Source organism: Macrotis lagotis, chromosome 4 (assembly GCF_037893015.1).
Source record: "Macrotis lagotis isolate mMagLag1 chromosome 4, bilby.v1.9.chrom.fasta, whole genome shotgun sequence".
In the NCBI taxonomy this organism is placed as follows: domain Eukaryota; kingdom Metazoa; phylum Chordata; class Mammalia; order Peramelemorphia; family Peramelidae; genus Macrotis; species Macrotis lagotis.
The window spans coordinates 95,602,319-95,834,386 of NC_133661.1; the positions used below are offsets into that span (position 1 = coordinate 95,602,319).

General features: G+C 36.6%; 2 protein-coding genes across 3 annotated transcripts; one reads left to right on the plus strand and one right to left on the minus strand.

The window, feature by feature from the left end:
• Positions 1–34,443: 34,443 nt before the first annotated feature.
• On the plus strand, positions 34,444–151,831 carry PDZD8 (PDZ domain containing 8). The gene is made up of 5 exons (XM_074233561.1): positions 34,444–35,348; positions 74,797–74,919; positions 94,854–94,956; positions 136,164–136,326; positions 139,773–151,831. Exons 1-5 carry the CDS (start codon positions 34,516–34,518, stop codon positions 141,914–141,916), a joined length of 3,366 nt encoding a protein of 1,121 aa, XP_074089662.1. The 5' UTR covers positions 34,444–34,515; the 3' UTR covers positions 141,917–151,831.
• SLC18A2 (solute carrier family 18 member A2) lies at positions 144,848–188,433 on the minus strand. 2 transcript variants are annotated; one of them, XM_074233562.1, is made up of 16 exons: positions 188,341–188,433; positions 187,410–187,560; positions 185,692–186,034; positions 167,669–167,727; positions 166,573–166,656; positions 165,800–165,892; positions 164,643–164,732; positions 164,514–164,557; positions 164,374–164,434; positions 160,039–160,134; positions 155,625–155,703; positions 155,380–155,431; positions 153,416–153,479; positions 150,824–150,943; positions 150,551–150,684; positions 144,848–147,645 (listed from the first exon to the last, which is right to left on the minus strand). In XM_074233562.1, exons 2-16 carry the CDS (start codon positions 187,528–187,530, stop codon positions 147,541–147,543), a joined length of 1,545 nt encoding a protein of 514 aa, XP_074089663.1. In that variant the 5' UTR covers positions 187,531–187,560; positions 188,341–188,433; the 3' UTR covers positions 144,848–147,540. The 2 variants fall into 2 exon arrangements, with proteins under 2 accessions (XP_074089663.1, XP_074089664.1); XM_074233563.1 differs by lacking the exon at positions 188,341–188,433 and having other exon boundaries at positions 187,410–188,147.
• Positions 188,434–232,068: the final 43,635 nt, after the last annotated feature.

Consider the following 232,068-nt stretch of genomic DNA (forward strand, 5'->3'; position numbering starts at 1 on the left):
ATTTTATAAATAGGATCATAGAAACCTCAAGATATTAAGGGTCTTGTCCAAGGTTACACAGATGATAAACTTAAGAGGAGGATTTGGGTAGCTAGGTAGGACAATAGAAAAAGAACCAGATCTGGAGTCAGAAGGACCTGTCCAGTCTCACATACTTAATAGCTATAAGACCCTGGGCAAATCCCTTAACCCTGTTTACCTCAGTTTCTTTACCTGTAAAATGAGCTGGAGAAAGAAATAGCAAACTGATCCAGTGGTTTTTGCCAAGAATATTCCCAAATGGCATCATGAAGAATCAAAAAATGACTGTATCACAGAATTTAAACCCAAAGATCAAGGTCAGCATTCTTTCCACCAAATTCCAGAGCTTTTCAGGTGACACTGAGAACTATCTTCCCTGGCTGATTTTTCAGATAACTGCCAGACTTGCTATATTACCATCTAGCTACTTCCTTATAAGAGTTTATTTGCCTAATTGCCTCCGAGATTAGCAGGAAGAGATTGAAGATGGAACATCAAAGATTGGTCCTCATGGTGAGGATATATATGAGCTGTAAGATTCTAGCATCTGGGGTTTGGGGAAGATTTGATGATCCAGCATCATTGTGGGGAGGGGATAAAGGCAGAGCAAGGACAGCTGTCTAATAGAACCAAGCTGTGGTTTTCCAACACAAGCCACAGAACAGAGGGGAACAGAGGCATTGTCACATGAAGCAGGAAGCTGTTTTATTAATTACCCTCACAGAGTGAGCTGAGGAACAAAGAGACTCATGTGGTTGAGAATGTAAGCACTTAGGTTGCCCAGCAGAATAATATTTCCCTTTCCTGTATGCCCCCCCAAAAGGAGATAAACAGGAAAATAAACAGGAATTTTTTTAAGTGCTGTGAAAGAGTCTCTCTTTTCTCATTTAATAAAATACAACTTTTCTTATTAATATTTGGCTGGACATCATTGTTTCTAACTTGTAATCAATTTCTAGGTGTGTGAGGAAACCTTAGATTTATTTGGAATCGCTTGTCTAGGCCTGCTGCTTTGTAGATCCTATTAACGCCCTCTCATTTTCAGCATATTTTATTTATTGCATTTTGTGAAATGAAATAAAATAAAATAAAAAGTGTGGCATCCTTCTCAGAGTGTCACCCTTTCCCCTGTTTCCTGCATAAAATTTTTTCCTACCACAAGGTCATTGCAAGGAAAGAGGCAGGTTCCATTGTTTCCAGACCCTGATTTCTCCTGTTGAGATTCCTCACACACTTTGACAGGTCAGAATGACTGGTGCTCCTTTTTGTCCATTATCTGAGCTTTGACAAAAATTGAAAAAATTCTGGGATAGACTTCTTTAAGAAAATCTCCATTCAATCCACCGGATGAAATCACTAGGGAGAAATCAAAACTGAGAACGTTGGTATGGCTGATGAAAATGGAATAATATGACAAAGTAGGCAATCAATCAACAAAAATTCATTAAGTGCCTAGAAAGCACCTGGAATAGTCATGTACTAGGAGATGATAAAAAGCCCCCCGAAAGCAAAAAGAGGAAGCAACCCCTATGCTAAAGGAGCTTACATTCTCTCATAAGACATTCAGGTAGGATGGTGGATTTAGAATCATTAGAACAGGAATCAGGACAATCTCATTTTAAATATTGCCTTAGACACTTCCTGGCCAAGTGATTCTCAGGGCCAGTTTCATCGTCTGTAAAATGAGGAGAATAATAATACCCACCTCAAAGGGTTCAGTGAGGATTAGGTGGGTTAATAAATATATATATATATATATATATATATATATATATATATATATATATATATATATGAAGAAGATGATTGAACTAGTCTTTGCATTGTCCTCCCAGCCCATTGAGAGACTAGATTTCCCATAATCGTCTAGACAAAGAAACACAACCTTGCCTTATGCAGTACTCACCAAGGCAAACGGGGTTAAGTGGCTTGCCCAAGGCCACACAGCTAGGTAATTATTAAGTGTCTGAGACCATATGTAAGCTTTTTATTAAGTATTTATTATGGACAAAGTGGTGGAAAAGTATTTTTTGGTTTTTTTTTGTTGTTTTTAGGGGTTTTTTTTGAAAGGCAATGGGGTTAAGTGGCTTGCCCAAGGCCACACAGCTAGGTCATTATTAAATGTTTGAGACCAGATTTGAACTAAGGTACTCCTGACTACAGGGCTGGTGTTCTATTCACTGTGCCACCTAGCTGTCCCAGAAAAGTTATTTTCAATAATTTGAATTAATAGCTATGGATAGAATGATTCACCAGTAGTTAAAGAGAATCTGAAGATCAGGCTCTGGCTTCCTCCAGGGAGCAGGACATTTGTTAATGAAATATATAATATATAAAATAACCATAATTTTAATGGTAATGTACTTACTTACATAGAAGAACAGGGTTCTTTCAGCTTGAGATAGTAGAATGGGAATTTGCCCAGCCTTCCTTGATGAAAGCACCAATCTTCTGTGGGAAAACTGGCCCTTTGCTTGAAAACCCAGAAAGAAAGCCTTAGATTCAAAAGGTAATCGCATAATGATGTCCAGGAGGACAGGTATTGATTGGGAGAATTTGAGATGGGGATGGAGTACAGAGAAGGATGAACAAAAGAATAACTAGGTCTCTTTCAGCTTTAACATTTTATTTCAAAATCTATGAACTGGAGTTTGGCTTCTAATAAATTGAACTGCCTTTATTGGACTCTGGAAGGAAAATTATGATCTGTTTGAGAAAAGCTCTGAGTAACAGAAATATACACAAGGGGAAATGAGCTGAGATTGTAGCAGTCTCTCCAGGTGTTCCAAATTAATGATTTATTTCAAAGAAACCACCAGAGAGTCAAGATATTTGAACTATATTCATTCATTCATTCATTCACACAACAAACTATTAAGTATGTACAAGTCTTTGGATAAGGCAGTTAGAATACAAAGACAAAAATTGCAACAATAATTTAAAGATAATCCTTAGTTTTTCCCCATCACAGACAACACAATTGCACATTCCACTTTCAAGGTGAATAGTTTTTGTCTTAGAATTAGGAATAAGCCTATTTTGAGTAGGTATGATCCTTTGTATTTGAAGACTAACAAAATAAAATGCTCCATTGCTGGATTCATGATTCATTGGTTTCCCCAGTATAGGAAAATATTAGAATACATAAAAGACTAAGAAAGTTTGAATAATAAATAAACCAGATATATAAATGTATATATCCATTTTTGTTTTATTTATACATTTATTTATATTTTAGATATAATCATATTATTTATATATGATCTTATATATAAATAAAAATACAAAATAATAAATTGAATAAATAAACATTTATGAAGTGCCTACTATTTGCCAACACAGTGCTAAGGACTGGGGATACAACTAATAAAAACAAAGACAGTCCCTGCCCTCAAGGGGCTCCTGATCTAAAGGAAGAAACATCACATAAAAGGAGTCAGGAAAAGGATATGCCACCACCCCACATCTTGTTCCAAGTGGTTGAATAGGACAACAGATAAAAGTACACTGAACTGAGTCCATTTCCTGCCCTCTATAAAAAAGGCATTGAGAGGAGTGTACTTCTCTATCCTTCAGCCTTCTAAACAGTCTAACCTCATCACCATGCTGCTAATTCAAACTAAGACTCATACCACCTCCTTCAATCTGGTTCCTCTGGAGATGAATTTTTTTTAAGATTTTTGCAAGGCATATGGGGTTAAGTGGCTTGTCCAAGGCCACACGGCTAGGTAATTATTAAGTGTTTGAGACTGGATTTGAACCCAGGTACTCCTGACTCCAAGGTCAGTGCTTTATCCACTATGCCACCTAGCTGCCCCTGGAGATGAATTTTTAAAAATTTTATCATCTTTTACAAACTACCACTTCTTGTAAAAGCACTGTCAAAATGTACTGCCATTTGAATGAACATAACCTTGTACTTAATACTCATTCTGGTCTTCCAACTTTCTCACTTTCTTCTTACTTAAAGGCATCTTCTTACAACCTCTCCTCTTAAGTAATTTTCATGGGCGACACCATTCCACTCCCCTTCAATTGAACAAAAGAATTTCATGTCATTTGGGGAAAAAAATTTTGGCCATGTTTCTGTTTCTCATTCACCTCGAAAGGCTTGATGAAGAAGATGATTGAACTAGTATTTGCATTGTCCTCCTAGCCCATTGAGAGACTAGATTTTCCATAATCGTCTAGACAAAGAAACACAACCTTGCCTTATGCAGTACTCACCAATGGACTTCTCAAAGAATTTGTATTTGGTCCATATGTACAAACTAGACTAATCCAGAAGAATCTGCTGCTTTGATGGCATTCATTGGCATCATAGAACTCATCTTTGCCACTAGAACAAGAGAACTCTGGAGCTCTATCTAAACAAGAGAGACAAGCTTATCTTATACAGTACTCACCAATGAACTTCTCAAAGAATTTGTATTTGGATCATATGTGCATACTAGGCCACCCCAGAGTAAGCTGCTGCTTTGATGGCATTCATTGGCATTATTGAATTCATCTTTACTGCTAGAACAAGAGAACTCCAGAACTCTATTTAGAGATAAGTTTTTATAGAGATTTTTTATAGAGATTTATAGAGAAATTATACTGCTCCTAAGTCCTGAATATTCTCATGAGTACCAACATTTTTACTAGCTGTCCTTCCTATCTTCATCTTCTCACCTCTTGACTTCCTTCAGGCCCCTGCTAAACTATCACCTTCTAATCCTTCCTCAATCTCTTTCATTCTGGCACTTTCTCTGTTAATTACCTTCACTTTATTCAGGAGATAGCTTATTTATATAAGATTGTTTGCATGTTCTCTTCTCCATTACACTGTGAACTCCTTGAGAAGTGGGGCTAAGTAGATAGTAGGTATCCTAGTATTTATTGCCTGACTTGGCAAATTTTCTACTAATCACTGGTTCCAAGGAACTAAATGGATATTTAGTATCTACAAAATTAATAGTGTTTTCCCCATAATCTGCAGCAATATAAGACAGTGTTTAATTGATTCTAACATGATATTTGTGGTCTTTTTGAAAGTCTCAGATTTAATTCTCTATTCATCATTTTTTGCAGTTTGGGAGCTTGTTATCAAAGAACTTTAGTTGATCTAGCAAGATTTATAAGTCTATATTAGTCTTTGTAAATTTCTTATTAAAATCCTAAACTCTAGGAACAAGTCAAAAATCCACACCTCTGCATGGGGCCCTAAGGAGATATCCCATGGAGGTTACACTTGGATCAGCAGAGTCCCAGGGGGCCAGCAAGAAGAGTGCAAAGAACAAAGGCCAGGGCCAGCATACCCTAGTACTTTTTTTAAAAAAGGAAAAATCATACAAATAGTGAATCTTTCTTTTTTTCAAAGGATAGGAAGGAAGAGTGATGCAAAACTGACTTTTTTTCCCAACTTATTCCTGAGAGCATATAAGGATCAATTAGGTAAAATACAAATCTGTTTAGCTATTAGAGCCCAAGAGATCTCACAATTGTGAGATGATGTAATAGCCACAATTAGTTGTGGTTAATTCCATTTACAAATTGATATTTGTACTAGATGAGAGCTCATTTCTTTTGAGTTTCTTGGTGATGAGGGAAAGGAGAATAACTACTGATTTGAGAAAAGCAGAATACTTGCTTGGGTTTTTTAGCAGGTTTTTACATTTTGGAACATATCTCTAATTATGTGAGATGCTTATCATGTTCACATATTAATTCCCTAAACCTTACCCTGCAGGCCAACTGGCCTGACCAGCAAGCTCCTTACCTTGTCAACTATTTAAAGAAAGGCTTAATTAACCATGCTTCACTTTACTTTCCCACTATCTTTCTATCAGCTACCCTGCTATGCCCATATGGTCCACTCCCTTTCTCCCTATCCTCTCCTCTGCCCTTTCAGTTCCGGAATCACAATCAAATCATTTCTGCCATTGGAAAAAGTATGAGGCAGTGGGTAGCACAGTGTATAAAGCTCTGGATCTGGAGTCAGGAAATCTGAGCTCAAATCCATTCACAGATCTTCAATAGATATGTTGACTTAACCTGTCTGCCTTGGTTTTTTTCATCTGTCAAAGGAAATCAAAAACAGTAGCCACTCAAGGTTTTTGTGTGGATAAAATGAGACATTTGTAAATCTTAAAGTATTATAAAGAAGCATATTGGTTTTGTTATTATTAGTTGGTACAATGGATAGAACTCTGAACCCAGTCACAAAGATCTGAGTACAAAGTCAACCTTAGATATTAACAAGCTATATGACTCTAAGCAAGTCACTTAACTTCTGACTGCCTCAACTATAAAATGGGAATAATAAAAATAGGAACCTCCCAGGGTTTTTGTGAGGATCTAATAAGCTATTTATAAAGTACTTGCATAGTGCTTAACAGTAGGCATTAGATAAATATTATTATAATTACTATTATTATTATCCACTCTCCTAAGTCTTCATTCTTACATAGCCCAGTAACTTTCTAAATTGGGTATCTTTACCTGATTATAACTTTTCTATATTTGCTCTGTCCTCTTGGATTGTAAACTCCTTGAAAGCTGTCTTTGGTTTTTTTATTTGTTTTCCAAGAACTTAAAATATAGTGCTTAGTACATAGCAAGTCCTTGCAAAAATTATTTTAATTCATTCTCTCATTCCCTGTAGAAATATATCTGAAAATCAGAGACATCTACCCTACTGAGGAATAGATTTATCTGGCACTTTCAGTCTTAATGTTTGCAGATCTCCATCTGTTTCATCGTTCACCATGGTAGGGGATGTGTGGGTTAGAAAGTCTGTGCTTGTTTTGATTTTTAAAGAGAAATAGACAGGCTTCAGGGGAAAGGGGACCTGGCAGGGAAATATTGGCAGCCCACACAATCCCTCCTTCAAAAGAAGCACCTATAATGTTGATGACCCCATATAAGGACAATTCAAAATGTATTTCAAGGATATTTGTAAGGGAGAATTAGGAAAATCTAGGGTTTGGATGCAGAAGACTCTGGCAAACTTTGCTTGGGGATCTTTAAATTCAGGGCTCCTCTAAAGGGAGATGCTCTGTGGTTGTGTGACTTGTATCCAGAGACGTGCAGGTAAAACCAACTCTGAGAAGTAGGGGAGATATACACACTTTTTATGGCACATTTTAAAATTTAATCTGCATTCTTAACATTTTCTCCATCACTTTCTTAAGTCTAGACCATCAACAAAATAAAAAAAATCAAGCTCTGATTTAGAGCATCTGCCAATTTCCAAAGTGTAAATGCTCACGCTGAACATTTAACAGTCAGACTGATCTGGCTCCAGCACCGACATCCCTCCCCCTACGCCCCCTTCAAACCTTATGTCCCAGAGAGAAAAAGGGATGCCTTCTGCTGAGCAGTCCCCACTTAAAAGGCCTGCTATTGATGCTAGCTTGCCCACCTCTCTAGAGAATGTTAATAGAAATTCTACACACTCCAGGACTGCTGACTCCTTGCTGATCCTCTGCTAAGAGCAAAGGAGACAACGGTCTACAGAGAGAGAGAGAGAGAGAGAGAGAGAGAGAGAGAGAGAGAGAGAGAGAGAGAGAAGAAAGAAAGAAAGAAAGAAAGAAAGAAAGAAAGAAAGAAAGAAAGAAAGAAAGAAAGAAAGAAAGAAAGAAAGAAAGAAAAGGGCAAGCTGAGCAGCTTTTCTCTGTCCTTGAACAAATGACCCAGGGAAACCAACACCAGGCCAGTGTGGGGCAATCTGAAATAGATACTTTGGGTTTTCTTTTCTTAACTTCTACTTCATCAGACAACTCTATTTACAATGCAGATATCTTCAAGAGAAGCTCAGTGACAGATAGGGCATCTCCAATCAATTTTAGCTTTTAAATATCCATTTGGCACCTAGAAAAGTGTGGAAGGAAGGTGGGGAGGGGGACTCCTAAATCTGGAATCAGCTAGGAAGAGTTGAACACTTCATTACTATTACCATTATCACTGTTATTAGTATAATTAATGATGATGAAAATGTCAATGATAACCTTGATGGAGAAAGTGCATTATTGATTACAAAGTACTTTATACATATTATCTTATTCTATTTTTAACATAATCCTTGCTAGAGGAAAAAAAGCACTGAATTTTTTGGTCCACAGTCTTGGGTTTCAGTCCAAATTGTGTGACCTTGACCAAATCACTTTACTCCTTATTTAAGTTTTTTCTTCCTTTCTATTTGTTTGTCTGTTTGTTTTATGTATTTATTGGGTTTTTGCAAGGCAATGGGGTTAAGTGACTTGCCCAAGATCATACAGCTAGGTAATTATTAAGTGACTGAGACTGAATTTGAACTCAGGTTCTCCTGACTCCACTGCACCACCTAGCTGCCCTCTTGGATATAGGATACAGGTAGAGATGAATCTTTGATAGATTTTGCTTAGGGAGTCAAGACTTGAAACTCAGAAAACCTTTGAAGGGAGATGCTTTCTGGTTCTATGAATTCCAGTAAAAGCATATGACTCTCATTTTGTGTCCAGGGATATACTGAGATAAATGTTTAACAACTAGCTCTTGGGGAAGATATATGTGTATATATCTATCAATATCTATATCTATCTATCTATCTACTTTTTATGACACACTTTTCAGTTTAAACTGCAAAGAAGTATTGCAAGGTTCTGCCAAGTCAGCTAGCATATATTTATTAAATACCTCCGATGTCCCAATCACTGTGCTAAGTACTAACGATATGAAGGAAGGGAAAAAACAACCATGTTCTCAAGGAGCCGTGTGTGTGTGTGTGTGTGTGTGTGTGTGTGTGTGTGTGTGTGTGTGTGTGTGTAACTTGTAAGCAAACTATATACAAACAAGAGATATGTATAGGATGAATTGGGAACAGTCTCAGGAGGAAGGCTTAAGGAGGACTAGGAAAGGGCTCTTGTGGAAGTAGGAATTTTTAGCTGGGATTTGAAGAAGGTCAAATAAACCAAAAGGCAGAGATGAAGAAGAGAATTCTAGACATTGTGGACAGCCAGTAAAAATGTTCAGAGTTGGGAAATCGTCTTGTTCAAGGTACAGCAAAGAGACCTTGGATGGAAGAGCATGTGCTGGTGAAAGGTAGGAAAGAACCTACCTTACAGGATAGAAAGGGCTTTAGAAGTCAAACAGAGGATTTTTATTTGAGCTTGAAGCTGTTGGAGTTTATTGATTGATGGCAATGGGGAGGGTGTAATGTGGTAGTACTCTAAAAAGATCAATTTGTTGGTTGAGTGGAGGACCTAGCAGAGTGAAAAAAAGACATGTGGCAGGAAAACTACTCAGTAGGCTATGCAACAGACTCTGTGGAAGGTAATGGGAGTTTGAATCAGAGTGATTACAGTGTGAAAAGAGAAAATGGGATTTATAAGAGAGATGTTATGAAGGTAGAAATGACAGGACTTGACAAACAGATTGGATAAGGGGAATGAGAGTGAGGAGAAGATAATAATTAATAATAACATAGGTTATATTCATATAGTACTTTGTTTATGTCAGACACTGTTCTAAATACCTTACAATTATTATTTTGTTGATCCTCACAACAGTCCTGGGAGATAGGTTCCTCATTTTACAAATGGGGAAAGTGAGACCCAGAGAGATTAATTAGCTTATCCAGGGTCACACAACTAGCAAGTATCTGAGGCTGGATTTGAATTCAAATCTTCCTGAATTCAGATTGAGTAATCTCTACCTAGCTCCCCATGTGAAAGGGTAATACCTAGATTGAGAGCTTGGGTAACCTAAAGAATGTGGGTACCTTCAACTGTAATAGGGACTATAAGTAGATCAGGAGAGTTATCTAATGCACAGAAGGAGCTATGAGAAATCAAATTGTGTACAAGTTGAAGAGCAAAGAAGGGATAGGGCTGCTGTTCAAGGTGGATGGGGATACAGGCTGTGTATGCAGAAGGCAGAACTATCCAATTCATATTGGAGAACATGATCTGCAAGGAAGAATAAACTTTGAACTGGAAAGAAGAGAACAATGACAGTTAATAAGGAGATGAAACCCAAAATAAGAGAGGATATTAAAAGAGTAACTAGTCATCTCTGAGAGTTCAAGGAAAGGCAATATGACACACTGGCAAGAGTGATAGACATGAATTTAAGAAAGGCATAAGTACAGATCCCATCTCTCTCTCTCTCTCTCTGTCTCTCTCTCTCTCTCTCTCTCTCTCACACACACACACACACACACACATATGACATTGGGGAAAGAAATTCAATTTCTTTGAATCTGTTTCCTCATCTGTCAATACCTTGGTAGATCTGTGATTCACTTGCCATCAGTACTCTTCCAAAGATGAGAATTGAAGTCCATTCATTCTCCCATGCTGTACAACTTTTATCCAAGGCCTCCTGCAAATTCTCTATAGTACATCTGCCCAACATCCTGTTGATCTTCTTCTAGGTCTCAATATTGAATGGAAAACAATGAAGCCCTTGGAGTTCCCATAAGTCCTTTATCATTTATGCAGCATAACTGACCCATTTTCAAAATGCTGTTTATCTTGTGTAATTGTTGTTGGCTAATGTGTTAAAGACTCCTCATTCTTACCATGAACCCCTCTATTACCCTTGCAATGAAATTCAACTTAAAATTCTTTGGAAACTATAGTATTCTCTTATTTGTTGCTAATTGACCTCAACAGAAGAATAGCAATGAGAAAAAGAAGGGCCTTTATTTCAGGGAGATGTTTAAGGTCATTAAAAGCATTAAACAATTTTCCAAAGATAATCAGCCTGCTATCTTATTCTTTCTTGTTGTCGTATCAAGTTTATTGCTCTTGCTTAAGATTTGTTCATGATATATGCTCTGATGGATTCCATCAACCTTCCAACTCCATAACATTTGTTTTTCTTGTTTAAATAATTAGTCCGGACTCTTGGAAGATTATTGGTCTTATTTAAGAGGCTCTGCAATGGTTTAGATTTGCTGTAATCAGCAACTGTGTCGTTTGCAAATAGGAGTACCAGGAGGAGCTTTTCTATATGGAATCTCTCTTTCAATTCAATTACAAGGGTAGTCACTTTTCTATAATGATAATGTTTCATTCTTAAAAGATGAAACTATCTGCCTTGATTCTTTCTGTGGGATTCCCATCTTCCTTTACAAGTGATTTTCCACGCTAGAGAAACCTCTCCCCTGAAATCTTCTCTCCTGACCTATAACTCAGCTTTCTCATTGATCACACCGAGAAGGTTAGCCATGTTCCTTCACTCCTTGACTGATTTCCTCTCCAGACAGATCCACATTCTACCAACCACTTCCCGTCCTAGAGAATCCTCCAACCTAAGGTCCTGTTCTCTTGATTGGTGACTCCTTTACTTTGCATTTTAATTTATATTTATCTTATATTTACCTATAATTGTACATGTAGATATTGGTATTCTATTATAATGTAAACATCTTGAGGGTAAGGAATATTTTGCTTTTGTCTTTCAGTAATGTAATTGTGTGAAAGAGACTACCTAAAATGGTTTTACCCAATTGAAAAAGTTGGGAAACTTGAATTTGGGAAAAAAATAATCTGCCACATGTATCAACATTCTGTGTTGGTCTTCCATGTGGTTCTAAAGCAAATTTTTTTCATTGTTTATGTAGTCAGAACTCTCTGTATCTTTCAATTATCTGAACACAGCCTAGATTTTTTCCTGCATTACCATTCAATGGTAATGAGTTCAATTACCTGCAGAAGCTGATACTAAGTGAGGAAGGAGGTCTTGGGGCCATCTTTCCCTTCCTTTGGCCATACATATATCCCTGAGACTCTGAGGACAGTCTGACTCAAAACCTCTAGCCATAAGGAGTTCAGGAGCCAGTCTGGCAGGGAAGTCTTCTAGTCTTCTACTTGAACTTGGTGGAACTAATCCTATGTAGAAATTATGGGTTAAACTGTGGGCCTAATCCCTCCCCTCCCCAGAGGAAAAAGTGGCATAGGGAGGATTATACCTCTAGGATATTGAAGAAAATATCTATGTCTACTCTTAACTTTCATCATTGCAGTAGATATCTTTTTTATAAAAGCTAATCAAAAATAAAATAGTTACATAGAAATGGAATGCTAGTCACTGAACCCTTAAAAGGGTAGAATACACTGGCTAAAGTCAGTGGCAGAGAAAAGAGAGACTATTAGAGAATGGGAAAGGAAGAAAACAGAGGTAAAATGTAATGAACTTGCCCCTCATGGGGCCAGAGCAGCCATGATACTTTTGTATCTTCAGAATCTTAGCTCAGTTCTGGAACACAGTAGGAACTTAGTAAATGCATATTGATTGATTCTGTTCATATTTATTACTGAATAGGAGATTTATTACATTTTTGATTTAACCATATGCTTTTGACCAAACTGTTGGTTAGATTCAGAATTTGCAAATATTGGCAAACTTCACATTAACTTGATATAACTATAGTTTATTGAGTGATATACAAATTTCTTTTTATTATATGTAGAAATAATTTTTAACATTCCTTTTTGTAAAGTTTTCTCCCTCCCCTCACCCTAGGATAGCAAGTAATTTGATATAGGTTATAGATATACAATCATGTTATACATTTTTCTTTATATTAGTCACACTGAAAGAAAAGAGATATATAAATTTCATGGACACAGACAGATCACATATTAGATGATGAGGACACTGATCTTTGGTCTGGTCTACCTCACTGATCTCCTTCTAATCTGATCTGGGAAAAGGAGGCTTCATGAAGAACTGCTCCCATACAGTCAACTCCATTTAGTCAAAAATACTGCCAAATACCAGGTGGCTTGCAGATTCTAGAGGCTGTGAAATTTTACCCAGGTTGCTAAAAATGTCTGACAAATGGACTGGTTCTAAGTAGGGCAGATAAGATTGAACTTAAAGGTTGCTAGAATTCCCTTGAAGTTAGAAGCTAGACTCATCAATAGTTATCAGTGGCTTTAGCTCTCACTGCACGCCTATCTTCCTCTACACAAACGGAGCCTGGTCTAATTGTTCTCCAGCAGGATATGTTGACTCGTATAAACAGCTTCAAGGTTCATGTGGAGAACATTACATGAAAATGGAAAAGCAATCTGAGAGGCAGCTCTAGCCTCTCTTTGAAATTCATTTATGATGAATTAGAATTCATAGACACAACATGTTGTCTTATATAGGCCATTCCTAAGATAGAAGTCATACTTTTGTCCACATAAGAAAAACTGTTTTCACAGCTTGGATGAGAATTTAGGACTCTCTCAAGATTGTGTGAACAGAAAAATCATTGTCAGAAAAAGAGATTCTAAATATCTATCCATGTTTTTGTACAGAAAATCAAAATTATTTACATACAGAAATCAGGATGCATTTTTTCTTGAGTTTTTCTGGTACAACCCATTACCATTGTTATTAAATTCTGATCCTAATTTCATGGGTTAAAGGGAAAAAAAGGAAGGAAGGAAATAAGGAAGGAAGGGAGGGAAGGAAGGAGGGAGGAAGAAGGAGGAATGGAGGGAGGGAGGGAGGGAGGAAAAGGAGGAGGGAAGGGAGGAAGAAGGAATTTCTTTATGTGGAAATGGACTCTTAATGAGGAGAAGGGAGAAATTTCTTTATAACAAAATGGAATCTTAATGAGCATATATGCCTATATCATCAACAAGGACAGAAAGCCGAACTTGAAGCAATGTATCAAAATTGCAGAGGTCACTTTAGACTTAATAATCCCTTAATAACTCAAGGACCTAATAATTAGAATGGATTGCTTTAAGAAGCTGTGATCTCTTCCTCACAGGAGGTTTACAACAGCTTGTTGCATTGGGAATTATTTTCTCTGATACAGTTTGAACCAGATAATTACTAAAAATTCCTTCCAACTCTGAAAATTCTGTGATTCTGTGATAGCATCTTTAATTAATCTGTTTACATGAAGTGATTTAATTCTGGTGTTTAGCTCTGAGTTCATATTGACATTTTCCTGCAAATAGCTAAATGGTGATAATCTTATTTTCAGAAACAGATAGATTATCCTCATTAGACTTTTATTAGAAACCTAAAGATATGTCAGAATAAGCAAATAATCCATAAAGGTGACTATATCAGTGGAACCCAGAACTTTTTTTCCCCTAGGAAAAGCATTTAGTGGGAAAAGCACAGAACTTCTTTTGAGACTCTGTTTTTTTCTGATTGCAGTGCATTATTAATTCTAGGAAACTTTCTTGAATTATTCTTCAGATCCTTTCCCTTAACATTGCCCTCTTAGAAAGAATTTGAAAGGTTCATAAGAAATGAGAGATAATTAAAAATCTTCTAAATGTAAAGAACTATGTAAATGTAAGCTATGTTTTTATTAAGTGTATAGTTTAGGTCACACTAGACTTTAAGAGAATCATGTCTTTTTCATCTTGATCACCTTCATATATGGACTTGTGTTTTGTATTTGGTAGGCATCTAATGAATGTACAGATGTAATGACATTATTATTATGGTTGAATAAGGTTATTCAGATAGCACTGTCTGCTAAATTCACATTACTTCAAACTTTGAAGAACTGTGTCTTATCATCCATCAAGGGAGCTCCATTTACCAATGTTAGTTACAACCTCTCTGAACTTTGTAAAATTTTCAGATATTTCTGTGGGCAGAACATTTTCTGTTCTGAGGAAAACTCGGTGACAAGCTTCTTCAAATTAATTCAGGTAGGTCCTCATATAATAAACATACACAATTTTGCCCTCCTCATCATGACTTTCTCAATCACGGTTTTACCACATCATGGGTCAGCATAAGAAATTAAAAGGGAATTTTGGGGGCTTTCCAAAAGCTGCAAACAATAGGAAGAGGCCAGCAGATTACAGAAAAAGTTTAGAAACTCAGAAATGCATAAAGTGTATATATAGTATTATATAATGTCACCATATTTTATAATTTAATAGCATGATAATTCAGACTTCTTCTCTGGCATGAAGGGAGAGCCAAAATTTTTTACGTGGATTTTCCAGATGATTGGGCAAATCTGTAGCACCCCTAACTCTGGTACTGTAAAAGGGATAACTGTCTTTCATCAACAGTTATATACTTTTGCAGCTTAGGAGGATCTATCAGGGTTCAACTTCAATGGCATAACTTTTGAGAATGAATAAATGAATGAATAAAAAAGTACTTATTAAATACCCAATCTGTGTTGGGTCTTGCTCTAGGTAATGGGTTTACAAATATAAAAGTGAAACAGTCCTTTCACTCAAGAAACTTGCTTTCTAATAGGAAGAGTCAACACATATAATAGAATAGTGGGGTAGAGAATGGTGTTTGGGTCTCAGAGTCACAGGGGAGGGATGATAGTCCATAGAACAGTGAATTACCTTGCTCTTTCCAAAAATAATCCTAGTATTGATTTAATTACTATTTCTAAAACAAAAGCTGATAAAATGGAGGTTTTTTGAGGATTCAAGAGAATTATGCACATAATAATTCAGAGGATTGATGGATCAAAAATAAACAAAATCACAAACCAGATATTTATAGTGGATTGAGTGAACAGGCAGCTAGGTCAGGGTAGAGGGCCAGACCTGGAAGCAGGAAGATTCCTCTTCAAGAGTTCAAAGCAATTACCAGTTGTGTGACCCTGGACAAGTCACTTAAACTCTTTTTTTTTAGGTTTTTGCAAGGCAAAGGGGGGTTAAGTGGCTTGCCCAAGGCCACACAGCCAGGTAATTATTAAGTGTCTGAGGTCAGATTTGAACCCAGGTATTCCTGACTCCAAGGCCGGTGCTTTATCCACTATGCCACCTAGCCACCCCACTTAAATTCTTTTGCCTCAATTTTTTCATCTATAAAATAAGCTGGAGAAATAAATGACAAACTACTGAAATATCTTTGCTAAGAAAAGCCCCAATAGGGTCACAAGGAGGCTCAGAACAACACTGAACAACTCTAAACAAAAACAAAAGGTGAATAGACCCTATCCCAACAGCCCTGTGGTGAAATGCTAGAATTGAGGTATAAATCCCTTGGAGAAGGGAGGTTAATGTCCCTGGAGGTCCATTCAAGAAAGAAAGGTGAGGGGTGGCTAGAGTGTTGGCCGTGGAATCAGGAGTAACTGAGTTCAAATATGGCTTCAGACACTTAATAATTACCTAGCTGTGTGGCCTTGGGCAAGCCACTTAAGCCCATTCATTGCCTTGCAAAAAAAGTAAAAACAAAAACAAAAAAACAAACAAACCTAAAAAAAAAAAGAAAGAAAGGAAAGGCAGTGGCAGAAGGACAGATGGTGAGAGAGCTGGGATGTAAGAGCACTAACAATCTCCATGTTTCAAAAAGACCTAGTTTAATCCAGGGAAACCTGATCCCAGGGGAATCTTGTTTTTCTTTCTGGCTCAGCCAACACCCTAGCGTAATTTCAAACAAATCTCTAATACAAAGCCTAGGTAGCATTCCTGATTAAGTTCTCTCCAAAATATGGTTAAAAAAAATATCATCTTAAAAATGTACTCAGTGTATACAGGCTTCAGGGAAAGAACAGTTATTTATTTTTCCTACTACAGAAACTGCATAAATTGCAAAAACCTCATCGACATGCATCAATGAAAGCAGAAAACATGAAACGTCTCCAATAGCTCATTACACACACCAAGCAGGTAGCTGTTATTCATCTTAGAACTGTACTGTCAGAACAATTTGCAAGGTTCCCATTCCCTGCTCAGCCAGGGCATGGTTTTCTTTAGTCATAACCTGATAGATCTAGAGAAGTAAGAAATCCTAGAACTCATTTTGTAGATAAGGGTTGAATGACAAGCTCAAGATCACGCAGAAACTGAGGTAGGATTTGAACTCAGATCTTCCTAACACCAAGTCTAATAGAGTCTATTATTCAACACTGACCTTCATATTCAAGACAGTTCTGACTCTGAGATTCCTCCCTTGCAATATATAGCACACTAGTCTAAAAACTTCTTCTCTGTGATCAGCTGATGCCTGATAATGAAACTTAGGGACCTCCAACCCACAAGGTGGAAATATCTATTTCTCAGAATTTGTAGTTTTGACCTATGGTGTGAAAAGGAGATAAATATAGAAGAGGGAGGCCAGGTGTGGTTACAGGACTACCTAGACAAGCACATAATCCCACTGCTGTTTGCTAGGGTAAAGTCATTTCTATAGTTGGGAGTAGGGGTAGGGAAGAACAAGTTTTCAATCACTTTTGTTTTCCACTATAGTCATTGGGACTGATCAGGAGTTCTCTGTTATCCCAGAAAGGCACATGCCCCTTATCAAGGAGCCAGAATATATGTCCACCTTCATGACAGGTGTCCCATGCTAGTGGATCCAGTACAATGGTCCAATGAAAGAGGTCTGGCCTTGGAGACTGGAAGACCTGTCTTTAGACACGCTAGCTCTGTGACCGTAGGCAAGTCCCTTAACTTCAATATACCTCATGTTCTTTAACTATAAAATAGAAATAAGAAGAATATCTGCTTTCCAAGGTTCTTGTGATGTTTGTAAGGGATAATTGTAAATCATAGTAGCAAAATATCTAGCACATTGTAGGTTCTTAATATTTCCTACTTCCCTGCTCTTTTTTTCTTTCTTTCTCCCCACCCCCACCCTGATATCCAGACATATATACTATATATAATACATATATATGCACATATACATATATTATGTATATGACTTTTCTTGATTCCTTCACATACTATACTATCTCCCCTCCCCTAAAACTACCTTGTATTTACTTAGACTAAATTTTTAATATGTATTTATTTATTTGATTAAATATTTATCAATTACATGTAAAAATTTAACATTCATGTTTTAAAATTTTGAGTTCCAAATTCCCTCCTTCAACTCTCCCTCTCCTCTTAAGAAGACAAGAAATATAGCAATTATGCATGTGAAGTCATGCAAAACTTTTTCCATATTAGATATGATGCAAAAGAAAGCAGAGAAAAAATAAAGTAAAAAAATAGATATGTTTCGATCTACATTCAGAGTTCATTAGTTCTCTCTTGAAGTGATTAACATTTTTCATTATGGGTCCTCTGGAATTGTCTTGGATCATTGACTTGATTAGTGTAGCTATGTTTGACCATGTATTGTATCTTATATTCATACTTGTTTGTATATGTTGTTTCCTCAGTTAAAAGTAAGCTTCCTTGAGGGCAGGAATTACTTCCTCTTGTGCTTTTTATTCCCAGGGTTTCACATGGGAGGAATACCTTGTATGTATTACATAAATTCTTGTTAATTGATTGCTTAATTAACTGATTCTATGAGCACTCAAAAGGGGGGGGGATAGCAAATTCACCAATCAGGAAAGCATTACATTATGGATCTTGCTGTTTGTCTTTTCCTTTAATTAATTTCCTTTAATTAATACTGGTTTTACCTTTACTATTAGTACCCACAGATAAATATGGTAATTTGATAATGTGAATGGCAAAGAATGTTTGATTTTCATACATGTCACAGAAGGGGCACTGGCTTAGTCACTGCTTTGCTTGACTGGCAATAATAATCAAAACATAAGAAGTTTGCAGATGCTAACCATTTGTCCCTGACAAATTATTATTAGCAGAACCCTGATTCTTGCATTTACTAATCATACAGTTTAGGAGAATAAAAAAATAAAATATATCAAAGAAATGACCCTGTTCATAGCCAACAAAGTCACTGAGGAAGATAAGGGGAAACTCAATGTTTGAACAGTTTAGGGCCAAGTTTAGCTTTTTTTTTTCTGCCAACAGATTTTGCTCTTAATTAGATTAGTCAACTGAGTAGTTTATATTTCTTCCTCCTTTTCTAAGGTGGCTAAGCTCTGGAGGGGGCTTACAGACTGGCACAGAGCAGAACTGCCTTCACACCCTCTAATGTTGCCTTAGAAGCCTGTTTGTGACCTTGTGTTTTTGTTTCTTATCTATTCTCCACCCCCAAATTGCTCAAGGGAACCAAGGGAGAGTGTGTGTGTGTCTGTGTGTGTGTCTGCCTGTGTCTGTGTGTGTTGTTGTATAGTGTTTGTGTGTTGTTGTGTAGTATTTATAGGAAATACAGATTATAGATATTTTGTGTTTCCTTTACTGAAGATTATTTCTATATGGTACAAACTGTTGTCAGGCTATGTTTAAAGCTAGTTAGTCCTAGATTAGCATCTCAGAAGTCAATTAACAAAGCAGTTTCTTCCACTGATTTGTATTTATATATTATTAATAAACTACAAGACCTCCTTGCGTGGTAAATAACCTAAATTACTTTTTTTTTTGGTTTTGGTTAATGGCCCTAAACATTTATCTCACAAAGAGATGACTATAAAAGCATACAAAATGCTATATGTATCTTAGCAGAGAAATCAAACAGTGTCTGTTCTGATAAATATTGATGTTAGCTTATCTGAATTCCCCATACCTGGCAGGTTGCCAGACTCTTCTTCTCCTTTCTATTCCCACCAGAATACACTTGGATGTTGCTTCCTGTGCAAGGAAGAGATAGAGAGGCATCATTTCCTAGGGCTGGTTTCTTGATCAAGTGAGAAGCAGGATAGCATGGTGGATAACATGTTCCATTCAGGAAAAATTTGATTTGAATCTCACGTTAGATATTTCCTGGCAGTGTGGCTCTGAGCGAGTACCCTGCTTTCCTTGTCATTCTTTCTAACATAGGCTGAAGAAGAGTTGAGAAAATATACCTCCTTCCCATTTTTTTGTAAGATATGGTTGATAGGTTGGTTGATTTTATTGTGCTGCTTCTTTTATTACAAGGGATGGCTCAGTGGATAGATGAGAAAATTATTCATATATGAAAATGATTAAGAATATACATCCATAAAATTAGGTTTTTTAAAAAGAAAATGCTCTTCTTCCATCGAGATCAACTAATTGAATACAAGCCCTTATAAACTTATGACAATTAGCGAATTGCTTCTACCCATTCTTGCACTTAGAACAAAGAAAGAGGAAAAAAAAGAAATGACTCATTTTGGAGTTAGTGTGATAACTATCTCAATTTACCATCTTCTACTTGGAATTTGTATTCCTTTCATAACTGTCACAGAACCACAGTTTCACAGGTGGAAGGGACTTCAGAAGCCACTCAATTCAACCTATACCTGTAAAAGAGTCTCTCAACTGGGCAATCATTCAGCTTTTGCTTGAAGATCTCCTATGAGGCAGCATTCACTACCTTCCAAGGTACTCCAGTCTGCTTTCAGATAGATCCATATGTGAGCAATTTTTCTAGATATCTGGTTTTCATTTGCCTCTGAAATTTCCAGTATTCCAAGTTCTGGTACCAAATAGAACAAGTCTAAACTCTCTTCTTGGTTAACAACTTTTCATATACTTAAAGATAGCTATCATGTCTCCCTCAAGCCTTCTCTTCTCCAGGCTAAACATTCCCTTGAGTCCTGGGGAAGAGAAAGATGCCAGCTGCCCTCCCTGCTAACCTCCCAGTGCTCATGTCAATGTGATGAAAGCATATACATAAGATGGGCCAAGGCAGCCAGGGTTCCCAGCTATTAAATTCACACTCTATGTGGGATTGTTGGTAGCCCCTGTTGCCCTTATGTGGAGTACAAAAGGACTACCTTTTTCCACCTCTTGCTTAAATCTTATCTTGTCATCCAGAGTATTGCTTTGAAGAGGATACAGGCCAGGAGCTGCCTCTTCCTTTACCAAGAATGATACTTTGCTGACATCATCAACCCTACTGACATACATGGCTAGAACAATGCCCCTTACTCCTGCCCGCCCCTAGTTCGTGTATGGTCCAAGGGGCAAGTGGAGAATATCTGGGAATGCTGGAGAGAATAGAAGAGATGAGTGTCATTAGGAGAGTTCTCTTTCTCTGGCTTTCCTCCATTGTAATATTGTGCTTCAATTTTTTTTTGAGGTTGTTTCAAGCTGGGTATCATACTGCATGTAAGCAGATTAAAATTTTCTGGAAATCCAGTTTCTCTGTTTTGTAGTTTATGATCAGTTTGAAGTAATATTTCACCAAACAAAATCAATAGTAAAATTCCATGTATTTTAATAGGCCTTTAACTAACAATAACAGGCAAAAACAGATAAACCCCTAACACCTTGCAGAATGTTTTTTAATTTTTTAATGACTCCAAACATTTTCCCCCAATTACATGCAAATATAGTTGTCAACATTTATCCTTTTGCAAGTTTTTAAGATCCACATTTTTCTGTCTCCCTCCCTTCAAACTCCCCTCCCCATGGCAGCAAACAATGGATATATGTTGTATATTACAATCATGTTTAACATATTTCCATATTAGTCATGTTGTGAAAAAAGAATTAGAACTAAGGGGAAAAACATGAGAAAGAAATTAAAAACATAAATGAAGTTTGGGGCAGCTAGGTGGCATAGTGGATAAAGCACCGGCCCTGGAGTCAGGAGTACCTGGGTTCAAATCCAGTCTCAGACACTTAATAATTACCTAGTTGTGTGGCCTTGGGCAAGCCACTTAACCCCGTTTGCCGTGCAAAAACCTAAAAAAAAACCCCAAAAACATAAATGAAGTTTTAAAAAGTGAACAAAGTACATTTTACTCTACATTCAAAATCTACAGTTTTTCCTCTAGATGTGGATGATGTTTTCCTTAAAAGGTCTCTCACGATTGTTCTTGATCACTGAACTGCTGAGGGGCATTGATCATATCACAATGTTGTTAGTGTGTTCTGTTCTCCTGGTGCAGAATGTTTTTCTTAGCAAAAGTTTGGGGGTTGAAATAAGCTGAATACCATAATAATGACAAAATACATGAGGTATTTTAGGGAAGAGATGACAATAGATAAAAATCAATGGTGATTTTATTTTAATACATAAATTTCAGGTTAAAAATAGAGTTGGTATAGGTATTTTTCTTTTATCTTTTCTTCCTCTCTGAAGCAACATATTTTTGTGCCTGAGAAGAGTATTTGGAGAAATGAGCAAGGGAATATGAGAGAATCAAGGACACTTGAATATTGTCCAGAAAGATTTGAAAAGAGTTGGACTATTTATGTCTCCTGCTCAAGCTATATTTATATATACCAGCTACCTTCAGCCAACTAAATATAATCCTTAAATTGCCTCACATCATCTAATGAAGCAAGTAGATATTGAACAAAATATATATATATATATATGTTTATATACATAGACATAAATATGAGTGTTTACATATGTATGCATATATAACAAAAATATGAGGAATAAAGAATATTTTGAATCATTGTTGTTAGTAATGGTATTTCATTTTAGAAAGTCAACTGTAGAAAATTCAACTTTGGAGTTTGTTGAATCTCAAACTATGTATATATAATGTAAATGGGCTCTTTGGAATGATTTGCATTGTTCTTGGTAGGGTTGCCTAGGGAAGAGTACATGAACAATAAGATTTTGTGGATTACAAATTTGTTTGATCCCATAAATCAGAATTTTATTGCTACTGACAGAGAAGTCTGAATTATAAAGTGGAAGTATAATTTATTTTTGTCCTTTTCCAATAGGCTTTATATTTTGAACCTTTCTTGTAGCAAAATATTAAATTAAGAAACATCCTTATGATGAAAATTTGATTGATGAATTCTATTATTTTAAGTGTCCACATTACAAATTAAAGTTTGGCTAGGGCTTTATTTAATTTTTCCAAGGACAAGAGTCTCAAATGAGATAACATATGTAAAATATCTTACAAACTTTAAAGCAACATGTAGCACCCTTCAAGGACTCTCTTCACTCCCCCTCCCCCCAACTTAATGTTCAAAGGTTTGAAGGTTGCATACTCAGGGTGTAAACTCTTCCAGTTTCAAAGGTTCTGTGGGTCTGTACAACTACAAATATGGTTTATGAGCATCATCCAGAGTGTTTTAGCTTTTATAATGAACCAGTAACTACAATTAGCTCAAAGCAAAAGCATTCGCTAAGATGACAGAATAAGTGCAGTGGCTATAAAACATTTCTCTCATAAACTTGGAGCATATCCTCCCACAGTGGGAAGAGTGAGCCCAGGTAAGGTAGTGAGGGACTGGTTGCAGCAGCCTCCCCCCACCCAATGACCTTTCTTTATAGTACCCTAATACTGAACCCTAGAGGATGCTATGCCTCTGCTGATTGGTACTCCTCTGGGTTTCCTGGTACCTCTCCTCAGCTCAGTCAGTTCTCAATTGCCAGAGCTAGCTCTCTTCTTCACTACCAGGGCTCAAACCCCTGACTTCCCTCTTCTTTGTGTAGATGGTGACTCTGTCTAGGTTTCCTGATGAATGTGGTGGTGCCCCTAGCAAGAGTCACATTCCAGGAATCAAGAGAGGTAGGTTCATTCTTTGGCCAGCATACAAACAATAATTCTTCCAGTTTTATCAGGGAAACCTATTTTATAAAGGTTTGTCAGGATGTAGACACAACTTTCTACTTAATTTAATGTAATTTTTGTTAGCTCTGGTATCTGTTCCTTTTGTGTTTCCTGGTTACATCAAATGAACTGAAGAGGGAAGGGGTGCTAACAATCCCCTCCCCATAGCATAAACTGCCCTTTTAATTATAGTTCTTTGTGTTCCTCAAAAGGTGATCAAAAATTACTTTTTAATTAAGTGGAGAGTATTATGTAGCAGAAGAGCGGGCATGGAGTCAGGAGACTCAAGTTACAAACTGCCCCTTAATACTTCCTAGCCATGTGAATGCACATATGCTCATTTAACCTTTCTGAACCTCAGTTTTCTCATCACTAAAATGGGAATCAATTAGGTGTGATGGTCCACACTGGTCATTCCACCTAGCAGAGAGGTAAATATGTTGAGTCCCCAAAGCTACCACATTGCCTAACTAGGGGCAACTGAAACAGGGCAATTGAAAGCTATGTACTGATAAGTAGAAAGATTTGTCTTTGAGTAGCCCTTGCACTGCCAACCTGGAAGAGATTTGCAAACCCAGTCTTAAGAATTTTTTTGTTTGTTTTTTTTAATAGGAATCAGTCAATCAACATGAATTTGTAAAATACCTATTATTTATCCTCCTATTCTTGTTTGTTTGTTTTTTTAGGTTTTTTTGCAAGGCAAATGGGGTTAAGTGGCTTGCCCAAGACCATACAGCTAGGTAATTATTATTATTAAGTGTCTGAGGTCTGATTTGAACTCAGGTACTCCTGACTCCAGGGTCGGTTCTCTATCCACTGCACCACCTAGCTGCCCCCATCCTATTCTAAGGCATGCTAAACACAATTTAAAAAATTCAGGTATTTCATTTTCTATCATTTCTGGTAGAAATATTTATCTCTACAAATATTTATAAGTTTTATATTTCACTGAAATAATGGATTCATTCAAGTTTAAAAGTAGTTAAGCACAAGGCAGATTTAATAGGAATGAAGTGTATACCATCAAATATGGAAAGAAATTGAGCACACTTGATGATTTGGGATTTTAAAAATGAAACTGTCCCTGTCTTCAAGGAATTTACATTCTCTCAGAATAATAGGAAATAGGAAATAATAGCAGTACTTACTTAGCCCAAGGATTTAATGAATCTCAAAAGAGAAACTGGTAAAAACAGAATTTTTCCAACCTTAAAGGTACTACTTCCATTTTCTGCCTTTTCTATAACACCAGTTAGTAATTCAATAAACTTTTGATAAAATGCCTACCACAGGTAGGGTTACTAGGGTTACAAGAAAGGTTAAAGACCATAAGGAGCTTACTTTCTAATTGGGTAAATGACAAGTAAACAACTATGTACAAACAAGTTATTTAAAAACTAAACAGAAAATAACATAGAAAGGGCAACAGAATTAAGCATTGAGTACACTTAGGAAAGGCTTCTCTTACAAGATGGGATTTTAGCTGGGAATTGAAGGGAAGTTGGTAGAGGGAGAGCAGACAGTAAAAATGCCTCGAGATGGAAGATGTAATCTGAGGAATGGCAGGGAGACCAGTCAGTCACTGGATTTTCTTACCTGCAAGATATGAGATACTGTAAAAGTTGGGAGGGGGCAGGTTATGAAAGGTTTTGAATGCTGAGAATTTTGAAGAAAGAGGTACTCTTCAGTTTGATGTGTAGGAGAGGTGACAGGGTCAGACCTGAGCTTTAGGAAGCTGACTCACTTTGACACCTCACTCAAGAGGGTAGATTCTTGAGATAGACCCACCAGAATGAAATATTGTAATACATCTATTAATGGCATTGATTACTTACTTCTAGCTTTATCATTTTGTCCGGATGAACTTAGGTAATTTGAGAAAAGAGATGAAAAAGCATTTTAGCAACTAAGCAAATTTCCTGGAAATGCAAGGAAAATAATCAATCTATAGATGATCTTAATTATTTCAGTGCTGATTGTGATAACTATAAAAAGACCATAGGTCTAAAAGAGGACAGGATTGATTTCTTAGGCCATCATTTTTCAATGGTCCCAAAATTTTATGGTCTAAACCAGGAAATGAGCCAGTTGTAATAGATATATCTGAGGTGGTTGAGGCTTGGATCTATTGATTCAACTGCTATTAGAGGGAGCCGTGAGTTCTACCATGATTTTAAGAGTAATTTTTTACATATATGAGTATGCAATGTCCTAGAGATTGAATAAGAGGACATGGACTTTCATACAGTGAACAAAGTAAAGAGGGAATTTAGCAGTGATGGGTTTACTGGATCAATGCCAGTGATCATTCCAGATAAACCAAGCCCCAGATATTGAAGTAATATGTATTGCTTAATTAAATCAATACTTGCTAAATCCCTCTTTCAACTTGTATACCACATATTTACAATTGCATCCTCATAATGTAGTAGGAAGCTCATTGGACATGGGGTGAGATCTACATCTCTCTGTCTTCATCTCTTCAACTATAAATTAGTGAGGTGATTAGATTCTCTCTTAAGTTATTTCTAGCTCTATTTTTTCGTGTTTTTTTTTCCTGAAAGCTAAAATTCAAGAATTGTTCTTCACAGAACACAATAGATACCAATTATATATTAAAAATAAAATAAGCATTCCTCTTATGTAGTTTGGCATTTGAAAGGTAATGCCTATGAAATTTTCTTTTTTAAAATTATAATCCCATTTATCACCCCCAGAATTCCATTACAAACCATGATAAAGTAGCTCCTTCTCTGGTGTCACTTCCTAAATTATCATTTTCATTGGAACGTTTGGACCCAAAGGGTAGCTGACTTCTATTCTTCTTGGTGCTGTAAAGGTAAGCCAGAGGTATTTCTATTACCATCATTCATGAACATTCACTGATATATTCCCCATAACCTGTCAACCAGTTGCCTCCATTAGTTTTTTAGAGATAGACTATCTAAAAATGTATTGCTAATATGAAGCATTCCTTCCAAACTGTAGGACATGTTCTTTTTTTCATACAAAAGATCCCTAGGGAGAGGGGACTCAAATTTATGATGTAATGGTTGTGAAAAAACCATTAAGAACACATGTGACCAGGTCAATTGTTCCTAGCCACAATGCTGCTGGTGCTCCTGCTTTGGAGAAGGGAAGGATACCAGGATGCTGCTAGCCAACATGCAATTTCTTCAAGCCTTATCACATCCACATGACTGTTGACTGGACATGTCCTTCTCACATTACTGTTCACTTACCTCCTCACTTCTGTGTCTAATGCTAACCAGACTGCTGCCTACTGCCACTAACTTTCGTCCCTGGTGGTGGGATGTCTGAAGGCTCCTGGACTTATTATGTAGCCTGGTCAGAATATTTTTTTTTTTCACTTAAGATCAGGAAAGAATAACTATAATAGAAACATATGCTTCTTGACACAAGGTGGCTGGATAGAGGAATACAGCTAGTTGCCTTTTCTTACCTATAGCTTAAAGTAGTCCTCACCCAAAGTTGCTAAGGAAAGAGAATGAGAGTTGAGTGGGTCACATCTCTTGTATGAACAGTATGAACACTCATTCTGTTTCAGCAACTCTTGAATCATCAATTCTTTGGGTTTTGAAACCAATTAGAAGTTTTTTCATCATCGCATAGTACTCATGCCTGAATCTCTCCTGGTTAGAAATCAGCCTTTCAAAGTCTCTAGGTGACTGGACTAGAAAAAGATAGAAAATACCAGTTCAAGCTTCCACTTATGCAATAATAATAATAATAATAATAATAATAACAATAGGCCATCATTTAGTCTTACTCCATCTTTTTTCTTCAAGGTCCTCTGATTACTCTATATTAATGAAGTCATGCATGGATGTAATCTCTAGTCCTAGTCTGAAAATAACAAAAAAAGAGGTGAAATTCTTAAATAAGAAAAATGATAGATCAGTGCTAACATTTTGTATCATGAAAAATTCAACACATCAAGACTTGTTTTTCAACTGTGTTGTATGAAAAGATATTTCTCTTTTGTACTCGTATATATATATGCACATAAACATATATGTTCTAAGGGTAAGTCTAAGGATTTCATAATACATATAATTGTCTAACATATGAATATATATGTATGATATAAAATAAATATTTATACACATATTTGCTGGGAATATGAACTATCATAAAATGATACTCTCTAAGTAGTCAAAATAGTAATTTTTATAAACATCAATATTAGAATTATCTAATTATATTTTCAGTATTCTCTAGGATTAGCATCTAAATTTGTTTGGGTACAGTGCAAATTTTTTTTATCAGTACTTTCAAATGTCTTTTGACTTTTTAAATAGCTTTTGTGTTTTCTTTCTTTCTTTCCCCCCCATTTAATTTAAAATTTAATATTTTCCCGAAAATACATTTTATTAGTTTTTTTGCAAGGCAGATGGGGGTAAGTGGCTTCCCCAAGACCACACAGCTAAGTAATTATTAAGTGTCTGGGGCTGGATTTGAACTCAGGTACTCCTGACTCCAGGGCCGGTGCTCTATCCCCTGCGCCACCTACCTGCCTGCCCAAAATACATTTAAAAGCAATTTTAGCCTTTGTTTTTTACAATTTTGACTTTCAAATTCTTTCCCATCCCCCCAATAATTGAGAAGGCAAGCCATTTGATCAAGGTTATACATGTGCAGTCATGCAAAATATATTTCCATATTAGTCATGTAGTAAAAGAAAACACAGACCCCCCCCCAAAAAAAAAACACCCAAAGAGATTAAAGAAAGTAAAATGACAGTATGGTTTGATCTGCATTCAGATTTCAATGATTCTTTCTCTGGAGGTGGATAGCATTTTTCATTACAGGTTTTTATGTTTTCTGAAAGCAGTTTCATCATTTTCCATTAGTTTCATTTAGCCTTCATCCTGATGTTTTTATTAATTGATCATTAAAGATTATTTGTCAAGTGACTTCCTGATTTAATGCCATCTAGAAATTAAGAGCCAAGAGATATGAACTTCTACATGTTTTTCTTAACAAAATATAACTTGATTACGCTTAATGGGAATATGTATCCATGGTCACCCATTTTTAAATGGGGTATGACATTTCTAATTCTGGCATGTTTATGGCCTTAAAGAGGAAGCAAATGGGTGGGAAGAGAAGCTGCTTTAACTCAAAAACATCTTCTACCCTCTAACAACATTAAGATCTTTTAAAATGCAAATGCCCATTGACTTGGGCACTTCAGTCATGTTAGTGTCTGATTACTCTAATCAGATTCTTTCCTCCTATCTCACAATTGAGTTCAGAGACTGGGGAGTGGGTAGATCACCAAGTAAGATAATATAGAAAAGAGAAGAGAGTAGAACCAGCAAATGAAACAGAAAAGAAATAAATGTTCATACATTTAGAAGGATAAGCAAGAAAGAGCAATTTCAGAGAAAACCAAGAAAAGAATACCTAGAAGGAGGTTATCATTAGCATCAAATGCTACAGAAAGGGCAAGAAAGAAATACATGAGGAAAAAAACCCCATTACATTTGGCAACTGAGAGATACACTTGGTAACTTTGGAAGGAACAATTTGGAAGGAACTTAGATGGTTGCTGTCAGTTTTTGAAGAGGACCAAAATGGCAACACCATATTGGAGGCAAGGCAAGATGTATCTGACTGTGGCTCCAACAGTTCAGCCACAGATTGGGCACAAATAATTCACATGAACCAAAATTTTGGAGTATAAATGTTCTAAGTTTGTCCATCTCATATTTCTTTTAAGCTACTACAATTATGCTTTGTTCATATAGCACAGCATCTTATTTGATACAAAAATGCCATAGTGAATGGTACTGTGCCAGTGAAGGTAAAGAGGGATTTGAAAGGTGAGAAGACTTCCAAATGCAAAATTTCTCCATGGCTCTAATAGTGACCTACACTATAAATTGCCTCTATAACTGTTTTTGGCATGAAGATGCCAGTGCATGATGCAGATTATGATGGAAAGTCTGTCTCCAACACCAAATCAGAGACTGGCAATTATATTTGCTTTCTATGTCTTATTTCAAATTATGAATGGATAGTTAAAGCCTGGTAACCTTTATAAAAAAAATGCTCAATCATTTAACAGATTCTTTGGCTAAGAAATATATAAATATGTATAGTTCAGCATAAATAATTTCATTGTTTGAATCAATCTGCCATTTCAGGTTTTCTAAATACCCTTTTGGGAATTTTGGTATGAATTTCCATACCAGTTTAAACTCTTTCACTGCCCTTCAAAGGAAGAACATTGCTGTGGAAGGGTTTCATATAACATAGAAGTAGAAGAAATATGCTGATATCAAATGTGCTGATATTTGCTTAAACCCAAGGAATGACCTATGAGTCTATTAGAGTGACTAAATACTGTACAATCCACTCCAATCCAGTTAGTATTTATTTAGTACTTATCATGTACAATGCACAGAATAAGCATGGTAGAATAACAGAGGTATTAAACTCAAATAGAAACATGTACATAAGGATCTTTGGGGGGTACCTATTGACATAGAACATTTTATTTACACATATTAACATTATCAGTGTTTTACTGTGTCTTTATTTTGTAAAGCATTTCCCTATTACATTTTAATCTGGTCCAAATCTCACTTAGGAGTGTTGCTGACATAATGAAGCCATGGGGCTTCATACCTTGGTGAAATGGAGAGAGGTGGCCTTAAATTCAGGGCAACCTAGTTCAAGTTTTCTTGTGACACAAGCTGGATATAAGATCTTGAGCAAGTCAGTAATCTCTCAGTGCCTCCTAGGAAATTCTGCAACACTATTACAAAACAGTTGCTGATCTGCATTGGTAGATAAACCTTTCCCAGCAGGAGTTACATCTAGTGATTTCTAACACAGATCTGAGTCCTGGCAAGACAAAGATAAAAATAGCTCTTGCCTTCAAGGAGTTTACATTCTACTTTTTGAAGGGGTGTGGTGGGGAAGGGTAGGCAGATTACCAGGCATCAGAACTATGAGACTGTTTCTCTAAAATAGTCCCATGCCAAATTCTACTCACACAGAAATTTCCATTCCCAATAATGGAGTTTTTACCATCTTTACTGTCCCTCCCTCTCTGCCCACCATAATCCTTCCTCATCTATAAAGAATCTCTCACTTCAAGACCCATTCCTTATGAAGTTTTTTCTGATTCCCGAACTACCAGTGCTCTAGCCCTATTGATTTAGCATCTATTATGTATATGTTTATTTTGCATATTCATACCCATATGTGTGTGTGTGTGTGTGTGTGTGTGTGTGTGTGTGTGTGTGTGTGTGTTTGTATTTGTAGGGTTGTACTGGTAAATGTTTAACAACCAATTCTCCAAAAAGTGCTACATTTGTAAGTGTAATCTTCCTTAATAACATTTTATTCATCACTTTCTCAAGGCTAGACAATCAAAAAAACAATAAAGCAAATTGATATCTGATACATAAATGTTCACAGTAAAAATTTAACAATCACGTCTCCCCTGTTTTGGCTTAACTCTAGTATACTTCTATGTGTGTATGTATATGCATAAATATATAATTATAGGTGGCACAGTAAATAGAGCACTGGCCTTGGATTTATAAGAATGGGAGTTTGAATCCTGTGTAGACACTTGCCACTTACTAGTTGTATGACCTTGGGCAAGTCACTTACCCTTGATTGTCTCTCATCCAGGGCATCTCCAGTCGTCCTGCTTCATATCTGGCCACTGGGTCCAGATGGCTCTGGAAGAGAAAGTGAGGTGGTGACTTAGCACAGCATTGCTCCCATTCAAATCCAATTGATGTGCTTGTCATGGCATAACATCCTCGATGGCATGGTCTTCTTCAAAAATGAATGACAAACATTATTATTAGTTATAGGCACACAACCTTATCTTGTCTCCTGAATTAAAAGAGCAGGCAATAATAATGTTTGTCATTTTTTTATGTCTTTGCTTCCCTAATACCTAGTTCACAGTATCTGCCACACAATAACTGCTTCATAAAAGCTTAATGAGTGACTGTATTTACCAATAGATGAGTAGTTGGGTTCTTTCTAGTTCTTTGAATCTATGATGATGTTGAGCTTCTAAAAACATGGGTTTTCTATGAAGTATCAGAATTTAGCAATTTATATTTATTCTGATATGATTATCATTATTCTACTATAAAATGGATACCAAGCAGATAGCTTTTCTTCCTACTTCCAATCATATATTGACTATAATGACCATGTCTGTTTTCTAGTTGTATCTGAGAAGGTACAACCTAAAATTCCTTCTATAACTCTTCCCTATTTTTTTTAAGAAAGAATAACCATTTTTTGGTCAAATTAATACAATTTAGGCAATCTGTCCTTTAATATTCATCCACCTCCATTATTGAATTGGATACTCTCCGGTATAATTTATTATTCACTGAAAGGTCAATAGGCGGTCAAGCCAGTACTTCTGTCTTCCAAATATTGTATGGTATCATATGGTTTTAGAGTTGGAAGGAGCCCTTAGAAATAATGGTGACCAATCCCAGTGTTTTGTAGATTTAAATTCAGAACTCCAGAGATGTGACCTGACTTTCCTTAAAGGTGACAAAATTATCCACTGGCAAGTATACACTTAACTTTATGATGCTAATTGGGGGAACATGGATGAGTAAAACTCAAAACACCTGATAAAACTGAAACTTTTTTTTGGTTCAATGATAACTTTCTCCATTAGATTTATCTGGATTGTGTTTTGCTTAAGTAATTATTCAAGTTCTTTTTGTATTGCCTAAATATAGACTAAGGCAGTGGGTGTATAAGGGGGTGCTAGATGAGGGAGATAATTAAAAAATGGGCTAAAGACTGAAGAAATCTGTTAAGGGGAAAAGATAGTCCACCAAATGAATTCTTGAAACTGTCTACTTGAGGATAATTCCAAGGCAGAATTCTGTGGTACCCTGAAAATAGTTCATTCATTTTTAAAAAGGTCAGTCGCTCATGTTAGCTACAAGGCTACTGTGCTAGATACTAATAAATGTTGATGTTTGGTTAGAAAAATAAAAATAAGCTGTGACAAAAATTCTCTAACACTTTGTGCCCAGATGGGAGAGGATATAGCTTTGAGTCATCTCTGGGCTCAACCAATGCCTGGACTGAATTCAGACAATTGGGTTCCTTTAAACCCTGAGTCTTTCACTCTCAGATTGACTGGAATTATTAGTGTCTGTTAAATGAATTGGTCAATGGAATGAGGGAACTGTTAATCTGGAGATGGACCTATGATCAGATAATACAAACAGCCCTGGAATGCCAGAGTCAGACCAGAACTGACCTGCTCTTTATGACTAAGATCACTGAAGTTGCTTAGCACTTAAAAGGATGGTGGCTACATGGGATTGGAGGGGGCTCAATCATGGCATTTGTGATGTAATAAGTACACAGCTGGAGTGGGGTATAGAAGTAGCTAAGATTGCAGTGGTGGGTAAGCCTGTCTTTCTAGGGATCAATCATTATCTCTGCACTTGACAGACCTTCCTCTTCATTTACCACACCTAGAGGCAAAGCCACATTCTTTCTTTTCCTAGTATCTTTTCTTTTTTTCTCATTTACCCCCCCCCACACACACACACATTCTCTCTTTTCCTTAGTAACAAAGTCAAAACTTGGATATATCTGATCTCTTCTTGACTCCCCTCAACTTCTCAGTTTTTCTTGGCATTAAAATTCCACAGCACTTAATAATCATGCAATATTTAACCACACAATACCTCTCATCATTTGTATTTTGTTGTTTTTGTTTTGGAATATGATTTACTCTTTTAGCTATCTGAAGGCTTCCCTGTTGATATGAACAAATTATTAAATATGGAATATGATGGACTCTCCTTTAGGTATCTGAAGGCTTCCCTGTTGATATGAACAAATGATTAAATATGGAATATGATGGACTCTCCTTTAGGTATCTGAAGGCTTCCCTGTTGATATGAACAAATTATTAAATATGGAATATGATGGACTCTCCTTTAGGTATCTGAAAGGCTTCCCTGTTGATATGAACAAATGATTAAATATGGAATATAATGGACTCTCCTTTAGGTATCTGAAGGCTTCCCTGTTGATATGAACAAATGATTAAATATGGAATTTGATCGACTCTCCTTTAGCTATCTGAAGGCTTCCTTGTTGATGTGAACAAATGATCAAACACCAACTACATTTTTTTTTAAGTTTAGGAAAACAAAGACAGACTAAACGAGGAATTCTAGGTAAACCAGTTAAAGGAAGTTCAGTCTAGTGCAGTGTGCTGTATTTAGCCCCAGACAATCCTTTTTGGCCATCTAGCTCTACTAATGACTATTTATGTCATGTCGGGCAGCCCGCTTCATTCTCTGTGCCTTCCTCTCTCTTAACCTATGGTTTGTAAACGGAGAATACTTTTTAACTTAGACTTTTCCCGGGTGGGCCTGTGTGGCTGATCGTTCAAGTCCCTCATTTCATCTTACAGAGCTCTGAGGTCCCTCCAAGTGGCTGCGGACCAAATGAATTAAAGGGCGGGCTCCTTGGGGAGAGGGATTTTGCTTGATGCTTTTTAGCGTCGAGCCCCCCACAAAAGTGGAGGGGTGAGTCCGGCCCCTCCGGGACTCACCCAGGGAGAAGTGCAGCAAGCGAGCAGCCCAGCCGGGGGGTGCGCGCAGGCCGCCTTCCTCCAGAAGGGGGTCCGGGGTGTGTGGCCTTCCCTCCGCCTCTGCTCACGGGGGGCCCGCGCCCGGTCCGAGCACGCTTCCCGGGGGGGCCGGTTTGTTTACATGTGTGAAGGCCCGGCTCCCCCGCCTCCGGATCCGGCGGCTCCCCCCTCCCCGGGGGGCGGAGTGGGGGCGGGGCGGCGCCGGGCCGAGGCGCACGCGCGGAGAGGGGGCGGGAGCCCGCCCTTCGGGGCTGTCGACGCCACGCGCCTCTCCGCCAATGAGCGCGGGCGCCGGCTCGCTCTCCCGCGCCCCCTCCCCCGCCCCCGCCAGGGCCGCCCCCGCCGCCAGCCGGGGGAGCCGGGACAGGGAAGCCGGCCGCGGCCGGGGCTCGACCACCGGGGCCCGGGCCCGAGCTCGAGGCCGGCGCTGCCAGGCGCCCCGCTCCGACCCCGCGCGGCGCCCGATGTCCACAAGATGGAGGCAGCGGGGGCGGCGGCGTGAAGGCGGCGGCGGCGGCGGCGGCGTCCGGGCCGGAGCAGGTGCCGCGGCGGCGGCGGCGGCGGCGACATGGTGCTGCTGCTGGCGGTCATGGCGGCGTCCGCCCTCCTGGGCTGCTTCCTCACGCTCCTCGCCCAGTTCCTGCTGCTGCAGCGCCGGGCGCCCGAGCCCTCGTCCCGCCTGGCCGCCTCCGACTGGGGCATCTGCTACGAGACCCCGGCGCCGGGCCTCCTCCTCCGCGAGTACCTGTACGGCCCGCGGCCCGGCCCCGAGGCCGGCGGGCGGGACCCGGCGCGGCCGCGCACCGTGGAGACCTGCCACTTCCTCAACGCCATCGGCCTCTTCCTGTTCCGGGAGCTGCGGGACGCGGCCTCCACCCGGCGCTGGGTCACCAGGAAGATCCAGGTGGAGTTCGAGGAGCTGCTGCAGAGCAAGACGGCCGGCCGGCTGCTGGAGGGCCTGGGCCTGCGCGAGGTGAGCCTGGGCCAGTCCGTGCCCGCCATCAAGATGGTGCGCCTGCTGCAGCCCGCGGCGCCCGCGGACGACGCCGAGGCCGCCCCCGGCGGCGAGGAGCTCCCGGCGCAGTGCCCGGAGGAGCTGGTCTTCGAGGTGGACGTGGAGTACCAGGGCGGCTTCCACCTGGCCGTGGACGTGGACCTGGTCTTCGGCAAGTCCGCCTCCCTCTTCGTCAAGCTGTCCCGCATGGAGGGCCGGCTGCGGCTCATCTTCACCCGCGTGCCCTTCACGCACTGGGCCTTCTCCTTCGTGGAGGACCCGCTGATGGACCTGGAGGTGCGCTCCGAGTTCGAGGGGCACCCCATGCCGCAGCTCACCTCCATCATCGTCGGCCAGCTCAAGAAGATCCTCAAGCGCAAGCACACGCTCCCCAACTACAAGCTGAGGTGAGCCGGGGCGGGCGGCGGGGGGTCTGCGTGCCTGCTTGAAGGGCACCCCTCGGCCCGGGCCGCGGGCGTGGGCTCGGGGGCGAAGGGCCTGCCCCCTACACGTAGAATAAGCCACTTGCCACCCTCAGTGAGTTTTGGTGCTGCGATTGAAACTAAGCAGCGTAGACACCAGACTGAGGGGCACCCCTGTAGTCAGTGCCAGTCCCGAGCTTCAGGGCTCTGCCAGGTACAACTCACCAAGCGGGACTACCGGGGCCGGCCTGCGGATGACCTCAACTGTCCGGTGACGAACTTTTGTAGCTGTTGTGTCCTTGTGTGAATTTCATCTCATTTGCAGCATTTTTTCTTTTAATAACTTGAAGGGATTAATACGGGGCTTTAAATGCTTGTTCTCATAGATTTAGTATGGGGAGATTATCTTTGTTTTGTGGAATCCTAGTCGTTTTTAAAACGTCGTTTCTAAAGTTTGTTTTTGTTTCCAATACTTGAATTTTTTAAAATATACATTTAAAATCATAGCATAGAATGCTAAAACAATGCATGATAGGTCCTTTTTGCAGGCTATCTTCTGGATAACAGCCCTGCAGTTTAGTCGTATCCAACTCTTAGTGTCTGAGACAAGATTCGAACTTTCTGACTCTAGACCCAGTGCGCTATCAATTACATCTAGCTGCCCTGTTAACCGTATTATATCAGTTCTAATAAACTGAACATCAGAATGATGAAATATAATCGGATCTCTATTATTTTTGTTATTTAAAGAGACAATGGAACAAGCAACCTAACTTTCTTTGGAATTTTTTTCATTGATTGGTGATTGAATTTTATCCTAATATTTTTATTTTCATTAATAAAATGCACTAATTGCCATCAGATTGAAAATATGAAAATATGTCAGTTAGAATCTAGTTTTAGGATTAAAGATTTATAGAGAATCGACTCATTTTGTTGTATTAAATATTAGCAGAATTATATCATACGGCACCTCTGAAGTAGAAAAATCAGAATAGATGATCCCCAAAGGGGCCCTTTTCAGCTCTTATACTACAAATCAAATTCTCTAAAACTTCTGTTCTTTAAAATTTTTTGTTTTAACTGTTTAGGCCACAGATCAATTCAACCGTTAACATTTTTACCATGGAAAGTTGTAGCTCTTACGTGAATTTGGAATTTTGACAGCTTCAAGCATTAAAGTTTGGTAGACTTGTAATCAGGATCAGAGAGATATAGATTTGGTGGGGCCACTGAGTCTGGGCTTCTGGATTGTTTCTTCCATCTTACAATTCAGTGCTATCCTGAAAAACAGTTGTCTTTTCAGAATAGAAATAGACATACTTTAAACTTAAGGTAAATAAAGGATTGCCTAACTCCCTCCTTCGATTTTTTACTCTTGTTAGGAATTTCTTATAGTCTGAGAGGTCTTGAGGGTCTGAACAGAGGTAGTAGTGGGAATGGAAAAGACATTTGAGAGAGATTACAGAGGTAAATTTATTGGCATTTTCCCTTCAAATGCTTTTCCAATAATAATAATAATAATAATGATAACAACCTTACTCAGTGTCATAAAGTTTACAACCTGCCTTTCTTAGAGCTGAGAAATCTCATCTGTAAATGAAGACAAGGACTAGATGATTTCTAAAGTTTCCTTGCAGCTTTAGATGTTTGGTATTGTTCCCATTTTATAGATGAGGCCACTGAAGTTCTGGGAAGTTAAGAAACCTTATCAAGGATCATCTAGGATAGGATTATTTAGGATCCTCATCACATACTGGAACAATAGATAGAGCACTGGGCCTAGATAGAGTTAGGGAGATCTGAACTCAAAATCTGGCCATGGACATTAATTTACTTACCTGTGTGACCCTAGGCAGTACCTGTTTTGCCTCATCTTTCTCATCTGTAAAATGGGGATCATAACAGTATCTACTAGATTTGTGAGAAATTAAATGAGATGAGAGTTGTCAAAGATCTTTATGTAGCATTTTAATACTTACTCTTACTCCTCCCCCAGACCTCTGCAAGTTTTGTGTCTACTTTTTTACTCAATGAATTATTAGGTATTTGTGAGAATTTTTCAAATGTTAATTGTAATAGGAAAGACTTTGTTCACCACAAAAGGACAATATAAAAGTGAATTGAATTAATTTAGTTCTCCTTCAATCATACATACATACATATATATATACACATATACACACACACACATATATATGTATATATTGTGATTAGCATAGAGATGGTAATTAATGGTAATTAAGTCCATGGGAGTTGATGAAATCACCAGCTGTTGTAGAATAGAGAGAAAAGAGAAGACCCAAGAGAAAGAACACCTCCTGTTTTATCAAAGTTGGCCACATGTGAAAATGTAGTTGTGAATGTTTTTAAGAGACCAAAATTAGGTTTAAAGTGGAAAACTAATTGCATAAACTATTTTTTCCCCCTATAGAAAGAAGTAGCTTTTGAGCTTATCCCCAAGTGGAATTTTAAAAGGTTGAGATACCATGGGAAAGACAGTCTGGGTAGAGGTAAAAAAGCATAAGTGAAAGTACTTAGATTGGAAAGTAAGGGGGCATCTTTGGCCAGTTGGGGGCCATACAGCAGGGAATCTCAAGAGAAGCTTAGGAGTTTGGATTTCAGGTTGACTGTGAGCAGTTGTAAAAGACTTTTTAGCAGGGAAGGGAACAATAAAACTGTTTTAGGAAGATTAACCTGACATTGGGATTTAGGTTAGGTTTGAGAAACAAAGTGATCTGTAATTTCATTCACTGACTATTTTTAGAAACTTATGGAAAGACATATTCTTAAAACCACCCAAAGCAGATCTTAGATAATATATAAGTCAGATATTTACTTTCTGACTACTTTTCTTCTTTTTTCTCCATGTGTAATACTTTTTTTTAAGGATGTGTGTGTGTGTGTGTGTGTGTGTGTGTGTGTGTGTGTGTGTGTGTATCTTTTGCTTAGGTTGGAATATACCAAAAATAATTACATCAAGTTTAAATTCCTAGTAATCAAGGTAGCCACAACCTTCTTTCCCTCCACATAAACACACTTGATACCTAAAGACAGATTAAACCCCGTTATAGACAAATGATCAGTCAAAACAAATCTCTACTTTTGGTCATGTCCAAATTTTTGTCTCATTCTGCACTCTTGAGTCTTCACCTCTCTATAAAGTATTGAAAAGAATATTTCATTGTTAAACTGATTGGAGTTCCTAATTCTTTCATAGTTGTTTGTCTTTACCATAGTGCTGTCATATAAATTACTTTCTTCCCTCTATATCAGATCATGGAAATCTAAGTTCTCACATCATCTCATCACATTTCTTCCAACACAATAGTATTCTATCACATTATCTAACATAACTTGTTTATCCATTCTTCAGTTTTTGACTACCCCCATTCCCATTCTTTATCACATCAGACAGACCTATAAATATTTTTGTCTATCCTTACTTTGTTTTGCCTAAGACTGATCTCTCCATTAATCTCTTCCTTCTAATTCCCTCCTTCTTGAACCCTTTCCCTGTTTAATGAAGTGTATTACTGTCCTCAAATATGTATGTCTGTATTCCATTCCTTCCTTTAACCAGTTCATTTGAGAGTAAGGTTGAAATGTCAGCTGCCCCCCTCCCCCCAGCCCCTCTTCCTTGCTTGTATAGATGTGCACCCTAATTATGTGAAATAATTTTCCTCCCCCCCCCCCCCCCCCCCCCCCCCGCGCCAATTCCTCTTCCCTCTTGTAGACTGTCAGAAAATAACAGAACCACTCTTTGGTAGTAGACTGGTCTTTTATCTAATTAGCCTCCTTCCATGACATCTGATAATAATAGAACTCTGGGTATTATGTCATTTTTCTTCATATTTACTTTTACTGGGTAAATTATTCTTGACTGTAAGCCCATGTACCCTTTGCCTTCTGTAATATTTGTAGCCCAAGCTCTTGTTATTCCTTTATAAAAGTGGTGGCAGCTAAATTGTGTGTGTGTTCCTGGATATAGCTCTTTGGTACTTGAATTTTTTTTTCTAGATAACTTGCAGTATTTTTTTCCTTTGACCTAGAAGCTCTTGGATTTGAACTGTAATGCTTCTTGGACAATTCTTTCTTTTTCCACTTTTTCCTTATTCTAAGAGATCTGGACACTTCTTTTAAGATTGAGAAATGTAATATCTAGATTTGTAGTTTTTTGGGTCAACTAGTTGGAGATATCTGCAAGGCAATTGGAGATTTTTAGGTGGTTGGAGGTTAGTTGAGGCAGAATAGGTAGATTGAAAATCATTAACCTAGAGACGGTAATTAAATCCATGACAGCAGATGAGATCACCACCTGCTGTAGAATAGAGCTCTTTTGACTTTTGTTTGATATTTTTCATTGTCTCATGTTGTCATTTGCTTCTATTTGTTCCATTCTAATTTCAGGAAACTTTTAGGAACTTGGGCAAACCTTTTTATTTCTTTTCGAACCTGTTAATTCCTTTACCATAATTATCACTTCTTTTCCAGTTTTCCCCTCAAATGTTCTCAGTTCATTTATAAAAAAACAAAAAACAAAACCAACCAAAAAATCCTTTAACTTTAAAAAAAATTCTTTATCTTTTTTAGGAATTCCAATTGAGTGTATGTTCGAGCTTTGTTTTTCTCTGAGACATTGTTGTAGATGTTTTAGAGATGTTCTCTACCTCTTTGTGTTTTAAGCATTCTTTAGCATTTAAGGATTATTTTTTTGACTATTCTTCTAGCCTACTTCCTGACTTCAAACTTGATGCCCACACTATTCCTGTTTCTGTTCCTGTTTCATCATGGAGCGCTCTTTGGATGCCTTTTACTTAGTTGGGTTTCATTCCAAGCTATCTCCCTGCAGTAGAATCTTTCCCTTATTTATCAAAGCTATTTTTTAATCAAAGCTATTTTTAAAGATAATACTGCTTATAATGAATTTCATGATCTAAATTTTGATGTATTTGACTTATGTATATATTCACTATGCAGATAGGTCAAGAGTATGCTGATTGAGGTAATGCTCACACTCTTGATCTTAGGACCTTTGATTTATATTGATTAAATATTTATATGAAATTGTTTTAGTATTTTGTTGATACTCTTTTCTCTATTCATTTTTCATGTTTGGTATCAATTTGTTTTAACAGGTCATGGTGGAATTTTAATTAAAATTTCGAATGTTTCTTTTCTCTTTTTCTTTCTCTTCTAGCTTTGTGTCTATTTTCATCTTTGCTTTGTTAGTCAATATACTTTAAGTATCTACTATGTGCCAGGTACTGATATCAGGTATACAGAGGAAGGGAAAGAGGGTCTTAGTTCTCAAGGAGCTCACAGTCCAGACAACAAGCAGACAGCATTGTACAAGCAAGCCATGAATAGGATAAGTAGGAAATAATCAAAGAGAAGGGATCAGAATTAAGGGTGATTGGAAAAGGCTTCCTGTAGAAGTGGGATTTTTAGATGAGAGGAAGAGGAGATAGAGATGAGGAGGGAGAGAGTTCCAGGCAGCAGTGAAAACCCCAAGAATTAGGAGTTAGAGGGTCATATATTATAGAGGCCAATGTCACCCTGTCATAGAATATATGGAGGGGGGTGAAGATATAGAAAATCAGAAGGGTTAGGAAGAAGGGGCCAGATTGTGAAGGACTTAAAAACTAAACAGAATTTTATATTTAATTCATGAAGGTGATAAGGAGCCACTGGAACTTTATTGGTTAGGGTGGGTGATATGGTCAACCTTACACTTTATGAAGATCACTTTGATAACTGAATGATGGACTAGAGTTGGGGGGGTACTGGATGGAGTGCAGTAAATTGGTCTTCCTTTACAACAGGCAGTAGCAGTAGTCTAGACATGTGATGATGAGGAACTGCACTGAGATGGAGGCAATGTGAAAGGAGAGAAGGGGATGCACCCAAAAGGAAATGACAACCTAACTAGGGATTGACTATGGTGGGCATGAGACAAAGGAGTCAGGGATGGCATATAAGTTAAGAGTGAGGAGAAGATGATGGTATTCTTGCTAGTAATAGAAAAGTTGGGAAGAAAGGAAGATTTGAGGGGAATGATGAGTCCAGTTTTGGACATTTTGAATTGAAGATTTTATTGCATATTCAGTTAGAAATTTTTAATGGGTAATCGGAGAGGGAAGACTGGGAGTTGGGAAAGAGTTGGAAGTGGTTAAGGAAATCTGAGAACCATGAGAGTAGAGATGATAACTGAATAGAAATAACTGATGAGATCACCAAGTAAAATAATTTTGTAAAATCTCTCTAGAAGGAGTGAGTCCCTGGGGTGACCTTGGGCAAGTCACTTAACCCCTTGTCTTGCAAAAATGGGGGGGGGGGATCGTGAGTCCTGTAAGGTTCCCATGGTGAGTAGCCATGACTTAAGAGAGCAAAGGAGATGGAAAAGGAATTGTAAGATAGATAGGAAGCTAGAGAGAAGAGAGTATCAAAGAAAAGATGATTGGCATTGTTAAAGTCTTCAGAGAGGTGAAGAAGGATGAAGTTTGGGAAAGGACTGCTTTATTTGGCAGTTAAGGGATCAAGCAGACTATCAAAAAAAGGATCCTGACACAAAAAGGGAAGCCTGACCCTTACCATCACCATTTCAGGATGTGGAGCCTTTACCAGTCCTACCAGACCTTAGACTAACTGGTAGACCTCAGAATGATTTTTTAAAAAAGATTTTAAAAGGACATTGTTTTAAAAATTGATAGTTAAAAGAAAGATTTGAAAAGATGTTTCATTTAGCATCAGGGACTTCAGACTATAGCATTATCTCCAATATTCTTTTTCTGGGTTGGGGGGGTTGTGGGGCAATGGGATTAGGTGACTTGCCCAAGGTCACACAGCTAATAAGTATCAAGTATCTGAGACTGGATTTGAATTTGGTTCCTCCTGAATCCAGGACTTAGTGCTCAGTAGAGCACTGTGCTACCTTGTTTCCCTCCAATATTCTTTTATAATATATTGCTTTAAGAGGGAAGAGGAATGGGAGTGGACAATTTCTTCTTACGTATGTAAAGTAGTAAATATTCAATGTGACCTACCTTGCTTCTCTGCCTTGATAAGGGGAAGTTTTGTTTCATTATCATTCATTCCAGGATCAAGGTTATATATGGTACTTTATTCAGAATTCAGCTTGCTTTTATTTCTATTTACATACATTGCTGTCAGCATTGTGCTTGTTGTTCTCCTTATTTTACTTTTAACAATTCATACAAATTGCCATGTTTCTTCCTATTCCTAATATACACTTTAAAATGGTATAATATCAATTTATTACATTCATTTATCATTCTCCATTCAAAGGTCATTCATTTTCTCTACAGTTCTTTACTAGCATAAAAAGTGCTGATATGAATCTTTTAGAATAGTCTATCTTTCCCTTGGAAGTTATCTTGTAATGTGGTTGTATTTTTTGTTTTATGTAAACCCTTTGTTTATGTTGTCTCCTGTTATAATCTTAAAAATCACTTACCCATCACTTAGTAGAAGACTTGGTAGATACTAGATGTTGAATCTGCTGGTTGATTGACATTAGAACCTTTTCCCTCTGACTATAACATCCTTAAGTTATATATCCAGTAGTGAAATCTCTTGAGCAGATGGGATTGAACAGTCAAATCACATTTCTGGTATAGTTCCGGTTATTTTTCACAATGGTTTAATCAATTCATAGATCCACCAATAGTATATTAGTGTGTGTCTTCCTAAGTCTTCCAGCACTGACTATTTCTGTGACACTTAAAAACTATTTTAATTCACTTTCCTCTCAGTGATTTGAAAAATATTCAACCATTTATCTATGGGAAATAACTTTGGTCTTATATATTTTGATTATCAGATTTTTATCAACAATATTTGTTAGAAATCTGTTTTCCTTGATTTCTTTTATCTGCATTAATATACACGAACTTTACAATGTTTCTGGCAAGATTCCTTAGTTCGTTAAGATTCTTCTCTCTACCATAAGTATTTCCTTCTGTTCTACTGTATTCTTTTTTAATAATATAACCTTTTTAAAAAGTATCTACTTAGAACTTGTATGTTGTGTCAAAAGTTATATTTTCAAATTTTTCCAGCAGTCCTTGTTAAAAAGGGAATTTTTCCTTCAAATAATTTGTTGAATTTGTTAAAAAATAATGAACCAATGTTTTCAGTCGTTTCTGATTCTTACTTATCTGGGTCTGTTCCATTGATCTGCTTTTTCATTTTTTAAGCTATTAGTAAATAATTTTGATGTTTACTACTTCATAATATAATTCAAGAACTGACAATATTATAGCCCATTGTTTCTTACTTTTTTTTTTCTCTTGCACTTATAGAACTTTTGTTTTCTCCAGCTGAATTTTGTTGTGACAACCAAGAAAATACTCTTTTGGTGATTTATTGATAGAGAACTAAATCTGGAAATTAACTGGAAATTAATTGAGTACTCGATCTTTTTATTTGTCCTCATTTAAAGGAGGTTTTTGGTTTTTATTTTTAATTTCACATAAATCCTAAATTTTTCTTGATAGATTGCTTCCCAGATATTTTATGACTTTGTAGTTATTTTGAATTACCATTTCCTCCTAGAATATTTCCTATGTAAAGTGCTAATGACTTGTGGATTTTTTAAAACACTTAATCATCTCAATTAGTTTCTTATCTAATTTTTAAAAAATAATATCACTTAGATATAGTTTTGTAGCCTCTTTTATTTCTTTGTTCAGCCTTGCACTTTTAATTTCTCATTCTTGTCTTAGTATTTCTAGTCTATTTCAAATAATATTGCAGTGAGAGACATCCTAGCTTTAACACTGTTTTTCTTGAGGAAACCTTCAGTTTGTCCATTGCAAATAAATTCACTCTTTAGGAATATTTATTTGGTCATGTTAAGGACTTTTGCCAAACCTGTACTTTTTAGAGTTTCTAACATTTATAAATTTTAGAGTTATTTTGTCAAAAACTTCTTATTTTGCTATAAATAACCAATTATTCACGAAATTTTATTTTTATGTATCACTGCTCTGGGTTATTCATGGTTTCCAAAAATACATCCTGCAATTTTTCTAGAAATAGAGATCAAACTCAATTGGTTTAGCGTTTGTATATTTCATCACCAGCCCCTTTTCCTTCTTCCTTTTCAGTTTCCAAAAATCTTTTCAAAGATTACTTTAACCATAGTAAAAATAAATGTTTGTTTAGCTAGAACTCATTGATTTCATCTTCCCTATTGAATTTAGTGATTTCTCAATTATTTTGGATTTCTACTTTCTGTGAAATATTTTTTTCCCAGACATTCTCCTTAGAAGGAAAAAAAAAGCAAAATATGTTTTAAGTATTCAGCCTTCTCAGCCAATTATCATCATCCCAATCCTTCCTGAATTTTAATCTTATCCCTTCTTGCCTCCAAAAGAGCATTTTTTTGTTGTTTTGTGTTTTTATTTTAATGGGGCAATGAGGTTAAGTGCAAAAGAGTTTTTTAAAAGAAACATTTAATTGTGCTCAGCTTTTAGGCTTTCCTCAATTTTAACTCATTCTGGACTTTAGCTTTCCTGACACATTCTTAAAGAATATCCTGAAGTTTGGTATTTATCCTCTGTCACTTGCCCTTGCATATAAATATCTCTCCCTATCTTTATTTTCAGTTAATTTCATGGGTGTCATCATGTCAGTTTCTTTATAAAGTCCCTTTTCTCTTTGTAATGATTTTTTTTCTATTTTCAGAATTTCATGTCTTGAATAATTTTGTCTCTGAAACATTAGCCTTTTCCATCACATCTATGCATTCTCTAAACTCTTCTTTAAATCTAGGTGCCCAGCTTTCCATTTCTTCTCTGTCATGAATTTTTTCATTGTTAGAATTGTCTCTCTGCTTCCAGTTATTCCTATTTAGTTCTTCCTCACTATTCAGAATAGTGGTCTCATTACTGTCCAACTATTGCAAAAATGAAGTTATTTGGCAAATTGCAAATGTATTAGATTTCCTACTGTTGTCAGAAAGAGTACTCTAGCATATGTCTGGAAAATTGATATTTATTATTCTAGTAATACATTTTTGTGATAGGTTTGTGAAGTTTTTAATTTACATCTAGTTTTTCCTTGATTTTTAATACAATCTAAGACAATATTGCTTTTAACATTGATCTCCACATGCATCACCACTTCAGATTTCAAGATTTCTTTAAAAAATAAAATCTTTTTTCATATATAATGCTATTCTACCATCTATTAAATTTTTTTTCCCTCAGCCTTTTGAAGAAAGGATTACCTTCTGTTACCTTACTTTCATTCCTCCAAGCCATAGCACTACTTCTGAGGCTAAATTTGCCTAGTTCACCTAGTTCAGCTTTGCCAATGAGTATTTTTGTAGAAATATCTAAGATTATAAATCTATTATTGCTAGTTTTCTTTATCATCTCCTGCCAACTTTTTGGCATTAAGCTTGTCCAATTTATACAGGCAGCTTTCTTCCTCCCATTCTCTTTCGAATGTAAAATCTTTTTCATAAATTTTAATATTTACTTTTAATCTATAATGTAATTTTGTTTTTTGTTTGTGTGTTTTTGGCATATTGTTTGTTCATTTGTCAGTGATCCATTTTGTCTTTTAAATAATGTTTACTTTTCCAGAGTATCATTTTGCATTTTTGCAGTGTATAATAATTTATATTCTATTCTTGTTGGTGTAAGCCTGAATTTCTTATTCTAAGATTTTTATGTTTGCATTAAAGTTATGAAATCTAGATGTCTTTAAACAGAACATAACTTGTTGATATACTTACATACTCTAGATTTATTTTGTAGGTTAAGACAAATAGTTGTTAAGAGAAAGAATTGTATTTTTCCAAGGGATTTGTGTTATGTTTTTATTTCTCATTTGGCACTAGTGTACCTATAACTATGACAAAAATGTCAAAAAATACTTCCAAACCCTTTCATAATAATAGTTTGCATTTAACAATTTTTTTGATTGTTGTTATTACAATTGTCTTAATTCCCTCTTGGTATTTCTTTTCTTATTAAAGATCTATTCCTTATTAAACTTTTTTTAATGAGAAGAGGAAAACATAAACAAAGCTGAAATATACACCCCTGTGCTCAGATATGACATCATATATAGGGTTTCATGCTCATGAACTTCTCACCCCTGCACATGATATTGGAGGGGGGGAGGTATCGTATCTCTTTTTTGAAGCAAAGCTGTCTTTCTAATTTTTTAGCATTCGTTTTTCGGTTTTATGGTTCTTTCCTTTTTAGCATTCACTTTTCAGTTTTATGGTTCTTTCATTTTTGTCATTGTTGATATGTGTATTGTTTTCCACTCCCTACATACTTTGTTTTGTGTCTTTCCATGTTTCTCTATGTTCATCATGTTTTTCACTTTTTATAATTGCATTCATGTTTTTCCATTCATTTACCATTTGTTTAACCATTCCCTAATTGATAGATCTTTACTTTGGTTTCAGATCTTATTGTTGTACAAAGTGCTACCATAACTATTGTGTGTGTGTGTGTGTGTGTGTGTGTGTGTGTGTGTGTGTACTTTTTCTTTTTTTTTGTCAGTGATCTCCATGAGATATAGCAATGGAATCGAAAGGGTACAGACATTTTAGTTATGATGTTTGCATAATTTAACATTTTTTTCAGAAGACTTGTTCTAACTCTTAGTTTTACCCATAGTACATTAATGAGCCTTAAGCTTAACATCTCTTCCAACACTGACTATTCCTATCCTTTGTCATCTTTGCCAATTTATGAGATAAAGATTCAGGGTGGTTTAGATCTGCATTTCTTTTATTATTAATGAATTGGCTCTTGTGTTGTCTATGAATATGCACATTCTGTGCACCAGTGATGAGTGGAATCTTCTTTGAAGAAGTTTTTGTAGATATTTTTGTGTCTTGACCGCACTGTGGTGCAGTAATCTGGCCAGGGTTGGGTAAACAGACAATTTTTAGGGTATCCAAATAGCCTCCCTGAGTGAAACAAGGCTGGCAAATGAAGGCCAGCTTACTGAAGTTGGAGCTGGATATACATTTTTCTGGAATGGTTGTGGTGAAAGGAAATGCCATGAAGCTGGGATAAGTTTTACAATAAAAACTAATCTAGTCAACATTCTTGAATATCTACCAAAAGGAGTGAATGTCAGGCTCATGACAATGAGATTGCCACATCCAGGAAAATGCCATGCCTCCATCATCAGTGCCTATGCTCCCACCATGATGAACACTGATGAATTTAAAGAACAATTTTATGATGACCTGGAAACCCTTATCATAAATGAACCAAAAGAGGACAAACTTTTAATTCTGGATGACTTTAAGGCTCAGGTTACCAGACGTGGCAGGGAGACCTTGGGAGGAATAGAGTTGGAAACAGCAACAGCAGTGGTCACCTTCTACTGAAGACTTATGCATCTCATGACCTTCTCATCACAAACACTGTCTTCTGATTATCTGAATGCAATAAAATTTCCTGGATGCATTCTCATAGCAAACATTGGTTGTCTATTAGACTGTGTGATTATAAGGAGAAGAGACAGGTGGTTCAGAGTGCTGAACTGATCACAGACTCATCTTCTCTAAGCTAAATATTCATTTTCAACCAAAGTGGCAGCCCCAAGCCAAAATGAAGACTAGAATGTCAAGAGGTTAAAAAGTGTCTCTCTCTGAGCAGGAACAGTTTGATGCCAACTGAGCCAACACATAGTTGTCAACAGTGGAGCAGAAAAGGAGTGGGTAGCTTTTAGTGATCTGGTGTACAGCACTGTATTTGCTCATCTGGGTCAGAACACTCGCAAACACCAAGACTGGTTTGATAAAAAATGATGGGGAAATACAGAAGCTGCTAAATGAAAAATGAGAACTCCACAGGATTTACCAGCAGTATAGTTGTCTAAGAAGGCAACATTTAGTTCATCAAAAGTAAAGTTCAAGTGAAACTCAGAGAAATTCAGGACTCTTTGCTCAGGCAGATGAAATTGAATTTTATACAGATAATAACAAACCAAAATGCTTCTATGATGCCCTGAAAACTATTTATGGGTCAAAGACATATGGCGCATCTCAATCACTCAGTGCTGATGGATCAACATTGATTAACAATAGGGACACTTACATAGAGTTCTTAATAGATCATCATCAATCAATGCAGAAGCCATTGACTACTTACCTCAGGTTTAAGTCAACCAGTCTCTAGCTGACATTCCAACTGAAAAAGAGGCTTTTGAATGTCATTAGGCTCCTTTCAAGTGACAAAATACCTGGTGTTGATTCTATTCCAGCTCATTTAAAAATTGAAATTTTTCCAGGTAATATGGCATGGAGGTTATCCCCCACCTCACACACACACATACACACATACTGCAAAGGCAAGTTCTTCAACTTGAAATGGTACAAGCCAAGACCAAAGTGTAGGAGTGTTGATATAGGATCTTCTGTTTGAAGATGACTGTACATTCAGTGCAGCTTCTGAATATGAGATACAACAAAATTTGGATCAATTCTCTGCTTATGCTACTTTTGTCCTAACAATTAACACCAAGAAAACACAGGTACTCTATCAGCCAGCACCACAGCATCCATATGTGGAATATGTGGAACCATCTGTTTACAGCAAACGGAGAAGTTTTGAGTCCCATGGACAAGTTCTCTTACCTTGGCAGTGTCCTTTCCAGGAAGGTAACATTGACAGTGAGTTTGACATGAATTACCAGAGCTAGCTCAGTATTTGGGAGGCTCCAAAAGAAAGTGTGGGAGAGAAGAGGTATTAGACTGAAGGTCTATAGAGCTTTTGTGCTGATCTCACTGCTATATGCCTGTGAAACCTGGACAGTCTACCAGCACCATCAGGTAACTGAATTGCTTCCATTTAAATTTTCTGAGGAAGATTCTGAATATCGCCTGACAGGAGAAGATCCCAGACCTTGAGGTCTTTTCTTGAGCTAAACTGCCTAACAGTCTAACATTACTACAGAGAGTGCAACTACAGTGGGTTGGACATGTTGTTAGAATGCCAGAAATGTACTTGCAAAAAAAAAAAAACAACAAAACAAAACTGCTTTATGGAGAACTCACACAGGTCAAGCGCTCATACTAGGACACCCTGAAAGTCTCATTGAAGAATTTTAGAATTGATCATACAGCATGGGAGACACTGACACAGGACCACCCAGCATGGCATGCCTTCATCTGCAAGGGTACTCTGAGGAAGACAGAATTGAAGCAACTCAAAGGAAATGTGACTTAAATAAGTTTAGAGTCCCTACCCCAGGTGTTCACATGGACTATTTGTGCCCACCCTGTGGTAGAACATTCCGCGCTCATATTGATTTGATCAGCCACAGTAGGACATATTGTAATTTGTCTCAAACAGAATATCATTTTAGTCTTCTTCGATAGTGAAGGAAAAGAACCAGTGAATTGGAGCATTCCCTTGCATAGTTATTAATAATTTGCAATTATTCCTTTCACAGTTATTCTTATTCTCTGTCCACTTGTCTATTTGGGAATCATTTTTGATCATGTGTTTCTGTTGTCCAAATAGCTTGGAATTGACTGTTTTCCTTCTTATAAATATGTTAATGTTATTTGTGCAAAAGTCTTTTCAGTTTTACATCATCAAAATTATCCGTTTTTTGAAAATTGCCTATATTCCTTATTTAGTGAAGAATTCATCTCCTACCTTTAGCATTTTGTTTTCTTCTAATTTTTTTAATGTTATGATCTTTAATATTCAGGTCATGTCTCTTTTTTTGAATTTGAGGAATATGATATAGGGTATTGGTTTAAGCCAAAATTCTGTCAACATCTGATATATGTGTGTGTGTGTGTGTGTGTGTGTGTGTGTGTGTGTGTTTGTATAGTGCTTTGTGGCATAAATATGGTATGCATACTGATTATTCAGAGTACCACCTTTTACCAAAAAGTGAACACAATGCAAAATGTAATTATCATTATAAACTTGACTAAAATTAGTACAGTATGTTCATTAGCTATATTCTTCAAAATTAGTAGGCTTTTTATTAGGAGGGATAGATAATTTTTGGTAAAACATTTTAATGGAATTTTTTCATCAATGTAGATGCATCATTTAGTTTATTAATAAATGCTTATTTTATTGTTTTATTGTATCAAATTAACATAGAGGAAAACCAACTCACTCTTTTTTTTTTAGGGTTTTGCAAGGCAAATGGGGTTAAGTGGCTTGCCCAAAGCCACACAGCTAGGTAATTACTAAGTGTCTGAGGCCGGATTTGAACCCAGGTACTCCTGACTCCAGGGCCGGTGCTCTATCCACTGCGCCACCTAGCCGCCCCACCAACTAACTCTTAACTAGAGCATGATGTCTGCTGTTTTTAAAGTGCTGAGGGAGTTGGCAACATTTGCATTCTTTCAGCAGTATAAAAACAATTAAAGAGCAAGATTGACTTTTTAAAAAATAGGATAGCTTCTTCTTTTTTCCCTCTGATTACTGTTGACCAGGTGAGGCCCCCTGGGATACCTTTCTGTGTTCCCATCAAGCACCCTCGCCTAAGTTGGTCTTAAGTTCATTTTAGGGTCATCTTCATGTTACTTTTCCTAGTCCTGTTTTATGATATTTGCCCCAATTTGTAATATCCTAGTGTGGTACTCAATGTAAGTTTAATGTAAGTTCTATTTTCAACTTTATAAAAGAGAGAAAGACACTGTGTCTTTTCTTTCAAGACATAGAGATTGGAGGGGTGAACACTATTATTAGAAAAGAACAGAATCAGAGTCATTTTCAGCCAAGTGGTAAATAGCTTAGTATCAGCTAGTAATTGATAGGTAGGCTTCAAACACTATCAATAGTGAGGGAGAGGGGAAGTACGGAGAAGAGACAGCTGTTGAATTCCCTTTTTTTCCTCTATGAATTGGCTTTATAGACTACTGGCAGTGAATCTATAGCAGAGAACTCTTCTGTTAGAATATAGTCATTGGCTGAAATAACCTGAGTCTCCTGCTTCTAGCTGATTATTTTTTCCCTTGGTCAACAAGTGGGGTCCTGACTCCAACTTTTCCCTTTTAACCTCTGAGCTGCTGAAGCCTCTTGCTAACAAAAGGTTAGTTTTCTATAGGCCATTCCTATCTTATGTTGCAGAGTTTCTGGTCACTTTTCCCTGAGTGTCACATAAAGTGAGTAATGAAACTGCAGATGATACAGAAAATGTTTCAAAACTCAGAAATGCATGAAATATATGTAGAGTGTTATATAATATCAATATGTTTTATCTCTTAATGTTATAATAAGTAAAGTGTATTCTCTTGGTATTAAGAGAGGGCCAAATAATTTTAATGCTGATTTTCTAGATTGAAGGGATGCCAAATCCCTAACCCCTGCCATATGGAAGGAATTAACTAACTATTGCAGTAGTTGAGAGGAGTTATAAGGGCTTGAACTAGGATAATGGTTAGTGTGGAGGTAAGAGTGACAAGATTGGTAATTGGAGTGAGAAGTCAAGGATGATGCCATAGTGGCAGAGCTGGACAAACTGGAAAATTGTGGTGTCTTTTATAGAAAAGGAGAAATTTGAAAGATGGATAGCTGATTTTGAAATGATTATGGGACATCCAGTTTACTATATCCAACAGACCTTGGAGATGAGGTACTAGCATTTAGAAATGTGAATGTAAATCTGGGACTTGAGTGCATAGAGATGAAAATTGAACCCACATAGGTTATCAGTAGAGTAGAAAGAGGGAAGAGAAAGTAGTTCTAGGTCAAGGTCTTGTGTTACATTTGCAAGTAAGGGGCATGTTACATATAGCTGATAAACCAGAAAAAGAAACTAAGGAAATGAGATTTTCCTGGTGGATACCTTTTACTCCTATTCTTTGAAGTTCTTCATTTGTAGTCTGTTGTAGCCTGTTAAAATCCACAATTTACTTTTCCATTTCTCTCTGTATAATGGCCAATTCAGTTCTTTGGAGATTATTATGTTCTGTATTGCCTACATTTATAACAATAGAAACTGGTACTATGATTACAATGAAAGTCTTAATATTTACATAATGCCTTAATGTTCATAAAGCTTAACCATAGTTTTTGTGAAAGTGGTATATAGAAAGATGGGCAGAGCCAAGCTGGCCTGTGGAGGCAGGAATTCCCAGAAGCTCTTCCCCCAAGGCTCAAAATGCTATAAAATTATGACTCTAACCAAATTCTAGAGGGGAGAAAAACCCACAGAAAGACTTGAGTGAAACTGTTTTTCAACCCAAGACAAATTAGAGGATCTGTAGGAAAGGTCTATTCCATTGGGACCAGAGTTGAAAGGAGTCATAATGCAGCCTTATCCATAACCCTATAATACCTAAGTAAACCAGCTCCAACCTTCCAGGAACAGCCCATGGGGTGCCTTGTTCCCTGGGGGGACGCTTGGTTCCCTGGGGTTGCCTGGGTCTGTGGTAGCAGGAGCAGTTTCCATACCTCTTCTCCCAGGGATTGCTGGGGATGGGACAGCTTGGAGGTTTGATAGGAGAACTCTGTTGCACCAGAGTAAGCTTGGCGCCCAGGCCAGTGCAGGACTAGGCCAGCCCCAGCACCTACAGAGCACCCAGCAGCAGCTTCCAAAGTGCTCAACCCTCAAACAGTAAGGGGGTAGGGAGAGATTACAGAAGTTTCCCTGTTGTCCCTGGGGCAGGACTCTGCTGCTTTGCCCAAACTCAGATCTAGGGCCCATTCTGGGCCTCCATACTATCATAGAGGAGCAGGGACCCTCCTCACAGCTCCAGGGAAGAGGGGAGAGCCTATGGTTATCCACAGTCAGAGCACTGGCCAGGAAAGCAGTCAGAGCCTCTCATAAGACATTGGATGAATTAAGGTCCCTGGGGGGCGGTATCCCCTAAATACCCCCAAAACTTTGGAAGTATATTAAAATCAGGTCATAAATTGAGGAAATGAGCAAACAACAACAAAAAAAGAATCTGACCATAGAAAATTACTTTGGTCCCATGGAGGATCAAAATAAATACTCAGAAGATGACAAAGTTAAAGCTTTTGTATCCAAAGCCTCCAAGAAAAATAGTAATTAGTTTCAGGCTATGGAAGAGCTCAAAAAGGACTTGGAAAAGTAACTAAGAAAGATAGAGGAAAAATTGGGAAGAGAAATGAGAGCAATGCAGGAAAATCATGTAAACCAGGTCAGTGGCTTGGTGAAGGAGATACAAAAATACAAAGAAAACAACATGCTAAAACCCAGTTTAGATCAAATGGAAAAAAGCAGTCCAAAAGGTCAGTGAGGAGGAGAATGTTTTAAAAAACAGAACTGACCAGTTGGAAATGGAGATTAAAAAAGCTCTGAAGAAAATAACTCCTTCAGATGTAGAATGGAGCTAAAGGAAGCTGATGATTTTTTGAGCAGTCAAGAGACAATAAAAACAAAACTAAAAGAATGAAAAACAGCTCATTGAAAAAACAATTGACCTGGAAAACAGGTCTAGGAGAGATCATTTTAAAATTATTGAGCTACCTAAAAGTCATGACCAGGAAAAGAGCCTACATTTCATTTTTCAAGAAATAATCCAACAAAATTGCCCTGGGCTCCTAGAAATAGAGGGTAAAATAGAAATTGAGGAAATCTACCAATCACCTTCTGAAAGAGATCCTACCCCCCCAAAACTCCCAGGAATATTATAGCTAAATTCCAGAACTCCCAAGTAAAAGAGAAAATATTACAAATAACCAGAAAGAAACAATTGATTTACTATGGCACTGCAGTCAGGATTTCACAGGGTTTGACAGGGTGTACATTTAAAAGCTCGTAGGGCTTGCCATATGATATTCCAAGATCTTTTTTTTTTTTTTTTTTTTGGATTATAACTGAAAATCAGCTACCCAGCAAAACTGAGCATCCTATTTCGGGGCAACAGTAGATATTCAATGAAATAGGGGACTTTCAAACTTTCCTGTTGAAATGACCAGAGCTGAATAGAAAGTTTGATCTTCTAGTACAGGACTTGGGTGAAGCATAGAAAAAGTGAATGGAAAGGACTAATTATGAGGAATTTAATGATCCTGAACTGCATATATTCTTGCATGGGAAGAAGATAACTCAAATGAACACTCTCAATTTATAAGAGCAGTTAGAAGGTGCATTATATAGACAAGGCACAGGAAGGAAGGGAGCTGAATATAATGGTTTAATATAGTATAAAGATGGAGTCAATGGGTGAAAAAAGAATGTACTGGAAAAAAGGCACGGAAGAGGTAGAACTAACATATTTCATGCAAAGGTAAAAAAAAAAACTTTTGCAGTGGATTGAAGGGGGGGAAGGTGAGGAGGAATGAGTGAACCTTCATTTTCATCAGAAATGACTGAGAGGAAATAACATACACACTTAATAGGGTGAGGAAATCCATCTTACCCTACAGGAAAAAGGAGAGGAAGGGGCTGGGAGAAGGGGGGGAGATGTGGAGGGGGGGTAGGTGATAGAAGAGAGGGAAGATCATGGGAGAAGGCAATCAGAACACACTTTTGAGGGAGGGACAGGGTGAAAGGAGAGAGAAAGAGAGGAATATAATAAATAGGGATTGGAGAGGAATAGAATGGAGGGAGATACAGTTAAATAATATCAACTATAGGATGGACAAAAATACTGCAGCAACTTCTCTGATGGATTTTGCAACCCATTCCAGAGAAAGAGAGCTGATGGTATCTGAACATAGACTGTACACTTTTTTCTTTCTCACTTCATTTTTGTGGAAGTACCTTTTTTTTTTTGTGGAAGGGAGGCTTATGTTTACTTTCACAAGAACATTATTGTAGTAATGTGAAAATAAATAAATAAACCATTAAAACAAAAAGAATTTAAAAAGGATAGAGAAAATGTCTTGTGTTTTTGCTATTAACATGGAAAATTATGCTCATTTTTTATTGTAAGGAGAATGGAATTGATAAGGTGAGTGGACTATTGAAATACTTAGGGGGCTTGAATATACTTTAATTAAAACGATCTATCTGAGGCAACTAGGTGGTTCAGTGGATAGAGCACTGGCCCTCGAGTTAGAACCTGAGTTCAAATGTGGCCTCAGACACTTAATAATTACCTAGCTGTGTGGCCTTGGGCAAGCCACCTAACCCCATGCAAAAAAACTAAAAAGATCCAGAATAGGTGCAACTCCTCCACATAATTAGCTCCTGCTCATACAGACTTATAAATACATTGAAGCAAAAGTTTTCCTAATCCTTACTAGCTACCCTTTAAGCTAAAGGAGTTTAAGATAGTATTAGTGCAACAAAACAGACAGACATCCTAGAAATATGGTTGTTTTTTTAATACATAAAAAATGAAATGTTTCTTCAATGACAGATTTCATGCCTAGCCACCCCCCTGTTGGTCTGTTCTTTTAGATATTTCCAGGAATATTCCCTGGAAGAACTCACTATCTAATAAATAATGAAGTTCTGTTTATTTGCTAAGTTCAAAGTTTCTGCCCTTTCCATTCAGAATTGTTTGGATGTTTGCTAGGTAGTGCTAGTGTTTATTGTTGAGGATAATGTGGTTATTGATTCCATATTTATCTAGTCCAATGAGCAGATAAATTTATTTTAAAAAATTTTCTTCATGATTTGTTATGAGATCAGAACAATTCTGTTGTAGTTAACTCCATTTGTAGGCTATGGTGGAAGAGTAGTAATAAGTTAAATGAGCTCACTCTAAGCCCCCACTCCTCCAAACAACTCTAGAGAACACAATAAATTGAATGTTGATGGGAAAGTCCAAGAAAAAGTCAGTGAGTCATTTTGTCATTTTTCCTAAGCCAGGGAGACAAAGGGGTTGGTGGACACTGGAGATTGACCTTGTCAGAATGTTTTAGATACAAAATACTTTAGTGGAGTAGGGGGTGGGGGAGATGTGCAGCTGGGTCTCGTGCAAGGTATAGGAACAGGTACCAACTTGCAGCTTCATTACCTAGTTCTTGGTAACCATTCTAGGATTGAGAAGACCCACACCCAGTAGTGGCATTCTGGGGGTAGAGTGCTTAAAAACTCCCAAGTGATCTAACTATAAAGGGGAAGGAATTCATTTGGAGCTCATTTCCCTGGAAGAGATGTGTGTCTTGTTTTTCCACATCTAGAAATAAACAGAGCAGGAAACAGAACAAGGGAAAACCTTCGTTCTTTTGCTGTACTAGAAAAAACATCTCAAGTGACTGAACAGTAATCTAACTACTCCTGTTCAGATCCAAACCCAGATCAGGAACTTAAAGAGCTCAGGCCAAGGGTACAGCCATTAGACTTTGCTTTGATAAGACCTCTTTCAGAGCACTGAAAGCTTGCAGATCCCTGATTTTAGTTGTCCCTGAAAATCTAGAACAATGTAAATATTCAAATACCCAGAGAAAGTACCAAAAGGACCAACCGGATCTTCCAGCCCAATATGAGGTCTAAAGTCAGAAAGTAGACTAGAAAAAATGGAGTAATCAAAAAAGAATCTCATTGTTATGGTGAAAGGGAACAACCCAGAAGCAGAGAATTATTCCCAAACTTCTACAAGCAAAGCATTAAAGAGGATTTGGCTACAATTCAACTAGAATTCCTTAAAAAAATGAAATAAGAGTTTTGAAAAGAAGAGATATTTTTGTCATTGAAATTGAGAGCACTAGATGAAAACAAAAATAGAAGAAGAAAAAGAATCATGGAAGAATTAACAATAATCTTTAAAAATTAGAATGAACCCAGTAGAAGCAAATGATCTCATAAGATAAGAATTATTAAAGCAAAATCAAAAGCCTTTAAAAAATTGGAAGAAAATGGCAGTAAATAATAGGAAAATTAACTAATCTAGAAAACAGATTGAGGAGGGGAAAAAACCTAAGTCAGTGGACCTATCCTGCCTCCCCCCCAAAAAACCACACTAAACATCATATTTCATAGTGGATAGAGCACCAGTCCTGGAGTCAGAAGTACCTGAGTTCAAATCTGGCCTCAGACACTTAATAATTACCTAGCTGTGTGGCCTTGGGCAAGCCACTTACCCCCCCCATTGCCTTGCAAAAACCTAAAAAAAAAAATGTAAAGATCTCATTGGGTCACTGTTATTGAAGACCATAACTTGGTGCTGCTGTCTAAACAAAACACAGCAAGACTAGTAAGAATTGGATGAATAAAAACAAATGCCTCATAACTTCTCTAAGTAATTTCATAGACAGACTGAACAAGATGGATCACAAGAGACAAGAACTTTGTAACAAAATGCGTAACATCATCTAACTTCAAGATGAATTAATGATACCTGATACCCTACATGCATTGAGATAAGGGATCAAATAAGATGAAGTGCTGCTCAGAGAACAAAATAATTCTCTGGTTCTGTGTCCTACAAACCTCTCATATACATATATGTGTGTGTATACATATATATATATAATGTGTGTGTGTGTACACATATATATATATATATATATATATATATATATATATATATATATATATATAAATTTGTCACAACTACAATATGAAGGCGCCCCTTTTGAACCTGTTACATGTCTAATTTAATTCCTCAAATTTTCAGCTCTCAGTCACTTTTCATGATCAAGAACCAGAGAATATGTGCCAAAACTATGGTCATAACCCAAACTCATACCTCTCCTGAAACAGCAGACTTCTGTCTACCAAGTCGAACAATATTGTGTACAATGTTATACTGGGCCTTTAATTGGGCCTGTATATATCTGAATAAAGCTTTTTTTAGGGGGGGGGATGCAAGGCAAACAGGGTTTAAATGGCTTGCCCAAGGCCACACAGCTAGGCAATTATTAAGTGTCTGAAACCAGATCCGAACCCAGGTACTCCTGACTCCAGGGCCAGTGCTTTATCTACTACGCCACCTAGCCACCCCTAAATAAAGATTCTTAATTAAATAGTCTAGTCTTCTCCGTTCTTTCCCAAATTTCGGGAAACTATAATGGCCTCTGAAAGAAAGACTAATTTACCCATCCCAAAGAATACCTTAAAAATCTAACCAGTCAGTCCACTTATCCATTTTAAAATTCTCATTAAACTGCCACCTAACCTCCACTATATGTCTGTATCCCCAAAGGGATCAAAAAGGGGGAAGGGCCTACATGTACAAAAATATTTAGAGGAGCTCTTCTTTTGATGGTAAAGAATGAGAATCTGATAGAAATCCATCAATTGGGAAATGGCTGAACAGTTATGGTATATGATTGTGACAGAATACTATTGTGCTTTAAGAAATCACAAGCAGGGGCGGCTAGGTGGCGCGGTGGATAAAGCACGGGCCCAGGAGTCAGGAGTACCTGGGTTCAAATGCAGTCTCAGACACTTAATAAGTAACTAGCTGTGTGGCCTTGGGCAAGCCACTTAACTCCATTTGCCTTACCAAAAAAACCTAAAAAAAAAATCATAAGCAGTTTGATTTCAGAAAAACCTGGAAAAGACTTACATGAACTGATGCAAAGCAGAATGAGCATAACCAGTTGTACACTATATACAGTAACAGTAATACTTCTATGATGAATTGTTAATGACTTAGCTATTATTCTCAGCAATTCAGTGATTCCAGACAATCTCAAAGAACTCATGATGAAAAATGCTATTGAATCTTAATACAGACCAGAGCATGCCATTTTCCACTTTCTCTTGGGGAGGCTTTCTTCCACAAAATAATTAATACAGAAATTTTACGTAATTGCTAATGTATAACCAATATCACATTACTTACTATCTCATGGAAGTGAGGAAGGTATATAATTTGGAAACCAAAACTTAAAAGAATACTAAAAACGGTTTTTACATGTAATTAAGAGGAAAATAAAATATTTTGAAGAACTGTCATCTAGTTTTTTTTTTGTTTTTGATTTTTTTAGTTTTTGTGTGCAATGGGATTAAGTACTTGCCTAACACAGTAAGCATCAAGTGTCTGAGACCAGAACTGAACTCAGGTCCTCCCGATTCCTGGGTCACTGCTCTATCCACTGTGCTGTTTAGCTGTCCTGTCATCTAGTCTTTTCAGATAAAATAATTTTTCTCCCCATACCAGAAAAGGCACAGTCAAAAAAACTTTTGAACTGTCATTTATAGCAGAGAAGATAAAGAAGCTATATTATGTATAGTTAGTTTTCCCTAATGGGGGTGAGATGGTCAATGTTTAACTAAAAAGACACAAGGGGAGCCAAGATGGTGGTGTGAAGGCAGCATTCCCTGACAACTCCAACCTCCCCCCCCCAAAAAAAACATCATATTTCAGGGAAATCTTAAAACCACACAGATAAATTAGAACTAGAAAGAGTTCTCCATTCACCTTGGGGGAAAACCCACAATTAAAAATTCCCAGGGGCAGCTAGGTGGTGCAATGGATAGAGCACAGGCCCTGGAGTCCAGGAGTACCTGAGTTCAGGTCTAGCCTGAGACACTTAGTAATTGCCTAGCTGTTTGGTGGCCTTGGGCAAGCCATTTAACCCCATTGCCTTGCAAAAAAGAAAAAAAATCTTAGAAACAGTCCAAATCCAAATTGCAAGCATCTCAGAAGGAAAAAAATCAAGAATCAAAGAGCCATAGTCAGGGTCACATACCATTTAGTAATCATTGCTCTTCCACAAAAGAGTAGAGCTGGGAATACAAAACTACAGAAGGCTAAGGGTATGTAGATTTACAGCCAAGAATAACTTAGAATAACTTATCTAGCAAAACTGAATATAATACTAGATGAGGAAAATGAACATTTAATGATATAGAGGACTTCCAAGCATTCCTGATTTATTGCCCAGAACTGTACAGCAACTTTGAAATTCAAACATAGGAATTAAGAGAAAAATCAAATAGTAAACATGATCAATGGTAATTGAAACAAAAAAGGATAAACTGCTTATATTCTACTAGAGATAAAGGATATACATATCTCTTCTGAGACTTAATCATTTTTAGATTTTGGAGAAGAATCCTATTTAGATAAGGCATGTCTACTACCAGGGAGGGTTTCTGTTATATCCTTATGATCTTAAGAATGGAAAGAGAGATGAAGAGAAATTCATTTGACCAGTGGGGAAGGGAAAAGATTAGGGAAAATTATCTTGCACCATTAGGATGCCCAAAGAGAAATCTTGAGCAGGAAGTAGAAAAAAAGAGTCATTTACACTCATCTAAACTGGTGAAAGGAAGGAAAAATATACAGAAAGTTGGGTACAGAAATTCATTTTATTCAAAAGGGAACTAGAAAGAAAAGGGGAAAAGGAACTAGTGGGAGGGTAAATTGAAGAGGCAAGGGGAAGGAATCAGCAAAGTCTTAAGGATATTCAAAAATATTTATAGCTCTTTTTAAGTTGGTAAAGAATGGGACTTTGAGGGGATGACTAAACAAGTTATGGACTGTAAATGTGATGGAATAGTATTGTGAATGCATTCATATGATGAAGGTAGTGGTTTCAGAGAAACCTGGGAAGACTTATAGGAACTGAGGAAAAATAACAGGAAACTAAATCAGAAGAGCAATTTATGTGATGATAGTAGGGTAAAAGCAAACACCTTTGAAAACTTTAGGAACTCTGATCATCTTGATGACCAAGTGTGATTCCAGAGGACTCATGATGAAATATGCTACCCCCCCCCCCCAGGCCAAAGACTCAGTACAGAGGTATTGTGCATACTTAAACCTATATATGTATATACATTATATATCAGGGTTGTTTTTCTTTTCTTTTCAATAGGAGGAGACTTAGAGTAAGAGGGAGATTGGATAGATTTTTTTTTGTTTGAAAGAAATAAAATTAATTTTGAAAATGTACTAGTAATCTGAGATATATTAAAGCTAACATGTTAATTATGTTACCTTTTGGGATACTGTGATCTTTTAAATTGTTCTCTGGAAACAGTGTCTGGTCTGTTTATAATGAACCATTAAATTGAAAGATAGGACATTTTTGATCCATTCCTGCCTTTAGTCTTCATTTCCTTGTTGTAGCCTTGTCATTCGCTCCTTCCAAGGTTCAATTTTTCCATTTCCACTTGTATATGTTTGTGTTTCCATTTCTTTTTACACAGTGATTTCAACAAGAACTAATTGTTAAACATTCAACATGAACATTTATACCTCAGGAAGTTAGCAAATCACTACAAGCCAGACATTAATTTGTCATTTTATCGTTCGTCTAGACTTAAGAGAATGTAATAATGAAGATTAAAATGAAATGTATGCTTGTGTCTTTTTTTTATTTATTTTGATTTTAAAATTTTATTTGTTTTCCAATTATATACAATAGTAATATGTACCCATCATTTTTTGCAAGGCTCTGAATTCTACAAATTTTCCCCCCTCCCCCCTCAGGCTGTCTGACAGTCTCTACATTGTTTCCATGCCATACATTGATGTAAATTTAATGTTATAAGAGTAAACATAAGAATAAACACCCCCCCCCCCCAAGAAGATGGGAAACATCAAGAATAGAGAGGAAAAAAATGTACTTTAGTCTGTGTTCAGATTTCAATGGCTCTGTCTCTGGGGTGAGTTGCCTTCTTTCTCATAAGTCCACCAGAGAAGTTGCTTCAATGTTTTTCCCACAGTTGCTATTACTAGCTGTACCTCCACTCTGTTTCTCCCTTCTCTCATTTATTCTTTCTCTCCTTTCATCCTGGCCTTTTCCAAAAGTGTATTGCATCTGAGTACCCTCTCCCTCGATCTTCCCTCTCTTCTGTCACCTATTCCCCCCTTCCCTCCCCCCATTTCTCCTCATCCCATTCCTTTCCTCCCATCCTTCTCCAGGGCAAGACAGATTTCCTCGCCCTATTAAGTGTGCATGTCATTTCCTCCCTGAGCCATTGCCAATGAGAATGAAGGCTCACTCATTCCCCCTTGCCTTCCTCCCTCCCCTCCATTGAAAAAGCTTTTTTTTTTTTGGCTCTTATGTGAAATCTCTCAGCTTCTTCTTCATCTCCTTTTCCTTCCTCGAAGTACTTTCTCCCATCGCCCATTGACTCCATCCCTTTACCACATCATACCATTATATTCTGCTCCTTCCTATGTCCTGTCTATATATGCTCCTTCTAACAGCTCTTATAAATGAGAAAGTTCATATGAGTTATCTTCCTATGCAGGAATACAAACAGTTCAACATCATTCATGTTAGTTAGTCTTTTTCTTCCACTCCCTCTGTGGTTCGCTAGCATCCTGTACTTGGAGATGAAACTTTCTGTTCAGCTCTGGTTGTTTCAATAGGAAAGTCTGAAAGTCTCCTGTTTCTTTGAAAATCCATCTTTTCCCCCCCTGAAAGAGGATGTTCAGTTTTGCTGGGTAGTTGATTCTCAGTTGTAAACCAAGATCTTTTGCCTTTTGGAATATCATATTCCAATTCCTACGAACCCTTAATTTGATGCTGCCAGATCCTGTGTAATCCTGACTACAGAGCCTCGGTAGTTGAGTTGTCTGTTTCTGGCAGCTTTTAGAATTTTCTGTTTGATTTGGGAGTTTTGGAATTTGGCTATAATATTCCTGGAAGTTTTTCTTTTGGGATCTCTTTCGGGAGTGACCGATGAATTCTCTCAATTTCTATTTTACCCTCAGCTTCTAGGATCTCAGGGCAATTTTGCTGTATTATTTCTTGATAAATGAAGTCTAGGCTTTTCGGCTAGTCGTGACTTTTAGATACTCTAATAATTTTCAAATTACTTCTTCTGGTTTTATTTTCAAGGTTGGTTGTTTTTCCAATGAGATATTTCACATTTTCTTCTAATTTTTGGCTTTTTTGGAAGAGTTTTATTTCTTCCTGATTTCTTGCAAAGTCATCAGCTTCCTTTAGTTCCATTTTGCATTTGAAGGAGTTATTTTCTTCAGAGAGCTTTTTTGTCTCCTTTTCCAGCTGGCCAATTCTGTTTTTTAAGGCATTCTTCTCCTCATTTGCCTTTTGTTTTGCTTTTTTCCATTAGGCCTAACCTGGTTTTTAACATATTATTTTCTTCAGTATTTTTTGTATATCTTTCACCAAACTGTTGATTTGGTTTTCATGATTTTTCTGCATCTCATTTCTCCTCCCAGTTTTTCCTCCACCTCCCTTAATTGCTTTTCAAAGTCTTTTTTGGGCTCACCCACAGTCTGAGCCCATTTTCTCTTTCTCTTGGAGCTTTTGGATACAGAAGCTTCGATTTTGGATTTTGTCATCATCTGAGTATGTGTTTTGATCTTCCATAGGACTGAAGTAATTCTCTATGGTCAAATCCTTCTTTTTCTGTTGTTTACTTATTTTCTCAATCCATGACTAATTTATAGCACTTCCAAGGCTTTGGAATTGTTTTTTGGGGGGGGAAACCCCATTGGGACCTTTATTCCTCCAAGGTCTTATGCTCTCTAGTCAGTGCTTTGATATGTGCACAGCCACCTAGCTGCCCCCTACTATGCCATTTAGCTGCCACGACCCAATGAGATCTAATTTAGATTACAACAGAGGTTAAATTTATGGACAGAGAGGGAGAAAAAGTAGACTTAAATTTTACTAACTCTGCAGGAGTATTTAGAAGTCTTCCCCCCCCCCCCATCTTTGGAATTTAGAGGGCACTTTAAGATTTGCAAAATGCTTCACATACATTTTAATTTGATCCTTACATTAAGTTTGAATTACAAAAATAAGTACTCTATAACTGTTATTACCCCATTATACAGATGAAGAAATCCGAGGCAAAGAGGTTAAATGACTTACCAAGGGTCATATTGTTTAGCAAGTCTTTCTTTGACTCCAAATCGGTCTGTAAAGCCATCTAGCAGTTAGAAGAAAGATACTTTCCCTAAATATTACTATCATTGATATTATTATTTCTTTGTACTCAGAAGTTGATTTTTGTCTCAAAAGGCACAGTTTTTTTAAAGTAAGTATGGTGTAATATAATATATATATATGATATATAATATAATATAATATAATCATATAGAATCAACCCTGAGAAATCATGATTCTTGACCTAGATGGAGATTTAGAGGGTAGCAAGGAGAAAAAATAAAGTAAGTATGGTATAATATAATATATATTATAATATAATATAATATAATATAATCATATAGAATCAACCCTGAGAAATCATGATTCTTGACCTAGATGGAGATTTAGAGGGTAGCAAGGAGAAAAAAATAAAGTATGGTATAATATAATATATATATATATAATATAATATGATATGATATAATATAATATAATATAATATAATCATATAGAATCAACCCTGAGAAATCATGATTCTTGACCTAGATGGAGATTTAGAGGGCAGCAAGGAGAACAAATAGTCAGATTTTTTTTTTCTTATCACAATGTGATTGTGAGTAGAGTTTATCTGAAAATCATACATAACATAACTCCTAGTGATTGACTGACTTAGTTCCTGGCAGGAGGAGATTGTTGTTACCTTTGTTGTGTCTACAGAAGGCCAATACTTTTCGCAAAACCGAGGAACAGGAGAAGCAGCAGGAAAAACAGAGGCCAAGAAAGAAGGAAGCTGAAGAGGGTAGTTGGTGGTATATTAAAACAGTGACAGGGCAGTGAATTGCAGATTCCTTACAGAAAAACAGGAACTCAAGAATAAGAAATAAATGGATAATAATTCAGTGGTCTAGTTTTCGAAGACAAATAAGCATTTGCTTACTTACACCCTAGTGAAATATATATAATAATTTTAAACATTAATTTTTATAGACATGATTATTTTGAAGTTACATGAAACTTCTATTTTATATGCACACATATGGAAGTAATTCATGAATAATTAAGAAGTTATGTGCAATATTATTTAAGAAATCTGGGAGGTATGTAGTATGTCAGATTTCTACCAATTGATTAAAATTTTAAAACTGGATTGGTACTGTTAAAAGCTGAGTTCTGAAAAACGTGTAGTTCCTTGTGGGTTCTTGATAATCTGGGTTCTTGATAATATTAATCTTATTCTAGAGTCCCAAATCAAACATTGGTTCAAGTGTCAAGGAGAAAGAGTCTGGGATTGGAATGTTGCCTCTAATACACATATCAGAATTGGAAGAAACCTTAGCAACCAGCTAAACCAACTTTTATCCATCTCCAAAATTTGACTGTTTAACATTAATAATCTCTTATTGATACCTTGTGGTTGACATAATGGAACACCATGACAATTTGAAGAATCACATTTATGGGTTCCAGGGGACATGGTAAGATTTGCAGTAGACTATAGCTGTAACAGATGACAATCACAAATGCCATAAAGGACATTATTATATAAATAGAAAAGGAGAGTAGCCTTGCATGTAAGAAAAACAAAGGAATGTAGAAAAATAACCAGTAGCACCAGTATTCACAGAACATTAACAGTCAGAAGATCTCTAACATACTTGGTTGATCCTATATAATAGATTTGAGAAAGAGCAGGAATAGGAATTGCATAGGATGAGAAGGCACGAATGGGTTACTATCTGTATACAGATAGTACCTATGCTGACAGAATGACAGGTTTTTGACTATATCACTAAAAAATCTTATTTAAGATGGAAAATTTTTAAGTGCAATTCTTTAGTGATCTCTAGATGTATGTAGTCTATTAAAGACAAAAACCTAGTGTATTCAGATAATATTAATATCTTTTATTTTTGTATTGCATAAATTTTCTATTGCATCCTTCCCCTCTTTGAGAAATAACAGAATTATTCAAAAAGAAAATGGGAGGAAAAAGGAAGACAAAAAAATTAGTAAAACCAGTCAACACATTAAGAAACAAAATCTTAAATATATGCAATATTTCTGATCCTGGAACTACTTTACTAATTCTTGGAATGTATGTGGTGAGGAGCAGTTTTCTCATATCACTTTGGTATCAGTCTTGTTCATGATGATTTTGCAACTTTCATTTTCAGTTGTTTTGTGGTTGTGCTTTTTTTTTTAGACTTTGGGATAGTCAAACATATTGTTTGCTTAGCTCTGCTTAGTTCACTTTACAGCAGTCCCTGTTAAGGTCAGGTCAGTACAATACTTGGTTAGAAATAAGAATTTGTTATGTGAAAAAAAATTTAAATTAAATGCTTTTAATTAGCAAAAATATGCCACGGTTCCCTCTCATCCCAAATCTTATGCTCTCTATTGAAAACAAAAGTCAAACAAAACCCTTACGCATGGCCATGTATAACACAATATACATGCATGTGTAAATATATACACCCATGGGCACATATATGTCTCATTGTGTATGGAATCTTTTAGTTTTTAAAAGGTAGGTTGTAGTTGTTAATTAGGCTGATCAGAGTTCCTAAGTCTTTCATAGTTGTTTGTCTTTACCCTTTTGTTATTGCATAAATTCCTCTCCTGATTTTGTTCACATTACTCTATATTAGTTTATATGTCTTCTTAGGTATTTTTGAAATTTCTTGGAGTTTGAATGCTGTAGCCATTGCTACATTCTGAATCTGCTTCTCTCTTGGTAATAGAGTCCAGGGGTAGTTCCTGGGTGGCAGTGGACGGAGAGTAGTGCCCTTCTCCTCAGTTGTTCTGATCTGTACCTGGGAACTGGATAGTCAAAGAAAAAGCTTCTACTTGGCATCTTTTCCCATTGTAGTGCCCTGGTATTAATGAACAAATCTAGTATTGATTTGCTCTGGTGTATAGCCTAATCCTGGGCTGGAATGCTCAACCAGTAGTTCTGCTGACCAGACTTAATCCTAAATGCCCTACCTAGGCTGTACCAACTTGGACTGGAAAAATCATTCATGACTTTTTTGGGGGGATTTCCCTAATCAGGATTATGTGTATTTTCTAGATGTATTTGGAGGAGGGTTTTTTTGTTTGTTTGTTTTGAGGCAGGGAGAGACTTACTGTCCAGCATCCTGCTAACACCCCAGTAGAAACTTAATTTATTGGGTTCATCTGGGAGAAGGAGAAAGGGGAGAGAAGAAATGAAATAAAAATCGAATACCAGGAAGAACATAAAAAGTCAGTGAAAATAAAAAGTTCCAAATGAGGTTTAAGAATTTAGAAACACAGAATCTTCATACATAAAGTAGGAAGGAACCTTTGAGACTATTATAGTCCAGTTGCTTCTGTGAATTTTGTCTATCTAGGACATAGAAGAAAGAGACAAGTATATGTGAGATGCCTGCATTAGTTTTTCTTTCTTATCTTCTGGGGGGGAAATAAGGGTATTTGTAAAACTTGATTCTATGAGATGGAACATGGAGTCTATTAAGTAGTATTTACTCCAAGGAAATATTCCCTTTATTCTTATGTGAGAGGGCTTAACTATGTCTCAGAATTTTATAGAAAAGTTGGTAACATTTTAGAAGATTGTACAAGGAAGAATATTGCCAAATATAATAAGGTTTTTAACAATCTATCAATAGACATTTATTAAACACCTACTGCATGTCAGTAACTATGTTAAAGAATTGAGAATACGCATGCCATATTCTTTTTCTTTTTTTTTTTTTAAGGGTTTTGCAAGCAGATGGGGTTAAGTGGCTTGCCCAAGACCACACAGCTAGGTAATTATTAAGTGTCTGAGGTCGAATTTGAACTCAGGTCCTCCTGACTCCAGGGCCAGTACTCTATCCACTGCGCCACCTAGCCGCCCCCATGCCATATTCTTTTAAAGTCAGTTATTAAATTTGATTAATCCTGACAAAATAGGGAGAAGGCTACAAATTATTGATACAGGGATTTAACAAAACACATGTTCATACAATGTGCTATTATTATAGCATGGTGTAAAATTTACTCTCGTTTAGAATTTTTGGAACATTGTGATTACTATCTCAGCCTACTTAGTTTTATAATTAATTATATTTGTACTTTCAAAGTCTTAATCAGTTTCATGATTTCATCTCTTGGTCTTTTTTAACTCCATTTATATTTTTGTTTCATATTGTCTGTAATCTGTCACTAGATTTGACCTATCTGTATGTGGTCCATTATTTTGTCATTTCTTTTAGTTATTAGTAATCCTGCAAGTGTCCTATTAGGATATTTCAAGCTGTGCACTTGTTTTCAAATTTTCAAATTTCAAAAAATTTGAAACTGATTAATTTCATCAACTCCTCCTTCTCTAATGTTTCTCAGAGCATGTCTTCTCCTTAAATATTTTAAATATAAAAACTGCAAGTAGGTCAGATTTCACTAAAATGAAGTGTACCTCAGAGTTTCTGTAGGACATTAGGTATAAAAGAAAAGAGACTTCCTAATCTAAGTCCCTAATTTTGCAAATGAAGAAACTGAGATTCAGGAAGATTGTGATTTACTTGCCCAGTATTAAATTAAACTTCTTCAAGTAAGTAAACAAATCCCACAGGTAACATTTGAACTTAAACTCTAGAACCTCAGTTTTTTTCATTGTACCACATTATCTTCTATCCTCTGTAATCATTTCAGCTGGTAATATTAGATTCTCTTTCCATATTTGCCACAAAGCCTTTAATTGAAGAGTTCTTTACCTGGAGCGAATAGATAGATAGATAGATTTCATGAGGTATTAAAACCTGGTTGGGGGGGAAAACAAAACAAAACAAATCTTTATTTCAACTTAGTTTTTTTTTTTAATAATCATAGGTATTTTATGAATTTTGAAGCATTCTTAGAAAGGGTCTGAAGGTATCACTTGTCTTTCAGATGTGCCTGGGACACAAAAAAATAAAGAACCTCTACTTCATTGCATCATGAACAGATTTCCTTCATTCTGTCTGATCTTCCCTTTTCAACAGATGGTAATAGGATGCTAGTATGTTGTAGTGTAGAAGATATTAGAGAACATGGTCCTAGCTCTATCTTTGCAGTAGCTTTATGTTCTTGGTCTATTTATTTCCTTTCAGCTTCAGTTTCCTTATCTTTAAAATCCCATCATTCAAACCTTCAGTTATCCTTTCAGCATTCAAGTACTGTGATTCTAGAAAATATTTTTAAAAACTACACATAAAATATGAGTCTTATAAAGTTGGAAGTAAAATAAAATGCTTTCAGGTAATTATCACAAAGATTTTTCTTTTACTTTTTTTGCAGTGAGATTAAAACTTTAAATTTATTGCAAGTAATTATGAAATATGTCTTCAGTTTCAAGTTCCACCTACAGAGATGATCAGAAGGATTATCCCACCCATTCTCATCTATAGGATTACTTAGTAAATGATGTCTGAATAGTATATTATGAAAAGAAAAAGTTTGTTTTGAGTTATGCTTTATTCATTGTGATTCAGATCTGGTTTTTCATAATTGTCTAGGAATTTTGCATAGAGTTTTGAAATAGCTGATTACTCTGAAATTTAGTACTCTGCTAAAAATGATCAAGATATGTAGCTTCATTTCATCCACCATCTTGATATTAAAATGGTAATCGATAACTTTTAAGTGTGCCTATCTTATATTGAAAAGATCGCAGTGACATTTGCTAGGGGAGTCAAGATTGATACCAAATAGCATTTGGGTAATACTTGATTGCTTACAAAGCACTTGAAAATTATATACATATACGTGTGTGTGTGTGTGTGTGTGTGTGTGTGTGTGTGTGTGTGTGTGTATAAGAAGACCTGCTTTTCTTGTTAATAACCCTTGAAAGGAGGTGTACTCATTTTGCAAAACCCTTGAAAGATTTGATTTGACTTGCCAGTGGTCACACATTTAGTGAGTATCTAAGGTAGGACTTCAGTTCTAGGGTAGGGCCTTTTCCCTTACTCTTGGTTCTTTCTCAGAACAAATCTAGGGGAGGGTAGATAGGCAAGGAAATTAAAGTAAAATCAAATGAGGACATATATGTGAAATGATGTACAAACCTTAAAGGGCTATGTAAAAGTTAGTTGGTTATTTCAATTTTATTTATAATAATAATATTGATGATAATTATATTAATGAAAAATACATTTTTAGTATCTTATGGCTAGTTATTGGGAGATTTGGAACTAGGGGCTAATAAGTACTAGTTTTTTTAAAATCTTAATATTTTTCCAATTACATGTGAAAACAGTTTTTAGTATTCACTTTTGTAAAATTTTGAGTTCCTAATTTTGCTTCCTCTTTCCTTTCCCTTCCCCATCTCCAAGATAGCTAGCCATCCAAGATAGGTTATACAAAGCATGAGCATATTAAATGTGTTTCCAGATTAGTCATGTTGATTTTTATTTCATTTTGAAAAGAGGGCAGTACCTACTTTATCATCCCTACTTTCACCTCCCAAACAGAATCAAAGTACTACTAAAATGTTCTTTTCACTATAGCAAACTACTTTTGTAAGAATTCTGTAGTTAGACTGACCAAAAATGACCAGAAAGGAAAATGATCAATGTTGGAAGGGATGTGGGAAATCTGGGACACTAATACAGTGTTGGTGGAACCATGAATGCATCCAACTTTTCTGGAGAGCTATTTGGAATTACTCCCAAAGGCCAACAAAAATGTGCATACAAGGGTCAGCTAGGTGGCACAGTGCATAGAGCACCGGCCCTGGAGTCAGGAGTACCTGGGTTCAAATCACACTTAATAATTACCCTGCTGTGTGGCCTTGGGCAAACCACTTAACCCTATTTGCCTTGCAAAAACCTAAAAAAAAAAATATTCATAGCAGCTGTGTTTGTGGTGGCAAAGAATTGGAAATTAAGTGAATGTCATTCAATTGGGGAGTGGCTTAGCAAACTGTGGTGTATGTATGGTATGGAACACTTGTTTTATTAGAAAACAGGAGGATGGGAATTCAGGGAAGCCTGGAAGGATTTGCATGAACTGATATTGAGTGAAATGAGCAGAACCAGAAAAACATTGTACACTCTTAACAGAGACATGGGGCTGCTGTCAACCTTGATGGACTTGCTCATTCCATCAGTGCAACAATCAGGGCCAATTTTGGGATATCTGTCATGGAGAATACCATCTGTATCCAGAGAAAGAATTGTGGAGTTTGAACAAAGACTTCAATTGGGGGGGGGGGCTGTTATGTTATTATGTAATTTTGCTGTCTCTTATACTTTATGTTTCTTCCTTAAGGATATGATTTCTCTCATCACATTCAACTTAGATCAATGTATACCATGGAAACAATGTAAAGACTAACAGACTGCCTTCTGTATTGGGGGGGGGACCAAGAATAGGGGAAAAAATTGTAAAACTCAAAATAAATAAAATCTTTCTTAAAAAAAACAGATTCTCTAGTTAGCAGATCTTTTCTTTCTCTAGGAGTTGGGGAAATCAAAGATAGTTTAACCCAAAATTCCTTCCCCTGTTTTTTCATTCATACCCACCTCAGCCTCTATACTCCCCATATCCCTGAAATGCTCTGACTTCTTCTATCCTTCTACCCCGCTGGAAATCCAAGTTAACAAGCTGACCTTCCTTTTAGATCTTTTTCTTTCATGTTCGTAGCTTTTTTTTAGCATTTTAGTTTTTCTTTTTTGTTGTTTATTTTCACATTATTTAAAATAGTCTTGATGATATAAGAAGTAAATATAAATCCCCTCTCCTCCCATAAAAACAGAAAAACCTCATGAAAAATAAAGTGAAGAGGGGGCAGCTAGTTGGCACAATGAATAGAGCACTAGCCCTGGAGTTAGGAGGCCCTGCATTCAAATCCAGTCTTAGACACTTTAGTAATTACCTAGTTGTGTGATCTTGGGCAAGTCATTAATCCCATTGCCTTGCAAAAAGGGGGGGGGGGAAGAAAAAGAAATGAGAGAGAGAAAAAAATTGTACTTCAGTTTATGTTCAGATATCATCAACTCTATCTCTGGGATGGATCGCATTCTTTATAAGTCAATCAGAGAAGTTGCTTCCATATTTTTTTCCCCACAGTTGCTATTGCGGATTGTATTTTCCTCCATCCATTCTTCCCTAGTCCCATTTACTTTATTCTCTCTCTCCCCTTTCACTTTGTTCCTCCTCGAAAGTGTGTTTTAGGGAAGCATACAGCATCAGCCCTGGGGCCAGGAGGACCTGAGCCCAAAACTCAATCCTACCACCTTCCAAAAAAACCCCAAAGAAGTGTGTTATATCTGACTCTCCTCTCCCATGATTTTCCCTCTCCTTTATCAACTACACCCCCCCTCCCTTCCCCTGTCCCCTTTGTCCCATCCCTTTCCTCTTTTTTTTTCCTTTAGAATAAGACAGATTTTTATACTCTATTGTGTGTATGTTGTTTCCTCTCTCAGCTGTTTCTGATGAGAATGAAGTCTCACCCATTACCCTTCATCCTTCTTCCTTCTCACTCCACTGCAAAAGCTTTTCCTTGACTCTTTTATGTGAAATATCTTGGCCCATTCTACCTCTTCTTTCCCTTTCTCCCAACACATTCCTATTTCACCCATTGACTCCATCTTTTATTTATTTTTTAATTTAATATTGATTCTCCTTTCATACAATGTTTTTTATATATTAATAAAATATTCTTGTTTAAGAGTAAACAAAATAGCCCCTCCCCCAAAAAAGACTTCCAGTATATTATATTCCAAGCCCTATGAGCTTTTATTATAGTTGCTGCTAAGTCCTGTGAGATTCTGATTGCAGCTCCACAGTATTTGAATTGTGTCCTTCTGGCTACTTGTAATATTTTCTCTTTGACTTGGGAGTTCTGGAACTTGGCTGTAATATTCCTGGGGATTGGTTTTTTGAGATCTCTTTTTCAGGGGAATCAGTGGATTCTCTCCATTTCTATTTTGCCCTCTGCTTCTAGGATATCAGGGCAATTTTCCTGTAATAATTCTTTGAAAATGATGTCAAGGCTCTTTTCCTGGTCATGACTTTCAGGTATTCCAATAATTTTTAAATTATCTTTCCTAAATCTGTTTTCCATGTTGTTTTTTCAATGAGATGTTCACATTTTCTTCTAATTTTTCATTCTTTTGGTTTTGAAGTATTGAGTCTTGATTTCTTGTAAATTCATTAATCTCCCTGAGTTCTATTCTTTGTCTGAAGGATTTGTTTTCCTCAGAGAGCTTTGTTGTCTCTTTTTCCATCTGGCCAGTTCTGCTTTTGAAAGCATTCTTCTCCTCAATAAGTTTTTGAACTGTTTCATCCATTTGACCTATGCTGGTTTTTAGCATGCTATTTTCTTCAGCATTTTTTTGGATTTCCTTGACTAAGTTGCTGACTTCATTTTCATGTTTTTCCTGCATCTCATTTCTTTACCAAGTTTTTCTTCTAACGCCCTCATTTGATTTTCAAAGTCTTTTTTGAGCTCTTTCATAGCCTGAGCCCAATTTCTGTTTTTCTTGGAGTCTTTAGATGCAGGAGCTTGTGCTTCCTCATCTTCAGACTTGAGTGTTTTGATCCTTTTTGGGATCATATGCAAAATATTTCTCAATGCTGTTCTTCTTGTTTCTCTGCTCATTTTCCCAGGCTTAGCCTGTTTTAGGGTGCTTCCTGAGCTTTTGGGACACTCCCACAAGGGTCTCAGTGTGAGAGGCTCTGTCCTCCCTCCTGGTCTGTGAATGACTACATATGCCCCCCTCTGCCAAGGGGGTGAGGTGGGGGGGCCATTGCTGTTCTATGGGGGGGGGCTAGACTGCGATCAGGATCTGAATGTGGTCAGAGCCCCAGAGTCCTGTTCCAGGGGCAGAGGACAGAGTTCTGCAGTCTCTCCTCACTCCCCTCCCTAGGTTCAGTGGGCTCATGCCCTTGGGGGCTCCTGCTTACTGGCTCCACCTGCTTCTGTTTCCTGGATCTGGGCTTTTTGGTGGCTATACTGCTCCCTGTGTGCCCTGAGGGCTGGGCTTCTTCTCCTCACTCTGGCAGAGGTCTCCCTACTGTTCCCCCAATTTGTGCTCGGTGCTCCCTGGGGCGTAGGTCAGTAAACTCCCCCACTGCTGTGAGCCGCAGCCCCCCAGTGCCCTGGGACTGCCTCCGAGAGGCTGTAGTTCTTTCCCTCTGGCAGTCCACTCCTCCAACCCTGGGGAGCAGAGCCTTTCTGCTCTTTTCCAGGTTACCTTGAGTAGGACAACTGCTTCACTGGGTCTCTCTGTGGGTTCTCTCTCTCAAAAATTAGGCCTATGCCTAGTTTATGCCAGATTATTTTCAAGTGTTTCCAGAAGTTTTGTTGAATAATGAGTTCTTATCTCAGTAACTTGAGGTTTTTGGATTTATCAAACCTCAATTACTAGGCTATTGTGTTGATTTTCTTATGAACTTTTGTATATTTAGTATGTTTTTCTCATCTACCTTTGTAATTTCTTAACTAATACCAAATGATGAATACTAGTACCAGCACTTACACTCCTATTATAGTTTTACAGTCTATATCTTTCTGAAGTTCACTTAGCTTTTTCTTTATATGCTTAGATTCTCTGCCATTTGAAGCACGTGTGTGTGTGTGTGTGTGTGTGTGTGTGTGTGAGAGGGAGAGGGAGGAGGGAGGGAGGGAGGGAGAGAGAGAGAGAGAGAGAGAGAGAGAGAGAGAGAGTGTTAATTCATTGTTTATGGTATATTTTGGTATGTTAGCATATTTGTGATATCCTCAAAGTTTCTTTTGTAAGCCAGAAACTTATGCTTTTTTTCTTTGAATTTTTCGTCAGACTCAAGCCATTTTTCACATTTCAATATCCGAAAACCACAGAGGATGAGAGTGAACTTTTATATATCCAACAATATGGACTTACAGAAGGCCGCCTTAAAGTTACCCTAATAGAATGTAGCAGGTATGTTTGTTCTGTCATTGCTAATTTCAGTTAAGATAAATGAGGTGAATAATGTTTAAGTAATATCAGCATTTACTTTTATTATTTATTTTCTGAAAATTTATGCTGCTTCATCTGTTATATTGCTATAATCCTAAGTTTTATCTCATGTTAAAGTAATTCTTTTATTTTAGAAAATAAGTGGCCTCCCAGAAAACAAGATATGAAAAGAAAATACTTCTAGGGAAATAGTCACTAGAATTAAAAAAAAATTTTTAAGAAATCCTATTGTTAGCATTTGAGATCACCTTTTCCTAAACTAGTATGAATGTCAATTGTTGTTATTTGATTTGGTGAGTGGGGTACTGCATTTTTTTTTCATAATTCTAAATAGTCTGGAATAGATTGGGAACTAATAGAGATTAGGGATTGGGTAATATTATCCTTGATGCATCTGAAAATACAACTGCTCATTTAAAATACTGACCCAGGAGAGAAATTGACACATGCTGTATGTTTAGCTTAAATATATTAAATATATTAAAATATATGAGGAAAAAAAGATAGTTTTTCTAGGGTAACTTTCTGCCTCAGATAGCCCATTTTACTTTTTGGATAACTCTAATTGTTGAGAAATATTTTCTTTCCTATAGTAGAAATCTGTACAATTTCTATTCATTGATTCTAGTTTTGCCTCCTGGAATCAAGAAGAAAAATGCTTTAGTGGATAGAGATACCTCTCAAATATTGTATAGCTGTGTGGCCCTAGACAAGTCACTTAACTCTGTCCATCTACATTTTCCTTATTTAATAAGAGTACCTCCCTCATAAAATTGTGAAGATCAAATTGTGAGGGATGATGTGTTCAAATAATGTTGCAGTGTTCAAATATGTTTCAAATTTAAAAGCATTGTAAAAATATTAGGTATTATTATTTTTTCTATTTTATGTAAGCCCTTCAATTACTAGAAGGCATTTATGTTGTTGCCCTCTTAAATATTACCTTTTCTGTGCTTAACATTCCTAGTTTCCTTCAGTTGATCATCTTATGATGATATCCTAATAGGTTTATCATCAATTTGTCCATTTCTAATATTGTATCTAAATGTTCTTTGACCAGGGACCAATGGCTTTAACATTTCCTTAATTCAGAATACTAGCCTTCTAGTCTTAATCTTTTATCCCTTCACTCAACTCATACCAATGCTTGAAGGTTGTCCTTGGAGGACAGTTGATTATTCTCTCAATATTCTAAGAGGGAATCCTTAGTACTGTTGCTCACTGTTGTGATCTCCCATTTTTGGTTAGTCAGCAGAAATAAATTCACTTTGATAAAGTGATAGCAAAAGCACTTGGTGCAAAACATTTTTATCAATCTAGGGACACATACCCATGGTCGCCATGCACCCTCCCCACAATGTTCTCCCTGGGGAGAATGGGCTAAACAGATGTAAAGTACAATGTTCGTCAGGAACATGTGAGGCCAAGGGTTACTTTGTGACTTCTACTTCTGAAGATGATTTTTTTCTTTGTGTGTTCCTCATGAAATTGTAGGGCAGACTATCAGTGATAGAATCAGTGCTGCTATAGAACAGGTTTGCTTTGTCCATGATATGATTCTTTCTCCAAAAAAATTCCTTTGAGTTTTTGCAATAGCATTGGGTGTCCAAAACTTCTCCAGGAGTCAAAGTGGAGGTCTGGACAAAACATCCCTGTGTGTCCCATCTTACCTGTAACACACCTAAATTCTCTGGGCACCCTAAAACAACATAGCATTTCTCCAGGAATCCCTGTGTCACCTGGGAAATTCCAATTGAATATCCATACTCATCCCTCACTAGGGTAAGTAGACTTAGGTTACAAAAAAGAGGATGATCAAGTAAATCCCAAAAGGGATTAAATATTTGTGATTTCTCTGGATCTTGAGTTTTATAGGTAAGCTCAGAAAGGTGAGGTTGTTTTTTTTTTCTCTAGTCTGGTCCATTAACACTTCCTAAATTTCTCCCCCCCCCCCCACTCCTCTTTTAGAATTCCTTTAATGTGATTTTTTTCCTGCCATTTGAATGTAAACTCAGGAAAGCAAGTGATAATTTTGTTTGCTTTTATGTGAATCCCCAGCATTTAATATAGTGTTGAAATTGTAGTAAACACATTAAATTCTCTATCTTAGTCCAGCTTAGATCACCTCAAGAGAAAAGAAAAAAAAACTTCATGAGCTATTATAGTGTCCTGGGCTCATATCACTAGAAATAGTTGGATAATCTTGGATAGGTTTCAGTACATCAACATTCAAACTAAAGTTATCTTAAAGGTTAGAGAGGACTGACTAAATCTTGTGAACCAGTCATAAGACTTTTTTTTTTTATTGCCTGGCAATATCCAATAACCCTAAATCCTAAGGTCCTTTCAAATAGATTAAGGACTTGTTAATTTGTTGTCATGACATTATAGAAAAATTCCCTAATATTAAATATATTGTGTTGACTGAACAAGAATTTTACCTTTAAACTGAATGCTGATAAGGAGAGTAAAAACCTACATCAATACAAAGACTCATTTAAACCCTTTATTAGAAGAAAAGACTATAGGAAGGTTTACAACAGGTAGCTTGATTACTTGATTTCTTAGAGCTATAGACAAATCTCAAAATGAGAAAAATTTATTCATGTATATTTAATTATATAACTTATTAACAAGGAAACATGTAAGTAGAGGTCACATATTAAATTTGAATATAAAGAAGTTGATAATTCCCATTAGAAAATAGGACTGATTAAGAGAAGTCTTTTTATTTTCTTTTGAGCATAAAGAATAAATTCCCTTTTATACTCTCCTTTTTGAAACATAACCATGGTTCTTTACCTGAGTTTGAGTAATGTAACATCTTTCTTTGACTATTTGAAACTGTTAATATTTGATATTATTAGAAGTGAAAATAATGTCTCCAAGTTATTGTAACTTAGTATCTGCCTCAGAGGAAGAGGTATCCCTAACTGGCATGTTATACCACTTACACCTGTTGAGATTTTGTCCATTGGAGATCTAGTTCAGATGTCATTTTTCATTCTGTCTCTGATCATCCTAACCAAAATCAGTTTCCACTTTTTTGTATTTTTTTTTTTTTTTAGGGTTTTGCAAGGCAAACGGGGTTAAGTGGCTTGCCCAAGGCCACACAGCTAGCTTGGTGTCTGATACCGGATTTGAACACAGGTACTCCTGACTCCAGGGCCAGTGTTTTATCCACTACGCCACCTAGCCACCCCTTTTTTGTATTTCTTGTAAATTGTACCCCTATACCTCTCTCTTCCCATTCCTCCCTCCCTCCCCTTCTCTCTTTTATCAGATTGTGTTACTCGTCATGAGCCTTAATTAATTCTCTTACTGGTTATAAATTCTTTAATGTTTGGGGTTGTCTTTTTTATCTTGTCGCATAGTTTTTTAGTTTGTTGTGATAATAAGTATATTGTAATAATAAATTGAATCAACTTATTTTAAATAGTAGCTATTACTAAAATGACTTGGTATAAAATATACACAATATAAAAAATCTATTGCATCATAAATTACTTACAACTAATGTTTGCAATCATAAAGCTTTAAATTAAATATTTAATATCAACTTTACTTGCCTTAGGAACTTAGAAGTTGTTTCAGATGACTTGGGGCTTTTAAAGCTGACGAGAGACTTCATTTGGTATCTTTTTTTTCCTTAACAAAATTCCAAGATCCTAGAGGGCCATAGACTTAGAATTAGAAGGGATTTCAGAGATGATCAATTGAGACCTAATGGGGTAAAGTGGGCAATCCAGGGTCACATATTAGCTAAGTACCAGCACCAGAATTTTATTCCTGCTTCTTTAACTTCAGCCCAGCACCCTTTTCATCAGAAGAAGATGAACTCAAAATCATTGAAGCTAATTCTGGAAATAAAACTGAAAATATAATCATTTTATATCTAGGGTAGGGGATTTTCTTTTCATCTTTTTTGATTGAGTCTAGAGGTATCCATTCACAACAAGCAGCCAAATTTCCTCTTAACTATAACTTTCTACTTTTGATTGTTAATTTTAATTGTTGGCTATTTACTTATTATTAGCAATAAAAACCCTTGAAGAATATGAGGCTTATTATCTCAGAGATGACATTGAATTTAGAAAGTTGGAAACTTGTACCTTTTTAATTTTTTGGTGTGATAAACCCAGGGAAAAAATGATTGCAGTGTTATATACCAATGAAACAAACCTTAAAATAGGAAGACTAAAGAAGGCAGTTAGGTGGTATAGTAGGTAGAGTGTTGGATGAGCAATAAGACCTGAGTTCAAATCCAGATTTTTCACATACATGTATATCATTATAATAACTGGTTTTTGTTGATGTTGTTGTTGGTAGTTTTATTGCTCTAAAGACCCTTTCTCTACCCTCTACCCCTGTCCACTCCCTCCAACTCCATAGAACCATATAATTTTTGGGTATTTCATTTGTACATTATGGGAGCTATTTCATTAATGTGTGGATGTCATTTTCTAGTTTGGTTAGTTCTATTATAGTCAAAAGACATACAGGAAAAAAAATAACTTAGACTGAGAGTTATACCTTTTTTTCCCCCTTTGATCTCAGGCTTAAATAGCAGAACTTGAATATATGTCTTTGTAAGTCACTATTATATGTGTAATATATATATATATATATATATATATATATATATATATATATATATGAGAATATGTATATTCCTTTTTATTCATCATCATAGGTATAGTGTTCTGGATATTGTATTTTCCAATTAAGCACAAGTCAGAAATCATTTTATTTAATTTAAAATTATTTTAATTCCAAGTCATTGATGACTTAGAGAGCTATTTAAAAATGGAGATGCCCTCTGACATATTTCTGTTCCAAGACAGTTTTAAATAACATTTTTAGAAACACAAGAGAAAATCTAATGAAATAATATAGTTCTGGGTTAACATTAGGAATAGTTAAAAATTAGGAACAGGTCTCTGTCCCCCTTTTCCCAGATTGCTGTCCTAGAAAAACTAATATGGTTCTCCGAGATACTTAGATGAAGAAGGCAAAATGAATAGGGGTGTTTCCCTAGTACTATCACTTCTAGTATTAGAAAGAGCAGACTTTCCTTGAAATGGGTCAATATCCTGTCAGTTCCAAGAATGCGAAAAGACAGTATTGTTCTTATGTAGAGTTGTCTAAGTTATCACTCAATCCACTGACCAATGGAAGATGCTTTCCCCTTTAATAACAACACTGGAAACTGGAAAGCAAAGAATTCTTTTTTATTAGTCCAGATAAAATATTATTTCTCAATATTTTCAATGTTAAAAATATAGTTGTTTTTTATAAATATATTTTCACAATACTTCTGACAATTTTAATTGATTGTAAATGAATATCATAGTATTCAGGTATTTTTAGTTGTGACTGACTATGACTCCATTTGGGATTTTTTGGGCAGAGATACTGGAGTGGTTTGTCATTTCCTTTTCCAACTCATTTTTCAGATGAGAAAACTGAGGCAAGCATTGTGAAGTGACTTGTTAAGGGCCAGATAGAATTCCTGACTTCAGACTTGTCAGTCTATCTACTGTGCCATGATTAAATATGTCATGCTTAAAATAGTTAAGTGTCTTAGGCTTTTTAAAGTTATTAGGACCCAGGTGACTTCTCCCTCCCCTTCCCTTCTCTCCTTTCCTGTTCATACTATTTCACCTGGTGATCTCATCAACTCCCAGGTATTCAGTTATCTTTACAAAGCTAACTTCTTTCTTAACCTTCTGTCTTACATCTCTGGGTATGAATTGGACATCTCTAGTTGGATGTCTCAACAATATTTCCCCCAGATCTTTTCCTTTTCCTACCTTCCCTAATACAATGAAGGGAAATAGGCTTAAAAACCTGGGTGTTCTCTTCAACTTTCCACTCTCCTTCATCCCATGTAACCTAGGTCAGTTGCTTCTACCTTCAAAAACATAAACACTGTCTCTTTTTTTTTTCTTTTTTTTCTTTTTAGGCTTTTGCAAGGAAAATGGTTAAAGTGGCTTGCCCAAGGCCACACAGCTAGGTAATTATTAAGTGTCTGAGACCAGATTTGAACCCAGGTACTCCTGACTCCAAGGCTGGTACTTTATCCACTATGCCACCTGGCCGCCCCTTCCTTTTTTTTTCTAATGCTTCTACCACCTTAGTACAAACCCCCATTCCCCTCACTGTTGTAATAATCTGTTCAAATCCTCCTTCCAATCATCTGTCAAAGTGATTTTTCTTTTTTTATGAATTATTTACTACAGTGGTCTTGTTGTGAAAGTAAAAATAATCCCCCTCCCTCACCAAAAAAGATAGAGAAACCTCAAGAGAAATAAAGTGAGAGCAAAAAAAAAAAATTGTACTTCAGTCAGTGTTCAGATATCATTCGCTCTGTCTCCTGGGTTGGTTGCATTCTTTATCATAAGTCCATCAGAAAAGTTGCTTCAATATTTTTGTCTCACAGTTGCTATTGTTATCTATTTCCCTCCATTATATTCCTCCCTCTCCAAATTATTCTATTCTCTCTTTTCACCCTGTCCCTCTTCAGAAGTGTTATATCTCACTGCCCTCTCCCACAATCTTCCCTCTCTTCTATCACCTACATCCCCCACTTCTCCCCTGACCCCTTTCTCCCAACCCTTTCCTTTCCTTTTTTCCCTAGACTAAGATAGATTTCTATACCCTATTGAGTGTGTATGTTATTTTTCTTCTCTGAGTCATTTCTAATGAGAATGAAGACTGACTCATTCTCCCTTCCCCCATTCCACTCCATTGCATTAGGCTATTTCTACCTCTTCTTTCCCTTTCTCCCAGTAAATTCCTTTTTTTTTTTTAGGGTTTTTTTTTTTTTTACAGGGCAGATGGGGTTAAGTGGCTTGCCCAAGGCCACACAGCTAGGTAGTTATTAAGTATCTGAGACTGGATTTGAACACAGGTACTCCTGACTCCAGGGCCAGTGCTTTATCCACTGTGCCATCTAGCTGCCCAGTAAATTCCTTTTTTTATTCATTCATTCATTCATTTATTTATTCTTATTTTGTAAAAATACTATTTTTTATGCATTACTAAAATATCCTTGTTTAAGAGTAAACATAATACCCCCCCCCCCCCAAGAAAATATAGACCCACATAAGCAATAAAGTAAAGAGGAGAGAAAAAATTAAATTTAATAATAATAATAATAATAATAATAATAATAATAATAACTGTAGGTATGGCTAGGTAGCGCAGTGGATGGAGCACTGGCCCTGGAGCCAGGAGCACCCGAGCCCTAATCTAGCCCCAGACTCCCAAAAATCACCCAACTATGTGACCCCAAGCAAGTCACCACAACCCCATTGCCCTACAAAAACCACAAAAAAAAAGATCCAAAATAAAATAAAATAGTAATAATAATAGTAGGGGTGGCTGGGTGGCAGACAGATCACTGGCCCTTGAGCCAGGAGTACCCAGGTCCAAATCTGGCCTCAGACACCCAACAATCACCCAGCTGTGCAGCCCCAGGCAGGCCACCCAGTCCCATTTGCCCTGCAACACCTCCCAGAATATAATAATAAGAAGAAAATGTGCTTCAGTCTGTGTTCCAACACCACCAGCTCTCTCGCAGATGGATCACATTCTTTAGGATAAATCCATCACCAAAGTTACTGCCATGTTTTTCCAACATTGCATTGCTGATCACAACTCCCTCCATTCATACTTCTCTACTACCATGAACTATATTTTCTCTCTCCTTTCACTCTGTCTCTGCTGTAGGGTATTTGAGTGGTGCAGCAGACAGATCCCCAGCCCTGGGACCAAGAGGCCGAGCCCCCATACCACTCCTTACCCAGCATCTACCCGGCCCTATGGTCCCAGACAGGCCGTCCAATCCCAGCCCCTTGCAAGAAGTAAAAAAGAAAATGTGTTATATCTGACCACTCTCCCCCCATGGTCCATCCTCTCCTCCTTTATTCACATCCCTACCCCTTCCCCCTGCTCCCCCCTCCTTCTTACTCCAGATGTCTATACTCCATTGAGTATATATGCTGTTTCCTCTCCTAGCCACCTCTGATGAGAGCAAGGATTCCCTCATTCCCCCTTGCCTTCCCCCTTCCATATCATTGCAATAGCTCATTGTAATAAAGAAAAATCTTATTATATGAACTATTTTAGCCTATTCCTCCTCTCCTTTTTCTTTCTCCCATTATATTTCCCTTTTATCTATTGACTCCATTTTTACACCACATTTTATCTTCAAACTCAGCTCTCTCCTGTGCTTCATCTATAAAAGCTCCTTCTTTCTGCTCTATTAAATGAGAAGGTTCATATCAGTGTTATCAGTGTCATTTTTCTATGCAGGAATACATGCAGTTCATCATCATTAAGTCCCTCATATTTTCCCCTTCTCCTCCAATCTCTGTGCTTCACCTGAGTCCTGTATTTGAAGATCAAACCTTCTTTTCAGCTCTGGCCATTCCAACAGGAACATTTGAAATTCCCCTGGTTCATCTTTTTCCCTGGAAGAGGACATTCATTTTTGCTGGGTAGTTGATTCTCAGCTGCATTCTAAGCTCTTTTGCCTTCCGGAATATTATATTCCAAGCCCTGTGAACTTTTAATGTAGTTGCTGCTAAGTCCTGTGTGATCCTGACTGCAGCTCTACGATGTTTGAATTGTGTCCCTCTGGCTGCTGGTAATATTTTCTCTTTGAATCGGGAGTTCTGGAATTTGGCTATAATATTCCTGGGGGTTGATTTTTTGGGACCTCTTTCTTGGGGCGATCGGTAGATTCTCTCCATTTCTATTTTGCCCTCTGCTTCTAGGATATCAGGGCAATTTTCCTGTAATAATTCTTTGAAAATGCTGTCAAGGCTCTTTTCCTGGTCATGACTTTCAGGTATTCCAATAATTTTAAAATTATTTTTCCTAAATCTGTTTTCCATATCTGTTGTTTTTTCAATGAGATGTTTCACAATTTTTTCTGATTGTTCATTCTTTAGGTTTTGAAGTATTGTCCTGATTTCTTGTAAAATCAGCAATCTCCCTGAGTTCTGTTCTTTGTCTGAAGGATTTGTTTTCCTCAGAGAGCTTTCTTATCTCTTTTTCCATTTGGCCAATTCTGCTTTTTAAAACATTTTTCTTTTTGAATTGTTTTATCCATTTGACCTGTGCTGGTTTTTAACATGTTACTTTTTTCAGCATTTTTTTGGATCTTCTTGACTAAGCTGCTGACTTCATTTGCATGATTTTCCTGCATCTCTCTCATTTCTTTTCCCATTTTTTCCTCTATCTCCTTCACTTGATTTTCAAAGTCTTTTTTGAGCTCTGTCATAGCCTGAGCCCAATTTCTGTTTTTCTTGGAGTCTTTAGATGCAGGAGCTTGTGCTTCCTCATCTTCAGATTGAGTGTTTTGATCCTTCTTGGGATCACAGGCAAAGTATTTCTCAGTGGTGTTCCTCTTGTTTCTCTGCTTACTCATTTCCCCAGCCTGTGCCTGGTTTTGGGGTGTTTCCTGAGCTTCTGAGTGTGTGAGGCTCTGTCTTCCTTCCTGATCTGTGAATGACCACAAGTGTACCCCTCTTCCACGAGGCTGAGGTGGGGGGGCCCTGCTGTTCTATGGGGGCAGCCTAGACTGGGATCAGGATCTGAATGTGGTCAGAGCTCCAGAGTCCTGCTCCAGGGACAGAGGACAGAGCTCTGCAGTCTCTCTTCACTCCCCTCCCTTGGCTCAGCGCTCATGCCCAGGGGGCTCCTGCTTTCCGGCTCTGCCTGCTTCTGGTTCCAGGATCTGGGCTGCCTTGGCCAGGCTGCTGTCTGTGTGCCCTGAGGGCTGGGCTTCATGTACTCGCTCTGGCAGACGTACCCCACTGTTCCCCCAAGTTGTGCCCAGTGTAGGTGAGGAAACTGCCCCCACTGCTGTGAGCCATGGCTCCCAGGGCCCTGGGGCTACCTCTGGGAGACTGAAATTCCGTCACTCTTGTGGGCCACCCTTCTGACCCCATGGAGCTGAGCCTTTCCACTCTTTTCCAGGTTACCTTGGTTGGAGTACTGCCTCAGATCATCCTTATGTGGGTTCTGTCTCTTGAAAATGTAGTTTGAGTGCTTGCTTTAAAGTTTTGCTCCAGAGCAACTAGGAGACAGTCCTCTCCTGTTGCCATCTTGGCTTTGCCCCCCCCCCCCCCGTTCCTTTATTCACTTTTTGGCTATATATTTTTATAATATGCCATTATATTCAGCTCCCTCCTTCCTGTGCCTTGCCTGTAAATGCTCCTTTTAACTCTTAAAATGAGGTTCGTGAGTTATTAGTATCTTCTTCCCATGTGGGAATACACACAATTCAGCATCATTAAATCCCTCATAATTAGTACTTCTCATCCACCCTATCTGTGCTTCACTTGAGTCCTGTATTTGAAAATCAAACTTTCTGTTTAGCTCTGGTCGTTTCAACAGGAAAGTTTTCAAAGTCCCCAATTTTGAAACAATATAAAGAATGCCTTCTGGGGGGGGGGCAAGAATAAGGGGGAAATTGTAAAACTCAAAATAAATAAAATCTTTCTTAAAAAAAAGTCCCCAATATCATTGAAAGTCCATCCTTTCCCTTGAAAGAGGATGTTCAGTTTTGCTGAGTAGTTGATTTTTGGTTGTAATCCAAGCTCTTTTGCCTTCCGGAATATCATATTCCAAGCCCTACGGGCCCTTAATATAGAACTTTATTCTTGTGTAATCCTGACTTTGGTGCCATGGTAGTTGAATTGTTTCTTTCTGGCAGTTTGTATTATTTTCTCTTTGACTTGGGAGTTCTGGAATTTGGCTATAGTATTCCTGAGAGTTTTTTTGGGGGTGGGGTTGAGGGGGGATCTCTTTAAGGAGGTGATTGTTGGTTTCCCTCAATTTCTATTTTGCCCTTCACTTTGAGGTTCTCAAGGCAATTTTGCTGGATAATTTTTGAAAAATGAAGTCTAGGCACTCTTTTTCTGGTCATGATTTTAAGGCAGCCCAATTTTTAAATGATCTTTCCTGGATCTGTTTTATAGGTCAGTTGTTTTTCCAGATTTTCTTTTGGTCTTGTTTTTATTGTTTTTTCATCCGTCACAAAGTCATCAACTTTCTTTAGCTCCAATTCTACATTTGAAGGAGTTATTTTCTTCAAAGAGCCTTTTTATCTCCTTTTCTAGCTGTCCAGTTCTTTTTAAAGCAGTCTTCTCCTCATTGACCTTTTTGACTGCTTTATTCCATTTGATCTAAACTGGTTTTTTAGCATGTTATTTTCTTTGGTATTTTTGTATCTCCTTCACCAAGCTGCTCACTTGATTTTCATGATTTTCCTGCGTTGCTCTCATTCCTCTTCCCAATTTTTTTCTCTACCTCTCTTAGCTGCTTTTCCAAGACTTTTGAGTTCTTCTGTAACCTGAGACCAACTCCTATTTTTCTTGGAGACTTTGGATTAAGAAGTTTTGAATTTGTCATCTTCTGAGTCTATATTTTGATTGTCCATGAGACCAAAGTAATTTTCTAATGGTCAGATTTTTTTTTTGTTGTTTGCTCATTTCCTCAGTCTGTGAGCTGATATACTTCCAAAGCTTTTGGGATACCCCTGCCAAGGGATCTTAATTCATCCAGTGACTTATGAGAGGCTCTGACTGCTCTCCTGGTCAGTCCTCTGACTTTGGATGTCCACAGGCTTTCCTCTTTGCACTGGATCTGTGAGGAGGGTCCTTGCCTCTGCCCTGGATCTGAGTGTGGGTAAAGCAGCAGAGTCCTGCTCCGGGGACAGCAGGGAGACCTCTGCAGTCTCTCCCTACTCCTATTGTCTATGGGCTGAGCCCTTTGGAAGCAGTTACTGGGTGGTTCAGTAAGTTCCTGAGGCTTCCCTAAGGCCTGCACTGGCCTGGACCATCGGCTCACCCTGGTGTAGCAGTTGTCCTGTTGACCCTCCAAGTTGTCCAGGGCAATCCTTGGTTAAGAGATCTGGAAATAACTCCTGCTGTCACAGACCCAGGGCCCAGTGAGCTGTTCCTGAAAGACAGCAGCTTGTTTGCTCTGGTGCCTCAGGGCTGTGTCCTGACTGCACTGTGTTTTTTTCCTAACCCTGGTCCTGGTGGAATAGACCTTTCTCCGCAGAGCTACCAAGCCATCATGGTCTGGAAAATTGCTTCACTTAGTCTCCTATGGGTTCTACCCCATTTGAATTTGGTTAAAGTCACAATTTTACAGCATCTGGAGTTTTTTTTGGAAGAACATCTGAGAATTACTGCTTTCACTCTGCCATCTTGCTCCACTCCCCTATTGGAAAGATTATGGGTTGATAAACCCACTAATACATTGATGACGGAACTCTGAATTAGAACCATTTCAGAAAGCAATTTGGAATTATGCAAATAGGTGATTAAAATGCCCATACCCTTTGACCCAAAAGTCTGTTACTGGACTCCTATCCCATACAAGTTCCCCATATATACCCAAAATATTTACAGCAGCACTTTTTTATGACAATAAAGAACTGGAAGCAAAACCAATGGTCATTTACTAGGGAATGGCTAAAATGTGCTATATGAATGTAATGGACTACTGCAGGTAGCTAGGTGGTGCAGTTGATAGGGAGACCTGGAGTCAGAAGGACTCATTTTGCTTAATTCAAATCTAACCTCAGACACTTAAAAGCTGTGTGACCCGTGACAAGTCACTTAAGCCTGTTTTTCTTATTTGTCTTACCTGTATAATGAACTGGTAAAAGAAATGATGAACCACTCCAGAATCTTTGCCAAGAAAGAGAGTTCACAAAGATCACAAATGAGATCACATAGAGTCAGACCCTACTGAAAATGACTGAATAGCAAAATGGGATACTATTGTTTTGTAAGAAATGATTGTGATGAATCCAGAGAAGTATGGAGAGTTCTGCATGAATTGATGGAACATGAAATAAGTAGAACCAAGTAAACAGCACTGTTTGACAGTCACTGCCATATCCTTATGAAATACCTATATGGGCTATCTTTGAAGAATGAATAGAATCAGTTTTCATGATCCCTCTTCTCTGAAGTCAGCTTATAAAATACACACATTTGTAGGAAAGATATCTGTGCCTAAGGCCTTAGAAATAAGTAAGAGCTATTTTTTTCCTGTTCTTTTGTTTCATGGGTTACCAAAACCAAAGAAATAACCCAGTAATTATCATTTCAGCTGACATTGATAATGCTCAGCCTCTTTTATTTCTTTATTCAGAATTCTCAAACATAGATTTTAAAACAAACATATAATTATACTATTGTTGTTTCTGCTACTATTACTACTACTACTGCTACTATCAACCCTACCATTTAAATAATGCTTTAAAGTTAGTGTAAATGCTTTCACTAGCCTCATTTTGCAGATAAGGAAACTGATTTGGAGAGACCTTAAGTGATTTCCCCAAGAATTACCTGTGGTTAGATTCGATCTTAAATTTTCCTGGCTTCAAGTCTACCACTCTTATGTACTATATTGTCTTAGCTGGATAAATATTTGTTTACATTTATTTAATTAATTTAATTAATATCTTTAATATAATATATATTATAAAATTAAAAGTTTTGGTTCTGAAATTTATATCTTTTTTTAAATGTATATTTTTATAAGATCCAGTTAAGCTGGTTATTTACTTGTTAAATAATTTAACTTTCTAGGTATCTTGTGGTAAGCATTGGTATGAAATACATAGTTAATAATGAGGATTTGGATTTTTCTCCTATATGAAAGAGAACAGTAGCTGATTTAAGTTATGAGCAGTTTTGATCTGTAGGACCTTCTGATTAAATTAGAAGAGATTTTTTTCATTTTTGAGTCAACTGTAGAGTATAACCAGACCACTAGTATATTACATCAAAAATTAAGGTACAAAAGAAAAAAAAAAGGTGGTAGTGCAAATTGTTTGAAAACTAAAGATCAGTTCTTTCAAACTCAAGTTGAAACATTCAAAGGAGCCAAATGTTTGACTCAGAAGACTACAAATTAACATGTTTTATGGCACTTTTTACTAGTTTTGTTAAAAATTTCCCAATTACATTTTAATCTGGCTTAGACCTTGGACATTTGACACTTGGTGTAGATTACCTAGAAAAGTTTTGAAATCTTTTACAGTCTCCTAAACCTTCTATTTATAGATAATATAGATTCACATATGGGGCATTAGTAGTCATCTTAAAATTCTGTTCAGTCCTGTGGGTCGGTTTATTTATACTTGCAGATTAATTGCTACCAGCATGCTGAAGAATTTTGAATTTTTTTTTCCAACCTCTTTAAAATTTTTCAAGGATATAATCAAATTATTCTCAGTATCCAAATTTTGAATGAAAGCTGTTTTCTGAATGTTCCCAATTTGAAGTTTTATCAGTTTTAGTTTGTTAATCCCTTCCTCCCATGTTGCATTTCAACATAATATTGCTTCTTGGTCTTATGATTTTTTTTCCCCTATTGCATTTGACTGTAATGATGGACTTCAGTTTTCATTCTTCCCTTGTTGAGCAGCAGTCAACAATATTTTCTATTAAGTACCTGGTGTGTGCCAGACTTTATCAAATGCTTTAGGATACAGAATTACGGTATTGTATTTTTAAATACTATGCCTAGAAATGTTGCTATTTGGATTTAACTTACAGCTATAAATTAACTGTAAAATTTATTGTTTAAAAAAGAATTCTAATGAGATATTACTTTTCGTAATGTTTCAATATCACCCTGTAAAATTAAACTTAAATATTTTGAACATAATATTGTGCTGTAGATTCAGTGCCTGATAGATAATAGGCACTTAATTTTTATTGTATTGTACCATATTGACTCAGGGTTTTTACACAGTAAGATATTCTCCCTCCCTTCCCCCTTTACCTCCTCAATTAATAATTCATTCCTTAAATATTCTTTGAATGTCTGTTTCACTGACCCAAGGCATATTGTTAGTTGCCTTTAAAGAACTTAGTTCAGACAAATAAAATACATGCTAAACAACAGATAAATAGTAGTACAAAGGGATTAATGTCAAAAGAGTTGTTCTAATAGCATTTCTAGAGGTGTTCGTAGGAGGGACAGATCATATTGAGCTGAATGATCAGGGAAAAGATCTGATTTGAACTAGGTGCTGAAAGTTAAGCAGGATGTGAATATAGGAAGAGAGAATTATTCCATAAAGGATCATAGATCCAGAGCAGGAAAGGAATTTAGAAATCATCTAGTGTCATTTTGCTTTCAACTTCTTTGCTTTGATATTCATCTAGTCATTTTGCTAATGAGGAAACTGAAGCCCAGGGATATTAAATGACTTACCCAGTGTTCAATAGGTAGTAAAGCTTCATGGAATTTGAAAATCAAATTTTCCTATCTCTAAACTCATTATCCCAATTCCCTACTGTTTTCTAAGTCAGAGCTTTCTTAAAGTTGAATTGCCTAACTTAGAGGTAATGGGTTTGCCAGACTAGGGGAACACAACAATGAGATGATGATGTTTGTCCTTCATTTTCGAAGAAGACCATGACATCAGGGAGGTGATGTCATGACAAATACATGACTTGGTTTTGAGTGAGGGGAGCTGGGCTAAATCACCAGCCTCACTTTCCCTCCAGAACCACTTGGGTCCAATGACCAGATACATATCAGGACATCTGGGGATGACCTTAGATGCCAGGCAGTCAGGGTTAAATGACTTGCCCAGGGCCACACAGCTAGTAAGTAGCAAGTGTCTTGAGTTCAGATTCAAACTCTCATCCCCAGTGCTTTATCCACTGCACCACTTAGGTATTCAAGGGGAACACTTGAGAGGGTTTGTGTACAGGTATTGGTTGGCTTAGATGGCCTCTTGTAGTCTATCCTTCCAACCCAATGCTCTACTGAAAGTACTCTTAACAAGGTCACCATTGATCTCTTATTTGCTAACTCCACCTTTTTCTTATCCTTCAGGCATCCCTCTTCCTGGCTGCTTTTCTTCACTGCCTTTTCATGACGTTGCTCCATCCTGATTATCTCCCCTACCTGACTGACAATTTCTCAGTCATACCCCATACCTTATGCCTGAATATACCCCAGACCCATATCTTGGGTCCTCACCTATTCACACTCTTAAGTGATCTCAAGCTTACTGATTTTATCTTTATGTAAATGACTCTCAAACTTTCAAATTCAGTTCCCATACATTTTCTTAGTCAAGATCTGCACAATAAACCACCTTTTAGACATTTCCAACTAAATTCCATAGGGTTCTTGAAGTTTTGTTTAAAGTAGAATGCAGAGTTTTCCCTCCCTAATATATCCATCGTTCTGGGCAGCTAAGTGATGCAGTGGATATAGCACTGGCCTTAAAGTCAGGAGGATGGAATTTTGAATCTGACCTCAGACACTTACTAGCTGTATGACCTTGGGCCAGGCATTTAACCCTGACTGCCTGGCATTCAGGGCAATCTCCAGTTGTCCTGATTCATATCTGGCCACTGGACCCAGTTGGTTGTGGAGAAGAAAGTGAGGCCTGTGACTTAGCACAACACCCCCTCACTCAAATCCAATTTATGCATTTGTCATGGTATCACTTTCCTGATGTCATAGTCTTCTTTGGGAATGAAGGACAAACATCACCGCCATCATCATCATCATCATCATCATCATCATCATTCCTCTGATTTTCTCATATCTTATCTAGTACCCTAATGAGGCACCTATCAACAAAACAAATTCCTGTCCTAAGATTTGAGCTACCAACCCTTACTCCTAACCATTGTTCACATCTCTCTATTACTACTTGGAAGTCCACCTTCTCCCATCCTATCTTTCAGGCTAGCAAACTACTCCATATCCACCCATATTCACATTCCATTTTCTTCTTTACTGAACTACTTGAAGACACTAAGATGATATGCACAATAGATGTTACCTACTCCATAATCCTTCCCTAGCCCTGCCACTACTCCCTCCTTCCCCCTCTCCCAGTACTGGCCCTAAGTTTCACTAAGAAATGTAGGGTAGTTGCAGTCACCTTGTAACTGTCTCTAGCTTTTCTTACTTCATGCTCCTCTCTGGATGCTGCTTACCCCCGATGATTGCTACATTCTTGTTACTATCCTTACTTTCCTTCTCTACTTTACTAAGTTCCCAATCCTGTAGAATCACTTTACTTTGTTACCTTAACACAAAAAACCCTATTTGTCCCTATATACTTCTATGTTGATAGTTGGTCTTTTAAGGGAATTCATTCACATCCTTGAATCCTGTACTATACTGCAGTACTTATTTTCCCCTGCCATTACCATTATCCATCCAATTAGTCAGGGTCAGAACCTCAGAATTGCCCTTGGCTCTTCTTTGCCCTTTACTTCCTTGGTCAGAATAAGATATCAGACAGTGAGGTTCATTTGCCAAAAAAAAAAACAAAACTGTTTTATGGAGAACCATGCTGGTCAGAAAAAGTGACAGAAAGACACTCTCAGGTTCTCTCTTAAGAACTTTGAAATGCATTGTGCAGCATGGGAGACATTGGCACAGGTCACTCAGCATGGCATGCCATCATCAGAGAGAGCGCTGTGCTCTGTGAACAAAGCATAATTGAAGTAATTCAAAAGAAGTGAGAGATATTCAAATTTAGAGAATCCATCTCAAATGATAATATGACTTCCTTGTGCCTAGTCCATGGTAGAGCAGCCATAGTTAGACACACTGTAACTTGACTTTAACAAAATGATGTCATTTTGGTTCTCTTCATCCAAACAGCATCCTTGACTCTAACTAGCTTCCAAAAAGATTTTGTCCTATTTGTATCTGTTCCCTTCTTTCTACTCATAACCTTTCTCCTTTAGTCTGTTTCCTATTTTAATGCATCTTCCACATAGCTACAAAATTGATATTCTTAAAACATGAGTCTGACCACATTCTCTATTCAGGAAGTCAGTTGCTCCTTATTTCCCCCTAGGGTAGAAGTTCTTAACCTACAGTCCCTGCATAAGGGGTTTGTGAATAGGTACGTGAACTTGACTAGGGGAAAAAATTACCTTTATTTTACGAACCCCTAGCTGAAATTTCACCATGTTCTTTAATTATTTTAAAATGTTTTTCTAAGAAGGGGATTCATTGCCAAAGGGGACTGAGACACACAAAAAAATGTGAAGAATCCCTGCCAAGGGTAAAACAAACTCTTCTTCCCTTTAGCATTTAAAGCCTTTCATGATCTGACTCTAATCTATCTTTAGTTTACATGGTTTCCCAACTAGTTTTCACTCTATAATCCAGTCAAATTGACTAACTTGCCAATGTATGTCCCTCTCTCTCCTGACTCCTTGAAACTGCATAGACTAATTCTGTGCCTTATCACACATTGTCTCTTGGAATCTCTAGTCGTTGTTCTAGGCTTATACTCTAGTACCCTTTCCTAAACTTAGGCCTCTCCATCCCTGCCTTCCCCTGCCCAGAGTTGTTAACATTTTTTTCCCTTATGAAATTACTTTTTATTTATCTTATGTTTATTTTGTATTATCTCTATAAAATGTGAGCTCCTTAAAGACACAGACTTGGTATAGTTCTTGTTTAGTGTCAATATTTGTGCTTGATACACATGTTAGGTTCTTGATAAATTGTCTATTATATTGAATGTGAATTAAGGTTTAAAGAGGTGTGTTAGGAATTAGATTTTCACCAAAAGACTTTGTTTTATTATAAATTTTCCTAGATTAAAATAAATTTTATAATAGTGCTTCTTTTTACTTTAGAAGTTAATATGAATTCTCCATTAGCTGGAGCATGCATGATTTCATTTCTTTTGCTGACTAATATATAAAAAACTGCATATGTAGTTCATTTGATAGTTAACTATTTTTATCAGAGAGTGGCAGCTGAGCTCAGATGAATGAATTAAATGAAAAAAGAGGGTACAAAACTGGTATTTTGTATTTAGATGGAAAGTAATGGCTATTGCGGATATATTGAAAAACTAACTGCAATTAACCTATCACCTATCATGTTTATCATCCTTAATGTTAAAACTTGAAGCACCAGTCTAACAGACTTCTTCTGACTTTAAAGTGTTACATTTCATTTCATTGAAGAACATTTCTCTATTTCAGTATTTAGGTATATCATGAAAATAGTGGCGTTTTTTTAAGTTTCTAATTGCTCTTATATGTTTTATTTCTTCAAGTATTTTGTGTAAGGGCAAACTCTTCACATAGACTAAGACTGAATTTCAAAATTCAAATTATTCTCAAATTAATTCTTGGATCTTATATTATACACTTTGATTTCAAATATATCCTAGAAGTTAAGAAGATTATCAGTTTTATGTGTTGGCCACATTGTTTCCATTCCCCCCCCCATTAATGCCAAAAATACAATAATTGTTTTATTTTTACAATTCAGAAATGAACATTTAAGTATTTATTTACTTCTTCACAGTCCAGGAGCTGCTATGATTTCTGTGTGAATAAAGCATAACTGTTCTAAAAGGAACACTGATACTCAAAAGATTCTTCCTAACTTTATTAGACCTATATATTATTTTTATGAAGAATTTGAATCCTCTCCCCCTAAAAAACAAGCAAAACAAAACATAAACTTTGATTGCTTTTAATTTTTTTTAAAAAGTAACAGAAAAATAATCTCTCAATACTCCAGGAAAGGTAGGCATCAAGTTTAATTTTTGCCTCTGTGTGTGTTTTTGTGCATGCGCGCGCACGTGTGTGTGTGTGTGTGTGTGTATGTGTGTATGTGTGTAGTATATACTAAGTACTTTCTTTGAACACAGTAACTACTTAATAAATGTTATATATCTTTTTTTTCCACTAGAGGGTGCAGCAAGAACTTGATTTGAATTTTACATCTGTTGACCTAAACTGGAAATAAAGAGTAGAATGGCTGAATGAAAGATTTGTAAAATGAACATAGCTGTTCTAAAAACTCGTGCCCATTTTTTCATTTTTGTATTGCAGGTTATTGATTTTTGAATCCTATGAAAGAGAAGCAAATATTCATTGCACACTTGAATTGAGCAGTGGTGTTTGGGAAGAAAAGCAAAGGAGTTCTATTAAGACGGTAACTTACCTTCATATAGACCTATTTGTTATGGATCACTAAATGTTGTTATGGATCACCAAAATAAATTGACCAGAAACTCAGTCTTTAAGTTAATTTTTCCTCTATTCCCTTAATTCAAACATATTTAAACTAAGTATGTAGGTACAAGTACATAGAAGCAGAGCAGCTGTTTAGAGGGTAGAGCACAGTGTATAGAAATCCACCTTACTAGAGGTGTAACTTTGGGAAGTCTCTTAACTTCTTTCACCCTTTGCTTCTTCATCTGTAAAATGGGAATTATAGTACCTGCTTCACTGAATTGTTAGGAGGATCAATTGAGATAATACATATCAGATATATTATGTGTATGTGCATCAGTTATTAGTATTATCATATTACAGATAGAGTGATTCTGTTCATAGTAAACCTTATGTGTGTATGCATATGTGTGTCTGTGTTTATAACATTTGGTTTGCTTATATGATAAACATCTTATATGAGATTCCTTTTTCCAAGTGTAAAGTTGTAGTGATGCTATTTTTAAATGGAAAAATTGGACATGGAGAACTTTTTTCATCCAGGGTCCTTGCAAATCAATTGCTGGCACACAAAATCAGTTGCCAGGCTTCAATTCCTTAACTAGTTGTATAACAAATAACACTATGTTTTATTATCTTATAGTTAAATAATTTCAGACCTTGTAAAAACAAAAGAAACCTTTTTAAAGTTTTTTATACATATATTTTGTTAGCCAATTCTCAAAGAAATCAATTTTTAATTGCCTTGTTCTAATAGAATAATTACTATTATTCTGAACTATTTAACATACCTGTATATTTTATACACACACACACACACACACACACATATATAAAATGCCTCTGTTGATATTTTATAGAAATACATTAAAACTGAAAGAAAACACTATGTATTAGACTACGAATTATTTACAGAATTATGTGGTTCCTTTTTTTGGCTAGTTTTTATTCATTTATTCTCATTTACATGTAAACAAAAGTTCACTTAAAAAAATTAACTACCAGATTCTCTCTTCCTCCTTAAATTCCTATGTTGTTTCTTCAGGTGTTATATTGGAAATAGAAGAAATGCCTTTGAAACAGAGGAGGTACTTATAATGTCAAGCAAGAAATTCATGTTAAGACTAATTTAGTTCTCATATCATGTGATGATTTCAGTATGTAAATGATTATGGATTCTGTATAGAAACTTCAAAACCTCTTAAATGTATATTTTGTCACTTTATAGGTGAAAAGAATGCTTAGCATCTTAAATGACTTTGAGTGACTTTTATAAAAAGACTGTCTTTTAAAACTTTTTAAAATTTGTTTTATAAAAGTCTAGGTCTCTTAATGGTCTCTTAATGTTTATAATGAAACTTCATTGTGATTCATATTTTTAACAGTTGGTGGCAGTATCACCAAACGCATGGCTATATTTTAAAAATAGAAAATATCATTGTCAAATAGAGAAGAGTAGCCATCAACATCATCACATCTCATTGTTCAGAGGTATATTTACCTAGTAATTAAAAAGTTCTTTAATTAGAACCACAATAGGAGGGTTTATGAGATGCTGTGTTTCACCTGAAATGTAACAATACATAAGCCCATTATAATTCACAATGAATTCTTTGTTTCAGTGAAGACAAAATGACATTTAATTTTTATTTTACATTTAAATTACTGCTTAACAAACAACTTTCCCAAACAGTTCCTTGACTTTCTTCAAGACTAATATCATCTTTTAAAAAGCGGAGGAAGCTACAAGGAGAAATTCATTTCTGGATCTGATTCTTGCCAATAGGGAGGAAATATTTCTTGGAATTAACATAATAGGAACCTTGAGGGAAGTAACCACTACCTTCTTAGGATTTCTGATAGAAGAGAAAAGAAGTCAGAAATGGTTTAATCATATACCTTAGATTAGATAGGTAGAAACAAGAAAAAATAGGTAAAATCCAAAAAACTCAGGAGGAATAAGAAGCCTTCAAGATTGAACCACATCCAAAGGGAAATAACTTTCAAAAAGAAAAGGGAAATTATCTAAAGAAAGTGGAATGGATATGCAGAGTACTTATCAACTAAAACCCTTCCCCCTCCCCCTCCCCAATCTCAACCAGCCTACAACATGTATAAAAGTCTAAAACCAAAACAGATATCAGAAGAGGCTATTTGTATTATAAAATTATTATAAGGATATTGCAATGGGGCATAAATCTCAGAATTCTACTGAGGCTAGCAAAGAAAACTAAAGCCAATAAAAAGATTGTTGGGGTTTTTTTCCTTTTTCCTTAAATACTCTGAAAGAGGAGACTCAAGGAATAAGACGTACTGCCCTCAGCGTGAGTGAGAAAATAAAAACTCACACCAAAGAAAGCAGAGCTTTACAGCTCTTATTTTGCTTGTGTTTTTGTCTTTTGTTTTTCCTGGCTAAATGAGAATAACCTCAAGGTGGGAAAGTACAGGCTATAATGGCTAATAAGTGATATAACCCTTAGTTAATGCATTTATGTTCATATTCCCTCCAAGGTGAACTACTAGGTACTGAAAGAAGTAACTTGAGCTATGATTGAGCCATAGTTTAAGGTGTCAGCAAATGAGAGGAAGGCTTACAAAACTGGAAAACAGCGCATATTAGGCCCTTGAGCTAGGTTGTGGTTCATGAAAAAATTCAAAATTGTATCACTAAAGAACTGGAATGATTAATGAGAAGGCACTGGAATTTGAAAGAGCCTTTATTAAGAACAGGTTTTTCCATAATAACCTATTTTCATTTTTGATTTAGTTACTAAACTAAATGACTTAGGAGAATGATATAGATTTCAGCAAAGCATTTGATATTTCTTTAATGTAATTCTTGTGGGAAAAGTGCTTCATTAGCAACTTTGAAGAAGGCCTCCATTGTAAGTGCTAGGATGGACCTATACAGGACTCTGGACTATGTTTGCAGTGACTTGGAATACCAATAACAAATAACCAGTAACCAGATGATAGATAGATAGCATTTATGTAACGCCTGCCCTATGCTAGTCACTGTCCTTAATCCATTACAAAATCTTATTTGATCCTCACAATAACCCTGAGAGGCAGATACTGTTATGATCCCCATTTTATGGTTGAAGAAACTGAGACAGGCAGAGTCACACAGTTAGGAGATGTTTGAAGTCAGATTTGAACTTAGTTTTTGCTGACTATAGACCCAGTTCTCTTTCCATTTTACCACCTAGCTGTCTTATACCTGTCTTGAAGTGATAAAGGTAGAGTGGACACATCTAGTTTGCATATAACAAGAAGCTGGGAAAGTTAACACAATGGATGGTAGTTTTAAAAAGTGATGATAATCTTAAAAAAGATTTTGACAAGTTAAAACATTAGGCTAAATCTAATGTGAGGTTATTCTCATACTTAATTCTCTACACTTAAAAGAGAGAAGTATAAAATCTCACATAGATATTTAAAATCAGCTTTTCAAAGAGTAGAGGAGGCATGCTCAGGTGACCAAATAACAGTATATCTGAAATAAAATCTGGGAAATTTCATTGACTGTAGACTTGCCATAAATCAGGAGTGGGACTTGGCAGCCAAGAAAGTGAATATAGTTTTCATCTATTAATATACCTCTGAGGAAGAAGGAAGTGATTATTGCAGTTTTCTGCCTTGGAAAATAGCATCCATCCTGAATACCATACTTTAGGAGGTGTAGTTATTGGTTACCTGGAGAAGATGTAGAGGAGAAAAGTAATAGTGTTGAAGAGCCTCAAATATATACATTTTATGAGAATTGACTGGTAGAACTAGTGGTATTTACTTGGAAAAGAGGAGGTTTGGGAGGAACTTTTTAAAAAAATTTTTTTTAATCACCAACATTTCTCCCAGTATTCTCCCCCTCCCAGAAAATCATCCTGTGTAACAAATAATACTTTTTTTAAAAAAAGATAAGAAAAAAATCATCAAAACAGTCAAATCAGATCTTTGCAGAAATCAGAATACTCCATACAGTTTGTCTTTAAGCTATTCTTACTCTTCATTTGGTAATATTCAATTGATCTTTTTTAGTTCATTCTCTATACACACATGCATATATATATTTTATGGGGATATATGTATAAATGTACATATATGTATATATACATATATTTGTTTTCTTGGCTTCACTTTCTTTATCAGATAATATAGAATATATCCATCCATTCTTTGTATTCATCAAACCAAGTATTTCTTCATCATAGTAACATTCCAGTGCATTCATGCACAATGATTTGTTTAACCATTACCCAATCAATAGGCATCTACTTTGTTTCCAATTTTTTGCTATCAAGAAAATGCTGCTATAAATATTTATTGTAAATTTAAAAATTTTACTAGTAGTGCCTGTTATATCTCTGATAAATGTAAACTCAACTTAGTTATTGATTTTCCACCTGTATGTGTGTATTTCAAGTACACATGTTTCAGTACACCAATGGAATGGTTGTTTGTATATACACATCACATTGCCCCACGCTCCTATTTTCCCCTCTACCACAAAAACTGTCTTACATGTCTCTTATGTGAGAAATTTTTCCCATTCTATTTCTCCCTTCTCCTTTCTCCCAGTGCATCCCTCTTTTTCACTTTTTTTTTGGAGGGGGGGAGGAATCACCAACATAACTAATTCACGTTTATAACCTTTTTATCTAGATAGCTTCTAACTAACCTAATGATAATAAAGATCAAAGGAATTACTGAGTTTCTTAGGATTTCTCCTCTTTGTTGATTACATTTTCATGCTTCTCTTGAGTCTTTTTGAATGTTTTATTTTCTGTTCTGCTATAATCTTTTCATTAGGTATACTTAAAAGTCCTCTGTGTATGTGATTATCTCTTTTTGATCTGTTATGTAGGTCTGTTGTTTTCTGCTGAGATAGTTCACATTTTCTTCTATTTTTTCCACTTTTTAAACTTTTATTCTTTCTTGATATCTCCTGAAGTCATTAGTATTAGCCTGTAGAAATCTAACTTTTTGAGAAATTATATTTTTCCCATTGGGATTTTTTTAAACCTCTTTTTCTATTTGACTAATTCTCCGTCTTAGGGAGTTCTTTTTCTTAAGGGAATTTTTGAACCTTCTTTTTCCATTTGGCCAATTCTGTTTTTACAGGAGTTTCTTTATTCAATGCATTTTTGTGTTTTAGTTTTTTTTAACCAGTAGGCTACTTCTGATTTTTAAAGTTTTGTTTTATTCATTATTTTTTGTGCCTCTTTTACCTAGCTGTTCATTCTTTTTTCTTTATTTTCTTATATTACTCTCATTTCTTTTCCCCATTTTTTTTTCTCTACCACTCTTCTCTCTTACTTTAATTTTTGGGCTCTGTTTCCCCTGGGAGTGAAGAGTTTGTTTTTTACTGAAGTTTCAAGCTTTGGGTTTTTTCATACCTCTGTTTTCAGAGCTAGTTCTGAGGGTCTGCAAGTTTCAGTACATCGAAGGTGGTATGGTATACTCTCCAGATTTGTACACTGGTCTTTACTCAGGAAGGAGCTTCTGCTTTCCTGCAGCCACAAACACTTCTACTCTGGTTCCTTTTGGCCTTCAGACTTTAACCAGTGTCCTTGCCGTGTGCGTGATGACAGTTCTCCTCCCTTTCCTGGAACTGTGACTCAGAACTGGCAATAGAGTAACCAGTTAGTATCGGCAGAGGATCCCCTATATTTTCTTTCTGACCTGTTATCTGACTTCAATCCTGTGTCTGGGCTGAGAGCTTCCTAAACTGCTGTTGCTTCTGTTTCTGCTGTCACAGTCACCTACCTCTCTGGCCCACCACTAGTGTTCCTGCTGAACACAATCTGGACCAATTCTGATCCCAGATCTCTCTTGCCACCCTCTTGAGTGTTTAGACTGGTTAAATATCTCACCCTGACCTTTTGTTGTCCCTGCTACTCCAAAATTTGATTTGAGATGTAATTTTAAAGTTGTTTGGAGGGAAATGGTGGGTGAGTTCAGTTGTGTTGCTGCCTCTCCTTTGCCATCTTGGTTCCACTCTGTAGCACATTAGTATTTGTTCACATTCAATTCACAATCAGCTATTCCCCATTTAGTGTTTATTCCTTCAATTTCCAATTCTTTGCCATCACAAAGAGTTGCTATAAATATTTTTTTTACATAGAGTTCCTTTTCCCCTTTAATCTCTTGGATACAGACCTAATAGTGGTATTGGCATCTATTATATGTAAGATATGGAGGACTATGGGGAAAGGCAGTTTCAGAGAACTATAAGACATGGTCCTAAGCCTAATGAAGCTTGAAATCTCATTTGGGAAATGACATAATACATTCATGTTAAAACATAATGCGTTCATGTTTAAAAATAATTACAGAAAAGATATAAATGACTTCAAGAATACAATATAAAATGTCACAAAGCTGATGCTTTTGTAGCTAATCAGATTAAGAGATTATCAATTATTATGAAAAGGCTAAATGTTAGGACATAAGGTGAGATGGAGAGGAAAGGAAAAGAGCATATATATATACATATATATACATATATATATACACACGTGTGTGTGTGTGTGTGTGTGTGTGTGTGTGTGTGTAATCATTGAATTGATCAGAGAAATTCAGAACTGAGACCTAAAAGGTGACATGTAATCCAGGCCTCTTTTATCAATGAGAAAACTGAGACTAAAAGAGCTTGGGATTTTCTCAAATTCAGATCAGTAAATTTGGAGTCAATTTTGAGTTCAAATTCCAACTTTGTTTACCACATATATATAGTTTTGAACAAGTCATAGCCTTTTCTGGGCTTTTATAATATGAAGAGATTGTCCTGGATGTCCTCTCAGTATACCTTTAAATTATAAATTAGTGATTCTATAGTATCAGGTCTCCTTACTCTGTTAGTGAGCTTTGTACTACACCAGGAAATAAAATTTGCAAAATGGGTTGGGCCTGCATTTCACTGAATACAAGGGTCTATCTAGAATTAGAACTTTAGCTAGTAGTTAGGATTCTGAGCAATGGAATAAAATGCTTAAACTTGTATTTTATGAAGAGCCAGCCACAGGATTTAGGAGTTGAAAGCCATCTATTTGAGTGGCCATCTAATTCAACCCATTCACAAAAACATCCAACCTCTGCTTAAAGACATGAGAGGTGGAGAAAACCAACCTCTCTATAAGCTGGTCACTCTACTTTGAGACTCTTTTTTGGTTCTAATTGTTAGGAAGGTTTTCCTAACTGACATTTCCATTTCCTTTTTTGTAATTGCCACCCTTTGCTCCTGGTTCAGCCCTCTTGATCTGAACAAAACAATTCTAATCTCTTTTCTCCAATGTGAACCTTCAAATATTAGAATACAGCTTTCATATTGCCTTCTATCTTCCTCCAAATGATGCTAATGTCTTAGTTTCAAGACCCTTCATTATCCTGGTTACTCTCCTCTACACACTTTGTTTCCTTTTTCTACCTCTTTCCTCCAACTGTCAGTCGGATAGAGGAGAAAACAATCCATTGTCCTTTTAACTTTTAAACCAAGCTATACAAGTATATAGAGAATACTTAATTTTAGGATTTATTTTGAAATACATAATTTCAACAATTAGTATATAATTTTAACTAGAGGAATCTTTAGGTTTTTTTTTAATCTTCATAACTTGGTCAAAGCTATAAGTATTTTTATTCTCCCCTATATTTGCAAAGATAAAATGAATAAACTTTTTTAATACTTAGAGATCTTCCCATATTTATTGTAACCAGAAACCATTTTGAGAAATTGCTAAGTGACAAATAGATTAGAAACATGGTTCTGAGTTATTAACTAGAGCTAGTTCTGAAAATGCCAATAGTAATATGTTTCTTCAAGGCATCAAATGCCATCTATAGTCTCAGGGAAGTGAATTGAAATACTTCTTGTGAAGAAATCATATAGCATCATTAATGTATGATAGATAGTATAGCTTTTGATGGATTTACGAGTACATGCCAAATGTAAATTGGCATCAGAAAATAGCATAAACTTTATTTTGTAGAGAATATTTGATGAAATTCTAGATTTGATAACCAGTTTTCAATCTGAGGACCCTTTCATTTATAAAAATCTTGGGTTACCCTTATAAGATACTCTGTTAATATTGATTTACGAAAATGCAGAAGACAGTATGCGCCATGCTTATAGAGTTAAGTTAGCCATTTGGGAGTATAACTTAATATTAGAACTATTTAAAAAGTAAAGTCTTTAGAGTAAAGTTAGAATTTGATATGTTTTAAATGCCTGTTCATCTTTCCTAACCACACATTTCAAAGAATTTTCTTAAGTAAAATAAATTACCCTTATTATTTTTCTTTTCTGTATTGAAACATGCCTTTTATTTTAATATTTTTATTTCTAAATATATTCTTCCTCCTATCTATGAAACTTGCCCTTTAATCAAATTTAAAACAATAATAAAAAAATCTAGGCAAGGATTACATTTTCTTTTGGTACTGTAGATGCAATTAGATCATTGAGGTCCCATCCAGCACCAGAATTCTGTGATTTTGTGAAATATATTGTAGCACTGAATAAAACAGAAAACACTGTGCAGTAATGTAGAATCAGAAACTAATTTATGAGTACTTCAGTTCCTCATGCTTGGTCGTTGGCATTTTGGTGGGCTTATGTAGCTACCCAAAGCCAAATGCTTTGGAGTTAGCATTTTGGTGCTCTTATTGAACAGTTTGCCATTTACAAGCTTAATCCTATCAAAAGAAAAAGAAGGATTAAAGCAAATATGGCTTTTGGAAAATGTCACTTTTTATGAAAAGTCTGGTCTTTTTCAATTTGATAATATTTGCAAATACATTGGGTACTCTTGAGATTTTAACCACATACAATATTCTGTAATCTTTTTTATGAATAAATTGAAGGCTCTTGAACTTTAATAATAAATCCTATCTAGTATTTCTGCTAAAATTTTTGGTTAAAAATTGAACTGAGATTCTAAGTTCAGGTATTTGTGACATTGAAAGATTAAAAACTTTTGGTAAATGATAGAAACATGAATTCATTTAATAATTATTTACTGTGTGTTTAAAGAGAACACACGTTAGACATTTTAGATGTGATATACAGTTAAGTACAAAGATCTTATTCCTACCACACAAAAAGCTCTTTCTCTTGCTTCTCCAAGACCTATATTTGAAGACTTATCTTTCCTATTTAAAGTTGTGAAGCTTTGGATACAACATTTAATTTCACTAAAAAACAGTTTCACCATATGTAAAACAGGAGTTTTAACTGACCTGTCTATTTTGTAGGTTCATTCTGAGTATATTCAGTTAATATTTAGTAAATGACTATTACATTAGGCACTGGTGTTATACAGAAACAAGAATAACTTGTTTCAGTGATATTAGAAGAGATTTTTATGATAACTAATTACATAATATATGAGAATATTAAAGAAAGACAAGGTTTTATGGGGGTTGGGATGGAAGTGTGTTTTCTTTTGATGATAAGGGGAAATATTACTTACAATAATCCTTGTATAAGTTGTAATGTGATGATTAATGTTTCAGGGCCAAAAACTCAGTGATGATTTAGACTAGGGAGAGATTATGATCAGTTTGAGATCAGACTTCACAAAGTTATTTTCTGAACTAGACCTTAAAAGCTAGATAGTTTTTTTTATGCACCTGGAGAAAGGAACCAGTCTGGCTTTAGATTTAGAGTAACTGAAGGTAATTCAGTTTCATCAAACCTTTACATAGAAGAAATAAAACTAGAACTATAGGTTGGGACCCGAATTGAGAGAGTTCTTGGAATGCCCTCCTTAGTAATTTTAACTTTATGTAGTAGATAGTAGAGAATCAGGAAGAAGTCTTTGATAAAGGAGTAAGAACAGAGATATTGATTAGGAAGATTAATCTGGGCAGTAGTATATAGGATAGTTTATACTTAGAGGAAATGGGAAGCAGAGAGCAAGGGGACTTGTTTGCAATATATGGTACAGAGAGATTAAATTTAAGGAAGTAGTATTGGGAATGGAAAGGGAGGAGAGAAGTAAGAATTGTCTTGAAGTAAAATCAATATGATTTTGCAACTAATTAACTGAAAAAGTGAGGAAATGAATAGCAGGAGTTCACTTAGGCTTACTACTTGATTGACTCAAAGGCAGGAGATCTTTTTTTGGTTAAAAGATGAATTTGAGTGAAGGGAATTTGTTACTAGGGAACTTGATTATTCATTTGCTTTTTAAAAAGTCTTTAATGACTCAATAAAGGCCAGCCATTTACAGGTTGATGCAGTATTTACTTAGTTTCTTACTACTTTTCCTGATAGAAAACTCCCTGTAAACCCATTTCATTTTTGGATATTTTTTGTAAGACCATTCTTTTTTCATATTTTTAAATTTTTTTTCTTTAAAATATTTACACATTACTAAAATATTCTTGTTTTAACAGTGAACATAATACCCTTCCCCCAGAAAAAAATATAAAACCTAATGAGAAATAAAATAAAAGGGAGTGGCTAGGTGGCACAGTGGATAAGAAAGTAAAAGAAAGAAGAAAAAATTGTGTTTCAGTCTGTGTTCTGATACCATCAGCTCCGTCTCAGTGGATCATTTTCTTTATCATAAGTCCATCATAGTAGTTACTTCCAAATTTTTCCACAGTTGCTGTTGCTGATTGTAATTTCCTCCATCCATTCCTTCCCACTACCATCTGTTATATTTTCTCTCTCCTTTGACTCTGTCTCTTTTCAAAAATGTGCTGTGGGGCAGCTGAATGGTGCAGTGGACAAAGCACTGGCCCTGGGATCAAGAGGCCCCAAGCCCACATCCCACCCCAGACACCCAGGAACTACCCAGCGCCATGATCCCAGACAGGTCATCCAATGCTACCACCTTGCAAAAAGTAAAAAAAAGAAAATGTATTATATCTGCCTATCCTCTCCCATGTTCTACTCTCTCCTCTATCACCCACATCCCCTTTCCCTCCCCCATCTCTCTTCTCTTCTATCTGTCTATACCCTTTTGGTGTGTATGCTGTTTCCTCTCTCTCAGTCATTTCTGATGAGAATGAAGGTTCCCTCATTCCCCCTCACCTTCTCCCCTTCCATAACATTGCAAAAGCTACATGAAATGTCTTCTATATGAAATATCTTAGTCTATTCCACTTCTCCTTTCTCTTACTCCCAGTACATTACTCTATTGACTCCATTTTTTACCATATATTATGTCTTCAAATTTAGCTCTCCTCTGTGCCTCATCTATAAAAGTTCCTTCTACGTGCTCTATTAAATGAGAAGGTTCATATGAATATTATCAGTATCATCTTTCCATGTAGGAATATATGCAGCTCATCATCATTAAGTCTCTTATATTTTCCCCTTCTCCTCCATTCTATGCTTCACCTAAGTCCTGTACTTGAAGATCAAACTTGCTGTTCAGCTCTGGTCATTTCAACAGGAGCATTTGAAATCCCCCTGTTACATTGAAATTCCATCTTTTCCTCTGGAAGAGGATGTTCAGTTTTGCAGGTAGTTGATTCTCACTTGAATTCCAAGCTCTTTTAACTTCCAGAATATTATATTCCAAGCCCTATGAATCCTTAATGTAGTTACTGCTAAGTCCTGTGTGATCTTGGCTATAATATTCCTGGGGATTTTTTTTTTATCTCTTTCCAGGGGAGATTGGTGGATTCTCTCAGTTTCTATTTTGCTCTCTGCTTCTAGGATATGAGGGCTGTTTTCCTGATCATGACTTTCAGGTACCCCAATAATTTTAAAATTATCTTTCCTGAATCTGCTTTCCAGATCAATTGTTTTTTCAATGAGATAGTTCACATTTTCTTCTAATTTTTCATTCTTTTGGCGTTGAAGTATTGTGTCTTGATTTCTTGCAAAGTCATCAGCTTCTTGTAGCTCCATTCTACATCTGAAGGATTTGTTTTACTTAGAGAGCTTTCTTATATCCTTTTCCATCTGGCCAATTCTGCCTGTTAAAGCATTCTTCTCAATAACTTTTTGAACTGTTTTAAACATTTGACCTAAGCTGGTTTTTAACGTGTTATTTCCTTCAGCATTATTTTGGATCTCCTTGACTAAGCTTCTGACTTCTTTTTCATGGTTTTGCTGCATCTCTCTCATTTCTTTTCCCAATTTATCTTCCTATCTCTCTTACTTGATTTTCAAAATCTTTTTTTGAGGTCTGTCATAGCCTTAGCCCAACTTCTATAATTCTTGGAGTTTTTAGAGGCAGAAGCTTGGACTTTCTCATCTTCAGATTGAGTATTTTGATCCTCCATGGGAGCAAAGTAATTGTCTGTGGTCAGGTTCCTTTTTTTCTGTTTGCTCATTTCCCCAGCCTGTGCCTGGTTTGGGGGTGCTTCCTGAGCTTTTGAGTATCATTGGGACCCCCCCCCCACACACACACACACAAGGAACTCAGTGTATGTAAGGTTCTGCCTGCTGTCCTGGTCTATGAATGACCACAAGCTCACCCCTCTGCCATGGGGCTGAGGGGCGTCCCTGTTCTTTGTGGGGGGCTAGACTGATCAAGATCTGAATGTGGTCATAGCCCCAGAGTCCTGTTCCAGGAACAGGACAGACCTCAACAGTCTCCCTCTACTCCCTTACTTTCGGTGGGCTGGGCACTCAGGGCACAGCTGCTTGGAGGCTCCTGCTGGGCAACTCCACGGGCCTTCTTCCATTTCCTGCAATCTGAACTGTGCTGAGTTCAGGCTGCACTGAGGTACTGGGCTTCTCAGAGTACTGTGGCAGTGCTGAGACCCTGGGCTTCATGCTCGCTGTGGCAGAGGTCTCCCTGCTGATCTTCCAAATTGTGTTTGCTGCTCCCTGGGGTACAGGTCAGGAAACTGCTTCTGCTACTGGGAGCCAGTGCTCCCAGGTGCCCTGTGGCTGTTCCTGGGAGGCTGAAGTTCCTTCGGTCCATCGTGGTGCCCCTCCAACCCTGTGGATCAGAGCTTCCCATTATTTTCCAGGTTACCTTGGCTTCAGAATTGCCTCACTGGATCTTTATGTGGGTTCTGTCTCTTGAAAATTTAGTTAGAGTCATAATTTTAAGGTTTTTGAACAGGGTGATTGTGAGTATGAGTACTCATACTATCCTGATCGTCTTTCTCTGAGTGTAATTCAGCTTGTCATCATCACTCTTTATAAGTTCCCTCACCTAAATCTGAATACACTGCTTTATTTAGGTTGGAACAATTACTACCTCTTTGGTCTTGGGATGATAATTTTTTAATTACTGTAGTTAAAAATTGGATTAACTTTTTAACAACCACATTGAATTTTTTAGTCATAGCTTATAGTCAGTTAAACTTTTCAGTCTTTTTTATCCAGTTTGCTGGAATTTTTGTTCAATTTTGGAATCTCCACCTCAAGTAAAAGAAATGGAGTTCCAATGGAAAAAAAGAATAAAAACTATTTAAGAGGTTAAAAACTAGCATCTCTGTGTGAAGGAGTTATATTAGCAAAAGTTTTCATCTTTTACTTTTTACCTACTCATGATCCACGAATCACTAAATTTACTTTCTTAGCATAATGCCAATCACATAATAAGAGTTTAATAAATATTTGTTGCCTCTTGACTGACTTTTCCAATATGAAATGATTTTAACTGAAATCACTAATGCTTTGAGGTACTGCTCTTTTAGATAGATATGCTGAGAGTCCAGTAAGCTCATATTTTACATTACTTAATATGTGCCAGGCAGTATGTGAGGCTCTGCAGATACAAAAAGGAAATGGCCTCTACCCTACCCTATTTGGGGGGAGGGGGAATTTACAGTTAAATTCAAGAATATATCCTGAATGTCTACTGATCCAGAGCACCAGAAGATATACTAGGAAGTGCTGGCATTTTCAATATTGTTCCTATAGATAGGGGATCTAAGTTACAGACTTTAATATATAGTGATCTTGTTCTTTTTTTTTTTCAGAACAACATGAGCTCTTTGAGAGCTGGTGTTCTTTTCTTCCTTGCCCTTGGATTTTTCACCAGCATGGGTCTAGCACAGAACCACTTAGTGAATCCTTGTGTGAGTGTGTTAGAGAGAGGAAAAAGATGGAAGCAGTTGTAGAGGAGAACCCAGAACCTAGAAAGCACATGGTCTGGTTGAGGACACACTTTTTCTTCAGTCTCTTGACCACCTTGTTCACTGGCACTGTTGGCTGCTCTCTCCTCCCCTATCCTCTGGGTTTTCATGGCCCTGCTTTCTCTTGTCCTCCTGTCCAGGGTCTCAGTTTCTTCTTGGTGTCCTTTGTTTTTGGTGTCCATTCTGTGTCTTTCCTTGGCTCTGCCCTGGCCTCACTTCTTGCTGTGCTGTCCGTGATTTCATCAGCACAGTGTGTCCAGAACAAAGATTTTATCTTCCTTTCTCCTTCCCAAACATTCCTCTTCAGGACTTCCTTTTTGTTTTCCTCAAGGGCACCACTAGTCCTTTCAGTCACATAGTTTCATGACCTCATGGTCATTCTAGACTCCTCATTCTTATTTATTCCACTTTTCCTGACAGTTGCCATTTCTTTTTTATTCTGCCCCCTCATCATCTCTTATTTCTCCATCAGTCCTTTCTTACTTCCTAAATTATTGGAATAGTCTCCTATGTAATCTCCCTGTCTCAGAGTAAAGGGGGTTCCATTCCAAATTCTTGCCCCCCTTAAAATCACCCAAGGGATTTTCCTAAAACTCAAGCCTGGCATCTCTCCCTCACTTCTATATCACACCTGACCCCTCACAGCCCCCAGGGATCAGTCAGTGTCTTTCCACTCCATTCCATCACCTGTCTGCGCTCTCTCCTCATTCCCTCTCGGCATTCCCACAGAGGACTTGGCTCATTGCTAGGATATCTCATTCCCCAGATTGTCTTCTAGTGATTTATTTTTTTATTTACTTGAATGCTTACATGATTCACCTAATAGTCTAAGTAGAAACTGTTATTTCTGTTTTTTGCTTTATATCCCCAATGAAAGGATTATTTTAAAAATTGAAAAGGCCTTGGGCCTTACAATAGCTGAGTAAATGTACAAAACTACTCAGAAAGTGACAAAGATAGACTACCTCTTACATTTTTTTATTCATGAACAAAATGATTTAGCTTAATAATGGATCTTACTAGATAAATATGTAAATGTTAACTCTATAAACAGTTTATATTCTATGGTAGAATTGATGAGATCTTTATTAATCATTGAATAAAAGTAATTTCAGTATGATTGATGATGCTTCTTCAGTTAATATTGTACCTAATGACTTTTAAAATATGGAAGATTGTGTCTAAGACATATATCATCTTCAGCTGATGAATACTCTTGTTTCTTAAAGAGTTTGTTAGAACTCTTAACATAAGAAACCTGTTATAATTTGAGCAGTTAAATATTTTTCTTAATAATGAGTAAAGTCATGGGGCGGCTAGGTGGCACAGTGGATAGAGCACTGGCCCTGGAGTCAGGAGTACCTGAGTTCAAATCTGGCCTCAGACACTTAATAATCTAGCTGTGTGGCCTTGGAGGAGCCACTTAGCCCCATTGCCTTGCAAAAAATAAAAAAGAAACCTAAAAAAAATGAGTAAAGTCATTATTAGCAGAATTAATTACACCTTTGAATCATACAAACAATCTCCAGTGTGTTAAGGAAAATGAATTTGGACCTCTGGATTCTACCTCTGAATTCAACCATCTCCTATCCATGAGATAAAACTTTTAACAGTAGATGATAAAGCCTATGAACAAAAGGGAAAAGGATGTCTAGTTGCTTTGTCTTAAGACTAGTAAGGTTAAAAATTATTTTAAGGTAATTATATACAGTAACTGATTTGCATATGTTATATTTGATTGAAAAAGTGCTATTACATGGTTTTGAATCTTCTCTGACACTAACATAGAAATGTGGACTAGTACTCATAGTTATTTTCAGGTAATATAAACATTGATCTAATGTTTCCTCATCATCTAGATAACAGTTTTGTGTGTGCGTGTGTAATTTCATACAGTCTCATGGTTTTTTATCAGAAGTTACTTTCTATATAGTCTTCAATGAAGGTTCTGAACAGTGATGTGGAATCTAATCAAACTAAATTTTTAAGTGGTAAGCTGATACTTGATTGTTTTCTTACAAGCAAGTGGAGGCAAAGATAGTTGGACAGGTGTCACTAAAGGTTAGATAATTTCCTTCAAATGAATAAAGTTTGATCCATCTGGATCATTATTCAGTCAGTAAAACCAGGTCCATGTTATTGTTGATGTGATTAAAACTAATCTAAAAGAAAGCTCTCATGGCACAAATATATAAAGAAATTTGTCAAATATGTAAGAGTACAAGTCATCTCCAATTGATACATGATCAAAGGATATAACTAGGCAGTTTCCTACTGAAGAAATCAAAACAATATATAGTCATATAAAAATTGCTTTAAATCATTGGTTAGAGAATTGCAAATTAAAACGACCTTGAGAAATCATTTTTCTCCTATCAGATTGGCTAAAATGATTGAAGGGAAAAGTGATAAACGTTGGAACAGATGTGGAAAAATTAGAATATTTATTCATTCATTGTTGGTAGAACTGTGACCTGATCTATTTTGGAGAGCAATCTGGAATTATGCTCATGGAGGAATTAAACTGTCTATGCCATTTGATCCAATAATACCACTCACTATTAGATGACCTATTTCCAAAGATTATTAAGGAAAATAACCCATATGTTCTAAAAATATTTGTAACCTCTCTCTTTGTAGTGGCAAAGAACTGGCGATAGCAGGAATGCTCATCAGTTAGGGAATGACTACAAGTTGTGCTTTATGATTATGATAGAATACTACTGTATTGTAAGAAATGATGATCTTAGTGATCTTAGGAAAACATGAATCAATTTGCACAAAATAATGAAGAGAGAAATGAGGAGAACCAAGAGATTGTTGTATTAAGTAATAGTATTTTTTAAGAAAACTTTGAGTGAATAAGTAATTTTGACATAAAATTACCCAAATTAAATTCAAAGGATATATGAAAATGCCTTCAGTGTCCAGAGAAAGAATTGATAAACAGGAGTATATTTAGAAGGAGTTTACATATACATATATGTATATATGTACATGTATTTATACACACACAAATTTGTCTAATGATTGCTATCTTAGGGTGGTGGGGAGGGGGGAAATGAAATTTGCATGATAACTTTTATTTAGCAGGAATAGCAAGTTGTATATGATAGATTTGCAGTTTCGTATGCAATCACCTTTTTATACTATTATGGAAATGCTTGTTTTAAACTATAAATTATAAAGAAAATATTTTTAAAAGAAGTTTAAAAAGCATCTAAATAGATGCTAAAATACATAAATATTTTAGTAAATATTGTAGAGTTAATAAGATCGTAGGTCAAAAAGCATTTATCAAGCATTGTGCTGGGAAGAGGGAGAAATAGCCTCTCTTCTTGGGGAGTTCACAATTTAATAGAGAAGACAGTATGCAAATAACTATGTATAAACAAGATATAAGCAAGATAAATTGGAGTTGATTTTAAAGGGAAGGCACTAAGATTAAGCAGGATTAGAAAATTTTTTTTTGCAAAAGGTAAAATTTTATCTCATATCAGAAGAAAGCCAGGAGTCAGGCAGGAGAAGAGACTGTTTTTGTGCAAGGAAATGAGGAAGCCAGTGTCAAATGGATCTGATTAAGAAGATGGGAAAGTTAGGGAGAGATCAAGTTATAAATAACTTTTGAATAGGAGGATTTTATGATCAGAACTGTGCTTTAAGAATCATTTGGACAGCTGAGTGAAGGCTGAACTAGCAGAGGGAGAGTGGCCAAAAGACCAGCTATCCGGCTGTGCAATGATCCAGTACCTGGGTAATGGATGGCATTGGTGAAGGAGGCATATCTGAGGGGGGGAAGTAGAGAGAACTTGACAATAGACTGCTCAGATGGGAAGAAAGCAAGAGTAGAGCATGATTCCTAGGGTGTCAGTCTGTTATGACTGACAGGAAGGTTAGAAACAATGAGTGCCCATTCTGTCCTAAGCACTGTGCTAAAGTAGAAAGACACAAGAAGGCCTAAGCCCTTAAGATGTTCACAGTTTAAGGGGGATAAGACAACCTTTATAAAGTAGCTGAAAAGAGGAAAGGTTATGACTTCCCACCCCAAGGACTTCACATGATGAAGTTCTGCAGTCCAGATGGGGAGATGATCTAAAGAGGTGTAAGTTATAGAGTTGAATACATCTTGTAGGAAGATGACTTTTTAGAGATCTTAAGAAGAAGAAATGATTGTGTTATTAGCTTGTTTATTGGATTAAGGTTGGTTTGAGAGAATCTGTTGCATTTGTCCAGGCAGTTAGAAACAAAGTTTTATTCATTCCTGTAGTTAGGTAGAGACCTGGCCTAGGCAGAATTTATTGGACTTGAAGTATCAGAAGAGAGAAGAGCAATCAGTATTGAATGATTAGTGCCATTGTAAGAAACAGAGAAGTTAGAGGAGGAGGTTAGTTCAAGGAATTATTGGGATATCCAGGTAGAGACTGTTTAACATTGTAAATGTTTTTCAATATTTGAGAAGAGAGGTCAGAGCTGAGAAAGATCTGGGAGTTATCTGCATATATTTAATAATTAAAGCTTTAGATATAAATGAAAAGAGTATGTAATTATTAGAGAAGGGTTAAAAGTAGGAACAGATTTTGGGAAATTCTGTTATGAGGAGATAACAGATGAGGAGCTAGGAAAGAAATAATTAGAGAGAAGAACCTGAAGAACATTGATAGCTTCTGAAGCTTTAGGAAGATTAGGAGAGTAAGAGCAGGGTATGGTCAGCGTAGAATGCTTTACAATAGTCAAGGAGAATGAGGAGGGAAGTTTAGACATTGAGGAGAAAGGCCTTTTTGCAGGGGTCAAGGAAAGAAAGATGAAACATTGTGAAGGAGTGAGAGAAGTCATGGCTACACATTTTTCCTCAAAATTTATTAGTGAAGGGAAATGGAAAGTAGCTCTATAGAATAGAATGACTAATTCTATTAGCATTTGGGGCGGGGTTGGAAAATGCTACAGAAGAATCATGAGAGTGAGTATGACAGTGGAAAGCTGTCTTGGAAAGGTGGAGACTCAGAATTCAAAAAATACTGTTTGACTTTGGTCAAGTCACTGAACCTCTTAGTGATCTAAGTCATTGGTTCCCAATGTTTTTTGTTTTCTGACAGCCTTTAAACAGTAAAAAAAGAAAATATGCCATGAATCTCCAGAGTGATTTAAAGTAGTTCTCCTAATGTTCTTCTAGATGAATTTGTTAATGGTTTGCAATGACTACAGCTTTTGCCCTCATTAAAATTTGTTATATGATTTTGATATATAAAATTTTATTTTATCTATTATGAAAACTATAAAATTATACAAATAATTATAAAATTATTATGAATACTTTAAAGTAATATAAAACATTCCATAAGAGTTAAAAGAAGTAATCTGGAAGACCTTGTACTTAACTGTGACCTACAAGGCTACATATTAAATTTCTTTTATAAATCTTGTTATATATAAATGACATTTTCATGAAATAAGTAAAACTTGGAAGAGATTTAGCATAATATTGTAATCATACAAGCTCAGTTTCAATATTAGACTTTTTAAAATAGGAGTTTGCAATATTAAACTTCTGTGTTTTTATTTAGAGCAAGAATAAAGTAAAAATTTTCACTCTTATAAATTCAGGATGTAAAAGGTGGAATGTTGCAAGCTTTTTTGATGATAGATGGATATTCCCTTTTTAAAATTTTTGACTACCTAACCAATCAGAAGAAATGTTGTAGCTAGTTATAATATAAAAACATTTTCATTCTACTGACTAATGACAGGTTCTTTATTAAATAATAATTGTACTAAAGCATAATTGCACATATTTCTTTTTTAAAATTATATATAAACTAATCTTTATAAGAAAATAATCTTTTTCATATGTAATTTATTTCTCTTCTACTACTGGCACACTAACTACAATCTCATAGAAGTTCTACCAAATGACCCATGTGTTGGCAGTTCTTTTGAAAATCTGCCAGAAAGAAGAATAGCAACATAAGTAGAGGATGTTTCGATTAAAAATGGTTTAATGAAAAGAAATATAAGATTTGCTTCTGCAGAAAGATTGTCATGGTCTAACAGTTTCAAAATAGTTTTTAAATGCATATGCCCAGTGACCATAATTTTTTTAAAAATTTGACTTTTGTGTTGCAAGAGCACAACCATTTGTAATAGTTTGATCATATTGTAACATATCAGATGAGGTACAATTATAGAAAAACAGATTGAAATGAAGCAGTTACTCTGGTATAGGGTACAGAAGTGAGGGCGTGTTCATTCACATTTCATCTGCTCAGCCTTGACTGGAATCCATGTGGTTGTTTGGAAACAATTTGATGACAAGTTGGGAAACTGAGAACTTTCTGTGCTTAATCAGAGATAGAGTTTGATACAATTGCTGCACAGACACATACTTAAGTCATTGAAAGTAGGATCATGACCATTTCTAAGGGCCACAGAAACAAAACTATAAGTTTTCAAATATGCACATGCTAGTTGTCACAGAGGAAAAAAATATTTCTGTAATATGATTGGGCAATTAAAAGGTGTCATTAAGGAATTTTTGGCCTGAATCCCTTAGTCCATGTTTATGAATCCCTTGAAACAGCTTTGTGAATTCCTTAAATGGAAATCACTGTTTAGTCATTTCTCTTAAGACTAATCTGCAGAGAAAATACTCCCCCCCAATGGTAGAGGGAGTTTCTTCACCTGGTTGTTCCCTGAATCAGTGAAATTATCGATTCATTTCCTTTCTTTAGCCTTAATACAGAGTTATTATTATTATTATTTTTATCTTTACTTTTTATTTTATTTTATTTTATTTTTTTAGTTTTTGCAAGGCAGTGGGGTTAATTGGCTTGCCCAAGGCCACACAGCTAGGTAAGTATTATGTGTTTGAGGCCAGATTGAACTCAGGTACTCCTGACTCCAGGGCCAGTACTCTATCCACTACACCAACTAGCTACCCCCTTAATACAGAATTATTCAGGAAAAACTCTAAATAAGTTCTGTCTTACAACATTCATTGCATAATCCTTCTGCTAGTATTATTATAACCTAAGGAGGTTATTGACAAAAGGAAAAGGAGTAACTGTACAAAAATATTCCGAGAAACACGATAATAGGAAAAAAAAAATCTTGAAGAAAATTATGTTCCTAATAGTTTAGGAATGACTGAACAAATGGTGATATTTATCAGTAAAATATGGACTACTTGAGGGCATGAGTTTTTGTTTTTTGTTTTATTTTTATATTTTCAGCATCTAGCAGAAAATACTTGATAAATGCTTGTTGAAACAAATTGAATGGATGTTGTACCTTACACACATTAACTCGAACACTAATACAATAGCAGCAGCAACAAATCCCAGAAAAAATAAACATACGTGTGTGTGTGTGTGTGTGTGTGTGTGTATAAAACATGCAAAGGGTGATCAATAAAACCTTCTCAATTTTTATTTTAGTATTTTTAAGATGATAGGCACATTTTAAAAGAATCTTTCTGAACTGCTTTACATTATCCACATTTAATTCCTGTTGCTTGAGTTCAGGGTCATGCCTAGACAAAATTCTTAAATGACCAAAGCTAATTCTCTTATATTTTTACTACGTTTGATTGTACATTACAGTCATTTCTAGTTACTTCACTGTAACTCTAATTACAGTCATTTCTAGAAGACTGTGAGCCTTCTGTTGTTAGATTTAAAAAAAAGAGCAAAATGAAACAAGCACATTATATCTATCAGTTTATGCACTATTTCACATTCAGAACCCTTACATCAGCAATCAATGGAAAAAAGTTTGCACTAGTTTCCCCCCCTTTTCTTGAACCAACTGAGCTCACATCTCCAAGTTTCAAGTGCCCTATGTATGCAATCTTCCTCTGCCCAGAAAGTATTCCTTGATCCAGTCTCACAAAACTATATTAAGTCTTGCAATTAAGAAGAAAACTACCTGAATAGAATAATGGTTGAATGACTAATTAATAGCCCCTTAGTCTTCTTGATATCAAGTCTGTTAATCCCTTGTCCAAGAAGTATCATTGGCTTCCTATTGCTGCTTGGATAAATTACAAACTCTTCTATTTGGCATTAGAAATCCATCCAGTCTCTCTTTCCAGATTAATTTCACATTACTTGTGCTTGCTTTGTCCAAAGCAGACGCCTATACTTTCTGTTCCTTGAACATAACTTTGTTTCCTGCCTTCTGCCATTGCACAAGTTGTCTTTCAGTCTGGGATGTTCTTATTGTATTAACTAAACTGAGATAATTCCCATTAGTTATATCTTGGGTTGATTCTACTCCTTTTGAGATCTAGGGTATCTTGGTCTATTTAGTGAACTGGGATCCTGCTATATCCTGCCTCTCCTTCCTTCTTCCTTTATCAAGATTATTTCTAATTATAAACACTTTTAATCTTATATGAGTTAAAATTCAGCCAAATACAGGATTTGTGGAAATCTTTGTTCCCATTTCCTTCCAAATGTTTTCCAAAGGTTCCACCCTCCCAAAATAGTTTGCTTGCACAGCTTCCCCTCTCTGTTTTTAGCTTATATATTTGAAGTTGCTAAAGAAGTGATGTTGTTTGCTAAGTGTTTATGATACAGATGACTTTTCTTCTTGGGTTGCAAATTTCAGTATTATACTAATTCAGCTTAAGTTCTTCAGTTATGGCAGAAACTTTTACAAGTGATGAATGGTAACAATGAAACTCTGGCCTCAGGTGTTCTGTTTATAACTGCATCTAATTGAGAGTGACAGTGAGCTACTGCTTAAATGCCTGGCGGCAACTGATGCCCTATAAACTCTATACAAATAGATCTGACACAGGGGAGTCAGTGAAATAACCACAAGTCACAAGTGTTGAATAATAAATTTCTTGTTATGAAGATCACACACATGGTGCCAATTTTCAGGCAGCTAAGGGGCTTATCAGGGTCTCTTTTAATTATATAAATGTAGTAGAAAATGGAACTATTCCAATATGAAATTTCACAGAATAAATACCAAAATTGAGTCAGAAAAGATTATGGTTTTCTGTTTTACCTTTTTCTATCTAATATCTAGTGCTTGAGAATATATGGCAAGACCTTGTCTGAGACTCCTTTTTTCTCTGTAGTCAGCCTGGCAGAAACACGAGTTTGAATTTGAAATTTCAGTCATCCAGTGCTAATTTCTCTATTCCAAATCCAGATCTGCTAGTTTGGAACTTCTGTTGCCCTTAAATTCTCAGCCTATCTTCTCTCCAACAAACTCATTGTAGTATAGAACAACATCAGTAACATTTATCTGGGTTCCTAAACCCAGGTAAGAGATCAAAGATTTAAGGGTTAAGTAAGGTATAATTTCAGTTAATTATCTCAATTTATTTTCTTTCTCATGTTAAGTAAGGTATGTTGAGGAGGGAAGGATGACATATGAAGCTTTGTGAGCTGAGGAAGTATAGAACTTATTTGTCCTTTAGAGAGATAATCCATTGTCTTTAATTTAATTTAAACAAATCTTTAAATAAGAACTGTAAGTTGATTGAATACTTCAAGTATACTTCAGAGGTACTTCAGGATTCTAAAATGTAGTAATGTGAACTGCAAACCCTCTAGATTTAAGTGGGCCACATTTCTGAGTTGCTATGGAGTTAAACAGTCATTTGACAAAAAAATAGTCAATTAGGTACATACTCCAAAATCTTTCCAGTTGGTAGGACATACCAGTGCTTGTGTTATCTCAGCATAGCCTTGGAGCTTCCCCAGTCCTCTCCAGGCTGTTATATGATGAGGCACAGAGGTTGGACTTGAGTGGAAGACCTTAAATACAGTAGAGATACCACCACCTGTAAAAATCTCTTAACACATACAGTTGCTTAATGGTTATCAGTTGCTAAAAGTTAATATTAAATAAGAAACTTAAATAAAATATCAGAGTTGAGTTTCTTTTTGAGTCTTCCTTTTAGCCAGTAGATAACTTTTCATACCAGTTGAAACTAGTCAGAATTATTTATCAAAAACTGTGTCACCCACAATTAATATTACTGTTTTCTACCCTATGAGGCCACTTGGTAGTAGTGAACAGAAGGCTGACCTCTTGAATCAGGAAGACCTAAGTTTAAGGTTTGCCTTTGATTTATACTGACTGTATTTTCAGGGCAAGTTTCTTTAACTCTCAGAATCTTTGTAAATCGACAAACACTTGGCCATCTGTATCAAGAGAAGGAATTTCCTAGCCTAGCTATATCACAGGGTCTGGAACCTCTTTCCCTTCAAAATGGTATACTTTTATACTTTTTTTTCCATTCTGAGAGGAACTAATTTTAGACATATTACTTGTATTCATGAGAATTCTATATTTGATCTATAGTTATTGCAAGTATTGTATTTCTAGAATTGGCTTGTGATAGTATCCTGAAAACACTGTCACCATCATGTTTATTTTTAATCATAGATTGCAGAGAAGGGCAGCATGGTATAGTAGACAGAGAACTGCCTTTGGAGACAGAAAGAACCTGCATTCAAGGTTCCTCTTCTGCCTTCCCCCTAATCCCTCTGTAGTACTGGATTCTGTTGATCTGATCTTTCCCCCTGTATACTCAATCTTTCTTGGTTTTTAGTGACCCTGTTCTCTCTCCTAGTTCTTCTCTTACCTATATTATGTCTTATTCCCATTCTCTTTTGCTGGCCCTTAATCCATGTCACTCCTAGTGACTTTTTTTTTAGTTTTTAGTTTTTTGTAAGGCAAATGGAGTTAAGTGGCTTGCCCAAGGCCACACAGCTAGGTAATTATTAAGTGTCTGAGACCGGATTTGAACCCAGGTACTCCTGACTCCAGGGCAGGTGCTTTATCCACTATGCCACCTAGCCGCCCCAACTCCTACTGACTTTTAAGTGACCTCCAAGACCCTGTCCTGAGCCATCTTGTTTTGCTCTGTATTGTATCACTTTGTGATTTTATCAGCTCCCATAATTTCAGTTATCATCTATACCTTTACAGATGATTTCTCTGGGTATATGTGTATGTATATTTTTCTAATCACCCAATTCTAATCATTCTCTAGAGGGATAATCACACATAGTACCAATTGCTTTTTAGACATCTTAAATGTTCTATAGGTGTCAAGGCAACTTGGTTGCATAATGGGTAGAGTGTTAGGAAGACCTGAACTCAAATCCCCCATGGATATTTTCTTGCTTGTGATGCTGGTCAAGTCACTGGACCACTTCTGTTTGCCTCAATGTCCTCCTCTGTATACTGGTAATAATTACAGCACTTATGTTCCAGAGTTGTTTTGAGGATTAAATGAGGGAGTTATTGTAAAGTGCTTCACCCAGTACCTGGCCCATAGTAAACACTACCTATCAGGTATTATGATCATCTTTACCTCAGTATATCCAAGACAGAACTCATTACCTTTCCCCCAAAACTACAATTTTCTTCCCAATTGCCCTATTCCTGTTGAGGCTATCACCATTATCCCACCCATTTACAAGTTTAGTTATCATTCTTTACTCACTCCACATGTCTAGTCTCCTGATGACCCTTCCCATTTCTTTCTTTACTATGTCTCTGGGAGGATCTTCTCTTCACTTACCTGATGGAGCGTCAGTCACCTGGACCATTGGTCTCCTTCCCTTATGTGTTTCTCCATTCCAATTCATTCTCCACTCAATTTCCAAAGTCATTTTTCTTAAATGCCCATCTGTCTTAGTCAACTTTCTACTCAACAATTTATAGGAGCTTTCCTGCTATTGTATCTCCTGGAACTAATAGGAAATTCTCTATTTGACTTTTAATAATGATCTTTATCATCTAATCCTTCCTTATCTTTTCCATCTTTTTAAACTTTACTCCCTGTCCAACCCAGTAATACTGGTCTCCGATATGACCTTCCCAACTCTCATTTCTATGTGGTGTCCACCTTTGTTAGGGAATGTTTTCCCTCCTCACTCTCTTCTTTGTTGCTTAGCCCCTGCAGGAGGTCTTTTCTAGTCTCCCTGACTGCAGGGCCTCCTCTCAGGCGCCCTTTCAACTGTTCTGGAGACATGTTGGATGAAACTAGTTATTCTTAGTTTGTCTCTCCTGTTAGAAAGGGAGCTTCTTGAGAGCAGCTGCAAGGCATTTGGGGCTTTCTTTAGTATCTCCAGCACCTAGCATAGTCACTGTCACATGGTTGGTGGATTTGCCTGACTGCATGTACTAGTTGGGGTGAATCCTTTCAGCCTTCCAGTGCTGGGAGTTGTGCTCTAAGGCTGCAAGTTTCAGCTCTACAGAACCCCCAGGGCACCATCCTGAGTTATAACTTAGATGCAGCTGGGACAACTCTCATCAAACTTGTTTACATGGTGATGTTATTAAAAGACTGGTAAGCTGAAGATTTGATATTTTGTTGTTTGAGAGAAAAGACATTTCCTGGATTTTTAAGAGATGTTTTTATTTTAAATATGTGTTCGTCCACTATACTGTGTTTCAGTTGCTATAGATTATATTTATTGGCATTTTTTTCCTTTCTCTGCCTATCCACTTGACCAGTGAAATTAGTAAATGGTATTAATGTGTTTTGCAAAACTTATTTGATAAAAGGACACTCAAAATTGAAATCCAGGTTTAACTGATTTAGAGATTTCTTTCTTTTTTTTTGCAAACTTTGTTTGCTCTTCCTTGGATTTTTGTCTTTATTTGTAAACCTATCAACATGACTACTTTTTGAAAAACAAAACCAAGTCATATAGCACTGATATTAAAATGCATCATTTTCCCATCCACTGTATAAATTCGTGTCAATTTAGAGAGAGGGATAAAAATCAATGTTCAAAAATTATTTTTGCTAAGTTGAAATAGAACCTCATAGTTGGATCAAATAAAGGCTAAAAGGCCTAAAGCCATTTGGTTAACATTAGAATCTAAACAAAATTGCTTTTCTTGGGAGAAAAAATTGGAAATGCTTTTACCTACATTTGACATTATTGGTGAAGTTAAATACAGGCTGTCCCCACTGTCTTTTATGTATTTAACTCTGCTATTCAGGGACATATAATTGCTATTTAGTTAACATGTGTCAGCACTTCTTGACAACTGCTAAACAGTTTTCTTCTCTTTATATCATTTCAGAAAATAGTACTGATACTCAGTTATAGAAAATACTTTGTTACCATAGTTTTCAGAATATATTATAATTTAGTCTAAACTCCATTATTTAGTATTTTTGGTTTGAGGATTTTGTTACTGATCATAGTAGTAGTAGTAGTCTGTGTGAAGAAGTATAGCCTAGTGTTTAGACCCAGGTTGAACCCTGGGGATGTGTCACTGCCTGAGGTCACTCTCGGGATTTCAGTTTAAGTATTTATTAAGCACTCCCTGTCTTGAAGTAGTATTCTGGGTCTAAAATACAGGTCATGTCACCAGGGACTGAGGTCATCTTTCTAGTACATATAGTTTACTTGGGCTTTGAAAGAGTTCGAATAAAAGGCAGATCATATAAAAAAGTAGAGTTATACCTAGAGGAAGAAGAACATTGTTTCTGTGATGACGTTTCACACTTGTCTCATAAGATTTAGGGTCCAAAAAGGACCATAGAGATCATCTAGGCCATTTTACAACTAAAAAGAATTGAATCCCAAGAGTATTCTGAAGAACCTTATGGTAATGAGGACTGTCACAATTACTATGGTCAAAAGTCATTGTATTAAATTTTTTTTAAAAAGTCATTGTAAAGATGCTCAGATAGTTTGCTTCAAAAGTGACAATTCTTATACAGCCCTGGAGTCAGGAGGACTCAGACACTTAATAATTATCTAGCTGTGTGACCTTGGGCAAGTCACTTAACCCTATTGTCTTGCCATAAAAAAGTGGCAACTCCTAAATAATTGTCTACCTAAGACTTAGATCTTGATGGAATTTAAGCACCTAGACTTTTGTTGTCACAAGAAATGGTAATAATCAAATATACATACTTTAAGGTACATATAATTTCTTATTTGATCCTTAGAACCCATTGATGAAATAGTACCAGAAATACTATTTACCTGTTTTACATGTGAGACCACTCAGTCTTTTAGGGAGGTAAAATCTTTGGCTATAGTAAAAATGTAGTGTTGGTGGTGGTCATGACTCTAAACTTAGCACTCTGACCCCTATAATCAATGATGTTTTGTTAAATTTGCCAGTAAATGAGGAAAAGTGGGATATTGAATCGAATAAAACAGAACAGAAGGGTAAAAGAGACGGGGACAATACATACAAGTTAGTGCACAGTTGCTCTCTTGCTCAGTCTGTCCTGGGCACCTCAGGGAGAGTGGTGTTGGTTTAGTTAGGCTCCTTCTTTATGTAGTCAGATGTGAGCTGGTTGATAGTCTCAGAGTTTTTGCTTTGGGCAAAAATTTGATCTCTGCTCCCTCAGTAGCAAGCCTCCCCTTATTCTGCCAGGCTTGTCCTTGGCAACAAGTTTCTGTCAACTGAACCACACACCAGAGCTTTTTTCCATGGTGAGAGAATAAGAAAAAGACATTAATGCAAGTTTAGAAATAGTTTTGGCTAAATGGGCTTATTAGGTGGTGCAGGAAGACATGAATTCAAATCCATCTTGAGAAACTTTCTAGCTATGTGACCTTGGGTAAGTGACTTGCACTGTCTTTGACACAGGAGAAGGAAATGGCATATCACTGCAATATCTTTGCCAAGAAAATCCCATGGGTTCACAAAGAGTCTGATATAACTGAAATAACAGCACAACAGCAACAGTTGGCTAACTACTAGCTTACGACCAATGAAGCTTGACATGAGTCTCCCTTTAGTCTCTGGTAGGCCTTTTTGTCTGCCATTTTGATAGACCTTGTACATTCCCCAGATCATTTCCTCTTTAATCGCCTTTCTTGCTTTGCCCTTTCTTCACTAGTGAAAATGGTTCTTATTCTCACAATAATCTTTACTGATTGTGTGACCATGGATGAGGCAGACATTTGGGATAGATTGTAGAGAGCTCTGTTGTACTGTCCCAGATGTGAGGATCACAGCTTTGGGGAACAGTCACTGACTGACATTATAATGAAAAAGGGCATCATGGAGAAATTGAGGACATCTGGAAACTAATCACGTGGGACTGGCATGGGCTCCCCCTCAAGTGAAGGGGTCATGAGGAGCCACCCCATCAGTGGGAGGATGGACTTTATGGTAAGGGGTATGACTCTCAGGGCTGAAGTAAATGAAGAGATTTTTGAAGCCTGGTGAAGTACAGAATGCAGCCTGGTGAGGAATTGATTACAAATCTAGTCATCACATAGCTCAGAAGCAAAAAGTGCTCTCCAGTTAACAAGGAAAGGGTGGCAAACTCATTCATAAAGAAAATGAGGCCATGAGAGAGTCATAATGATCTTCAAGTGTAAGGTTTTTTTAAACTGATAATGAAGATTTATGTTAGATTTATGCTAGACACCACCCATTAAATTATTCAACATACTTATAGAATGAGATGCAATATTATATAATTGGTTTTGTAACTTCTCAATGTTGCAAGTGACTGTAGATGTGTTATAATATAGTTGCTGATCTTCATTGGTAAATGGCATTTCCTCACTGGAAACCCCTATTAACAGTAAAATTACAGACCCAGCCTCCCTCCAATTCCCTAAATCTAGTGGGTTAAAATAAAAATTCTTAACTATTTCAGAATTCTAACCCTGAAGTTATACTTAGTAACTCTGAGCCATTGACAAAAATTGGAAAAGGCAACTGGGTAAGTAGTGACAAAGGTTAATTATCAATACTTCTAATTATAGTAAGATCTCCATAGTTAGGCATCAGTATGCACTTCATTGACTTAAAAGGGAATAATTTTCAGGGGTGGCTAGGTTGCACAGTGCATAAAGCACCGGCCCTGGAGTCAGGAGTACCTGGGTTCAAATCTGGTCTCAGACATTTAATAATTACCTAGCTGTGTGGCCTTGGGTAAGCCACTTAACCCCACTCACTGCCTTGCAAAAACCTAAAAAAAAAAGATTAATTTTCTAAAAACTTTTCCCTTTCCTATTTGAGTTGGATTTGTATGAATTTATCTGATAAGACAAAGAATAGGGGAAGATTTGCTAACTTATTGATTTACAAATTTTGTCATTTTCAGTTTTAGTTTTGTAGATAAAATTAGATGTAGATGAAATTTGCTTTTAAAATGCCTTTTAAAAACTAGTTTTGAATCAACATTCCAGGATAATTCTTGTAGCAATTTATTTGTAGTAATCTTAAGATGTTTATCTCAAAATTGGGGATATTTTTTCAAACTTCTGACCTCAAATTTCCAAAGCTTATTAACACAACAAAATGAAACCTTTGAATTTTTTTAAGTGTTATGTGTTAGTTCCTTGGATTTATCCCCCTTGTTTTCCCAGACCACTCAGTAATGATTTCACTGGAATTGGTTTTATTTCCTGTACTCACACAGCTCTTAGTAACGAGTCACAGATTCCACATCCCTACCTATAACTCCTCATTAGTTTTCAGTTAGATATTTACCTTATACAGGCTTCTTGGATTCCAGCTTTTAGGATCATGAGATTTAGGGCTTGCAGAGACTTCAGTCTTGTGTGACTCTTTGTGTCCCTATTTGAGGTTTTCTTGGAAAAGATACTGGAGTGGTTTACCATTTCCTTCTCAAGCTAATTTTACAGATGAGAAAACTGAGGCAGACAAGGTAAAGTGATTTACTCAGGGTCATAAAGCTAGGAAAAATCTAAATCCAGATTGAACTCAGAAAGAAGAGTCTTCGGATTCTAGGTCCGGTATCCTATTCATTGCGTCACCTAGCTGTTGGGGGGGGGGGGGTGAGGAATAGAGATCATCTAATTGCACCTCTTCATTTTAGCCTGAGACAATCCCACAGAAGTTAAGGGTTAATGACTTAACCAAGGTCACAAGGGGAGTTGCTAATCTAGTGTTCAAATTTAGATCTTAGGACCATAGATGTAGCACTGGAAGCCTCAGAGTCTATAGCCTCATTTTTCAGATGAAGAGTCTCAGAAAGTTTAGCTGACTTACCCAGGGTCCTACAGGTAGTAAGTGGCAGAACTGGAATACTCAAATCTATATTCTTATTAGTAAAATTTTCCACAAGTTCTTTCTACTACAGCAAACTGTTTTTCATTTTAATAGGAAATAATAGAACAAAAAAGTTTGATTTTTGAAAGGTTTCTTGTCATTATTAAAGCTGATGAAAATTTTGGACAGCCGTGTAGAATGCTTGCTTGTTTTTATTAGATTGCTTCCTGATTGGGCATGTATCTATCAAATTTGGACTTGTGAGTTGGGAGTGTTGCAGAGGACTTGTAAGGAAACTATTGGGTAGTCTTTTGGTGATTTATCAAAATAAAAATTTTTGGAGAAACTTGAAAGAAATACTTTCAAGTCAGCTGAAAGCCAGTCAGTTTTGAAAACCTCAGGAATTGCAAAAGTAAAGCTAATTATATATTGTTAGCATTAGTAGTATAAAAGAGCTTTTAATCAAATGGGCAGTTCAAAAGGAATGCAGGTGAGTACTTCAAAATGGAGTTACTCAGGTAACCATGCCTTAACTGGAGAAAACCATCAGGGGTTTGAGATTGGGACTCAGATTTGCATAGACCAGGAAGGAAAGACCCAACATGTGCTGTGTTTTCTTCTTTTCCAGCTCTTCTGTTTCAGCATAGGAAAGTTTTAACTGAAGGGACTGTTCAGAAGTACCCTGGAGAGTCAGAATTCACATACAGTTCTGAGTTTCCTGGTTAGGTAATTAGAATCACAGTGAAAGGCAACTGTTCTTTGTCTAAGAAGGTAAAAATAATTATAGGAAACACTTAGCATTTTTATTGAATATATTCTAGAGATATTCAATAACAAAATTCATATACACACACACACACACACACACACACACACACAATTAGGCTCAAATTAGATGAATTTGACTACTGAATCAGAGTACTAGACACTGACAGTTAGTAACTGGACATAGGAGTTCCTCACAACCATTATGTGCTGTCTTCCTCTCTCCACTTCTGTCTTGGCCTGGTGCTACTGAGTATCACCTCTTTTTACCTCATGAGTTTTACTACCTGATTATACTGTGCTACTGTACAACTTCCTTTGCTGACCCTTATTTATTACCTCAGTTCCCTATGCAGAATACAGACCTATTCCTGTTAGCCATAAATGACCTTACTCCTTAATTTACTTAGCATATTAGGTTATTCAGCTTGAACTCCTGGATTCATTTCCTACCTCAACACTACCAAGAACTCTGGAAATATAAAACTGTCTTTTTTACTTATCCTTTCAACCTCAGTTTCTGTTTGAGAGAAAAAATGTGATTCTGTTTCTAGATATGGGCAAATATAGTGGACGTATTATCACATCCTTTCTCCTCCAGGATCATGTACCCTCAGTCCATTATGTCTCTTCCTTGAATGGTCATTCTCTCCCTCTCTACATGCCAAGATGTCTTCTATCTTTAAAAAAAGGGGGGAAAGTTTCCTTTTACCCTATTACTTCCTTAACCTACCTTTTCGATCTCTTCCCTCCCTTTTACTGTCAAACTGCTTCATAGAGTACTTTTTACTTTTTTAAAGTATAACCAACACCAACATTTTTTAAACTGAATACCTAGATCTTATCCAAAACAAAAGTCATTCCTATGATCCATTTCTCTATTCCTTGAACTCTGCCCCATCTGTTCTCCCACATCTCTCTACTTCCGTCCTTGATTCCATTTTACTGTAAGTCATTCATGCTCTAAAATTAAGAGTAATCTCCTCCTTTCTCTCCTCAAATTCATCCAGTCTTTAGAGCCTGTTATTTCTTTCTCTACAACCTTTTTTTTTTGTTTGTTTTGTTTTGTTTTTAGTTTTTTGCTAGGCAATGGGGTTAAGTGGCTTGCCCAAGGCCACACAGCTAGGTAATTATTAACTGTCTGAGGCTGGATTTGAACTCAGGTACTCCTGACTCCAAGACTGGTGCTCTATCCATTGTGCCACCTAGCCAACCCCCCTCTACATTCTTTTTTCTGTACTTCCACTACCACCTTAAATCTAGTCCTCATTCTGTCAGTTGAACTAGTGTGATAGTCTCCTAACCAGTTTCTTGGTCTTCAGTCTCTTCTCCTCTAATTTTCCATGCTTCTATAGTTTTTAAAACAGTATATAAATGTCAACTATCATTATTCTTAAAAACATGTATTTCTGTACATGTCACTTTACATGTCAGAACTCGGAATGATTCCTGTTGCCTATTGCTGAAGTTGAAACTTTATCAACACAATCCTGCTCCAACTTAGCTTTTCATTTTAACCTAATTTTTTCCCTAATTCTTCTAGTATACTATAGAGGGCAGCTAAGGTGGAATCAGGGGGACTGGAGTTTAAATCTGGCCTCAGACACCTTACACTTAATAGCTATGTGACATTGGACAAATCACTTAACCCTGATTGCCTCTCCTCCAGGGCATCTCCAGTTATCCTGATTCATGTCTGGCCATTGGACCTAGTTGAGTCCAGTGGGAGAAAGTGAGACTGGTGACTTAGCACAGCACCCCCTCACTCATATCCAATTCATGTGCTTGTCATGGCATCACCTCTCTGATGTCATGGTCTTCTTTTAGAATGAAGAACAAACGTCATCATTATCATCATCATCATCATTATTATTATTATTATTATTATTATTATTATTATTATCGTTCAGGCAAATTTGAGTATTTTTTATCCTATACTTTTGAAGCTGTTTTTTCCTTAAACATTCCTAGAATGCTCCATGCCCAGAAAGTCCTATATTCCTCTAACTACTTCCTCTTCCCAATCTCTGCTTACTGAAATTCTATAAATTCTTCAGTTGAGACCAAGTGGTAATTCCATGAAGGAGGGTTTCTCTAATTCCCTTAGCTGGAAGTGCCCCTTGGTTTCTAAATTCCTGGTATTTGTCTTATACTCTTATATTCAGGCTTGTATTTTTGAGAGTGTGTGAACATTCTAAACTCTTTGAGGAAGTATTATGTCTCCTGGTGCCTGGCTTGATACATTGCATATAGCAGGGACTCAGATGTATTTTTTCAATTGAAAAGAATAACAGAGAACTGTGGACAAAAGAGATTTTTCTTTTACATAAACAGAAATCAGGAAGAGAGAATTGATTAGTGACTTTACTCACTTGTTAATTTGAGCTAAGGTATATTTCTTTCAATCTTATTCTCAGTGATATTTTCCTTTGAGATTAACAATGTAGACACAAAAGCAGTTATGTTCAATTCATATTTGTTCCTTTGAGGCCATTGGTATTCATCTTAAGAACTTAGATTTATAGCTGGAAGGGACCTTTAGAGCTTATCAAATAAATCCTATTCATTTTACAGATAAGAATTTGCAGGTGGAGATAAAAGAAATTGCAGAGCTAACAGGTGTTTCAGGTAGGGTTTGAACCTAGGTCTTCCTGTCTCCAAGTGCAGTCTTCTATCCACTTATCCACCTCTCATTCATTTCTCAATCCCTGAAGGCTGAATTCCCATTCCTGTCATTTGACTAAAACAGTATATACAAAGAGAAGTAAATTTAAGATATAAATTTATAACAAATATAAAGTAATTTCAGGTAGAATGGCATTATCAACTGATGGAATTTTGTTCAATCATTTCAATTTATATCCAACTCTTCATGGCCTTTTGGTTTTTTTGGCAGAAATACTGTAGTCATTTTCTTCTTGAGCTCATTTTACAGCTGAGGAAACTGAAACAAACAGGGTTAAGTGTCTTGTTTGGGTTCACACAGCTAGTAAGTATCTAAGGCCAGATTTGAACTCAGGAATATGTATCTTTCCTGACTTCAGGAAATGATACTCTATCCATTGTGCCATTGCATTACTTGCTGAAATAAAAGATTTTAAGTAGGATGCACTTTAACTGAGCCTTAGGTAACTGAGTTAGGAAGTTCAAGAGGTAACAATGAAGAAGAAAAGCATTCTAGATTTAACCAACTTGTTCCAAAGCATAGGAGCAGGAGACAGGAAGTAATGTAGATTATAGTGTTTGGGGAAATAGCAGACTGACCAGTTTGACTAGAACAGAGTGCATAGAGGAAGGTAATAGGGTTATCACCCTGGAAAGGTAGCCAGAAAGTCTAACCATAAAGAGCTTTATATGTAGACTAGAAGAATTTGTATTTTACCCTTGAACTAGAAAGCAAAATAGATAATGGAATTTTTTAAATCAGGGGAGCAACATGGCCAAACCTGTTTTAGGAATATTAAACTTACATCTGTGTGGATAATGGATTGAAGATAGACTGGATGCCATCAGTCCAATTGGGAAACTAGTACCATTCAGATGTGTAGAGATCCTTATAGGAGTGGTTTAGTTGTAAGTAGAGAAAGGTAAGACATAGGGAAGAGCTGTGGAGATAAGACTTGGAAACTGATGGCATATGGAGGGAAGAAATGGAAGTGAAGGCATAAAAGATTAGCCATAGATGTTGATGCAGGGTCACTTCAAGAAAGGTAGAACCTTCAAGAGAAATAGGGAAGTTGAGGGGAGAAGAGAGTTGGGGAAGAGGAAAAATAATGTTTTCAGCATCTTTCCTATCTGTCCCCATCTTTCTACCTATTTGGCTCTACCCCTCTTAGCTCAGGCCCTCACTACCTGTTACTTGGATAAGAGCAATAGTCTCCTACTTGGTACCCTACCCTGCACTGATTTCCTCAGATCTACTTTCTATATATTTCCTAAATACAGATCTAACCATGTTATTCTTGTCCTCAGAATTCCTCAGCCTGGAATCTAAAGATTTCCTCAATTACAGTAGTCATTGCCTTTGCGATCTTCTTTCCTATTATTATTCCCCTTCACAATCTCTGTTCTAATCAGATTGTTCTACTAGCTGTATCCTCCACATGACATTACTTCTGCACTTATAGCCATTTTTATGCATTATTATCATCCATGTCATGAACACAAACAGGAACTTCATCTGAAAGGATCTTTTTAAGTTTTTTTTAAAGATCTTTGTTTTTTTTTTTTTTTTTTTTTTTTGGCAAGGCAATGGGGTTAGGTGGCTTGCCTAAGGCCACACAGCTAGGTAATTAAGTGTCCCAGGCCAGATTTGAATTCCGGTACTCCTGACTAAAGGGCCGGTACTCCATCCACTGCATCACGTAGCCACCCTTCCTGAAAGGATCCTTTTAAAGTTTATAGACTCCCTAGTTTCCTGAAAGGCTCCTCCACAAGGCCTTCATGGTTTCTCCTTCCTCTTGAATTACTTTGTATGGACTTAAATTGGTGGACATGTTATGTCTCCCAAGCTTATTGAGAGTAGAAATAGTTTTTTTTTTAATATCTTCATTCCTAATTCTCTCTTCCTGGTACCTTGTAAAATAATAAATGCGTAATAAATGGATGTTAAATTGAATAAAATAATAAAGCATGAAACTATTGGTTTTATATATATATATATATATATATATCACTCATTTTTTATCTGATATCATGGTTATGAGGGAACTGACCAGCAGCTAAGAACTACACTGTGAATTTCCCCCCTTTTTAATGCAGAAAATGTTTTAGAGACCAAGAGGGTTTTAATTAGGATTACTTTGATTTGTCAAATTTTCTACCCCCGATCCCCACTTCTGCCTTTTTATCCTAGTGTTTTCTGTTGTGAAAAGAGGTCATGTTATGAAGCCTTCAGCTGTGGTTTGTTTACCATTTTAAAATTAGTAGTAGAGTTATTGATTCTTTTTTTTATTTTTTAAGGATCTAGATTTATTTTTTATCTTATTACAGTAATTTTGTTATAAGGGTAAACATAAACCACCCCCTCCAAGAAGATGAGAAACCTTCAAGAATAGTGAGAAAGAGAAAAAAATGTACTTCAGTCTGTGTTCAGATTCCAATGGCTCTGTCTCTGGGGTGAGTTGGCTTATTTATCATAAGTCCACCATGGAAGTTCCTTCAATGTTTTTTCCACAATTGCTATTACTAGCTGTATTTCCTTCCAGTCTATTCCTCCCCACTCTCATTTATTCTATTCTCTCTCTCCTTTCATCCTGGCCCTGTCCAAAAGTGTGGTTTTTATACAGAAGTGTAGCGTGTGTGTGTGTGTGTGTGTGTGTGTGTGTGTGTGTGTGTGTGTGTATCTAAGTATCCTCTCCCTCAATCTTCCCTCTCTGCTATCACCTATTCCCCCCCCCTTCCCTCCCCCATTCCCCCTTATCCCATCCCTTTTCTCATTTTTCTCTAGGATAAGATAGATTTCCTCACCCTATTAAGTATGTATGTTATTTCTTCTCTGAGCCATTTCTGATGAGAATGAAGGCTCACTCATTCTCCCCTTGCCTTCCACCATTCCATTCCATTGAAAAAGCTTTTTCTTGAGTCTTATGTGAAATTTCTTAGCTTCTTCTTTAATCTCCTTTCCCTTTCTCCAGGTACTTTCCTTTATCACCCATTGACTCCATCTTTTTACTGTATTATACCATCATATTCTGCTCCTTCCTATGTGCTGTCTATATATGCTCCTCCTAACAGCTCTTACAAATGAGAAAGTTCATATGAGTTATCAATATCTTCTTCCCATGCAGGAATACAGTTTCTCATAGTTAGTCCCTCTCTTCCACCCTGTCTGTGGTTCACCAGAGTCCTGTACTTGGAGATCAGACTTTCTGTTCAGCTCTGGTTGTTTCAGTAGGAAAGTTTGAAAGTCCCCTGTTTCATTGAAAGTCTATCTTTTCCCCTAAAGAGAATGTTCAGTTTTTCTGGGTAGTTGATTCTTGGTTGTAAACCAAGATCTTTTGCCTTCTGGAATATCGTTTTCCAATCCATATGAGCCCTTAATGCAGATGCTGCCAGATTCTGTGTATTCTTGACTATGGAGACTCAGTAGTTCAATTGTTTCTGGCATATTTTAGAATTTTATCTTTGATTTGGGAGTTTTGGAATTTGACTATAACATTCCTGGAAGTTTTTCTTTTGAGATCTCTTTGAGGAGGTGACTGGTGAATTCCCTCAATTTCTATTTTACCCTCTGCTTGCTGTATTATTTCTTAAAAAGGGAATCTAGGCTCTTTTTCCTGGATGTGACTTTCAGATAGTCCACTAATTTTAAAATTATTTCTTCTGAATCTGTTTTCAAGGTTGGTTGTTTTTCCAATGTGATATTTCACATTTTCTTCTAAGTTTTGGCTTTTTTTTGGAAGAGTTTTATTTCTTCCTGATTTTCTTGCAAATTCAACAGCTTCCTTTAGTTCTATTCTGCATTTGAAGGAGTTATTTTCTTCAGAGAACTTTTTTATCTCCTTTTCCAGCTGGCCAATTCTGCTTTTTAAGTCATTCTTCTCCTCATTTGCCTTTCATTTTGCTTTTTTCATTAGGTCTAAGCTGGGTTTTAACATATTATTTTCCTCAGTATTTTTTTTATTCCTTTTTTACCAAACTGTTGATTTGGTTTTCATGATTTTTCTTCATCTCTCTCATTTCTCCTTCCAATTTTTCCTCCATCTCCTTTAATTGCTTTTCAAAGTCTTTTTTGAGCTCATCCATAGTCTGAGCCCATTTTCTATTTCTCTTGGAGGTTTTGGATACGAAAGCTTAAATTTTTGTTGTCATCTGAATATGTGTTTTGATCTTCCATGGGAGTAAAGTAATTCTCTGTTGTCAGATTCTTCTTTTTCTGTTGTTGAATCATTTCCTCAGCCCAAGACTTTGACTTTGGGGTTTTTTTGGGGGGGCACCTTTATTTCTCCAAGGTTTTATGCTCTCTAGCCTGTACTTTGATATGTAGATGACCACAGCACTGCCTTCTGCCCTGGACCTGTAAGTATGGGCCAGCTATCTTAGTATGGAAGCCCAAATTGCAACCTGGATCTGAGTGTTGGCAAACAGCAGAGTCCTGCCTCCAGGGAGAACAGAAATATTTCTGCAGTCTCCCCTGACCCTCTTACTGTCTGTGGACTATGCTCTGGAGGTACAGACTGGTTTCCCCTGATTCTCACTGCAGGTTCTGCAGCTGGTGCTCCCTCTTTCCACACTCATTCTGGTGTAGCAGAATTCTCTCGCCACCCCTTCAAGCTGTTCCCAGGCTGGGCTGTGACTGGGGCTTTTTCCAACCCATGGTCCTGGTGAGACACTCCTTTCTCAAAGAATTTCTAAGTTATCTTGGACTGGGAAAATGCATCACTCAGTCTTTCTTGTGTTCAGCCCCTCTAAATTTTGGCTTGAGTCATAATTTCATGGCTTTTGGAGTTTTGGTGGGAAAGAGTTCTCAGGAAATGCTGCCTTCACTCCACCATCTTGCCTGTGCCCCAAGTTACTAATTCTTATTTTAATATATGACAAATGGAAAAAAATCAAGATAAAAATGTGACAGTATATATTGTACAGTATATATAGTTATAGATAATTATATATATTCTATAGTATATTTGTAAATCTTTTTCAAGTTTTATATTGGAAATTCGCGTATTTAAAAAATAAATATAATTTCCTCCCAACTGAGTCATTGTGGAAAGCTTGATCCTTGGACATCTGAAGTTTTTCTACTGACATTTTTGGCAAGGATCATTTGAAATGGGAAAAAAGGTGTTTTTAAACATTTGTAAATAGAGGGCAATTTAAAAAAAAGGTCAAGTTCTGTTTAGATTGAAAAAAGAAAATGATACTACTAGATAATGGTCCTGGAGAACTTTAAAGCTGCAAAACATTTTGAATTTTTTAACCTCACTTGATCCTTGCAACAACCTTGGGAAGTTCAAATTATTTTAATTTCCATTTTACAGTTGAGGAGACGGTGGGTGAGAAATTAAATGACTTACCCAGGGTAATACAAATAATTCTGAGACAGGATTACTCTGCTGTTTAGGTCTTCCTGAATCTTAATTACTTAGCTCTCTACCTAAATGTTCAATGAAATTCAAGTGAGCTTGTTGTAACATCTGTTGGCAAGTATTTTATTTTGTCACAACAATTATATCACATTTTAATATTAAAAACTCAAACCAGGATTAACTGGAACTTTCTCTAAAACACACAATTTTTATTTACACAAACAGAAATGACATCAAAATTACCTCAGAATATAAAATGAATCTTGTTGCCTTCTCCACATACCCAGCATCAGGTCAGGGCCCAATCAGCCTAGTTATGTATTCTTCATAATTTTATGGCAGTCCAAAATGGAAAAGCTCTTCTTAAGACTAAGTCAGAGACCTGAAAGATCCTCAGACAATTAAGGAGAACAAAGAATTCCTTCTTGAAATAAAACCATGTGTCATCTCAAAACTTTTCGACAGGTTTGTCAACCAAAAAGAAATTTCATCTAACTTTTAAGTTAATCAGAAAACTCAATCCTAACCCTCATGTCCAGTCATAGTGACAGAGCCCTCAAAGCTATGCTGTCAAAACATCGCAACTTAGAGTCATGAAAGGACCACTTGATTAAGATTAACATATACATCTTTTGTTACATAGCCTGTAAATACAAAGGATTATCATTTTACTTTATAATTATAAATTGGTATTTAATTGTCATGGCTAATTTTCTTTAAAATTTCAATTAACCAGTCATGACCCCAAATAATGTTTCCTAGGGAGTAAATATGCAAATATTTATATGTGTTTATGTGTACACACACTCATATGCACACAAACCCCAACAGTATAGGCCCTTGAAAAATAAGCACCCATTTCACTAGGGTCTTCTGTAAACTAAGAAGATTCATTGCATGTAATCTGGTGGTTATACACATTTCTCCAGACCACTTATTTTACCTTCCAGGTTGAGACTCATTTGTCTTGCTTCAGTAAAAACTTTGCTCTTCTTGTCCCCAGCCCCCCTATAAGTCTCTTGTAGTGTGTCCCAGCCAGAATTCTACCTCCTCAGTTGAAGTCAAGTTCTGCTCATTGCTTCTTCTCCCTTCCCCAAGAAACAGAATTACTTAGCACATATGTTTTCTGCCTGTCATTAAAATGAAAAGCTTAATAGACAAGATACTAGAGTTGCAGTTGGAAAGACCTTGGTTTAAATCCCAGGTATTTAAGTCTCAATTTCTTCATCTGCAGATAGGGATTATTGCTCTTATAACCTGCTACAAAAGGTTGGGCTATGTGAAAATGAACTATGTTATGACTAATAAGTCCATTGTTTCAATCTTCATTCTTGAACATTTTCTCTTTATCAAGGCTGAACTTGTAAAAGGAAATCTACAAAGTGTTGGACTTACACTTCGCCTGGTCCAGTCATCCGATGGATATGGTGGGCATGTCGTAATTGAGACTGTGGCCCCAAATTCCCCTGCTGCACTTGCAGATCTTCAGCGTGGGGATAGACTTCTAGCCATTGGAGGTAATTTCTGCTGTTTCTCTTTACAATGAACTTAAATGACTTGTAAAAATAACTTTTAAATAAGTGTATAGCTTTAAGTCAGTGGATGGATTTCAGAAAAAAAACTCCCTTACCTCTTGCCTTTTCATTTGATTAACTTTTGATGACAAAATTCTTTTCCTCTTTTAGTATCTCCTTTTTTCTCCCTCCTTACCCAGAGACTCTTTTTTCCTTCTCCCAATTTAATCCCTTTTTCTGCCAACCAATTAAATGGGAATATATCTAATTCCTAATGTAAAAATACTATACAAACACAAGGTAGCACATTTGCTATTGTGCTGGCTGCTGCTGCCACCACCATCACCCACCACTAGAGTAAGTGGGTTGAGAACCTCTTGGCTATAGACCTTAGGCCTATTCTCAAACTAACCCTTTAGCAGAATATGCTGCAGACACAAGGGATCCAAGACAATTCTAAGGGATTTATGATGAAAAAATGTTATCTACCCCCAGAAAAAGAAATAATGTAGTCTTACTGATAATTGAAAACATACTTTCTTTTTTACTTTATTTTTCTTGAGAATTTTCTGTTGGTCTAAATTTTGCATGGCCTCACATAACCAGTATCAAATGGCTTGCCTTCTCCATGGGCACAGGGTTGGGAATGGAGGAAGAGAGAAAATTTGCAATTCAAGATATTAAAAATGAATGTAAAAATTATTTTTACATGTGACTGGGGAAAAATAAAATACTAAATAAAACGAGGCCTATTTTAAAAATGAAAAAAGAGAAGATGCTCTTGAATGGGATGGTATATGTATATAGATTAACATTCATTCAGCTGACATTTATGAACATTATTAAAGTTAAAGTCCTGTAATAGGTGCTGAGAAAAATATAAAATTAAATTGATCCCTAACTTCAAGGAAATTACATTCCAATATTATATTTGTCATAGCAGTGAATGAATGCCATTATGGACCATATAGCAAGTTCAAGTTATTTAATTTAGAAATTATCTCATTTTCCTTATTTATAATCTTATTCAATAACCATTAATAATTCATCTTGTTGAATTTTTACCTAAGAAAGCAAATTTTAGCCTATTTTTGTTTATTTTGCTTTATTTTTTCAAATTCAGGCAAAGATAGTTTTCTAGCCCATATTTTCATATGAAAACATCTGCTAAAGGCCTGAAGTATGAAATTTTGCTGGTACAATTAAAATTTGAGTATAACTGGTTTGAAGAGTTTTGATGACCATATCCTATACCATAAGGATCATGTTCAGCTCTCTTAGTTTACACATGAGAAAACTAAAGTTCAGGGGAGTCCAGAGACTTGCCTTTCAAAGTCAGTTAGGTCACAGATGGCAGAGCCAAGATTTAAAACCATTTTAGTGTTCTCCATTCCTCACAAGTTAGATGGGGGCTCTATTCCTGAGCAACCTGAAGACATTAGGGTAAACAGTTGATAGTTAGGAGGAAGGTGATACCTTATTCAAGTACCTATATACCCAATTTTAAAAAACCTTTCTACCACTTTTTTCCCTTCAAAGAAGGATAATAAATTATTTTGTTTAAGCACTGATAACTAGACAGAGTAAGACCTAATGGAAAGCAGGAACTAATTATCTTTGAAGCAGATCACACCTTTTTTCTGGCTCCATTAAGTTGGCTGTGAAAGTTAAATCCAGTGATGATATTACTATTATCCAGAATACTTTTGTTTCCAAGTAAATTAGTCTTAATCTCTCCTAAAATCCATGAAGTACCTTGCACTAGAGCAAGAGCTTCTTGTCCTTTTTCCATGCTGGCTTAAATAGCAAGAATCTCCTTTCAAGTTACCTAACCACCTTCTCTTGGGTCACACAGATGGTAACTTGCCACCAGGAGCTCAATCCCCTCTGCATTGTTTTCCCCCCTTTCCCTCTCAGTAGTAGTTATGCACATATCAGCCTGTTTTGACCTTAAATGCAATATTCAACACCCATGATCTTTCATATTTTTAAAGAAAGGAGTGTTTTTCTCTTCTCTTCAAAGAACAATCTTGGTCATTACTATTACACATTCAATTACTTCCTTTTTTTCTTTGACCTTTACTTTATTGTAGTCATTGTCATTGTTCTGTTTACTTTATTCTTTATTAGTTTACCTGCTTTCCCATATTTTCCTCTTCCTTTTATTTCTTATACATAGTTCACTATATTTACATTCCACAATTTGTTTAACCATTCTCCCTGGCTCCTACTTGGTATCCAGTTCTTTGCTGCTCCTAAACTCTGCTATATATGCTGTTGTTTATGCCACATTTCTTTCTGCCTTTGTCCTCCTGTCTATGGGATCTCTGGATCAGTTTGGTCACTTTTTAAAAGCATAGTCCAATTTCTGTTTTTGGAACAGACCTATGATTTCCTTGGTATAAACAGTGGTGGGGAAAAAAAACACCTTTTACCAAAGCAAGACATCTGCTATTCAACGTGCAGTGTTAGAGCATTGTCTGCATATAGGAGCTTAAGTGGCTTGTGTAGGGCCACATAACTAGCATCTGTCAGAGGTAGGATTTGAAGCTAGGCCTTCCTGAAATAGTGGTCAGCTCTTTACTACACCATCTACCTCTCAATTTCATGTTCCTTTCTAAAATGATCGTGCCTACTCACAGTTGTAGCACAGTGCATTAGTGTGCTTGTTTTCTCACAGTTTGTCCAACATTGACTATTCCATCTTTTGTGATATTTACTAATATTCTGAATGTCAAATAAACCATTGAGATGATTTGATTTGCATTTTTATTAATATTGGTGATTTAGAACAATCTAGATGGCAAAGTGGATAGAGCACTGTGCCTGGGAATCAGGAGAACAGAAGTTCGAATCCAGCCTCTGACACTTAATAGCTGTGTGACCTTGGGCAAGTTACCCTAATTACCCAGCATCTAGGGCCATCTCCTGTTGTCCTGATTCATATCTGGCCACTGAACCCAGATGACTCTGGATAAGAAAGTGAGGCTGGTGACTTAACACAACCTCCCCCTCACTCAAATCCAATTCATGTGTTTGTCATGGCATCACTTGTCTTATGTTGTGGTCTTCTTTGAAAATGAAGGACAAGCATTCACATGGAAAGATTTTTTTTTTCCGTAGTCTATAATTTTGAGAACTTTTTGTTTACATCCTCTGGCACTTATCCCTTCTCAATGCATTTTAAAAAATGTAATAATTGGTTTTTTTATTTGAAAGAGTATAAATTCTCATCCATTTATTTATTTTTGGATATTGGATGGGATGACACTAAATCAATGATTTTAGAAAAATGTATTCCAAATCCAAATGAGACCTTCAATTATCCCAGCCCATGCATCCCTCCACTAGTGCAAATAATCAGAAATCACATTTAACATTTACAACATATTTAAATGGTTCTTACAGCAGTAATTTACTGTGGTTTATTTGTTTTTTATCTTAAATAGGAGTTAAAATCACATCTACAATCCAAGTGTTAAAGCTCATCAAGCAAGCAGGTGACAGAGTGATGGTGTATTATGAGAGGCCTGTGGGTCAGAGTAATCAAGGAGCAGTGACACAGGATAATTTTGCACAATTGGAAGATAATAATTTTATGTCAAATTATGAAGAAGACATAGCTAATATTCTAAGTGATGTTGATAACAAATATATGGATTTAGAATTTGAAGATTTGGCAAGCGATGTCAAGGTACAAAATGAGCCCAAAGATGAGGTTCCATCAGTAAGTCAGAGTCCCAAACGCAATCCAACACACATTTTTAAGCCTCAAGGATCTGTCTCACCAATCTTAAGCCGTAAATCAAATACTTACGCATCAACACGGGTTTCTCTAAACAAAGATGCAGTCAAATCAGGGACAACTAAAATCTCTGAAGCTTTAGACCCGGGACAACAGTCAGCAAGAGCATCACAAGCACCTCTATTTAAGCCTTCTGTGTCACCAAGACCTCAAATGAAATCTGTTCCATTATCTACTGATACTCAAAGCCAAGCAGAATCAGATGTACCCGTTGAAAAATCAGAGAAACTACTTTCTCTTCCACAAGCAGAAAAACTCCCAGAAAAGATAGCAACAAATACTAATCCTACAGAAGATGCATCTGTGTCAAAGCCAGTCGGGGTAAAGCAGGAAGGAGTCAAAGACTCTGTTTCAGAAAGTGCTCACAAGGATCGTGCAGAAGACCAAAGCTGGGAATCAGCAGAAATTCCTTATCATCATAAACAAGGTAAATGGACAAAAGTGAATGGAACTTGTCTCTTTGACATAGAAGGCCACCACAGGTACTTGAATGTTGCCCTGTGGTGCAGAGACCCCTTCAAGCTGGGCTCTCTCATTTGTTTAGGACATATTAGTATAAAACTTGAAGAGATTGCTTTAGGGTGTTTAGCCACTTCAAACTTGGATTATCTTACAAAATTCAGACTGAATGCTCCAAAACCTAAAGCTGCGGTTACTAGAACTGCATTACGAAATCTAAATATGCAAAAAGGATTCAATGAACACCTTTCCTATGGTGATATTGTTATACATTTCAAATATTTGAAAGAAGGTGAATATGAGCACTTTCTGAAACTTATGGAGGAGGAAAAAGAAATGAATTTGACTGAGGATACTCCTAACCTATCTAAAGAGGAGTATTTTGTTGGACAGATGAATTTTGCTGAAAATAAACATAGTTTCCAAGACACTCAATTCCAGAATCCAACATGGTGTGATTACTGTAAGAAGAAAGTTTGGACTAAAGCAGCTTCCCAGTGCATGTTCTGTGCTTATGTTTGCCACAAAAAATGTCAAGAAAAATGTTTAGCTGAAACCCCACTTTGTGTAGGACCAGAAAAGCCAGCGGATCGAATCTTGAAAAACTATCGGGTAGAAGGACAAGAAAACATTTTGGGAATATCTTCTAATAAGTCAGTTGGTAAAAGTACAGGCATAACAAGGCATATCTGGAACACTAGTTCTCGCATCCTAAACTTGCGTCAAGCTACTAGAAGAACCCAAGCTGAGCAAATTACTGAATTATCAGAACGCTCACCCAAACTAACACCAAACACTTCTGATAATGAAGGCAGTGATACAGAGATGGGTGGTCCAAATAGTCCTTCCAGACGGGGAAACCACACATCAATCAAATTGGCAAGGAAAGAAGGAGGCCTAGATGACAGTGTCTTCATTGCAGTTAAAGAAATCGGCCGTGACCTCTATAGAGGTTTGCCCAATGAGGAAAGATTCCAGAAGCTGGAGTTCATGCTAGATAAGCTGCAGAACGAAATCGATCAGGAGCTGGAACACAACAATTCAATAGCTAGAGAAGAGAAAGAGGCCATGGATACAAAGAAAAAATCACTGCTTTCAACTGCTTTGACTAAATCAGGGGAAAGATTACAAGCTCTGACGCTTCTTATGATACACTACAGAGCAGGTATTGAAGATCTAGAGTTAGAAACTCTCTCTTTATATCAAACCAAAAAAGTGACTACAGAAGATGCAGAAGACCTTGATAATGAAATATGCGAACTAATGGAGACTCAACCTTTTGCCAGCATATCAGATGAATTATTTGACTCATCTGAACCTCTGGAGTAGACTGTTTGACTATTTAGCCTTCCAGACAATTGCAGGAAAAAATTATACTTACTAAAATACACCAGATATGCCCCCATTTACACACTCTTATATTATGTATGGCCTGCTTCAAATTTATTTGTGTCTTAACAGCCAAAAAAAAAAGTTTGGTTTTGTTTTGGTTTTTTCCCAGCAAAAAGTGTGACCATTTGACTTGACTAAAGTGATTAATTTGGATTGTAGTATAACATGATTTTTGGGTTTATACTGGGAATTTATTTTTACTAATTTATTTTTAATGTTTTCTATTAAGGAAACTAACATTTCAAGTTAATGTTTTCCTTTTTGTTTCTGAATTAGCGTTAAATGGTATACTGTCAAATTTTTTAAAATAATTTATTTTGCATCATGGTAATAGTTATGAACTTGCTGCATGTTCAAACTGACAACACAGCACTTATTGAGGGATCAGGTTTGGAAATTTTTGATCATGTTACATTGATTTTTATCTCAATTTCTTTATAAGATGTTTTCTTGTGGGGGAGGGTGGGCAGGGGAAATAATGGGTTATATTTGTTAGAGGTGGACTTGAGTTATTTTTGGAGGGTTTGGGGGTGACCAAACATTACATGAAAGCAAACACTGTGGCTTTTATTTTGACTATTGATGCTTTAGTAAAAATATAGTATTATATATGATGTTGCTTGCTTTTTATGCTTTTGTTTAAAAAAATGTTCTTTTTTTAAAAGATGTATGATTGAATTATGGCACCCAAGTTCAGTGCTTCCTTTGAAAAGCTTGCACTGTTAAATACAGAAAGTAATAGGTACAATTCGATACATTTAGTCAAGCATTTCTAGTCAGGTCACAGACATTTTTTGCTTGTCAACTTAAGAATTTTAAAATTGTGAAAAAATAGAACCAATAGATTTTTGATATTTAACCCTTCAAAATGTTAATGCGTTACCTTTTTCAGATTGGTGTATCTGCTAAAAAGCATTAAAAGTTCTAAACATTTATACACTTAAAAATGTTTATCTTGCAGAAAATAAAATGTATGAAAAGGATGTCAAATTTCAGAAGATTGTAAAGCAGTTGGGTTGGTAATTGTGTTTTGTTTTAGAAACAGGTTTTTGTTTATACTGAAGAATGCTTTAGGGAAGAGCATTGTACAAAAGCATGTTTGATCCATTGCCTGTCTCCCATATCACAAAATTGCATTTAGACCAGTGGAATGAATGTTCTCATTCCAAATATTTTTATGTAATAATAGACAAATAGAATTGGAGCCAGTTCTGTGAAAAAGAAAATCGGAAAATCTGAGATGATCCTGGATTCAGATTATCCATTCTTAGTATCATATAATTGATGAGAGATATATATGTTCATTTTCTCTCTCCCCCCCTTAAAGTATTTTAAGTGTTTCAGCTTTTTTGCAAAAATAAAAATCATACCTGCATATTTTCCTCACTGTGGGTAGGTACTGTACTATATAACAGAATTGGTTTTCAGAACATATTGGAAATTAAACAGGTTAATCATTTAACAAATACTTTATATATGATAACTTCAAAGACTGGAGAAAATTGACATGATGGTGGAAAAGACACTGGCCCAAGAGTTGAAACCTGAATTTTAATCCAAGCATTTCAACTAACAAGCTCCATGACCTTAGGCAAGTCATATAACCGCTTTGTGCCTCAGTTTCCCTATCGGTAAAATGGCTGTGTAATACCTGCCCTATCTACCTCACAGGATTGTTGTGAGGAAAACATTGTGTATGGGAGAATATTTAAAAGTGAAGTCTATAAATTCAAAATGGTTATTGTTATTAGCCTAATAAGGTAGCAATTTGGTGGGGAGGAGAAAGGGGGAAACAAATGTACAACTGCTACTTTGCTCTCACAGTGAACAATTGCTATCACTCATGAAACTTAATAACTGCAAAGTGTTTAGAACATGAAATTCTTTGTAGCCAAGTGTGTGAAAAAAGATATTCCAACTTTTTTAAATGCCTGTTCTATAATTTAAAAAAATACTGTTGCAGAAACTCATATAAATTACTCAGTAATTCAAATTCAAAATGAAATTCTGTCCTATATAGTCAATACGTTTTGGCCTATAAAAATAACTTAACTTCATTGATGACCAACAAGGCTGGTTTTTAGTGACTATGAGTATAGTAATGCCATGGTAGTTTTAATTGGCATCCAAAAACTCCATCATATCTCTGCCTGGTTTAAAGGAATGGTAGAAATAACAGAAAATTTGGGATTCCTGAAAATCCATTCAGCTTTTGAAAGTATTTAACCATGAGAACAATGACTATTGAAAGTATAGATAAAAATTATTTATATAATGCTGCTAATAATATGTGTAAGATATGGATTTAACATAGTGCAATGTTTTTTTTTTTATATACACTGGGTAAAGGGGACTGCTGTTATCTGTTAGAGAAGAGAGGATGAAACAACAATCCATTTAACCTCATATGACAAGAGACTCCAGAGGGAAAAATTATAATACATTACATTATTGATGTATAATCTTTGCTGCCATGCTATGTTATCAATAGCGGAAAAACAAATAGTAATAATAAAGACTACCACAGAAAACAAGAACATTTTTATTTTGTGACATCTGGAGATGGTAGGTATTAACATATTTCAGAGATTGCTTCCTACTAGAATTTTGTCATGAAAACAGCATTTATAAAGTCTGCTTTCTTTAAATAAAGCTATCATTTTTAAGTTGCTTAAGTTTTTTTTTAATTTGTCTATTACTGACTAAATCCAGGAAATATTGGAAGATTTATGTATACCTACACTATATACAAATAAAGAGAATATTTAGTCTAATTTTTCTAAGGTATTCAACCTAAATGAATTACATTTTCAGATATGTCATATAAACTTTGAATTCAAAGCTTTTGTAATTTGTTAGATTGCTTGGCCTCTAAATACTATTCTTACACGATGTTTATATTCCTTAACTCTGAAGTATGCAAATAGATTCCTGTGTTTCCAAGATGAAGCTTTTTTACAACAAGAGACGGACCCCTAAATACAATATGTTTATAAATAGGATTTTTTTTCTGTTTTGAATGTTAGTATCTAAAGACGTTATCCAAAAGACTTGGAAAGCTTTGCATCATTCCTTCTAACTTTGGTCTTCATTTTCAATGTCTTTATGCCATTATAGCCATAAAAATTGCCCTATTCTGAAGTGAAGCCTTATTTGCCATCTCCCCCTCAAAATCTTTTATTAAAAATATACTGTAATCACAAAAATAATCCAGAAGTTACTATTCACTCATCTTTTTGCATTAAATCATATAGACAACGAACATCCAAAATGGCAATTCATATGCGTAACTGTCTTTTGCTTCAACATTTATTTTAATTGTGCTACTGATTTAAAGAGGTAAAATGTTAATCAGATTATTTGAAACCTAAGACTATGAAATCAATCAATCAAAATCCAGGCATCCACATGCAGGAGAGATTCCAAAAAGGATTTGTGTTGTGACCAAGATGAAGTTACTCATTAAAAAATTTTAAGTTGTCCCAATGTCCAAAACAAATGCAAACAGGCATAGATAGCATAGAATTCAGAGTTCATTTGTTTCTCATTGGCTAAAACATGTATCTCACATGTACACTCACCCTTCAGGGGAAAAAAAACACATGCCTTATCCTAATTTCTTGAACTTCAACACAATTTTTTAAACCAATTACAAGCATGATACCCACTTCTATTTCAAATACAGTCAAGGCGGGGGAAGACCTATTTTGCTTATACATATTATGCATCTTTTTGTTCTAGCAAATAATTAAGAATGTACCCCTCTTTTCATATCTTAATAACCTGAAATATTAGAATTATTCTTAAATTTTTTTTACTTCCTTGGTTAGAATTTTTCATATTCCTCAAATGCTCATCTTCTGTGCTCAGACTTAAGTGTTAGAAGTCCTATTGATGAGTTTTCTTAAGAAAATCCAGTGAATCTGCTAAAGTATAGTTCATTGTCTTTGTTGTTTTCACATAAGCAAGGAAAGCTTATATGGGATTTTTTGGCCCATTCCTGTATATAACCATTTACTCATACAGTTAGAGAATTTATGATAACCTTTTGTTGTAGCTCCAACCAATCTTTGCCTAAGTTGTCTTTATATAACAACAGAACTGGCATGCATAGCCATTTGACAGTAAGTAATTAAATAACTTGTTCTGTTGGAATATGACACACATATTAACTGGATGTTTAATCAGATTGGAACCACCTTGATAAGGTCTTTATAAGGTTAAATGGGATTGAGAATAATTGACAATTCTAGAGAATAAGAAATAATGAGATCAGAGAGATGGTTTTTTTTTCATTGTCTAACAGAATTTTATAACAACTAGTAATTAAGGTTTAACTACTTTTTTTGCTTTATGACCACAGACTTGTAAAATGAGCCATTACCATCATTTCAGATGCATACTACACAACATTGTTATACAGTACTCTAAATATACTTTGCACATTTTACAAAACCATATATAAACAAATTTCCACTATTACACAAAATGTGCTGTTAACTTCGAAAAAAGGCACATAGTTTAATTCACACATGAAATCTCACATTACACTGCATGAAATGAATGTTGATACTTGTTGAATCTTGTTATACAGCTTGGTTTTGTTTTTCTTAGAGTTGTGTAAATGGATATGTAAATGGACCCTACTCTGCACTTAATTTTGCTTGCTCCATTACATTAGCTGATCATAACATTTTGATTTCACTTCCATTTTAAATTACATTTTTTCCAAACATATCAGTTTATATAAACATGTTTCAGACATATATAGAAGCAACCCAAAATTTAATATTCTACTACCATGAAACAGTGTTCTACAGAGATTAAAAATTGCGGAAATTTTGGTTAGGGTTTTTTTAAGTAAATACCATTCAAACTTCATTTTAGTATTTTGGTCTAAAAGTTCATCTGTTGGGCCATGAACAATCTAATTTGTGTAAGCTGAGTACAGTTATATAAAACCCTTCATGAAATCTATCCAACAAAAAAATCTTAAGCATCAATGAAGTTTTTAATAATACCAGAGTATATTTACTCATATTTTTCTCTGATTCTTTTAACAAAATTTCTTTTTAGTTGAATCTGATTACCAACAAAATCAATTCAATTCAAGTACAATTCAGCACCATCATTCAGAATCACTTTGAAGTAATTGTTGGATTGGTTCTATTCTTTGGACATTGAATGGTTTTCACATTGTTGGAATAGACTAGGTAATGTGCTGTTATGTTCATACACATTACCAATAGTGAGTCAGAAAAAATAGAATCTTTTGCTAAGTGTTCAAGGAATGTAAGCTTAAAAAATTAGACAAGATTCAACTATACAGATTTATACTACAGTTTAATAAAAATAGATTATATACTATTTAACAAAATTAAATACATAAAATAAACTTTTCAACACTATACAAACCCCTAGAAAAGCTTTTTCTTTATAAGGCTGTTAACAATCTTTCGTAACATTGGGGGAAAATGTGTTTTTAACCTTTGGTTTTTTTTTACTACACCATTAGCATACAATACAACTAAGATTTTTTTATGAACTTATGGCTTTTGAAGTCAGTCACTTTCAGATTCTTCATCATCAACTGTTGGATATGAGTGAATGCTGTTCTGTGTATACATTTTTGTTTTAATTGGGCAGTTGTGATCCATGAGTATTGCCTGAAAAAAAAGTATGGAGTATTTTTTGTTATGTTATTTATAACAATGATTTTAGAAGTAGTCTTCATTTGCAAGGTCTTTCAGTAACCACCCTGCAACCTCTAGCAGTCAGTGAAGCAAGGGTCTGCTCTTAATAAAATATTATAAATATTCAGCCTTTCAAGATTGCAATGCACTTAGATTGACTCTTTGTTCTTCAAGATGACATTGTGTGATAGGTGATATTCCCATCTAACTGGAAAGGGAACTAGTGATTTGCCCAGAGTCACATAGCTTTAGCAAGTGGCTTAGTCAGGATTCAAAGTCATCTCCCATACCCCATGTCCAGTGTTCTAACCAGTGCACCAGCTACTACCTTTTGAAAGTAGTCAAAGACTACACAAAGTTTCTTGAACCCTAAATTTCCAAAATGAGGGTTGGTAGGCAACAACTAATGCAAAGTAAAATATCTTGGGAATGCAAGTGTTGGCCTTGGAGTCAGGAAGACGGGTATGAATTCAAATTTGACTTAAGTCACTAAACTCTGTTTGCCTTAAACCACTGAAGACAGAAATAAACCATTCCATTACCTTTGTCAAGAAAGTACCAAATGGGGCAGCTAGGTGGTGTAGTGGATAGAGCACCGGCCCCGGAGTCAGGAGGGCCTGAGTTCAAATGTAGCCTCGGACACTTAATTACCCAGCTGTGTGGCCTTGGGCAAGTCATTTAGCCCCATTGCCCAACAAAAACTTGGAAAATTAAAAAAAAAAAGAAAGGACCAAATGGGGTCATGAACACAACCACCATGAAATACTATTGTGGAGGCTTAGCACTGGGAAAAGTCTTAAAGGTGACCCAGTCAAATCCCGTTTTACACAAGTGCGGAATGGGGAATGATTTGTCTTTTTAAACAGATTTAACATAAGCAATGAGCCTGAAATCCTGCTCACATAAATCCAGTATGGGTCATGCTGACTTCCCTGTCTTGCCTTGGATGTTAAAGCTTTGCCTGGCTTAGAGACAACGTGGCAAAAGAGCTGGTCTTGGGAGTTGGATAGATCTGCAGCTGTATCCTACCTCAGTTAATAGCCACAACTTGGCAAGTCATTCAGCTAAGCAGCCTCCATTTCGTTCTCTAGAAAATGGGTTTAATAGTAACATTCCCTCAGTCAATATGAGGATTGAATGAGAATGTAAACGTTTAGCTTTCTAAAAATGTTTTATGTTAACCTGCAAACTTCCAGAGGCTAGTATTCCTTCTAACACATTGCCATCTTAACTGCTGTTGATTAATCTCCATCTCCACTTATCGGCCTTTGGGGCCAATACCATTTTTATTTTTGGTCCACACCTGTGATTTCATTTATTTCACGAGGTCCTTGTGTTAGGGAAACTAGCATAGCAGTTGTGCAGAGAAACCCCTGGTTCTGGCATGAGCCAGCAAGATCTGGAGGCTAGGTCTCCCTGACTCCCAAAACCCAGGGCACTCTCTGCTGTGCCAGACTCTCTTGCAGGGCCAATACGTGTTTCATTTAAAAAAAAAATACCTTTTTGAAGGAAGATAAGAATAACAGCAAAAGGTAAGGGAAAGAACAAAGTATTGTAGTGATCCCAGAAAGTCATTTTCTGTTTAATCTGTCAAAAATCTAAATAAATGCTTAGCACAGTGAGTCATTAACGGCTTGAGATGTGCCACTTACTGCCCATAATTGGAGACTGGCATAATGGCATCATTTAAGTCTGCAAAGCTGCTACTTGCATCTCAGCAGGAAGGAGTGGAGTAGAGAATGACAGGAAATAATGATCTTGGGCAATGCGGGGAGACAGTGTCACAGAAAAATTGATCATTAAGCACTTGAAAAAATCCAATGTCAAGTTTAGACGTTCACCATTAAAATGAATAAGCTACGATGTATAAGGGAAAGAATACAGGAACTAAAATAATAGGTGACGTACATAGTGCCTTAAGGTTTGTTGGTAGTGACTGGCAGGGTGATGGAAGACACTTGCTGGAAAACTATCCATGCCCCTCAAGTCTGTTGTGAGGGGGTTAACTAGGATAGAGCACTGAACCTGGAGTCAGAAGGTCCTGAGTTCAAATGTAGCCTCAGACACATTACCTAGCTGTGTGACCTTGAGTAAGTCAATTAATCCCGCTGCCTTGCAAAAACCAACAGAGGAAAAAGCATGAATTTAGATAAACATACACGAGAGAAATGGTGTGGAAATCACTTCCACAGGTCTGATTGTTTTTCATTCAGTTTTACCAGTTAAAAAGTGGTTGAGTTATTTTTATTTTTCCCCCCTCCATGGAGTTGAAATCTGCCTCCTACCTTCAGCCATTCCAGCCATAATCTTCACTTGTAGGATACAAGTGGTTGAGTGATTGGGAGCTACATTAAAATGAGATAATTTCATTGGAACTTTCAGCTAAAACACCATGAAGGCAATAAAGCCAATTCATATTATGGAGGTTTCCATTCCAAAGAAGGAAGAATGCGCTTTCCATTTTGGTCTTGTGATTGAAGTGGAGAACTGTTCCCTAGGATCATTATTAAAGCTTGTTTGACTCTTGTATTTTTATATGTAGATGACATAGAGAAGGGCAATTTCTGCTCCACACCTATACTAAAAATAAGCAGCTCAGTAATAAGCATTAAACTTAAAAGACATGGTGCCACCATGTGATTGTGGGCAAGTCAACTTCTGTGAACTAATTATAAAAATAAAAATCGTTTGCACCACCTACTTCAAAGCTTTTTTTGAGAAAAATTCTTAAGCTCTACAGTGATAGGCAAATATAAATTATTAGCAACAGACTTAGAACTATGACAACTCACAACTCCTATAGTACTCCTTTCATCAAGAAGAGTTTGATGCTAACAATGAGAAAATAATTCATCACATTCTCAAATAAATTTCTTACCATTTTTTCTTCTTTGGCAGGTGGACTTCGAAGGAAAAAGCAGAGAGGGGCAAAAAGAATGTCAATGATCCCAATAATTGTCATGAGCCATGGGAACCCAATAGCCTTTGCAATGACCCCACCAACAGAAGGGCCTGTTTAGGAAATAGAAATTTAGAGAGCTCCCTAAAAATGTTATATTCAGCAGGATGTACAATTTTAAAATTTACATTTTATACTATTAGATAATTTTAATCCATTTTAAATACTTCGGGGAAAAAATTATATCCTTACCCAGTGCAAACCCCATACAAAAGGCAACATCTGCAATAGCATATACACTGCCATAGACAGAGACGTGGCGCAGGTCTACCAGGTAGCCCATGATGGGCATCATTGAGGAATCCACCATTCCTGCCAATAATTCAGAGAAACATTATACAAAGAACTGTACTTTTTGGATTTTAACATTAGGAGACAGCTAATATAGGTTTTTAATATCAGGAGACTACTAATTTTGTAGGTTTTAACATTGGGAGGCAGCTAATTGATCCAGTAGATCCTAGGCCTGGAGTTTGGAAGACCTGTGTTCCACTGTGACTTCAGGCACTTAGTAGCTGTATGACCCTGACAACTAACTTAATCTCTATCACAGTTTTATCATGTATAAAATGGGGATAATAGAACCCACCTCCTAGGGTTGTGAGGATCAAATGGGTATATATTTGTAAAGAAGCGTCTGGCTTATCGGGGAGACTTAATAAATGCTGGCTTACCTCAACCTGTGTAAGGAAACACATTTTTATTCATGATTCACTAGCTAACTAGCTTTTTAAAAATTAATACAAAAATATGTTTTCAGGCCAGTTTTACTGAGGTAAGAGGAATGCTACCATGCAAGCTTTATTGCTAGTGATCAATCTAGCTATATTTGGAAAGAATGCTTCTCATAATTCTTTGATCTTTCCAAACGACGGTTGGGTATACACCCCAAGTTGGGTCAATGAGAAAAAGAAAGATCTTATGAATAACCACTATTCAGAGCTGTACTTTTCATTAGTTTCCTCTCCCCCAACAACAACAGTCCTGGAAATAAAATGGATGTCCATTCATTGCGAATCCCAGACCACATTGTGACTTGTAAATGTAATGGGAAAGATCATATACCTAGAAAAGGAGGGGACTTTGGATGTCAAAAGAAAGGTGTTATGGCTTGCCAAAGATCCTTCAAGCAAGTGTTAAGTGTTAAGTGGCAAAGCCAGAATTTGAATCCGAGTTCAGTACCCTTTCTACTCTGCCATACTAGTTCAATATTATTGTTCCATAAGAAATAATGAATATAAGGAATTCAGAGAAACTTATTACATGAAAATTTTACTTGAGCTGATGCAGAGAGAGGTAATAGGGTAGAACCAAGAAAAGAACAAAAGTCAAATGATTACAACAAGGTAATCCTGCAATGGCTGATTCACTCCTACCAGCAGAGATTTGGTACAGGAAACCAGTTAACTACAATGCCAGAAACAACCCTCTCCTTAGCAGAGAGGTGGGAAATTACAGTGTTAATGAGACATGCTATATAAGACAGGGTTAATTCATTAAGAGGTGATGACAGGGGCTCGCTAGCAAAAGGCAGATTTTTTTTCATTGTGAAAAGGGATTTGTGTTGAGAATTATTTAAGGAAATGATTCTGGGTTTTTTTGGGAGGGGTTAAGCCACAAAAACAATTATGTGGTTGATGTTGGGGTAGGGAGAACATTAGATTTGGGGAGTGGGAAGTCCTGGACTTGAATCCCAATTCTGAGATTTACGAGTTGCATGATCTTTGGCAAGTCACATCTTTGTGGTCCTATTTCTTTTGATCTACAAAATGGGTCTGATAAGACTCCTTACTCCCAAAGGTTTTATTAAGGATCCAAAACGAATTATGTTTGTAGCACTGCTTTGGAGAGCCTAAAATTCTATGCGAATGTTATTATTCTCTTTGCCTTCTTTAATTTATTCTAGATTTCCCAATATCTCCGATTGGTTCCCTCAGATCTCTTGTTTCTGAACTCCTTAATGAATTTCTGATGTTGCTAAGCTCCTAAGATGGCTGTTCTCCTCATTTCTCATTTTCCTTCATTTCTGAACCTGTTTGTGCACATACCTTCCTTACCTGATCTCAGTTCTTTAAGAAGTCCCCTCAACTTTGTGTCACCCTCACCTGGAGCATCACTTAGAGTTTATAAGAAAAACCAGAATTGATAGTAAAGAATTTTCATGTCACTTCTATAGAAAATGAGACTATAGTATAGTCCAAATCTTTCCTTTCTCCTCTTGTTCCAGGATTTATTTAAATGCAGTTACATTTATCATGAATGTTCTGTGAAGTTAAACACATAGAGAATAAAGTTCTCCCAAATGATCAGTGGCAGGAATTCCCCTAATCTTTTAGTTAATATAAATTTCTTTAATGTTAATGCTATAAAATTGAATGTCTTTGACCACAAAAATACTCATTGCCTAGGCCCTCTGTGAGTCAATGTATGTTTATAGTTCTAAATCTTGTCATGAATCACACTCTTGCAGTCTGATACCCAGACTCATAAGTGTACAAATGTGCCCTGTGGAGGATATTTCCCTGTTTACCCAGAGTCAACAGCAAAGTGTCAGTTTGCCTTCTGTAAATATCAGCCTTTTGCAAAAATTGGTTTTTATAAAGAAAATGACTGAAATCTGGAAGTCGGTCCCTTTAATATGGGCAAACTATATTTGAGTTTTAAGCTGCTGCCCATCTAATCTTAAGCTTCTAGAATGTTTTAGGCTTCTATCAGAAAAAACAAATATTTCCAAGCATAGGTAACCAAAAAGTTCTATTTCAGGACAAAGCTTATTTGACTTACCAATTGCGAAACCAACTCCAAAATTTGGTGCAATCAGTCCATAAATGTTTTTTGCAAATGGTACCTCCAAAAAAAGAATTAGGTACATATTTAATTTTAAATCATTCAATTTCATTTTGTACCATTAGGTTTATTTTTAGCAAGGCATTAACATTTCTTTTGACACCTGATATACTTATTTACTTTTAAGGCAATTGGGAAAGAGAATAAGGGTCTGAGTCAGAGAACATTAGCAATCACCTGCCTTACCCTCCTCATTTTACAGATGAGTAAAGTGAGGCCTAAAGAGGTGAAATTACTTGCCCAAATCCCTAATCACAGCATTTGTGAGCTTAAAAGGGCCTTATAAATAAGACACATTTCTCCTATTTTAAACATAGAAAGCAAGATATAAAGACCAACTTAATTTTAGTTAGTTTTCTAACAAGGACAAGCAAGCTCTGTGTTAATAATTGTAACTATTTTATCGTATAGAGGGAGAATTAGCTCAATATTTCCTTGTTCTATGCCATTAAAAGTATCATTTATAGTCATTTTTATGAGGAAAATTCAGTAGTCAATCAATAAACATTTATTAAACATATAAGCCACTGGAAGGCACCAAACTAGCCAATGGAACAAAAACTATCCTGACCTGAGGGAGCTTGCATTCTATTAAGGTAGGCAGTATGATTATCTGTGTGATAATAAAATATTGTTTTTCATCTCTATGGCAACACAGGCATTACATTTGTAAAACACAAAGTAGTTTTGGGAGGAAGGGCACTAGCAGCTGGGGTGATCGTAGAGTCAGGAAAGTCTCCATGTAGAAGAAAATACTTGAGTTAAGTGTCAAAGGAAAAAAAGGGATTCTAAAATAAGTGAATAAAAGGTGTTTCATGCCTGGAGAGCAAAGGTATGGAGATGGGAAATGGATTTGCCCCAATGTGAGGAACAAGAAGACCAATTTGGCTGGAAAAGATTACATTGAGGGGAGTAATGTTTACCAAGGCTGGAAAAGTAGGATGGATTTTTGTTGTGAAGAGTATCAATCAGATACTCCAAGCAAAAGGGAACCACTAGAGTTTGCATAGTCAGACCTGTGCTTAAGAGAAAGAATTTTTTTCAGGTTTGTGTAGGATTGGAGAAGGGAGAGACTTAAGGTAGTGAGATCAATTAGAAGACAAAATATCCAGGTGAGTGGATTTGAGAGCCTGCACCAAGTTACTGTGGCTATGAGCACCATACTGAGTAGGCAGCAAATATTAGAGGTGTGGAGATAGAATTGATAAGACTAGAAATCAATTAGATATGTATGAGTGAGGGAGAGGAAGGAATCAAAGACAGCAAGATTGCAAACCTGGGAGAATAGAAAAATGGCATCACTTCGAACAGAAATGCTGAGTAGCCTGGTGGTGCTGTGGATAAAACACTGGGCTTGGAGTCAGGAAGACGCCGCTTCCAAAATTCAAATCTGGACTCATACTAACTAGCTGTCTAACTCTAGACAAGTCACTTTACATTTGCCTCAGTTTCCTCATCTGTAAAAATGAGCTGGAGAAGGAAACTGCAAATGACTCCAATACTTAGCAAAGAAAATCCCAAACGGAACCATGAAGAGGCAGACACAACTGAAAATTGACTGAACAACAAATTCAACAGGTATAGGGAAGTTCAGAAATAGAGTGTGTTTGAAAAGGAGCAAAATAGTTGTTTTGAATTTATTGAGTCTGAGATGTCATCGGCAGCTGGTGATACATAGACAGTTGGTGAAGAACTAGGAAGGGCAGGTTTATCTGGTTGTCATCAGCACAGAGGCAATAACCAAATTTATGACAATAAAAGTGATGGTAAAATTTCTAAAAATCAACTTAAATTTGAATATATAATAGCATGAAGCAAAAATATTTGGTGGGACTTGGTAATATTTGTCAAAACAAATAATCACCTGAGTCTTCATTTTAAAAATATCATATCTTACTCACACATAAAATGCTGATTCCGACAATGATCATCCCCAGGAGAGCACAAAGCCACCTGTCAAAGGAAAAAATCCCCCCAGAGATCAATGAGATAGATTGTTTTGTTTGTTTTTTCCAAAGCTATTATTTGAGATTTCTAAAAGAACATAGACTGAGGAATCTTGACATTTGGTAATCAGTTATAAATACTTGAAAAAATTCAAGGAACTGCTTTATAAGTTCAATGGGTTTTGAAAAATTAATCTTACCTTCCCATTTTGTGTGCAAGTATCCCAAAAATATTGGTTCCAATAAGATAAGAGATACTAGCTGGTAGGAAAGCAACGCCTGAAATTTTATGAAAGGGACACCTTATCAGTACTGATTTCAGTCAAATGTTAGAAAAACTAATAAATGTAGCACAGCTGCTTTGATTAGAGCATATCGCAATGAAGCCCTGTAGCCTGCACCCCACCATCTAATATCCGGTCTGTTACATGTCTAGCCTGGGCCCCACACCATTTATCCATCAAATACAAAACCCTTGTGATGCTATAGAAATGAAATACATTTATTTCACTATCAAATGCATAATCTCTCCGAAATTTTTATATTTAGGTTCTCTAAAGGATATAAGTTTTACACACAAGGTCAAAATGGGCAGCTCTGGATCATCAAGATCTGAGAACTCAGTGCAGAATGTCTGGCTCTGTGTGTTAGCTGCACTCGAAAATATTAATGGGAACCCAAGTGTCATTTGGAAAACTTCAGGATAATACTCTGCTAGGAGAAAAAAACATTAGTTATCCTGCTCAGGAGTCATGCATTTTGACTGGTGAGGACTTCAAAAGCTTCATTAAAATCTCTCTACATTAGTCAAGTCCAACCCTGGTTTCCTTCCAATGAATTTGCTCACTGCTATCTGCCAAGCTCTGCCTCTGAGATTGTTTCCTTAGAGATAGGGTCACTCTACACTCCATCCTGAAAGGGATTGTGTAAGTCATTAGCCCAAGTAGGAAGATTTGGCTATGAGTCTTTCCAAAGTCAATCAAAGCATAGCAAGAACTGTGTAAACCACAATTCCCAGTGCTCTGATGAATTCTGATTACTATAACTTTGCCTTTCCCTACTAGTATTAAAAAACACAAACACAGAAATTATTGTCTGACTTTTGCTTCAAATTAATTCAACAAGTAATTACTGGGGACCTAGTATGTGTCTACTCTGCATTAGGTGTGAGGAATAAAAAGACCAAAAAACCCAAAACCAAACCAAATCCTTGTCCTCAAGCAGTACTGAATTCTTTAAAAAATTTTGTACATATTCCTTAAGGAATACCCCAAGGAAGCCACTGATCATTTTGACATTGTGGGACCAATTAAGATGAAATTTCAAACACCATTTTACAAGGTTTTGGAGTTATGAGGAATGTAATTTCATGCTTGAAGAATTATTTTCTCCATATTCAACAAGATGTAGTGGCAGTGTGATATATCAGGAAAAGAACTAGACTTAGAAAACCTAGATCCAGGGGCAGTGAGGTGATGCAGTGGATAGAGCACTGGCCTTGGAGTCAGGAGAACCTGAGTTCAAATTTAGCCTCAGATATTTAATAATTACCTAGCTGTAAGACCCTGGGCAAGTCACTTAACCCCCTTTTTTGCCTTGCAAAAAAAAAGAAAAGAAAAAGAAAACCTAGATCCAAGCTTCTATTCTTTTGTAATATAGACTTGGACAAACCACTTCAACCATTCTTCATCTACAACATGAGACTGAGAGGCAGGTTCAGTATCAAAAAGTCACAGCTGACTCTCAATTTGCTTAAGCCACTGAATCTCTTAGAAAAAGCTGGTATGCATTGGTAACAGAAATTTCTCACCAGGAGCTCCCTTACATTAATGATATTTATCCCCAAATTGGAGGTAGGGTGGGAATTAACATTTCCAGAGTAATTATTAAGGTTAAATGAGATGCTGTTATTTGTAGCAGCATCTCATTTGACTCTAATAGCTACTCTGGTGCAATGAATAGAGTACCAGCCCTGGAGTCAGGAGGACCTGAGTTCAAATTTGACGTCAGACACTTGACTCTTGCTAGCTGACTCTTACATACTTGACTCTTACATACTTACTAGTGTGACCCTAGGTAAGTCACTTAACCCTGATTGCCTCATATACAGGGCCATCTGGCCACTGGACCCAGATGAGAGAAAATGAGACTGGTGACTTAGCACAGCACCCCCCCCACACACACACTCTTATCCAATTCATGTGATGTTATGGTATCACCTCCCTGATGTCATAGTCTTCTTGAGAATGAGGGAAAAACATCACTGATCTAATTATAAGACAAATTATTAGCATCTATGCCATGTGATTAGTGTCTTAAAATGATAAAAACCATATGAAACTCAATATGTTGGATTTAGTTTTAAGAAATTCTTGTTTGAAATCTTGAATCTTACATTTACTTTCAATTTTGGGTAAATCACTTATACTCCTTATGCCTCAGTTTCCTGATCTGTAAAATGAAGTAGTTGCACTAGATGAGGTCTCTTCCAGTTTAAGGTATATAATCTTCACATCCCCCCAGTTCCAAAGCTAGATATAGATATGTTTACTATTTTAAGAGAACTGAAGAGCAAAATCATATAATGGGGGGTTTAATATGGTACAAACTGAATCTAGAAGAATAGAAGAGTTCAAGTCCTATTGAAACTGCAATGAATGAATCAAGGCATTGCCCAAAGTCCTGTAGATAATAAAATGAAAAAAAAGTAAATCAATTAGATTTTTTTTTCCTAATGGGGCCTCTGGAGTTTTGCAAATATGTCCCACCTATTTATGCATAGGTCCTTCTGCCTGCCTCCCAGGTTTGCATCCCATCATCTGTTATGTTCCCTACAGGGTACTGATTCTGATAAATCTGAGCTGCCCACCTGCCTGCCTGTCTGATGCATAAATTAGATACCATCACCCCTCTTTTTTAAGTGGATAGCCCCAAGTCATAGCAAACCCATCTGAGTAGCCAACAGCTGGCTGGGATACATTCAGTTAGTGGGATGATGAAATCATTTCAGTGGAGTCATCAGAAATATCCTCAAACCATCTCAACCAGGAAGGCTTTTAAAGCAAGTGCAATCTCTGTACGGAGGCCTGTCTGCTTGGACCATAGCCTACTTTTCTACAGTCTTCTTTTTGCAGACCTGAAACCCACAAAACTGACTTCGTTTATGAATACTTAGGAACAAGACTGGTCCAGTGTCTAATCAGAGAAAATGTGATGTGAGAAACAGTAAAACACCTCCTTCCTCACAAAATACCTCACCTGCTGGCCTTCTAGAATTCTTAAAAGCATCAGCAGTAGGATTATTTCTTTTATTCATTCAACTAAGTGGATTCTACAGAAGTCTATTGACTCCCTTCTCCAGGATTCATGAAAGGATTTTAGGGAGTCTGTGAATCTGGACAGAGAAAATATTACATCTTTATTTCCACCAATCTCTTACCTGAAACTAAAATTTCCTTCAATAGAACACTCTTCTGGGAAGTAGTCTATAGACTACTGAAGACTGCCAAAGCAGGCCATAATACAAGAAAGATTCAACTCACTTGCTCTACTTTTAGCAAGGAGCTACATTTCCTTTCATTGGAGGCCTGAACACCACTGTTTCAATTACAAAACTCCTTTACAGACATGATCTCATTTGATCTTCAGAACAACCCTGTGAGTTGGGAAGGTCAAGAATTATTAGTTCCATTTAATGCATGAGGAAACTGAGGGTTTGTGAAATTAAGCCACTTTCCTAAGGCCACATAGCCTAGACAAGAACCCCAGACTCTTCCTGCCTTTGATCCATTATTCTTCACATTATAGTAGGAAGCCTCTCATGTATATCAGAGAAATTCAAATCTGAAAGGAACTACTTATTAGAGTTTATCTGTTATTATTTATTGGTTTATCTAATCCAACTCTTTTAATTTTTATTGTTGTTGTTTGATTGTTTCAGTAATGTTCATATTTCAGGTTTTGTTGGCAAAGATGCCGGAACAGTGTGCAATTTCCCTCTCTGGTTCATTTACAAATATGAAAACTGAAGCAAACTGGACTGAGTGACTTAAGGGTCACCCAGCTAGTAGGCATCTAGTTGAACTCGGGTCTTCCTGACTTCAGGTCCACTCACTGTACCACCTAATTCCCCTCAATTTACAGATAAGGAAATGAAGTCCCCAAGAGTTAGAATGATTGACCAGAGATTACATTAATTAGAGCCAGAATTGGGTTTTAAACCCAGGTCTTCTGACTTTCAATAATGCAATGGGCTGTCTTAAGAGGTTATAGCTACCCTCCCTTCCCACCACCCTGTGGTCCCATTATGGTCTTGGAGGTCTTCAAGCAGAGGCTAAATGACCACTTTTCAGGTAACTCCAAAAAAAAATAGAGAAAATATTGACTTGGCCATTGTTGTGTGACCTTCTGGTATTTCTAGATCAAAGCTAGCTTCTCTAGACAAGATCTAGAATGAATGAAGAAGGGAGCAAGCAGCTGAGCAGGTAAAAGGTTCAATTTGGCCTTTGTTTCCTAGGGTACCAAATAAAAACAGCTTGAGATTTTCACATGAAAAGCTCTGCACGATTGCCCTAAAGGACAGAGCCCAGAGAAAATCCAACTCCAGTACATTACCCAGTTGCCATTTTTTGGAACACATGGTCTCCATCATCCAGATTGGTAATGCTGGCTCAAGCATTGCAATAGCCATGTTTGCAAAGCAGATCGACCCTTTAATAAAGAAGAGAGTTTACTTTCATTTGAGCTCCAGAGTCCCTACAACTCTTCACCCATTCATTTAATAAAATTTTATTAAATATCTGTTGATGTCCTGGGAAGATAGAAAAAAAGGCAGTTAATACTTTTAAGGAGCTTCCAATATAATATGCATGACAAGACATGGACACATCATTATAGCACAAATAGAATGTGATCTGCTGCATGTAAAATACACAGAAAATATTCTGTGATGAGATAAGAAAAACATCATTTCCAGTTGGTATCTTAGCTCTTGGTCTGTTTACCGTTCATCTTATCCAATGTCCAATCACATTATTGATCCATGTATTCTAATGCATCATTCGGATACTTAAACCTTCAGTGATTCCACTTGGTTCCATAAAACAAAGCATAACCTCCTAATTCTGGCATTCAAGGCCTTCTACAAGTTGGCTCTAACTGATGTTCTACAGGGTGGTAGATGGCCTTGCCTATCTTCATGTCTCCTAATCTCTCTGTTGGAGTTTCTTTGTTCCTTTGAGACTTGACTCAGATGCCTCCTCCCCTCTGTAGTTTTCCTTCATGTCACCCTCATTTTTCCACACCCCTCTAGCTGGAAATAATCTTCACCTCCTCAAATTCTCATAGCTCTTCACCCAAGTCTTCCCTTTGAACTTATTCCATAGTACTTTGCATCATAATTATATTCACATACATGTCTTTTTCTTGACTAGATGATAAGCAAGACCTTGAGAGCAAATTCTATTTGATACATATTTTGATATCTCTGCAACTAACAGTGTGCATAGTAGATGCTTTATAAATATTTGTTGAACTAAACTGAGATGGAATGTAAGCTGAGCCTTGAAAAGTTCAGTCCTTTTGAATAACAGTAACTGTCTTCATCCAGATTCAGAACCATCAGCTAAAATTCCTTTTTTCCCACATACTTCTGAGAAAGAAAAAAAATGCTATCAGAGAGCCAGAATAGTATAGTGGATAGAGAGCCAGTCTCAGAGTCAGAGTCATACTGTTCAAATGTAAAAAATCTGTCTGTGTCCCATATTGACTGGGTGTCCCTGGTTAAGTCACCAAATGCCTTTTAAACTTTAAACAACTCTCTAAGACTTAAAGTTGAAGCAAAGATGATGATGTGCTTTGGTGGAGGGAATTTCCTCATCTTGGAGTTCTCTTGATCAATGATATAACAATTCCCATTTTTATCTCCTAAGATGATTCCAAGAATTCTTTTTTTTTCCTTTAAAGAGATATCCACAGTATATTTTTGATTGGTATATTGCAGATTAATCCCTTCTACTAGTCATGGAGGAAGAATCAACAATCAATAAACCTTAATTAAGTACCTAGTCCATGAGGCATAGGGACACAAAAAGCAGTGAAAACAGTCTTTGAACTCAAAAAACTTACAATATAATGAAAGGAAAGACATCAGATTGACTGTACTGGTGCCTCTGTAATGTTCAAAGAACAGAGGGAAAATTCTCAGTGTTTTGGGAAGAGCTCTTCTGGGAGATTGTTGGGCAAACACAGAATAAATAAAATGATAATAAATAATATAAGTAATCTTAGTGGTAAATGATTTGAAATTCTAATTCTTTGAAAAAGCGATGAATCTATTGGGTCTCTATGGTAACTCTCAGTGAATCAAAATATTCAATTAACCAGAATACCCTATTCATTCCCTAAACATGTGAAACAAATAGGAGCTTCCGGTACTATTATTTGAACCCAATTAGATGGGTAAAGACTATTGATTGCATCAGTCAGCCCTACCATCCACCCTCTGTTAGCTATACTTCAATCCTCATAGAACCAGATCAGCAAAGATTGCAGTATTTACATAATGAAGAAAGCAAAGGATTTTGTCATTCTTGTGACATTTAAAGGCCATCTGTACAAACAATACTTAAATATAAAAATATAACTGTATCTCCCTTCCCTTGACCATGTGGAAGCTACAGCACCTGGAGTTGTCAATAGTTTGACATTTAGTGCTGATTATCTTTTATTTTTTTCTTTCTATGACTAGAAGAAAGGGACAAATAATAATAGACAAGATCCAGAACACAAAAGTAGCAGGGTAACAACCTCCCCAGCAGCTGCTCAGGGTGCCCCCTTTCTCCTTAGAATTCTTCCTCCAATCTGTTCTGTTCCAACCTCAGTCAAGTTCACTGGGTCTCCCTATTGTGTCTAGCAAGGATTTTCCATGTTACACAAAGCATTCATTAGACTTCTGTCTTCACTACCTAGTGGAGGCTCCTGTGAGAAATGCAAATATTCCACTGCTCTATTCCACAGATGGAAAAAACAAGGTCCAGAAAACTTCCCTAATGTCCCCCAGAATATGTCTGTGGATAATTCTTGTTGCTGGTTTTCCCACAGAATAATCATTGTAATATAACCCTCATCCATGAACATCCTCATAAAAGCAAAGCCTTACTTCATATAGCTGATAATTAGTTTGTGGAACTCATTACCCACAAGAAGTGGTAATGACAGGAGAGCTAAATTAATTTTTAAAGGATTTGAACTAATTTAGGAATCTAGGAATGGCTATTGAGAAATTGGACAGTACTTTGAGGCTGAACTCCAGGAGGACAACTGGACTATATGGGACATAGCTTTTGTATCTCCTCTTGGCTTCAGGATTCTGGAAAGGCTGGATCATTACCTGATACAATAGGAGAGATTATATCAGACATCTAGTTACCTAAAGCACGAATTCACTCTATCTTTGATCATTCAACACAATCTGAAATCCATGATGGGGAACTCACTACTACCCAAAGGAATCATTTCATTTTTAACAGCAAGTTTTTTTTTTCTTATAATAAGCCCAAGTCTGTCTCCTTATATCTCCTTGCCCTACTTTTTGCTATATAAGATGATCAATCTATTTTTTTGGTCATACCTAGTACCAATAGACAGAAGTCAAATTTCAACCACAGAGAAAATGTGAATAAGAAAGATCTTGGGTGAAAAATTACTTAACTTACTTCTATTTATAGAAATCACAAAGTTCCCAAGTGGGGTTTTATTTTTCGTTTTAGTCTTTCTGTTTCAGAGGAACAAGGGAGCAACCTAATTTAACCCAATTCTACCTTTAAAAAGTCAACCTTTCTGTTGTTTCTCAGATATCTTATTTCTCTTACAAACTCACTGCTCTCATCATATCATTCAGCATATTCAGAGACTATGGTCTACCTTGGTTCAAATATGCCAAGATAAATTAGACTGACTAGCTAAGTTGTCTGTAGTTAGACTGACAGCTCATTTCCATAGACTTCAGGGGTAGGTATCAATGTCCTATGGCATAGAGGTATTAGATTCCTCAATCAGCAAAAGAAATGTGTGTGTGTGTGTGTGTGTGTGTGTGTCTTTAAAACCCTTATATGCTGGGGCAGCTAGGTGGTGCAGTGGATAGAGCACCAGCCCTGGAGTCAGGAGTACCTGGGTTCAAATCCAGTCTCAGACACTTAATAATTACCTAGCTGTGTGGCCTTGGGCAAGCCACTTAACTCCATTTGCCTTGCAAAAAACCCCCAACTAAAAACCCTTATATCCACTTACACATTTGTGGGATCCCTTAGTTAGAAAACAGATATCCTGGGCTAAGCTTCTGAGACATTTTAGGGTAGAAAATAATTTTTATGACATATAGTTATTTTTGTACACATACATATAAAACACACACACATCCACAAACACACACTTTTTTTGGACCATCCCCATAATTTCATTTAATATAACATATAATGGTTTTCCAAAAGTCTTAATGTAGTTTTAAAATTTTAAAGTTTTTAATATATATAATACATATAATATATACCTATATGTTTATATAGGTCATTATATATATGTATGTATACACACACACACACACACACACACACAAATTTTTCTCTCTCTGTCCCACTATCTCTTTTTTTGTCTTTGTCTCTCCATATATAATTAGATAAATTGATGTAGTTAAGGGAACTCCTAACACGTCCCTTAGATCTGCAATTGGAATTGCAATTCTAAGTGTTGCTTGGGGTCCTTCAGAGATCACATGGCTTGGCCATTGTCGCACAGCTACTCTCTATATGTCAGTTCTCTCTCTCTCCCTCTCTCTCTCTCTCTCCCTCTCTTTTTCACATACACACACACATACATGCACACACACATACATTTTTTTTGTAAAAGGTCTTTTTGTTAAGATGATGAATCATTCTGAAAAACACTAATTACCTGCAGCAATTAAGATGTAGGGATCCTTCAACAGAGTGAATAGTGAAGTTCCTTTCTGACTCTGCCAAAGAGAGAAGTTAGGGTTAAAAGAAGGCACCTTCCCAGTTGATCAGTGAAGAAGCTGTGGTAGCATTACTTACTTCTGGTTGAACCCTGGTTGGTTGGAAAACAAATAATTGAATAGCTGCAAAGAAAAAAAACAGCATCTTGAGAAAGTAAGTATTGAAGGGATCCCCAGCCCTGCAGTTGTTGCTATAGTCTCTACCAACCTCCATCCAGGAGAGTTAAAGCAGCCAGGACCAGGAAAGGAGCAGTCTTTCCCACAAATTCATACATCACACTTCCAAAGGGTGGTCCCACTATGAGAAAGAGAAATAAGAAAAGGAAGATTCCTAATCTCCATAGAGTAATTTAGCCATGTTGGGCACAGAATAGCCCCATCCATTTTTTTTAAATTTAAGGTATTCTAGCAATTGATTTTTTCTGTCAATCATATTGACAATTGCAAAAACTGTCAACAGTTTTAAAAGCCTAACCTGAAAGAGATGGACAGTCAGAGAGAGTCAGTATCTCAGTTATTAGACTAGGTCAGTGTACTTGGAAAACACAAGAGATATTTGAAAGGGAATATGACTCCCTTTGAAGTCAATAAGGGTATGCCATTTAGATTTCTAAACTCAAAGGAGAAGAGAGGAAGTTAAAGAATTTGAACACACACACACACACACACACACACACACACACACACACACACACACACAGACACACCCCTTCCTATCACCCTTGCCCCAAACAGGCAAACCCTTCCAGATGAGGAGGGGAGAGGAAGGGGAATAAGAATTATAATGTCAATATGAGTTACATCTTCTGGGTCACACCAGTCAGTTCTTGTTAGGGGGGGATGTCTCATTTTCCACTTTATAAGGAAATTACCATTAGCTTGCTAGTAAGCATCAGTGGCTGAGCAACAAAGGGATGACCCAAAGGAACAATATTTTATTTTCATGACAGACCTTTCCAGGGGAGATTTACTTCCCAATCAGTCAGGAAAAGGGATTTCTCTGTCTTCCACTTTATAGCCTAAAATACTCCCCCCATTTTCTGTCCTTCAACCTCTATTCAAATGGTGATTCTTCTGGGGAAGCTCATATGTATTAAGAGCCTATCCAAAAAAAAAGATCCTATTCAGCTTTGATTTCACCTTGGTCCTGGAATCTTGGACTCAGGGGAATGTGTAGCCAGCCAGTCCTGGTCCAGTGACCCCTCTCTGGGGTAAGGCTGTTGAGAAGAGATCATACCTCTAGTGAAAATGATTAAGGCAGCTCCATGATTATCAGAGAAAGAGGGAAGGGAAGGAACTGCTCCATACACTCCATTCAAGCAAGCATTTTCACTTAGGTCATTTAATTTTTTTAGTTGTACCAACCTAGTACTCCCAAAGCGAGTCCTCCCAAGGCAATTCCTATGGCATTGCCTCTCTCTTCATCATCTGTGTAAACGCTGGCCAGCATACCCATCCCTAAATAAAAACATTTAAATCAATGCAATGTAATAAAGGGAATTATGTTCTTATTTAGTCACCATACTCTGTGTATGACATCTTTGCTTTTCTCTGTAAACTCACTGTAACCCAGTGAAGTGTCTAGGACATAGTCTTAAGAGCTTAATAAATGCTTGTTGACTGATTGGTTTATTTACTGATTTGGTACATTTGCATAGAATAAGTCAGAAAGAATGCTATGCTGAGGGTCAGAAGACCTCAGTTTGAATTATGACTCTATCAATTGCTCCCTATGTGACCTTTCTGTAAAATGAAGAGTGTGACCTACATGACCTTCAAGGATTAATAAGTAAGTCAACAAGAATTTATGAAGGATTTACGAAAATCCCCTGCCAACTTTACATCTTTAATTCTCTATGGTCCTGTTTTTTTCTCTTTATGCTGAAGTCAGTCAAGATCTGAGGTCTTTTAGAAATAGTCCAATGAATTTAGTCCTTGAGATCCAACAGTCTTCCTTTTGGCAACAGGCTGGACAGAATAGGTCTTAGATACCGCATATCTAAAGTCATAATAAATTAGGTTGTTCCTCCCTAATTAAGTAAGTAGAAATTGGGATCATGAGGGTCACTGAGAGAGAGTGGTAGGTAGGTCTTGAACACATGTAGCTCATTAAATTAAGTGGATGTTTTCATACTCACCAGCTACAGAAGAGCAGGAAGAACCCACTCCTTGCAGGGATCTTGCTATGAGGAGTAATGTGTAATTCCTAGAAAAAGCAAACACTGCCAAGAGAACAGAGGGGAGGCACAAAATAAACCAATTCAAGTCTCATTGCAGTGGGAATTAAAGCACTCTAAATCGGGATAATTTCTCAAAGTGCTGAATTAACATGATGGTATCATTCTTGATTCTAATAACATTTGTCATTTGCTTGCATTTAGATATTGATTTTCTTCTGCAATTGCTAAGTCTATGAAGGAGTTCTTAACCTAGAGTCCATGAATTTTTTAAAAAAATAACTATTTCAATAAAATTGGTTTCCTTTGGAATTCTACGTATTTTATTTTATTCATTAAAAATATTCTGAGAAAGGGTCCTTAGGCTTCACCAGACTGCCAAAGGGGTTCATGGCACACCAAGAAGGGATGCTGGGATTTCTGTAGCCCAGGCTGAAGTCCTTCCCCTCAAATCCTATCCCTGATTACTTACAAGTTGGTAACAATAATACCCTGAGAATTTAGTAGCCAACATTTTTACAGCAGTAATGTATGCTCTAATAAGATTAACTCCTATTGACTTAGTGTTTACAAAACACATTTCCTCCCCATGACAACCCAGGGAGGTGGGTGGTATGAGTCTTCTGATCCCCGATTTCATTTGGACAAGGATCCTCAATTTCAAGGAGGTGAAATGACATTCACTGTGAACACACAGAAAAATGTCAACCCAGGGCTCCTGGTCCTGAGCCCCACATGCTTTCTGGAATCATATTTTATATCCTCAGAGAGTTGGCTGCCCAGGAACTCTTTTATGGAATCAATGAGTGGTTGGGGACTAAAATTCCTTCAGTATCATCTCCATTCTTCTGAGTTTCTGACTGAGCTGGCAGTTAGCATGAGACCAGCTATTGTGGTATAAGGGCCAATTAACAGCTCAATGTGTGAGGGATGGAAAGAAATTGGAAGGAGGAGTGGTCATTTATTTCCAGGGCCCCTGCTCTTACAAAATTTCTTCATTCAGCCCAATCTCTGATATTTAACCTCTTAATTCAGGATACTGAAATCATGTACTTACTGACTGTAGAGACAAACATTATACAGAATCCTGCAAACATCGGAATCTGGTAACCTATTCTGTAAAACAAAACCAACAGAAACAAGTCAGGACTGTCCTCAGTTGTGTTCTTTGGATGAAGGTGAGGAGAAGAGGATGGGAGAGAGGAGAAGGGAATTAATTGTTGATTATTTTTAAAGTATTTGATTCATTAGAGGAAAACACAGATATTAAAAACTCATCTCCAACAAGGTATCTCCCACACGTGTTAAAGTCATATAAGACTCCTTGATAGATGTAACTCATTCATTCCCTCTGGTTGATTTTCTTTTGGATGAAGGGAAGGAAAAGTATTCATAGTAAGATACCTGTTATTTCCCATCTGAACTTTCCATGTTTAATTGTCTTCAAAAATAAATTCATTCATATGTGACTAATGTTCTTTGGCATAAATGTAAAGTAATGATTGCTTCAGTAGAAGGTAAACTTTCTGATGGCAAGAGCTGATTTCTTTTTTACCTTTGTATTTCCAGCAACATAACAAGGCATTTAATAACATTTTTGTTGATGGAAGTCCATCAGATGTGGAAGTGGCTAACCACTCTGGTACTTGAGTAGGAAGGAATATTACTATTAAAAAAAGAAATAATAGACATGAAAAATTCAGATAAACATGAAAAGACTTATATGAACTTATATGATACAGAATAAAGTAAGTAAAACAATATGTATAATGACCATAACAATGTTAATAGAAAAAACAGACATTAAAATACCAGGAAGTTGAATTGCACAATGACTGCAATGATAATAAAGACAGCATAGACTTAAAAAAATAAACACAATGACTACCATGATGTTATTAGAAAGAAGATAACCATATAAAACCCCACTGAAATCTTTTCAATTGTAGGAAACAAGCTTGTTCCTAAAGAAGATGTAAAAATAATTGATTATCTTTCCCTTTATTTCCTATGATGGGATGTAGTAGAAAAAAAGCAGTAAGTTGAGAACCAGACGTACCTATGTTCTTGTCCTAACTCTGTTACTGACTAGAGGAGAGACGTTAAGCAAATCACTTCCTTGAATCTCCATTTCCTCATGAGGTAAATGAGTGGGTTCAACTACATGATGCATGAGTTGTTTTCCAAGTTCTGGTGATCTGTGATGATTGATTACAATTTTATAGATAAGGAAACTGAGGCAAGAGAAAATGATGTATGATAGGGGTCTAAAAATATTTTCCATTGTACCGTTTCCTCTTAATTCCATTCTTACTATTCTGCATATTACAAAAATAGACTATCAAAAATACAGCATGGGGGCGGCTAGGTGGCGCAGTGGATAGAGCACCAGCCCTGGAGTCAGGAGAACCTGAGTTCAAATCTGGCCTCAGACACTTAATAATGACCTAGTTGTGTGGCCTTGGGCAAGCCACTTAATTTGCCTTGCAAAAACCTAAAAAATGAAAAAAAAAAAGAAAAATACGTGTATCTATGTTAACATAACGATATACTCAGATATGTGTGTATGTGTGTGCAGGCACAGGTATATGTATTATGTTTAAGTAAGGAACAATGATGCTATTTGATGCATTAAAAAACCCACGTGACCAGGCATTATTTTCCAGTTTATCTGTGTCCTGATCATAGTATCTTGCACAGAGAAAATATTTAATAATGCTTAATCATAAACTTAGAGCTAGAAGGAACCTTAGAAGACCATCAAATCAGATACAGTCATTTTACTGATAAAGAAGCTAGAGCACAACAAGGTTAAGTGACCTGCCAGAGTCAAATAGCTAGCAAGTATCTGAGACAGGATTTGAACTGAACTCTTTCTGGCTTAAAGTCCATTTGTGCTGTCCACTACTGTGCTGCTTCTCTACACCTTAAATGAATCAACCATGTAAAGTGGGAGAATACCTTTCTCTTAGTTATTTATATTCTATTTTTGAAATGTCAAATTGCCCTCCCCAACATGACCCATAATTCTCCATTTTTACTAAACCTGCTCCTTATAGTACTTGGAACTTCTCTTTAACTGCATACCATCACCCTTCTCTGCTTGCCATCATTCTACATTCTTTAAATGCACCCAATTTCATTCACTGAAGCCCTCATTGCTCCCCACCAACTGAAAATGATCCCCCATTTCTGCTTTCAGAGTTCTCTTTGTTTCCTTTTCTTCACTTAGCATTTGCTACTTTTTCTTATCCAAGCAGTCTTCTCTCCATTACTGGATTGTACACTACTTGAGGGCAGAGATGATGACTTCCTTATCGTTGAAGGTCTGAGATTAGGCTTTGCCAATAGTTAATGTTTAATAAATGTTTATTGAATCTAATTCCCCTTGGGAATGGTACCTTGTACTTTCAAATGGCTACTGGCTTTACTGAATTAGGAGGTAATTTGATATAATGGAAAAACCCCTGAATCTGGAGTTAGAGGCTGGATTAAAATGTCAATTTTGCTGCCTACTACCTGCATGCCCTTGGAGACATTTCCAACTCTCTATGCCTTGATTTCCTCATCTGTAAAATGAGGAGGTTAATCTAGATTATCTCCAAGGTCCAACCCCCTTTACTCCCAGCTACATGTCTGCAATCCTATTACTGGATTGAATTTTCTGTCTCTCAGTCTCTGTCTCTCTGTCTCCCCCCCCAACCCCCACCCCACCCTGCCTCTCTCTGTCTCTCTCATCCTTCTGTTCTCTATAGCCCTGGCAGAGTAGACCTTATAGTATTAACATTGTATAGAATGGAGGCAAAAACAACAAAGGACTTAAGATACATCTCTTCATTCTAATGTCCAGAGCTGCTTTTCTAGAAGCCAACTGTGACTTGGTGATTAAACATTTTTTTGTTTAGCCTTATCTTTTTTCCATGGATTCAATTAAATTTAGCAAAAATGTATGGAATATATCTTGAAAAAATAATAAAATTCATGTATTGGAATAAAAGGTCAAGACTCTCAAGGGAAATAATGAAAGAAGTGAGGAAGTAGGAAGCCTAACAATACCAGATCTCAGACAGTATTACAAGGTAATAATCATCAAAATGATTTGATATTGGTTAAGAAACAGATGAGACTATCAGTGGAACAGATTAGACCTACCCTACGAAAGTAACACTGTCTGATAAAAAGTACTGTGACAGAAAGCAATCTGGTAGAAACTGGTTTATGGACCAATATCTCAAGCCATACACTAAGGAAAAGTTCAAATTGCTACATGACTTGGAAATAAAAGATGACTTTATAAATGAATGAGAGAAACAAGGAAGAAATTACTGTCAGATCCATGGATAGAGGGGGAGCTCCTAACCAAACAGGGAATAAAGAAGATCACAGAGAAGAAAACAAACAATTTTTATTACATAAAATTAGAATGCCTTTTCTTGAACACACACACACACACAGACACAAACGAGCACAGTTAAAATGAGCAGGGAAAAAGGTTGGGAAAAATATCTGTGTATCATATTTCCCTGCTAAGTATGTCTTTCAAGAATATATAAAGGATGGAGGAAATATATAGAAATAGAGGAAAGCTAGGTGGTGTAGTGGATAAATAGAGCACTGACCCTGAAGTCAAGAGGAACTGAGTTCAAATCTGACCTCAGACACTTAATAATTGCCTAGCTGTGTGACCTTGGGCATATCACTCAAATCCCATTGCCTTAGATAAATAAAAGAATTTAAAAATCTATAGGAATGAGAATCAATCTCCAATTGATAAATGGCAAAAGAATATGAACCAAATTGCTTTCTAAGTAAAAAATCAAAGATACCAATAGCCGTATGAAAAAAAAGTTCCACATCACTAATAATTAAAGAAATGCAACTTAACTCTTGAGGTCCTACTTCATACACCTCAGACATACTTTTTGATTCATTATAGTCTCATATCTCAGAGATGAAAGATGTATAATACCCATGTGTATAAAAATATAGAGCTCTTTTTGTAGTGATAAGAACTTGAAACTAAGTAGATGCCCATCAACTGGGGAACAGTTGAACAAGTTATGGTATATGAATGAAAGTAATACTATTGTACTATGAGAAATGATGAAGGAAACAGTTTCAGAGAACACCTGAGAACTTTTGTATGAAATGATGCAGACTGAATTGAGCAGAAGTAGAAAAGTAATTTATAAAACAACATAAATGTACGCAATTCTGAAAATCTATTTTTTATGTTGCTCAGTCATTTAAGATTCATTATGAGCCCATTTGGAGTTTTCTTGGCAGTTGCTAGAGTAGTTGTACATTTCCTTTTCCAACTCATTTTACAGATTGGGAAACTGAAGCAAATGGTTCAGTGAATTTCCAGATCACTCATCTATTAAATGTTTGAGACTAGATTTGAACTTATGAAGATGAATCTTCTTGGTTCTGGACCTTGCACAACCTAGCTGCCCCACTGAAAGCCTTAAGAATGCTGATTAATGCCATCACCATTCCAGAAGGCAGGTGATGAAGCATGTTACCCACCTTCCTAGCAGAGAGGAAACAGAGACAGGTTGTACACTGAGGCATATATTTGTTGTTGTTCAGTCATTTCAGTTGGGTTTGATTCTTCATGATTCAAATTTTGGGGAGTTTGGGGCAAAGATATAGGAGTGTTACCATTTCTTTCTCTGATTCACTTTACAGATCAAGAAACGGAGGCAAACAGGTTTGTCCAAAGTCACATAGAGAGTAAGTGTCTGAGGCCAAATTTTAACCCAGGAAAATGAGTCTTCTGAGACCAGGTCTGGCACTCTAGCCATCTAGATTCTTGTTTTATTTGATTTCTTTCTTGTTACAAACATCTTCCCTTCCCTCCCCAATGGGATAGTGGGTGGACAGGAGGAAGAAAAATAGTTTTTAATCGAAAAAAATAAATTTAATAAAATATCTCCCTCCCTCATCTTCAATATTTGTCGACTGTATACAAGACTCCAGGCTGCCTCTGTGGTGACAAAGAAGTGTGAAGATTACCAGTGGTTGGATCCAATAGTTCAGTAAAGACATGCAGGGTGGATCAGAGACTAGAGAATGCCTTTATACAGTATACTCCCATCTGACTAGGCTATGTTGCAAGAATGGTTGGATATATGAGGACTGAAATGCCTCTGGCTCCATAGAACAAGATAAACTTTTCATTCCTTTCAGCATCCTGCTTAGAAAATTCAGTGACTGGAGTGCTAATAGAATTTTCAGAACTATTGGAATTGGTGGTATAATTTCAATTCCACTAATACTTTATTTTGGTTGTTTAAACCCTTTCAACCCCTAAAGCATTTTTCATTTCTGTAACCAAATGAAACATCTGTACTCCCCAAAGTAAGCTAAAGTCTGAGGGATAGCACTGGTTTCAGAAAGGATAATATTCACCATCACAGAATAGTTTATTTCTTTTTTTTCAAAAGATTTCCAATAATCTAACTTTGGCTCTACCATCTGTTGATTGTCCATCTGTATTTCAGCATCAGTAATGCTGGTTGACCACACTTTGAGGTTTTGATTGTGTTCCCTAATGTGGGAAGTCTCTCTCTCTCTGTCTCTCTCTGTCTCTCTCTCTCTACACACACACACACACACACACACAAGTGTGTGTGTGTATATATATAATCCATCTATCTATCTATCTATCTATGTATATATATATATATATATAATATATCAGGGCTGGTCATCACATATATATATTCCCCAATTGATAAATGGTCAAAGGAAATGAAAAGACAATTCTCAGATAAAGAAATTAAAGTTATCTACAATCATACAAAAATTCTCTAAATCATTGTTGATTAGAAAAATGAAAATTAAAGCAACCTTACATCTATCAAATTGACCAATATGATTTAAAAGAAAGAATGATCAATTTTGGAGGGGGTATGGGTAAATGGAACACTAATGCACTATTGTTGGAGTTGTAAAGTGATCCATCATTTCTGGAGAGCAATTTGGAATTGCACCCAAAGGAAAATAAAACCATACATATCCTTTGATCCAGCAATGCCACTACTAGTTCTGTATCCCAAAGAAATCGTGAAAAAGGGTACAAAAACATGTACAACAATATAGCAACTTTTTTGTAGTGGCAAAGAATTGGAAATTGAGCAGATGCCCATCAATTAGGGAATGACTGAACAAATTGTGGTATTTAAATGTGATGGAATACTATTATTTTATAAGAAATCATGAGGGACAGGTCCTCAGAACAAACAGCCTGGAAAGACTTGCATGAATTAATACTGAGTGAAGGGAGCAGAAGCACGAGAACATTATACACATTAACAGCAACATGGGGTGATGACTAGCCCTGATGGATTTGTTCATTTCAGCAGCACAATAATCAAAGATAATTCTAAAAGACTTGTGATGGAAAATAAGAGAAGAGAAGAAATTGTGGAGTTCAAAAGCAAACCAAAGTTTACTATCTTCAATTTTTAAAAGTTGTCATGGGTAATATGTTTTGTTTTTGTATCTAATATTTTTTGTTTTGATTTGATTTTTCTTTCATCACATGATTAATATGAATCTATGTTTAGTATGGTTCAACATGCAGAACTTAGATTGTTCTGTCAGGGAGGAGGGGGGAGGGAAAGGAGGGAGGGAGAAAATGTAAACCTCAAAGCCTTGCAAAAAATGATTGTTGAAAACTTCCACTGCATGTAGTTGGAAAAATAAATAAATAATACATTTAAACATTTTTTTCATTTAAGGCAATGGGGTTAAGTGGCTTGCCCAAGGCCACACAGGTAATTATTAAGCATCTGAGTTTGGATTTGAACTCAGATACTCATGACTCCAGGGCTGGTGCTCTATCCACTGTACCACCTATCTGCCCCTTAAAAAATATTTTTAAAAAAAATCTCTTTTCTCTCCCTTATTCATATCCTTTTCTGGGAACTCTTTAGTTTCTTTTGCTTAATTTGTAGTTGGTAATATGTGCCTTTGGTATATGGACCCCTTTGAAGTTTATGACCAATTCTCAGAATAATGTTTTTAAAGTCATAAAATAAGATACATAGACTAACAAATAAAACTAATTAGAATAAAAAGTTATAGAAATAATTTAAAAAACAAGATCATAAATCCTAGATTAGGAATGAATTTCTTTCTTATATTTTGGCTCTGTAATGGACATCCACCAGTTGGCAGTGAGCACTTTTGTTTCCATTATTATGTGGCATTTAATTTTAGTAATCAGAGGGTTGTCAAACAAAATTCTCTACCTTTGTGTCTTTCAAATAACTGTGTCTTATTTTAAAATATGCAAGGGAGACATCTTATCAATGGAGAGCTTTTAAGGCAACATTTTGCTCTCTTGAATAAAATGTCTTTTCATTATCTCTTTATCTTTCATCAATTGCATGTCTAAAAACACTGTTTGCCACAGAATTTCAATTGTATAGAAACCTATTTGCTTCTTTCCTATACCCTCATCAAGTATGCCATTGTGTAGATTATTCTCAAAAAAAATTTTGGATGCATGTTAGCATATTTTTTCCAGAACTTTGGCATCCTCCCTTATTTCAGATACTTTGGGAATTGATCTCTCAATCCTTTCAACATTGTGTCATTTATAGCACAGCCCCACTCTGTGTATAATTGGATCTGCCTTGGTTGCTTTTCCCTTTGTTTTATTTAATGCCAATTCTACTGCTTCATGGAGCACCTTAGGAACAACGATATTAGTTCATAGTGACTAGACAATTTCATTATAAAAATCTTTCCCATTAAATTTTTTTTGGTATCCTGCATCAAGTACCACTTTATCCTCAAGATGACTTCCCTTATACTGCTTTTTTGCTTTATATATGATATTGCTTTAGTATTATACCATCCTCCTGTATGAGATTATAAATGAATGAACCTTATAGTCTGCCATCTCTTTCTGCCTGACAAAGAAATCAGCTATCTGCTGACTGAAGTGTTCGAAGCTCTTTTGTTGTCATTGTTTTAGCAATTGATATATAATGGTTTAACGTTCTTAAGAAATTATTACAAGGGGCAGCTAGGTGGCACAGTGGATAGAACACCGGCCCTGGAGTCAGGAGTACCTGAGTTCAAATCCGGACTCAGACACTTAATAATTACTTAGCTGTGTGGCCTTGGGCAAGCCACTTAACCCCATTGCCTTGCAAAAACCTTAAAAAAAAGAAATTATTACAGTCTGTGTCAATATCTGTTGCTTTGTCCATTTCCTATTTTTAAGTTTCAACTGATTATCTTAACAGACTAGGTTGGATTTAGCTGAGTTTTGTGTCCAATATTCATGTCCTTATTTCTAGTTTAATGTTAATTTTATCTTTTTTCCAATAAGTTTTGGACCTCACAGTACAAACACAATAGATTTAAAAATGAGTTCCACATAATTAACCAGAACCTGTGACTCATTTTTTCATTTATCTACAATTTCCTTTTATCTTCTAGTATCATTTACATTAAGCTATCAAAATTGATAGAATTCAATTCCTCCAGTGACTGGAGGAATTTATTTATTGGTTACTGTATCACAATATTATAATTTAGAATAACGATAGTTTAATGTTTATAGAAGAGCTAAAAATGATATGATTCTTAGGATATTGCCCTGTTTGCTATCCACTGTTAGTGCTGTTGCACAGAATTAAAGACCATTTTGAAACTTTTTTTCCTTTATGGGTTTCCAAGTCAAAGAATGAACTATCAATTGATCAGTTTACAAGTAAAGAATCTCTCCCTGATTGTAACTAGTACCTTTACAAGTCAGATGGAAATCATCAGAAATTACACTCTGTAGATCATAACCTATAGAAAGCCAAGGTCTTATTCTTGCCTTGATGAAAAATTAAAGTAGGGCTTTGTGATTGGCTATAATCATTATAATATTCATAACATTAGCATGAATGTATAGTGCTTCATAGTTTATGAATTCTTTCATAAAGACTAAAGGAAGCAAATTAGAATCAGATCTAAGTTTTTGAGTTTCATTTCACATTAGCAAATTGTAAAAGATGACTAAGATGGGAGTGGTAAATGAATTGTGTACACTATGGACATTGTTGGTAGAACTATGAATTTTTTAACCTTTTTGGAAATTAATTCAAAATTATGTGACTATAGTGACTAAAATGTCCACACCCTTTCACATAGATATTCCACTGTGAGGTGTATATCCTAAGAAAGTCATTGTCAAAAAGAAAGATCCCATAGACAAAGTAGTAGGAAAGAACTGAGAACAAAGTAGATACCCATTGATTAGAGAATAAATTAACAAAATTGTATATGAAAGTAATGGAATTCTACTATGCAATAAGAAATTAGGAACATGAGGGAAAACAGAGAAGCAAAAAAAGCATACAAATTCATTCAAATGAAGGAAGCAAAACTAGGAAAATAATATATCCAACAATAAAAAAGTACACAATTACAAAATGGAAATAGAAAGAGCCGCAAAACAGAAACTGTGAAATTGTAATCAAGATTGAACCCAAAGAGACATAAGAAGAAATTTCCCAATTTAATTAGAATAGTGATGGAACATGAGTATGGAACACTTTGTACAATGTCAGAGTTTTTTTGATATGCCAATTTGTTTTGTTAAACATTTTAAAAAATATTATATCAGAATTCTTAACTAGAGTATACAGACCCACAAGAGTTAGATTTCAGAGAATCTGTGGGAAAATTATATCTTGGTTTTCACTAACTTTTAACTGAAATTTACCCTTCAATTATGAATATAGGTAATAAATCATTATTCTGAGAAAAGGATTCATAAGCTTCATAAGATTGCCAAAGATATCCTTGACACAAAAAGGTTAAGAACTCATGCATAAAAAAATAGCTTTCTAAGAGGAATCAGGGGAGGATTCCAATGGGAAATGTGGGTGATGTTAAAACAAGAGATACCAATAATTTTTTTTAAAGAGATATACTGAGTTTCAATCTTGATTCTTCCATTTACTAATATATGACCTTGAGCAAGTCAGTAACAGGCTTGAGAGTTTATTTCCATATCAATGAAATAAGAAGGTTAGATTCTGGTCCTTGTATTTCCATCGATGTTATTACAAAAAGATTAAAATAAAACTTTAAATATATACATATACAAACGCCTAATACTTTCCTCCTTCCAATATGTAATGTGTATAGTGTCTGGCAATTTTGTCAACAGCTAATAAACTTTGACATTTAATGAAAATCTGAATCTCTTTCTCATACTTGCTCATGCCATATTTCCCTTTGCCCTTTTCAAAAATCTCAGAACAAGCTGATTATTGCTGATTATACAGACCTGTGCTATGATTCCTGGTGACTAGGGATCTTTTACTCTATCACCTTTTACTTCTTTCTTGTATGGAGAAGGGAATTTCTTATTCTGGATCAGCATTTCTTTACTTTTTTAATATCATGGACCACTTTGGTGAAGTCTATGAACCCCTTTGTCTCAAGAATGTTTTTTTTTTGTTTGCCTACAGGAAATAATATATTTTAGCTTGAAAAGAGTAAAAACAGAGAAAAAAAATTTTCCCATCTAAACTAACATAGAATAATATATCATAATGGCCAATCAGTCCCATTACAGCAAGATTTCAACATTTTTAATTGCCCTCCACAAGCTGAACAAATGGTAAATAAAGGGGGTGGACAGGACCCCAGGGTCCATGGACCCCAGGTTAAGATTCCCAATTCTGCTGATTCAATCACTCTAGAGAACAATTTGGAACTATGCCCACAGAGCAATAAAATTGAGTGTACTTTTTGATCCAGACTACTCGGTCTATATCCTAAAAAGACCTTAAGAAAAGGGAAAACATCCAGATGTGCACAAATATTTAAAGCAGCTCTCTTTGTAATGGCAAGAAAATGGAAATTGAGGGAATGCCCATCAATTGGGAAATGGTTAAACAAATTGTAGTTAATGAATGTGATGGAATACTTCTGTAGAAATCATGAGCAGGTGGATTTCAAAAAAACCTGGAAAGACTTTCTTTCTTGACTGATGCTGAGAGAAGTGAACAGAATCAGGAGAACATTGTACACATTAAAAGCAACATTGATGATCAACTATGATAGAGTTAGTTCTCAGTAGTACAATAATCAAAGATAATTCTAAAAGACTTGTAATGGGAATATCATCCACATTCAGAGAAAGAATTATGGGGTCTGAATTCAGAACAAAGCATACAATTTTCACTTTTTAAAAATTGGTTTTATGTATTTTCTTTCTCAAGTTTTTCCCTTTTTTCTGAATCTTTCACAATATGACTGATATGGAAATATGTTATATTAAATTATTTGCTGTCATAGGAAGGGGAGGAAAGAGAGGAAAATAGAAAAATGTGGAACTTAAAATCTTACAGAAAATGAATAGTGAAAATTATCTTTACATCAAATTGAAAAATAAATTCAAATTTAAAAATAAGAATCCCAGTTCTAGACTGAGAGCTAATCACAAGATCCAGTCTAGATCTAAAGGGCTCTCCACAAGACGAAAGCTTCGACTTGAGGTTGAAAGTGCCTAAAATTAGCCTGAAAGAGAGGAAGTGTCTGTATATCAATTGCTTAGAGTCAGAGACCCAATGAATCCAATACTGTGGGACTGGCTGGTGAGGAAGATGCTTATTAACACAATTACACTAGAAGGCAATGAATCATCAAGTTCTATGGATGTGTACTGTCACATCTTGGTCATCCTAGCAAAGGATGTCATTCTTATCACAAAGGCTGACAATTTTAGACTATTGTTGACATGATATTTCTAGGACATGTATTCCATTTTTTGCTTGGTTTATGGAGGGCAAAAAATTGAAATCTTGCTAAAGGTGACTGAATAGCCTCCATGACATGAAAGTTGAATATCCAAAATACTCAAGAAATGATTATATCTCAATTTATAAAAAAATATGAGAACAGGTAACATAAAATAAATTTCTGTAAATTAACCTGTAAAAACACACCAAGAAGGCTTGCTCTTGGAGTGAATCCTATTATGACTCCCCCCCACACACACTCCTCTTAGGAAAAGACTAATTACAAGTTAGTTAGCAGTTTGCATTATAAATCCATATTTTCACATGTCAGTTTTTTATTCATGTGACACATTAAGTGTCCTATGGGTCATTGTAGTTTAGATTGTTTTTTTCTGTTAACACTCTCTTTGTGTTCTGCAATACATTATCTTGATCATTCAGTGTGACAAGAAACCCCCAATCTTCTGACCATTATCTTCTGACTTCTGAATACTGGACCATTTTCTGCATATTTAGTTAACATCTCATCTGGATAGCTTTTCCTCAAACAGCTACTCTTCCTGCCAACTGAGAAATTGAAAAGGTCACTGCTTATTACCAGAAATCCTCACTCCAGACCAACTGACAATGATTAGAAAACCTCTATATGTTAAGTACAAGTTCTTCTTATATAAGTTTGTTTTTGTTGGCCTGCCACTAGCTAAAACAGTGTTTGGGATGTGCAAACCACTGGATCAGAAGTCAAGAGACCTTTAGTCTAGACATGATTTTGCCATTTGCTTTCTATGGGTAAGTCATTTCTCTATTTTAACTCTATCCCCCCCCCCCCCCATTGATAAAATCAAAAGGCCAGAGTGAATGAGTTCTGAGGTCTCCCTTCCTGTGCACATTGTGTGATTCTCTGGGGAAAAACACCTGAATTTCAGATTGTACAAGAAAAGTATGGATTATTCCTTAGCATGAACCTAGGTTAGTAACCTAGTCACTGATACTGATTTAGTAGTCTCAATATCCCAGGCAATCCTGGTAGACTACAAATGCCTATCTGCATTCTTAGAAGAAACTGCTTCCCCAAGAGTTCCTTATTCCATTAAAATCATAGGTCTAGAACAATGCCATAAACAATTCTCTACAACTCTATACATTTCATTTTCCATATCTGAGTAAATGGTTTCAAGCCCCTTCCTACCCCAATTTCTGGATGATTGGGAAAAATAATTTTAAAAAGCTAGCATGTATATTGCATACTGAGGTTTGCAAATAACTTTACAGAATTTATCTCACATCTCACTTTATTCTCATAGAACAACTCTGGAAGGTATTATTATCCTTATTTCATTGATAGGGAAATTGGATCAAGGGGGCACACAACTAATAAAGGACTGAAGTCAGATTTGACCTTAGGTCTTGTTAATTCCAGGACCAACATTCTTTATACATGCCACCTAACTCTCTAGTAACCACATGTAATTGGAGATGCCACCTATGAAGCCCTTCTTGATTCCTTTAGCTAATAATGCTTCCCTTACCCCACCCTTACAAAAATTATGTTTTACAAATTTTGCATGTATTTACATATCTATGTGTTGTCTCCCCTGTTAGAATGTGAGTTCTTAGAGGACAGAATTATTTCATTTCTATCTTTGTATTCCTCATCAACCAGCAGAATGACAGATGGACATGTTAGATACTGCTAATTGACTGGTTGGTTAATCCTACATTTTAAAGGTAACAAAGAAAAGCAAGGCTTCTCTCCAGAGAAAGTGTGCATGTGTGTGTGTGTTTACACACATGCACACACATGTGCATTGGCATGTATTTATGCATGTGTCTGTAGGTTTACATACATACAGTGTGTGTTAGCCTACACACACACACACACACACACACACACACACACACACATCTGTTTCTATAAAACTTCAATCTTGGGCAACTGCAGAATTAGTCTCATATTGAATGTTTAATAGTAAAACCACTGTGTTTTAACAAACCACTTCCCTTGTCAAAGCAAAACATTACAATATGAGCTAGCTTTAAAAACTCATTCATTTCCCATTTGCATTTGAAGAACTATGATGCTTCAATCATTTTCATCCCTGAGTTTCCTAGTACTATACAGTGCTGTAACACCACTCCCACCAGGTGTCTGGCAAGGGCATTATTATGATAATGTCTTCCACTTTGCTTTGTGCTAGATGAGCTCTTTGCCTTCTCAGAACACAAAGCCCTGAGCAGTTTTCTGTAATTATATTAGATGTAGTTTCGAGAAGTATTCTTACATCATTCTCACATGTAGAGACTCAGACATTTTTGAAACCATGACTGGTTAAGTTAGTTTGATTTTTCTTTTGCTTACAATATGTGTTGTTGCATTTATAATGGAACTTCCTACAGGGGTCATAGTCTCCAATCAGCCTTGAAATAATTTTGTAAGTATATTTTGCCCCCTGCTATCTAAAAATAATTTTCTAATTAACAAGAATAGGGGCAGGATGTGGTTCAGGGTCATTATCATAGCTTTAATATGACCTTGCAATCTGCCACTTAGAAGTCTAGGAATTAATAATGTGTTTTAAAATATTTGTGCATAAAGTCCTCCTGATTGTGGGTCAGCAATGCCTTCTTCTAGACCCATGGTTTCCTAACAGTCCCTTGAGAGGAACCCATTTGTTTTTGTTCAGTTATATTCAACTTTCTGAGTCCCCTATTGGGTTTTTATTGGCAAAGATATGAGAATGGGTGGCATTTCCTCCTCCAGCTCATTTTACAGATGAGAAAACAGGCAAACAGAGCAAAGTGACTTCCCAGAAGGGACAATTGGTAAGTGGCTGAGGCCAGATTTGAACTTAGGAAGATGATTCTTCCTGCTCTATCCACTGCACTACCTAGCTTCCCAATGTACTCCTTAGACTTTTCATAACAAACCCTCAATCTAATTATCCATGAAGATTCTCTGCCTTTTACCCTTGTATTGTCCTTTACTATTTTTGACTTGTATTGGGCAGTACCATACATTAATTTTGCCCCAAACCCCATCTCTCTAATGAACCTTTCTATTTCTATGGAGGGACCACTCAGCCTTCTAGTCTTCCAGATTCTTTACCTCTCATAATTTTGAACTTCTCACACAGTTGAAACTGTTTTCTTCAAAGATCTCTCCATTGACAAATCTCTCAGTCTTTTTTTCACCCCAGTCCTCCTCTTACTTAACCAGAGCAGTATCTGACACAGACTGTGCTCCTCCATAATGCTTATTCTCTTCTCTTTGGGAAGCTGAAAATGACGTGTGTCAACTATCAACACTCACATCTCTCATATTTACCTATAAAAACTTGAAGGCAGCTAGGTGGCACAGTGGATAGAGCACAGACCTTGGAGTCTGGCGGGGTGGGAGCTCGAATCCAACCGCAGACACTTGAATCTTACTAGCTGACCTTGGTCAAGTCATTTAATCTTGACTGCCTCACAGCCAGGGCCATGTCCAGTCATCTTGATTAATATCTGGCCATGGAGGAGACAGTGAGGCTGGTGACTTAGCACAGAAGCCCCTCACTTAAAGCCAATTCATGTGCTTGTCATGATATCATCTCTCTGAGGTCCTGATCTTCTTCAAGAATGAAGGATAAAAATCATCATCATAAAAACCTGGGAACAGAATTTTCTAACCTAGATAAAAATCTCTCAAATAAATTGGTTTTCAATGAATTTTGAATCCATTTGTTAAAATATAAAAAAGTCAACATTGTTTGCAACAAATGATAAACATCAAAGAAGATGGAAATTTACTAGTCATATTTCAAAGAAAATCTTAATCTAATTGGTGGATAGAATTGAATACCATGATCTGATAACAGGCAACAGTGCACTTCCTCTTATTTAAAGCTAAGTATCTTTGTGACAGATCTTTTTTCAGCTATGTTAACCATTAATATCAAATATTGCAATAAAAAAGCTTAGAACAAGATCTTTGAACACTATAACAAAAATATTAAGGAAAGATTTGCAAAATAGTGAAGCAGATTCAATTATATTGCTTTCACTAAAATGTAATAGTATAATAGTATTTTAGTGAGAAAAAAGAGTTTATACTGCTAATTAATAAAATGCCTTTTGACTTCTTTTTATCTATTTTGGGGCAAGTTCTTAATTTGTATGTCTGTACAATGGAACATGCGTATGCTTTATAAAATAAGTACTCACATTTATTTGATTTTCACTGTTAAGAGTGTACAATTGGGGCAGCTAGGTGGCACAGTGGATAGAGCACTGGCCCTGGAGTCAGGAGTACCTGAGTTCAAATCCGAACTCAGACACTAAATAATTACCTAGCTGTGTGGTCTTGGGCAAGTCACTTGACCCCATTGCCTTGCAAAAACTAAAAAAAAAATTAAGAGGGTACAATCAAAAAAGTTTGGAGACCACTGCTTTTTTTTTAGACAAAGGACAATTATAGTTTTAAGATCTACTCTTTCATGGGTATTCTATGGGCTTCCATTAATCCCCCTCTTCTGCATTTTGAATGCCACCACCCTAATGCATCTCTCTACCTTGTATCCTGCATGATTGTGCTGCCTGCTCTTCCCAGCTCCAATTTATCCTTTATGCTGTTATGGGTTTAATATTTCTGAGACTTTTCTCTGTCACTGCTTTGATCAAGAATTTCTAAGGATGTCCTACTGTCTGCCCTATTGGATCTAATTTTTTTCTGCTTAGCTTTCCAAACTTTCCATACTCTGGCCCCAACTATATTTTCCTTATTGGTCACTGTTCTCCAAGTGAGGAAGCTTCCCTGGAGTCAGCAGCTCTCCTTCACTCACCCCTACTCCTGTCCACCATACTCATTTCCTTCTTTGTGCCTTTGTTCACATTGTTAGTGTCATATAGAATGCCCTCCTCATTCTACCGACCTCCTTCAATGGCCCAACTCCAGACCTACATCCTTGAATGATGACTGCAATTCACATTAATCTCATACGATCATAATTTTGAATTGGAGAGATATTAGAGGCCATCTACAATAGATCAAATCTCCATTTTTTGTATATAAGGAAACTGAAGGCAGAAAAGTTAAATGAATTGCCCATAGTCATGCAGATAGTAAATGATTTGTGCAGTTCTCTACCTCTCTGATAATGCTCATATCCATTGGTTTGTTGGAGTTTTTTTACATATCTATTTTTAATATATAATTCTAATCCTCAATCAAACAGGACAATTGAGATCTGCTGATAGCAGTTTTAAAAAACTGATATGTATGAACAATCTGTATTTGTGCATAGATGTATGCATATAATACTGTTCTTTTTTTAGACACTGTTTCATATGTGGATATATTGTAAGAATTCTACATTATGATAACTGGAAGAGCCACTGGAGACCATCTGTTATAATCCTTCTCATTTTACATTTGGGAAACTTGAGTCCCATCACCCCAGCAAAACTATAAAATCCTTATAAGTGAAGCTTATGACTTTGTACCCCAGAGCATCTAGCACCATGCTAGACACATGTTAACTGCTCACTAAATATTTGATTTCTCAATTTACATAAGAAGCAAAGAGTTGATTTTATTATCTGGAAAATTTAATTCAAGAAAACACTTTTTTTTTCCAGGAATGTCCAGATAATGGGTTCTAAAATTGAAGATATTTTTAAAGAAATGTGGATTGAATAATTGTCTCAGTTTGCCATTTACAACTGGTAAAATGGAAGGAATTAACACATTACCTGTAGCTCCAAAGTTGCCTTTAAAATGCTATCTATAAGCTAGTCTCCTGGATGTGCAATGTTTTCAAATTCCTCCCTCTTGGTCATGTTATCCAAAAGGAAGTTCCCCAAAAGAGGTCTGGGGCCAGAGAGGGGGAAATGGGGAAGAAACAAAACTAAATGACACTTAGAAATTCAGGACAGCCAGTGGTTAGTTAACATGGAGTGCTGACTAAGCAAAGGTTATTTTTGCAAACGTTCACTGGTCAAAACCAGGATTAAGATAGATCAGGAACACAGTTCATAGATGCTGGTTACTCTCACTTTTTACAATTTCCTAAGGTTATTTTGTACAGTAGAAAAAGAAGAAAACTATAGGAATACATCCTTAGCTGGCAAAAAGAATAGGGAATAGAAGAAGGATAAAGGGAGGAATTTGGCAGCAGTTGGGTTGCCCATTTACTGAAACTTCCATTGAAGTTTCATGAAAAGAATGACAGATTCCAAGGGTCAGAGTTGCAAGGGACTGCAAAATATAGGAAGTTAGCTCGAAATATATTACTTGTCAGATGGTATCAAATGATTTCACTGAGAAATGACCTACCTGTTAGTCATTGGCCCTATGAAAGGGTTAGTGAGGAGCTGTATGGTCGCTTTGGAAGCAAATAATAAGCCAACTTGAACATTTTCATTGAGCAGGTCTTTGTCTTTCTTGGGGCAGTCAGACGGAATGCTGGTCGTATTGACTACCATTTGCTGTGTCACTGTCTTATAGAACTGTCCTTCTACAGATCTTTTTGTGGCATTTCCAGTGACCATTGTGGAGTTGTCATAATAGGAGAAGATGCTGCTGAAGGTGGGAGACCCAGTTTCTGGTTTGGCAGTTTGTATTTCTGTGGCATTCTTTTCATGCTCAATGCTGTATAAGTAACTGGGAATGATGGGCACTAGAGAGCAAAACAGAAAAATGGTTGACAACAGCCAACTAGTTCTCTTCAAATTGAGTGAGAGGAGTAACTTCCTGAAGGCTGAACAACTTCATCTTAGTTAAACTATCCTATTACTTCTACCAACTCATGGAAAGCTAAGAAAGTGAATGGTAATTTACATCCTTTACTCCCACCATGTAGCCCTTGAATTCATGGTGGTTCACCATAAGTCATCATTTCCCAGAAGGAAGTTCATTAAAAGGCAAAACATGGTCAGTATATACCCATAATTTTGAGTGTTTCTTCAGCCAAAGAATGTATTCAGCCGTCAGGACATTTAAGTAAATGAAACTAGGAAATAGACACCTAAATTGCATATGTTATTAAAACACCACAGGAAATAACAATTTTGCAACAGGCTTATCCTGTTACATAAAATTTTGCATTTATTTGGAATTTGCTTATATTATGTAGTCTGAGCAATTCATAATTCCAAAGAATTTCAGATCCTACTGAAGCTCCAGGTAAGTATATCCAACAAGACCATCAGTATAAAAGAGCCAGTATAATTTATAGCCAAAAGCAAATAAGAGACCTGTCCTTCTCTCTCATATAAGAATCTGAATCTATTTACTGTTCAAAAAATAGCAAGGCTGCAAACTGAGATAACAGAAACCATCTCATCCTGAACCTTCTGTTAGAAATGTCACTTAGATCCATTTAAAATTTGAGAATTTCAGGGATAAAAAAGCTTAGCAGATATTTTTTGCTAATGGGATTAATTTAGGAGACCTAATTGTCCATTTTTCCAAATAGGAATAATTTAATATAGTCTGAGGCTGAAGTTGACTTCCTTTCAAAATTACCTTTGAAGCTGGTCAGGAAATGTTCCCAGCTCACTATATTCAATCCCACATCAACTTAGACTCTCACTCTTTGGTTTTTGGAACTGGGAAAAATGTCCTCATTGTTACACGGTAGACCCTAAAACAAATGTATTTTCTTTGATGCTGAATAATTTTTTTTTAAGTCAGAAGACTATTAGAACTTTAGATATTCTTTTGCAACAGAAATCTTTTCCACCACAATGAAAGGGGGAGGAGAAGTACTATCAAGAGGAAACATAAGTTCCACTTCTTATCTGCAGAGTCCTTTGCTGATGTTACCACCGGGGAAAATGAAGCCACAAATAATGTCTCAGTAGCAGAAATAAAAGCCTAGGCTCCTGAGCTCCAACTTTTAACCATATGCTTTTTAAAGAAGTGGACCAAATTCCTGTAATTTGTATAGAAGTAAATCTCAAGAGTTATGGTTATCAGAAATGCATGGCGCAGCTAGGAGCTATGACCCTAGTTCATCTAAAAGGAAGCCAAGAAAAGAGGCTTCCACTTACCCACAACCGTGAGCAGCATATTGTCCAAGAGGAGCGCAAGAAATACGATAAAAAGGATTAATTTCCTAGACTGCCGGCTCTCCCGAAGCCAGGTGAGGAGACCAAATTCACCCAGAGCCATGACTCCTCGATCCTTTGGGCGTGACTCTGGCTGCAAGTACAAAGGATAAATAGTTCAATTAAACCTTGATCTGTCCATCCCTCTGGCTCTGTTCAGCCTCAAACATCCCTGCTTCTGACTCCATTTCCATCTTACAACCCAGGAAATGAGGGATGTTAGTGAACTAATCGAATCTCCTCCTTTTCAATTGCATCTCTTCCAAGTCGACCTTGTTTGAGCTTTTCTTAACAAGACAAGATTGACTTTCTGGAAATAAAATGAAAACGAAAAGGGATGGGGAAGGAGAGGGTGTCTAATTCCAGCGCTATTCTGAGGGAGAAGCCCAGAAGCGGTCGGACCCACTTTCTTTACAAGGACTCAAATCCTCTACGGGCTACCCTGCCTCTAGCTCTGGTCCTGATGGAGAGAAAAAGGCTATGTGTGAATGGGACCTTAGGTTTTTCTATGTTCGCCAAGAAGGATAAAAGACTTCATTCAATCTCTGCTTTCGGGAGAAATCCAGAGTGTTTCTATGGATTTGAACTGTCCTTTGGGGAGAACCCTTCCGCTTCCAGCCCACGCCCCTCCAACTCAGCCCCTAAATTCTCCACGTCTCCTCTCCTCCCCTCTGCCCCTAAGTAGCCTTCCCTTCCATTTGGTTTCCTTACTATCTAGCTCTTCCATGCCCCGTCTCCCTCCAACTCCGCCCCCGCCTGACATGGGCGGAGAGAGAGACACCTTCCCCTCTCAAATTAGCCGAGCCGAGCTTGCCGGGTGCCCGAGGACCGAGGATTCAGCTACTCCTGGGCCAGTCCTTCCAGTGCCCCTTACCTAGGGACGTGCGCTGGGGTTGAGCTCGGAGCGCAAGTCCCAGCGGGGAGCTGTGCCCGTGAGTCGAATCCGTTCCGGCAATAGCCCTAGCCCGCGGCTGCTGTGATACCCGGCTCGGTCCGGGTCTGGGTCGGAGTCTGTGTCTCCACCTCTCAACGATGCCCTCCAGAGGCTCGGCTTTAGCGGGTCTGCTCCTTTGACGTCATTGGCTCGATCCTTATCGCCCTTGCTCTGCCAACCAACCTGACCAGAGCATGAGAGGAGGGGGTGAGGAGGAGAGAGCAGCCCCCTCCCACCTAGGCGACCGAAAGCCTGGCTCCTGTCCTGACCCCACCCCGGTCTTCTCCATCACCACTCCGGGCGGACAGCTCCCCAGACCTCCACCTGAGCTGACTCTGCCTACTAATTCTGTGTGTGTGTGTGTGTGTGTGTGTGTGTGTGTGTGTTTCTGTCTGTGTGATGGGGACAAATCTTTTAACACTAGCAGTTTGTTCATCCTATCACCCTAACCAGGAGCTGTCAGAGACAGCTTTGAGTTTTTTTTTTTCTGTAATAATCAGAACATACAAATAAATAGAAATTCAAAAAATAAACAGTTGCCAACTGTGGCCCCTATTAATGGAATGAACATTGAACTGAGAAGCAGACGGCTTCTTACTAACTCTATGACCAGAGGCAAGTTGCTTCACCTCTCCCGACCTCGATTTCTTTATTTCTGTTATTTTTCCCCACTATCCCACCAAGAAAGAGACCCCTGCCTCCTTATATGTATGTGATAGGCAAAATCCTTGGGAAAAGGTAAGGAGGATCAAATAATAATTGAAAAGAAACAGGGAGTTAGAAGAGAACACAAGACCTGCCCTATGTCTAGATACCTTCCAGTCCAGGGTTGGTCAAGGCCTCTGGGTATGTTTACTGTTCTAAGAAATGATCTCAATACCACCTGCTCTGCCTCTCTCAGTTACTTGTGATAAGGAAAATATATGCATTTGAAAGTGATTTAAAAGGATAAAGGACTCCTAATACATCTGTCTTAGGATAATCAATCTTTCACAGAGCTAGTCAGTACTTGAGCCTGGAGAGATGGCAGCTTTCCTATTTCATATTCCAACCTCCCTGAAAAGGAGGTCTATGCATCTTCGGTGATTGCAGGAATAAAATCAGGATTAAAAAATTTCCTCTAAAAACACGAGGCAAATGATGACTTGAAAATTGAGAGGAAATGACAAAGAAACATCCATTTCTGCAATTAATTTAGAAGTGGGGATAGCAAAAATCCTGTGCAAGCTATTCTGAAATCATGTAATTTTTTCCCAACACTTCATAGAAACACACACGATGTTACAGGAAGACCAGAACTGAAAAATCATCTAGTTTAATCTCATTTTACAAATGAAGAAACTGAAGTCCAGAGAGGTAAAGCAACCTAGCCCTGGTCACAGAGTTAATAAGGGACAGAATCCAGGTCTTCTGCCTCTCAGTCTAATATTCATTCCATTAGTATGGACCACAGCTGGCAGTTGTTTAATTTTTATCTTTATTTTTTTATTCACCTTCCTTCCTTCCTTCCTTCCTTCCTTCCTTCCTTCCTTCCTTCCTTCCTTCCTTCCTTCCTTCCTTCTCTCTCTCTCTCTCTCTCTCTCTCTCTCTCTCTCTCTCTGTTTATTTCTTTGTTCATTTATTTTTGCAGTAAGGAAGTCTACAAAAACTTGATGTCAGGAGACAAAGATTTGAATCTCTACTTTATCACTTCATGACTGTATGACTTAGGGTAGGCCACTTCATGTCATTAAGACTCAGTTTCTTCCTCTGTAAAAATAAAGATTATTGACCCAGAAAGCAAGAGACCCCTGCCTTCTTTTTGTGTATATGATAGAAAAAATCCTTGGGGAAGGGAAAGGAGGATCAAACAATAATTGAAAAAAAAGACAGGGAGATAGAAGATAACACAAGACCTGCCCTATGTCTAGATACCTTCCAGTCCAGGGTTGGTCAAGGGCTATACCACCCCTTGACAAAGCTTGTTGTCAGTAAAACTAGAATGCTATGTGTAAATCTGAGTTATGGCTAATTAGAAAGTGTTTCATCAGAAGACTAGCCACTAGGATATGTTTGTGGAAGTGGAGAATCAGTGACCTTCAAATCACATCTGGGATCATGAGAAAGGGGGATTCAGGGGTGATAATGAACTCAACAATAGGAGGGATGCTACTGAACCCAGACAACATGTACTGAAAGATGAACAAAAAGCAGAGAACCTGATTAGTTTTGAGGAAACTATCACCAGAGGGAGTGATTGTCAGCATATTTCTATATGTTTAGAATTTTAGTTTTGATTAAGCAGTTAAAAAGCAAATCTCTTAATTTCTGAATTTCTCATTCCTTATTTAAATAAATAAACAGTGATGGGTCCTTAGTACTTTCAATCTAAGTCCAAATAGTAGCCCAATTTTGTGAGGCAAAAACAGGACCTGAGTTTAAGACTTACAGATAATGTCAATGTGGAAGAAGACTAGTTATTTTCTTGGTTGGTATCATTTCCTGACCTGTGTGTTAAAGCCCATAATCAGAAGAAGGTCAGACATTAAGATCTCTTGATACTGAGGTTACCTAAGATAGAAAAATCTAAGCTCTCTTCAGTAATTCTCTTTGCCAGTTCTTTCAACCTCCCCATCTCCCTCTGGGATGCCATTTGTCTATGATTACAACTGCTGATATGTAGGAAAATGGTTGGCTAACTAGGTCAGTTCAGTTTGACGTGCATGAAATCTAGGATGTGATTTAATGTTAAAGCCCAAATAAAAAGAAAGAATCATCAATATTATTTTCATTCATGGGAAAGAATAACAACGAATTGAAATTTATGTTGCACTTAAAGATCAACAATTCCCTATTACCTACAGAATCAAATATTAAAATCCTCTATCTGCCATTTAAAGTCCTTTAAACCTTCCTCCTATCTTTTTTTAAGGTTTTTTTTTTTTGGCAAGGCAATGGGGTTAAGTGATTTGCCCAAGGCCACACAGCTAGGTAATTATTAAGTGTCTGAGGCAGGATTTGAACTCAGGTACTCCTGACTCCAGGGCCAGTGCTCTATCCACTGTACCACCTAGCCACCCCTCTCCTATCTTTTCAATCTATCATAGTTTACTTCCCTCCACATACTTTATGACCCAACACCAACTTCCTTCTTGTTATTCTTCATGAATGACACTCCATCTCCTTAGTGTTTTTTCAATGGTTGTTTCCCTTTTACTGGAACACTCGCATCTCACTTCTGCCTATTAGTTTTCCTAATTCCTTCAAGACACAAAATCAAATCTTGCTTTTTGTATTAACCCTTTCTTGCTCCTTATTGCTCGTGCTTTCTGTCTGAAATGATCTTCCATCTTTTACAATTATACATGTGTACAAACATTCCCATGCATATGTAATATTTTATATATATATGCATAATAAATATTACAATATGTACATACCCATTTATATATATATATATATATATAGTTTTTATTTAGTTGTTTTTAATTGATTCTGACTCTTTATGACCCATTTTGAAGACTTCTTGGCAAAGATACTGGAGTAGCTATCATTTCCTTCTCCAGCTCATTTTATATATGACTTGCCTATCCTCTCCTTCTCTCCCCCCCATATATGTATACATATATATATATATACATTCAAACACACATAGTGCTTTATATGTATGTATAGATAGATATAGATATAGATGTCTTGTGTGTACATAATTATTTGTATAGTTTCACGCATTAAAATCTGAACTCTTGGAAGGCAGGGTCAATGTTTTTGCCTTTCTTTGCATCCCAACATTTAGCACAGTGTGTGATACATAGAAAGTGTTTATTGACTGACTGATCATTTATCTATTCATAAAATATTAGGAACCAAATGAGTTCAGAATTCCAGGCTAAGTGTGAGAAAGGTAAAGAGTTAAAATACAATTAATTCCCTCTTTCCTGGAGCTTATTTGTGTATATGTTAATGTGTGCGCATGTGTGAAAGATAGTTCTAATAAATCATATTACATGATAAATGCATTAGAGAGACATGAAAAAATTTGAGGTCTAGGGAGAAAGTTATTGTTTTGGGGATGAAAGAAAGCTTCATAAAGAAGATGGCTTTTGAGTTAGACTTTGAAGGAAGAGATGAAAGGGGAGAATATTTCTATGAGGATCAGAATGAGCAAAGGTATGATGATAAGAGAGGACCGTATGTTTGAGGTACAGGGAGTAGTCAATAGAATGTATAGAAAATTAAGTACAAGGAAGAGAGTAATATGCTATAAAATGGAAAGAAATTGGTGTCTTTGAATGCTAGGAAAGAAGTTTGAGCTTTACTGAAGAGGTTAAATATATGGAGGAATTTTGAGAAAAGAAGTGTTATGATTAGATCTGAGTCTAAAGAAATATTTTTTCTGGCAGTATGAAGTATGAATTGGAATGAGAGATAAGAATACAAGCAGTTAAGTTCCATTAAGAGAAGATTTCGGGGCAGCTAGGTGGCATAGTGGATAAAGCACCGGCCTTGGAGTCAGGAGTACCTGGGTTCAAATCCAGTCTCAGACACTTAATAATTACCTAGTTGTGTGGCCCTGGGCAAGACACTTAACCCCATTTGCCTTGAAAAAAAGGGTGATACCCTTTGATATGGAATAACTTGGCATGGGGTATGGAATAGCTTGGCATGGAATAGCTAACCTGTCAGATCTATGAATAAGAACAATTTATGGCCACACAAAAGATATTGAGCATTACAGAATATAAAAATGGATAATTTTGATTGCATTAAAAAATTTTGCACAAACAAACCAATGAATTTAAGTTTAAAAGGAAAGCAGAAAACTGGGGAAAACTGTTCATAACAAGTATCTCCGATAAAAGTTTTATTTCTCAAATATATAGAGAACTGAGTCAAATTTACAAGAATGTATTTCTCCAATTGATCATTCCCTAGTTGACAAATAATCAAATAATATGAACAGGCAGTTTTCAGATAAAGAAATTAAAGTTATTTGTAGTCATATGAAAAATACTTGAAATATAAATAAATATTCTAAGTCATTAAATCCACACAAACCCACAAAATATTGTTTAGATAAATGTAAATTAAAATGACTCTAAGAGCCACCTCACATTTATCTGATTGACTCATATGACAGAAAAGGAAAATAACAAATCTTGGAACACTTGGGACACTGACAGTATTGGTGGAGTTAGTTAACTGATTTGACCATTCTGAAGAGCAATTTGGAACTATGTCCAACACATTATAAAACTGTGTATACCCTTTGACTCAGTAATATCACTACTTGGTGTGTATCTGTGGAGACCCTTTTCTGGACTTTTATGTTGAGTCCCTTTTCTGGACTCCCTCAGTCTTCTCCAGACAAACATTGGAGGGTTGGGAGACAAGGAATACATGGAAGACAAGTTTCTCCCTATACACCAAGGTCTCCAAAGTCTCTGTTTATTGAACCAAATACCAGTGCTTAAATACTTCTCCTGTCCCTAATCCACTCCCACACCCATGGCACTTAGTAAAATAAGACTGTGGTGCTCAAGAACACCAGGTGAAGATAATTTGCAGTTCTCCCACACACAACAGTCCCTAACACATCCCCTTTCTTGTCTTTTTTTTGAAGTGAAATGCAAGCAGGTCATCTGCATCCTGTTCATGGCCCTGGTATGGACTCCTGCTGAGGAAGAAGCTCCATCCCCTGCAGCATTGCCTTGGAAGCTCTACTTCCAGCTGACTCCTCAATGCTAAATACTATTTGTCTTCTCACTTTCACTTTGCACCTCTTCTTTTAAAATCATCCCCCTAGTAGCAAATCAACCTGTTACTTAAGGAAGACAAGTTTCTCCCTCTACACCAGGGTTTCCAAGGTCTCCATTTATTCAACCAAATGCCAGTACTTAAACACCTCTCCAGTCTCTAATCCACTCCCACTCCCATGACATTTAGTAGAATAAGACTCTGGTGCTCAAGGACACCAGGTGAAGATAATTTACAGTGGTCCCACACATAACATTCCCTAACATATATCCCAAAGAGATTTTAAAAAGGGAACAGGATTCATATGTACAAAAATATTTTATGGTGACAAAGAATTGGAAATTGAAGGCATGGCTATCAATTGGGGAGTGAATAAACAACTTATGTTATATGATTGTGATGGAATACTATTTTCCTATAGAAATCTTTCAAAAAATCTTGAAGGACTTATAGGAACCAAAAGTAAAGTGAAGTGAACAGAACATTAGAACATTGTACATAGTTACAGCAATATTGTATGGTGATCAATTGAGACTAATTTAACTGTTCTTAGAAATACAAAGACCCAAAACAATTCCAAAGTATGTATGATGGAAAATGCTGTTCTCCAGAGAAAAAATTGATGGAGCCTGAATGCAAATCAAAGCAAATTATTTTTATTGTATATGTGTGCTTTACCCCTCTGTTTTCTTTTTATAAACATGACTAACATGGAAATAAATTTTGAATGACTGCACATGTATAACCTCTATCAACTTGGTCACTTTCTCATTGATGGGGGAGAGGGAAGGAGGGAGGGAATCTGAAAATCAAAGTTTTTAAAAAACGAATGTTAAAATAGTTTTTACAAGTAATTGGTAAACAAGTAAATGTTTAATGTTTAAAAAGAGATTTCAATAGACTAGACAGGTGGTAAGAAGGGGCTTACAATAGAATGGTGAGCACATTACTTCAAATAAACAGTCATTGTAATATGGTTTCATTTTTGTGACACCAATGATCATAGAGTCCATCTGCCTCAGAAAATGACCTTGAACAGACAAAACAAGATCAAAAAAGTTTCTTCAATTTTGTTGAGTTCTTTGTTAATTGAATGTAAATTCCCTGCCATGAATATATACTTCATTGATTTCTTTTATTGTATTATTAATTTTATAATTTCTCCAAGGAAATATGCAAAACTTATGGTTCTTAAAGAGCACCCATCAATGACTTTTAGAGATATGGAAACAGCTCTAGGTTGATGTCAAGCATATTAAAAATGATTAAAACTCAGAAGGAAACAAGATCAGTTGCAACCAAACACAATATAATTTACTCAAAAACAATGCCAAGAATTGAGAAACTATTGAGATATTGTAATTAATCTGAAAACAAGTAAAGAAGTACAAGGCAGCTTGAGGGTTGTTATTGATTCCTCAATAGTTTGGCATAGGTTTCTTATTTTAATACTTTAAAAATGTCTTTTGTTTCTTTTACATTACCAAAGTTTTCCCCAGCAACCTCCCCTCCCCTCTCAGAGATTCTTCCAACATAGAGAACAATATTTTTGAACATAGGAATAAAAAAAGAAAAAATCATCAAGATTTATCATTACATCAAAAAAATCTGAAAATATATGTAACATATCACATTTGTGGATTTCCCATGTTTGTATAGGGATGGGTGTGTCTTTCACCTCTTCTTTGGGGCTATGCTTGTTCTTTATATTTTTTCATTATTCACTTTAAATTTTTTGTGTTTGTTCTCTCATTTACATTGTTTTAATCATTCTTTATACTTTTTGTTGCTCTTAATACTTCACTGTGCTTCAGTTCATGTATATTTTCCATTTTTCACTGAATTCATCACATTCACCATTTCTTACCTCACAGTAATATTCTGTTGCATTTGTGTAGTCATTTTCCATTCAAAGGGCATCATATTTGTTTCCAATTCCTTACTCTCACAAAAATTGCTACTGTATGGAGACATTTTCTTACCAGTGGTCTCCTAATGAAGATCCTTCTTTGGAGTTTAAGCTTAATAGTGGAGAAAGTATCTATTCCTCAATTTTGAAGATCACATGATTCTGAAAAAGATTCTTTAAGTCGGAAAGAGTGAGATTAGTAGAAAAATAAATCTAATCCTTCCTGTGTAAAAAAAGCCTTGAAGTCATCATTTTCATCATTTCTTGTAGTACAATACTATTAAAACATGATCATATACCACAATTTCTTCAGTCATTTCCCAACTGATGTGCCCTCCTTCAGTTTCTAATTCTTTGCCATCACAAAAAGAATAGCTATAATTTTTTTACATATGCATCTTTTTCTTTTTCTGTGATATACCTGAGATATAGCCTTAGTAAAGGAATTGTTGGATTTAATGATATATTGTTTTAGAGCCCTATGAGGAAAGTTCCAAATTGCTCTCCAAGGGTGAAGTAAGTCATAATTTCACCAACAGTGCATTAGTGTGCCTATTTTTGCACATTTTTATTTTCCTTTTCTGTCAAATTAGTCAATTTGATAGTGGATACTTCCAAACTCACTGATAGGTCTGGTGCTCATTGTTTATCCTCAGCCTGATTTAGCCCTTCATCCAAGATGGGATGAGGTCATTGCTCATGCTACTATTTCTTGGAGACACTGGTGCTGGATAAAAAACATAAGTGGCTGAGTAGCTCTGAAAAAGACTCAGCAAGTCCTCACATCAGAGCTGCTAATCCTCCTTGCATGCCCCGTATACTCCAAAAGAGTACTTGTACATTGAGGTGACAGTATTGGGGAAGATGTGAGAGATGTTGCAAATATCAAATCCTTAGGTCATGATAAAAGGTGAGAGCAAAGAAGAATCAGAGATAGCTGCAGCATTTTGAATATTGAGAGACTTAGTGAATGATAGTGCCAATAAGAAAAAATAGTGAGACAGGTAAAGGGGCAAAAATAATAAATTTGATTGTTTCTGTACTGTGTATTTCTGGACAGTACAATCATAGAACAAGTATATTTCATGCTATTGTCCTTCAGATCTTTGTTATTCAATTTATTCACTGCAAAAAGTGGTCTTTTCCACATCTGAATTCCCTGTTCTATGCTCATAACAAAAGCTGAGCTAATGAGAAAGCAAATGTACTTGTATGATGCCTTTCTGACTTCCAGTGAAATTAAAATGTAGGTGCTCTGACTTAATAATTCAATCACAGAAGCAACTGGTCTTATGCAGTATCATCTGTTAAGGTTGGTTTTAAGGTCTGGCCACTGTAATAGCATCACCAACCTTTCTGAGAACATTTGCTATAATTGAAAGCTTCTAGGGAGCCAGGCACTGAAGAGAAAACATTAAATTAGCTATTATACCATCTTACCCTCCCTTCCCAGTCACCTGGAAAGACAATTTAAATCTAGCGAAGGCTATAGATCAGGACCTTAATCTAAATTTCCCAACATAAACCCTCTATTTATAAAAACACCATGTATCCAAAGCAGGACCACAGTGGATCTCTAATCCAACCCTTTCATTTTACCCAAAGTCACAGAGAACTAAGATTTGAACTCAAAGTCCCTAACTCTACCGTGCTACTTATTCTTTCCTTGTTCCCCATGATACTCTCCTGCCACCACTTCTAGACTAGGCTGCTCTCCCTAAAACACTTGGTGCTCAAATTTGAGCAAAATGTTCTAAGAGAATATTGACAAGCTCCTCCCTCAAGATACTTAGCTACCTATATGGCAAGTCACTTATTACCTCTAGTCCTTAGTTTTCTCCTATGTAAAATGAGGATAAAAATAGAAAGCAGGATTGTTTTGCAAGGATAAAATGAGATCATATTCAAAAAGAATTACTATATCAAAGTATAATGAATAGACTGTCTGTGGATATGATAAAGAGAAGATTGCAGAATCAGACTTAGGACCACAAGTTGATATTTTGAGAGACACACTAGAACTGAGACTTGATTAAGGGAACAATAGATCATATCTCCTATCTCTTATTCACCATCTCATGCTCACTCTGGGGCACACATTCATTAGATAGAATGGTGATTGACTGGTGAAGGATAAGTGGAATTATCCAAACTAAAATTTATTTTCATCTCTCTACTTTAGTTCTCCCAAGTGTGTATAGATAAATTTGCAGATAATGTCATTATCTCCTATAGAGATAGCATGATGCAGGGGAAAGAACACTAGAATTGGAATTAAATCCACCTTTAAGTCTTGGCTCCAACATGTGTTAACTGTAGGTCCTTGTATTTCTTCCTTTCTTGACCTAAACTGTGAAACAATGTCATTATCTCTAAGATCCCATCTAGCCCCCAAACTTTATGAATTATTTTGATTGATTCCAAAAGGAAGGACTGGGACCAGTGGATTAAATTCAATTCAACAAGTATTTACTTAGTCTCTATAATGTGCCAGGTACATACTGATAATAAAAAAAGACAAAATAAAGGAAGTCTATCTTCAAAGAGTTTTCTTTCTACTGGGATAAGAATTAAAAGAAAACAATTAGAACTATCCAACTGAGAAATAGATTAGAAATAGAAGATGGGAGACAATTTATTGAGTTATATTAAAGTCAATGTATCAGATATACATTATTTATACATACACACACATATATATATAATATAAACACTCACATATATGTACATATATATCAAATATATATTATTAATAGACTTCTCAACTCTCTTTTCATTCTATGATTCTCTTGAATGGCACTATAATTACTCTTGAAGACCCTACCCAAGTATACCTCTGAATATTCTAGCCCACACTAGTCTCCTTCCAAAATTCTCTGAATTGTTCAATGCAACACAATTTTGCCTTGACAAAAATGTTTCTTAGAAACTTTTCATTTGTTCATTTTGGCATTTTCAAGGAAAGATTGTCCTTTACTTAAGACCTGCTTAACTATACTACCCTTGTGCTTCTGACAGATTGTGGCTAAACTGGAGGAGGGGGAGGTTTACTATAATCTGCAATTGTCATTTCAAGCTGTTGGGGTCACAAAAAAGATGCTGTCACACTATTAAAAATTGGCTCTTATAGGAGAATGACCCATAAGTCTGGTCATAAGGTTATAATAAAGTTCAACAATGTCACTCACTACGTTATGTAGCACATTCTCTCTCACTGTCTCTATATCCTTCTCTTGTCTGTTAGGATTTCTATCACCATATCCTAAACTAGAAACCATGTGGCTTGGATTCAAATCCTCTCTTTGCTTCTTTCTCCCTGTGCAATCTTGTTACTTACTTTTTCTGGGATTCCATTTGCTCATCTATAAAAACAAAGGGGTTGTACAATATCAGGGTGCTCAGGATTTTTTTTTTTCTCATAACAGTATTCTTTGACTCAGGAATCATACTGAATGCATAAGGGCAAAGAAAAGTTTAGTCTTTCTTTAATAAAAGCAACATTTTTTATTTGTTTCTTCCCAAGTTCAAGGCCTATATTTTCATGTGTGACACAATCAAATATAGTCTATTTTACAAATGTTTTGCATACCTTATTACAGGCTTACATTTTTTATAAATTTTCTTTTATCTGAAGTAATGCAACATCCAAAAAATATCAAAACTCCAGACCCTCTATTGGGCTGCTGCTGTCTTTTTTTTTTTTTTTTTTTGGTGTTGTTTTTGCAAGGCCATGGGGTTGTGACTTCCCCAAGATCACAGCTAAGTAAATTGAACTCTGGTCCTCCTGACTCTGAGCTGGTGCTCTATCTACTGTGCCATCTAGCTGCCTCTGGTATATCTTTTGAAAACAACTGATTCTATAACATCATTTTTGTCTTCCAGATGTGTTTTAGGAATCTCTGCAGCAACTAATGAGGTTGTTCACAGTTGTAAAAATGCTTTGAGAAATGAAGATAAAATTCTACAGATACAAGTTATTATTATTTATCAGGGAGAAATCTCACTTCTAACGTAAGAAGATCAATCTGTGGGGGTGGGAGGGGTTGAACCTCCCCCCCCCCCCCAAGGTGAGGGAGGCTTAGGACCTGTTTAACTCCTGGAAAATTCTGCAACTCTACTTTGCTCTGACCGGCAATTTTTAACTTCTCCTGTTCCCTGGCAGGGATAATTGCAAGAGTATGTCTTTGACCTTGCTTTTCTAACCTCTCAACCCTTCAGCACTCCCTTTCCTACAACTCGGTTATTCTGTGTATGCAGACTACACATATACCTTCCAACTGTTTCCCACGACTATGCCCTACAAGAATCCCCTTCTCCCCTTCTTCCCTGGACATCTCTATCTGAATAAGACTGCAAGTTGTCCTGCATGCAATAACTTGAACCTGGGCAAATGCATCATTTTAGTTACTGATTATCTAGTTGAGTTTTGTTAGACCAATAGACCCATATCTGCTAGAATCTGAGCAGAATCCTGCAATGCAGGCTGGTTGGGACCATCATTTCACAAACTTGGATGTGGCCCTTAGATATGTGTCAGTGAAGTAGACATAGAATACACAGTAGTAATAGTAACCTAGGATTTGCCAAGTGTCAAGATTTAACTTTCAGGGATAAGAATTTATTATTAGGTAAAAAAATTGTTTGGAAAGCTGGAAAGAAGACTGGCAGGAATTGGACATAGACAAAATATTTTAAACCATTTACAAGGTCAAAATGGATATATGATCTAGATATAAAGATATTTCAAGAAAATTAGAAAATGAAACATAAGAGTGAAGGGAGATCTGTGAACTATAAGTCAGATAAGAATTTGGCATGAGACAGAAAATGTGGAGGAGGAGAAAAATAGTTTAAAAAGACAGGCTTAAATGCCTAAGAGTTTCTTTAGCTAGGAAAGTTTTGACCAAGAGTTACCATGAGCTTTATGTGTTCCCCAGCCTCACTATCCATGTATGCTCCATAAACATTTTGTTCCCTACATGTGCCTCTTCTTTAATTTCTGATAAAATAACTTCTGGGATGGTGAATCTCAATAGATATGAGTTCTTTTCTGTGATTACTTATTCTGTTATGTTATTTACTTAAATGTACTATGTTTCATTTAATTAATCAAGATGATCAAATTAATTTATTTAATTTATTGATTATTACTTATGTCAATTGATTAATGTAGTGAATAAAGTTTTAAAATAATTTAATAAATTATTTAATTATTTAATTTAATTAATGGGATTTCTGGTTTGCTAGTAAATGAAATACATTGATGAGAGCTCCAAAGCTTTGGTTTTTGAGAATATTCTGATGCACAGTATGTTTTGAACCTCAGGTAACTTTAAATGAATGTATGTTGGTGGAGAAGATTAAATGGTACTTTAATCAGTCATATCTCCCATGGAGATAAATGGAGATAATAGCATCTAGACTAACTACCTCCTAGGATTGATGTAAGGATAAAATATAATATATATATATATATATATATATATATATATATATATGAAAGAACTGTGAAGTAAATATTAAAAATATGTTAAATAAATGACACATTTATCATGTTCTGGTAGAATCTGAGATACTAATCAGAATTTTTACAGTACTAAAAATAGCTCTGGATCTGTATTCAGGTCATCTAAGTTCAGATATTTGCTCCAAAATTTTCCCTACTTTTGTGACCCAAGAAAATCACATCTCTATATTCTTCACAGGGTAGTAGTAGTGATGAAATCACATTAAAGCCCTGAAAGCATTCAAATCACACATCTATTTCTCATCTCCCTCCCTACACCTTATCTTGCATTTATTTTGTTCATTTGCCATATGTATTTATAAACACACTAACAGAATGTAAACTCTTCAAGAACAGGGACTGTTTCATTTTTGTCATTAAACTTCTGCCTCCTGAAAGAAACCTGGTCTAACACAGTGCTTAACACAGAGTAGATTCTTAACAAATGCTTATAAACTGATTGGAATAAGTATAAACTGTCATAATTATCTGTAATTCTTTCTGTGCTGAGAAGAATTTTTTTTTCTTTTTGTTTAAGAGCTAAATATTTTGTACCAAATTTGGGCCAAAATGCAAATTTCAATTATAGTTACAATTTATGTTAGTTTCTTCCTAATTATACTATAAATGAATCTAAAATAACTAAATGACAAATAAAACTTTCAGAAAACATATATTTTTCGATATAACATGCTCCTGTACCAAAAGAGTTAATATAAGTAGTTATTGAGTAAACTTTTCCACAGATAACTGGACAACCAGCATCAAAATGGTGAAATACAGCCCTTTTAAAAAACAATGTCCTCTTGGAAAGAAAAAGGCTGCCCCACAACTCTTATTTCATGAATTAGTCTGGCATAGAAGTTGACTGTCATTAGACTGAGAGACAACAGCCATCAGTAGCAATGTCAACAGTCAATGCAAACCCAATTGAAATGGAATGACTTGGATTCCTCAACCCTCCAGGGACAAGGAAGCTAATTTCTTTGATACCTTTTAGTTACAGACACATTCTGAGCAATGTGATTAGGTTTAGGACATTGTAGCCAGCCCTACTAGACCATTGATTAGCCAAATAAAATCTCCTAACCTCAGGGAATTTTTATTTAAATTTATAAAAGTATAGCAATTGGAATTGGATAGCAGAAACCCAGTGCTGGTGATGGAAGTCAATATCTACTTTTCTCAAGACTTCATAGAGCACCTCCATCTGTGAATTCTTGCTCCCATCTACCCAAGGGGACTGTCATTACTGTATCAACCATGGTCTGGGACTGACATCAATCAATAACAGAATTGGATGGAAGCTTGAAGATCATTTAGCTGTCTTCAAGTATTTATGGGATTGTCACATAAAAGAGGAATTAGGTTTGTTTTGTGTGTTTCCAGAGGGTAGATCTGGAAGCAGAGAATAGTAGTGGCAAACTGGCTAAGTTTTATGACAGAAAAGATGTTCTAATAATTAGAGTTATCCAAAATGTAAAGTGAATGACCTTGAGATATTGTGAGTCCACATGACTGGAAATCTTTTAACAGAGGCTAGATGATTGTTGGGAATGTTACAGAGAATCTTCTTCAAGTGTGGACTAGATGATCTTTGAGAGTTCTTCCAGCTCCAAGACTGGGATTTCTTGATATTTAATGCTATTTTTTGACAAAAGAGGCCTAAAGGGATCAAATGACTTTTTCAAGGTCCAGATAACTGAGGTGATTAATAGCTCATATGAGTTTTTCCAAGTTTCTCTTGGAATTCTTTGAATTTCTCTTATTATAGACTAGCCTTATCCCCTCCCCAAAATGGAACATTACAATTTTCAGTCCTTCACCAAAATTGCTTCTATAAATATTCTATAAATATTCTTGTATACAGAGTACCTCTACCTCTCTTTGTTATCCCCTTAAAATAGATTCCCTAGGAGTAGTGGCCCTGGGTCACAGTGAAAAGTATAATTTTAAAAGTATAATTCCAAACTATTTTTCTAGAATTATTGTACTAACTCATGCTTCAGCTACCAGTTCATTACTGTCCCTGGTTTCCTACAGCTTCTGCAAGGGAGGCAGATAGGCAGAGAACAAGTATTAATTAGGACTATTGTGCTAAATGCTGGGATACAAATACAGGCAAAAAAGAATGCAATCTGCCCCCAAGGAACATACATTCATTATAAAAATTTTAAATATTTTATTTTTTCCATTTACATGTAAAAAACAATTTTTGACCTTTTTAAAAAAAACAATTTTGAGTGCCATATGCTCAGTTACCCTGTTTTCTCTCCCCCCCATTGAGAAGGCAAGCAATTTGAAAAAAGTTATACATTATTTACATATTATTCATATTGTGAAAGAAAATGCAAACAACAAAAAAGTCTCAACAGAAATAAAGTTAAAAAACAAAATGGTGTGCTTCAATCTGTATTCAGATTTTCTCAGTTCTTTCTCTGGAGGTGAAGTGGCTAACATTTTTCATTGTAGATTCATCTTCAGAGTTGTCTTGGAGCTTTGTATTTTTGAGAATGAATTCATGGGGAGAAGACAACACAAAAAAGGAAATTGAAATGTGTGGTAAGAGGATCTGTTGGAAGGTACCAAGGAAGAGAATGATGACTACCCTTGTCTCCTCCCCAAAATGGAAGCCCTGAGAAGTACTCACTAAAGGAAGAAGGGACAAAAGAGTAGGATGGATGTTCCCAGAATGAGAAGGGCTCAGATACTCCAACATTTATTATTATTTCTTATCATCTTCCTAATCTAATGGATGTGAGGTAAATCCTCTGTTTTATTTTATTTTATTTTTTTTGCAAGGCAAATGGGGTTAAGTGGCTTGCCCAAGGCCACACAGTTAGGTAATTATTAAGTGTCTGAGACCGGATTTGAACCCAGGTACTCCTGACTCCAAGGCCGATGCTTTATCCACTACGCCACCTAGCCGCCCCAAATCCTCTGTTTTAAATGGGCATTTCTCTCATTATTAGCTATTTGAAGCATTTTTCATGTGACTGATGATATCTTGTATTTTTTTTAGGAAAACTACAAGTTCATAACCTTTAACCATATGCTTTTTGAAGAATCACTTTTGTTCGCATGCAATATATTAATTTATTTTATATCTTGGGCCCGTGTCAGACTTTTATCACATAATTTCTGTGAAGAATGGTTTTTTTGGTAATTAGCCATTCTTTTTTAAAGTCTATTGGTTATGTTTGTGCAAAAGCTTTTCAATTTTTTAAAATCAAAATTGCCCTTTTTATCCCTTATTGCTCCCCTTTAGTCCTCATTTAGTGACACGTTCTCCTTTCAGTCATTGTTGTGCAAAGTATCTACAAACTAGGAGACTTTTGAAGCAATCCAAGCATTAGGTTATGAATAGACTATGGAGTTGAAAGGGACCTTAAAGATCATTTTATATAATCTCATTTTATAGATGGAGGAAACCAAGGCCAAAGGACATTAGATGATAACTAAGAGCTACATGGGTAGCTGAGCCAGAATTTGAAGCAGGTCTTCTGAATCAAAATCCAGTTCCCTCTCCACCACCCTATGCTGCCTCCTCACCCATCCACTGGTTCAATTTCCTCCCAAATTTCCTAGAATCTGAGACTGAACAGGGAAACAAAATGAACAGGAGGAGTCAAATTTATCCAAAAATGTTAATAAACTTCAGTCTGGGTGTTTATAGCCTACCTAAGGTCCTCTGTGGGTCCTTATAAAATGTAAAATTTTTCATTTTCCTAATTCAGTCTTTTTTTTTCAGACAATATCGGTCTGGCTTCTCATTAGCTTTGATTCAATCAAGCAATTTGTTCTCATTGTCATAGGAGCCTCTCTCTGTGAGAGACTAAAGGAAGAAAGCATATCATCAATGTTAGAAAAAGAAAGGAAAAAATGTCATATGGTAATTTAATGCAAACAGAACACCACTCAATGAGAAAACAAAGGCCACTTCAAAGCCAGATCTCACTTTGGTCTTAAAGTATACCTAAGTGCTCAAAGCCTACCCAGGTAACTGAGGAGAAGATCTGAGCAGGATGCTGATTCACAGGGTCCTTTCTTTCCATTGCAAGAAAACCCACAATCAAGTCATCAGGTGGAAAATGAGGTACCTTCTTGAGTCGACGTGACATTTATAATAAACTTCTCATGAATCAGTCTCATTTCATTTATATTTGTATTACTTAGCACAGGGCTAAACACATAATGTTGTTTTGTCATAGGAACAATCCTATTCCATGCATTCTAGGATAGTTGTTTGTGTGTGTGTGTGTGTGTGTATCAATGGGATTAAGTGACTTGCCTATGGTCACATAGCTAATAATCCTCAATGTCTAAGGACAGATCTTCCTGCTCTGTCCTCTATACCACCTGGCTGCCCCTATAATAGTTTTTCCTTTTAAGGTAATGAAATCATTTTAAGTCTGAACTGGTTCTTGGAACTAAGGCTTAGGCTGCTGAGATAGCTTCCTGGTCCTCTAAAAAAAATCCCAGAGCAGAGAAGTCAATTCCATCCTTGGGCATAAAACACACTGCTAACTGTATGACATCATGGGAAAAGTAGAAGCTGGAAGTTGTATCCAACTGAATCAATACTGTCTCCTTGCCTAATATCTTTTCCATGTGATAGCTAAATAAATATTAGATATTAAATGGAGTAAGAGACTCTCACTTCAACCTAATATTGGATGTGAACCACTAGCCTGACCTGACTTAGGTCTTACCTAGATTGTACTTAAAGGATGGAAATTGATTTTTGAGATAGCTAGTAAGGAGCAAGGAGGGTATTCCAGGTGATAGCTGTCACATGTGCCAAGGGACAGCAGGAAGGGACAAGGCAACTGCAGATCTTATTATCCAGCTGCAGATACTTATTAGCTGTATAACTCTGGGCAAGTCACTTAAGCCCAATTTTTTTCCAAATAAAAGATGTGTGTGTGTGTGTGTGTGTGTATGTGTGTGGTGTGTGTATGTGTGTGAGACAGAGAGACAGACAGACAGACAGACAGAGAGAAGAGAGAGAAGAAAGAAGAGAGACAGACAGAGAGACAGAGAGAGAGAAGAGAGACAGAGAGACAGAGACAGAGAGAGAGACAGAGACAGAGAGAGAGAGAGAGAGAGAGAGAGAGAGAGAGAGAGAGAGAGAGAGAGAACAGAAAAAGAAAGAACAAAGAAACAAAGAAAAATTGTAGAATTCTTGATACATGCTCCTTAAGGAAGAATAGTATTCACCTGCAGAAAGTGCCAATCTTTGTTCTTTTTTCTTCCTTTTCTATCAAGTTAGACTATGTTCCTCAGGGATGAAGTGATTAAGCAGAGATGGATGGATGGAGGAACAGTGTCCAAGAACACTGCTTGACTATGGGTTAGTTTGAGATTGTAGTATGGGTGAATGAGTTGTTCTAGGTCATTCAGATGGGGTCAGTCCCAAAGCAGGAGAGAAAATGAAGCCAGGGCATTCTGAGGAGAAGGAATCATTTTGTTTTTGGTCATATTGTAGTCAATCCATAGGTTATATCTCCAGGGGTCTGGAAAATCATGGCAGGGACATGGATTCTAATTAGATAATTTAATTAATAGTATTTTATTTTTCCAACTAGATGCAAAGATAGTTTTCTATATTTGTCATTTTTCAGACTTTTGAATTCCACATTTTCTACACCTTCTCTTCCTTCTTCTCTCCCTTTTGCAGTGAGCAAACTGATACATGTAAATCATGTTTAACAAATTTCCATATTAGTCTTTCAACATTCATTTTGTAAAATTTTGAGTCCTAAATTTTTCTCCCTTCCTTTCTTCCCTGCCCTTACCCCAAGACAACATGTATTCTGATGTAGGTTATACTTGTACAATCTTGTTAAATATAATGTAATTAGATAATTTAATAATTAACAAAGATAGCTGAAATTTTATGGTAAGTCAGCATTTATTTGTGAAGCTCTTTATAAACAGTATCTCATTTATCTAACTAACTATTAACTTAGTAAGTTTGGATAGAATAATAAGGCTGAGATTGACCAGTTGGTTCTGGAAAGATGTCTTCTTCAAGTAAGAGCATAGAACCCATAAACTTAGAAAGGAAAGGGAAATTAAAGATCATTTGCATTCTCATTTTACAGATGAGAAGCTTGAGCACCAAAAACATTAAGGGATTTGCCTAAAGCAAATAAATATTAAGTAGGAACACATACTCCAATTATCTGTTTCCAAATTCAGTGACTATTCTGCTTGTCAAGGAATTTCCCACTGTTCATCACTTATGACCCTCATAGATATTCCTGAGTTGACTCTTTTCTCTTGTGAATAACTCTTTTGTTGCTTTTCAGTCATTTCAGTTGTGAATGGCTCTTCATGACTACATTTGCAGTTTTCTGTGAGTGTTTCGCCATTTCCTTCTCCAGCTTATTCTACAGAGGAGGAAACAGACAAACAAAATTAAGTGACTTGCCCAGGGTCACATAGCTAGTAAATGTTTGAGATTATGTTTGAACTCAGGTCTTCCTGACTTCAGACCCAGCACTCTATTCACTGCAACCCCTAGCTGCTCTGAATAACACCTCCCAAAACACATATGCTCTGAAGAATATGGCAGGAAAAGAAAAATAATTAGTAGACGCCAGATCTATGGCATTCCAGTGGCAGAAAAAAAAAGAGTTCAGATTGGTGACAATGAGACTGAAGTCAATCACTGAACTCAGGAATGCTAAAGATTCAGTGAACAACAATATAAAATGGCTACCTTGAATAAGGTGTAGGAGATGAATAATTTTTGTATGAAGTTGGGAAGGTGAAGAGACAGTGTTTTCCTGGCACAGGTCTCTAAATGAGTAAACCTTTAGGGAAAATTAGCTCTTCAGTAATTCCTTAGAGTTCCCTAAACCAAACCTGAGGGTTTTCGTTGCATTTCATGATCACAACTCTGGGGTTTCCTGTGGAAAAATATTGCTTCTGTTTAGAACTAGAAGGACTTAATAGAACATTTTGCTCACATCTTATTTATACAAATGAGAACACTGAGACCCAGAGAGATTTTTTAAATGTTCTTCAGTCTTTGAGATCTGCTTCCACTTATCCAGGCAAACTCCCTAATTCATTCCCATATTTGAGAAAAAGATAGTCAGCATCTAGGTACAAAGCATATGATTGGATAGCAAAGGAGCACCATACCTGTGCAGTCTTGATTCCATCAGTACTAGGTTCTCACCTCCTAAACTTGTTAGCTACTGTCATCCTCCCCCAAAAAATGAGTATTCATTGAGTTTGGGTCATTAAAAATAGATAATTACTTTAAATGTGTGTTCACTCTCAGAGTCTGTACTAATCCTTAAAAGAAAGAAAAAGAAAGGGGCAACCAGGTGGTGCAGTGTGTAGAGCATCAGCCCTGGAGTCAGGAGGACCTCAGTTCAAATCTAACCTCAGACAATTAATAATTACCTAACTGGTTGACCTTGGGCAAGTCACTTAACCCCTTTACCTTGCAAAAAAAAAAAAGAATTAGGTTAACAAAAATATTTATCAATATTTCTCTTTGGTGATTATGCAACCATGTGGGGAGGGCTGACTAGAGAGTCAAATCCCCAAAGATACATCAGGGATATAGCTTCCCAGCACTAGAAGGCAGGATCTGAAAAACTGCCTCTGACTTGTCCATCAAAGGAAGAGAGTGACCTTCAACCTAGAATAGGAGCTGAATATCATACACACCTCCTAGGAGGTGTGTCCAGGAGAATATACCAAGAGAGATGGCTCATCCCAAATACAGGGTCTTTGTGCTTTATTAGTTTTGCCAGGATCTCAACAAATGTGAATCTTCTTTTCAGGGAACACCCAGTGACCTTTGTAGAGGTCAATATCACAGACACAAGAAAGTCCAATATCCTTGATAGCTGCCATTGTAAAGTAGCCCCTCCGGTTACCTAATAGCAGCAAGTTCTTGAGACTTTGGGTTTAAATTAGATGGTCTTGGATTGTTACATGTCCAAAGCATGTATATCCTGTCATCTTTTTGCTTCCATTTCATTCAACAGGGATGTAGGCAATCATGCTAATGCTAGCCCTAAATAGCAATTTTAACTCTCTTTGAGAATGAAGGATGAACAACAGTAACAACCACAATAACAATAAGATTTGTGAAGTGCTTTATAGACATTCTCATTTTATCCAAAGATCAAACCAGAGATAAATGCTTTTATTGTCCACATTTTATAGAGGAGGAAACTGAAGCATATAGAGGTCAAGTGACTTGCCCTGGGTCACAGAGCAAGTGTGTGTCTGAGACTGGTTTCTTGACTCCAAGTCTAGAACTCTATCCATTACCTCATCTAGCTGCCTTGATACTAAAATCAACCTGGGAAATTCCCTCTGCCTCTAGGGTTCTGAATGGATGATTTTTCCTAGAACTTTCACTTTAAGAGAGTGTCCAGATGGATCATCTCTTCATTTCCCCTCTAGGCTGTATTCTTCCAGATTTCACCATGTTCCCACCCCAACCCCCTACAGACCTTTTCCCCCCAATCCTTTTCAGTTTTCTTATATGTGTTTCTTTCTCCATTAAAACATAATAAGGAAAAAAAACCTAAAAAAAAGAAAGAAAGAAAGAAGTCAAGAATGTGGAAAAAAATCTAAAAAAAAAAGAAGTCAAGAATGTGGAAAAAAACCTTAAAAAAAAGAAGTCAAGAATGTGGAAAAAAACCTAAAAAAAAAGTCAAGAATGTGGAAAAAAACCTTAAAAAACATAATAAGGGCTTTCTTTTTCCTTGTATATGTATTCCCAATCAACAATGGGTCTTAGGCTAAACTCTACTTGGTCATTATTTGGACCCTGATTGACTCAGAATGAATGTAAGCAGCAATTGTTTCTATTTCAGTCAGAAATCCTGGAAAGCAAAATCCTCCAGATTGATTTTTTTTGATTAGTTAAAGAGGTCAATCTTTGCCTCATTGCTTACCAATCCTTTATCCATAAATAGAAAGAGACCTGTCAAAGACCTTAACTTTAAAAGGTCAAGATTCCCCACTGTATCCAGGGCCATCTCCAGTCATCCTTATTCATATTTGTCCACTGGTCCCAGGTGGCTCCTGAGGAGAGAATGAAGCTGGTGACTTTGCACAGACCCTTTCCCTCAAATCCAATTCACTTGCATGTCATGGCATCACCTCCCTGATGTCATAGTTAATTTTGAGAACTAAAGACAGACAATACATTCTCAGTATACATATAATATACAAGACATATAATGAAAGTTTAAAAAATGTTTATTGACTGTCTTTTTAATCAACCCAGATGCTCTTGAAGTTAAAGTTTAGGTGTCCTGGGATGGCATCCAAGTACATTTTGAAAGAATAATGAGCATGACCCACTGGAGAAGTGGGCAACAATAAAACAACATAAAAGCAATGGTGGCTGGAGGACAAAAGTGGGGGTCCAAAGAAAGGTGGAAGGAGGGGGGAAGAGCACAAAGCCCAAGGGAAGCTAGGTGGTGCAGTGAAGATAGAGCATTGGCCTTGGAGTCAGGAGGATTGGGAGTTCCAATCTGGTCTCAGTCATTTAACTCTTACTAGCTGTGTGACCTTGGACAATTCACTTTACCCTTATTGCCTCACATCCAGGGCCATCTCCAGTTGTCCTGATTTATTTCTGGCCAATGGACCCAGATGGCTCTGAAGGAGAAAGTGAGGTTGTACAGCATCCCCCTCAGTCAAAATTCAATTCATGTGCTTGTCATAGCAACATCTCCCTCATGTTGTGGTCTTCTTCGAAAATTAAGGTCAGAAAAAAGTACCAACACAGAGGCACTGATCTGTGATACCCTTCATCTCCCCATAGCTGCCCTGCCCTTCCATCTCACTCAGAAATTCCTGGAGGTTCAAATCCTTCTCCTCTCGCAAAATCCCCAGTCCCCACCTTGTCTTCTTCCTAAACCCTACCTTGGACAATATTTCTAGACACTGGAGAATCTGACCTGCTTTGAACATTTGGTAATTATTCCTTACCCTGAATATCAGAACTTGGAGCACTCTTCTCTCTCTCTGTGTGTGTGTGTGTGTGTGTGTGTGTGTGTGTGTTTACAGGTATATGTTTTATTGTTATTTTTGGTTGCCTTTCAAAGACATAGGGATTCTTCCTTATGTTTTTTCTACTGCCAATCAAGTATCAAGTGTCTGGGCATCAATAATGTCCCAGAATGATAAATTAAGAGTTGGAAATACTTCACTTTACAACAAAGGAATGTGAGATCTGGGTAGGATGAGTGATTTACCCAAATACACAACGAGTGACCAAGATTCAAACACAGGTCCTCTGGTCCCAAATCCAGAGTTCTTGGGTCTCTGCCTCATTGGGCAATTAGAATGAATTTGTTAAAGGGATACAGGCACAGAAAAGGTTTTTAAATCTCAAGATTGCACTTTCTTGAATCTTCAAATTGAAACACTTTTTGTCTCAGAATGAACTCGTCCTGATTTATTCTCTCTGCAATTTGATCAAGCTTTAAAAATTGTCACAAAAGATCAGCACATAACTAGGCACATTATTCTTTGAAAAATACTATTGTAAAACATTTGGTTGACTTTCTCTTTTTGACTTTTGTCTGTTTTATCCCACAGAACGTTTAATCTGCCAACTAATTCCATACTTAGAGGATTTTGTTTTGTCCTGTGAATTTTCCCCAATCTATATCTCTTTCTTGTCATTCCCTTCTTTATATTCAATGGCCTGGGTTCATCCCTTATCACCTTTCATATGGACTATTGTGATAGCCTCCAAAATTGTTTCCTGCCTCCAAACAATCTCTTACCTCCTCCAATGCACCATCTACAGAACTACCATATTGATGTTCCTTTTATTTTTTTTTAATTGAGACTGGGTCTCCCTATCTCCCTCTATCTCCCTATGAACAACCACTTGGGTCAACCCCAATACTGATCAGTAAGGAAGCTTTGACATGCTCCATCTTCCTGATGTGGACAGAGAAATCACTCCTTAGGCAGTCCAGTGGTCCTTCCTGGTGAGGTTTCACATATTAGTGGTAGATGAGCTATAGCCTTACTGTAACTGAACTCCTTAGCTCAAGGGATTCACCAACCTCAGCCTTTAGGAGCAGGGATTACAGATATGTGCAAAATTACCATTCTTAAAGCGCTAGTTTCACCACTCTGCTCCAGAAGCTTCAGTGGCTCCCTATTGCCTCTTCATAGTCTGATTCCAATCTATTTTTCCTTCACATTCCTTCTCTTCACATGCTGTATCACTTGCTGTTCCCTGAATCATTCTCAAGCCTTCATGCAGGCTCTATCTTCTTCACACCTGGAATTCTATTCCTGTTCACTTCTATTTTTCCTTATCCCTAATATCATTTAAGACTCAGAGCAGATGCTACTTCTCATACAAGATGCTTCCCCTATCTTCAGTAAGAATTTTATATTCCCTTATATGTACATGTTATAATAGAATACTTCTTAATTAATGGATGCTTTCCTTTCTTTATCTATTTCTTTTTACTCTTTCTGTTTCTCTCCTAGTCTCTCTTCTCTCCTTTCTTCCTTCCTCTCATTCCTCTTTTCCCACATTCCTATATTTCTTCCTTCCTTTCTCTTTCTTTCTATCCTATTTCTTTACTTTCACTCCTCCTTCCTCTCCTTACTTTCCTTCTTCCTTAATAAATATTTGTTGAATTTTGTCAAATTGCACATTTATTTACCTTTATCCTTAATCACCAAAATTATACTTTTGGACCTAGCAAGACCCTTAAAACACAGGAATTAGCTGCAATTTTTTTGGTCTGGAAAATGTCTTAGATGTCATGTTGTCTAAAAGATTTATTTCATACCTGAGTGCAATGTGATGAAAAAGATCGAGGATCAGCTTTTGGTCCTTGATCAGCTACTGGTTAACTATCTTTAGTTAGTTCTGACCCTGAGCATAAGTTTTCTCAACTATAAAATAAGGAGCATTAGACTAAGAGGTTTTCTAAAATCCCTCTTAGCTTCAAAATGTGATATCTGAAACTGCCTGAAGCCAAAATCCAGACATGAGAAATGACTCAACTGCCTCATGTCAAACCTGGAACCAGGACTCAAGTGTCCTACCTCCTAGCCCAGTGTTCTTTGGGAAAGGTTCTCATTCTCAGCCTCTCTTAACTGTTTACATCTATTATAGTTTCTGACTTCTCAGTTGGACTAATGGGGGTTTGAACTTCATAAAATTTCTCCCAGTTCCCCAGAGTCTGAGCATACAATGTTTGAATAGGCTTTAGGTCCTTGTCTAATTGAAGAAGACAAAAGCATGTGGACAAAGGTTTCATTAGGAATAAAAGAAAGGACTAATTTGCATCCTAAGCCCCTGCAATTATCAGACTGAATCTTTGCTGTTCGGTGAGCCCAAGTCAACTTCAAAGTTTGCTGACTGAATAGAAGAGCCCATTTGTTACCATGGCAACCAAATAAGCCTCCCACAGCTGGTGAAAGATACCATGAGTTGTTCATGAAAACCAAACAACTTGAAAATAAAATATACATATGGTGAGGACAAATGAATGAAAGCATGGAGTTGGGGTTTGGAGGGATCCAAATCTCTCTGCTAGAGGATAATCTTCAGAAAAAGAGGATAGTCATGGCTGAAGCTGATAGGCTCCGATTTTCACTCCTATTTTTTCCCCTTTTTTATCTGTTGCTATTGTTCTGAGGTTCGATGGTTCTTGTCCTTCATTATTGAGGAAGACCAAAATGACATCCCTATGTTTGAGACAAATTACAGTATGTCCTACTGTGGATGATCAGACAAGTATGAGCTCAGAATGCTCTTCCACAGGTTGGGCACAAATAGTCCATGTTTGCTCTGAGTTGATTCAATTCTGCCTTACTCAGAGTGCAGCACTATCACTGATGAGGGCATGCCATGCTGAGAGGTCTCCCATGCTGTATAATCAATCCTAAAGTTCTTCAATGAGACCTTCAGGGTGTCTTGGTATCACTTCTTTTGACCCCTTTGTAAGCACTTGCCCTGTATGAGTTCTCCACATAATAGTTTTTTTGGGCAAGCACATTCTGGCATCCTAATAACCTGTCCAGCTTATCATAGTTGCACTCTCTATAGTAACGTTGGAATGCTAGGAAGTTTAGCTCCAGAAAGGACCTCAGTGTCTGGTATCTTCTCTTGCCAGGTGATCCTCAGAATCTTCCTAAGACAATTTAAATAGAAGTGATTGTCATTGTCCAGACTGTTCAGATTTCACAAGCATACAGCAATGAGGTCTGTAGATGTTCACTTTTGGAGTCAATCTAATACCTCTTCTTTCCCACACTTCCTTTTGGAGCCTCCAAATACTGAACTAGTTTGGCAATGTGAGTGTCAACCTCATTGTCAATGTGTACCACCTTGGAAAGGACACTGCCAAGGTTAGTAAACTTGTCCACAATGTTCAAAACTTTTCCATTTGCTATAATCGATGGTTCCATATATGGATAGTGTGGTGCTGGCTGATGGAGCACCTGTGTTTTCTTGGTGTTAATTGTTAGAACAAAATTATCACAAGCAACAGAGAATCAATTTACACTTTGATGCATCTCAACTTCAGAGGCTGCATAGAATGCACAGTTATCTGCAAATAGAAAATCCTGCACCAGCCCTCTCTCCACTTTGGTCTTGGCTTGTAACCTTTTTGATTTGAAGAATTTGCCACCAGTGCAGTAACTGATCTTAAGGCCATGTTCATCCTCAGGGTAAACATGGCTGAAAACATCATGCTAAAAAGTATGGGAGCAAGGACACATCCTTGTTTTACTTCATTGGTGACTGGAAAATCTCCAGGGCATTGCCCACCATCTGTAAACTAGGCAAGCATGCCATCATGGAACTGATGTACAATACTGATGAACTTCTCTGGGAAACCAAATTTTGACTTAATTTTCCAAAAAATCTCATAACTGATGGTATCAAAGACCTTGGTCAGATCTACAAATGTTGTATACAGATCTCTGTTCTGTTCCCAGCATTTTTCCTGGAGTTGTTGGACAGCAAATACCATATCAACTATTCCTCGACCTTTTCTGAAGTCACTCTAGTTCTCAGGGAGGTGACCATCTTCCATGTTAAGGATCAGCCTATTGAGAATTCTGGCAAGAATCTTACCATCAATGACTAAAAGAGAAATACCCCTGTGATTGTCACAGAACAATCTATTCCTTTTACATTTAGAGAGATGGACAATGAAGGGATCCTTGAATTCTTGGGGGATAACTTCTTCATGCTATATAATCTGGAAAATTTCAGTTAGTTTTTGAATGAGCAATGGACCCCCCACATTGTAGCTCTTAAATGGAATAGAATCAGCACCAGGTGATTTATCACTTGAAAAGAGTCTAATGACATTCAAAACCTCTTCTTCAATTGGAACTTCATCTAGGGACTCATTGACTTCAACTTGAGGTAAGCAGTCAATGGCTTCTACATTGATTGATGCAGATGATTGATCTGCTGCTATTGTTCTGAGATTATTACCAGGATGGCCTATTCCCCCTGGAGGGCAGAGGTGTGAATACAGGATTTGGGGATTTAAAACTGTAAGGTATCTTAGATATCCTATCCATTCATTTTACAAAGAAAGAAACTTCAAAGAAGCAACAAGCAGTAGCTTCAGAGATAGGGACTGATTCAATTTGGCTCACAGTCCTAGCCAAGAGTTGTCCACTTTTCCACTAGAGGTGTGGGATCTTATGGGATAGCTTCTTCAGCCCTGTGTGATTGGGGAAGAAGATTTTCCTTATCATATTCCTTGTTATCGTGCCTTAATTAAATTGCCTTTGTTTTAATGTATCACCACGATAAAGGGTAAAAATCCCACATGTACAAAAATATTCATAGTACCTCTTTTTGTAGTGACAAAGAATTGGAAATTGAAGGGATGCCTATCAATTGGGGAATGGCTGAACACATTTAGTATATGCATGTGATGGAACACTATTGTTCTATAAAAAATCATGAGGAATGGGATTTCTTTTTTTAAATTTTATTTATTTAAGGCAATGGGGTTAAGTGGTTTGCCCAAGATCACACAGCTAAAAGAAATGGAATTTCAGAAAAGCCAGGAAAAACTTGCATTAATTGATGCTGAGTGAAATTAGCAGAACCAGAAGAACAATATTCACATTAACAACAATGTAGAGTGATGATTAACATGAGGGATCCATTTATTTCAGCAGTACAATAATCAAAGACGATTTTAAAAGACTCATGATAGAAAATACCATCCATATCCAGAGAAGGAACTGTGGAATTTAAATGAAGACAAAAGTTTATTATCTTCAATTTTTAAAAGTTGTCATGTAATTTTTTTCTAATGTTTTCTTTCCTCCATTTAGATCTGATTCTTCTCTCTCAACTTGTTAAATATAGATCTATCTTTAGAATGGTTATAAATATAGAGCTTATCAGATTGCTTTCTGCCAGGGGGAGGGGGAAGAGAAGGGAAGGGAAGGGAGGGAGAAAAATTGTAAAACCAAAAAAACTTGACAAAAATGGTTGTTAAAACTACTATTATATGTAGTTGGAAAAATAAATAAAATATTTTTTTTAAATTACACCTAGTGTATTGTAATAAAAGTGAAGTAACAATGGGATGAAACACAAGATAAGAGAAGAAAAACAAATGACAAAATTCACTGAAGTGCTTTGGGTTAACTTTACTTCTGAATCCAAGGTTTCACTTGAGGAAAATTGCCTGAATTTAATGCATAATTTCCCATGGTGATAGATCATAGGCAGCACCCCTGATGGAGATTAATATAGACTGGGATCTAGTGAGCACTGAACTACTGTATTTGTCATAGGAAGTCCAGAGTTCATGGAGGGATAACTAAATTAAAATGGAAGGGGCCCAATGTCATTCATAAGGTGCTACAAATGAGATAAGCTCAAAAGTAAAGAGTCCAAAGTAGCTAAAATTCAAACCAAAAGCATTTCTAAGTCATTAACTACTACTTTCAGGGATAACAACCTGAGTAAAGTTCTTGGTATGGAAAGAATATTTTGGGGATCAGAGAAAGAAATAACACACTTGGACTTGAGGTGTGAGGTAGCCACTTGCTTTAGACAGAGGTTCTTGTCCTAGTGGTCTGAGAACTTGTTTTTAAAATTTTTTTGGCAACTATATTTCAATTTAATTAGTATCCTTTGTAATCCTATGTGTTTTATTTTATACATCTAAAATACTATTTTGAGAAGTGCAAAATAGAATTCATCAGACTGCCAAAGGGATGTATAACATAAAAAAGGCTAAGAAACTCCATTCTAGGGGCAGCTAGGTGGTGCAGTGAATAGAGCACCGGCCTTGGAGTCAGGAGTACCTGGGTTCAAATCTGACCTCACACACTTAATAATTACCTAGCTGTGTGGCCTTGGCCAAGCCACTTAACCCCATTGCCTTGAAAAATCTAAAAAACAAAAACAAAACAAAAGAAAAAACTCCATTCTAGACTGCTTGTCCTTGTTAGCCTTTATCTTTAGGGAATAGAGGAGAGCAAGCATTTATCAAGCAGAAACTGTTATCTCATTTGATTCCTAACAACCCCAAGAGTTTTTTACTTGGAGAAACTGAGGCAGACAGAAGTTAAATGACTTAAATGTAGTATCTGAGGTTAAATTTGAACTCAAGTCTTTCTGACTCTAGGCCCAGGGCTGTATCCACTGCTCTATCTAGCTACCTTCCCATTCCAGTAAGCTTCTTTACTTCAGTATGTGCTTCAGTATACATATCCTAAGGCCCCTAGACCTGGGAAAGGAGTATGTAGGATCTCAACATGTGATGACATTACTCCTTGTCAAATACAAACTAGGGTCTATTTGCACACAAGGTAAAAGAATATTTGTCCTGGGACACATGAAAAGGTCTGTAAAATTCAATTGGTTGCTAGTTGGGAGTTGCTGGCTTAGTCTGCTATCTCTTACTTATTATTTAATTCTTTGTGACCCTATTTGGGGATTTCTTGGCAAAATATATTGGAGTGATTTACCATTTCCTTCTCCAATACATTTTACAAATGAAGAAACTGAGGCAAACTGGATTAATTGATTTGCCCAGGATCACATTTCAGGTCAGGTATTCTATGCACTTTGGCACCACTCACCTGTCCCAGATTTCCTTGGGAATTCTGATACTTGATCTTGTCTTGAAATTGCATTCTTATTTCAAATCTACCTCTCCCCCTCCCTCAAAACCCCCACTCTTTTGGATTTCTAGCTAAAATTAATTACTCTCCACTTTCCAGGGTGTTACAAATACTTTTAAAATTTTTTTAAAGTTCTCTAAATGTGATTTGTTGCTACTGTTATTTTAAGGAGTAGTTACATTCTTTTTTAAAGATAATATCTAATTTATTCATTCTGAACATTTTTATGGTTTGGTGGCATCTGACTTTTTGTGACTCCATTTGGGGATTTCTTGGCAAAAATTCTGGAGTGGTTTACCATTTCCTTCTCCAGCTATTTTTATAGATGAGGAAACTGAGGCAAACAGGGTGTAGTGATTTGCCTAGAGTCACACAGGTAGTAAATGTCTGAGGGCAGATTTGAACTCATAAATATGAGTCTTCCTGACTCCATTCCTGATGCTCTCTCCCCTTTAGGTGTGCCACCTAAAAGCTACATATAACCTTTGTAAGTGTTGTTACCTTGCCAAGAGAAAAGAAACTATTGAACTCTGACTAGAATGCTCAAGGGAAGGCTTTCCAAAATGTTAAATATTATATATCAAAGCACATAAAGGAATTTGCTTGTTTGTACAGCTCTTTCCTTCCCCCACCTCAAGAAGATTCTTGGATCTCATTGAAGTTTGACTAGACCACTTCTGATCACCAAAAAATGTCGAAGCTGATTCTGGATGATCATCTGTCCATGGTGCTGAAAGGGGAGGTTGGCAGAGATGCAACAAATGTAGTGGGAAAAGCAATAACTGTGGGACCTTAAGAAAATAACATTTACTCTCTGAACCTTATTTTATACATCCTTAGAATGGTAATGGCAATATCCAGGTAGTACCTACTTCACAGGATTTGTTGCAAAGCTTAAGTGAAAAATAAAAAGGGTCTGAATGAGAACGTGATCTCACATCCTAGGAGTGATGTTTTTGAACAACTGCTTGGAAGGAAATAAGGCACTTCCATGGCCCAGATGGGTTGGCTTAGGTGAATGACATAGAAGATAATTCAGAATTCTTGAACACTTGGGACACAAGATTTGAGAGAGGAAAAAAGAAAGGAGGGACTAGATGAAACATAGGCATAATTACTTGCCAGTGCTCTCTCCCTAGGACTGAGTTAATGGTGATTTCCCTGGACTTCAAGTTGGTAGCTGCTTCTAGGTGGCTTGCTCAGGAGTGTTAGTGCAACCTTGGGTAGCAGAGTGTATGGTTTGGTCCAGCAACTGCCTGAACCAGGTGGAGGAACTCAGTACCTAACATAGTCCCAATCCCTTTAGGAGGGCCTGTAGTTGTGGGAAGTTTATATCCAGAAAAAAGTCCTTGATTTCTCTCTTGAAAACAAGCTCAGGAATCAAGGGAAAAATTCCCTGAGTTTCAAGGGGAATCACTGAAAAGTAAGGGATTGGAATTGAGATGGGGGCTGCTATTGCTGCCATCGCCATCCTTTTCCTAATTGTTTTGCTTTTGATTACAATGTGAAGACAAGGCAAGTTGGGTTTTTGTAAATTTTCATACATTTTAAACTTAAATACAAAATAAGAAAAAGAACGTTGCCATGTACACAGCAGAACATGAGAGAATTCAATATAAAATAAAAAAAATTTCCAACTCAATAAAATATATAAAATAAATACTGCATGTTGTTTTCAAAACTATCCAGCTTTTCTTTGCTTCCTTGCAATTTTTCTGCAATTTGTTAGCATAGTTGATTCTGAGGAGAGGTTTCCAGTGTAATGACAATAAAAGAGAATGAGACTTTGATATCATAAGAGAAGCAGGTCCCCTGGGAAGGGCTGCTCAGTACCCCTATTGCAGAATTAAGAGAGGCAGAGCATGTTTCATGAATGTTAGCCTCCACTTTAACTAAGTGATACCTGAGTTTCTCTCCAACACTGTGATTCTCTTATGGCAGAGGTCTGCAATAAATTCACTTCTCCTTAGCTCCCTTTTAACTTTTCTAAAGGCAATTGTGCTAGTACAAATCTGTCACCATTTATCTGAGCATCTTTGAACAATCTTTGTGTATTTGTATGTGTATACTTAACTGAAACAAAGGCAGTATGTTACCATGGCATCTCCTAATTTCCTGGGGTTTCTTTAATTATCTTGTGGCTCAGCCCTAATGTTATTTTAATGTTAGTTTGTGGGATGGGGGTGGAGAAGGAAAGCAGCAGTATATATAGAAATAAATTTGTATTCTTTGACCCATACAAGATGAGCTTGGCAAATAAAGAACATGACAGATTTTGGAAAGGTCTCCCCTCTAGGCGGTGTTTCCTCCATCAATTTTATAGCCCCCAACAGAGTCACATTGATTGGTGATTTGGGGCTGATGGAATATGTTTCTATTTCCCCTGATGCTCCAATTCATTTTTAAAATCATTGTCTGATGCTGAGCCTGGTGCATGACTGGGGCATTGTCAGTAAATATTCCAATAGGTTGAGGAGTGGCTGTTCCATGGGAGAGCTCATTCAGGTGCTTCAGAAGTCAAGCCCTGAGTAGTTTACCTGAATTAGATTAGCAAAAGCCTCTCTGAAATTCTCAGAAGCTAGCAAATTTGGGGACAGCAGGGGAAAGAAGTTAAGGTCAATTATACCTTTCCTAAGATAGAATAGGCCATTTATAGTACTAGAAATCATCATATAGGCACTCAAAGATCATGTCAGGTAATGGTATGAGGGAGAATTATATTTCAGGTGGTGTTTGGACATGATTAGGGGTTCCTAACTCTCTTTGGGGGTGTATGTGATGGACCCCTCTGGTAATCTGGGAAGTTTATGTACTGATTCCTTAGAATAATTTCAGTGTATAAAATAATATATATATATATATATATATATACATAAAATTACAAAGAAAACAAAAAGTCAATGAAAATAAAGAAGTCATATTTTTCCCATCTAAGTTCACCTTATATGGAAAAGACCCTCTGATATTTATCCATAAAACTTCTAGGGGTCTTTACATCCCAAATTAGGAACCCCTACTTTGGATATTATCTAAAATTTTTGATTCTACTGTTCAAGCCTATGGAGGATATAGAAATGATGCCTCTCTAACCTTAAGGAACTCATAACCTAGTAGAGGTAAGCTCCCTGAGGGTTAGGGGTTTTCATTTTTGCCTTTTTTTGTATGATCAGTATCTAGCAAAATACCTATCAATAGTAGGCATACATTGAATGTATGTGGAATTAAATTGAAAATGGGTCATATACACAAAGAACTTTGTTGCAAAATAGAGTAGGGGGATAATTGATAGATGTTTACAGAAGACAGAGATCATCCCAGGAAAGAATAAAGGAAGTCTTCATGAAATTGGGAACCTATGAGCTAGGCCTTAAAAGATAAGTAGGATTTCAATAGGTATGTATTAGTGGGGAGATCATTTCAAGGAAGGGCACTGTCTTTTTGATGGAAAGGAAAAGTTTTACCACTTGCCATATGACTTTGGACAAATCATTTTATCTCTCTAGGCCTCAGTTTCCTCATTTGTAAAATGACTGAGTGGATATGCATGACTTATTTGAGAAACTGTTATCCAATAAGATGAAACTGGATATATCCTTACTTGTGAGAAAGACTCTAATAAAGCCAAAAGCGATGGACACTCAAGAGTTGGACTAAATGATTTTTAAGATACCATTCAGTTCCAAGATTTTATAATTCTTATTGTGAGAGGTAGCAAATTACAATGGAAAGAATAATGAATTTGGGGGCAGAGGGTATATACTACCTTTGTTACCTGGGACAAATCACTTCCTATCCCTCAATCTCAGCCTCATGTATAAAATGAGGAAGTTGAATAAGATTACCTTTGATGTAGGTTTTCATCACCTTTTTGAGAATACTAGTTATGTGACCCTGGGCAAGTCATTTAACCCCTATTTGCCTCCATTTCTCATATGTAAAAGGGGGACATACTAGAGAAGGAAATGGAGTCTAGAGTTGTCTGGTTAATGGCAGGGTTAGATCTTTGAATCTATAAGGTACTCTTCTCTCTTTTATTTTTGCAAGGCAAATGGGGTTAAGTAACTAGCCCAAGGCCACACAGCTAGGTAATTACTAAGTGTCTGAGGCTGCATTTGAACTCAGGTCCTCCTGACTCCAGGATTGGTGCTCTATCCACTGCATCACCTAGCCACCCTTTTGACTCAATAATCAATGAAATCAACAATTATTTATTTTTGCATAGTTATGTTATACTTCGAAGACAGAGCTAGGTTTCATTTTCTTTTTGGGAAACTTATTAGCTATGTGTCTTTGAGCCAGGCCCTTAACCTCACTATACCTTGGTTTCCTCATCTATAAAATAAAGGAGTTGGACTCACATTACAAAGGACTCACCTTTAAATCTATGATCCTATGCCAGGAAAATAATGATAACAGTCCATTTTTAAATAGGAAAATTGAATAACAGTTCACGTTTAAATAGCATTTTACAACAGAATCAGAATCACAGAGCTTGAAAGGTTCCTTAGGGATTACCTGACCCAATGTTTTTATTTTATAAATGGGAAAACAAAGATCCAAAGAGATCAGGTGAGTTATCCAGGGTCACACATCTAATTGATGACAGATCTGCAATCAGAATCCAGATTCACCAATCTCCCATCCCATTGTTTCATCTATTCCATCATACTGAAAATAATTGTAAAGGGTCAGTGTCAGGCAGCTGGCAACATCTAAAAAAGAAGAATATGAGAATATGATTTTCCATGGCCTTCAGAGATGAAAATAAAGAGATAAGTCATATTCTTGGGACAAAGAAGGAAGGGAACATTTTCTTTGTGTTTTGAGGTTTATAAATTGAAGGAATACAATCTCTTCTAGCCCATTCCTGTCATTTCCCAGATTCAGAGAAATTAAGTGATTTCACCAAGGTCACATAATTAATCAGTCAGAGTCAAGATTTGAAACTAGGTCCTCTGACTTGAATCTTATTGATCTATCCACTTTCTCACACAATCTCCTACCATCTTTCAGAGCACTGAGAAATTTCAAATAATGACACTTTAATTTTGAGAGATACCAACAACCTTAATATTGGTTCTTAATATTGGTTGCTGTTGCTCAGTCCCTGAGTCATGCCTGACTCTGTCACCCCACAGATTTTTGTCCAGAGAGCATTCTGGGCAAAATAATGAATGATTTGCCTTTTCTTTCTCCAGTATGTCCCCTTTTAATAAATGAGGAACTAAGGTAAATAGAGGTTAAGTGACTTGTCCAGGGTCACACAACTAGTATGTCTTTCAAAGAGTCAACAGACCCTAGATCCTCTTGTAAATGTCTGAAGTTTAGATCTGAACTCATATCATTTTACCAGCCCAGTGTTCTTACGTTGGTAGTCAAGAACAATGGATTTCCAGAACAGCTTATCCTGCTGAGGCTGCAGAGACCTTTCCCATTGCCCTATCAAGAGGATTTTCCAGTTTCAGTTACCTCCAGGGGCTTTAGTGATTGTGGGTTCTATCTTCCTTCCTCCCTTGATACTTCTACTTTCCTGGTGCTCAACCCTTCCATGCATGTCTCTGAGGGGCTACTTACTATTATGGGGGTGGGGAGCTTGTGTGTGCATTGGAAGGCAGCAGGGTTGCAAGCCAACACCAGAATCCCCTGCTTCCACAATATAATGCATGAAATCAAACACAAATTTGTTTCAGCCAACAGTTTTTTCCTTTTTCTTGGCTGAGTCTATTTCAGTGGGACTTTCAAGGGCTTGTCAGCGCCATCTGGTGGCCACTGTGATTTCATGTCCAGAAGGTCTGGCGCTGCCATCTAGTGGCTCCTTTGGAATATATCAACTAAGTTTACTCTGAGTAAAGCTCCAATAATTGTGTAACTCAAGAAGACAGCTGAAGACTGTTTTTTTTTTAATAATTTGTATTTGTTTATTTTTAATTTTGGAATAAAAAACGAATTTCCCTAACACAGTATAATACAAAGATGATCACACATGAAACTGCCATTTTCTATTATTTGATAATTCTTTTAAATATATAATAAAGCTTTCATGTAATTTCCCCCCTTTATTCCTTCACTCCCCTTGCCATAGAGATGATTACCATTAGATACAAGCATATATTATATATACATATATATATATAGATATATGCACACACTTGTATATACTTGTATATATCCTTGTATATATCCACTTGTGTTTGTGTATATATAATATATATATTATATATACTTGCATATATAAATGGTGTGTGCATGTGTGTGTGTGTGTGTGTGTGTGTGTGTGTGTAAAATCATTCTGTACAAATGTCGATTTATCGGTTCTTTCCATGGGTGCAGATAGTGTCTTCCTTCATAGATCCTTTGCAGTTAATTTGTGTATTTATATAGGATAGTGGATTAAAACCAGAATCCTCCAATATGTTGTTTACAAGAAGCACATTTGAGGGGGCAGAGTCAAGGTGGCAGAGCAAAGACTGGGAGTCCTGTGAGTTTTCCTCCAAACCACTCCAAATATCTTCAAATGATTCTAAACAAATTTTAGAATGGCAGAACTCACAAAAAGTGAAAAAATTTTCCAGGGGCAGCTAGGTGGTATAGTGAATAGAAAGAACAACAACCCTGGAGACTGGAGGACCTGAGTCCATAGCCAACCACAGACACTTAATAATTACCTAGCTGTGTGACCCTGGGCAAATCACTTACTCCATTGTCTTGCTAAAAGAAAAAAATCCAATCCAAGACAATTTAGAAGATCTGAGAGAAGAATCTGTTGCACTGGAGTTAGAAAGGACTCATAATACCACCTCTGTTGTACCATCTAGGAACCTGGATCCCTAAGGAGACCCAGGTCCTGCAGTGATGGCAGTTTCTATACTGACCTTTCAGCCAAAGACGATTGAGAAGGTCAGCAGGCAAACTGCAACAACAGAGTAAGAACAGAGCCCAGTTCAGCACAGATCTCAGCACAGACCCAGCCCCAGGGACCCAGGAGCAGGCCTGAGGACCCACCCAGCAGTTGCTTCCAGAGTGCTCAGCCCATGAATGATAAAGGGGTCAGAGTAGACTATAAAGATCCCTTTGCTATCCCTGAGGTAGAACTCTTTTATTTTGCCCATACTTAGATCCCAGGTTATAGTCTGGGACCCCATTCTCAAAAATATGGAGCAGAAGCAGAACAGACCTTACTGCTTGCCTTGGAGTAGGAAGCCTCTTCAGGGATCCAGGGCAGAAAGGAGTGCTTGTGGACATCCAAAAGGAGTTGAGAACTTGCAGGTTCCTGGAGGTGTCCCTGAAAATAGGTACAAATAACCTCAAATGCTTAGGACTATGTCCTCTACCCTGGAAGCAGAGCCCCATCTTAACAGAGAGTTAAAATCAAGTCATGGGCTGGGGAAATGAGCAAACAACAGACGAAAAAATTCCAACCATAGACAATTACTTTTGTCCTATAGAGGATCAAAATACACACTCAGAAAACAAAGTCAAAAATCTCAGCTTCCAAGCCTTTAAAATATGAATTGGTTTCAGGTTATGGAAGAGCTCAAAAAATATGTTGAAAATCAAATCAGGGAGATAGAGGAAAAATTGGGAAGAAAAATGAGAGTGATGCAGGGAAAATCATGAAAACTGCATCAGCAGCTTGGTGAAGCAGATGCAAAAAGTACTGAAGAAAATAACATCTTAAAAACCAGTTTGAGGTGGAGTTAGGTGGTGCAGTAAATAGAGAATCAGCCCTGGAGTCAGGAGGACCTGAGTTCAAATCCTGACTCAGATGCTTAATTGCTTAGCTATATGAACTTAGGCAAGTCACTTAACCCCATTGCCTTAAATAAAATGAAATTTAAAAAGACAAGCAGTTTGGATCAAATGGGAAAAACCAGTCCATATGGCCAATGAGGAGAAGAATGCCTTAAAATGCAGAATTGGTCAGATGGAAAATGGGATACAAAAGTTCTCTGAAGAAAATAATTCCCTTCAGGGAAACCTGAAGGGTTTTGCATGAACTGATGCTGAGTGAGATGAATAGAACCAGAAAAACACTCTACACCCTAACAGCAACATGGGAATGATGATCAGCCTTGATGGACTCACTCAATCCATCAGTTCAACAATCAGAGACAATTTAGGGCTCTCTGTAATGGAGAATACCATCTGTATCCAAAGAAACAACTGTGGAGTTTGAACAAAGACCAAGGACTATTACATTAAATTTAGAAAAAAAACTGGTATCTTATTTTCTGATCTTGCTATCTCTCATACTTTATGTTTCTCTCTTATCACACTCAATATGGATCAATGTATACCATGGAAACAATGTAAAGACTGACAAATTGCCTTCTGTGGGGGATGGGGGGAAGGGAGGTAAGATTAGGGGGAAAATTGTAAAACTCGAAATAAATAAAATCCTTAATAAAAAAGAAAATAATTCCCTCATATATAGAATGGAGCTAAGGGAATCTGATGATTTTCTGAAAAATCAAGAAACAATAAAACAAAACCAAAAGACTATTCTGAAAAACTAGAAGGAGATATGAAATATCTCATTGGAAACTGACCAAGAAAACAGCAGAGATAATTTAAAAATTATTGAATTGCCTGGAAGTCATGACCAAAAAATGACTCTACATGACAATTTTCAATAAATTATCCAGGAAAACTGTAATGAATCCACCAATCAACTCCTGAAAGGGATCCCAAAATGAAAATTCCCAGGAATATTATAATCAAATTTCAGAACTACCAAGTCAAAGAAAAATTATTGCAAGTAGTCACAAAGAAGCAATTCAAATATCAGGGAGTTACAGTCAGGACAACATAAGATTTAGCAGGTTCTACATTAAGGGCTCGTGGGGCTTGGAATATGATATTCTGGAAGGCAAACAAACTTGGATAACAACAAAGAATCAACCACTCAGCAAAACTGAACATCCTCTTTCGGGAGAAAAGATGGACATTCAATGAAATTAGGGAACTTTCAAACGTTATAAAATGACCAGAGCTAAACAGAAAGTTTGATCAACATGTACAGGAAGCAGGTGAAGCCTAGAGAGGGTGGATGGGAAGGGCAAATTATGAGGGATTTCTTGTATGGGAAGATGATACTGATAACTCATGAGAACCTTCTCATTTATTAGGGCAGTTAGAAGGAATATATACATTATATATATCATACATAAATACACACATATACAAATGAATTTGAAGGTATAATATATTTTAAAAAGATAGAGTTAATGGAGGAGAAAGGAATGGAAAAGGAGAAAGGTATAGGAGAAGTAGAATGGGTTAAGTTATTTTACATAAAAGAGGTAAGAAAAAGCTTCTGCAGTGGAGTGGAAGATGGAGAAGGAGAGGCGAGTGAGTGAGTTAGCCTTACTCTCATCAGAATTGACTCAGAGAGGGAATAGCACACGTTACAGAAATCTATTTTTACCCTAGAGAAAAATAGGAGAGAGGAAAGGGATGGGAGAAAGGGGAGGGGAGTGTACATAATAGAAGAAAAAGATCATGGGAGAGGGTAGTCACACATAGCACATTTTTTAAAATTATATTTTGTTTTTTAAATTTTACAATTTTTTTGCCAATCTTGCTTCCCTGCCCTCACCCCCACCCCCACAGAAGGCAGTCTGATAGTCTTTACATTGTTTCTATGCTATACATTGATCAAAATTGAATGTGTTGAGAGAGAAATCATATCCTTAAGAAAAAATAAAATATAAGAGATAGAAAAATTACATAATAAGATACCATTTTAAAAAAATTAAAGGTCTTTGGTCTTCGTTTAAACTCCACAATTCTTTCTGTGGATGCAGATGGTATTCCCCATCATGGATACTCTAAAATTGTCCCTGATTATTGCACTGATGGAATGAGCAAGTCCATTAAGGTTCATCATCACCCCATTGCTATTAGGATATACAATGTTTTTCTGGTTCTGCTCACCTTGCTCAGCATGAGTTCATGCAAATCCTTCCAGGCTCCTCTGAATTCCCATCCCTCCTGGTTTCTAATAGAACAATAATGTTCCATCACATATATACCACAGTTTGTTAAGCCATTCCCCAATTGAAGGGCATTCACTTAATTTCCAATTCTTTGCCACCACAAACAGGGCTTCTATGAATATTTTTGTACAATATGTTTTACCCTTTTTCATCATCTCTTCAGGCTATAGACCCAGTAGTGGTATTGCTGAATCAAAGGGTATGCACAGTTTTGCTGCCTTTTGGGCATAATTGAGTATAATTCCAAATTGCTCTCCAGAAAGGTTGGATGAGCTCACAGCTCCACCAATAATAACTTGATGTCCCAGATTTCCCACAATGCTTCCAAAACTGATCATTTTCCTTTCTGGTCACATTGGCCAGTCTGAGAGGTGTGAGGTGGTACCTCAGAGATGCTTTAATTTGCATTTCTCTAATCAGTAATGATTTAGAGCAATTTTTCATTTGACTATGGATCATCTTGATTTCCTCATCTGTAAATTGCCTCTGTATATCCTTTGACCATTTGTCAATTGGAATGGCTTATTTTTTTATAAATATGACTCAGTTCTCTATATATTTTAGAAATGAGTTCTTTGTCAGAAATATTAGTTGTAAAAATTGTTTCCCAATTTAATACATTTCTTTTGATCTTGGTTACAGTGGTTTTGTTTGTGCAAAGGTTTTTAATTTAATGTAATCAAAATTATCTAGTTTGTTTTTAATGCTATTCTCCCTCTCTTGATGCAACACACTCTTGGGGAGGGACAAGGTGAAAGGAGAGAGAAAATAGAATAAGAGGATGAAGATAAATACAGTTAACAAAGATAACTGTGGGAAAGAAATATTGAAACAAGTTTCTCTGATAAAAACTACATTTCTCAGATAACTGTCAAATTTATTTAAAAAAATAAGAGCCATTCCCCAAAAGATGAGGTTATCGATACAATCAATTAAAAAAATTTTTTTAATGTCCTTCCTCACTATTGATGGGAAAAGTGCAGATTGGAATAATTCTGAGATATTACTTTATACCTATTGGATTGGCTAATAGGACAGAAGGAGAAAAATGACAAATGTTGAAAAGGATGTAGGGAACTGCGACATTGCTGCATTGTTGGAGGAGTTGTTAAATGATTTAACAATTCTGTAAAATAATTTGGAATTATGCCCAAAGGGCTATAAATCCATGACCACCTTTGACCTGGCAGTGACCTTGTTAGCTCTATATTCCAGTAGCAATGAAATACAAGAAAAAAAGAATCTATATGTATAGGGATATTTATAGTAGTAGTTCTCTTCTGGTGACAGGATGCTGGAGATTGAAGGAATTGAGATGAAATGCTATTCCATTATGGGGAATGATGAACAGGATGCTTTCAGGAAAAAGCTTACACAAGCAAATGCAATGCAGAATGTACCATATACAAAGTAACAGTAATATTGCAGGATGATCAACTGTGAATGATTTATGTTTTCTCAGTAATGCTGTGACCCAAGAGGACTCTGAAGGATTTTAAGATAAAGAATTCTGCTATCCCAAAGACAGAGCTGATGGTGTCTGAATACATGCTTTTTTTTCATTTTTTTCTTGAGAATTCTCTTTTTTGGAAGGATTAATGTTTTGACCTACACTAAATAACTTACTTTCTTATTGAGGGGGAGTGGGGTAGGAGGAAGGGAAAGAATTTGGAACTCAAGGATTTGAAAGTAAATGTTGAAACTTATTTTTGCATGTATTTAGGGAAAAGTTTTAAAAATAAATAAATAAAAATAAAGAAACACATTTAAGCAGATACACGCACAGAGTAAAGGTAAAAGGATGGAGTAAAATATATAATTGGTCTGTAAAACTTCTCTTTTGTTTCTCCTAAATCTTTTACATAAAATTTTCCATTGAGTTCTGGTCATTTTGTCACAAGCATCTGAAAGTTTTTCAATTTTTTTGAATGACTTCATTTTACTCAGGCTTATACTAAGCTTTGCTGGTAAGTTATTTTTGGTTGTAAATACAACTTCTTTGCTCTTTTAAATATGATGTTCCAAGCCCTTTAGTCTTTTAATATAGAAGCTGCCAGATCATGTGTTAACCAGATTGCAATTCCATGATCTTTAAATTTTTTCTCTTGTTGATTATAAATTTTTTTCCTTAACATGGAAACTTCAGGGTGGCTATTTTCTTCTGGTGAGTTTTCATCTTGGAATCTCTTTCAGGTAGTGATTGATGAATTTTTTTCTATTTCTGTTTTACCCTCTCATTCTATAAATTCAGGACAATATTTCTTGATGATTTCTTGTAATATATTTTAATCATAACTTTCTAGTAGTACAATAATTCCTATATTGTCCCTTCTCAATGTATTCTCTAGATTAGTTGTTTTTTCTAATAAATATTTCACTTTTTTATTTTTTTAATTTGACTATTTTTTTTTATTTCTTGGTGTCTTATAATGGCACTAAATTACCCTTGTCCAATTCTAGTTTTTAAGAAGTTACTTTCTTCCTTAAGGTTTTGAATCTCTTTTTCTAATTGGTTGACTTTTTTTCATAATTTTCTTGATATTCTTGATTTGGTCTTATTTAAATGTTTTTCTTAATTTTTCTTCAATCTCTATTATCTGTTTTTAAAGTATTTCAAAGCATTTCCAGGAATTCTTTTTGGACTTGTGAAGATTTGGCAATTTTCTTTAAAGTAGAAGTATCTTTTTTAATTGTGAAATCTTCTTTTAAGCATGATCTCAGATTTTCTCTATCTCCAAAGTAGTTTCTGAACTGGCTTATTCATTATTTTTAATTTTTATTTTAGGAGATTATTATTATAGACAGGTTCTAGTCCCAAGGTATTGGGGGAAAAGTGATGTCTCAAGTTGTTTTCTAGTTCTATTTGGGGGAGTCTGTCTTCAGGCACCCCTCTCCATCCAGGATCCCTCTAGCCTCACTGTCATAACAAAGGTTCTTGTTCTATGCAGTCCCTCTAGCAGCTACAAACTTCAACTCTACCCACCTCTGTCCTGGAACTGAAACCAGGCATTCTGTTCTCCTGCAAGTGCCTATAGCCAGTGAGCAAGACTATAGCCCTTTTGCTACCATACACTCCAGTCATGTACCCCTCCTTGCCCACTGCTGTATCCTGAGACAACACAACTGGATCTGGTATCCCATGGCAGTGGAGGATACTTCAATCTTCTCCTACTCAGCTGTCCAAGACCCACTCTGTCTGGTGAAAAGTTTTTGGCCAAGGCATCCAGGGTCTTTTGCTTGTTGGATTCAATGGATTCTGCCTTGAAGGTATTTACACTTCAGTTTGGTCAAATCTCTGCCCCAGGAAGTCAGGTTTTTCCTAAAGTTCTCCCAAGTTTTCTTAGGAGGACAACTGCTTTACCCTGACT

Excerpts from the sequence above, each read along its gene's own strand:
- SLC18A2 (XM_074233562.1), bottom strand. The coding sequence starts at position 187,530 with ATGGCTCTGGGTGAATTTGGTCTCCTCACCTGGCTTCGGGAGAGCCGG. Across the intron at positions 164,733-165,799 it reads ACTCGCTTTGGGAGTACTAG|TGGGACCACCCTTTGGAAGT; the intron begins GTTGGTACAACT and ends TCTTTCTCATAG. Across the intron at positions 164,435-164,513 it reads CAACCAGGGTTCAACCAGAA|AGTCAGAAAGGAACTTCACT; the intron begins GTAAGTAATGCT and ends TCTCTTTGGCAG.
- PDZD8 (XM_074233561.1), top strand. The coding sequence starts at position 34,516 with ATGGTGCTGCTGCTGGCGGTCATGGCGGCGTCCGCCCTCCTGGGCTGC. Across the intron at positions 35,349-74,796 it reads CTCCCCAACTACAAGCTGAG|ACTCAAGCCATTTTTCACAT; the intron begins GTGAGCCGGGGC and ends ATTTTTCGTCAG. Across the intron at positions 74,920-94,853 it reads ACCCTAATAGAATGTAGCAG|GTTATTGATTTTTGAATCCT; the intron begins GTATGTTTGTTC and ends TTTGTATTGCAG.